Below are 255024 nucleotides of genomic sequence, written 5' to 3'. Positions count from 1 at the left end.
TACATGTCAGTGCCCCTCAGCTGCAGCTCACAGCCCTACAGTAAGGGAGGGGGGTGCAGCTGCTCCCACCCACTACACATCAAATCCACGGGAAATGCCTTCCTTTCAGGAGTCAGACTCCGGCTGTAGAACTGCACAGGCCTCCTTCCTCTCAGGAGAGCAGGGAATGAATGGGAAGCCCCGGGAGAGCTGCGGGGCTCGAACCCTCCACTGCTGTCCCCATGGGCTCCGCCCTCGCCATGCATTGATAACCTGCCCAGCACCATGGCCCGCTCCCTGTCCACATTTCCAGCTGCCTCTGTGCAGGCACATGAATTTACCTCTCACACACTATCAGGTCGCCCTGCGTCTTCTCACACCCACGACTGGACATGTGACACAGGACACACCGAGGCTTGAAGAGCTCTGTGGAGCAGCTGTAACGGGTGCCTCCCAGGGTGGGCCACTGCCGGGGCAGGAGCACGGGGGAGCAGCGGCTCCAGCCCCGGGCGCAGGCCTAAGAGGACCGGCAGCTCTCATCTTTTCCCTTCCCCTTGCTTGCATAGCAACAGCAAATGCACACCCCATAGGTGATTGGGATGGCTATCAAAGCCCCCCCAAAATCTAAAGCGGAAATGCCCTATCATTCCCAAACCCTGATCTTTAGACAAAAACAGCAAAATGTGAATGAAATGCTGTTTGTGTGAATGAAAGGGCTAGCGAAGGAGCCAGCATTTCTGTGAATGAAGCCGCCGGGCCTTGCAGCCGGTGCCAGGCAATCCCTGGTTCCAGGGGCCTCAGCCAATGAGCAGCCGCCGCGATGACTCATTCAACAAAGGCTTGCTCAATAGTGGAAGGTTCCATTTCAATCAAAGGCGGGATCTTTCATCCAAAGGCAGTGTCGGGAGGGAAAAAAGAAGAAAGCTAGCCTGGTCACAAAGATGCCGGGAGGAAGTGCCCGCCGCCTCCCTTACACAGAGAGGAAAAGCTGGTTTTTCAAGGAAAATAAAACACCACTGGGCGCCGGGTAGCTGTGACCAGGACTGCCCTCTTGGAGGTGAGCTGTGCCCCCGACTTTCATTCAGCCATTCATTTACGTCGCGAGCAGCCATGAATGTGCCATCCAGTTCAGCATTTATTATGAATGCACAGTGAAGGCACATTCAAAACCTCGGAGCTCGCCTGCATCCTTTTTGTGAAAGGAATATAGAACACGCCTGCACGTCAAGTCTCCAAGAAGAAAAAAATCCAAAGCTAGACATTAACCCTCAGCCAACCGGAGACATTTTTTTATTTTTACTGTGATGAGGCAAATGGAAGAAATTGGCCATTTTTAAATATAAATAGCAATGTAAGTGTACCAAATGTAAAAAGATATATCATCAAAGAGGGTGATGAACAGTCCAGGAGCACAACAGCACAGTGAAACCTCACTTCTCGGGAAGAAACCCCTAAGGCAGCTCAGCACCAAAATAGTAGCCGCCAGCCCAGCCCAGCCCAGCACAGCCCAGCACAGCCCAGCCAGGAGCCGCCCCCTTCTCCCGGGACAGCCCTGTGGGCCTCCCTCGGCTGCGCCTGCTTATTTTAGAGTCCCCCCTCCCCCCAAAGCCTGACTGTCTGCCTTACCAGCCTGAGACAACGCAGAGGTGGATGATAGGTGAAAATTTCATCATCTGGCAACACAAAGAAAACAGAGAGAAGGAAACCATTGTTAAGTCAGCCTGAGACTCCAGAAAGCCAGGCAGCCTGGCTCATTTCCATCGCCTTTCCAGGTTATTGCAGTTTCTCTTTTTAAATCTATTAATTTAAAATTGTGTTAATGCTTGCCCAGTGTTTCTCAGTGGTTGAGTGTTAACCTATGAACCAGGAGGCCACGGTTTGATTCCCAGTCAGGGCCCATGTCCGGGTTCAGGCTTGATCCCCAGTGTGGAGTGTGCAGGAGGCAGCCCATCCATGATTCTCATCATTAATGTTTCTCTCCCTCTCCCTTTTCCTCTCTGAAATCAATAATAAAAAAATTTTTTTAAACATTTAAAACGTATATTGGTTTTTTATTTCTACCTTAACCACACAGTGTTTAAAATGACACAACCGTGTTACCTCCCAGTGCTTTAGGTCTGAGGTCCAGCGTGGTCCCCAGGATAGTTCAGGGCTAGGGAGGGCTGCTTGCCTCTGGGGGCGCTGGGAGAAGCCCGAGCCGGCCTTTCCCTGCTTCAGAGGCCGCCAGTGCTTGCCTGATGAGGGACCATGAGCTGAGCCCTGGGGAGGCGCTTTGTCCCCAGAGGGTTTCATTCCAGCGAGACGGGCAGAAAGTCTGAAATTAGCATCGTAACATGGCGCAATGCTATGAGAATGTTTTAGTGGGTGGGAGACACAGGCACTGCCCAGAGGGGAGTGTGCTGAGCTTGGCCTCAGGGTGTCGGGGTGACTGCAGCGGAGTTTTGCGGAATTGTTAGGGTCTCCCCGGCGGAGGAGGGGAAACCCAGGAGGAGAGGCTGTGTGGGGAACAGCTCCAGGCTGAGCCAGCTCAGTGTTTCCAGCAATCCCATGGAGAGTGTTGATTTAGAGGAGATATTCGGAAGCCAAGCCACTAGAAGACCCAGCCAGGCGGGTCCAAGATTAACACATAGCTCACTTGAGATGCCCGGGGAGGCCTGCAGGGGCTGGAGAATGTGGCCCAGTCCAGTTTGCATTTGATGTTGGATGCCTTGACGGTGCCATGGGGCAGCTGTGGGGAGCCGAGAGGGTAGTACATAACAGTACAGCGGAAAATGATGAGCTCTTGAAAGAAGGCACTGGTGGAGGGACAGGAAGGAGGGGGATGGGTTCAAGATGCAGTGAGAAGGTAAAATGACCTGAATGACAGGGATGGAGGAGGGACCGGGGTCAGGCTGGCTTGTCTGGGGACAGAGCTGGGATAGAGTTTAGGGTGTAAGATGTTTTTTAGGGACCAATCTCCATGGAAGGTAGGAGGCCACAGGACAGGGATACGGAGAAGTGGGGCTGTATGAAGCCACATGTGCCTCAGCCTGGTGGGGAGACTCCTGCATCCCCCTGGGGCCTAAAGGACCCCCTTGCCCTTTCGCTCCTCACTCCTCATTCATTCAGCTGCCCCAGGAGCAGGGCCTCCAGCCAAGTGGCCTCTGCCTGAGCTCCCAAAGGAGTGAAGAGTGGGAGCCACCTGCACATCACACCCGGCAGGTGGCCCGCTGTGGAGCGGGGGCAGGGCCCTCTTCATCTCCTGGGAGAGGAATGAAGAGCAAAGGCCAGGCGTCTGACTTGGACAGTGCGGCTGAGTGAGGCTCACCCCTTAGGACGAAAGGCACAGGCAGCCAGAGGAAGGGGAGGGTGAGTCTCAAAGCCTGTGCAGGCTGGGCGCTGTCATGAGGATGTGTGTGCTGAGGAGCACGCCGGGCCAGAGGTTGGAATCTGAAGGTCGTTGGTGTGCAGGTGAAGTTGAGCTCTTCAGCGCCCCGCGTAAGCTTAGGAAGGAAGATCAACAAGAAGGAATTGGAGGAAACACCAACCTTCCCAGATGGGAGCTCAGGAAACAGGGTTAGGATTGGGGGAAAGCATATGGAAACTGGCTTGGTGGATGCCGTGTTTTCAGTCTGCTCGTGCTGCCATAACAAAGTCGCCACGGACTGGGGCAGCTTTAGCCACATTTGCTCCTCACAGTTCTGGAGGCTGGGCGGTCATGAGCAAGGTTAGTCTGCTGTGAACCCACTTCCTGGTCCACAGACGCTGTCTTCAACCTTGTTCTCACTTTGCAGAAGGGGTGAGGAGGATCTCTGGGTTCTCTTTCATAAGGCACTGATTCCACCCTCATGACTACTCACCTCCCAAAGGCCCATCTCCAGATGGGGTTGGGTTTCAGCGTAAGAATTTCAGAGGGACACAAACATTGGTTTCAAGAGAAAATCAGTGATGGTCAGCAAGAGCAGCAGTGCCATTGTCACTGCTTTGTCTGAGCACCCCCGTGTGCCAAGCAACGTCCTCTCCTTCAGATCCCATGGCCTAGGAGATACAGTTTACAGCCCACTGTCACTGCTTTGTCTGAGCACCCCCATGTGCCAGGCAACGCCCTCTCCTTCAGATCCCATGGCCTAGGGGATACAGTTTGCATCCCACTCTGCACAGGAAGAGACCGAGGAGCAGAAGGTTCACAAAACATGCCAGGACCATCCAATGTCAGGCGCTGGCCGGGTCATGTGACTTACGTCGTCACCCCATTCAGAGAGCGTGAGGAGCTGCATGCTGAGAATCCCTGGCGGGTGTGGTGATCACCCACCACTGGGCACCTCACAAGGATAATAAAGAGGTCACAGGATGGTGCCAACTGAACAAAAAACAAGTAAATGAATTTAAAAAGTCATACTTTTAGAAGACGGAAGGAAACAAATGGGAAGACAGAGGGCAATCGCTGGAAGTGCAGCCAAATATTGAGCAGGTGATGGAAGTTAGGGGTGTGTAGAGCAAAGGCGTAGAACAACGCGAAGAAATGGAGCCGCGGGAAGGAGGGAGTGAGGCTCGAGTATGGGTGGAGCTGTGCCCCAGAGCGATGTTGAGGAGAGAGAGGAACTGAGGAGCAGGTCATTTGGGGTTGAGTAGGAAACAGGAGGTTCTAAGGCAGACACCTTAATGAGATGGAGTTAAGGAAGTCCAAAGGATGGTGACACACCAAGCATTCCTAAGAACCATTAACCATTCCACACTTAGGGCGGAAAGAACAGGCAGGCAATTGAATCTCTGGAACTGTGGAATTCCAGCTGGAATTTTAGGGGAGGGGGCCTACCATGGGGAGCTGTCAATTTGATAAAATAACGTTACAGACTGAGGTGGAGGCAACGATGAAGAGGGAACAAGGAAGAAATACTCAGTCTCTCTCTGTCCCCACTCCCCAATCCTCTGTTGGTGCCTCCCATTATCCAACCCCACTGGAAGCCAGAGGTCCAGGATTCTATGATGCGGAGCAAGGAGGCAGCCTCCCAGACACACCACAGGCTAGGCAGGCCAGGGCCGGGGGACGGGGGTGGGGGGGGGGGAACAGGGTGGTTGTTAGACCAAGGCCGCTATAGTGAGTGTGCCTGTTTTCTCTGTAAAATAAGAGCAAAGGCTGTACTTAAAAAGTGAGAGGTGTCTATGAAAGGAAGGAACCCAAGCTGAAGATGTACATTTAGAATGACTGCCGAGGGGAACAGAGAATACTGCTGACAAGTGAGGAAGAGTGAAAGCATCGCGGCAGAGTGTGATTCCCTCTAAAAGTGCCCCTCTGCCTATGTACTAGCTGAAAGAAAGCAAATTGTTAGGTGGAAGGCCCATTCAAGCATGCAAACAGCAGAGAGAGGGAGAAGAGAAGGCAGGCAAACAGGAGTGGGTAGAGGAAGGACAGAGATGGAAGTGTCCCCTGAAGAAAGATCAAAAGAGACACTGTGGTTTTGAGGTCCTAGGAAGGTGGCAGCCTGAATCCTCAGAGATGCACATCTGAGGGAAGTGGAGAGAGCAGCTGGTCCCTGATGGTGCCACAGAAGCACAGAAGGCTGGGAAAGATTGGGGTCATCCTGGGAGGAGGTTGGGAATGAAAGGGAGTTCATTTTGCAAGACAATGTGGGAAGGGGTAGGGTGGCTGAGCACTGGGGGAAGAGAGCATGAGAGCACAGGATGTGTGGAAGGAAGAAGCATGAGCCACTCATAGAACATCTGATGGGGAGGGAGAACATCTAGGGAGGGTCCCAAGACCAGGGTGGCAGATTTTCTTCTGCAGAGACTCCCAGGTGCTTATCGCCCACCCTCCACCCCCGGGTGTAGAAATGTCTGTGGTGTAAGAATACTCTGTAACAGGACACCCAGTGGTGGGAAACCTGGGGACTGAAACCTGCATGGCCCACTGCTTCAGCACCAAGGACAGCTCCTGTTGACTGGACCAGGTTCCTGTCCTCAGAGGCCAGCGTCAAGGAAAGGGCCTCTCCACAGTGCTGTATTCTAAGGCTCAGTATTGTCACTCCATCCAGGCAACTCCGCTTCCCATGCCCGCGTGGGCGATGGGGTGGGGCCCACTCAATCTTGGCAGTTCCTTGGCAGGCAAGGCCCTGTGCTGAGCCCTTCCTGTGGGCCAATCCAATCCTCAGGACCCTACCCTGCAGGTCCTATATTTATGCCACTTTACAGATCAGCACCCTCGGCTGTGAGAGGTTTAGTGCCTTTCCACCTCTAGCAGGTGGCAGAGCAAGGACTCACGCCACAGCCAGCCTGACTCCAGAACCCCACAAAAACAACCACGCAAAGGGAAGCCCGATCCAGCCCTGCCTCTCAGAACACAGATACTACCACCGCTTCACACCGTTGCCATGACTGCCAGAGGCCGGCTCGGCACTGGGAAGACCGCAGCGCATCACCTAGTGCACACCCGCAAAGGGGACAAAGTGGCCTCCGGGGCAGCCATTGGCTTGTGGGCTTTGGTGGGAAAGGGGCGGTGACTTCAATCCACTCTGACCACAGACACCCTGGAAAGCAAAGAGTACGAGGAAAACAGTTCTCCTTTCAAAAGAGAATTCCCAAGGACAAACCTCAGAAAAAGGGAGAGAACCACAAGGATTTACTAAGAACTTACATGGGAAGCTATGCACACTGAAATAGTTACTCAAAGTGTGTAAGGACCTTATTTCCTTTGTAAAATACATTGCTGTTTTTCCTGAAGAACTAACTTATTTAGAAACGTTAGTGAATTCTGCATTCCTGTCGATTCCTTGACCATACGCATGTCTACTTTTATGTAGGAACCATTTTATGTTCCTCATTTTCCTTTAAAGGACCTATTCTTAGACATTTAATTTTGTAATATAATCTCCACAAATAAGTTTCACGGCTGAGTATATTTCATGAAGTAGAGAAAATATAATTTCCTCAGGTGAACCTACTGAGACAGGAAGCATACCGGCGGATACCTGGGGCAGGGGCCGGGCAGCGGTGGGGGATCGGGATTGACTGTACATGGCACACGGGAACTTTCTGCAGTGATGGAATATTTTAGAACTAGATTGTGGTGATGATTGTATAATCCTGTAGATTTACTAAAAACTATTAAATTGTAAAAATTATATACTAGAACTACTAATTATTAAGTGTGAGAATTTTGTGCTATGTAAATTATGCCACAAAAATGTGTTTCAAGAAAAAATATTTGGAAATAGTCTTTTATAAAAACTAGAACTAAGGCATCATCTCGTGTAAAACCACTTCCATTCCGATTCTGCTGGTGACACCACAGGCGAGGCCGAAACTCATTTGTTGCTCAGACAAGATGTTAGGAGGTTGGCTGCACTGCACTGCGCTAACAGCAGGCCGTGGGGGTGCGAGGGGGGGTGGGATGGGAGGGAAATACCTAGTAAAATAAAGGCTCTTCCATTTTAGCAAAGAGAGAATTACTGCCAACCTAAAAATGGAGTGTATGCATTGAGTTTTCTCTAAAGGACTTCTACCTATGACATTACATTTTGCCCTAAAAGAACTTCTCTTAGGACACTTTTCAACATTGAAAGTGAGTCCAGGGTGGTGTTACTGAGAGCATGTTGGAATCTCCGAAGGTAATGATATTCATTCATCATAGAACGGTGGGGAGAAGGGACAGTAGAATCAGCCGCAAAACTGGCATCTGCGTGTGTTTCTCAGTTGTACTTTGTATTACTTTTATCATTTAAAAGATGGGAAAATTCCATCAACTCCCTGAAAAACAGCGAAGCAGGTTATACAGCTAATTTAATCGGGATTGAAGAATCTTATTCAGACTCTACACTCAATTCTTTCTTTTTTTAAAATTGATTTCCGACAGGAAGGGAGAGGGAGAGAGAGATAGAAAGAAACATCAGTGATGAGGGAGAATATTGAGCGGATGCCTCCTGCATGCCCCACTCTGGGGATTGAGTTCGCAGGTCGCCAGCACGTGCCCTGAACAGGAATTGAACTGTGACCTCCTGGTTCGTAGGTGGACGCTCAACCGCTGAGCCACACCGGCCAGGCATACACTCAATTCTGATGCCTCCTTCTTACACTGAAATGGAGAAATGGGAGCACCCTGAGGTGTCTGTAGTCCTGCGTACGATCCAGAAATGCCGGCAGTGAGCTGAGGCACTGCTTCCTGCTCATATCCTCAGCACAGGCCTCCTGGGTGGCCTTTGCCAGGAAGGTGAGTGGTGCGTGTGCAGGGGTTAGAGCAGCTGGCTGCTGCCTGGTCCCTCCTGCCCAAGCAAGCGGGGGCAAGTTGGAGGCTGGGACTCAGCAGAATGGCTCCCAGCCCCCCATGTGGGCTGGGCCAGCGGTGCATAGGTTTTCTTTTTTTTTTAATCCTCACCTGAGGATATTTTTCCATTGATTTTCAAGTGAAAAGAGAGAGAGAGAAAAAAAAAAACCAATGTGAGAGAGACACATTGATTGGTTGCCTCCCGCACACACCCTGGCTGGAGCCGGGAATTGAAACCACAACCAAGGTCTGTGCCCTTGACCTAGAATCGAACCCGGGAACCTCTGGTCTGAGGGCTAACGCTCTAACCACTGAGCACTGGCCATGGTGGTGCGTAGGGTTTCAATCCTCATTTTGGCCTAGGACAGTCACCATGGTGCCACTGGGAAGGTCCTCCAGTGTGCACAGACCAGGAGCCGAAAAACAAATCAGGAATCTTAGGCCACCTCTAGGAATTGCTGCTTACAGTAATAAAACTTACTCCAACCAGTGAAACATTCAATAACAATCCGGTTGATGGAAGATTCTGGATTCCAGTCAGGATTCTGATGAAATGTTGCAGCCTGTTTGCCAGAATATGATTTTGGAGACATTCAAAGGGAAACCTCAAAAATATTTTGATTTGCTTCATTTGGGGTTTTCTAAATATTTAATGTTTGAAGCCTTTCACATTATTGATTCAAAATTATGTTTATTTCCAACAACTTATGTTTGGTTGTATTTGCCAGTATAAACATGCACAGAACCAGCCCCACATGCCATTCATAATGTTGGTACTTGCTATTATTGTTTTTTTCTTGTATTTCTAGCATTTAAGTCCCAGGAGGATGGTGAGGAGGCCCTAAGAGGAAGGCTGCTGTAATCCAAAGGGCATAAAATCTCCCAGACGATCCCAGGAAGTATCCACACTTCTCCCTCCTACCGGACCGGCCTCTGACAGTTTCTGCTGAATTCCCTGTGAGGATATGGAGGAAAACAGCCCTAAATTAAACCTCAATATTCCAGCCAGCCCAGCCGCTCAGGCTAACAGCATCTCCAAGTGCAGATAACGGGCCCATGCTCCTGGGTCCCCCTTAGCAACAGGGTTGTCATGGGAACGCATTGTAGCTGGTTGAGAGGAAGCAAGCAAGAGCAGGAGTTTGCAGGAATTTCTCATTGAAATAATTACAGTAGTTCTCAGTGTGCTTAAGAAATGAATGCTCCATGGCTGTTTTTTCTTAATTTCCCTTTTCAGAGCATGTTTGTGACAGTCTTGCATCCTAAGAGCTTAGCTCAGATGCTTGCTATTTTAAATCTAGATACTATTGCAGCTTTTCAAAGCCATTTTTGGGAGACACTTGGTGATCCATTATTCCTCTGGGACCGAGTGTCACATGCATTTAAATGCTTGTCCAGATAGGAAAGTCCCTAAGGGGCCTGGTGCAGGAAGGATGTGTGCGCATTAACCATTTGACCTGATTTCGTGTTAATGGAATGACTATGCGCCATTCATGCTTCTGTTCAAAATTATTCATGATAAATCGTTACTTTGGGGCTATATCCGTCCTGCGGCTAGCTCTGAGCCTCCCGGGTGCCTGGCCCTGTGGGCAGCTCTGCAGCTGCCGGGAGCCTCTGTTTCCCGTTAGGAAGCATCGGGGCGTCTCTGAATCAGCTGAGAGATACTGGCAGGGGCGTGAGCAGTGCTCCTGCAGCCTGTGTGCGGAGGGCCTCCTTTTCACAAGAAGTAGCCTTCATCCCGGAATGTGTGCCCCGTAGAAATTATATAAAAGCACGAAGACAAATAGAAGGTTCCCCGAACGCTCCCCGCCAGCTCGGCACCTTCCTCGGGTCTTTATTCTTAGCCGCGCGCCTGTGTCTAGTGATCACGCACAGGACAGAATCTGGAGACATGCGTTCAACACACAAAGCAAAAGAGGCGGTTCTGAGCGAAGAAGAAAAGCCGAACCGACCAAGCAGGCCCTCTGACGTGCAGAGAGGCTCACTCCGAACTCGTGCTCCTTGGGAAGGAAACTGGGTGCTCACCATGAAACCTGCATTCAAGTCCTGTTGGCTGTCGCGTTCTGGAGGCACTTTCCCGGGGGCCTGGCCCTGGGGAGGTGGCGGCAGGAGTAGCGGCGCTGGCTGGGCCCACTCCCCGCCCGCTGCGCCCGGGTGGGCACTGAGCGGAGACCCCGCACACCGCCGCTCCAGTTTACTGTCATCTTTCTCATCTGTTTTGATGTAAAAATGTCCAGCTCCTTCTCAGGCACAGGACCTGAGCATCAACACATGACGTTAGACAGTAATGAGTGAAACATCTGAAACTGTGACTCAAATTACAGCGCCGTTTTCACACTGAGCCTGGGCGTGGAGTGTCCGTCGCTGCAGGAACCCCAGCACCTCTCGGCTGAGCCGAGGACCGTGACAAACGAAACAGATGTTCTGGGTGATTCTAGAATCCTTCTTGCTATGTGATTCCAAAGACTTTTCCAGTCATATTTGTGTGTGTGTGTGTGTGTTCTTTTTTTGAATCCTCACCCGAGGATATGTTTTTATTGATTTTTTTCAGAGAGAAGGTAAGGGAAAGAGAAAGAGAGAAACAGCGATGAGAGAGAGAAACATGGATTGGTTGCTTCCTGTATGCACCATGACCAGGGATCGAACCCGCAACCTAGGCATGTACCCCGACCAAGAATCCCTCAACCTTTCGGTGTATGGGATGCGACACTCCAACCAACTGAGCCACTTGGCAGGGGCTGTATTCTTATTTATTTCCCAGTGACCCAGTGTACGATATTTGTGCATGGAGGGGGAGGTTCCCTCAGCCCAGCCTGCACCCTCTCCAATCGGTCATCCCTCTCACAATCTGGGACTGCTGGCTCCTAACCGCTCACCTGCCTGCCTGCCTGATCACCCCTAACTACCTCTGCGTGCATGCATGATTGGCCCCCTCTGCCTGCCTGCCTGATCGCCCCTAACTGCCCTCCCCTGCCAGCCTGATCTCACCCCCAACTACTCTCCCCTGCCAGCCTGATCTCATCCCCAACTGCCTCTGCCTGCCTGATCACCCCTAACTGCCCTCCCCTGCTGGCCAATTTGGTTCTGATTGGTCGGTTTCTATGCCAGTCAGTGTCAAAAGCTCTGCCTCCTAGGCAGCCATTGGCTCCTCACAGTTCACCCAGATTTGGTTCTGATTGGTCGGTTTCTATGCCAGTCAGCATCTCCGAGCTTATCTCCGGCCTGGTCAGAGAGGCGGGCTGATCAGCAGCCCCTGCGGAGGCCCGAGAGAAACAGAGGCTCCGCTGCTGGCAAAGCTTGGAGAGAAAGAGAGAGGCAATGGCTGATCAACAGCTGCCATGAGGGCTATGGATCAGACCCTGCCTCTCTCTCCAGGCCTCTCTGCGGGCCTGATCCGCAGCCCCCTCTGCAGTCAGTGCTGGGTCACCACGGCAACCCAGCACTGTCTGCAGGACTATTTCTGGTGTTCAGTGGAGCCTTCAGTTGGTCCTTAGGGACCCTGGGTTTTTATATATTAGAATTTTATTTTTATTTTTATTTTCTTTTTTTTCCTTATGTGTTCTTATTTTTTAAATTTATTTACTTTTTAACCATTTTTTGTGGAAAAAAGACTTAATATCGATCCTCTTAGCAAATTTCAAGTATACAATACAAAATTGTTAACTACGGTCACATGGGCGTGCATTAGATCTCCAGAAGTTATTCGTCCTGCAAAACTGAAACCGTGTCGCTCTGACCAGTTTGGCTCAGTGGCTAGAGCATCGGCCTGTGGACTGAAGGGTCCCAGGTTTGATTCTGGTCAAGGGCACATGCCCAGGTTGCGGGCTTGATCCCCAGTAGGGGGCGTGCAGGAGGCAGCCGATCAATGATTCTCTCTCATCATTGTTGTTTCTCTCTCTCTCTCCCTCTCCCTTCTTCTCTGAAATCAATAAAAATACATTTTAAGAAAAAGAAAAGAAATCATCTCATTGGAGTAACTTGGGACTTGTGAACACATGGAGGTCAAACCTCCCCAGAGGAGAGGAGGGAGACCACGTGGGGAAGACTGGGGGTCCCCTTCCCAGCGTGCCCTGCTGCTCTGGCCTGCGGCCCTGGATGGCCAGCCTGCCTAGTTCTGCTCAGTGACTCCCAGTGGCCGCTCAGCCCACGTTGGCAAAGAACCCAGGAAATGGAAGAGGGCTTTGTCTCTCCTTACCCCGACACTCTTCATGAGGAAAAGAGCAGAAGCCCTACAACCCTCAGTTTACATTTAAAACTAGGGCTTTGAACATTTAAAAAGGAAGAGAGAAAGGTTGGAATGAAATGCCTGGTATCCAGGAGACCCAGGGCAGCAGGCCATCCCTGCCCATGTTAAGGGCTAGGGCGTGAGGGTGAAGACACGTGCAGGTTTGTGTGTTTGCCCCTTGCTTTGGAGTTTACAAGGCACTTTCCTATTCACTGCTCTCATTTATAAAAAAGGCTTTGCGGGATAGGAATTACAACTCCTGTTTTATGACTGGAGAGAACTGACGCCTGGGATGGTGAGGGGACGTGAGGAGTCCCCCTGGGAGTGGGGGTGGGCCCTTGGAGGCAGATAATGTTTAACAATCAGCTTCCAGGAAAACAAACCGACCCAGTCGATAGTGTGAGTGGTTTCTGTGTTGTCAGTGCTCTGCCAGGGCCAATTTCAAGCTAGTTATGGTTTCACACGCGGCTCACAAAATCCCTGGCAATTTGACACTTGGCTCCTGTGAGCTGGTAGCAGCGAACTCCAGCGGACACCCTGGTCCCTCTCTCTTTAGCCTGAATGCCTCCTCACTGCCGGGGGAAAGTTAGGAGTAAGGACTGGCCCCTGATGAGCAATGGGCAGAGCGTGCGGGAAGCGGATGTGCTGTGCTAAACACAGTGCCACAGGGACTGCTGTCTGCGGCCTTCGGAGGCTGGCTGCCACTTACACTCTGAGGTCAGAACTGGTTCATCTCCCGGGGGCTGCCCACCACGGTTTGTCATACTGGCTCTTGTTGGAGACTGTTGGCTTCTGTCGGCCCGGCTGTATTTTTCAAATTTCTGCAGCCTCGGGGGGTGAGGGAGAGCGGGCCTGGTGCGGGTTTCCTGTCTGCATTGAGGCGTCTGTCCCTTAGTGCCCACGGACTGCGGGGGAGCCTGTTGCCAGGGCGACGGGCTGCCTTGCAGGGAGGCAGTGGGAGTCCTGCAGCGCCGTGAGCTGGACTGGCGGCCTGTCCTGGGTGGTCCTTGGTGAGGACAGTTGAAGTCACCCGGTCAACCTTGTCTGGGGTTTGAAAGCAGAGCAGTCAAAGCCCAGGGGACAGAGGAGAGAGGCGGCGAGTCCTGAGGGGCAGGATGGCTGTGCTGAGGGGGCCCTCAGTCTGTCACCAACCTTGGAAAGAAAACTAAAATGAGCCACTATGTGCTTTGCCACCTCACAGAATTCTCTCAAACCCAAAGGGCCGCCATGACCCCAAGCCCCCGAGCAAACTTAGCTTAACGAGGCCAAGGAGCGGGTGAAGGAGGGGCAGCTGGTGAGCAGGGTCACGCTGTGGACTCGGGCCTCTCCGTCTGACCGGTGCTCCCCGGGGCACCCCTAGCACTCCATCTCACAGTAGAGGCAGGAGCTCTGGCGGGCTGGAAGCTCCAGGTCTGGCCCCTACCACACAGGCACCAGCTCCACCCCGTTCTGTGCGGCCACCGCGGAGCAGTGTGAACACACTGCACACTCCCAACTGTCCATGTTCAACAACTCAGCCGCCGCCCAACAGATGGCTGAGGTCACAGCACCTCCTGTGTCCAGAGACCATGTCACAAGGCCACTTACATGGCCTTGCACCACACACACATACACCCAGCACACACACACCCCACAACACGCACCACATACCACACACATGCACACCCCACACATACACCCCACACATACCACACACATGCACACACCACACCACACATACACCCCACACATATCACACATATGCACGCACCACCCCACACATACCACACACCACAACCAAATACACCACACACATACAGATACACACACCACACATAAATACAGCATACAACACATACATATACCACACAGAAACACACTCATACCACACACAGGCCATGTGGTATGGAAGCAAGATGCCCCCCACTTTGGCACTGACTCCTCCAGAAATAGTGAGGGGCTTTCCCAGCTACACACCCAGAGAAGATGGTGATTGGTCTGATGTGGGTGACAGCCAGGCCCCAAGCCAATCACTGTGGCCACAGGGCGGACAGTCTGATTACCCGGGGCCGGGCAGCGCACACAAACCCCATAACTGCAGTGGGGTGACTCCCCAAAGTGACACTTGGCATACACTGCTCCGCCCTTTCTAGGACAGTCTTCCTGACGAGCAGATCCCTATTCTCACATTCACTGGCTCTTACTAGGTTTGTTTCCGGAGCTGACTTCTATAAGTTCATGATTCACCATATTTATTTACCCCAAAAAGACATTTAATGGAAGAAAACCTTTCAGGCATGAATAATGGGATCATCTACTTTGGCCTTTCTGGTTGAGGATGCAAGTCTTTTTAAAGAGTTAACCCTTGCCTCGCCGGTGTGGCTCAGTGAGTGAGCATCAACCTATAGACCAGGCGGTCATGGTTCGAATTCTGGTCAGGGCATATGCCCTGGTTAAGGGCTCCATCCCCAGTAGGGGGCGTGCAGGAGGCAGTCAATTAATGATTCTCTCTCATCATTGAGGTTCTCTCTCTCTCTCCCCCTCTCCCTTCTTCTCTGAAATCAATATATATGTGTCTATCTATCTATCTATAAATTAAAAAGTTAACTCTTAACGAGCCTGTCTTTTGCATCTGAGATAACATACCTTTGGAATGTCAGAGCAACCCCCTTTCACCAGACCCCTCAGGGCACAACCTCCCATCAGAGGGTCCTCATTGTTCTCTTGTGCCCAGCACACCCTCTCTAAGTGCTACAAATGTTAACTGTTAACTACCCCATGTCAAAGAAGTGTTTGTCTCTTAATTTTACTCTTTATCCAATCTCAGAAATTTCCTTGCTTTGCTTTCTCCTCCCTCCCTAAACGACCATCCGTGAATTTTAGTAACCCTCCGTGAATTTTAGTAACCCTCCTTATGCCTCCTCCTTTGATTGTAACATATAAAATAAGGTGCAAAACTGCAATTCTCTGGAGCATTTTTTCAATCCGATTCGGCGGGTCTCTAATGGCGAATCTGTGCCACCTGCCCACACGCCCAGCTCTCCAAATGCGCTTTGATTGGGGTTGCCATGGAAATGGAGCCGCCAGGTAGGTTCATGTGCTGAGTGCACAGACACCCTGTGAAATAGTCTCCGGGCAGATCTGTGCCAGGTGCCCAGAGGGTGGGTGCCTGTGACTGCAGGGATGGCTCCGACTGTTGTCCTAGGAAACCCTGGCCCCATACATTTCATTCCTTGTAAACAGCTAAACAGCATGTGTACTTGGTGTGTGAGTACTCAGTGCTTAGGGAAATGGTGAGACTGCGTTACAGAACTGCATTTGTGCTGAGCTCGCTCATACCGGGATACTAAGATGCGTCATCTTTTCCCTTGGGATTCTGAGTCGCAAAGGGGGGAAGTTGGGTGGGAGAGGAGAGAAAGAAGGGGGCTGCCCTGCCACACTGGGCCTCGCCTGATCTTTGCCTCCGGGACTTCTGGTCCCCACCACACCTGGCCCATGTGGCCTGTGCTGGCTTGTTCACCTGGGGCTTTCTCAGAAGGAATGTCTCAGGAAACGGGAGCACAGCAGATGAGTGCGGAGCGAGCAGCTCTGGAAGCTTCGCTCCAGAAGGGTGCCTGGCCTGGCTGCGGGCCCTGGACCCGCCTGCCTACCTGTATTACACCCACCCCCACCCTAGGGTCCAGCCTCCTGGAGGTCCCTGAGTCACTTCTTCCTGTCTTCCTTAGAGGTCTCCTCGGAGTGCTGTCCACCCCTGAGGACATCTTCCCAGGCCTCAAATGACCACGCCCCTCCCCAAGGCCGGGAAATGGCTCCCTGCTGCCCATCACCACAGGTGCGCTGTCCTGTGAGAATGGAAGCTCGGTGTGAAGGGCAGGCATGGAGAGCCGGCACAGGAGAAGTCTTTCCCACCACGCACTGCTGGGCATCGTCCACCAGCCCCAGGCAGATGGGCCACACCCGTCAATGTTCCTTTGTGTGTGCAATACTGAGGGACCCTTTTGAAATGTACATCTTGCCCATGTTTATAAAATACACCTGGCAGCCACAACAGGTTTGATATAAAACAAATGCAACTTTATTTTGCTTCCCTGTTGCCTCTTTTAAAATGTGCTCAGTGGGGGAGTTACTCATGTAGGCCTGAAACTTGCCCAGTTTAAAAACAAAAAAAAGAAAAGCCCTCGCTGGGTTTCTCAGTGGATAGAGCATCAGCCTGCGGACTGAAGGGTCCCAGGTTTGATTCCCAGTCAGGGCACATGCCTGGGTTTCAGGCTGGATCCCCAGTAGGGGGCGTGCAGGAGGCAGCCAATCAATAATTCTCTCTCATCATTAATGTTTCTATCTCTCTCTCTCCCTCTCCCTTCCTCTCTAAAATCAATAAAAAATTATATCTTTTTTAAAAAAAGAAATCTACGTCATTCTCATTTGGTAGCTCCAGGGCCTCTGGAGTTGGGCTGGGGAAAACCCACCCAGCCTCCTCTTTCTTGTTCACCTTCTACCCACACTGCCCTGGGCTCAGTGGCAGGAAGGAAAGGAATACCCGGGTTCTCACCTGACAAAAACTCCCAGAATGCTCTGCCCTTTCTGGGATGGGCTGACAGCTGCAGCTCTTCTCTCACAAGCACCTTCACAGTTCCTTCTGCTGCAGCCCCAGGTGAGGTGACACACCCTTCCCCAGCCTGATGCTTGCCCCGAGCAAGGCCCAGTGCCCTCCAAGGTCAAGTGCAGCAGGTCCCACACTGCCGCCCACAGCAGCCTCCTGCATCAGCCTGCCCTTCACCTGGGCAGGCTGTTCCAGTTACTATTGCTGCATAACAAAACACCCCAAAACTTAGTGGTATAAAACACAACTATCTTATCCTTATTTTGTAGGTTAGAAACAAAATCCCAATATAAAATGAGCAAAATATTAAAACTGATACTTCTCCAAAGAAATATAAAAGTGGAGGGGCCCAAGTCCTTCTGATGGAGGCCCAAAGGAAAAAAGAAAAGTGGCAAATCTATCTACACTAATAAAAGAGAAACATGGTAATTGGCGTACGACTGCTACCCTTCCCATTGGCTAATTCCCCTGTCACTCACAGAGTAGGGCCGAGATATGCAAATTAATTGGCAGCCAAGATGGCGGCCAGCAGCCAGGCAGCTGATGCGAACAGGGAGGCTTGCTTGCTTCAGTGATGGAGAACTCCAACGTTCCCCGCCTGACTTGCTGGACTCTCAGCTGCAACTCTAAGCAACTATGTTGCGAATATAGAAGCTAAAAAAAACCCAGAAACCTGCTTTACTCAGTGGGGCTTCAGCCAGCCGGACCGCAACATTGTGTCAAATACAGACGGTAAACAAAGGCCAGAAACCTGTTTTCAGCAGCCAAGGCCTCAGAGCTAAAGCTGGCCCAGAATAAAAAAGAAAAAAGGAGCGGTTGGGAGCTTCAGTCACCCATCAGCCTGAAAACGGCCCTCAGCCCCTCAGCCAGACTGGCCAGGCACCCCAGTGGGGACCCCCACCCTGAAGGGTGTGTGACCAGCTGCAAACAGCCATCATCCCCTCATCCAGGCTGGCCAGGCACCCCAGTGGGGATCCCCACCCTGATCCAGGACACCCTTCAGGGCAAACCAGCCAGCCCCCACCCATGCACCAGGCCTCTATCCTATATAGTAAAAGGGTAATATGCCTCCCAGCACCAGGATCAGCGGAGCCGCGAGGCCTCCCGGCACCGGGATCGGCGTGACAGGGGGCAGCGCCCAAACCCCCTGATTGCCCTGCAGCTCTGTGTGTGACAGGGTGCGGGGCCCCAACTCCCCCACCCCCCACGGGCCCTGCTCTGTGTGTGACGGGGTAGAGCCATAACCTCCCCATTGGCCTTGCCCTGAGTGTGACAGTGGCGGCGCCCCAACCCCCTGATCGGCCCTGCTCTGTGGGTGATAGAGGGCGGCGCCCCAACCCCCTGATCCGCCCTGCCCTGAGTGTGACAGGGGGCAGTGCCCCAACTCCCCTATCGGCCCTACTCTGTGAGTGACAGGGGGGAGCTCCTCAACCCCCTGATTGACCCTGCTCTGTGCATGACAGGGTATGGAGCCCCAACCCCCCTGATGGGCCCTGCTCTGTGCGTGACAGGGGGTGGCACCGCAACCTCCCCATCGACCCTGCCTTGAGTGTGACAGGGGACGGTGCCCCAACCCCCCAATCGGCCCTACCCTGAGCGTGACTAAGGGTGGCATCACAACCTCCCAATCTGCCCTGCTCTATGCATGACAGGGGGCGGCGCCCCAACTCCCCAATTGGTCCTGCTCTGAGCCCGACCAGGGGCTGCACCTAGGGATTGGGCCTGCCCTCTGCCACCCGGGAGCAGGCCTAAGCCAGCAGGTCGTTATCTCCCGAGGGGTCCCAGACTGCGAGAGGGCACAGGCCGGTCTGAGGGACCCCCCCTTCCCCCGAGTGCACAAATTTTTGTGCACCGGGCCTCTAGTATATATATAAAAGCCTAAGCAACCGTTGCAACTGAAACAACCAAATGGATGACAGAACAGGTTGCATGGGGCGACCAGGCCAGCAGGGGGATCAGTGAGGGACGACCAAACAACTGAACAACAGGTTGTGTGGGGCAACCAGGCCGGCGGGGGGGCGGGGGAGGGGGCAGGGGAGCAGTTAGGGGTGACCAGGCCGGCAGGGGAGGCAGTGATCCCTATGGGATCAGGCCTAAAGCAGCAGTCAGACATCCCCAAGGGGTCCCAGATTGGAGAGGGTGAAGGCTAGGCTGAGGGCCCTCCCCCGCCCCCATGCACAAATTTCGTGCACTGGGCCTCTGGTAAGCACATAATAAGATGTTCAACATTATTTATCATTAGGGCACATACCTGGGTCACAGGTTCTATCCCCACTCCAGATGGGGCACATGTAGGAGGCAGCCAATCGATGTGTCCCTCTCATATCTCTCTCTCTCTCTCTCTCTCTCTCTCTCTCTCTCTTTCTCTTTCTCTCTCCCCTTCCTTCCTCCCTCCCTTCCACTCTCTAAAAAATCAATGAAAAAGATATCCTCAGGTGAGGATTAACAAAAACAAAAACAACAACGAGATGTGCGTACACACTTATTCCAAATCCTACAATTTAAAGGAGTGAGCACACTGAGGGTGGTGAGGGGTGGAGCGGGAGCACTCACACGCCACTGCTGGGGTGAGAATAGCAGCCACCTCTGAGATGAGCTCGGCACACAGGACCCAGACATCCCACCACGGGTATTCACGAGAGAGAAATAAGAGCTTGCACAGGGGTGTGCGCACAGGCCACACGCAGCGCACTGCCATGCCGTGGTCAGGGAGCGTGGTGCTAAGGCCATCCCTGGGCCTGGCATGTGCTCAATTTTCACAACTCTTCTACTTGTGCTATAAATGGCACAACTACAACAGAACTTAGCACAGAAGTTGATGAATGGCAGCCGTAGGCCCAGGGCTGTCACCTGCCTGTTTTTTGTAAGTGAAGGCCTATTGGAAAACAGCCCTGTCCCTCACTGATGTGTTGTCTATCTTGTGCTACAACTGCAAAATTGTGTAGTCAGTACTGAGACTGTATGGCCCACAGAACCCGAAATACTTACTGTCTGGCCCTTGTTGGGGGGGGAACAAACTTTCCTCTACCCTCAAGGTTCTTCTGGCTGGCCTAGTAATCAAACAGGCATGAGACAGTTTAGCAAGAAAAAATAACCAGGTTAATATGTACATATGTATGGGAGCCCTGCATACTGTTAGGTCAGAGAGAACCCCGGATCGGATACATGCAGACGTGTGACGAGATAATGGACTCCCCTGGCATTTCTAACAGATCAGCCTGCCAGACACAGATACTGGCTTCTCCACGACCCCCACACAGATACTGACTCCTTCCTGAATACCTGGCTGACCCCTGCAGCTGAAACTTCCTCAGCTGAATACCTCAGCTCATGTCCCTGCCCCTCACCCAACCGCAGTATAAAAAAAGCAAAGCGCCTCCCTCCCTGTTGGTGTGAATCCATGTGCCCTGTCTTTTGGGGTACGTGGGTCTCCCGGGGACGCAGAATAAACCTTTCCTTTCTTTTCTGATTCACTCGACTCTCTATTTCTTGCGCCGCCTCCTGAGCCACCTAACCCAACACATACATGGGAGAGTCAGCCCCCACAGGCGGGAGAGGTTCAGAGATAGAGAGGGGACATGGGTGTATAAGATGTCCTGAGCCACAGATGAGGTGAGGGGCCATGGGGGTTTCAAAGGTTCCTTGCAGGATGATAAGAAGAGCAAATGTTTCATAAAAATAAGTTTTGATCAAAAGAAGTTAACTGATAATCTCTTAAAGGCAAGGCCTCTCATTCAAATGCTTCTAGATCAGCGGTTCTCAACCTGTGGGTCGAGACCCCTTTGGGGGTCGAATGACCCTTTCACAGGGGTCGCCTAAGACGATTGGAAAACACATATATAATTACATATTGTTTTTGTGATTAATCACTATGCTTTAATTATGTTCAATTTGTAACAATGAAAATACATCCTGCATATCAGATATTTACATTACCATTCATAACAGTAGCAAAATTAGTTATGAAGTAGCAACGAAAATAACTTTATGGTTGGGGGTCACCACAACATGAGGAACTGTATGAAAGGGTCGCAGCATTAGGAAGGCTGAGAACCACTGTTCTAGATAATTAAGTGTGTGGGGGGGTGAGGGGGGCACGTTTCTTTGGAGACTGCAGCTAACGTTGCCTTTAGCACAGAACAATCTGCATACCTCACAGGCACATCTTGGGGTGACTCATTCTAGACCCCACACCCTCTGTGGTAGAAGTTTGCAAACTCTTTGGGCAAGCAGAAAGCTCATCTGACATCCGATGAGCTCAGATCCAGCTCTGCCTCTTGCAAGCTGGGTAGTCCTAGGCCGAATACTCAGCTCCTCTCAGCCTCCGTTCCTCATGCTCCGAATTAGCAGGAGTTCGTCCTGCAAAGCGCTTAGAATGCTGCTTAGTACACAGGCAGCCCTCCACAAGTGTCAGGAGTGTTAAAAAACAAAAAACTCAACTGGGTGAATTTAAATATCTAATTGGCACTGTATCGCCTGGCAAATAGAATGGAGCTCCAGAGATCTGCACAATATGGAAGACTTATAGGCAAAAGGTGGAACTAGCGAGTTATTAGCAAAGAGTGGATTATCTCAGGCAAAACCCCTTCTGGGGGATGCAGTGGGTGTATCAGGTGCGTAACCTCACTCGTGCTGACCTGGTAATTCTAGATCGACTGGCCAAGGGTTACATCCCTGGGAGAGGCTGAAACTGCAACTAGGTTAGGTATGAAGTCTTAGTTTGATGGGGGCTTAACACAAGTTGATAGATCCTCCCTTCCCCCAACTGGTGGGTGGAGTATGACGTAACCTGCAGCCCAGAAATACCTGAGTGCCTAACCAGGTACCTTGTATGGACTATAGATTGGACCACCAATCCACACCTGCCAAATACCCTAAGCCCTTGTCCTATATGGACCATGCAGTAAACCGCCAATCAGCGTGCGCCGAGTACACTCAGCCCCCCGCCCCTTCCCATTCCGCCCCTCAAAAGGCGTGCCCACCCTGCACGTGCTGCTGTCCTCCCCTTGTGAGGCAGCCCGCAGGTCCTTCTCCTCTGATAAAGCCTGTGGTCCTGGTTTTAGGCCTCCGTCTGATCTTTCACAAGTGACTCCATCCATTTTGAACTTGTTCCTTTTCTAACAGTAGTTATTATTACTAGTTTGGCACAGGATCCTAAGAATGTACTTTATTTCCTGCTTTTAATTTTGTTCTTCTAATATTTCACATCTTTACTAAATATTTTTCTGACCGATCTATTCATTTCTGGAAGAGATGTGTAGGTTTCTGTTTTACGTACATTGAAGAAGAGTTCTTAGGTCACACCGTTTTAAGATTGCTATATCTTTCTTAAGTAATGACCTTTTTGAATCTTAAATTTTTTTCTGAATCAAATTTATCAGAAATATATACTGCTATACCATCTTAATTTTGGTTACTATTAGAAAAGCTGTGTATCACACCTCTCTCAACATGTCTTAGTTATCATGTTGTAGGTGTCTTTCCTATCTTAAAACTTGATTGTTTTTCTTATTCTCAATGAAAATTTGTCTTTTATTAGATGTATTTAATGTTTTCACATTTATTGTGATTACAGGTCTATTTGGTTATTGTGAGAGTGAAACCAGTGATCTTTTCTGTCAAAGAAAGGAGCTGACGCCTTCTTAGGTCCTGCCGTTTTGATCTGACCTTCAGACTCTCAGGGGCCCGCTCTTCTGTTCCTCCTCCTTATTGTATTCCTCTTTGTGAGTGTGAGCACAAGAAAGACCTGTTTTTCCTTCCACAATTTATGAGAAGCACCTGGTAATTAAAACCTAAGACTGTTCGCCCCTCTGATTCAAACAGCCCCTGTTCAAACTGCAAGACAAGATAAGCTACTTTCAAGGCTACATTCCTGCATCTCTATCCTCCCTGAGGATTTAATGACTGGGGAAATCCAGGAAGGAAATTTTCCAGTTAGTAGAAGGGCTCTACTACCTCCCTTTCAAACCCAAGCTGCCCCCCCTTTTGAATTCTTTGTAACTTTTGCTCTAAGAATGTTTTACAGGGTTTGGAAAAACACTGATAAGACACCTCCCTAAGACATCTGCTGGACTGTCTCCTAAGGAAACCTTTGGAGCAGCGGTTGGACCACCAGTGGTCCATGAGGTCCGAAAGGTTGGTGACCGCTGTCCTGAAGAACTAACAAAGTCAACCCCCCTGATGTCTGTGAAAGGGCGAGGACTACGCCCTCCACCTTGCCCCAGGGTAAGGGCTATGCCCTCCATCTTACCTTGGCCATGTACTCAGCAAGGCTTCTTCCCCAAAGCCAAGCCACTGCTGGCCACGCCCAGGATTTCTCTGGACTGGCCAATGATAGTTAAGGGAAGTGCACGCCATCACTATGACCACATCCTGTGTAATGAGACACCGACTGGCGCCTGGCCAATCGGCAGGGCCCACAGTCCTTTCTCCTCCCCTTGCCCCAGCCCTCTATAAAGCCTCTCACCACACAGAGTTCTCTCTCTCGGCCACTGGAGCTTACCGTTGCATCGGTGAGTGTGGCAGGGGAGCCAAACCCGGGTTTGAAATGAATGACTCTTTGCTTTTGCATTGGACTGACGGGCTCCCTGGGGGTCTTGGGAACTTTGAAATCTGGGCACAACAGTCTGCTCAATTTCAACCCCCAAATCCTCCTCCCTTCCTTGTCACCTAGCAACAGCAGCCAAGGCTTTAAAAGGGGGAGCTATTTTTGTTTCTTAACCTTGCAGTGATTAGCAATACACTGGCCCTTTCCCTCTGGGGAAAGTGAAATAAACTCCCTCTCTGCATCTCTTCTTTTAGTTGTGAATTCTTTCACAGCCCGTGTCACTGGCCAAAACCCTAATACCCTTTATCCATCATTCTTCCACAGGCTTAGCTGGAGAAAACAAGCAGAGAGAGGCAATAGCAGAGAACAGAATTGGAAGTGGAGGGAACAAGAACAGAAAAGTTATCAGAGAAACTTAAGGCTTAGAAAGAAACTTTAAAATCACTATTCCAGCCAGAGTTCCTGTGGTGTAATAAAAATATGTATTTGGCCTTTGTCTCTGGTTCCTGGCAGAACTCCTAAAACCTTTGGAATGTTCTGAGGCAGAGGAGTGCCCTTTGATATTCATAAGGAGCTCCTTTTGAGCATTCCTGAGTTTATGTTAATAAGGTGGCTTAGGGTGGGGTCTCAGGCCAGCTTCAAAATAGGGCTGGTGACCAAAAAACTAACCATGTGATTAGAAAGTGGGAACTTTCCCAGACCTCCAGAGATGAGGTGGGGGCAGCTGGAGATTGAGTTGTAAAAACTCTTGAAGATTGCCGAGCTTATGGGGTAGTGAACACATTGGTGTAATGGGAGGGAAGTGTCCCAGAAGAGGACACAGAAGCTCCACGCACCCCACCCCAGGCCTGGCCCCAAGTGGCTCTTCCGTTTGCCTGTTCCAAGTTGCATGCTTTACAATAAATCAACATATGTAAGTAAAGTGTTTTCCTGAGGTCTGTGAGTCATACTAGTGACTAATCAAACCTGAGGAGAGGAACATGGGAATCTTTGATTATAGCTAGTTGGTCAGAGTGTAACTGGACAACCAAGGAGTCTGTGCTGTCTGGCACTACTTGAGCCAAGTAAGCAGAGATAGGGTTGAATCATATATGAGCCTTTATTCCAATACTGCCGGCAGTTTGGGAGAGCAGCAGGTCATCCACAAAAATCTGCTCTGCACCCCCCATGAGACAGCTGCTTAAATCAGGTAGGACAAGGATTACATGGGGAATAGGGATCACTGGCATGGGAAGTAGGCAATGCAGGCTGGGGAGGGGCTCCATTGTCTGGGCAACAAGGTTGTTCATCTTTCCATGATATTTGGCAGTTCTTGAATGAGAAAGGACTGCATTCCAAGGCTGACTGCCAGGTCCCGGGGGTGTACAACTCCCAGCCTGGTCAGAATGTCCTTTCTTTAATCAGAACAAGGCAATCACAGTTAGAGCATGATTGATATCTATCTATATGTAGGGTGTCCCAAAATTCACGCAAGAAGTAATTTTGATAGAAAACACAGGTTTATAATTAAAAATTGTAAATTTTTTATTGATTCATAAAGTATACAGTATAGGGTTATGTATGGAATAGCACATTGGGTAAATGGCCTCCACGGCTTTACTGGCACATATGCAAAGCCGTGGTCTTCATTGGTCTTCATTGTCCCTGCTCCTGGGCCATAATTGGTACTTGGTAATGCTTATCAAATTGAAGGGATTGAAATCAAAGGGCAACAGATATTAGAATCTGATTCAATAAACCAAGTAAAATTAGGCTTTTATTTTTTGTTGTTGTTGTTGAAAATTCAAATCTTGCATGAATTTTGGGACACCCTATATATAAAAGGCTAAGTGACCAACTGTATTCCATCCAACCGGCCGACCGGCCAACCAGCCCAGTGGCCAGTACATATGACACACACTGGCAATTTAAAAATAAATGTTGTCTCATGTATGCACGATATATATAAAGTTCTCACTGGCGCCAATTGCACACAACACCAGAATGTATCTGAAGATCAACTATTGGCACAACATACCTCTGAAGCAGAAAGAAAGCCATGTCATCAACAGAATATTGTTTATTTATTAATCAATTTATATATTGTTTTCATATATATTTTACTAATTTTCTTTCCTCTCTGACACTTATCTTATAGAGAAAGGGTGAATAATGATATTAAAATATCTTGTATTTTAATTTTATAATACTACTAGAAGCCTGTTGCATGAAGATTCACGCAATAGGCCTTCCTTCGCCTGGCTGCCGGCACCAGTTTTCCTCCAGCACCCGGGACCCAGGCCTTTGGTCTGGCCGCAGCAGAGAAGCCAAGCCTTGAGGCTAGGCTCCTCCCCTCCAGCTGCAGTGAGGTTTGGCTTCTCCGCTGTGGCCACAGCAGAGAGGCCAAGCCTCTCTGTATATGCAAATTAACCGCCATCTTTGTTGGGTTAATTTGCATAGTTGCTCTGATTGGCTGGTGGTGTAGCGGAGTGACACCAATTTGCATGTTTCTCTTTTATTAGTGTAGATATTATATATACTATTTTGACATGTAATTTTTTGCAGTAATGTAATTACCACATGAATCTTTCTTCTAATTAATTTCCTTTCGATGTGCATGAATCCGTACACCAGGCCACTAGTTTTTATAACCTTAGCTAGTCCCCAGTATTCTATTTTTGCCCCTAACAAAAGCATAGGTGACAACCTGGAACTTGGAACAGATATTGTTACTGGGAAACCCCTGGTTGGGCTCAGGCTGCCTGTCACTGTGTCCAATAATAAAGGCAGGGTTGAATCATATAAGGCGTTTATTGAGAAGGCCAGCCAACCAAGAAGACAGGGCGCTTACAAGCATTCAAATCCTGCCTTCCAGCAAGATTCAGGGGACAGGATTATAAAGGGGAAGGGATTGGGGTGAGGAATGCAGCTACATGCAGGCCTGGGGCTCTGCAGATGTCAGCTATTGTAATTAGTCAACAGGAGATGAGATGATGTTTTGACTCCAGTAGGTTAGCCTGACCCTGCTTATTGGTTCTGCTTGCTGGATTCACAGCTGAGTCACCTCCCCAATTGCTTCGCACAGGCCTTGAAAAGGAAACTAAGAAAACTTAACACCCTATTCATACATAAGAAACTTAACCCCCTATTCACATAAGTATATGATAAGTATATGTGTTCTAAGATTTAAAATAATATGATTACTTTTCTGATTAATTGAGGTGTTCTATCTATTAGGTTATAAGTCTCCCCCATCAGTATCTGAAGTGGGGACAGTCTAGTGCAGCAGCCGCCAACCAGTGGTCCATGAGGTCTGAAAGGTGGGCAACTACTGGTCTAGTGGGACTGAGCCCTTAACCTGTGGGGGTCTATGTTATCTCCAAGTCAGTGTCAGAATTGAATTAAATTGTAGGACACCTAGCTGGTGTTAGGGTTGAAGAACTGGCTAGTGTCAAAAAAAATCCATATTTGGTGTCAGAAAAAAAAAATCATAGCTCGGGAGAGGAAAATGGGAGTGACAGACCTGCACAACTGAACTGTCTGTATTGCTTCACCACACCTTGGAGGACCAGAGGACCGAGCTGCCTGAACCACCCCGAGGCGAGGCTGGAGCAGAGAGCTGAGAGCTTCAGGGAAGCCCCCTGCTGTAGGTGAAAGGAATGCACCAGGTGTTAGACCCCAAGAATTAGCAACGTCTGGTACTTGGGTTCTAGCCAGGAAAGAATTCAGAGCAATATCCAAACTATAAGAGAACATTTATTTGGAAAATCACAGAGGTAGAAAAAGTAATGCCTAGAAGAAATGGGCTTAGGAAACAAGTGATAGAGGCAAAGGAAGGGCCCTTGGAGCTTGGGAGGGAGGAAGCTGATGGTGACTGCCTGGGCAAGGACGGGGAGAGGGAAGGGAACGGCCGGGGTATGCTCCTGGGAGGGGAGTGCAGGCGGGGTCCTCAGGCCTAAGGGTTTTAAGGGTGGAGGCTGTAGGGGAGGTCCCGGGGGGCGATCTTAATAGAATATTCAGCAGCTTCCCAGGTGTGTCCTTTCAGGGTTGTGGTCTCCACTAATTGATTGGTTGGTGCCAGGTCAGGGGGTCATTATCCAATGCAGCCAGTCCTGAAGTCAGCCATGGGGTCACTGGTCTGATTTTGCTGATTTCCGGGCCTGGAGCTGAAACACAACTGAGGCCTAGATGTTATCTCTAGGGAGGAAAGGTCAAGGGGTCAAACCGCATGACCAGCGATGTGCCAGGGGAGGAAAGGCCACCCTACAATTGTCCGTTGCTAGGCACCCGGGGCTTTCCACCCTGGTGACCTGTAACTGCCCATCGTCCTTGCTCTGCTCATGTCTGCCTGCCTACCACACGACCAGCACGTGTGATCAAATGCTGTCCGCTTCATCACAAGCATCTGATGGTACAGGAATTTTTGTGTAGAACAGACACTAGTAATGTGCAAGCGTCTCTTTTATTTGTTGGTGAGGTTTTCCTTCTGAGAAAGATCTTTTACTAAGATTTTAAAATCAGATCACCTAAACTTTGATTGGCTTGGTTATAAGGAGATTGTCAAAAGGAATATCTTTAAGTTATGTAAATTTATCTATTAAATAGGATAGGTTTTCCATTAATAAACACAGAAAAACAGACAAACTATAATATGCATACATTCATAGACATACGCGTATTCTTAAGCTACCCACATTACACATCTACTTACAAGCAAAGAGAGTATATTTTTCTGTTGCAAGTGACAGGAAAGAATTAAAAACTAGTTAAAAATCAAAGATCCCAATAAATGGGGACATGCCATGTTAATAGGCTGGAAGACTCTGTGGGGGAGGGAAATACTTTACCCTCCGGGTTCTTTCAGCTGGCCTAATCAAATAGACCTGAGACAGATTGGCAGAGAAATTAACCAATTTAATACATATGTGTGGAAATCCCACATACATGAGAGAATCAGAGACTCCATATGCATGAAAGGTTCAGGTAAAATGGGTACAGAAGACATCCTGAGCTCGGGATGAGGTCATGCACCTTGGGGCTTCAGAAGGTCTTCGAAGGGAGAGCACATATTCAATAATTAGCCATTCGTCCTTCCATATAAGGAGGCCAAAAAACGGTTATCTTTGATAACCTCTTATGTGGGCAAGGCCCCTAACTCAAGTTCTTCTAGGTAGTTAAGGTGTAACCTAGACAATCAATGGGTCCGGGCTGCCTGTCACTACTTGAGCCAATTAAGCAGAGACAGGGTTGAACCATATGAGCAGTTATTCCAATCCTGCCGGGAGCATGGGAGAGCAGCAGGTCAGCCACAAAAATCTGCTCTGCACCCCCATAAGCCAGCTGCTTATATACCGTAGGACAAGGATTACATGGGGAAGTAGGGCTTACAGGCCTGGGGAAGTAGGAGGCTGAGGTGGAACTCCATTGTTTGGGCAACAAGGTTGTTAATCTTTCCATGATGATAGCTCTTGAATGAGAATGGTTCCAAAGTTGATTCCCAGGGTCTGGGGGCATACAACTCCCAGCCAGGTCAGAATGTCCTTTCTTTAATCAACACAAGGCAATCATAGTTAGCAGAGCATGATTAATATTTCCCATAACCACAGCTACTCCCCAGTATTCTATTTTTGCCCCTAACATAACTGCTAACTCTTATGCCTGGAATTATATTTGTAATCCTAAAATGACTTACTTAGATCCAGATTAGCCTTTTATTCTTTGTTGTAATGCTATGAATACTCTTTGTGATACAATATTTTGTATAGAACTTTATAACTTATAAATCCATGAATTAGGCGTTAAAAAAAAAAAGAAAAAAGAAACTGCCAAAATGTTTTCCAGGGTTGCTGTACTATCTTAAATTCCCACCAACAATGTATGAGTGATCCAGTTTCGCTGTATCTTCACCAGCTTTTTGGATACTGGCCTGTAATTCTCTTCTTTGTAGTGTCTTTATTTGGTTCTGAAATTACAATAATGCTGGCCTCATAAAAAGAGCTTGGAAGTGTTCCTTCCTCTTGGATTTTTTGAAATAGTTTGAGGAAGATATGTGTTAGTTCTTTGAATGTTTGATAAATCTCACCTGTGAAGCCTTCTGGACCAGGGCTTTGTTTGCTGCGAGTTTTTTGATTACTGCTTCTATTTCACCCGTTGTTATTGGCCTATTCAGGTTTTCTGATTCTTCCTGATTCAGTTTTGGGAGATTGTATTTTTCTAGGAATTTGTCTATTTCATCCACATTGTCCAGCTTGTTGGCATATAGTTCATAGTATTTTCTTACAATCCTTTGTATTTCTGTGGTGTCGATGGTTACTTCTCCACTTTTGTTTCTGATTCCATTTATTTGGATCCTCTCTGTTTGTTTCTTGATGAATCTGGCTAATGGTTCATCAATCTTGTTTATCTTTTCAAAGCATCAGTTCTTGGTTTCATTGATCTTTTATATTGTTTTTTTAGTCTCCATGTCATTTATTTCTGAGCCGATCCTTATTATTTCCTTCCTTCTAGTTACTCTGGGCTTTTCTTGTTCTCTTTCTAATTCTTTAAGTTTTAGGGTTAAGTTGTTTATTAATTTTTCTTTTTTTTTCTTTTCTTTTCTTTTCTTTTTTTTTTTTTTTTTTTTTTTTGAGGTATGCCTGTAGTGCAATGAACTTCTCTCTCAGGACTGCTTTCACTGTGTTCCAGAGATTTGGGGTTGTTGTGTTTTCATTTCCATTTGTTTCCAGGAAGCTTCTTATTTCTTTCTTGATCTCTTTGGGGAACCATTCATTGTTTAATAACATGCTCTTAAGCCTCCATATGTTGGAATATTTTTGTGTTTTTATTGTATGTGATTTCTAATTTTATGCCGTTGTGATTCAAGAAGATGCTTGATATGATTTCAATCTTCTTAACTTTTTAAGACTTGTTTTGTGTTCTAGCATGTGGTCTCTCTTTGAGAATGACCCATGTGCACTTGAGAAGAATGTATATTCTGAAGCTTTGGGATGAAATGTTCTGTAAATGTCAATTAAATCCATCTGATCCAGTGTGTCCTTTAGAATCACTGTTTGTTTCCTTGTTAATTTTTTGTCTGGAAGAACTATCCAGTGAAGTCAGTGGGGTGTTAAAGTCCCCACTATGACTGTATTGCTGTCAATCTCTCCCTTAAAGTTCTCTAGAAGTTTTTTATACATTTAGGTGTTTTTATGTTAGGTGCTTATATGTTTACCAGGGTTATATCCTCTTGTTGGATCGATCCCTTTAGAATTATGTAGTAACTGTGAACGAAAGGGGCCACATGCTGACCTGAGAAGCTCAGGAGAGGCCTGCATGGCAGTTTTGCAGACTCGGAGACCTAAAGTCACCACAAAGGGTGGTCTGAAATTAAACCTTAACTAAAAGCAGTGATGGTGGGCAGTTACATCCTAAGCCAATATCTTCACTGATAAGGTCAACCTTTACCGTAACTGAGCCTATCTGTCTTTTTGCATCTATGATAACATGTCCCTGGGATGTCTGGGTAACTTGTGATTTCCCTGTATCTGGAGCCCCTGGGGCACAACCAGGTGTGCTGGGCCCAGGACAGATGCAGCAGATTCTTCCATTTATCATGTTAATTGTGCCTGCACCCACCTAAGTATGTGTCCATCATTTTACTTTTTATCCTATCACAGAGGTTTCCCCGCCCCCCCCCCTCTCGCTTCGCTTAATCCCACCTCCTTAAATGTGTCACCAATGAATTTCATATATAAATACGGATGTAACCCTGCCATTCTCCAGAGCACTATCTCAACTCGTTGAGGTTCTGCTTCCCGGCATATGTCGACAGTTTGGCTCAAATAAACTCACAAAAATTCTCTACAGGTTTCAATGGTTTTTTTACGTTAACATAACCTTTATTGTCTCTTGTGATGGCCTTCATTTTGAAGTCCATTTTTTCAATGAGTATGGCTACCCCACCTTTTTTGTTTGTTTGTTTCATTTCTATTTGCATGGAAAATTTTTTCCCATCGCTTCATTCTCATCCAGTGTGAGTCTCTTGTTCTGCGGTGGGCCTCTTAGAGACAGCATATATTTGGGTCACGTATTCTTATCCATTCAGCTACCCTATGTCTTTTGATTGAATAACTCAATCCATTTACTTGTAAGGTTTTCATTGATAGGTACTTATTTATTGCCATTTTAATTCTTTATGCCTATGTTTCTTTCTATATATTTCTTATTATTATTACAGCAGTCCCTTAAGTATTTCTTGCAATGCTGGTGTTGAGAAACTCCTTTAGCCTTTCTTATAAACTCCTTCAGCAATTTCTTATAAAACTAAATTTTAAATTGCCATATGACCCTTAACTTACACTCTCAGGCATTTATCCCAGAGAAATAAAAACATGCACACAACCATTTATCACCGCTTTATTAGCAATGGCCAAAATCTGGAAGTAGCCCAAGTGTCCTTATACTGCGCCATTTGCAGTTTATCATGGTATTTTTTAAATGAACTATTTTTTTAATGAACTATTGATGCAAGCAACAACTTGGATGAATCTTCAGATAATTATGATAAATAAAAAAAGCAACTCCTAGAGAGTATAATTGTATGGTTCCATTTTTATAACATTCTGGAACTGACAAAATTATAGAAATGGCCCTAGCCGGTTTGGCTGAGTGGATAGAGTGCCAGCCTGCAGGTTTGATTCTGGTCAAGGGCACATACCTTGATTGCAAGCTCAATCCCCAGTAGGGGGCGTGCAGGAAGCAGCCAATCAATGATTCTCTCTCATCATTGATATTTCTGTCCCTCTCTCCATTTCCTTTCTGCTTTAAAATCAATAAAAATATACATTAAAAAATTATAGAAATGAAGAATAGATTAGTGGTTACTAGTCATTGAGGACAGTGGGCAGATGGAGGAAAAGAGAGGGATATGGGCTGACGTGACAGCATGAGGGATCCCAGTGGTGATGAAATTGTTCTGTAATTTGACTGTGGTGGGGGACACAGAAACCTACACATGTGGTAACCTTACATAGAACTACCCACATAAAAACGAGTACATGTAAAACAGAAAATTTGAATAAAATCAATGGATTATCATAGTTAATATCCTGGCTGTGGTTTTATACTATAATTTTGCAAGATGTTACCCCTGGGAAAAACTGGGTGAAGGCTATATGTGATCTCTCTATATTATTTCACAACTGCATGTGAATCTATGATTATCCTATAGTAAAAAAAATTATTGCCCTAACTGGTTTGGCTCAGTGGATAGAGCGTCGGCCTGCGGACTGAAGGGTCCCAGGTTTGATTCTGGTCAAGGGCATATACCTTGGTTGCGGGCACATCCTCAGTAGGGAGTGTGCAGGAGGCAGCTGAATTGATGTTTCTCTCTCATCAATGTTTCTAACTCTCTATCCTTCTCCCTTTCTCTCTGTAAAAAATCAATAAAATATATTTTTTAAAAAATTATTAATACACCCATGTTGGTAGTGACAGTGGAAACAACCCAGGGGTCCATCAACAGATGAATGGATAAACAAAATGTGCTATATACGTACAAAAGTATATTAGTCAGCCTTTAAAAAGAAGAAAATTCTGACACATGTTACAATGTGGATAAACCTTGAGGACATTATACGAAGTAAAATAAGCCAGTCACAAAGGGATATAAACTGTATTATTTCATTTATCAGAGGCTCCTAGAACAGTCAAACTCATAAAGACAGAAAGTACAATGGTGGTTGCTAGGGGCCGGGGGAGGGGAGAGTGGGGAGAGGTTTAATGGGCATGGAGTTTCTGTTCGGGATGATAAAGAAAAGTCTGGAGATCAATGGCAGTGATGCTTGCACAACAATATGAATGTATTGAACATCCCAGGACTGTACACTTAAACATGATTAAGAAGGTAAATTTATGTTATGTGTATATTAACACAATAAAAAATGTTAAAGTTTAACTAAAAGAAAAAATGATGACTGGCTTAAGGAAAGGCAAACTGGAAGTGATTCATTAGCTCACACAGCTGAGAACTCAGGACCTGAGGCTGGCCCAGGAGCGGCTTCTCACGGGAGCAGCAGGCCTATCAGCTCTCTGCCGGGGTCTGCCAGCCTCTCTGTCGCGTCCATCTCGCGGCAGCTCTGCACAGGAGGGCAAAGGCGGCCTGTGGCAGAGGAGGCTGACAATGTTTACAATAATGACAGCTGGAGAGAAGAGCGGGACCCTGGCTCTCACAGCACCCACGTCACTTGCTGAGCTGATGTGAAGTGTGGCCAGCCCAAGCGTTGTCGCGTCACACTCGGGGCAGGTGGAGGTGGGGCACATGATTGACACCCCTGCCCAGTATCACCTGGAACAGACTGGGGCTCCCGTTCCAGAAGGAAGGTCTGCAGACATGTCCACCACAGTGAGAACAAAGTTCTCAACCTTGAAATTGTACTTCAGTATGACGCCTCTTAGTCACAGTGGATTTCCCTGAGAAGATACATCCTGGAACATCTGTACACAAAAGCCAGTGAAATTGTACACATTTATAGGAACTGTTCTCTGATGATAACTAAGTCACTAGAATTATGTGGTATTAAGATTTTATATTGTGAAGAAAATGAGAACTTATAATCAGTGGAAATTTAAAAAATGGTTTAAAATTAGGAACAAAAGTTTTTTGTGCCTTAATAGTATTTGGCAGGAAGCTTCATTTCAATTAAGATTCTTTTCGTTTTTCGTAAAGACCTCCTTGAAACAGTCTGCAGGGATCCCTGGGCAGGGACAATGTGGCACCATTTTAAATCTACTTTACAAGTGCAATTTAAGGGACCTCTTTTGCAAAGCATGGGCTCCTGCTAAGCGGACACTCAGCACTTCTCTGTTGAGTGTAGAGATTAAAAACAGAGGGGGGGGGGGGGACAACACAGAAAAGCAGCGTCAGAGGGCTTTTCAAGATGGCAGCGAGTAGGCGGATCATTCCTGCACTTCCTCCGGAACCAACCTGGAAATAAAAATTATTGGGGACCATGCACCCTGAATTACCAACTGAAGACTAGCTGAAGAGGAGACTCACAGGGAAGGGCAGAAACCACCTGAGGCTGTAGGGAGGGTGGGGCCGAGACCTGGGCTGGGCCAGCTCCCCCCCTCCCACCCACCCCCCAGTGGCAGGCCCCGGAGGAGGAGGGATGTACTGGCTGCGGGGGAGGTTTTCCCTGAGAGGAACAGGCCTAGACCCAACTGGGCTCCCCAGCCCAGAGCACCAGAGGCAAGAACAGCGGCTCACATAATACCCAGCCCCGAAAGGCGGCGAGCTGCCACCTACCAGTGAGAGAAGGAACGGGTCAGAGATAAAGCTGTTTTGTTTTGTTTTGCACAGGGTTTTCCTTTGCAGCCACTCACCCAGGCTTCGGTGGAGGGAGGGCAGTGCAGACTGCAGCCCCTGAAGACAGGGTGGAGTGGGAGGCGTGGGTGGGACCCGTGGAACCGCAGCGGCAGGGAAGCCTGCACTGGTCATCCCCCCCAAATCACAACAGCCGTTTCCAGAGGAGGCACGAGTCCGTCCCAGCAGCAACAGCCTGGGAAAGGCAAATACCCTGCCCTCAGGAACAGTGTGCCCCCCAGGAATCACGCTTGCCCCACCCTGCAGCTTGACCCCTGCTGAGGAGGCAGCAGCAGAGGCCAAGCCCACAGGCCTGGAGAGTCTCACAGGGCATCAGTGACTGGCTGCGGGTGGAGCAATCCCCACAGGGTCCGGAGAACCTGACGGGTGCTGCCCCTCAAGAGAGAGCTGGTAGAAACTCCTGGCTCCCAGCAGACCCCACTGGATTGCATAGGAGGGGCTCCCCGCACCTGAGGTCAGGGAACTATTCCAGACCGGATGGCTCTGGGGTCGGGAACACACCTACTACCTTCCCTGAAATCTGAACAGCGGCTCCCCTCACAGGAGACCCAGAGGTCTCACCCTCCTGATTCTGCCAAAAGCCCTCCCAGGAAGTCTCCGCAGTGACTGTGCCTGGCAGCTGGCCAGCGCTGGAGGCAGGTGGAGGCAGACCCCGAGGTACTGGTTCGCCCCTGGGCGCTGTGCTGCTAACAAGCTGGCCCTAGAGCTCAGCGTGGCCCCTCCTGCATGTAGCCCTGCCCTGTGGAGGCAGCCACAAGCTGTGCGTTGCTGGAAGCTTTGAGCAGGTTGCAGAGCGCCAAACGTGCAGTTTCTCACCGTGGCTAGCACCACAGTATGTCCCATGAGGCCCAGAAACTACATACAAAACAGCATCTCTGGTAGCAATGTGTTCACCGATACATCTCCTAGGACAGTGGTCGGCACACTCATGAGTCAACAGAGCCAAATATCAACAGTACGATGATTGAAATTTCTTTCGAGAGCCAAATTTTTTAAACAAACTATATAGGTAGGTACATTGTTATTAACTTAATCAGGGGACTCCTAAGCTGGCCTTTGCCAAAAACGTCCTCAATCTGACTGAGGTACATTCGCTGAGGTTGACCCCTTCCAACTCTCCCATCCACACTCGTCTTGTATACTTGTTTTGTCTATCTCCTTTCCGAAAACCGACTTGTGCGCATGGGCCACGAAGTTTCAATCACACTGTACGTGCGCGCCTGCACGTGGTATTTTGTGGAAGAGCCACACTCAAGGGGCCAAAGAGCCGCATGTGGCTCGCGAGCCACAGTTTGCCAACCACTGTCCTAAGACAATGGAAACTAAGGAGAAAATAAACAAGTGGACCACATGAAAATAAAACGCTTCTGCACAGCAAAAGAAACCATCAGCGAAATAACAAGAGAGGCCACTGCATGGGAAAACATATTTGGCGATGATACATCTGATAAAGGGTTAATATCCAAAATACATAAGGAACTCATACAACTTAACAAACGGAAGACAAACAATCCAATTGAAAAATGGGCAAAGGACCTAAATAGACATTTCTTCAAAGAGGACATACAGATGGCCAACAGACGTATGGAAAAATGCTCTAAATCACTGATCATCAGAGAGAGGCAAATTAAAATGACAATGAAATATCACCTCACACCTGTCAGAATGGCTGCCATCAATATATCAACAAATGACAGGTGCTGGTGAGGAAGTGGAGAAAAGGGAACCCTAGTTCACTGCTGGTGGGAATGCAGACTGGTGCAGCCACTGTGGAGAACAGTATGGAGTTGCCTCAAAAAATTAAATATGGAACTGCCATTTGACCCAGTGATCCCACTTCTCGGAATATATCCTAAGAAACCTGAAGCACCAATCAGAAAGCATGCATGCACCCCTATGTTCACAGCTGCTCAATTTACAGTAGCTCAGATCTGGAAACAGCCCAAGTGCCCATCAGCAGACGAGTGGATAAAAAGCTGTGGCACATTTACAGCATGGAATACTGCCGGGGTCCAACCCCAGCAGGTCCAGGGGTCCCCAAAGGTGTGGACGGAGTCGGCGAAGAGGGAAAGACTCAGAGACAGTGTTCAGTTCATCAGCAGCCTAGCCAGGATCTCCAGTCAGGATCTCCAGCCAAGTTCTGGTCTGGATCTCCAGAGAGGTTCTGCCTAGGATCTCCAGTCAGGTTCAGTCACCAGGTTCTAGTCAGGCTCTCCTGCCAATCTCCGCAGTCAGGTTCAGTCCAGGATCTGCTGCCATGCTCTCTTGCCAGGCTTTGCCTCCAAGCTCCGAGGCCAGTCCCTGTCCAGGATCCTCCGGCATGCTCTCTTCAGCGAAGTTCTTCTGTCTCTAGAGAACGTTCTGTGTAGGTTCTGTGCCTAGGCTCTGTCTCTCTTGGTCCTGTCTTCCAAGCCCTGTGTCCTTAGTTCTCTCTTATAAGTTCTGTGTGTTTCTGTCTTGTTACAACTGTATTTATACCAGTTGATTCAATCCTATCAATCTCTATTACAAAGGTTAGGGCGTTTCTTATCTGCATTCCAGGGAGAAAAGATTATGTAGTTTAAGCATGATTGTTCGTAGTTAAAGGGATTAATTACCCGCCTGGCACTTAGTTGAGGGGTTTTATTCCCTCCCTAACTTCAGGGGAAAATCCCTACCTGGGGATTCAACCTTTCTCGGAGAGGTGACTTTGGTTAAAACACAGCGCCAAGAAGGTGAGCTAACATATTAAGAACCGTATGCCATATATGCCAGGTCCCTTGAAACAGCAGGATGGACCGGCTCCCGGCAGAATACTATGCAGCTGTAAAAAAAAGAAGGATCTCTTACCCTTTGAGACAGCATGGATCAACCTGGAGAGTATTATGCTTAGCATAATAAGCCAGTCAGAGAAAGACAAGTACCATATGATCGCATTCATATGTGGAATCTAATGAACCAAATAAACTGGTGATCAAAAATATGTCCAGAGGCCTGGATGCCTGTAACAGACTAAGGGATCTCAGAGGGGAGGGTGTGGCGGTGACGGGAAAAGGTTAACCAAAGAACATACATGCATAATCTATGGATACAGACGATAGTGTGGCGAAGGCCTGGAGTTGGGTGGGGGCTGGAGGAAGGCACAAAGGGCGGGGGAATGGGGATATCTGATACTGTCAACAATAAATAATAATAATAAACAGATTCAGGGATAAGGGCTGTGGCGTTGGCTGACTCTAGGATAGTTAGGAGCTCCCACAGCCATGTCCAGGCCACTCCACAGCAGCCTCCTAGCCCTACGCATCGTGCCTGCTGGCGCATCGTGCCTTCCGGTCCACAGCGTGGATGTGGGCAGGAAGAGCTTGTCCAGGAAGGTGGGGCTGGGCACCTCAGGGTCTGCTCCCTGGTCCTGGTGGGTGGCTCTCCCTCCAGAACTCTGCCTGACGCCCTGACCCATTGCTAGCGGACCGCTCCCTTGTCTGCAGAGGGTCAGTGTCCGTGCGTGGTCGAGGATGGCAGGGGCAGGGCAGCTTCAGGGCAAAACACGCCTTACACTCCCTCCTATACAGACTGAGGTCACTACCTGGAGAATGCCATGTTTTCTGGGATCCGCTTTAAAATACTCCAGAAAAATATATAAAAGGAGGGGAGTGTAAAATAGTACATTGTTGATAATTATTGATGCTAGTGAGGGATCTATGAGCACTTACTATACTGTTGTCTCTACGTTTGAAAGCCCCATGGTCACTACACATTTTAAAAGTTGTTATCTCCTTTGACCACCCAAAGCGATGTCCCCTTAGCGGGCTTTGGCAGGCTGAGTGGTCATGCGTGGGACATTCTAAAGGACAGAGCAGGGCTCTCGGCCAGTGGGCTGAGACATGGAAACACTCTAAACCACTCTCCAGTGTCCCCAAGTTCCCTCCCTGCCACCAGAGTCACCCCCAGCCCCTCATGCAGGCCTCAGAGCCCCCATAACCCAGAAAATGAAGGAAGGCTCAGAGGGGCTTTGCTGCGGCTCAAGGCCTGGCTTTTCTGATTGGTTAGTGCCATTGCCATACCAGTTACTGATGTTCCCAAGTCATCCCCTGATGAGAAGGAAGATGGGGCATCAGGGGTGTGTCCATGGGTGAGAGAGTTATCTGTTTCATGAGCTTTTTTTTTTGCCAGGCTGAGCAGCAGCGCTGTTGTTAGGGAGTTGGCATAGGTACAGGAAGGTGAGGGTGAGAGTGGTGACCTTGCAGGTTGGCTCATGCAATGCCAGCCTCCTTCCAGCAGGTTTCCTGCATTATAGCGACCGGAAAGCTCAGCCTACATTTCCCAGACATCCATGTCACCAAGACGCGAGTCCAGCCAAGCAGGTGGGAGACGGGAGTGGCGACAAGTGGTGCAGGGAGAATGTATCTCCTGGGACAACTGATGGAGAAGGTTCTGGAATCAGAGAGGGCCCGTGCTGATGCTGGTATAGGGATCCCAGCAGGAAACTCCTAAACATCCAATGTTTCCCCCTGGTTCTTCCAGGAATTTCTTGAAGCCAACTAATACTGTTTGCTTAATAATAAATCTATTTCTACTTAAACCCACTTGAGTGGATTCTGTGCCCACTATAAATAATAGTAAATGCTAGAATGGCCAGATTTCTTAAGAACTGAGGAAAGCCCTAGCCAGTTTGGCTCAGTGGATAGTGAAGAGTCCCAGGTTTGATTCTGGTCAAGGGCACATGCCCTGGTTGCAGGCTCAATCCCCAGTAGGGGGTGTGCAGGAGGCAGCCGGCCAATGATTTTCTCTCATCATTGATGTTTCTATCTCTCTCTCCCTCTCTCTTCCTCTCTGAAATCAATAAAAATATATTTAAAAATAAGAACTGAAGAGAGAGAATAGCCTACTGAAAAAAATAATAGATAAAAGCTACACCGGAGTGAGAGACCCCTAACTTGGCTCCTGAAAGCACACCTCACTTTACAGGGGCTGTAACCCGCCCCTAACCTAAGGCATGGGTTCCAGAGTGACCCCCATTTCCGTCACTCTGGGACCCATGCCTTAGGATGGGTCACTGTCAGCTCCACCCCCAAACCCCCTGCGGAACCTCCTCCTTCCTCCACAGCTGCCCGACTGGCTGGCGCATCTTATTTCTGCCCACTTCCTTTTCATACTGCACTTCACCGTGGGGCTTAGGCTTATTCCCAGGGTTTGCCCTTTGCTGACAGCATATCTATGATGCTACCCTCGATCCGTCCTTAAGAACTGGGATCCCATTAAGTCCAAGATCACCTCTTACCCCTCACACTCTCTCAGTCTTCATCCACTTTATCTCCTGTGCGTATGGGCCATGACTGGGTGTTCTATGATGTGAGCATCATCTGAGGATCCAGCCCTTATTATCATGTTTTCTAAAAACCTTCTCCTAGCATCAAGCCAACATTGTCGCTGTTGAGCACTTGCACACATGTCTTCAATGCATAAATCACATTGATCTGTAATGGCCTTATCAAAGCCTGTCCTTTCGGCTGAGGGGAATCACAGAGACCAGGGATCATTCTAGAAGGTGAGTTGTCAACAGTTACTTTTGAATGGAATTGATTTATTTATTGTATTAGGGGATTCCAGAGGAACAGAACCAACTGAACGTGTGTACGTATATATAGAATTAGTTTAAGGAACTGGAGCACATGCTTGTGGGGCCTGGTGGTGTCTGAAGTTCACAGGGCAGGCTAGAGACCCAGGGGAGAGCCGATGCTGCAGTCTTAAGTCTGATGGTTGGGAGGAATAGTTCTGCCTCTGGGGAAGTCAACCTTTGCTCTTAACGCCTTCAACTGATTGGCTAAGGCTTGCCCACCTTATTTATATAAAGTAATATGCTTTATTCAAAATCTACTGATATGTTCATCTTATCTTCCAAATACTTCATAGTGACATCTGGACTAGTGTTTGACCAAACTCTGGGTACAATAGCCTAGAAAAGTGACACAGAAAATTAACCACAATTGATAAACCTTTTGTCCAATACCTGGTATGTGTTCCATAAGTGACGGGGGACGTGAGAGAGGGAAGAAGAGAGGAGAGAGAAATGAAGGAAGCGGGGGGAGAGATTAGCTGATTCTAAAAATTTTTGACAAATCACAAAAATGATTAAAATAAAATGTAGTTTTGATAATCAACTGAAGACCAGCTGGAGAGAACCCTGATAACCAAGGACGGGAAGTGGGGACCTCATAGAAACTGGTAGGAAGTATGGAGGTGCGAAAGGGCTGACCAGGCTCTCAAAATCAGCAGCTGATGAAGTGGGCCATGCGATTCAGACTCTCATTAGGAACGTTACCATATTGTTTTGTAGATACCTTCCTTCTTTCTTCTGAAAACAGAAAGCAAATTTAGAATAGGTCTAATCTAGGAGAAGAATAAGGAACATAATTAAGTGGCATGAATGGTGTAAAGTAGCTTCCAAATGAGGAAAATTTACAACATTTTGAAGAGAGGTAACTAGTCACAGAAAGTGAAAATTAAAGCAAGTTTGTTTTTCTGATGAAATCTGTCACAAATGAATTGTTTTTTGAGCTTTTTGTCATTATATCATAAAGATGTGAGGAGATGTATTTTAAACTACATTCTGAGTGTTTGGGGTGTGTTAAAATGTAGACATTTTGGTATATTTGGAGCTTACACTGGGGTGCAGTTGCCTGCATGCAGCCCTCCCTCAGGCACTCGGCATGCAGTTATTGAAGCCCTCAGACTAGGGGAGTTAAGACATGGGGACCCAGTGTAACCAAACCCAGGTTTGGCTGCCTGCTGAAACAAAAGCCAAAGTCATGAGTTTGTGAGAAGGTAAGAGGTTTATGCAAGTGCCAGCCACCTGGAAAGATGGGGGACTCTTATACCAAAGCCCATCTTAACATCTCAGATGGTTTGGCCAGATTATATAGGGCAGTGGTCAGCAAACTGCGGCTTGCAAGCCACATGCAGCTCTTTGGCCCCTTGAGTGTGGCTCTTTCACAAAATACCGACTTGTGCGCATGGGCCATGAAGTTTCAATCGCGCTGTACGTGCGCGCCCGCACACGGTATTATAGGGGAATCATGGGACAAAGAGAACTCCTTGATTTCTGGTGATGTACAGTGCTTGCTCAGTCTTATTCTTTCCATTCTCTGTTATCTTTCAATGTGCAGCAACTGGACATCTGCAGTTTTATTGCCAACATCAACATTCCTTACCTCTGGAACAGGCTGTTCAACTGTTATGAGAACTTTGCCAGAGGTAAAAACACAAGGTTGATTATGTACTTTTCTTATTTGAAGGGTAATGTTAAATCATGGTTACACCGGGAGAAAACTAGTTTCAAAAGTGGGCCAACATTTGAAGCTCGCTGTGGGGGTTGGGTTTGGGGGTGGAAAGGAGGCAGTGCTTTGCAGTCATGCTGTATCAGGGAGGAAAAGCTTTTCTCTACCCCTGGATTCTTCTAGTTGGACTAATAAAGTGACATGAGACAGATTATCAGGAGAAGAGCAAATTAATATTTAATAACATACATGCTTCCTGGATATACTAGTATAGGAGAGACCCAGGAATACTGAGTAATTGATTAAAATGGTAGAAGACACCCACCACCTTTAATACAAAAAGCTAAATACAAAAGAAGATTTTTGGGGTGGGATGTCAGTCATGGGAGGTGACCAGGAAAAGCACAGTAACAGGGTAAGAATAGTGTGCAGATTTAAGTCCATGACTTCTCCATTGATAGGGAAGGCAGGCCTGGTGCAGTGAGGGAGACGCCCTTACAGACGGAGATTTCCCTTACAGATGTAAATGCCCTTTACTAAGGGAGCTTCTACTTGTGACAGCCAGAACAGCGAGAGAAACAGGTTTATTCCCAGGTCATGTCTTGGGAAGCCAAAGAATGAAATCACAGACCGGAAGGTTTAAACAAAAGTGTGTAAAATTTGTTACCGGCAGGTTCAGACCCCCGCATGGGGAGGGGATCCAAGAATGGCTTCCAGGGAAGCTAATCGGTCTAGAGGTATTTATGGGCTACACGCCTGCTCTGTGTCTCCCGGTGTCACCACCTCACTGATTCCCTCAATTCTTCTTGCCCAACAAGGGGACCTGAACGTTCCCTGTTCCTATGTGTCAGTTCACCTGACTGTGCAGACCCTCCCTAGTTTCACGTGCCTCCCACTCTGAATCCAAAAGCATTCTATTATTTCTGCGTGGTTGGTTTCTGTGACGAGGCTGCTCAAACTGCCACGCCTGCCCCTGCCTCTGTTCCACCTGCCCATGTTTCCCACCGGGCCGCTGCCCTGCCTGCCTGCCTGCATGTCAAGCTACCTCCACTCAGATTTCACAGCCTCTCCCAGGTGTCCTGTTTCTTTAAATTAATCAGCCTTAAATAATCAATATTCCAAGGAAGCATATTTTGGGGTGGTAAACTCTGTTCCCCTTCATCTGCTTATCCTAAGAGCCAGTCTGCTAGTGGAGACCAATGCGGTGCAACCAGGGGAGGCCATGCTAATTCCAGAGGAAGGAGGCTGGTGAGTTGTCAGTGTACTCAGCACGACCAAAGTCAGGAATTAAAACTGGGAACAGGATACACCCTGATTCTGAAATATTTCACCTGGCTGCACACTGAGGTGGATTCAACCACCCGGCTATCTTCTCCTGAGCCCTGCCACGCCAAGCCGGGGGGGGGGGGGGGGGGGGGGGGGCAGAAGAGAGAAGCTGCCCCGGCTTAGCGGAGGCTACTCTGCAAGAACACTGGCCGCCTACTTGCTTCCAGTCACTGGCTCGGGGAGAGATGGCGGGTCCCTTCTCTAATGCAAGTGATGTTTCCATTATGAAATGGTTTCCTCAGCTATGAATTACCATAGCTTGATGAAGTATGTGAGTCTGTGAATATGTGTATGTTATTAAAGGTAAATGGTGAGCCAAATGGTGTGAAGGAAAAAGGGGTTCTGTAATAAATCTAACAAGTTCAGGGACAAAAGTAACCTCACAGGGTATCTGATCATAAATTCTTTTTTTAAAAAAATATATTTTATTGATTTTTTACAGAGCGGAAGGGAGAGGGATAGAGAGTTAGAAACATCGATGAGAAACATTGATCAGCTGCCTCCTGCACACCCCCACTAGGGATGTGCCCACAATCAAGGTACATGCCCTTGACCGGAATCAAACCTGGGACTCCTCAGTCCACAGGCCAATGCTCTATCCACTGAGCCAAACCAGTTAGGACTGATCATAAATTCTTAAGTGGAAAGGTCATGTGGATGTACACTTCAGGCCATCTTAAGCAAGCCCTGTCCTTTGTTATTGTGCATCTAGGTCAGTGATCGGCAAACTGCGGCTCGGCAAACCACAGCTCACGAGGCACATGCGGCTCTTTGGCCCCTTGAGTGTGGCTCTTCCACAAAATACCGACTTCTGCGCATGGGCCACGAAGTTTCAATCACACTGTACGTGCGCGCCGGAAACCTGGTATTTTGTGGAAGAGCCACACTCAAGGGGCCAAAGAGCCGCATGTGCTCATGAGCTGCGGTTTGCCGACCACTGGTCTAGGTTAACACACCATTGAAATGCCAGAAGTAATCCTCGTTTCCAGACCCCTCAGAGGCTGACCACCCTCAAGGGAGTGCATAATCTAATTAACGATCCTGTACATTCTCCCACCTTCATGTACTCCTCTTTTTTTGTTTGTTTGGTTTTGGGTTTTATTTGTGTATTGATTTTAGAGAGAGGCAAGGAGAAGGAGAGAGAGATGGAAACATCAATGATGAGGATCATTGATTGACTGCTTCCTTCATGTCCCCTACTGGGGATCAAGCCCCAAACCCAGGCATGCGCCCTGACCGGGAATCAAACTGTGACCTCCTGATTCATGGGTGGACACTCAACCACTGACCCCACACCATGTAATCTTTCTTATGTTCCCTCCTTGACTCCAAATATGTAAGAAGAAACCACAAAACTGTCATTTTCTGGAGCATTTGAAATCTTGTTTTGTGGTATGTCATCAGTTTGGCTCAAATTAACTCAAACTCTCATAAAAATTCTCTACAGATTTGGACATTCTTATATTGACAGTAGTATAAAATAAGGGAAGTTAAAATCCTTTACCTTAAAAACCTAAGACTGACCTTTAAAGCTAAGGAAATGTCTTCCTTCTGGTAGAGAGTTGTTTGGGTGGGTGTTTCATGCCTAACCACTTGAGGTTCCAGTGACAAGATTATCTGTTCCTTTAAGTCATAGGTTCTCAACCTGTGGGTCGCGACCCCTTTGGGGGTCGAACGACCCTTTCACAGGGGTCACCTAAGACCATCCTGCATATCAGATATTTACATTACGATCCATAACAGTAGCAACATTACAGTTATGAAGTAGCAATGAAAATAATTTTATGGTTGGGTCACAACATGAGGAACTGTATTTAAAGGGCCAGAAGGTTGAGAACCACTGCAAGTGGTTAGCATAGAAAAACTATTGATCCGTGGAGATAATTTTAGTATTTATTTTCTTATTATTTGATACTTAGAATTTCAGTATTCTTAATTTTAATTTCTTTAAAAGTTTTCTGACAAGATAAAACATATTGCTATAAGAAATGTCTGGGATTTTACTGCCAATGTTTTCTTCTAGGATTTTTATGGTTTTGCAACTTACAATTAAGTCTTTTATCCATTTTGAGTTTATTCTTGTGTATGGTGTAAGTTGATGGTGTAGTTTAATTTTTTGAATGTACTGGTCTAATTTTCCAAACACCGTTTATTGAAGAGACTGCCTTTCCTCCATTGTATGCTCTTGCTTCCTCTGTCAAATATTAATTGGCCATAAAGGCGTGGGTTTATTTGGGGGCTCTCTGTAATATTCTATTGATCTACATGTCTTTTCTTACACCAGTGCCAGGCTGTTTTGATTGCAATGGCCTTGCAGTACCAGGTATTGTGATCCCGCCAACTTTGTTCTTCTTCCTCAAGATTGCTGAGGCTAATTGGGGTCTTTTATAGTTCTATATAAAGTTTTGGAATGTTTGTTCTAGATCTGTGAAATATGCATTGGTATTTTAATGGGAATTGTGCTGAATCTATAGATTGCTTCGGGTGGTATGGACATTTTAATGATATTAATTACTCCAATCCATGAACGTGATATATGCTTCCACTTATTTGTATCTTCCTCTATTTCTTTCTTCAATGTCCTGTAATTTTCTGAGCACAAGTATTTTACCTCCTTTATTGAATTTACCAATATTCCTAGGCACCTTATTTTTTGTTGCAGTAGTAAATTTCTTTTTGATAGTTCATTACTGATATATAAAAGTGCCACCAGTTTCTGAATATTAATTTTGTACCCTGATACTTTGCCAAATTCATTTATTAGATCTAGTCACTTTTTGTGGATTCTTTAGGGTTTTCTATGTACAGTATCATGTCATCTTCGAAAAATGACAGTTTTATTTCCTCCTTTCTGATTTGGATGCCTTTTATTTCTTCTTGTCTTATTGCTGTGGCTAGAACTTCAAGTACTATGTTGAATAAGAGTGGTGAAAGCAGATATCCCTGTCTTGTTCCTGTTCTTAGGGGAAATGGCATTATTTTTGCCCATTGAGTATGATGTTGGCTGTAAGTGTGTCATAGATGGCCTTTATTATGTTGAGGTATGATCTCTCTATTCCCACTTTCCTGAGAATTTTTCTCATAAATGGGTGCTAGATTTTGTTGAATGCTTTCTCTGCGTCTATTGATAAGATCTTGGGATTTTTACCCTTCATTTTGTTTATGTGATGTATCACAGTTCTTGACTTGCAAATATTGTACCAGCCTTACATCCCCAGAATAAATCCCAGTTGGTTATGGTGTATGATCTTTTTTAATGTATTGCTGGATCTGTTTTGCTAATGCTTTGTTGAGGATTTTAGCAACTATGTTCATTAGGAATGATGTCCTGTAATTTTTTTCTTTGTAGTGTCTTTATCTGGTTTTTGGAATTAGGATAATGCTGCCCCCATAAAAAGAGCTTGGAAATGTTCCTTCCTCTTGAATTTTTTGGAATAGTTTAAGGAGGAAAGGTGCTAGTTCTTCTTTGAATGTATGGTAAAACTTGCCTGTGAAGCTATCCAGTCCAGGACTTTTGTTTGCTGGGAGTTTTTTGACTACTGCGTCAGTTTCATCAGTTGTTATTAGCCTATTCAGGTTTTCTGATTCTTCCTGGTAGAATATTGGAAGATTATGTTTCTAGGAATTTGTCCATTTCACCCACGTTGTCCAATTTGTTGGCATATAGTAGTAGTTCATAGTACTTTCTTACATTCCTTTATATTTCTGTGATGTCAGTTACTTTGCCTCTTTCATTACTGATTTTATTTATTTGAGTCTTCTCTCTTTGTTTGGCTAAAGGTTCATGAAACTTGTTTTTCCTTTCAAAGAGCCAACTCTTGGTTTAATTGATCTTTTGTTTTTTGGGTGTTTTTTTTTTAGTCTCTATGTCATTTCGTTCTGCTACGATCTTTGTTAGTTCCTTCCTTCTGTTTACTCTGGGCTTTGCTTGTTGTTCTTTTTCTAGTTCTTTTAGATGTAGGGCTAGATTATTTATTTGAGATTTTTCTTGCTTCTTGAGAAAGGCCTGTAGTGCTATAAACTTCCCCTCTCAGGACTGCTTTTGCTGTGTACCACTGATTGTGGGTTGTTCTGTGTTCATTTTCATTTGTTTCCAGGTAATTTTTTATTTCTTCCTTGATCTTATTGTTAATCCATTCATTCTTTAACAATATGCTATCTAGCTTCCATGTGTTTAAATGTTTTCCAGTTTGTTTTTATTGTAGTTAATTTCTAGTTTCATACCATTGTGCTCAGAGACGATGTCTGATATGATTTCAATCTTTCTGAATTTTTAAGATTTTGTGTCCTAACGTGGTCTATCTTTGAGAATTTTCTATATGTAGTACATTAAGCAGATCATACACCATGACCAAGTGGGATGTATTCTGGGGATGCAAAGCTGGTACAAATCAATAAATGTGATACATCATATAAACAAAATGAAGGGTAAAACTCACAAGATCTCATCAATAGATACAGAAAAGGTATTCAACAAAATCTAGCATCCATTTATGAGAAAAAACTCTCAGCAGAGTGGGATTAGAGAAATCATACATAAACATAATAAAGAATTTGAGAAGAGTGTAATTCTATTTTTGGATGAAAAGTTCTATAAATATCAATTAAATCCATCTGAAATTATAGGTCATTTAAGGTCGCTGTTTCCTTATTGATTTTTTGTCTGGAAGATCCATCCATTGATGATTCTGATGTGTTAAAATCCCCTGCTATGACTATATTGCTGTCAATCTCTCCCTTAATGTTCACCAAGATTTTCTTTATATTTTTAGGTGCTCCTATGTTTTTCTGTATCTGAGGAAGATGGTGAAATAGTCTTAACTGGGTGGTGATACAGTCATGTGATTACATGTAGCTGCAAGGGACACTGGGAAATGTAGTTTTTCTTTTGAGCTGCATAAGTCTACCTAAACTTATACTATCAGGGGAGAACAGATTATGAGTAATAACAAACTCCAGCCTTTATATTCCACCTTGTAATTTCCCAATGTTTAAAATACAAAGATAACAGATTTTAAATACTGGTGATGATTTAGATCATCTCTGTTGATTCATGTCAACGTCTTCAAAATGTTTCTGTAGTTTATATCATCCACAGTGAATTCTAAATAAGTTTCTGTATTTCATTTCTCTCTATCCAACATTCTCCAAGATTAAAAATATTATTGATAAAATAAAGAATATTATAAACTAAACGCTGTTGCTGAATTTGCTAATTTTCAAGATATATACATATCAATTAAGAATGTTTAATACAATACTTAATACAGCATCATACTGTTGGCAGTAATTCATGATAATTCTAAATGGTAGGCTTTTTGAAATGTGTTTATTTTAGCCTTAATTCTGCTCCAAATTTCTACACCAATAAGACGCTTTCTTCTCAGTAGCTCCATCTGCTAATTGAAATTTTGTTTTAAGAAACCATAGTAACACAGGTTTTACTGTAACACAGAATGGAGGAATTAAGTCCAGATTCATTGGGCAAAGTCAAGCCTTCTGTAAAACACAAAGGCAATATAATTACTGGGAGAGATGCTTCTCAGAGCCCCATTCAGACTTTTTCTGATGGGTGGACTACCATAGAAAAACAGTAACAAGATAGCTACCTCTATAAAATGCATTTTTGGACTTGAGTAAAGTGAATTAAGTTAATCATACTCTTTTGTTTGATATGTAATTAGTGTCCGTCTGTGCGAGAAACTTCATTTTACTCTACTCCCCTCTTCAGATTCCCTTGCCTCTTCCTTTCCTATTGCCTTCCCCAGATTGGTGCCCCTTGAGGGGCGTGTCCTGGGCCTCAGTGAACTTGTCCTGTTGCGGTGCTGTTTTCTATGTGTGGGTATTTTAGGTCACATAAGTTGTTCTGTTCTTTTGAAACCGGACACAATGGGTCCTATCCTTGTCTGCTCTCAAAACGTATTTCTTTTCTGAGTCATGGACCCACCGGGACACCCTATCTTTCTACAGCCTTGTTCCACCTCCAGTGTCCCGGGGTCTGTAAGGAAGCCTCTTGTCCAGAGTTAGTGAGGTGAGTCCGCATTGGACAGCTGTGTCTCTGTCCTCATTACCTGCCCTTCACCACTCTCACTTCCTCCCTGTTTTTCCCCACCATGTTTTAACCCTATCTGTGTGTTTCTGAGCGTGCACCCACCCATTTTAATTATCATCTTCCCCCAGATCAGCATGTTGGCTGTGCCTGCTCCCTGCCCCAGCCCCTCATAACGAGCGCTGAGGAATTATGTTCCCCGTCAGCCCCACGGGGAGCCCTGGGGCACACATCCTGAAGTGGGTCTCAGGGACAAAGCCAACCACATCCTTCCTTCAGTGCCATCCATCAGAGTCCCAGCAGGAAGCAGATGAAGTTTTCCACTAAGGTCACCGGAAACAGGCTTGTGAAATAGGGCAGGGGGACCACCCACGCTGCTGACAGTGGCATTGTGACCACCCCGGGGCCCATGGTTCCGGGGGAAGGAGTCCCGTGGAGGGCCACCTTGACAGGAGCCTGGCCACCAGCAGAGACACACAAGCGGCCTGATCCACCGCCCCTGCCTCCCACCCCACAGTGCTCCCCGTTGGGGAACCCACCAGAGGGCAGAGGGCAGGGTCCCCTGGTGCAGCTGTGTAGCCCCCCACATAGAGGGTGGGTCCCCACTGGGGAGCCAGGGTGAGGCAGGGGCACAGGGAGTTCCAAGCTGTAGCAGATCCTGCCACTATAGTTCAGTTCACCAAAGGACCACTGGTTGCGGCCAGTGGGCACCTGGGAGGCTGCGGCCACCGAAACAAAGAATTGTATGTGGTAGGGTCACCATCAGGCATGGGCAGTTCCACAGCCGGGAGATATTCACTGTCAGTTTGATACTGAAACACATGTGTAAACTATGTAACATGTTGTTGACATCTGCGTTTGATGGAGTGTCTGCCACAAGTCTGTGTCCATGATTTTGAAGGGTTGTGTGTATGTGTTTAATTTTAAAAAATAATAATAATAGTGGGGCCCCACTCTATACCAGTGAAATCCAAATCTCTGGGCTGAGACCTGGCATTGGTGCATGTGTGTGGGCTGTACGTGTATACAGGTGCATATGTTTGTGTGTGTGTTCATGTTTATTTTATTTTGTGTGTGTGTGTTCATCTATAAATCTCAAAGAAAAAATTATGCGATTTCTGGAAGTGTTCAGTGGCACCAAATCGTCATCAGAGGTCACCTGAGGAACGACGGAGACAGAGGACGGGAGACCTCAGCCCTCTCCCACACGCGGCGGTCTGGATGGGAGCAGCTGGCTGTTGAGTGAAGGGGGAGATGCGGCCGCCTGGTGAGTAATCGGCCTGAAAGCCTAGGCCCCCTCTGCCGGCAGCTGTCACTTCCTACAGAGGAGCCCTGGGAGCACCCAGCAGGGGGCACAGCTGTTTTTCAATTACTGTTCATCAACATGTCCAATTAGGAAGCGGCACAGTGCCAAACCCCAAGGGGGCCCACCTGCAGGAGCACTGCCTCCCCCCACCCCCACCCCCACCCCCAACCTCCCGCCATGGAGCTAACAGTCCAAATGCAAAACTGAAATGTATTACACAGTTTTAATGAGTTTTCTATTTGAACTCACTGAATTTCAGCTCAATCAAAATGCATTTAAAACAAATATCCTTTTAAAATTCCTCAGTCAAGATTCTTCCCTACAAGCCGGGCCTGTTCAAGTTCACCGGAACAGGTCAGGCCCGAATGGCGCTTCTAGTTCTGAGGGCGCTCCTGGTGTGCTATTGCAGGCACTCCGAGGAGGTCTGTGGAGTGTGTGGCCTGGGCCCTGCACGGGCCGGAAGCCATCTCAGACTTGGTGTTTTAATTCTCCGTGTCACTGAGATCCTCATGATGCTGACCGTCATTTACCCCTACGGAGAGGGAGTGACTTCGCTGCCTGGGCCTGCGGTCCCACCTTGTGCCGGGGCTGGATTGTGTGTCTCCCCGACCCCTCTAAGGTGTCCAATTCCCGGTCCCCTGAACCTGTGACTGTGACCTTACGTGGCAAGTGTGACAAGGGCATGAACCTTGAGATGGGGAGGGATCCTGCATTACCTAGTGAGGCCATTCCAGCCGTGTGAGTCCTTAAAAGAGAACATTCCCCACTGAGGGGGGGACTCAGGGATGGAAGGAGGGATGATGTGGCCTGAGAAGAGCTTGCATCGCTGGCTTTGAAGAGGGAGGAAGGTGAGAGTCAAAGAAGGCGGGTGGCCTCTGGAAGCGGAGGAGGCGAGGAAACGGGTTCTCCGGAGAGCTCCAGCAGGGACTGCAGTCCTGCTCACACCCCATTTAGCCCGTGGGACCACGCAGAATGCTGACATGCGTGATAAGTTTGTATTTGCTAAGCCACGGAGCTGGAGGTGACTTGTCACAGCAGCCACAGGAAACAAACCCAGCACGGGGCCAGCGCCGCCACAGGGCTCTAACTGTCTGAGCCTCAGGAGCCAGTTAAACGTCCTAGTTATTTTTTCTGAGAACAGGCACTGAAAAGAGCTCTCATCCCCTGAGCCCAGTGACGGAGGGAATGTCTGAGAGCACGCTGGTGGCAGGCAGGAGTGTGGCACGCAAGACTGAATTGCGAGTCTCTCCACACACCGCCTTTCTCATGCACCTGGGACGGCTCTTGGGCGATCCCATCGTTGGGGTCCTCTCCCTAAGTTCCAATGACCAGGGCAGATACACCTCCAAGCCGGGGCCCTAGAAAACTGCTGCAGTAGGCCCTCCCCTCCCCCTCCAGGGGGTAAAGCCCAAGCTGACCTCACACTGGCTGTCGTCTGCAGGACCCCTCTGGCTCTGATGAACCTAGAGAGCGAGGACCCTTCCCCCAGCCTCTCTTATCCTGCTCCCAGGGCCTCTTGAGAGTTCCAGGCTGGGGGTGAGCCCCAGTCCCTGTGCCCCCCAATCTCAGGAAGCTGTGAGAAGTCCCTCTCACCCTGGATGGTGGGAGTGGAGGGCTGACTCAACTTAACATGAGCACTCAACAAAGGATTGTCTCCACAAGCTCCCCTGTCCTGCTCCTCTTCCACCTGCGTAGCTCTGATTTGGCTAAAAGGTCCAAGAGTTAATTCTCACTTTGTGAATTCTAAACACAGGGGTTGTCATCCATTGTGTCTAGGTGTCTTGCAGAACGTCTGCTTTCACATCCTTGTAGATGAGTGGCCTGGTCAAAAATACATAAATGCAATGTCATTTAAAATACTCCCCAATTCCGCAGCAGAGGCTGCACTGCCGTCACAGAAGGCTCTAGTTTGATGTGCGCTTCTTGCACCCAGTCCTGCAAATCACATCATCATCCTTCACAGAATTCAAAATTCTGCCGATAAAATGGTGTCTTTTACCTCAGAGATGGTAGGTCATTTGGGGTTCAGCCATATTTCTGGAAGCCCTTCCCAAGACCCCACACCTAATTTTCCCTTCCCTCTGTGCTACATGGTTTATTGCAAAATAGAAGTAATAAAAATTAAGGAGGAGGAGGGATAAGGTCAACAAGATGAGGACACAAGTTCTTGCCGTTTCTATTTAACAGTACCGCAGGCCCCAGCCAGAACAGTAGGGCGTCAATAAATAAAGAAGGCAACCCAACTGGGAAGGAAGAAGCAAAACTATGTCTATTTCCAGATGACATGATCTTCTAAATGGGAAATACGAAGGAATCCACACAAAAAAGCATTAAAGTTCAGCAAGAGTGCAGGATACAAGGTCAATATAACAAACTCGGCTATATGCTATACACTAGAAATGAAAAGGCCAAAAATAAAATTAAGAAACCTGTTATAGCCCTAGCCAGTTTGGCTCAGTGGATAGAGCGTCGGCTGTGAATTTAAGGGTCCCAGGTTCGATTCCAGTCAAGGGCACGCACCTCAGTTGCAAGTTCCAGGGCAAGTGCAGGAGGCAACCAATCGATGTTTCTCTCACATCAATATTTCTGTCTTTCCCCCCTCTCTTCCACTCTCTCTAAAAACCAATACAAAAATACCCTCGGGTGAGGATTGAAAAAAAAAAAAAGGAAAAGAAATCTGTTATATAATAATAGCATAAAAAGAATAAAAACTTAGAAATAAGTTGAACAAAAGAATATAAGGCTTGTACGCTTAACAAAACACGATTGAAAAAAAACAACCAGAAAGTGGGAACAAACCAAGTATCAATCAACTGATGAAAGGATACATAAAAGTGGCATATCTCCACAAAGGATTGTCTCAGCCATAAAAAGGGGTGATGTGCTGACATGCTGCTATACAGATGAACCTTGGAAATATTATGTTGAGTGAAAGAAGCAGGCCACATATTTTATGATTTCATTTATGTGAAGGGCTCAGGATAGGCAAATCCACATAGACAGAAAGTAGTTTATTCTAAGAATCAGGGATGTGCTTAAAAATTAAATTCAAGAATATTCAGAGACTTTCCCCCCCAAAATGATGAGAATGAGAATGAGAAAGAGTAATATTGAAAAATGGAGGGTTGGTTAAATAAATTGTGGTTCATTCATATTACTGAAATTCTTTGTATCCATTAAAAATGATACTACAGGCCAAAACCGGTTTGGCTCAGTGGATAGAGCGTCGGCCTGCAGACTGAAGGGTCCCAGGTTCGATTCTGGTCGGGGGCATGTACCTGGGTTGCGGGCACATCCCCAGTAGGAGATGTGCAGGAGGCAGCTGATCGATGTTTCTCTCCCATCGATGTTTCTGACTCTCTATCTCTCTCCCTTCCTGTCTGTAAAAAATCAATAAAATATATTAAAAAAAATGATACCACAGAAGAATATTTAATATTTTGAACGTTTTTAAGTGTAAACACACAAATTACAAAATAGTAGGCTTATTATAAGTGGTATGTGTGTGTGTATGTGTGGTTGGACAAATGTAAACCAACACTTAAATACAGGTAATGTTTATTTTCTATTTTTGCTTACTTTTACTTTCTGTCTTATAATGAGACTAGAGGCCTGGTGCACAAAATTCATGCACGGAGGGGTGAGGGTGGTGCCTCAGCGTGGCCTGCACCCTCTCTCAATCTGGGACATCCCTCTTGCAACCCGGCACCACTGGCTGCTAACTGCTCACCTGCCTGCCTGATCGCCCCTGAGCACTCTGCCTGCCTGCCTGACCACCCCTAACTGCCTCTGCCTAGGCCCCCGCCACTGTGGCTTCATCTGGAAGGACATCTGGAATGATGTCCAGAAGGTCGTTCGGCTGTCTGGTCGAATTAGCATATTACACTTTTATTTTTATAGATGTTCTAATGTTTAAAGTAAGGATGTAGCCAACTCTGAGAACCATGTCTATGTCTTCATTTCTACAAACTATTTCACGGTCCTCAGATGGGAGAATTTGGAACTTCCCACCTCTCTCACAGTCTGCACCCACAAATTTGATGTCTTGATTGATCTAAAGGGAGACCCAATCCTGCACTTCTCACCTACTGAGCAATGTGGAGAACCATGAGTCTGGATCCTCCAGGACGCCCAGCTCTCCTAGAAAAGCCCCAGCTTCTCATCCCCCACCGTCCAAGGGGCTTTCCCCAAACCCCACTTTCAACCCGGCCAAGTCCTAGATGACTACAGGACCCAAGCCCATACCCTGCCTGCTTTACTGGGGTGGCTCACCTGCATCCCTGCTCTTAGTTCCAAGCAAGACTTCCCACCTCCACGCCTTTGCCCCACCAGGCCCCAGCAGCTTCCTGCTAGGAGTACTCAGGAACACAACCAGCAGTTGTACTTGGGTCATCTGAGCGCCAGGGAGAGGAAGCAAACTAACATTTACTGCCTTGCTATGATTCTAATATAAATTATTTCATTTAATCTTCACAATCACACAGTGAAGTCGGTGTTGTTATCATCCCCATTTTAAAACGAAGAAACTGAGGCTCAGAGAAGATAATGGCCTGCCCACACTTGCTGAGTAAGTGCCAGAACTGGGATTCCAAACCTTTATTTCTCCTGCCACTGAGTTACCTACAACCACTGAGTGTGGCATTGTTCCTGCTGCTGCTGTTATTGTTAATTTTGTTGCAAATTCTTATACTTATATAAATGATGAGAGATTGAAGCAAAGACCCAGCAGAAACAGCACTAACTGAAGGAGAAAACATATTGAATCAAGCCAGAGGTTATACTAGATCAATTCCAAATAATCATGGCTGAGGGGATCAAACTAATACCTGTCATGTGTGAGTTGACACTGGGGACCAGTCAAAGATCAACACCAAGAATCTGGATGGGCAAAGTCAAAAAAGAAGACAAGTAAAGCAAAAAGCTAAGAATAAGAAAACACCAGATTAGGCCTTAAAGGGGGAGGAATGTGTTCATAAAAGACAAGTGACTAGCAACTCAAACAATCATATTGATTGTGTGCTCAGAGTCGCAGGAGCAGGAGGACAACAGAAGGATGGCCTGGCGTGGGGGGTCAGGGGGAGAGGCAAGCTTCCCCTTGCTTGGCTCCTTAGCTCTTGGAATCCAGCCACCATGCTGTAGGGAAACCCATGCAGCACGTGAAGCCACACGGAGAGGAACCGGAGCACCAGCACGGCGCCAGCCATGCGACTGCACCGTCACTGCCCGGCTCACATCGCATGGGGCAGAGATGGCCAAGTCCGGCCCAATTCCTTATTGGGGAGCGAAAAATGATTGTTATTTTTAAAGGAAAAAGGAAATGCCCCCTTGCAAACTTAGGAGACTGATTCTAATGTTTATTTCGCAAATGAGAAAACTACGCCTCAGAAAAATTACTCACTTAAGGTCATATTTGGTTGATGGAACCTAAATTCTTACCCAGGTCTACATGCAAGCCCACCAGTGAAGCCCTCTTGCTGAATGTATGTACCACACAATCTGACATGTCACCATCCCTCCCAAGCACACACTGCTCATAAGAGCACCACTCCTTCAGGGGGAGCAGCGTGCCCTGATATTACCTATTGAGCCACCCTGGAGGTCCTTCAAGGGTGCCTCAGGCAAATGTGTGCGCACTGCGCTGGGCAGAGACACAGCACCCACCTCAAGTCTCCATCCTCGCTCTGCTCAGGTGTCCTCTCAGGCAGGAAAGACCTCCCTCCCGCTCCTGGCCTTCCGCAGCCGTGAGTCACGCAGAGTCCTACTGAAACACTCGTCTCCAGCCAGATTGATTTCTCTTAAAATTAATTGTTCTGTGGCCCCCAATCGTTTTTCATGTACCTTTATTAAAACTTATTTTAGCCAGGCCAGTGTTGGCTCAGTGGTTAAGCGTCGACTGATGAACCAGGAGGGCATGGTTTGATTCCCGGTTAGGGCACATGCCCAGGTTGAGGGCACATGCCCAGGTTGTGGGCTCGATCCCCAGGAGGGAGCATGCATGATTCTCTCTCATCATTGATGTTTCTATCTCTCTCCTTCTCCCTTCCTCTCTGAAACACTGGTAAATTATATATATATTAAACACTTATTTTATTCTGCCTTGTAAAATTATTCTCATTTAGAAGTAGTGTTTATGTAACTTACGACAATTAAAATATAATCTGGATAAACTTATCTGCCAAAAGCTTTTTGTAAACAAAATTTATAATTAGAGTATGACAGTTTCTACTAAAGGCTCTTGGCATATATGTGAGTGGCAGGTTGTTTAGTATAGATAGCAGTTCACATGTTGGAGTGAACATGACGGAGTTGTCTTTTCCAACCCCCATTTCGGGAGCTACCCTTCCTTCTCCAGTCTCGTGACTATTGGAATGGAAACTCCCAAGGCCAGGAATGGCACTTTGATCACTGCTGTATCTCTGCCTAGAACAGTGTCAGGACTGGGAAGTGCTTCATAAATATGTATTGAGTTAATGACTTCAGCAGTGAATCCCTAGTAGTCAAGAAGGAGTCCATTAAGGTATCAATATTTGGATCTGGAACAAGATAGAATGGTCATCGCTGTCCGATTGATTAGACCCATAATATGCACTTTAGGGAGCTCTCTTTTATGTGTCTGGACTCAACATGCCAAGGAAGCTTATGTTCAAAGAAGACAGAATCACAGGGAAAGGACAGTCTTTTCAACAAATGTTGTTGGGTAAACTGACTACTCACATGGGAAAAAATGAAATTGGACCCCCACCTTACACCTCACACAAAAATTAACTCAAAATTGATCAGACTTAAATATAAGTTAAAACTATAAAATGCTTAGAAGAAAACATAAAGTAAAAGTTTTATGACATTGGATTTGGCTATGTTTCTTGGATTTGACTCTGAAAGCACAGGCAACAAAAGGAAAAAACAGACAAATTGAACTTCATCAAAATTAAAAACTTTTTTTTATCCAAAGACATAATTATCAGAGTGAAAAGGCAACACATAGAATGGGAGAATATATTTGCAAATGATATGTCTGATAAGGGATTAATATCTAGCCTATAGAGCTATAGAGAGAATTCCCACAATTCAACAACAAAAAAACTAACAACTCAATTGAAAAGTGGGCAAAAGATTTGACTAGACATCTCCAAAGATATAGAAATAGCCAATAAGCACAAGAAAAGATGGTCAGTATCACAAGTCATTAGAAGAATGCAAATCAAAACCATGATACCACTTTACACACCCATTAGGATAGCTATTATAAAACAAAACAAAGAATAACAAAGTTAGCAATAATGTGGAGAAAAACAGAACTCTTGTGCACTACCGGGGGGATGTAAAATGGTGCAGGTGCTGTGGGAAATAGCATGGTGTTTTCTCAAAAAATTAAACAGAATCACCCTATGACCCAGCAATTTCACTCTTGGGGATCTTACCCAAAGTATTTGAAAGCAGAGACTCAAACAGACAGTGGTATACCCAGGTTCACAGCAGCATTATGCACAACAGCTGAAAGGTGGAAGTACCCAGGTGTCCATTATTGGGAGAAGTGAATAAATGAAACCTGGTATAATCCATCCGGTGGAATATTATTCAGCCTGAAAAAGGAAGGAAATTCTGGCATGCTAACAACATGGATGATCCTTGAGGACATTATGTTAAGACTAGAGGCCTGGTGCATGAATTCGTGCACGGGTGGGGTCCAGCTGTCCTGTCCCAATGGGGGCCGATTGGGCAGGGCTGGCCGGGGGAGGAGATGAGGGAGGTTGGCCCGCCAGCCCCTACCCCAATTGGGGTGTGGGGGGGCTTGATTGGGGACGGGCCAGCTGGGAGGAGGCCCCAGCCCCCATCAGGGCCCAATAGGGGCTGGGCCGGCTGGGGGGGCTGCGGAAGGTCAGCCGGCCCCACCCCCAATGGGGGGGGGGACTGATTGGGGGCAGTGCTGGCTGGGGGGAGGGGCCATGGGTGGTTGGGGGGCCGATTGGGTCCCCGATCTGGCTGATTGGCTGCTGCAGTGCGTGTCATAGCAACCGGTCATTCTGGTCACTTGGCTTTTATATATAGAGATAAATAAACCAGACACAAAAGTTCAAATATTGTATGATTCCATTTATATGAGGTACTTATAGTAGTTAAATTTATAGAGACCGAAAGTGGAAAAGTGGTTCCCAGTGGGGAGGAGGAGGAAATTGGGAGTTATTGTTTAATGGACACAAAATTTCAGTTTGGGCTTTGACCAGTTTGGCTCAGTAGATAGAACGTCGGCCTGCGGACTGAAAGGTCCCAGGTTCGATTCCAATCAAGGGCATGTACCTTGGTTGCGGGCACATCCCCAGTGGGAGGTGTGCAGGAGGCAGCTGATCGATGTTTCTCTCTGATCGATGTTTCTGGCTCTCTATCCCTCTCCCTTCCTCTCTGTGGAGAATCAATAAAATATATTTTTTAAAAGTTTCAGTTTGGAAAGCTGAAAAAGTTCTGGAAGAGGAGGGTAGTGATAGTTACACAGCACTGCAAATGTCCTTAAAGCCACAAAACTGTGTACTTAAAAATGGTTAAAATGGTAAATGTGATGTCATGTACATTTACCATGACCCCAGGAACAAAAAGAACCACAGGAAACAGGAGTAGACAAAGCTCTGAAGCATTCACGCCTGGTGCCAGCTGGACTCGCCCCTTTCTCGGTCCCCCTGCGAGACATTGAGCCAGGGAAAATGTATCAGCACATCTGCAAGTTGGCACTACCTGGACCCTTCTCAGTAACCATGGTAACTCCTGATGTGTGGGCAAAAATGAAACAAAAACGCATTAACTTTTAATGCCGGTATAGCTAGTTTAATCAATCTTTGCTTGAGCACCAGACATTTTTACAAAAGAGAGAGAGAGAGAGAGAGAGAGAGAGAGAGAGAGAGAGAGAGAGAGAAAGAAAGAAAGAGGAAGGAAGGAAGGAAGTGTCGTGTAAGACTCCCTCCACATTCTGCGTGGAGTAGGGTTCGGTATCTGAAAGAGGAGCCGCACACAAATGAGAGAAAAATGACACGAGATAATTTTGAAATATTGGGGCACCAGGCGGGCAAGTCCAGAAGGATTTCCACCTAAGCTCAGGCCGCTCCAACCTTTTATTGAGCTTGGAGTAGCCTTAGAGTAAGGAGGTTTGTCTGGGATAGCCCTAGGGTAAGGTGGTTTGAATGACACGTGGATTAGCTCATCGATAGACAATTTCCAGAAACAGGCAAAATATTTGATCAACAATAATCAACAAGGATCTACACAAGTATCTAAGGAATTCAGTGAACTAAGGTGGGGATGATGCTTTAGCTACCATTATCTAAATTAACTGGGTGGTTCACAGCCCTGACCTTTGCTAGGACTTTCAAAGGTTAGCTTTTGGGGGGTCTCTGTCTATACTCAGCTAATGAAGACAGTAAATGGTTTCAAGGAAGGAAGGAAGGAAGGAAGGAAGGAAGGAAGGAAGGAAGGAAGGAAGGAAGGAAGGAAGGGAGGGAGGGAGGGAGGGAGGGAGGGAGGGAGGGAGGGAGGGAGGGAGGGAGGGAGGGAGGGAGGGCCAGAGTTATAGAATTTTGATGAGGATATTATGAATTGCAACAAAATTGGAAGCTGTAGATAATTAAAACAAATATGCTGCAACCTTGAAACTAATCAATAATGTGGACTCTGAAGTTTACAAAAATGAAAAATTTTAAGGAACTGCTCACAAAGAACGTAAATTAAAATGAGGACTCTACAAATGAGAACACAAATTGAAAGTTATGACTTAAATTAGTCATAACCTTGAAACAGTTTGTGTCACTGATATTACAGACTCTGAAGTAATTTTAAAAAGAGACATTAAAATAATAGCACCTTACTGCCCAGTGCCCTCTGGCTTGAGATGCATTGGGAAGTTGTAAGTGCTAGTAATGCTCTAGTTCCTAAATTGATTTTTCATTTTATTCTTACATTAATTTTGCACCTAAGATTTAGTTCATTATAGAATTTTATGTTTAAAAAATAAGAAGAAGAAGAAGAAGCCCCCCTTTCAAAACATAAGGCCTGGGCTTCAGGCCCATCTAGAGGCGGGGAGAATAAACACACGCCTCAGGGGACCCCAGTCATTCTCAGACCCCAGGAGGACTTGCAAGAACATGAATTTCTGGGCGGGCCCCCCTCACCGTTTCTTTTCCTTTTTTTTAAAAAAAAATATATATATATATTTTTTTTTTATTGATTTCAGAGAGGAAGGGAGAGGGAGAGGGAGAGAGAGAGAAACATCAATGCTGAGAGAGAATCATTGATTGGCTGCCTCCTGCCAATCCTACTGGGGATCAAGCTGGCAACCCCAGCATGTGCCCTGACCAGAATGAACCCAGGTCCCTTCAGTCAACAGGCCAATGCTCTCCCCTAGGGCTCACCTCACAGCTTCTCATCCAGCAAGTCTGGGGAGGGCCTGAGGGTGCGCATTTCCAGTAAGTGCTGCTGCTCTGGGCCGCCTGGGAGCTGCGCTCTGAACCACTCCTTGTGACGGTCCCAGTTTATTATGCGAGGTCACACTGCAAGGCGCCATCCCGACTTCCCCTTCAAAAGCAGTGTGCTGTGTTGTGATCAATGAAATTAATTCCTTTTTTCCCTTTTGTTTCAATACTCTCACCTTCGTTTTCATTCTTATTTTTGTTTTAAGTTTTGCACGCACCCAGTTAACAGGAAAATACACATGAAAAGATTTTTCTCTTCACCAAGCATGCTGAACACGTTGTATTTGCACTAGAATGCCAAATATATGTAATATACGCAAATTGGGCATTCCATTCTCTTAAGTTCTTCAGTGGACGCAGCTACATGTTGAACCACTAACACAGCGTGAAATAAAGTCAATCATGACAAGTTCAAACAGCGCAGCGTTTCCTCAGGCGTCGGCGTGAAGCGCCCAGGGAGGAATGGACTGGTCAAGGCTGGGGTTCCCTAGTCTGGCTCCCAGGAAGGGCGCGTCGGAGTTCCTCGCAGGTGGGTTAAGAAAAGGTGTCTGGCCCTAACCGGTTTGGCTCAGTGAATGGAGCATCTGCCTGCGGACTGTAAGGGTCCCAGGTTCGATACCGGTCAAGGGCATGTACCTTGGTTGCGGGCACATCCCCAGTAGGGGGTGTGCAGGAGGCAGCTGATCGATGTTTCTCGCTCATTGATGTTTCTACCTCTCTATCCTTCTCCCTTCCTCTCTGTAAAAAATCAATAAAATATTGTTTTTTAAAGTGTCTTATTTTCCACTTTCCGGCTGTAAGCTGTTGTTTTTTCTATTTTATTTGCTAGTTTACAAGGTGGGAAAAGCCTACATTTCTGGGTAGCACTTTTCCAGCTGCAGCTCCTGCTCAGCTCTGCCTCTGAGCGGCCAGTCTCCCCAGCCCCGCCCGACCCGGCCCTACACCCCGCCCGCTGGAGCTTAGCCGCTAGGAAGCCCGCGATCCTCTCGCTGAACAGTTGGAGCTTGAAATCTGGCGCCGGGGGCATTTACACCAGGAGGTGGGCAAGCGATGCTGGGGCTTCCTCCGCCCGGAGCCGGTTGGTCGCCACATTTCCTGGGAACACGGCCGCCTACAAACCCCCCGCCCCCCCCCCCCCAACCTGACCACCCCCCGCCCCCCCAACCCACCCCCACCCCCCCGCAACAGGAAAAGAAGTCGCTCTGAAGCCACCGCTCGCACACAGAAGGGGCGGCACGCCCTCTCGCGGCTGTTTCCAGAATTGCAGAGGAAAAGAGAGGCAACATGATCGGCTTCATCCCAAACACATTATAGAAAAGACGTGAATAGGCGCGTGCTGGTGGTTTAGCTCAGGCCCCTGCCCAGGAGCAGACGTTCCTCACGCCACCCAAGGGCGCTACTTCAGTGTCTGCTCGAGAGTGGAAATCCGTCCTCAGGAGGAGTAGGCTTTCTTTCCGTGTGTGAGTGTCGAAGGGCTGCATTCCTCTTTTGAAGAACATGGGCATGTCGCAGGCAAAGGTGGCCTCTCAACCTGCCGGTGACCCTTGGCGGGCCAGTGAACCCCGGGGAGAAATGAAACTGGTCGAGGCCGCCTAGTAAAACATAAATCCCTCAGGTCACCCCGCGGTTTCCCATAGTTTGGGAAATAAACCCCTGGGCTTTCAAGGTCCCTGATCTCTGCTCTGCCCTCCCTGCTCCCTGGCTGCCCCATCCTGTGACGCAGGGGTCAGCCCAAGGCCACTGCTCAGTGGAGCCTTCTCCGGGTCCTGCTCAGAACCCTCCTGTCCACCCATCTGTTTCTGTTCCCCATCGGAGGGCCCAGTAGGCGGCATTTGGGAGCTCCGTGTGACAGGCCCTGGTCTGTCTCACTTAGGGCCCCCACGGCAGGACCCTGACCTGAACCATTGGGAGAGGTGACAGATGTCCACAGACCAAAGAACTGGGAGCCTTCCACCTGGGTGAGGGGAGACACCTTGGCGCAGCGCCCGAGGCTGGCCCTGATTTATCACTAAAAGGCCCTGGCCCAGGAAGCCCTCAGCTCTCGCCACCCTGTAACTGAGTTAGTTATATACTTACCTAGAATTACCTTCTGGAATAATTATGAAAAGTAACTTACATATGACACTAAAATATTTTTATATAAAAGTTTCCTCGATTCTATCTCTCTTTTTTTTAAAATATATTTTATTGATTTTTTACAGAGAGGAAGGGAGAGAGATAGAGAGTTAGAAACATTGATGAGAGAGAATCATCGATCAGCTGCCTCCTGCACATCTCCTACTGGGGATATGCCCGCAACCCAGGTACATGCCCTTGACCGGAATCGAACCTGGGACCTCTCAGTCCGCAGGCCGACGCTCTATCCACTGAGCCAAACCGGTTTCGGCTCTATCTCTTTTCTTTCAAGAAAAAACACCCATCATGTTCGTGGCCCTGGGTCATTCACAGGGTTCCATTAGGAGGAACCATCCCCACCCTGCCCAGCCCTGACCCTGCTTCTCATGGTGCTCCTGACCTCACCTCCCTCAGAGAAGCCTTGGGGTCTAGAGGGACAGCCACATCCTCCATTGCCCACCACTTGCTCCCTGAGGAGCTCATGGTCTGCTATGTCACCTGACATAAAACCTAATGTGATGCATGGACACATTTTATTTGTTGTCTTGGGGATGGCCCCATTGAATTCTGGAGGCTGCTTTAACTCTGCAATGTTCTAATAGTTTTGATGTGGCCAAAGACCCCAGCAACCATGCCTTCAGGTTGTGTTTTTTCCTATTTAACATCAGGTGCTGGAAGCCGGTCCATCCTTGCTGCTTGACTCAGTCGCTGCAGGAAAGAAACATCTGCACAGCATATGTTTCAAGGGACCTGGCGCCCAAACAGGGACCCTTAGGTAAGCCGCCTCGTCCCCCCCCCGCCCCCCCCCCCCGACACTCGGGATGGATAGGACTGCACCATAGGGTGCTGCAGACCCCCCCTATAGAGGATAAGTAGGGTAAGCGGGTAGATAGTACAGAACTTAGATTGTGAAGATGGGTCATACTGAATCTAAAGAAAAAAGACTGTATTAATCATTTAACGCATATGCTTGCTAGCAGAGGAGTTAAGGTTACTCCCAGTCAGACAGAAAGTTTTATACAAGACGTATGTCAATGGCTTCCTGAGGATGGAACTGTTAATTTAGAAACTTGGACTAAAGTAGGAGAGCAATTAAAGAATTATTACAGCTACCATGGATCTGAGAAGGTCCCGGCAGATACCCTTTCCCTCTGGAATTCAATTCGTGACACCTTGGCACTAGAGACAGAAACGGTTCAACTTTCTCAAACTTTAAATAGTCCCTTGGCTCCACCTAAAGAGGACACATCATTATTGTCTCCAGCTCAATCTAAGAGCAATTTAGCTATGCCTACTGATCGGAAGGAGAATAAATATCATAAACATGACCATTGGTCCTTTCCAGTCAGTAGAGAGGAGAGAGACCCTTCCATTCAAAACAGGCTCCCCAAATTAGAAAGGAAGCCTAAACCAGGTCCTGCGGCTCCTATGAGCTCCATGTCTAAATTTCAAAGGGCGATAAGAGAAGCTGAAGCTAATGGAGATCTTGAATTCTCACTCTGCTTCCCAATTACATATGAGAATGAGTCTGGTGGGAATAGAAACCCCACCTTGGAGCCTATACCTTACAAAGTACTTAAAGAATTAAAATTGGCCTGCTCTGAATATGGACCTCTAGCTCCTTACACACAAACCTTGGTAGAAGCCCTAGCCAGTAAATGGATGACTCCTTATGATTGGTCACAGGTTTGTAAAGCCTGTCTCTCAGGAGGCGATTACTTATTATGGAAAACTGAATATGATGATCTTGCTAAGAGAGCTGTAGGCACTAGCAAAAATTCCAGAGGAGGAATAACCCTAGACATGATATTAGGAGAAGGTGATTTTAACATGGCTCAAGAGCAAATGAATATGCCCAAAGAGGCACTTACTAAAGCAACCAGTTGTGCAGTAAATGCCTGGAAATCCCTACCTTATACAGTAGGAAAAACAACCACCCTTACAGAGGTTAAACAGAAGGTTGAGGAACCATATCAGGATTTCCTTTCTCGCCTCATCCAGGCAGTCAAGAGAGTAATCAATAACAAAGAGGCAGCCGATATCCTAATCAAACAACTGGCTTTTGAAAATGCTAATAATACCTGTCAGGCTTTATTAAGGCCAATTCGCAGAACAGGAACTATAAATGATTTTATAAAACAGTGTGCTGATGTAAGTCCAGCATTTATACAGGGTGTAGCTATAGCTGCAGCTCTCAAAGGGGAGACATACCCTCAATATGTACAGGGCATAGGACAAGCCAGCAATAATACAGGTAATAAAAGAAATATGAACTGCTACTCTTGTGGCTTATCTGGGCACTTTAGCAGAGAATACCCAAATAGAAATAATAATACTCAAGCCAGATGACAAGCTCCTTGACAGCCTGGAAATACATCAGGGAATAATATTAACCCTCCAAAAACTGTTTGTCCCTGATGTCAGAAAGGATTCCATTGGGCAAAGGAATGTAGATCAAAATACCATAAAAATGGTCGGCCTTTAAATTCTACAAACCGCTCCCAAGGAGGTTATATCCCATCACCTCAATTGGGAAACTTGAGAGGGGGCCAGCCTCAGGCCCCTGCAATAATAGGGGCATCAACCCTCAACCCCTCTGGAAATTTCAATCAGTCAGTGACCTCTTCAGGGCAGCCCCAGGCAGTGTAGGATTGGACCTCCATTCAACCACCCACGCAATACTAACCCCAGACTCGCTGGTAGCAGCCATTCCTACAGGAGTGTCTGGGCCGCTGCCTGAGGGAACTGTAGGTTTAATATTAGGATGGAGCTCCACCTCGTTACAGGGGTTCTTAGTCATCCCAGGAGTTGTTGATGCAGACTACACAGGAGAAATACAGATTTTACTTTCCCCACCCACCACAACTATACAGATTCAGCCCAACCAGAGAATTGCCCAATTACTTCTGTTACCAATACATAAAATAGGGACAGCTGTTACCCAGGAAGCTAGAGGGGCCGGAGGCTTTGGATCTACTGATGCAGCATTTTGGATACAAGAAATCCATGCTACTAGACCTACAAAAATTTTACAAATTCAGGGGAAACCAACTGAAGGTCTATTGGATACAGGAGCAGATGTTTTCTGCATAGCAGGGAAGGATTGGCCCTCTTCATGGCCCACGCACACCACCTCCACTTCCCTAGTAGGACTAGACAAGGAATCTAAAGTAAAAAAGAGTTCTCAGATTTTAACTTGGGCTGATGAAGTTCTGTCCCTATGTAATTACGACTAACCCCTTTACATTGTGGGGAAGAGATATCTTGTCTCAAATGGGAGTTCTATTATATAGCCACAGTGGTGTTTGATTTACTCCTGTTACAAAAAATTACAAGAAAATTAGTTTAAATATTCCTCTCCTCATCATGTTCTACAACATGCTCTATTTGTAATTAATATACTAAATGTAGATTCTGAGGGAAATGCCCCGATGTACAGACATTGGAACCCTGATCTAACTAAACCTAGAGCCCTCGTCAAATGGAGAGACTTGCTTACAGGAGCCTGGAAGGGACCTGATGTACTTTTAACCTGGGGGAGAGGATATGCTTGTATATTTCCACAGGACGCAGACTCACCTGTGTGGATTCCAGACCATCTAGTCCAATCTTATGTCTCACCGCCCTCCGTCTCCACCTCACCCCAGCACACCTGACCAGTGCCTGTCTGCAGCAGATGTACAGCCCTGAGCTGGAACAACCTGTCATTGGGAGGATCACATGTGCCTCCTTTTTGTCTGTCCATATGTCCCAGCTTTGCCCCACATCTCCTTTCCTTTTTCTTTTCTTTTTTTAAATCTGACTACTTGTTTGCTTGTTCTTTGGCCTTTCTCCTTCTCTTCTGAGCACAGCCTTTTCTAGAATCTCCCTACCCTACTGTTCCAGGAAGGGCACCTCCCTTTTCTGCCGTGACTAGGGGGTGTCTGGTATATGCCCCATACGTGGAGTTGTCTTGTGCCAAGAGCCTGACATCCTGGGCTGAGAAATCCCTGTCCTGGGACTACATGCTGACAGGCCGTTCCTCCTTTGTCCTATATTGGCCCCTCTTGCTCTTGTGTCAAGAGGGACCCTCTTCTCACAGTCCATTTGCCCACAGTTGTTGCCTTGGCTTTCTGTTCATGCTGAAGTTGAGGTCTTGTTGTGGCTGGTGCCATGGATCTGCCTCTCACCCAATGCTGTGAGCTGGGCCCTCCCTGGAGAAGAAACCTGGGTTCCCCAAGAGATGTGACCAGGGCCGGGGCCCCGCCAGCAGGTGAGGGGATCCCAAGGAAGGTGCTGGGCGTGGAGGCCACGGGGGCATAGGCTACCAAAGAGACAGAACTGAACCTCACATCACCCTGTTTGGCCCCAGAGGATGGCTGGTTAGCCAGAGACGGGTAAGATTCCTCAGGGAAGGAACAACCTAAGACAGGCACAGTCTCAGAGGGGCCATCAGGAGACAACTTGGGGGTCAACAGAGGTGGGGCACAGACCCTCACCCCCCAACTTTGCAGAGGCCGGAACCCTCACCCCTTCTGAGGGAGGTCTCCTGCCCCCATGGCTGCTTCACTTCCCACGCCCAGCTCAGATCGGGACCCAGGTAAAGACAGAGACCGGCTGACAGCAGCTGCCCTCTCACCGCAACAGGACTTGTTTCCCAGTTCTACCTTGGACCACAGGGAAAGGGGCAGCTGAAGGAAAGGGCTGTGTCAGGATGCTGCCTTCTTCCCTTTCTTCTCCCTCTTTTTTCTAAACACTTCCATGCCTTGTAGTTCTTTTGCTTTCTCTTCTTTTTCTCTCTACTACCCTCCATCTTCCATATCAGCTGACCCAGAGGGCACAGCTTACTCCTCCTCGGACACCAACACCACCATCAAGCACGGCCCTGATGGACCCTTTAATGCAGCCCTTCAACTCGCTGACGCTTCGGGAAGCCCATCGCCAATGATGCCGCCCGCTGGCCAGATCAACAAGGATAACCAAATCCCTGACTTGAGGACAGCTGAAATCCCTTGACTGAAGAGGCCAGCAACCTTCTATAGGAACAAGGCTCCTTGTGCACTCCATCCACTATGTTTATAGCTATGCTCACTATCATTGCTTGTCAGTCTTCTTTCGAGTCTTAAACAACCCAATCTGAGAGGTGGCCGCTAATTTACATGCGCTATCATTTAAAAAATAAAAAAGGGGGAATTTGCCGGAGAAGCTAGTCCATCCTTGCTGCTTGACACAGTCGCTGCAGGAAAGAAACATCTGCACAGCATATGTTTCAAGGGACCTGGCATATATAGTATACTGTTCTTAACATGTTTGCTCCCCCTAGCGCTATGTGTTTTAACCAAGGTCACCTCTCCAAGAAAGGTTGTTTCCCCAGGTAGGGATTTTTCCCTGAAGTTAGGGAGGGGATAAAACCCCTTAACTAAGTGCCAGGTGGGTAGTTAATCACTTTAACTACGAACAATCACACTTAAGCTACATAATCTTTACTCCCTGGAATGGAGATAAGAAACGCCCTAACCTTTGGAATAGAGATTGATAGGACTGGAATCAACTGGTATAAATACAGATGTAACAAGACAACCAGAACTTGACCAGAACTTGGCTAGAGATCCTGGCTAGGCTGCTGATCAACTGAACGCTGTCTCCGTGTCATTGCTTCTTTGCTGACTCCGTCCACACCTTTGGGGACCCCTGGACCTGCTGGGGTTGGACCCCAGCAATCAGAAACCCATTACACCCTTCCCTGTCTCACACTGAGGATGAAAACGATGGGCCATCAGTCAACTTCACTCAGTGTCTCTGAAAGGAATTCATGAGCCAGGATTCCACCTTGCCCCTCCCTAACTTTCTCTCAATCCATTCATCTGCAGAGAGGCAATAATCCCTTGAGAATAAAGGGATAGAGACTGAGGGTTCTGATTGGATGTTAGCATTTGAGAAGGTGTATAAAAACCTCAGGCACCAGAGGAGAGATTCAGAGTCCTCCAGCTCTACAGAGAGTTCGGTTGTTCTCCACCAGGTCTGAGATCCGAGCCCCAGCCAGCCCGATCACAGCAGACGTTTCTGCAGGATTCCTTTCTGAGCACCTTGAAGATGAGCCTCCAGACCCCACCCACACTCCTGGAGCTGGCAGGAGAGAGCCTGCTGAGGGACCAGGCCTCAGCCATCTCAGCTCTGGAGTACCTGCCCGCTGAGCTCTTCCCGCCGCTGTTCATTCAAGCCTACCATGGGAGAACCTGGCAGCCCCTGACAGCGATGGTGCACGCCTGGCCCTTCACTCTCCTCCCTCTGGGGGGCCTGATGCAGCTGCCTCCGGTCATGGTCTTAAAAGCCATATTGGATGAGCTAGACGTTCTGCTTGCCCAGAAGGTTAGGCCCAGGAGGTGGAAACTGCGGGTGCTGGATTTAAGGAACATGGGTGACAACTTGTGGAGAATGTGGTGTGGAGACAGCACCCAGAAGTGCTCACTTACGGGACCAGTGGCTGTGCACAGCTCCAGCCCCGACATGGAGCACCCCTTGGCTCCCTTGGAGGTGTTCCTAGACCTTGACTTCAATGAAAGGGACCGGGATAGGTCTTTCATGTACATCATCCAATGGGCCCAGCAGAGAAAAGAGCTGGTCCACCTGTGCTGCAAGGCGCTGAGGTTTTTTGATGTGCCCTTCGAGAGGGCCCGGAAGGTCCTGGATGCGGTGCAGCTGGACTGCATCCAGGAGGTGGAAGTGGACTACCCCTGGGACCTGCCCACCCTGGGATCGTTTGCTCTCTACCTGGGTCAGATGAGTAACCTTCAGAGACTCTCTCTCTCCCACATCAACCTGTTGGCCGAGGAGGAAGAGCATTGGGTCAGCAAACAGCAGGAGGAGCAGCGATCCTTTTCCCAATTCCTCACTCAGATGCGCAGGCTGCAGCACCTCCGAGACCTCAACATGGAGTCTCCCTCCTTCCTCCGAGGCCGGCTGGACCAGATGCTCAGGTGCCTGCAGACGCCCTTGGACAAACTCTCCGTATGGTTTTGCTGGCAGCTGACACATTCAGACCTGAGACACCTGTTCCAGTGCCCGAACCTCAGGCAGCTGAAGTCCCTGCGTCTGTATGGCGCCAACCTCACCAATTTTAGTGCCAAGCCCCTCCGAGCTCTGCTGGAGGCAGTGGCACCCACCCTCCAGGACCTGCAACTGGATAACTGTGCGATGGTGGACTCCCAAGTCGAGGCCATCCTGCCTGTCCTGAGCCGCTGTCACCAGCTCAGGAAGTTCACCATCTCTGAAAACAAATTTTCCATGGCCACCGTGGAGAAGCTGCTGCGCCACACAGCCGGGCTGCGCAGTTTAGAGTTCGAGTTGTACCCCATCCCCCTGGAGTGTTACAGGACCGAGGGGACTGTGGACCAGGAGAGAGTTGCTCTGATCCAGGCTGAGCTCATGGAGACACTGAGCGAGTTAGGACAACCCAGGACCATCCGTCTTCACACCAAGTACTTTAGCTCTGGGGACTTTTATCTCGTGGCATTTTCATGACATGGAGCCCGTGATGTGCCCCTGTAGTGACCCTGCTCACCAGGTGCACCTAACAAGGGTTTCCTTCTGGGCCCCTGGAACCAGAAACCTTGGACTGGGGTGCAGTATGCGGGGCCACTCATGTTTCATGTTCATGTTCAGTGTGAATGAGGAAAGGGACGGACCCAGCCCAGGCACAGGATTGCAGGGACAAAGGTTGGGGAGTTCATGGGACCTCAAAGGCAAAGTGTCCTACTATCAGAATTATGAATCTGATTTGCTTGGGGAGGGGTTGGGCATTTGGGCTCGAGGTGCATCTGTGGGAGTTAATCCTCAGGTGGATGGTTAGAAAGGAATGATCAGAAATAAAGACAATTTCAAAGGCCAAAAAAATAAATAAATAAATAATACATAAAAGCTTCCTTTAAAAATAGAATAAACTTGCAGATTATCCTTTAACATTCTGTGAAATGTTATTTGAATTAGAATGAACCTTATTTTAGCATATCCATTTGTAATTGCCTTAACACTTAACATGTAACTTTTGTAAAAAATAAAAAGGATCATATTGCACTTTGCAGGGAGTGCTTTTAATTTTCAGTGTCATTGTAAGACCATGTGTTACAAACACCGCATGTATGACTCGTTAGCGGGGTTAGAAATGTCCTTCTGGAAGCCACTCTGATTCCTACATTACTAGTACATCTTCCAAATAACACAAAACATTGGGTTTTTCATTTCTTCTTCTTCTTATTTTTATTTTTGTGTATTTGACTTATTATGAACTTAATTTTTTATTGACTTTATTGGGGTGTCATTGGTTAATAAAATTATATAGGTTTCAAGTATAAAATTCTATAAGACATCATCTGTATATTGTATTGTGTGTTCACCACTCCAAGTTCATGTTTTATTTTCAAAAGAAATATTCTTCAACATTTCTATTTCTTGTGATTTTGCCCTGTGTAATGTGTAACCTACATGCCATCAGGGAGTTCAGGCTTTTGAGCATTAGCTTCTTCCCCTTCTCCTGGGTGGTGCCATTCATAATAGAACAATATCTATGATATTTTTCCCTGAAATTCTGAGTGTTTAGTGTTTGGTTCTAGTAGTGCTGGGTGGACCTACTCTTTGTCAATTCCAAGGCCAACCTGAGGCTTGCTAGGCAAGTCTTGAGTGTAAGTCTGTGAAGTCACCCCTTTAGGTCACAGCCAGGGCATTTCTCACAGACCCTGAAATCATAGAAGGTGCTTAAGAATGCTAGTTCCTAGGCTCTGCTGACTCGGAACCCCAAGTGGGCCCAGGAACCTGCGTTTAGAACAATCCTCTGTTGGCTCTGGCACACACTAGCCTTGGGGACACTTGGTCTTCAGAGCATAACTGTTTCTCAGCCCCTCCCCCAAAAGACATTTTTCCAGGCAAACTGCCATCTGGGCGTGCCCCTGGAGGCCTCGCCCGCCCGCCCTTCTTCTCTGTGGAAGATTTGGAATAAAGTGCCTCCCAGGCCTCATCTCCTGAAAAGCACAGAACGGCATCTCTGAGAAACGTCTCGTTTGAAACAGCACACACGTCTGTCCGGCAGAGCCTGGGCTTTTCCTTCCTGTCCTCCAGTGGGTTTCTCCGGCACGGACGCTGGGGAGCCACTGGGCAGGTGTGGCGACCCAAGGACCGTGTGCAAATTCCCCTCCAGGCAGCAGTCAGGCTCAAAGCCCCCCGGTGTGTCCCTCCCCAGCAGTCTCCTGGTACATGTTTTTAGAAGTAAAGCTTCACTGGACACTCAGGGAGAGTAAACCATTAAAACACAACTAAGTTAGCAATAACGAATTCATTATGCGTAACTACAGCACAGCATAACACATCATGTAGCAATGGACTTTAAAACACAGAAATGGATTTCGATGAAAGCACTGCCTACACACCAATAAATTTTAAAACGCATGTACTTTAAGATACTACATAATGATTAGAAATAGGAACGTAGGTATTGTCTTCATAAATAGTTTCTGCTTTCTGTTTTTCCTGGTCATGGGAACTGTGGTTTTCGGCCAGCTCATTTTGGACTGCTTCTAGACGCTACCTGAAGAGCACGAACAACGGTAACTATAAACAATCAACATGACCTGGGATGGACATGGTGTAGGCCAACCTCAGTGGCTGCCCACCCGGCCCGCCTCTCGGATAGCCGATTTTCACGGGCCCTATTTGGGAGCAGGCTGTGCCTTCGAGGGTGCTGCTCGGTGGGTGCCCTCCCCACAGGCACCTCTCTCACCTGGGCGCTCTGCAGAGCACCTTCAGGCCCAAACCGGCCTTCTCCAGTCCTAGAGGAGCCCCAGCAATAATCCAAACTGCAGGGAGGTCCTCATCTCGCAATCCCAGCTAACCAGCACGCTGGTAGGAACTCAGAGTTAAAGGCATCTGGACAGTGAAAAATAGCACAGAATTGTTATGCTGACCTCACCAGTCCCTCAGAATCTTCCTCTAAGCACCCTGGCTCTTCCATTTGGTTTTCTGAAGTCCTTGCTGATCAAAAGTGGCATCGAAGGTAAAGCATAGATGAGGACCCTTAACTAACAGGCAAGTGAACCTGCCAGTGGTCAGGCAAAGGAAAAGCAGGAGCTACTCGGGACCTATTACAAACCAGGCTTTGTGTTGGCCCTGGAGACAAAATGTGTAAGACTCTGACCTTGCGATCTTTTCTATACGGACAGAGCCGCTCAATGACTTGGCTTTGGCTGCATTCGGTCCCTCCCGGCACTCAGACGTCCAGAGAGGACAACTTGCTCAGAAGGGCCACCTGCTCTCCAGGTGGCTGAGTTAGTGTCCCAGGTTCCACAGCCAATATGAATCATGTTAAGGGCCGTTGGCAAAAACACTTGGCTTAGATAGGTCAGCTGGGACTCAGAGCGAGGGCAGAGCCATGCCCTGAGGGCGGGACCAGTCAAAAGATTGGATGTCACTCAGTCTGACTTTCCCCGCCCAGTGTTAAGGGGATGAATCTCATGATGTCGAGCTCAAGGCCCACCCAGATGTGATGTAACTTCCTGTAATTCGAGTATATAACAAACAGCTTTCGGTGCAGGTGCTCTCTCTTGTCTGTCCCCCCATCAGAGGGCAGGCTCTCTCTGTCTGTCCCTTGAGTCAGAGGGCAGACACCACACCCAGCCCAAGCTTTTAATCTATTTTGTGTCTGTCTGTCTTTATTCTTTAATCCCAAAAGTGCCTCCTAACTTGTACGAACCGGTTCACGGCTCCCTCTCCATGCGGGATGCTGAGAAAGGAGGCCCCAGCCCCAGCCGCCTGGCATAAGTCAAATGGACAGTTCCCCCAAAAAGGGATACTGGGGGGGGCCAAAATGAAAGGTGTCCATGTATCTCAGTCAGCCCTGAGACAGTGCTCAGACCTAGCTATGGCCCAGTACATTCCCCGTGAGTGCATGTCTGCTGGGGGTGTAGGTTGCAGACCCAGCAGTGTAGGAGTTGACATGTTTGCAGTCAGCGCTGGTCCCCTCACCTGGGCCAGGTCACAGCACTTCTCACTTGAGTACACACCTGGAGCTCTGGCAGTCAGGGTTACTAAGGATCCACATAGGGTTCCCCCGATCTACAGGACAGACGGGACCCACACCATCCTGTCCTGTGGCCTCCTCAGTTTTTACTAGATTTAAGCTATTCTGAGGCAGCAGGGAGATTTTTTGAGCTGCACTTTCAAGTGTAAAACCAGAGAGAAAATGCAGCAGAACTTCTCAGCTCCCGCTGACGAGGGAAGGCAGGGCCTGCGGGTGGGAACCTGTTGGGTATGCTTGCCAAGGGCTTCAGTGGTAATCCCCAAAGCTATTCCAGTTTTGCTGAAGGCACCTCCACTAACATATTTCTGACACCATGCTTAAATTTATAATTCAGACTTATTTTTAAAATGCTTTATTTTGCAATAATTCAAATTTACAGAAAAGTTGCAAGGATGATACAAAGATTCTAAGGAGAAAAAATGGAACATGATTTAAACAAAAAAAAGATACAAAATAAAAAGGATACTCCTGGGACCCTTTCACCCAGATTCACCCTGTTTTTTTACATTCTGCATTTATTTTATTTTTTCTCTTTCTCTATACTTACAGACACATGTAAGAGAATGTCCTCATTCTGAGGAAATACACTGTTTGTGTACATACACATATAGTGTTTTATAGAGAAAGTATATACATAATATGTAAGATTTACAGATTTATAGTGTAACTAGAGGCCCAGTGCATGAAATTTGTGTATGGGTAGGATCCCTAGTGGCTGCTGGCTGGAACCTCCCTTCCCCCAGCTGCCTGCCACCACCGCCGGCTGGTGTGGGGCCAGCCAGGGGGAGGGGCCGTGGGCGGTTGGCCAGACGGCCCCACCTCCTAGTCAAACTCCCAGTGGAGGGGACAATTTGCATATTAGGCTTTTATTATATAGAATATGTGCACATTTTTTAGCCATTTGAGAGGAGGTTGCAGACATCATGCTCCTTTACCCTTAATACTGAAGTGTGTATCTACACTAATAAAAGACAAACATGCAAATTGACCATACCTTCTCTATGCCTTAAGCCACGCCCACCAGCCAATCAGAGCAACTATATGCAAATTAACCCAACCAAGATTGTGGCCGGCAGCCACAGAGCTGAAATGAGCAGGAGGCTTGGTTGCTCCAGTGATGGAGGAAGCCAAGCTTCCCTGCCGGCTCTAAGCTCCACTCAAAGCAACAGAGTTTCAATTATAGAAGATAAATAAACCCCAGATACCTGCTTTCAGCCAGCCGTGGCCATGGAGCTGGAGTGAGCAGGAGCCAGCTCTGATCTCCACTCAAGGCAACAAAGTTTCAATTATAGAAGGTCAATATACCCCAGAATAAAAAAGAAAAAAGAAAAAAAGGAGAGGCTGGAAGCTTCTGTTGCCGGGGGGCTTGGCCAGCCTGAAAACAGCCCTCAGCCCCTCACCCAGGCTGGCCAGGCACCCCAGTGAGGACCCCCACCCTGAAGGGGGTGTGACCAGCCTGCAAACACCCATCAGCCCCTCACCCAGGCTGGCCAGGCACCCCAGCGGGACCCCCACCCTAATCCGGGACACCCTTCAGGGCAAACCAGCTGGCCCCCACCCGTGCACCAGGCCTCTATCCTATATAATAAAAGGGTAATATGCAAACTGATGCAAACAGCATAAAGACTGGGAATGACTGGTCACTATGACACACACTGACCACCAGGGGGCAGACGATCAATGCAGGAGCTGCCTCCTGGTGGTCAGTGCACTCCCACAGTGCGCTCAGCCACAAGCCAGGCTGACGGCTTCCAGTACAGCAGTGGTGGTAGGAGCCTCTCCCGCCTCCTCAGCAGTGCTAAGGATGTCTGACTGCAGCTTAGGCCTGCTCCCGCTGGCAAGTGGACATCCCTCGAGGGCTCCCGGGCTGCCAGAGTGATGTCTGACTGCAGCTTAGGCCCAATTCCCCAGGGAGCGGGCCTAAACCAGCAGGTGGTAATCCCCCAAGGGGTCCAAGACTGTGAGAGGGCACAGGCCAGGCTGAGGGCCCCCCTCCCGAGTGCACAAATTTTTGTGTACTGGGCCTCTAGTTTCTTAATAAGGACATTCTTTTCCCTCACCACATAGCACACCTATCGAATTCAGATGATTTACCATTGACACTTTATGTAATCTACCAGGCTTAAACGTCTCAAAAGCCTTCTTTACAGCAACTCCTTTTCCTGGTTCAGGATTGATTGCTGCATTGCACTGCTGTGTCCCTCTGGCCTCCTTTAACCTGGAACTCTCTTTCCACCTTTGTCTTTCGTACTGTGGACATTTCTTAGTACCATCATTGTCCGTTTATTTTATAAACTACCCTCTGTTTCTGTCTCTGGCTCTCTCACTGTTGGATTTATGGCAGGCCGTTTTGGCTCCAGTGGTGGGGTGACCCAGGGGTCGCAGGTCAAAGGCACAGATTTTCATCTGCTCTACATGGGCTCTATGCATTTGATCACTTGGTTAAGCACTGTCCAGTTTCTCTTCTTTATAATTATGATTTTCCCACTTTGTGATTAATAAGTCATTTGTGTGGGAAATTATTACACATTTCACCAAGCTGTCAGAACAAAATAAAGAAAAACTGTCTGCATATGACTTGGCACAGAAAAATTATCTCCCTAAGTGAGTATTTAACAGGATCTGAAAGGGAGAGTCCCTGTGTCCAAGCCATAGATTCCCCGAGGCCCAACAGCAGCACCTTGCAAAGCTCCATAGACCGACAGCCACCTTGCCCCTCCTTAAAGAACTTCCCAGGACCACCACCGGCCTGCTGCTCAGGGCCAGGGTCACTACATCTTTTTGAGTTTCTTGAAGAGAATGTTGGTCTGGAATCCCCATTGTTAAGTGTTTCCTTCCACGACTCGCGTGGAGTAGGGTTCGGTATCTGAAAGAGGAGCCGCACAACAAATGAGAGAAAAAGACACGAGATAATTTTGCAATATTGGGGGACCAGGCAGCAAGTCCCGAAGGACTTCCTCTCTGTGCTCAGGCCTCACCAAGCTTTTATTGGTCTGGGATGCACCCATAGCATAGCCCTAGGCAGGTGACCCCCTGCAACAGGCAGACTAGCCCATCAGCAAGGATTTACATAATAATAAATGGGGGAGTAGTTTCAGCTACCACTGTCTGGACAAACAGAGGTGGCGCCTAGCTCCGACCTTTGGGAGGGCTTCAAAGGCACCCAGCCTTGGGGGGGGGGGGGGTTCTCTGTCTATGCTTATCAGATAGTGAAGGCAATAAACAGACCCCATCCCGATGCAAATTCCCTCTTTCCCCTCTGGAAACACCAAATATGCTCACTTTCTGCATAAAGTTTATTTGGGGAGTCCTCCCTCCACCCCAGGTGACAGTAATTCATTCCCTCCTCCTGCCCTCCACCTGCAAATCAAAACCTCTTCCCCAGCACAGTGTTTCATGGGAGGCCTCCTAGAAAAATTGTCTAATTAAATGGAGTCAGCTGCTCAACCCTAGAGAGTTTGCATTCTTGTAAACTTTACTTTTTCACCAAATAAATCTCTGATTGCTAGAACTTCAGGTGAAATTTTTCCCTCTTAGGAAAAGATGTGTGAGACAACACAGGAGGCAGCCAGTGCCTGAGCACACGGCCTTGCAGGGGTCCCTGGCCAAGACACCCAGGGGAGCCAACAGCACCAGCACCCAGAAGCACCTCACACTCCAGGGGATAGTTTCAAACGCCACAAGGGCACAGATCACTTTTCAAGGGAAATGAATCTCTTCGATCCCTGGTGTTAACTTTACATCCATGACCCTGGAAGGAAACCCCACATTTTTGTTATAATTTTACTTATATATAAAAATAGAATGAGGAGATGATCTTCAGGGGGACAGGGACATTGATAAGACGCACAGTTTGACCACATTCAGGCCTTAACAAGCTTATGAAGTTAACCCATAACCCAGACTGAGTCATTCTCTCACACAGCAGAGGACATGTTTCTCAGACAGACCTTTGATATCTAGGTGGTTTTGGGGGGCGAGGGGGCGGGAGAGGGGAGGCAGTTACCCCACCCTGTTAGACCTCTTGCCCTACCCTGTGGTTAGCAGACTGAGCTAATCAGCCTGAACACAATCAGACTACAGGCAGAGGCTTTGACTCTCTGCCCGATCTCCTCTGGGCCCAGGGCTAGGAAAAGCAAACCGGGGTGCACATCTTGGCCTTTTCCAAAGGCACCGAGCCCCAGCAGAGGGAGCCGCACGCTGTGGGCTGCTTTCTCCAAACAGGGTATTCAGGGCCAGTCCGAAACAGTGCTCTGCACTAGAGGCTGGGAGTAACAGCAGGTCTACCTAATACACAGACACAAACCCAAACAGGCAGGCAAAATGGGAGACAACAACCCCCAAATGAAAGAACAAGAGTATTCTTCAGAAGAAGAGCTAAACATAAGAAGAGATAAGACATTTATCAGATATACAGTTCAGAATAATGATGGCAAAGATGCTCAACAGCATGAGAAAAGATACAGTAACTATGAAAATAGACCAGTAAGAAATAAAGAATGACATGGCACTAATAAAGAACACATTGGAAGGAATACACAGAAGTTTAGGAAAAGCCAAGGATTGGATCAGTGAATTTGAAGACAGGTTAGGAAAAAAAGCAACCAGAGAACCAAAACAACAACAACAAAAAACAAGTAAAAAACGGGACAGCTTAAGGGAGCTATAGAACAACATGAAATGTAACAATATTCACATAACTAGAGGCCCAGTGCATGAAAATTCGTGCACTCGGGAGGAGTCCCTCAGCCCAGCCTGTGCCCTCTTGCAGTCTGGGACCCCCTTGGGGGATGTCCACCTGCCGGCTTAGGCCTGCTCCCCGGGGGATCGGGCCTACGCTGGCCATCAGACATCCCTCTGGCAGCCTGGGAGCCCTCAGGGGATGTCCACCTGCCAGTTTCAGCCCACTCCCCAGGTAAGCCACAGTCGGACATCCTCAGCTCTGCAAAGGAGGCGGGAGAAGCTCCCGCCACTGCCGCTGCACTCGCAGCAGTCAGCCCAGCTTGTGGCTAAGTGGAGCTCCCACTGTGGGAGCACACTGACCACCAGGGGGCAGCTCCCGCATTGAGCGTCTTCCCTCTGGTGGTCAGTGCGTGTCATAGTGACCAGTTATACTCGGTCGTTCCGCCATTAGGGTCAATTTGCACATTACTCTTTTATTATATAGGATAGGTGTACCAGAAGGAGAATAAAATGATCAGGGCATAGAGAATGTGTTTGAAGAAATAATGGCAGAAAACTTCCCTAACACAGTAAAGGAGAAAGTCACGTAAGTCCAGGAGGCACAGAGAGTCCCAAGCAAGAAGAACCCAAGTAGGCCCATGCCCAGACACATCATAAAATGCCAAAGATTAAAGACAAAGAGGGAATCTTTTTTTTTTTTAATATATTTTATTGATTTTTTACAGAGAGGAAGGGAGAGAGATAGAGAGTTAGAAACATCGATGAGAGAGAAACATCAATCAGCTGCCTCCTGCACATCTCCTATTGGGGATATGCCCACAACCCAGGTACATGCCCTTGACCGGAATCGAACCTGGGACCTTTCAGTCCACAGGCCGACGCTCTATCCACTGAGCCAAACCGGTTTCGGCAAAGAGGGAACCTTAAAGGCAGCAAGAGAAAAGCAATTTGTTACCTATAAAGGAGCTCCCATAAGGCTGTCAGCTGATTTCTCATCAGAAACTCTACAGGCCAGATGGGAATAGCATAAAGTATTCAAGATAATCAAAAGCAAGGATCTAAAAACAAGATTACTATATCCAACAAGGTTATCATTTAAAATAGATGGTGAAATAAAGCGCTTCCCAGACAAAAAGGCTAAAGGAGTTTATCACCACCAAACTAGTACTGCAAGAAATGCTAAAGGGGTTGCTGTAATGAGAATAAATATATAGAGAGAAACCTAGGCATAGAGAATTAAAACAGCAATAAGTAAGTACCTATCAATAACAACCTTAAATGTAAATGGATTAAAGGCTTCAATCAAAAGACACAGGGTAGCTGAATGGATACAAAAACATGATCCAATTATATGCAATCTATAAGAGACCCACCTCAGGACAAAAGACTCAGCTGCAAAAAGTCAATGGGGGGAGAAGAGGGACATGTGTAATACTTTCAGCAATAAAGAATTATTTAAAAAAAAGAAATAACTTTGTCAGAGCTTAAGTTTCACATATAAGTAGTTTTGCCTTACAGTTTTAGGTTGAAACATTTTCAAGTCTGCAGCATAAGCTAATTAAAGGCCATTCAGAGTTAAATAAGACCACAGTTCTTCAACCATTTAAAAATGCAAACACCATTCTTAACTTAAGGACTGTATGTAGGCAAGTTATATTTAGCCCATAGGCCACAGTTTATCAACCTCTACTGCATAAATTCTTATATTCCCAGTAAATGTAAGTGCCTATCTCCTCACAAACTTTGTAGTCAGTATACATTAACTTTAAAGTTTAATTTGAAATTACACTTTTTCAATTTATACTTATCTGAGTATTAATAAAGTCAAATACTTTTCATGAAAAGATAAAAAAAGAAAAGACTCACACAGAATGAGAGTGAAGGGATGAGAAAAAATTCCATGCAAATGGAAATGAAAAATAAAGCTGGGGTAGTAATATTCATATCTGACAAAATAGACTTCACAATGAAGGCCATCCCAGGAAACAACAAAGGTCACTACATAATACTAAAGAGGATATAACCCTGGTAAACATATATGCACCTAATATAAAAGCACCTCAACATATAAAAAAAAAACTTCTGGAGGACTTTCAGAGATTAACATCAATACAGTCATAGTAGGGGACTTTAACACACCACTGACTTCACTGTTAACAGGAAACAGTGACTCTAAATGACACAGTGGATCAGATGGATTTGACATTTGTAGAACATGTCACCCTAAAGCTTCAGAATATATATTCTTTTCAAGTGCAAATGGGTCATTCTCAAAGATAGACCACATGTTAGGACACAAAACAAGTCTCTCAAAGTTGAAGATTAAAATTATAACAAGCAACTTCTCAGATCACAATGGAATGAAATTAGAAATCAGCTACAGTAAAAAAAATTCAAAAACATTCAAACACATGGAGGCTAAACAGCATGTTATCAAACAATGAATGGGTTCCCACAGAGATCAAGAAAGAAATAAAAAACTTCTTGGAAACAAGTGGAAATGAACACACAACAAAGCCAAGTCTCTGGGACACAGCAAAAGCAGTCTCGAAAGGGAAGTTCATTGCACTATAGGCCTACCTCAAAAAACAAGAAAAATTAATAATAAACTATTCAACCCTACAACTTAAAGAATAAGAAAGAGAACAAGAAAAGCCCAGAGTAAGTGGAAATAAGGAAATAATAAAGATTAGAGCAGAAATAAATGACATAGAGACTAAAACAAACAAAAAAAGCAATGAAATCAAGAGCTGGTTCTTTGAAACGATTAAACAAGATTGATGAACCACTAGCCAGACTCATCAAGAAACAGAGAGAGGACCCAAATAAATAAAATCAGAAACGAAAGTGGAGAAGTAACAACTGACACCATAGGAATACAAAGGATTGTAAGAAAATACTATGAACAACTATATGCCAACAAGCTGGACAATGTAGATGAAATGGACAAATTCCTAGAAAAATACAATCTGCCAAAACTGAATCAGGAAGAATTAGAAAACCTGACTATGCCAATAACAACTGATGAAATAGAAGCAGTAATAAAAAAAAAAAAAAACTGCCAGCAAACAAAAGCTCTGGTTCAGATGGCTTCACAGGTGAGTTTTACCAAACATTCAAGGAAGAAGTAACACTTATACCCCTCAAATTATTTAAAAAAAAAAAAAGTCAAGAGGAAGGAATACTTCCAAGCTCTTTTTATGAGGCCAACATTATCCTAATTCCAAAACCAGATAAAGACACTACAAAGAAAGAGAATTACAGGCCAATACCCCTGATGAACATGGATGTTAAAATCCTCAACAAAATATTAGCAAATCAGATCCAGCAATATATTCAAAAGATTATACACCATGACCAAGTGGGATTTATTTTGAGGATGCAAGGCTAGCACAATATTTATAAATCATAAACGTGATACATCACAAACAAATTGAAAGGCAAAATCACATGATCATATTAAATAGGCACAGAAAAAGCATTCAACAAAATCCAACATCCATTTTTGATAAAAACTCTCACCAAAGTGAGAATAGAGGGATCATATCTCAACATAATAATGGGCATATATGACAAATCTACAGCTAATATCATATACTCAATAGGAAAAAAACTAAAATCATTTCCCCTAAGAACAGGAACAAGACAGGCATTCACCACTCTTATTCAACATAGCACTGGAAGTCCTAGTCACAGCGATCAGACAAGAAAACATAAAAGGCATCCAAATTGGAAAGGAGAAAGTAAAACTTCCATTATTCTCAGATGACATAATATTGTACATAGGAAAAACTTAAGAATTCCACCAAAAAACTACTAGATTTAATAAATGAATTCGGCAAAGTAGCAGGATACAAACACACAGAAATTGATGGCTTTTTTATACACTAATAATGAATTCTCAGAAAGGAAAACTAAACAGACAATCCCATTTACCACTGCAACAAAAAAATTAAGATACCTAGGAATAAACTTAACCAAGGAGGTAAAAGACTTGTACTCGGAAAACTACAGGATGTTGAAAAAAGAGAGAGAGGCCGAGACCGGTTTGGCTCAGTGGATAGAGCGTCGGCCTGCGGACTGAAGGGTGCCAGGTTCGATTCCAGTCAAGGGCATGTACCTGGGTTGCGGGCACATCCCCAGAGGGAGATGTGCAGGAGGCAGCTGATCGATGTTTCTCTCTCATCGATGTTTCTAACTCTCTATCTCTCTCCCTTCCTCTCTGTAAAAAATCAATAAAATATATATTAAAAAAAAGAGAGAGAGGAATATATAAACTAGTAGAAGAATATACTGTGTTCATGGATTGGTAGACTTAACATCATTAAAACGTCCTTACTAACCAAAGCAACCTACAGATTCAATGCAATCCCTATTAAAATACCAACAGCATATTTCACAGATCTAGAACAAATACTCCAAAAATTTATACGGACCCACAAAAGACCCCGAATAGCCGCAAGAATCTTGAGAAAGAACAAAGTTGGAGGAATCACAATACCAGATATCAAGTTATACTACAAAGCCACTGTACTCAAAATAGTCTGGGTGGCACAAGAATAGGCATATAGATCAATGGAGCAAAACAGAGACCCCAGAAATTGACTTAAGGCATTACACTCAATTAATATTTGACAAAGGAGGCAGAGCATATGATGGAGTCAAGACAGTCTCTTCACTAAATGGTGTTGGGAAAATTGGACAGATACATGCAAAAAAAAATGAAATTAGACCACCAACTTACACCATACACAAGAATAAACTTAAAATGGATAAAAAACTTAAATCTAAATTGTGAAACAATAAAAATCCTAGAAGAAACCATAGATAGCAAAATCTCAGACATCTCTCGTAGCAATATGTTTACAGATATGTCTCCCAGGGCAAAGGAAATTAAGGAGAAAATACACAAATGGGACTCTATCAAAATAAAAAGCTTCTGCACAGCAAAAGCAACTATCGACAAAATGAAAAGGGAGGCCACTGTATGGGAGAACATATTTGGCAATGATACATCTGATAAAGGGTTAATATCCAAAATATATAAGGAACTCATACAACTTTACAAAAGGAAACAAAGAATCCAATTTAAGAATGGGCAAAGGACCTAAATAGACACTTCTACAAAGTGGACATCCAGATGGCCAAGGGACATGAAAAAAATCTGCAGAGTCACTGATCATCGGAGAGATGCAAATTAAAACAATGAAACAGAAGCACAGAACAGACTCAAGAATCTCAGAGGGAACGCGAGGGAGGGTGGGAAGAGACCAACCAAAGAACCTGTATGCAGCATATATGCATAACCCATGGACACAGGCAATAGGGTGGTGTAGGTCTGGGGCGGGGGAGGGGAGCAGGCTGGAAGTGTCAATGAGGGAAAAAGGGGACACATATACATTCAACAATAAAGATTTAATTAAAAAATCATTTAAAAAAGACAACAGACAGGCTCAGTTAAGGTAAAGACTGACCTGTCCGGGAAGATAAAATCCCAGGACAAGACTCCTGCTATGACTTGCTTTTAGTCAGGAAATTTTAATTTCAGACCATCCTATGGGGTTACTTTAGGTCTCTGAGTTTGTAAGGCCTCCATGCAGGCCTCCCCTGAGCTTATCAGGTTTAGTATGTGGCCCCCTTTTTGTCCACAAGTCTTTGTTCATTTTCATGGACCCATAACAATTAAATGAGGACTAATAGGAAGAAAAAACAAGTTTGGGCTCTGCAATTAAGAAGTCATACAGCCTTAGCTGTTATGCCTCAGTTCGTTGGAGCATCGTCCTATATACCAAAAGGTGACGGGTTCGATTCCCAGTGAGGGAACATACCCAGGTTTTGGGTTCGATGCCCAGTAGGGAGGCAACTGATTGATGTCACATAGATGTTTCTCTTTCTTCCTCTCTATGAAATCAGTCAATTTTTTAAAAGTCATACAGATGGCCCTGGCCAGTGTGGTTCAGTTGGTTGGCACATTGTCCATATAACAAAAGTTGGCAGGTTCCATCCCTGGTCAGGGCACAAGGGCACAAACCTGGGTTGCAGGTTTGATCCTTAGTTGGGACAAGTGCAGAAGGCAACCAATTAATATTTCTCTCACATGGATTTTTCTATCTCCCTTCATCTCTCTCTAAAATCAATAAGCATGCCCTTGGGTGAGGATTGAAAAGAAAAGAAAAAGCAGTCATACACATGATGCAGAATGAGTTAAAATGCAAAATCTTAAAGTCTGGCAGAGAATTTGAGGGCCCTTCGGGTCTATGGAACCTAACTTGAGAAACAGTGCTCTTACAAGTGATTTTCTTTCACAGCTTCTCTTCTTCCATTCCCATCTCTCAGTAATTTTATAAGAACCATTCCACAGTCATATACATAATTAAAATTGTTAGTCGAACTCAATTTTTCACTTATGAAAAAAGTAACAGAAGACATTTCAATAAGAAAAGTTAAAATTTGATCAAGTAAATTTGTGGTAGGCGGTTAGGCAGACATGAGCAGAGCAAGAAGGATGGGCCAGGTACAGAAGATCCAGGGCATAAAGCCCATGGGTGCCAGCAACGGGCAAACCTGGGAAAACAAGGACCTGCCCCGAGGGTAACCTCTCCTCCCCTAGCTAGTCATTGGGTTCCACCGTCCCCTGACCTTTCCCTCCCTCCCCTGACCTTTCCCTCCCTCCCATGTCCTAGTCATGTGGTAGACCAACTTACAGGACAAACAAGGGGCCCCAATAGTGGCCTCATGGGACTCCCATGCAGGCCCTACAGGACCACTCCCTTACGCACTAGCCCTTATGGATAACACCTAGGCCTCAGTTGGTTTCAACTCCAGGCCCAGAGAAGCAGTAAAACCAGACGAACGATGTCATGGCTGACATCAGAACCAGTGGTACTGACCAGTGGTCGGCAAACTCATTAGTCAGCAGAGCCAAATATCAACAGTACGATGATTGAAATTTCTTTTGAGAGCCAAATTTTTTAAACTTAAACTACATAGGTAGGTACATTGTTATTAACTTAATCAGGGGTACTCCTAAGCTGGCCTTTGCTAAAAACGTCCTCAATCTGATTGAGGTACGTTCGCTGAGGTCGACCCCTGCCAACTCTCCCATCCACACTCGTCTTGTATACTTGTTTCGTCTATCTCCTTTCCGATAACTGACTTCTGCACATGGGCCACGAAGTTTCAATCGCACCGTACGTGTGCGCCCGCACATGGTATTTTGTGGAAGAGCCACACTCAAGGGGCCAAAGAGCCGCATGTGGCTCGCGAGCCGCGGTTTGCTGACCACTGGTATTGACTAAAGACGCTCTGCCCTGGCACCACTGACCTTTGTCACTGCACAAATAGTGTGTTAGTGGGGTAGAGAAGTTCCAGGTGTATGTTGGAGATTTATAATAACTGGAGCATGTGCTAGCCTTCCAATTGTCTTATTATCATGTAAACACCAACCAAAAAAACCTCCCATTTCAAAGTAAAAACAAGGCCCATTTGAAAAGCCCACATCAAAAAAAAAAAAAAAAAAAAAAGGCAGCAGAAATCCCATTTCTCTTGGTTCTAGCTTCGAAATTTCAGATCTGTCCCTTCCTACTCATACTCATTCTATCAACTGAAATAACTTTCTTAAAAAACTGTTATTGATTTTAGGAGGGATGGGGCATGGGAGAGGAAAAGAAAGAAACATCAATTGGTTGCCTCCCGTACCCACCCCTACCAGGAATCGAACCCACAACCTTTGACCTTTGGGTGCACAAGATGACACTCAACTGAGCTACACTGACGGGACCTGTAATAGTTTTGTTTGTTTTTTGCAATAACTTTCTAATAGGGGCTCCCTGTTAAGGCAATTCCTTCCACTCCCATCCTCCACATTCCTCTCATTACCTTTGTCACATCTAATCCGATTATGCCACTTCCTTGCTGAGAACATTAGCTAATGTAGCTAGCCCTACAGTAATCAGAATGACCAACTGTCTCAGCAAGGAGTCCAATGATCCTTTCCCAGTCTAGTCCAACTATATTCGTTTCCTACGGCTGTTTTAACAAATTACCACAAATTTAGTGGTTTAAAGCAGCACAAATCATTCAACCGTTCCAGACATCAGAAGTCCAAAATAGGTTTTACTCGGCTAAAATCAAGGTGTCAGCAGTGGTCAACTCTAGAGGATAATCCATTCCCTGCCTTATCCAGCTTCAGAGGCTGCCTATATTCCTTGGTCACTGGTCACGTCACTCTGTGAGCCTTGAGATACCAACTGGGTCCCTTCCTATAATCCAGGATAATCTCCCTGTCTCAAGATCCTTAATTTAACATCTGCAAAATCCCTCTGGCCATGTAAGGTAATACATGCATATTTGTAGGTTCCAGGGATTAGGACATGGACATTTTAGGGGGCCATTCGTCTGTTTACCGCATGTATCCTCCCAGATTCGCTTCCCCCTTTTCTTTCCATGACTACACCAAATCCATTCGGCATTCTCTGCATATAGCATGTTTCCTCATGCCTGCACAGTGCCAACCTCTCTATTGAAGACAAGAGACAGTATACAATAGGTTAAGAGGCCTAACGCTGGAGTAGGGACCGTTTGGGCTCAATTCTGAGTCTGTCACTTACTTCCTAAATGGATTTGGACAAATTCTTGTTGTATTAACCTAGATCTAGATAGCAGATTATAGGAAAAACAAAGTAAATTACCTCTCAAGAAAGCAATTACTCAAATACAGCTCGTGGAATGTCCCACAGGCAAAAATGACTTGGTTTCTCTGATAAATCCGTATTTGAAAAGGTGGTATCAGGGGGGATTGTTTAGATTAAAAGAGACAAAGAACAAATTCAATATATTGGCCCAAGTTTAGATGTAGATCTAAACCAATCCTCCATAAAAAGGCATGCGATCAGGGAATCAATCTAAAAGAGGTGTCAGAGAATAATGAGAAAGTGTAAGTATAATGACATGGTGCTAAACATTTTTAAAAACTTGGGATGTACACTCTAAGGACAGAGACAGGCACAAAAGTACCATCTCAGAGTAAATGGGCATTATGTTTGGGATCTTTTTAAAGATATTCTATCAAAAAAGAGGGAAATAGATGAAACAAGATGGGCAAACGTTTATTGCTGACCTGAGTAATTGGTACACAGGATTTGATTATACTATTGCACTTTTCTGATTGAAATGTTCCCCGATACATCTCTCCAAAAATACATCTCCGAGGAAGCTTTTCTTTCCCAGCGTCTGCCAGAAAGTTCGTGACTTCCTTAATCACCTCCCTTAGCAGTTTATTCACATCTCCACCCTTACAGCACAGAATGACGCCCAGTTATTGAGGCGTCCATCACCGTTACTTAAAATTCAGTGCTCATCGCGTGCCAGGGCCTGCTGTTCTGGATACAGGGTGGCGAACAAGGCAGGCCTCTCCACCGGCTATGGCAAGTGGCCACAGCCCACGTGGGGCGGACCAGAGCCCGGCGGGCCTGCCAGGGCCAGCAGGGGCTGGGCACCGGGAGGCCCGAGGAGGGAAGGCTGGGGGGAGGCCCCCTGGGGCTGGGGGTGCGGGCCCATCTGTGCTCTCACCTGTGCAACTGAAGCCGAATCAAGCTCCAGGTACTACGAAGTAACACATGCTCATTTGGGAAACGTGAAAAATACTAAAATGCTCACGTCCCTTACCTAAAAAGAACCACTATACATCTTGGCTTTTTTTTTCTTCCAGCAACTTTACTTAGGTTTCAATACTAAGAGCTAAGAAGTTAAAACACACACACAAAAACCCACAACACTTTCAATCTCAATGTACATAAGTGTTAACTTAAAAAACACACACAATTCAAACCTGTAAAGACTTTTTGTGCGTTTATTTGGGCCAAACTGTCGACAACTGCCAGGGAGCAGTCTCAAGGAAGGACTGGCGGTGTTTCGCCTTGTTGTGCACATTCAGTCGGAGGGGGAGAGGCGGGTGGGCTCCATGCAGTCCGGGTGACGGATTAGGGGCGGAAGCAAGGGGGCACCTCTGGCATTGGGTGGGCGCGGGACGGCTGACAGTCAACATTTACCTTGATGACAGCAGCAATGACGGGGTTTAGGTCTTTAGGTCTCGGCCCCAGGCCCCCAGGCACACTTGGTTTTGCCCTGAGGGGTCCGGAAAAGGGGATTGACAAGTGACCCTGACCGCCCACAGGTACGTTACCTTAGACGCAGACAATCGGCTCGGTTAAAGATACTGGCCTTTGTCGGGCAGGTACCGGCCTAGGACGGGGCTGCCCCTAGGAACTGCTTTTCGTTGAAGTGTTAATTTCAGACCATCCTTCCTGGTTCATTTGGTCTTTGCGTTTGCGAGACGGCCATGCAGGCCTTCCTGAGCCTGACCCTTCCCGCCCACAGTAAGCATTATTTTAGGATCCGACACTAGAAAAGCACCCACATACATGCCTGCCCTCGGGGCTGCTATCCCAGGTGCGCACGGCACGGGAACACCTTTTCCCAACGCCTGGCCTCTGGGCTGGGCCCGCCTCCGCGCCAGCGCTCCACCGGGCCGCCTGCGGGAACGTCCCCCGCGGCACAACCTGGGCTTCCCCGCGCCCCTACCACCAAACCCACTTGGTCTCCTCTCTCCCCCAGCCCGGGCTTCCCTCGGTCTAGCGTGGCCATGCTGCTCGCCCACCTCCCACAGACCTGGGGCACGCCACCCCGGCCAGGCATCCGGGTATTGCGCCAGCCCACCAGCGACGGCTCGGCGGGCAGCCCCGCCCCGGTCTCGCCAAACCTCGCGACATCTCACCAGTTCCGCCCGCAGGTTCGCCGGCCTAACGGCACCGCGGACCAGGAACGTTCTAAACCCCTACGCACGCGCCCTGGGGCCCTCAACGTCCCCGTCTCCGCCCTTCCATACGCTCTTACGTAAGGGAGCGCCCCGCCTCCAGGCCATGCCAATCATCTACTTCTTCCCTGGGGTAACCTCGCAACAGGCTTCTGAGTGGCTGATCCTGGGAGTCTACGTCGCGGAGTCGCGGTGCCGATAGGTTGGCAGCCGGCTCCGCCTTACCGCATTTTGCACAAAAGGTGATTGGTCGGCGTCGCCTTCCAATCAGCGGCGGGCTGTCGGATTCAAACCGAGATCGTTCCGCTTGTGGTCGGTTGGTTGCAGTCGAGTCGTTTCCTCGGCCGGACGCGGACGGTTGGTTCGCTGCGCCCGCTGCTCCCGCCCCGTGGCTGCCCTCCGCGGCGCTCCTCTGCTGGCAGGATGGCCCACAAGCAGATCTACTACTCAGACAAGTACTTCGACGAGCACTACGAGTACCGGTGAGCGCCGGCCCGCGGGCTCCTCAGCTAGGGCGGCCGCCGGCTCGGTGAGGCCGGAAGTCGGGCTGCGGTCCGCCGGGAGCTGAGTGGGGGCTGGTCGGGCCGAGCGCCCCTCTCCTCTCCTGCGCAGGCCGCACCGGCCGCCGCTCTTTGTTCGGTGGGTGAAACGGCTGAGGCAGGGGCGCGGACCGGGCGGCTTCTGGTGCGAAGCCGCCGCCTTAAAGCCAGACGGGTCCTCGGCCTCTGGCGCGTCGGCCCTCTGGGCTCCGTTTACGTAGAGGAAATACGTGGGGGTTTTTTGTGTGTGTTTTTTTGCTTTTGCTGTTAATGATACTAAAAGTGACCTTGAGGGGGAACCCCCGAAAACTTGGCATTGATTGGGGTTTGAAAGTGTTTATTGGGTGACCTACGTAGCGTTTAGAGCGTTAGCCATGGTGACCGAGGGAATTATTCAAGGGGCTTGCTTTTCTGACTAAACTGAGAGCTCGGGTGGACGTCGGGCGCCTTTTCCAGCCGGTGCTCCGGCCACACTTCGCTGTGGGGGAGCTGGGGTGCGGAGTCTTGGTTGCTAAGTTAATCTGTGAAATCAGCACCTGGCCTTGCGGGAGGCAGGAACGCGGCTTCCGTTGGCTGGTCTGCCCTCCTGGGGCGTGGCTCCCGAGGCCTCGGCGACCCGCCCTCCGGGAGCGCCGGGAGCCTCGCCCGCGGCCCTTCCAGTTGGATCGCTGAGAAGGCTGGTCAGGAAGAAAGGACAGTGTGTTCGGCGCATCGCTCTCTCCTGGGAAATTATATTCTTAGAAGAAAAGCGGAGAGTTTTAGAGATTAGTAATCCTGCATTGTTTCCTATTCTCCAACCAGAAGACGCTGCCGTTCTGGATATAAATAGGAAGTTGATTATCTTATTTTTACATAGTAACTACATACTACACAGTTTCCTGTGATATGATGGCACAAAGCCCAGCGGCCATAGACAGTAATGGGCAGAATGGAAACCGTATTACCCATCTAAACCTGGAAAATTAATTCTGAAACAGGGCTCCAAGTAAACTGACCTTTTTTGGGTCTTCTGGCAGTAGTTTACTTTTTAGTTTCAATAAACCAACAATCATTGAGCACTAAATAAGCCGAATTTACTTGGTGGTTTGTGTGTATTAATCTGTAGAAGAAAATCCTGTCATAATTGAAGTGATCTATTCTAAACCATTATTAATTAAAGATGACGATCTTTCTTGACCAAGCCACTTGCCTTTATAGGAGCAGAACCGTGATTAATCTTCAGAGATACTTCTAAAGGCACATCGATAATTAGTAATACAATCAGAGGTGTGATTCTAGGGAAGTTTGTATATGGTGGTGCAGCATGCAATGTGGATTTCAAGTGTTTATTTTTGCCAGTATGCAATTATCTACATCTTTGATTTTTTTTTCTTTTGTGAATGCAAACTTAATTTCCTTTTTTTAAAAAAAGTTAATTTAAATTTTTAAAAATTTTATTAATCCTCACCCAAGGATATTTTTCCCTTGATTTTTGGAGAGAGTGGAAGGTAGGGGTAGAGACAGAAAGATCAATGTGAGAGATCAACTGGTTGCCTCCTGCACACGCCCCGACCAGGGCGGGGGATAGAGCCTGCAACCCAGGGATGTTCCCTTGTCGGAATTGAACCCCGGACCTTTTGGTCTGTAGGCCAATATTCTGTTGACTGAGCCAAACCGGCTAAGGCAATTTCCTATTTCTTTTACTTAACTTTGTCAATGAACTTCAAGGCTTAGTTCTGTTAAGTAACACTTGGGACAAGTATTATAAGATTGTATGGATTTAAATTTATAAACGCTGTATGTTAGTATTTTAAAAATCCCATCCACAACTACTTTCGAATTGCATTTTGTAGCACCTTTGTTGTTTATATTTGTCTTTACTTTCCTCCATGAAAAGCCCATAATACTGAAGTAAACATTGAGTTTTGGAAGTAATTTTTCTTACACATAGTTAGAAAACATCTCCATGAAGTGAACTATAGGTAGAATTTTCTTACTAGTTTGAAGCTACTTATTATAAATTGTTCCTTTATAATCAAACATCTTGATGGTGAGCCTGTTTCTATGGTTTCTGGAGAAGGTAGGGGTTGTCACTTTTTTCTAAATAACATGTTGATACATTTATGTAGGTATACTTAATAAGAGTACAGTGGGGCCTTGACTTACGAGTTTAATTCGTTCCGAAACTGAGCTCGGAGCTCGTTAACTCAAATTACTCTATCAACTCAATGCAAAAAATCGGCTGAGAGACAGCTGGTATCTCAAAAAAACTCGTTAGTCGGGACACTCGTAAGTCAAGGACCCACTGTACAGATCTAGTTAGTGCAAAATTTTCTTTGAGACTAACAATGTGATAGAAATAAGATAACTGGTTATTTGCAAAACCTTAAAAGTAGATGTTAAAGCAGCATTTTAGGAGTGAATGGAGGTAGCTGGTATTGATCACCATGTAGTTCACAGGAATTGGTGAAATTTTAACCAACTATGATAGTAAGCATAATTTGGCTTGACCTCATGACAGTCTAACAACATAATACAACTGTATTAGGCTCACTTTTGTTATTTAAATAATATGAAATTGGTACTTAACAAACCACCCACAGTCTAGGTTGATGAAAGATTAGTCTTATGGATGGGTTCACTTTTCCTGTGCGCCAGAAAGTAATCAGATTGCCCCTTCTCACCCCCAAGCTATGATTCACAGGTATAGAAATACTATAAAGATAATTTTATTACAATTGAGGAGGAGGAGGAGGAGGAGTGAAGGTTTGTGTTTAAGAATTTAGCAAAGATGTATTGGTATGTTTTGACAGAAGAATATTGCATGCCTTCCTAAAAAAAACACACACACAAACAAGTTTTGGGTGTAAGTCAGTAACTTAATGGAAAGCTGAAGTGTTTTTTTGCTTTTGATTCTAAACGAAGTATAAAGCATTTTCTGGAGTATACAAGGATTTGTATCTACTACAGATCTACAATGTTGAGTAATAGGAAACCCAAATTAACTGTTAACAAATGAGGCTTTTTTTTCTCCTTATGTAAAAGGCTACATGAGGCTCAGGTGATAGCTCTAATCAGAGACCATCTTCAATTTGCAGTTGCTTCTGTGGTCTTAGATGGCTTCTGTAGCTCCTCCCCGATCAGGTCAGTCTGCTTCACAATCAACAGGAAAGAGAAAAAGAATTGGGCACGTTTTTTGCTTTTGAGGACACTTTCCATAAATTGTCTATTTTCTGCTTATAGCCTATTGCCCAGGACTTAGTCACATGACCAGAGATAGCTGCAAGGAAATCTCAATTTTTATTTTATTTTTTTCATGAGTGTATGTCCAGTTTAGTTATAGGGGTCCTATTCCTGAAGAACATTGAGACAACTAGCAAACCTCTGCTGGGGAAAAAGAAATCCTAAATAAAATGCCTTCTAGGTTTGGACTGCATAGTCTTACCTTCCTAACATCAGAATTAAAGGTAGTGGAGATTATAGTCCTCACGATAGACACCATTTCACATAATATGCTTTCAAGAACATTGAGGACAAAAAAACTCAAATTTTAAGTATTCTAAAGATGCATGTGTAAAGTGATCATAATTGTAAAAAAGGCATATTTATTTACAAACAGAACACTAATACTTGGTTACATTGGTTGTCTTTCAACAGGCATGTCATGTTACCCAGAGAACTTTCCAAACAAGTACCCAAAACCCATCTGATGTCAGAAGAGGAGTGGAGGAGACTTGGTGTCCAACAGAGTCTTGGCTGGGTTCATTACATGATTCATGAGCCAGGTAAATTTTGTTATTTGGGAAAGCATTAACTGAATAGTAGCAGTTTTGGTTGTTGACTTTTTAGTAATATTGGTATTCAATGATATCCTAAAGTAACTGATAAAAGTTAACTATTTTTGAATGAATGATTTCTTTTCCTCCCTACTCCAATTTTATATTAAATACCAAAATTAAAATAATGCATTTTTCTCTCCTGCAAAATGTCACTTGAGTCAAAATATAAGCTGTTCTGTTTTATTTTTAAACTAGAGGCCCAGTGCACAAATTTGTGCATGGGTGGGGTCTGGCTGGCCCGGCCCCAAATGGGGTGGATCGGGGCCAGGCCTGCCCCAGTCGGCCCCAATTGCCCCATTAGGGTTGGCCCAGCTGAGGGGAGGGGCTGCTAGTGATTGGCTGGCCGGCCCCACCCCCTGTTCAGGCGGTTCACTGGCTGCAGTGGGTGGCATAGCAACCAGTTGCCTGGTCATTCCAGTCCCCGGCTTTTTATATATATAGATTTGTGTCATTGTTAATACCTTAAAGATTATGCCATAAATATTTTTAGAATTATGGTATCCCATCTTTAAACACTAAGAACTTATTTTTAAGTTTTATGTATAGAAATTTATGCAATTTGAAGTGATTTGTCTTTTCCTTTAGCCTTCTATCAAAGGATAATTGGTATCAACCATATTTAAGATTCAATGAGATAACATAGCCAGTGAACTCAAATTTATGAGTGCTTGTTAATTAAGTGGTATTTACCAGAGTTTTCCACATACTAAGTCAGTGGTTCCCAATGTGGGGCACACGCCCCACAAGGGGGCAATTTAATTTTTAAGGGAGGCAATTTGAGAATGAGTTAACAGTGAATTTTTTGCATTCCATATGGTTCTAGGGGCCTCATATACAGTATATAAATATATAGTGGCGTATTTATGCATTTCAATTCTCTATTATATGTTTTGAAACTTTATTTGCTATTTTTTCATATCACTTCATATTATTACTTTTTTAAACAGTTTCTTAGTGATTTCTTCCTCTACTTCAACTGTTCTTTTTTCTCTTTCATGGATGCCATGTTCTTTGGTTGGAAGCTTGTGTAGACCAAGTTAATGGCCTTTTAGGCTTCCTAACGTGAATAGTTCATTTTTTGAATAAGAAGAAGTATATGTCATGTGAGGGGGGGAGAGATCAGGATTTTAGACATGCTTAGGTGGGGCATGGCAAAAAAAAGATTGGGAACCACTGTACTAAACTAAACCTTTGTGGGGTTATATTCTATTTATGGGATATCAATAAATCTAACTTCAAGGATTTATAATGCTTTCAACAGAATACGAAGACATGCTGCAGAACTGCAACTAAAGCTATCTCGTTTTCCACTTTTATTAAAGAAAAGCAGCAGCGTCAAAAACTTACAACCACATAAAATTTTTAAGAAAAAAACTTAAGAAACACAACTTTCTTGGGATTAGGGCATGTACTCATATTAGAGTTCAAGAGGTGTTTCTCCAGATAATGCAAAAGCAATCGAGGAACTTAACTGGATCCCTGAGACATGCAGATTTATAAGCTGGTGGTTTTTGAATGAGGTGTTAGGTGTCTTTGCCCCACAGATAACTTTTCTCTTTATTTCTCACTGTAATTGAGAGTCCAAAGGTAAAAACCATTCTTCCAAAGTAGTTTCTCAATTTACCATCCCTTTTCTCCAAGGTGAGTAAACACTGGGGAAATAGTCTCATTGCCAGGTTTTCTTCTGTTTACTGTTGGACAGTGACTCAGAAGCAAAATTCATTTTAGCTACCTCAATAAGTAACTTTAATTGACCATAGATTTATTTTACTTTATTTTGGTTCAGTTGAGAATTCTTTGAATTCTGAGTGAAAATTAACCATGTTATATTAAAATGATATAAAACATTCTCTTTCCACAGAGCCACATATTCTTCTCTTTAGACGACCTCTTCCAAAAGATCAACAAAAATGAAGATATCTGGGGATCGTCAATTATATCTTTTTCAAATTTAATGTATATGTGTATATAAGTAGTATTCAGTGAATACTTGAAAAATGTACAAATCATTCATCCATACCTGTGCATGAGCTGTATTCTTCACAGCAACAGAGCTCAGTTAAATGCAACTACAAGTAGGTTACTGTAAGGTGTTTAAGATAAAATTTCTTCTAGTTACTTTTTCTCTTAAATATAAGTGCCTGTTTGACTTTACCTGTTACTTTTGTTTAATAAAGTTTGTATGTTGCATTTATCACTGTGAAGTTATTTGAACTTTATTTTAAGATTAATTCATCAGTAGAGGTTAGATGGTTTCAGTTTTACAATTTTAGTCCTGAGCAAATAAATTTACTTTAAATGGGTTTAAAATAGCTTGTTGATGAGGGTACCATTTAATTTACTAATGAAGAAACCAAGAACTAGGGATAAATTTACTAAAGTAGATTTTATAGCTCTGTTATTAGTCTAGTTCACAGAGAATTGTCTAGAATCTCCACTTGAACAAAAAGAAGTCCAACTCAATACACTGGGCAGCTTCCACTTACCTAAGATCGGCCACATCTAGTGGCCTTGGGAGAAACCACTTAGCCCTGTTTCTCCCTTTCCATTTGCCAGGTGGGGTTGTTTCCTATAAAATATCACAGCGTTTTTGAAAGTTCAAAAGCACCCTTAAAAAAACACCACAACTTCCATTCCATATGTATTCTGTGACTGTAAATTGCCTTTTAGCTGCTTGGGAAATAATTTAAAGTTAATGCAGTCTCTCTTCATTGGTATGCTGAAGAATCCTTTTAAATGAGCTGTGGTAAATATAAGACTGAAGTTTGGTGGTCCTGTCTCTTTAGAAAGGGGTGCCTTTACACATGAGCACAGTAAAGACTGGAGCAGTCTAGAACTTCCTGCCCCCGGGAACCCATCCACTAGAAGTCCAGGGTTAGCAAGTGTCAGAAACATCCAGAGCTCTGGGTCCATTTATTCTAAAATTCTTCCCAAATGTGCCCAAGTAGGTCCCTTCTCGAACCCTATTTGCTACACTAACTGTTAGGAACTCTAGTCCAAGTTCCTCCTTTATCTTCTCACTAGTTACAGGTGTCGGTCCGAGCCCCTCTGCTGGGTCTCAGACGGAGAAGCTATGAGAAATCGTGGGTGTATAAGAGTGAGTCTATTGTAGGAGCTAGTGGCCGTATAGCCATCAGATGAATCAGTTCTTCGTAGTAAGTCCTGTACAGGTAGCTGCACAGCGGCTGATACAGCTTTCCCACAAAGCAGTAGCACCTCTAACAGCCTCTGCACCTACAGCTATTAGTGGAGCAGCCGCATGCTGTCCGGCTCAGCAGCTTCTCTCTGGCTTCCCTCTGGTAGCTACATCCCCTGTGCCTGACCTAGCACACTGGCTGGTCAATGACATGTATTATACTCCTTAGAGCAGTGATGGCGAACCTTTGGAGCTCGGCGTGTCAGCATTTTGAAAAACCCTAACAACTCTGGTGCCGTGTCACATAGACATTTTTTGATCTTTGCAACCATAGTAAAACAGGTTCACCATCACTGCCTTAGCGGAAGGCCAGTTGCCAACAATGACATCAGTCATTTGGGTTACAGAAGTGCAGTGACCCTGAGAGTTGTGCTTGCTGTGCACCTGCACATAGTCCTTGGACCTGTGTGTGGTATGTGTATGGTATCTCAGCCTTGAACATTCTGATTACTAGTCCCAGGCTCAGAGTAGCCTTGATCAGCCGGTGCACTCTAAACAGGGTCCCCACAGCAAGCCAACAGAACGATGCCAGAATTGCTAAGCAAGCACTGCATCTAGGGCAGACCGAAGAACACAGAGGAAGCGGAGAAGTCCCCTGTCCCCAGGCTCCGCCATTGATTACTACGGCCAAACCCTAGCCCTCTCCAGACCCTGGGGTTTTGGGTGTGTCCAAGCATGTTTAACCTGTGGGACCCGAGCAGAAGAAAACCTTAAGAAAGAGCTATCTGCATTTTTCCTGCTTGAAATACTTGGTAGTCACTCAACCCTTCTCAGTGCGAGGCACAGGTTTCCTAGAATCAAACCCTATGGGTGAAACAGCCTACACTGTCAGCAAGCCTTAAATCTAATGCCTGCAGCTTCCTCCGGGCGCCCCACTCCGCAGCCTCCCCCACCTCGCGGGCCCCAGGCCCAGCGTCCATGTCTCACCCTACTGCTTCCCTGTGACGGCACTGTTCTCCCACGTAAACCAGGTTACTACTCCATCTCTGCCTTTCCCAGTAGCCAATGCCTCATTGTTGGGAAGAACGGAGTCGTTTTAAATCCTGTGGTTACTTCCGAAGCGCTTTACGTGGCTGGGAGTTAGGACACCAAGTCGGTTTCCAGGGCTGCAGCGCTGCGGGTGTGCACTTCCCGGGTCCCCAGCCTCGCGCATCCCGCCCCGCCCGCCCCAGGTGCCTCCCACCGTGTGGGCTCCTCGCTGGTCGTGTCCGCGCGCATCCCGCGCGCTCCCACCGCCGCTGCAGAACAGTACACGCGGGGTCAGAGCCGCCCCGCCCGCCGCGGGCACCTCCCGCCGGAAGCAGGGCTGGCCTGGGCGCGTTTCTGTGACGCACTTCCTGGCGTCCGCCCGGAAGGTGGAGAGAGGGTGGGCGAGCGCTCGGCGCTAGTCCGCCCAGCCGACGGGGCGGCTGCTGGCCTCCGGGGCCGGGACGCCTCCGAGCCGCGGGCCATGGCGTCGGAGGGGCCGCGGGAGCCCGCGGGCGAGGTGAGGGCGGCGGCCGGGCAGCCGGAGGTGTGGGGGCCGCGGAACGCAGGGGCGGGCGGCCAGCTCCCCAGCCCGGCGCCCACGCCGCCCCGCTGACCGGGTGCGCAGGGAGCCGTCAAGGGGAGGCCGCGGAGGGAGGGCCGCGCGGGCTCCGGCTCGGCTCGGCTCGGCCGCCGCTCGGGCCGGGCGGGGCTTGTGGAAGTTCTCGCTCGAGCGCGGTAGAGGCGGAGTCTCCGCCCTCGGTCGCAGCGGGTTCTCGCCGGCGCCCGGCGCGCAGTGGCTTCAGACGGCGGAGCGCGTGCGCAAGAGCTGCCAGTGGCAGTAAACCTGTCACTACGCGTCTAGGACCCAGATCTCGTTTTACTCCCATGTTCCTCTGGTGGTCGATTTTCTAGCAAAATGACTTTTGCGTTTCAACAAAACAAAACAAATGGTTTGTGTAATGCTTTGAGCAATTCAGTGGAAATGAACTCGCGGTGTGTTTTGGGTGCTGCAGGTAAGCATCCCGTGGGTGTGATTGCCGGCGGTGCTACGATCCGGCGGATCCCTGGGTACAGCCGAAGGGGGTACAACGCCCCTTTTCCGAGTTTGAAGCTAAGGAAACACCACTTGCGGTCCTACTGTATAATCTGGGCAGAATTTTACTCCCATTTAATTGGTGTCCTTATTTTTCACTTTTAATATTTGGTAGACTGGCTTTTCCAGTTAAAAGCAATGGGGCCCCGGAGGGGAGTATCGCCCTGTACACCGAAGGGTTGCAGGTTTGGTCCCCGGTGGTGGGGGAGAAGGGGGAGGTGCCGCTGAGCCATGCTCTCTTTCACATCGATGTTTCTTTCCCTCGCTTGCTCCCTGCCTTCTTTCCCCCCCTCTCTAAAATCAGTAAGCATATCCTCATGTGAGGATTTAAACAATAACTATTCTCTTAAAAAAAAAAGCATTGGGGGAGAAATTGTTAGCAAATGCTTATCTTCAGTATAAGGCAGAGTTACTTGAACAACAGCACTGAGATTAGCATTTATTTCCAGGAGCCGCTAGGAAGGAGCCACTGGTTTTTTTGTTTGTTTACATTTGGTTGATCTCATAATATATGTAGCTATAACCTCCTTTTCCCCCCTCAGGGCATCAAGTTGTCAGCAGATGTCAAACCGTTTGTCCCCAAATTTGCTGGGCTCAGTGTGGCATGGTTAGAGTCTTCAGAAGCACCCGTGTTCCCCAGCTGTGCAGCCGCGTACTATCCTTGCGTTCAGGAGCTGCCTGTGCCTGAGTATGTATTCTTACAAACACCTGCCCTCCCTGAGGCTTTGTTTCTTGGCTTTGATGGTGAATAGCTGTGAAACACGCCGTAGCTAACACGTTGGAGTCCTCCGAGAAGAGGCTCCTTCACCAAGCAGGGTCTGCGCCGGTGGCACAACTTCAGTGTGTCCTGCAGCAGAAACGGAGGTTTCGGCTCTCCTTTTCTTTCTCTTCACTCCAGTATTTTGGGTAAAATTTTTAAATGCATTGGTATTGATTTCAGAGAGGAAGGGAGAGGGAGAGAGAGAGAGAAACATCCAAGAGTAGAGAGAATCATTGGTCGGCTGTCTCCCGAACACCCCCTACTGGGAATCTAGCCTGAAACCAGGGCATGTGCTCTGACCAGGAATCTGGAACCTTGACCTCTGGTTCATAGGTCGATGCTCAACCATTGAGCCACACCTGCCTGAAGGAAGCCGTATTTTTTGACAAAAGTTGAAGACCTGCCTGTATGTGATGAAGGTCTTTGGTAGGCATGCCCACGCTTTCCACTGTAATTGCCCTGTTTGTAAAGGGATGTTGGCATGGCTCTCATTTGAGTTGTTCCCTATTTTGGGTGGTTCACATAATTAATACAAAATGCATCTCAGTGACGAGGCCTCTAAGCCATCTGCTGGGTGGGATTTTAGTAACTCAAAATAAAGGTGGAAAACATCTAAAGCAACGTCCTGTCCTGACGATAACTTGAACATGACCGATCCGAGGCTCAAGGTTGTGCAGTTCTTAATTTAAAAATTATGTTTCTTAACCCCTTATCCTTTTTAGCTTTGATTTTGTTTTTTAATTGTTTATAACTAAGGAAAAGATTGGCTGACAATATTCCTGACTTGCAAGAAAACAATTAGGGACAACGGGGTCATGAAATCAAAGGGACACGGTTAGAAAGAAGAGACTTTAAAGTGGGGGTGAATTGGGGAGACTTTAAGTACTCGAGAAGGGATTACCTAGTCAATTCTATTGTAGGTTAAGAAGTGCATTGCTCTAGTCAGATTTCGTTTAAATGGAGATATGTTGTTGCTGTAAGAAAAGGGAGTAGCCTTTTCCATAACAGACATTCCTCTTAGTTCCACTATAACAATCTAATTCTGTACATCCCTTTAAAGGAGGGGAGTAACCTTTTACAGACTTTGTCTAACTCCCGTGTCTAACAGTGCACTCAAAGGGACTTCATTTATTCAGTTGGAGTTAATTATTGACAGACTACTATATGGAAAGTGCTAGATGATAAGGGGAATGACTACCTCATGAGCTGTACTCTTTGTCAATTTTTTTATAGACTTGAACTGGTAGAAATTAAAGAAAATGTACCAATCTTCTCTCAGTTTATGCCACAGACTAGACAAATATCAGTAGAAGTATTCTGGTATATAGAATTGCCCATTTGGAAAGTACTAATTATTTATTGTGTAATGAACAGATAGAGGCTATGCAGACAAAATAAGTTCTCTGTTGTATTTTGTTTGAGTATTGTATATGGTTTTTCATGCTTGTCACATCCGTGAGGTTGACAGGGAGGTAGTGTTATTTTTACACATGAGACTGAGGCTAGACTTGCTTTTCCAAAGTTATTCAGGTAGGTAACACCACAATCAGAATCAGCACTCAGTTCTTTTCACCTGAGTTCAGTTGTATGTCCGAAGGCTGCTATTGCTGTTGGCAAGAGTTTGTTGAGCATTTTCAGCATCTTGTATATGCTGTGAAAAGTCACAATGCCCAAGTGATGCTTTTAAGGTAAAACCTGCCAGCTTTGAGAACTAGCAGTGCTGACACTATGGCGCAGATCAGTTTGGTGGCTGGAGGAGTGGCTGGATCCCTGACAGGTGCTGGCCTGACTGAAGGGAACAGGTAAAAGATGTGTTGGGAAGACAGCAGAGGAGTGAGTTCCTTTTGTTAAGGGGGCACCATTAGACAATTAGTGCCTTGGCCAGTGTGGCTCAGTTGGTTGAGCATTGTCCTCTGCACCAAAAGGTTGTCAGTTCTATTCCTGGTCAGGGCACTTGCCCGGGTTGCAGGCTCAATTCCTAGTTGGGGTGCATGCAGGAGGCATCCAATTGATGTTTCTCTCACACATTGATGTTTCTCTCTCTCCCTTTCTCTAAAAAAATAAAAACATTTTAAAATAAATAAATAAAAGCCTACATAGTACAGCTGAAAGTTTAGGTTTGGTGAGTACGAAATAGGGAGCTTTTGGGTTCACTTCTGGATTCTGGTTTGACTTTAAGGGAGAGGGACTTGAAGACTTTGCCTGGGTTCCAGACATGGGAAACAGAAGAAAATACATGGAGACCTGCTGTAAGAAGAAAGAGTTCTATGGTTGTCCCTAGGGTGTTGGTGGGAAAGGTGTAAAGCAGTTTCCAGTTGAATACCTAGAAAGACTCGTGGGATCACTCATGAGAACACAAGTTGGAAGTGGGCTGGTTCGGGGACCAGATGTTAAGTTTTGGGTTTATATGTGCCAGATGGGGGGGGGGGGGGAGTGAGCTATTAAGTGGAAATGATGCAAACCCTGAGCAGTGATGAGAGGTTTGGGCTCATGAGTGTGACAGGTTAGATGGAGTGCAGAGGAAGCCATGCCTAGAGGAGCCTTTGGGAGGTGGGTGAGAGCAAGAAGTGGGCAGGCCTTGCAAGTCCAGGCCAGAGAAGCTTTCTAGTGATGTGATGGAGGGGCAGGCCTCGCCCATGGCATGCAGACGCGGTGGCAGCATGGCAGGAAGGAGGTCCTGGAGACTCAGGATCGTGGTGGGGATGGGGCAAGGAGAGGTGGAGCTGAGGATGGGCACGTCCTGCACAAATACCTGGCCGAGTGGAGCGCTGATATCAAGCGGGTGCCGAATGAGAAGGTGGGCATACAGGAGATGGTGTCGTTACGTTGAAGGCTCATCTGGGCAGTTTGTGGCGACTGGGATTTTACAGGAAGCCATTTGAAGTCCCAACGGATGCTGTGAGTTGTCTCTGTGAGCTTTTGTGTTTTGTATTGTTCTCTGCAAATAACTGTATTTACCTTGGATGGAAAGAGAAATATCTTTCCAGAGAAAGAAGGACCAGTGATGAGACATTCAAAGTGGAAAACTAGGTTGTGATAGAGCCGGGACACAAAGCAAGGAAGGTCTACTAACTCGAAGGTGGAAATTTTCTGGATGACAACAGCCTTCAAAACCACTTCTGGGGCTCTGGCCAAGTAGATCAATTGGTTAGATTAGACCAGGGGTCCTCAAACTTTATAAACAGGGGGCCAGTTCACTGTCCCTCAGACCGTTGGAGGGCCGGACTATAGTTTAAAAAAAAAACTATGAACAAATTCCTATGCACACATCTTATTTTGAAGTAAAAAAAAACAAAACAGGAACAAATACAGTATTTGTATTTGCATGTGGCCCGTGGGCCGTAGTTTGAGGACCCCTGGATTAGACCATTGTTCTGATAAGCCAAAGTTGCAGGTTTGATCCCTGGTCCAGGCACATACTAGAATCAACCAATGAATGCATGAAGAAGTGGAACAATTAAGTCGATGTTTCCATCTTTCTTAAACAACCCCATTGGATCTATCCCCCTTTTCTTCTTTACCTAAATTTCATTGATCTGTTCATTTACCCAGATTTTGGGCTTGGGATAGTCTTTGTTACTTTTTCCCTATCAACCCAACTTCTCTGCCCGTCTTGTGAAGAACAGGTATCTCTCACCTTCGTCTGACCCCCGTTAGATTTTCTGAGCATCAAACAAAATAAAATGGGAGTCATATCCAGGGGTAGTGTCTGTCTGAGGAACAGGACAGTTTTCAGTCTCCCTCTTCAAGGGGCAGCACTAGCTAGTGGTCTGGGGGGCAGACAAAAGCCAGTTTTGTTTGTTTTTTAATTAAGAATGCTTCATTACTAGAATAAATTGGCAATGAGTAAAATATTTTACAAGATCGAACCTTAAAATACCATGAATTAACTAGAGGCCTGATGCACAAAATTCGTGCAAGGGGCTCTGCCCTCGCTACATCCGGAAGGTCATCCGGACAGTCAGTCGTTCTGCTGTTTGGACTAATTAGCATATTAGCTCTTTATTATATAGGATAGGCAGCGATACCAGGCAGCCTGTGATTACGTACTGCATGGAAACAAGAGCAGTGCCCATCCTCACGGGTGTCTTCCAGGTCCCTCTGTAGACTGGCTCCCGCAGCAGAGTAGAACGGGGACGTTAGTAAGGGTGCTGGGACCTGGGCCCGCATCTCCTGACGGTCACACGGGTGGAAGGTCATGTAGAGTGTCTTGTTATTAGCTTCGGGTTCTCCTGCTTTTCAGTGGACCAGCGCACTGGGATTTCATTGATTTGCTACAAGAAATTTTTCAGCTGTAGAAATCCACAGAAACATTTAGTGCTTATTTGTGGGAATGAAAAGGTTATGATTTGTGTTTTAACTCAGCTTTTTAGCATTTTGTCAGTGTATGAACTTTCGCTTCAAAATGGTTGAATCCTCTGGCAGTATTTGCTAAAAAAAAAAAAAAATCACTGTTACATTGTATTTTGGTTTAGTTTAGCAGCTCAAGCAAATTGGAGCCATGGCAGTGTTCACAGATGGTGTCCATCTGGTCAGCAGGGTCTGTAATTCCCGGACCAGTGTGCACGCAGCGTCCCTTTGCAGCTCTGGCTCTGCAGGTCGGGAACACAGGTGGTGGGCTGGGAGCCGCAAAGCCTGCAGCAGGAAGTCTGCAGGCCGCGGGAAGAGGCCCTGCGGGGCGTGGGATGGAGGATAGGTTTGGTCAGTGGGAGCCTCTGTAGAGAGGGTGGTCTGGATGGCCCCTTTGGCCAGGGTCACTGAGAGTCTTTCCCGAATATTCGACGTCTTGAGAATGAAGAGCTACTGGGGCACCTTCAGGCTCCTGTTGAGGGTGTTCCAGCTCAGTAGTGAAAAAAGAAAACTAGGTCAGCATCTGTTTTTGCAGGATAAGAAAGAAAGGCTCAGTGGTTTCGTTTAGCTTTTAGTAATTAGAGTCATTTCAGTGTAGAGTGAATGGCCTCAAAAGTAATAAAAGTTAAAACAGTTTTATTATAGAATATTAAACTCCCTGATTTGTGGTATGAAATCTGTAACTAAAATGTACCCGTTTTATTCAGGCAGACACTCTATCCTGAGGATATGGCCTTTGGAGCTTCAACATTTCCTCATCAGTATTTATCTTCGGAGATGGCTCTTCACCCATATACCCCTTCTCCTTACACCCTGGAGTCTGCACACAATATTTGCCCAGTGCCTGGCTCCCAGTATGATTACAGCCAACCCAGTCATTACCGAGGTTTCCAGACGAAGCCACAGTGTGAGCACGTGTGCCCTCTCCCACAAGACACGAAAGCTCTGTTTAAGGTCAGTAAGTGTGTGGTTTTGGTCACATTAGCATTAAAAATGAAAAGAATTGATCAATCCTTGCATTAACTTAAGCATTGCTTTTTTGTGGTACTTAAGAACTTATTTGATCTAACCTTTTAAAAAATGGTTGAGTTGTCAATACTTAAATATATATTTGCAATGTTAAACCTGTTTCAGTTTTTATTTTTTAAATATATTTTTATTGATTTCAGAGAGGAAGGGAGAGGGAGAGAGAGAGAGAAACATCAGTGATGAGGAAGAATCATTGACTGGCTGTCTCCTGCACGCCCCACACTGGGGATCGAGTCTGCAGTCTGGGCATGTGCCCTGACCAGGAATGGAACCATGACCTCCTGGTTCATAGGTTGACGCTCAACCACTGAGCCCACTGGCTGGGCTAACGGTACAGTTAATCCTTGAATAACACAAGATTGAAATGCACCACTGGATCCACTTATATGTGGATTTTTTTCAATAAATGTATTAGAAAAATTTTAGGAGATTTGCGACCCTTTGAAAAAGCATGCAGGCAAACCCTACTATTTTCTTAACATATTTTTTCCTCTAGTGCAGTTTATTGTAAAAGTACAGGATATAATACATGTAAAATACAATGTATGTGTTAATTGACTGTTTATATTATCAGTAAAGCTTTTGGTCAACAGTAGTCTATTAAGTTTTGGAGGGTCAGAAGTTACACACAGATTATCTATTGCTGGGAGGCTGGTCATTCAAGGGTCAACTATAGTTTTTCTAATTCATGTTACTTTTTTATGTTTTCTGCAGAAAAAAACATATGATGAGCAAAAGTTTGCCGGTAAAAAGGCTGATGGACCTGTATCATCTGATGTAAAGTCAGTGAGAAGCTCACATTGTTTGTCCTTTCGTGCTGACTCTAATTTGAAATCAGGTAAAGGTAACGAACTCTGTGTTTTGTCTTAGGTCAACCCACCCTACCCACCCAGGGCATTGCTGTTGCTGTTCTTTGGGTTTATTGTGAAAAGCTGAGGCCATCAGGCTTCCTGTGGGATCCTGGAGGCCTTTCCTCCTGGGACGGGGGCCTGTGGCATGTGGCCTCTGATGTGCCCTTAACGTGTTATTACCTTGTGTTACACAAGAACTTGTCTAAGGTTACATAACAGGTAGGTAACGACCACACACCTCAAACCGTCCCTAAAAGCGGATCACAACCACATCCCTGTACTGTGCCTGGCCACGCTCCTTTCTCACGCAGCTGCTCTGGCGTCCTGTGGGAAGAGTTCTCAGTAGATGGGACTGCAATTCTGTCTAACTCCCATCCCCAGGCAGTGTGTTTGCTCAGGGCACTGATTTTATCCATGCCGGAAGTGTTGTCTGTTCTCTCTTGAAAACTACCATTCTGGTTTGTGGCTGAAGAAGTTAGTGATTCGACATGGTCTTCTTCCCCCTGAAATTTAATTCCAAATGTAGTTTGGTTACAGCCATCCCCTGTTTCTATGAGGACTTAAACCTTCCTGATGGTGTACTCACTGGGGAAGGCCTGTCGTTCATTTACAGGTGCCATTTATGTGACTTGGTGTATACATTTTTCTCTTTGCATTGATTTCACTTACAAACTGTCTGGTGCATGGAAAGGTGAAAGGAAAGTTGAGCAGTTAACTATATGACTCTGGCCTTATAATTAAACACAGAGATGTTATGCATTGCAACCTACATTGTCATTTATTTGCATTTGAAGGAGAAAAGACAGAGGTTATAAGTTCAATTCTACTTCTCTCCAGTTTGTTCTAGCAAACTAAATTAGGGACCATTTATTACTTAAAGGAAATTTGTTAGCGTCTCTTTAAATTTGCAAAACTCTAAAATGTGTATTAAGAAAAATCAAAATGCCCAGATGTACAATCAGGCCAAAGTAACTATCTCATCAACCTTAGAATTACTCCTGAAATTTACAGTGTTTTGGTTTTTCTGCTTGGTGGCCCAACCAGAGCAGACTTACAGTCATGTATGTTTATACTGTAACACAGAAGGTTAATAGCACTAGCAAAGTTAGGCTGTTTGGACAATAACGTGTTGCATCTATAGCAATAGATTTTCTATTCTGCAACTTAAGCCTGAGTAAAATTTCTTCTACTTTTAATTTGTAAATACAGATGGTTATCATAAACGAACAGACAGGAAATCCAGAATCATTGGAAAGTGTGGACCTGCCTCCAAACCTGAGTTTGAATTTACCGGGTTGGATTTTCCTAAACTGCAGGGTGCAGAGAACAGTGAGAGAGTAGAGACACCAAAACAGCCCAAGTGGGGGCCTCCACGCTCTGCCTCTACAGACACGTCCCTGGGGAGAGAAGCGGTGAAACCCGCTCCAGCGTTAGAGGTGAGTGCAGGCTCCGCGCCTCTGTTCCCTTCCCCCTTTCTCTTTCACTGTGTGAACGGTTTACGGGACGCGTGACACCTCATGCTGTCATTCTTTTCAAAGAATCACCTAGTGCACTTACTTTCATCCGGTAGGTCAAAGGTCCAGGAGAATATTCTAGCATGAATCCTGCTGGTTGCACGGCCCCCTTCTAGCGTCACACTTCTAGCATTGTGTGCTGACAGCACTTTTCAATACCGACAAAAAGATTTTATTTACCCAAATAGTCGTATTTAAAACTACATAATATAATTTCTGGTTTTCCAGGCTTTTTATCTGTACCTCGTTTGTTAATGATACAGCAAATTCAGCGATAGTAACTGCAGTGAAGAGCATTCAGTTTGCCACTTAGTAATTTTAAATTACACATATTCACCCTTTGATCTCAAAGTGTTAGAGACTTTGAGGAAAAACGTTATGGGGTTACTATTCCCTAAAATCACTCTGACTGATCTCAGATCAAGGAAGGGTGGGGCACTTCCCAGTGTGCAGGCCAGGAGAAAGACGAAACTACCAAGACAGTAGCTCACCCGATTGCTTGCCTCCTGAAGAGAGGATCTCCACTTTCTGTCCTTGTCCTGGGTGCTTGGACACAAGAGCCCCAGGCCGGGTGGTCCTGCTGACAGTGTGCAGAAGGCATGCCGTTCCCAGGGACTTTGCTGTCACGTGGTGAGGCTGAGTGAAGTGGAAGAATCAGTCTCACGTGGCAGGGCGTGACCCTCTGGGCGCCCGTGGAGTGTGTGGAATGGCTGCGCCGTCGAAGGGCTCCACGATTTGGCCGGGGCTGCAGCGGCAATTCCCAGCCCGAGAGCGCTGTACCAAGTAGAACAGGCCAGGAGCATGACTGACTCTGTCAGGTCACCTGTTAGAGGTGAGGGCTGCATGTGTGGACATGAAGCGTGTGAGATTTACATGCTTGTTACCTTATCTACTCACACTCATGAATTCTGTGTGCAGTTTTTTATTTTTATTTTTTTATTTATTATTTTTAAAATGTATCTTTATTGATTTCAGAGGGGAAGGAGAGATAGAAACATCAATGATGAGAGAGAATCATTGATTGGCTGCCTCCTGCAAGTCCCCCACTGGGGATCAAGCCGGCAACCTAGGCATATGCCCTTGACTGGAATCAAACCTGGGACCCTTCAGTCTGCAGGCTGACACTCTATCCACTGAGCCAGACCAGCTAGCGCTGCATTTGTTTTTTAAATTTCCCTTTAAAAGAAACCTTTTTCCTGCTTATACTAGTAGTATCTTTGAACACCAAAAAAATGTGAAGAAAAAAAAATGTAATTGTCTGAAGTTGTATAGCCAAGAGAAAACCATCTTTAGCACTTACTAGTAATCTTTTGTTAATGGTACATTGTGAAAATTGTACATTCGGGGATCAGACATATGTACGGGCTTGTGTTAGAAATTGGCATTTTTTCCATATCTTAAATACTCTTTGAAAACATAGCTGCTGCACTGGGTCTTTGATACTGATTTATATGATGGACCTAACCATTTTGTTTAAATGTTAATTTTTATTAATACAATCACAATCATGAAGAAGCTAAATTCTGGAATTGCTAGTATGTGCACTATAGGACCCAATAGCTTCTTTTTTCATTTGTTTGTTTTTTAATTGTCTTTATTGTTGAAAGTAATCCTCACCTGAGGATATTTTTCTGTTGATTTTAGATAGAGTGGAAGGAAGGGAGAGAGCGAGAGACAGACAGACATCTAAGTGAGAGTGACTCATCGATTGGTTGCCTCCTGCTGATGGGCCAGGGATGGCACCTGCAACCCAGGTACATGCCCTTGACCGTGATTCAAACCCTTTGGTGTGTGAGCCAACGCTCTAACCCAGGGATGGGGAACCTTTTTTTTGCCAGGGGCCATTTGGATATAATATCATTTAAAGGCCATACAAAATTATTAACTTAAAAATTAGCCTGCTATATTTGGTCAAACATTTAATTAACTCACCCTAAAGCCTTGACAGGGCCAGACCAAACGATTTTCTTGGGTCTTATAGGGCCTGCGGGCCGGACATTCCCCATCCCTGTTCAAACCATTGAGCCACACAGGCCAGGACGGCCTAACCATTTTTGAATAGGGGAGGCACTACTAGTGTTTCATTGGCCTTGGTGAATATAAATTACATTTATTAAAAGAACAGGCTGTGTTGCAATTATTTTTTATTACTAGATTCAGGTATGAAATGGCAAAATGGTTAAGTTTATGAGGTGTATCAGCTTTAGAATTTATTTTCAAACTATTCAAATTTGAATTTATCAGTTTCCTCTTACCTTCAATTCTGTCAGTCACTTTGAGATCTCTCTTAATATACTCACCGACCCCCCCGCCCCCCAGTGTTTTTTGGGCCTCATGTTCCGTTTGTGGCCGCTTTCTGTCTATAAAAGTGGGCACCTGTTACAAGCATATATTTGTTATCTTTGTGGATGTTTGGAGGGACTTTGGAACTTTGGTGTGTAGGCTCGGTACATGATGCTTTAGCATTCCTGTGGGGGCACTCGGGTTTTAAGAATGGTATTGGCACGTCTGCACTGATGCAAAAGTTGTCTGTGATATGTGGATCTTTTAAAGGTTGCTTAAAATGTGTGATGTGATCCCATTATTAGGATCTATGTAAAAATTATCTCCTAGACCAGTGGTTCTCAACCTTCCTAATGCCGCGACCCTTTAATACAGTTCCTCATGGTGTGGTGACCCCCAACCATAAAATTATTTTCATTGCTACTTCATAAGTGTAATTTTGCTGCTGTTATGAATCATAATGTAAATATCTGATATGCAGGATGTATTTTCATTGTTACAAATTGAACATAATTAAAGCATAGTGATTAATCACAAAAACAATATGTAATTATATATGTGTTTTCTGATGGTCTTAGGTGACCCCTGTCAAAGGGTCATTCGACCCCCAAAGGGGTCGCGACCCACAGGTTGAGAACCGCGGTCCTAGACCAAGAAGTACATGCTAGCTAAGCTGTGGGTGGTTTTCTGCTAGGGAGAGAATTGGCAGAAGGAAACAATTTAACTTTTCACTTCACATATTTAGGTATTTGGGATTTTTAATTAGCACATATTTTGAAGATTTTAAGAATGGCAAGGAAGCTGTATTTAAAAATTAAATGATTACTTTCCCATTTGAAATAGTAAGAAAATAACTGGTTTGCTTTTTAAATAACTGGTTTGCTCTTTAGGGTGAAATAGTGGTGAAAAATAATAAGCCGACTGACTCTGTAACTGATAATGCTGCTACCAATTCCTCTCCATGTACAGGAGGTAAGAGTGGCTACCAAATACCATTTTCAAAAATCAGTTGTCTGTTTTTAAGTTCATTTTTGGTCTAGTGCAACTTAAATGCTTTTGTCTTAAAGCCTTCTTTAAGGCAGGTGAAAGGTTGTTGATAAACTGACAGTATTTTTGGAAGATTGAAGTAGATGAGATCTCCATGTATGTGTAAGGAGTGTAGGATAGCAAAGAATTCTAAATGAAATGTTTACTCAGTTCAGTGAAAAAATTTATCAACTCAAAAATGGTAGCTTCGATAAGTGTTACCTGTACCGGAGGTTCTCATGGCGTTTGGTCTCAGGAACCCTTAATCCCCTTTACACAGCCTCACAGAGCTTCTGTGTAGACCAGCGGTCGCCGGCCGGTAGTCCGCGGACCACTGGTGGTCCGTGAGGCCTGAAAGGTTGGTGACCGCTGGTTTCGACAACTGTCAGTATTTGCAATATTTGAAGTTAAACAGAGAAATTTCAAAAATACTTACTAATTCACTTAAAAGTAACCGCATTTTTATGAAAAATAACTGTTTTCCACAAAAGTAAGGCAGTAAGGAGAGCAGAGTTGTTTTTTGCAACTCTTCAGTGGCTGGCTCTGTAGATCTGCCTTGCCATTTGGCCTTTTCACTGTCCTACCTTTGCAATCTTTGTAAAAGAGAGGCGGGGAGGGAGAAGAAAGGCAGAGAGAGAGGCAGGTAACACGTTCCTACTGTCAGGAAAACAGTTTTTTGTGGGTTTTTTGTTTTTAAATATATTTTATTGATTTTTCACAGAGAGGAAGGGAGAGAGATAGAGAGAGTTAGAAACATCGATGAGAGAGAAACATCGATCAGCTGCTTCTTGCACATCCCCCACCGGGGATGTGCCCGCAACCCAGGTACATGCCCTTGACCGGAATCGAACCCGGGACCTCTCAGTCCGCAGGCTGACGCTCTATCCACTGAGCCAAACCGGTTTCGGCAGGAAAACAGTTTTGACTTCAAGGGTCCTGGGAGCCTAAGGCCACACTTGGAGAGCTTCCAGTATGTCCTGTCCTGGCTAAGAAGTAATATTCAGAGAGAGTTCAATAGAGTCTGCTCTTGAAATCTTTATAAGTAGCTTTTCCTAGTAGAAGACATTTTCACAAAATTATTCCTGATTTACCCACAGGTATGTTGTCTTTTGCATTCGTATGTTTGGTACAAAGATCTTCACTTACAAACTTCTCTAAGGGTGTGTGGCTCTGTGGTGACAGGAACAGTCAGTGTCTCATCATCTGGGGTAGCCACAGGCGCTGACATGTCTTGCCCGTGGCTGATGGCTGTCCTTTTGTTTTGTCTGTAGATAGAGTTTGATGGGCACCTAAGGATAGTGTGGCTGTGCTTATGCCTCTGCTCTAAAAAGAAATAAATGTCCAGTTATTGTGACAGCTGAAGTCTAGTGACCTTTGACTTCTGCTGTTAAAGATACACATCAAGGTTAGTAGGGCGAATATTTGATCTTTAGCTCGTTAATTCCGTGTGTTTGCCACGTGGACGTAATTGAGGATTGCTGTTTTTTAACTGAACAACCCCAAGTGAAAACTAGTTTCTAGGAAGATCGGTTAACCTAACAAGTAAATTCAGCATGCATGTTCCAAGGAAAACACATTTAGTGAATATCGTCCTTCCCAAGAGAATGTTTCGAACAGCCTAAATTTAATTATGCCTGAGTAATTCTCTCAACTGATGCATGTTTGGAATCTCTAAGGAGTTTGTGTTTGCTGTTGAGACTGTTCCCCAATTGTGGTTATCTCTGAGCAGAGTTATCCTGGACGCCAATGGGTTATGTTGTCCGTCAGACGTTACCTACAGAGTCATCATCAGCCCCTAGAAATGTTACTTCTGTGATAAACCTAAAGACGGTTGTTTCATCAGCAGATCCTAAAAATGGTAGCCAATCATCTTCTCAAGTTTTATCTTCGGATCCTTCCTACAGCAGAGAGAAACCCATTGTCCACTCAACTAAAAAGGTATGCATCCGTTCAGATAATGTGGGTCTCCTGTACTGCTGGCTGGACTTCTATTTGTTTCTCAAATCCTGGCTGGCAGTGTTTCATTCTGTACTGCGGGTGTCACCTGAGTTGGTTGCTTGAACCTTGAAAAAAAGAATAGGCCCTCAGCAAGGAATACAAGTGGCAGCTTTGCATGAGTGAGGAGGCACACTCCAGGCCAGTGGGCTGACAGCTGTGGCCCATTCTGAGTTCTTTCAAGGAGAGAAGCTGGCAGAAATGTATGCTCTGGAGCTGCATTCCTTCTCCCAGTCTCTGTTTATTGAGTTTAAATCAATTTCCTTTACCTGCCAGGGGACTGAGAGGACAGTAATTCAAGTCCATGTTTTTACATTCACTTGGTATATGTTACTGATTCTTGGTTGATTCCAGCTTACATACTGTAAGGTAGCATTTTAGAATCCATTTTTTCCTTTTAGTTCTAATCAGTTTAAGCTGTCATTTTTATTGATCCCTAGATTTGTATCTTGAAGAGCCTTTTTCATTAGTCTTGATTTTGTTCCTGATTTTCAGTGTACTGATAGATTCCTGTAGGTGGATGTTGGTTGCATTTCTTTAGTGTGGGGGTTCCCAGTGTTGGGGTGTGAGGCTGCTTTTTGATGTCCAGAGTGTCACAAATATCCTGCCCAAGTGGGCGCTGTGCGCTGGTGCCTGGTTGATTGAGGAAATGTGTGCAGGCGACAGTGAGAGTAGGACAGGCCTGTGTGCTGTCCCACACAGCTCTGTGCGCTCATGTGAGAACGGGTGCAGGTCAGACCCCTCTGATACACCGCTAGTTCCCAGGCCCCGCCGACGTCTGGGCACTGGCTGCTCAGGCCCCTCTGGCTGCAGCCACCAAGTTGCTGTCTGAAGTGGTTTTCCAGATAGTTAGCCGATTTTTTATTTTCTAAGAATCGTTTTAAAAGGACGATCCCCTGTAATCTTAGAACCTAGATTGCTTTTCATTATACACAGGAGGGATGATAGGGATCATAATGGCTTTTTCCTTTAAAACTTTCAGGGTTGTAAGTTTTTATTACCAAAATAACAAATATAATGCTAAAAGGATCTAGTTATGGAAAAGGTCATCTTTCCCATACCTCTTTGTGCCCCCCAAGCCCCCAAGGAAGCCTGCATTTCCAACCTGGTATGTACCCCACCTCAGGTTCCTGAAAACATAAACAAATAGGGTGTTTTTTGTGTGTTTTTTAACTTTTTTCCCCCTTAACAAAAATATGGTCATTTTATACACATTGCCCTATCCACTTTACAAAACATCATAGACAGCCCCCCCACCCCCACCCCAGGGCAGTAGATAAACACTCTTTAATGGCCACTGAGGCTTTTAGCTGTGAAGGATAAGTTCCCATTGAGGATAAAACAAGGTCCCTAAAAACCTTGAGAACCCCATTTGGATGCAGAGGGACAGTGCTGTGCAGACAGGTGCAGAAGCTGTCAGGTAGCAAGGAGGGTGGAGAACGAGAGGCCAGACAGAGGAGGGAGACTGGAGCTGAAATGGGGGTGCAGTCTTAGCCTCAACCCGTGTGAGTGATAGTGCGAAAGCCCTGAGGCCACAGTGTGGGGGACCGGGACTGGGAAAGGCCAGCCTGAGGCGAGGGTGGGATGCTAACGTCACATTCAGGATGTCTGGGATGGGCCAGACGTTCTGATTGGAAGGCTTTACAGGTGATAGTCATGTGCAGTCAGTTGTAGGAACCCCTGGGCCCTGGTGATGGAGATGGCACACCTGGATCTGTGAAGGGACTTCAAGTCGGAATTAATAGAATTATTAACCTGGCCTCCGTCGGCTGAAAACTGGGCTCTGTCTAAATCTACCAGTTTTAAAATTTTGAACACAACTATTTTCACAGGTTTTGTTTTTTTTTCCTTCCAAATTATTCTCCAGAATGCTAGCTCTTTAGAAAACAGAGAATGAAGAGGCAAACTATGAATAAAATTGCCATGTGATTATACAAGTTGATAACTTAATTTTGCTCTAATACATGGAATTAAACATTCAATTGAATGTCCTAAAAACCCATGATTTTGTTGTTGTTTCTAGTGCAAAGCATCACAAGGTGGTGATTCTGAGCAAAATGAAGTCTCAAGAAAGAATAAGAAAAAGAAAGAAAAGTTTAAATCAAAATGTGAAATCCACACAGCGCAAGAGCCACCACGGATTGAAGTACATATTTCCCCCTTGGGTGATGTGTGGGTCCGTCTTAATAGAAATGTGGGTTCACTGGTTTCCTAAGTGAAAATCTTCAGCACTTTCTTTAATAATAGCCCACCTAGTGCTGAAGAAAAGAGCCATTATCCATTTTCTTCACATCTTCATTTTGGCCAGTGAAGAAAGCCTCATAGCAGGCACTCAATAAACATTGAGGTTTAGAGACAAAACTCTTATATTGAAATGCAATAGTTTATACACCATAGTACTAATATTTGTCTCCCATAAATATCTTCTTTACATGTTTTTTTTCGTCACTTTGGCATGCTGGCTTTTGCAGGGCCTCCTTTTCTATCCAGAAATCTTATTATAATGTGCTTCACTAGAGAGAGAAATTTAAAATACCAGGGAGCCATCATGGGCCCTGGTCACAAGAATGTCATGGACTTGCAAAAGCACTCTTTACATTGCTGTCCTTGTGGTACTCCAAGAATGTCCCTGTCCTCCAGGCTCGAACCCTATTTCTCCCGGGTCTGCGCTAGTAGACTCAGCAGCGTGGCTCCTGGGGCCTGCAGGAGGTCAGCGGTGCTGCCTGGGTGTCCCGCTTAGGGTCAAGCCGAGGCTTCCCCTCAACCTGGGGGTTCCCAAGGCTCTTGGAACATTCCCTTGAGAATGGTGGGTTGTATTTGAAGGACTATGATCATGGCATAGCATTATGGTTTGGCCAATACATATTTCATATTTCTGCCCTTCTCACATAACTTCTCCAAGGCACCTAAACTGTTGGCAGAGCACGCAAGACATTTTAAATGATGTAAATGTGGTGGAGAGGCCTGTTGCCCCCCCCCCCCCCCCCCCCCATTTTCCAGCCTGGGTTCAGCAACATGACAGGACACTGACACGCCCTGAGTCTGGATTGATGCAAAGTGCGAAGTGTAATTGAAGGGTGGCTGCTGAACACTCTCACGCCATGGTCATTAGGGGCAGTCTGTGGACTCCATGGGGTCCCCACTCTTGCTCTGTGGAGCAGGAGATTAGAACTATGGTCTTTAAATTGGTTCTAAGTAAAATTAAGCTGAAGCCCTTATGATACAGTTTTTGGCCTGTTTTGTACCAACCTTTGAGCCCTTCCATGGGAACTTAAAGTAGAACATGTGAGCAAGCAGAAGGCTTCACTTGGGCATACTTGGGTCTCACGGTTCATGAAGCGCTAAAGGGTGTGTGGTTTACTTAGGATACTGAAGAGTTTCCCATTCTGGCAGTTGCATCTGAAAGAAGAGACAGAGTAGAGTCACGGAAATGTCAATCTAAGCAGCAGCCACAGGTAAATTTTAGATTGAAACCCACAATTGCTTTAGGCTTAACTTTTCTTGCTAAACTGACTCTTAAGACAAAACTGCTCTCCAGACTTCTTTGTGGAGACCGGTTTTGTTTTTATTTCTTCCTTCATTGGAGGCATTCGGTATGTTGAAGCAGAACTTCTTTTCAGCTAAACACTGTCACTTTCGTAATAAGACTGTTGGTAATTACCACTGCTATATCAGAAAGGAGGCAAACACGTACTGCCTGTGAGACTCTGATTTAAAGAAAAACTAGTGATTCCCTGTATTCAGGAACCAAGAATTCCTTTGTGAGGCAGTAGTGTCTGACAGAAGGAAAACAACCGAGCCGTCCAGTTTCACTCTTAGTCAGACAGGCGGGAGAGCTGCTGCTCCTTGTCCCCCGCCCCATGGGTTCAAGAATGAACTTAAGGCTCATGATCTAATTGGGGAACTTCTGTGCTTTGGGCAGGTTCATTGTCATTTTGCTTTTCAAATCGGGGTAACGTTTCACATTTGTGGAAGGAAGAATTCTACACCCTTGTGTGAATTAACTTTGCATTACCATGTTATGATGTACCCACCTGTACTGCACCGAGTGCTGGCACCGTGCCGTGAGCCCTCAGCCAGTGGGTGTGGTGTCAGGGCGAGAACAGTGGGCAGGAGAGCAGGAGTGACGGTGCTAAAGCACGTGCCACAACCTGCCTGCACAGCTTTCATTACTGCCTCACACCCAGAGCCCAACTGTGTCAGAAGTCACATTTCCTGAGAGTACCTCCAACTCTGTGTCTAAATGTAGCACTCACCTGCTGGGTGTGATGCGACTTGGGTAAATCTGTTTCATGGCAGCTGATTGGCTCACTTGGGCAATTGAATGAATGGAGCTAACAAGGCACTAATACTGACCAGTTAGCCTCACATACAGCAAACTGTTACAGCCAAAGACTGTACACAAGGATTGGTTTCTGGTCTGTAGATGTACACTGACACAGGGGAGATGTAGACATAATTGTAGGTGGTTTAATGTAACCCATTGTTCTGAGAAGAGGGAGGAAAGAACCCCGGTGGTAATAGCAGAGAGTGTGGGGATTGCTTGGGTTTTTCTCTTTATTTAAGATTTTTACAGTCTGTAAATCTATTTCATTTTATCTTTAATTATATGATTTTTTTGTCATAAGATGAAAAGCACAGCTTGTAAAATGTATTATTATAAATAACCTTATGATTTTTGAACTTTTTAGAATAATTTTAAAAGTGGAAAGAAGAGCCAAACTCCAGTACAGTTGGATTTGGGGGGAATGCTGGCAGCACTGGAAAAGAAGCAGCACTCCCAGAATGCAAAGCAGTCCTCCAAACCAGTGGTGTTTTCAGGTAAAGGGCCTTTTAATCTCAAACGATTGGAAGTTGTTTTTCAGATAGACTATTTTGTGACTTTTCTTCTGTAATCAAAAGTCATTTATAAGCAAAACAGTATGGTACTGGAATAAGGATAGACAAACCATTGGAATAAAAATGGTAGTCCAGAAGTAAACTCACATATGCATGGCTGGTGGGTTGTTAACAAGGGTGCTGAGTTCATTAAAAGAACAAAGAACATTCTCTTAAAAATTGGTTCTGGGACAATTGGATTTCCACATGTTAAAAAATAGAGTTGGACCCTCACATAAACAGAAATGAACTCAAAATGGACCAAATGACCTAATTATGAGAGCTAAAATTGTAATACTCTGAGAAGAAAACAGGTAAATTTCCATGCTCTTGAATTAGACATTGGATTTTTAGTTCGGACACCAAAAGGACAGGCAGCAAAAGTATTAAATATAGGTTGATTGGATTTCATCAAAATTAAAAACATCTGTGTACCAAAGGACATTATCAAGAAAGTGAAAAGACAACTTATAGAATGGGAGAAAATATTTGAAAATCATATCTGGTAAGCGTTTGATCTCCGATATATAAGAACTACAACTCAGTAACAAACTCAAAAAATGGGCTAAAATACTTAAAAAGACATTTCTCCACAAGAAGATATACAAATGGCCAGTAGCACATGAACAGATATTTATCATCATTAGTCATTAGAGAAATGCAAGTCAAAACCTCAGTGAGGTAGTTCTTCATACCTCCTCTGTAGCTATAAGCAAAACGACAAAAATGACCAGTGCTGGTGAGGATATGGAGGACTTGGAGCCCTGTTAAACTGCTGGTGGGAATGTAAAATGATGCAGCTACTTTTGAAAACAGTCTGGTGGTTCTTCAGAATGGGGAATAGAGTTGCCATTGACCGAGCAATTCCCACTCCTCTGTGTTTATCCAAAATAATTAAAAACAGATACAGACATTTGAACACCAGTATTCATAGCAGTATTAGTTATAATAGCCAAATGGTAGAAACACCCCAAATATATATCAACAGATGAATGGATAAACAAAATGTGGCCATTCTGACATATGCTATAATGTGGACAAACTTGAAAACATGTGAAGTGAAATATGCCAGTCACAAAAGGAAAAATATTGTATGATTCCACTACATTAACTTTCTAGAATAGGCAAATTCATAGAAAGTAGAGTATAGGTTACCAGGAGTTGAGGGGAGAGGGAATGTTGAGTTCCTGTTTAAGGGGGACAGATTTTCAGTTTGGGACATGAAAAAGTTATGGAGATGGGTAGTGGTCATGGTTGCACAACATTGTGAACGTAATTGATCCCACTGAATTGTGCACTTAAAAACTGTCAAAATAGTAGATTTTATGTTACATGTATTTTACCATAACCATTGAAAAAGTTAAGTATGATTTTAAGAAATAGATATGGTGGCATTGTGTACCTGAAAATCTCATGATGCATAAGTGCCCTGTACAGCTTTAAATAAAGCTGAATCTGGCAGAAATGAATTACCTGCCTGTCCCTGGGTCGCACCTCATAACAGTGTCGGCTCAGTTCTGATAACACCATTCTCGCCTCTGAAAAGCCTCAGAGAGCCAAGATGTTAAAATTGGCAATTTGTCAACAAAAGAAGATGCACAATTGCCACCTATAGTCTTTTAAGTATGTATCCTCCTTCTGAGGTAGTTTATTAATTTATTTAAAAAAGAAAAACATAGGCACCCAAGGAAATAAGAAGCTTTTTTATCCTGAAGTATTTTTATAATTAAAAAAATTATTGTTTAAAGTATTACATATGTCTCCTTCCCCAATCGACCCGCCACCCCCACCCCTCAGGACAGTCCCCCACTGCCCCAGTGTCCGTGTCATTGGTTATGCTAATATGCATGCATACAAGACCTTTGGTTGATCTCTTACTTGCCTTCCCTCTGAGGTTGTACAGTCTGTTCAGTGTTTGTCTCTGGTTCTATTTTTGTTCATCAGTTTATGTTGTTCATTATATCCCACATATGAGTGAGATCATGTGATACTTATCTTTCTCTGACTGGCTTATTTTGCTTAGCATAATGCTCTCCAGCTCCATCCATGCTGTTGCAAATGGTAAAAGTTCCATTGATTTTTTAGAGTGTGGAGGGGAGTGAGGAGGGAGGGGAAGGCGAGATAGAGGGAGAGAGACATCGATTGGTTGCCTCCTGCATGCACCCTGACTGAGGCTGGGGATCGAGCCTGCAACTGAAGTAGATGCCCTTGATTCTTAGGTCCATGGGCCAACCCTTGGACCTAACCATTGAGCCACCCAGCCGAGGCTTGTTATGTAATTTTTGATGATATGGTCAGTCAGGTGCGGCCACAGGAGAAGCTCAAGAAAAAGCAAAGCTTATCCTACTCCCAGGTCCTGGAGACAGGAGACACAGCATGCAGGGCCACATGGAGAAGACCATGTGGGCAGGAGGGAGGGGGCGTTAGGCCAGAGCCTTTATTGGGGCTTCCACTGGGAAAGGCCCTCCTTGACCAGGTTCCCCGTTAACACTCTGGCAAGTTGCATGGCACGGGGTGCAGACAGGAGGGGCAGGGCTCAGGGCTGCAGTGGGCGGTGCAGGGGCCCAGTGGGGGTCCTGAACTCACAGGTGGCATTGGGATGGGAGAGCACGCCTATGTGAGCAGGGTTGGTATGACTCATTCTTCAAGAAAAGCCGATGACAAGAACCAAGCCAGTTACATATACATTTCAAACATAATGGTGGGAGCAGGTTTCCACAGATAAACGGCAGCTGTGCGGTGGCCAAGGCTGGACATGGCCCAGAGCAAAGGCACGGTGGACTCGCTCCACACTAGCAGAGAACCCGACAGATGAGGTTGCATGGATACACCTCTGTGTACTAGCACTAGTAACGGAAATGCCATGCTGACAGAATGTGGGTCAATACATTTGGGAGATTCGTGATGGTGGTTGAAGCTGGGCAGTGGGTACATGGGTTTTGTTGTTACTCTGTTCTCTTTGCTGTATGTTGGAAATTTTCCTAATTATAAAGTACAGGGAGGCATACACAGATGAACTGTTTCCTGGGAGGAGGAAAAGGGGTAGGAAGTAGAGCCATCGTATGTGCGGACTACCAGAAGCGCCCTCAGCAAGTGAGGTCACACATTAATAGACTTCACTGAGAAACAAGAGCCTTCATAGAGGGATGGGAAGACGATTCTTCCTAAATTCATTGACACTTCCTTTGGAGCCTCACCGAAAGGTACTGTTTCACTGGCGTCGTTGCCCGAGACCGCCCACGGGGCAGCCTCCCTGAGGCCCGCACCCTCACTGTGTTGCAGTCGGGGCAGTTCCTGTTCTCTCCAAAGAGGCCACGTTGGGGAAGAAGGGCCACCGCCTCAGCCAGGTGAAGGCCCCGCACAACCCCCTGGACTCCAGCGCCCCCCTGATGAAGAAGGGGAAGCAGAGGGAGGTCCCCAGAGCCAAGAAGCCGACGTCACTGAAGAAGGTGAGTGACGAAACCGGGCCCGAGGGCAGCGGCCACCACCCGGGGTCCGTGAGGCCCGAAAGGTTGGCGACCGCTGCCCTCGGGAGCCTGGTGTCCTCAGCTCCGAGGCTTCAGGTCTTCAGGGTTGAGGTGAAAGTGGCGTCGTGGGGCATGCGAAGTGGGGTGCCGGGGTTTTTTTGGTTTTTGTGTTTTTAATTCTCACCGAGGACATGCCTGGGGGATGAGGGGTGGAGAGAGAGAGCGCTCTCTGTGAGAAAGGTTGCCTTCCTTACCTGCCTCCACCGGGGGAGTGACCCGGCAGCCTTGCGGTTATCAGGACAACACTCCACCAACTGAGCTTCCAGTGCCTCTGCTTCCGGGGTCTGTGCCGCCGGGCGGAGGGAAGCCATTTTTTAAATACTTTGCAGTGACATGGACAGAAAATGAGAAATGGGGAGAGTTATATTCTCCTTATTTACTGATGCCTTCATCCCACCTGAGGCGAATCTGCTGTTCAGATTGGGTGAATGTTGGACACTTCCTGGCAGATTGTCAGTCCGGGCTGTTGCACAGGTTTCTTCATTTAATTCTCTGCAGCCTGAGGTGGGGAACAGGTGTCTGGCCTGAGGCCAGGTGCCTGTCGAGCTGCACCGTTGCGACAGAACCCAGGTTGCACACAACCTGCTCGGTGCACCTGAGCGAGGGGACATGCTGCTGCTGGGCCAACCCCCGGGCCGGGGTGGGGCCATGTTGCCGCTGTGAGGGCATGATGGGCACCTGCCAGTAAGCCGACCTCGGGTGGTTTATTTTGCAAAAGAGCTTATTTGTAAGTACAAGTATTTAGATGCTTTAATCATTTCAATTTTAAAGATTATTTTGAAAGAACGGGAGGAGAGAAAGCAGCAGCGTCTCCAGGAAAATGCCGTGAGCCCCACTCTGGCCAGTGATGATGTGCAAGATGTAGAGAGTGGTGACAACCTGGCTCTGGAGCAGGAGGAGCCCACAGGTACCAGTTCTGTTGGTTGCGCCTTCAGTTGGGGCAACCATGTGCAGCAGACCCCCCGGAATTCCGCCAGCCTCCGCCACTAGCGTGCAGAAGCTTTCAGACACCCAGCTGGACAGTGAGAGGCTGTCCCCATGGACAGTGGGGGTCTGTGCGGGCAGGGGATGAGGCCCCAAGTTTGATCTGTGTGGCATTGGATGGTCCTGGTGACTTGAAGTAGCTTTGAGGATTAGCCCCATCAACTGCAAAGCCGTTTTCCCATGAGTGTGCGAGACACTGTGCCATGAAAACAACGTGTTTAGTAACTTTTATTAAATGACACTCTGAAAAGAGCACAGCCCCTAAGCATATAGCTTGATGACTGCACAGACGAGCACAGCGCCAACATCAGGAGCAGAGCAGCCACGCACATCTCCCCGTGGCCCGGCCCAGGGCCTGCCCAACCACAGCCCCAGTGAGCGTTCGTGCTTCCTTCCCAGGGAGTCTTGCAGTGGTGCCCCTCTGGCCAGCAGTCTGTGCCCATGGGGCAATCCCCGATTGTCACTGCTGTGCAGCGTCCAGGTGTAGGAGTGTGCCACGGTGCCATTAGACGCAGTCCCTGGGGCAGTGTGGGGAGAGTGCAGAGGGCCTGAGCGCTCCTTCCTGCGCCATTTCCCCAGGCAGGTGGCAGGTGGGTCCATTGCCATCCAGCCTTGGAGGCTCCTGCCAGACAGGCTGCCAGGTGCTACCAGTTCCGCCCACTGGGGAGAGGGCATTGCATTTGTTGTGCCTGCCATCCTGGCTGGTGTGATGTGTGCTCCCAGATTCCTTCTCTGGTGAGCTGGAGCCTCCCATGAGCTCTGGAAATGTCTAGAAGGAACATTTGGGGGACCTGAGCCATTATGGAATCCTGTCTGATGTGTTTAAACACACCCTTTGAGTTCTCATAGTTTAGATATTTGAGTTCAGCTCGGATTTAAGGATTATTTGATGAGGGAATAGTCTCAAGCATTTAAGTGCAAAAAATTCAGAACTAAAAACCTGCTTTTTAAATTTCCTGGTGGGAACTTCAGGTTAATTTTCAAAATTAAAATATAAATTTGGCTACTGAACTGCACACTTAAAAATGGTTAAAATGTAAATTTTATAAATATTTTGCCACAATAAAAATAACTAAGTTGGGGTCAGAAAGACACCTGCAGGAAGAACAGAAAGTTGCCGAGTTCTTCCTTTTCCCCCAGCCATTCCCATCTCTGCTGCCAGCCGCGGTGCTCAGCAGCCCTGCTTGGTGCGGTGGGTGTGGGGTGCCTCTGGCTGCCCTGGTGACATTGCCCGGTCCCAGCCCCACAGGTGCTGTGCTGTGACTTGCTTTTCTGTGACACTCCGGCGGGAGCAGAAGCACCCATGTGCTCCTCTCCTGCGGGAGAGAGCCAGTCAGAAGAGCCGCTGGGAGCTGAGATCCATAAGGAGGCAGCGACCTGCTCCCTGGCTCCCGAAGGTGCCAGCTGCCCCAAGATCCACAGCCGGAGGTTCAGGGAGTGAGTAAGCCCGTGGGGCCAGGGTGGGCTGTGCTCGCTCTGGCCTTGGGCACGGGGTTCTCCCCCCTGACGTGCTCAAACTGGAAGCTGAGAGCTGGGCCAGTGTTTCTCTCCTTCCAGTAAAGGTGGCCAGGTACCTAGTCATGCCACACGCCAGGGCTGCTGAACCTGCCTCTACAAGGGCTCTTGTCCTCCTGATGTGATGGCAGGGGTGCCCGTAAATCCAGGTTTTCTGTTGGGGCAATGGTTAGTGAGCGACCATGCATAACATATGGGTTTCCTTTTTTAAAAAATATATTTTTATTGATTTCAGAGAGGAAGGAAGAGGGAGAGAGAGATAGAAACATCAATGATGAGAGAGAGTCATTGATTGGCTGCCTCCTGCAAGCACCCCCCCCCTCCCCCGGACTGGGGTTGGAGCCTGCAAACCACACATGTGCCTCCGACTGGAATCGAACCTGGGACCCTTCAGTCCGCAGGCCGACGCTCTGTCCATCGAGCCAAACTGGCTAGCGCTTGGGTTTCCTTTTTAAAAAAAAGAATATATTTTTATTTATTTTAGAGAGAGGAAGGGAGAGGGAGAGAAACATCAATGATGAAAGAGAATCATTGATCAGCTGCCTCTAGCACTCCCCCCACTGGGGATCAAGCCCACAATCCAGGCATGTGCTCACAATCCAGGCATGTGCCCTGACCAGGAATCGAACCAGACCTCCTGGCTCCTGGGATGATGTTCAACCATGGAGCAACACTGCCTGGGATTGGATTTCATTTCTCTGCATAATTTTTTAGGGAGCTCTGCTCCCCACCCCACTCTTTTTCCAGGACAGACTGTCCCGGTGTTTTCAGGAGAGGTGCACAGGGAATGGCCACAGTGAGGGGATGCTTGGCCTGCTGTGGTGTGTGTGTGGGGAGGGGGGCGGGGCAGAGGTTCTCCCTTGTAGGTGGCAGTGGGGGAGGGTGATTCGATGCTGTATTTAAACCCAGTCAGGAACCCGCTTTCAATTAGTACTGCTCGTCTGAGGGACTTGCCGGGGGGCATGTGACGGGCAGCACTGCAGTGTCACAGCCTCTGCAAGCTGATGGCATGGACTGTTTCTTCCAGTTACTGCAGCCAGGTGCTCAGTAAAGAGGTGGACGCCTGTGTTTCGGAGCTGCTGAAAGAGCTGGTCCGCTTCCAAGACCGTATGTACCAGAAAGACCCCGTCAAGGCCAAGACCAAACGCCGGCTGGTGCTGGGGCTGCGGGAGGTGCTCAAACACCTGAGGCTCCGGAAGCTGAAGTGCGTTATCATCTCTCCCAACTGCGAGAGGATACAGTCGAGAGGTAGGGTGCCGGCCTGGGCCCGCCCGCCCGCCCGCCCGCGCCAGTCGGCAGTGAGCGCGGGCCGTGCGGTCGGCCTCCTTTCCTTTAGCTTGGGGCATTTGTTTGCAGGGCTTATTGGCCCACCACGGGCCTTACCCTGCGGCAGCCAGGCCTGCGGTCTTCCTGGCTGGTCTGGCCGCCCTGCAGGCCTCTGGCAGCAGGAAGGGTTTGCTCTGGAGCTTGCGGGTGGGGGGTTAGGGGGGTGTCACTGACCACTCACACCAGTTTGGTGACTGGCTGCCAGGCACCGGGCTCTTGTCTATTTTGAATTTCCTGGTTTGGTCCGTGACTGACCCCTGTGCCCACTTGCTCATTACAAGTCTGGATTTGCCAGGCTAGTGTGCTCAGTGATTGAGCGTTGACCTATGAACTAGGAGTCAGGCTCGATCCCCAGTGTGGGGCGTGCTGCAGGAGGCAGCCAATCAGTGATTCTCTCTCAGCATAAAGCTCAGTTCCTCAAGCAGCAGAGGCCCAGTAGGCACTCTGGTCAGATAGGAGCCCTCTCTAAACCCAGCTCTCTTGCCAGCCAGGGTCCAACCACACAAGCTGGTCTTCCTGAGGACAGCAGCAGTAGGCCGAGGATAGCAGCAGCGGGCCGCTGGGTTAGCACACCGCTCACGTAGCGTTTGTGTCAACCCCAGGGCTGGGGTGGACAAGAGGCAGAGACCCCTAGAGGGAGAGACGACTCAGCGATATTTAGGCGTCAGTCTCCGGTGATGAGTTGTAATTATATCTCAGGAACAAACCCGTCACCCCACCTCTGCCCGCTTCCCCTCTTCCAAGCCCGCCTGGAACTGGTGTGTTCCTTGGAAGTTTATGTCCTCAGAGGTTGAGTCCTCATCACCTCTCATGCTCTTCTGGGAGATGTGGAGTAGAGGTGGGCGAATAAAGGAGGTGGGGCTTGAAAGTTCCTGCCCAGGCACACCAGGCAGAATGAGTTTCCAAACTCATTCCAATTCCCACCTAGTGGGGCATGTGCACTAGGGAAGTTCCTCTCTCGAAAGGATATTCAGAAATCATGTACTTAGTTCCGGGGTACCAGGTGCCGGGAACCTTCTCCCTGGCCGGGAGCGGGTCTGTGCAGAGCAAAGAGCACTGCGACTATGCCGTGCCCCTTCGGGTGCTGGGTGAGAGCAGCTCACTAGTGCGGGTGGGCTCGTCATTTCATTACTTTCTTTTGAGGAGCAAACCCCCCAAATCCCTCTAGCTCCTCAGTCAGCCACCGCTGCCATATTGGTATGTATCATCAATAGTCCACACGTATGTATGAGTGCTGTGTGTGTGTGTGTGCGTGTGTGCGTGTGTGTGACAGAGAGAGAGAGAGAGAGAGAGAGAGAGAGGAGATGTGGCCTCCTGCAGAGGGCACACTGGTGTGCAGACTTCACACCTGTCAGTGCCTCGCACACTGCTTTTCTGTGTGCCCATCTCCGTAGGTTCCGGCTGGAGAATAGAAGGGCATGGGCATGTGTCACCGTGGCCCCACCGGCTGGGCCTGCCCCTCCTGGCTCCCCGCCCTCGGGGGAGGTCGTGCATCCTCACTTGGTTAAGAGCAGGGCACTGTCTGTGATCTGTGTTGTATAGATAGTACCTTTTTGTGTAACAAGAAGTTGGCCCTTCGGTTGAGAGTGGTGTATGTTTTTCTGGTTTGTCAGTGGCCTGTTTTCTCTCCACCTTTTTCTAGCCATGCAGGCAGTATGTTTGTGTGTCAGTAGTTTTTATTCCTATGTTTTTATCACATCGAGATTTTATGTCAGTCCTCAACCTTCGCCTCCAAGGTAATGAACATGTTTACACTCTGTTTCTCCCTGTTCTCCATGTTTCATTCGGTCTGTGTAGCATGTATTTCAGTCTCAGACGGCTCTTCCCAGAGGCTGATCAGTGGTCCCTTCTGCACGGCTCACCCTGCGTCTTCGGGCCATTTCTGGGCCCTCTTTTGCCTCTGCTCCCGTGTTCACGCTTCTGTAGCCTCAGAGCACGCTTTCAGTGCCTGGGATGCTTTTTCAAAACATATTTCCTTTTTCAAAATGCTCTTTTTACTTGCGTATTTTTTTCGTATTTTTTATTCTTAAAAAATCCTATTTATTTGTAGTAAGTCATGGTGTTTCAGAGCTTTAGGCCAATATACCAGGTGTATCTGTTAATAATGTGGTTTTTTTTTTTCACTAGATGGAGTTACACATATGTTGATATATATGCGATTTGATATGTATGCTATTTTGCGATATTGACAACAAGCTTTAAAACTTCATATGTCAAATTTGCTGAAGGTGTTAACATCATAGATATTTTTACGCTTAAAAATGTTGATTTTCGTGCCAAAAAAAAAGAGCATTTGTGGGAAGTTTTAATTCATTACTTATTTTGAAGAAAAGTGCTGCTGAATACTTCGGGAAGCTTATGGTGAACAGGCTCCATCTCAAGATCCTTGTGAGCGCTGGTTTAAACCCTTTAAAAGTGATGATTTCAATATGAAAGACAAAGAACGTCCAGGTCAACCGAAAAAGTTTGAAGACCAACAATTACAAGCATTATTGGATGAAGATGCATGTCAAACTCAAAACCAACTTGCAGAAAGATTAAATGTTGCTCAGCAAACAATTTCCAATCATTTACAAGCAATGGGAAAAGTTTTAAAAGAAGGAAAATATGTGCCACATCAACTGAACGAATGACAAATGGAAAACCGAAAAGTCATCAGTAAAATGTTGCTTCAATGGAATAAAAGAAAGTCTTTTTTGCATCGAATTGTGACTGGTGATGAAAAGTGGATTTATTTTGAGAACCTCAAACATACAAAATCATGGGTTGATCCAGGTCAACCATCAACATCGACTACAAGGCCAGATCACTTTGGAAAGAAGACAATGCTCTACATTTGGTGGATCAGGAAGGTGTGGTGGATTATGAGCTTCTAAAACCAGGTGAAACCATTAATACTGATCGCTACCGACAACAAATAATCAATTTAAACCACCTTTGATTGGGAAATGACCAGAATGGGCCAGAAGACTTGGCAAAGTAATTTTGCTTCATGATAACACACCATCACACACTTCAAAACCAGTTAAAGACTCGTTAAAAGATCTTGCCTGGGAAGTATTAACCCACCTGCCGTATTCACCAGACCTTGCTCCTTCAGATTACCACTTCCGATCGATGGCACACGCACTTTCTGAGCAGCACTTCAAAAGGTACGAAGAAGTGGAAAATTGGGGCTCTGAATGGTTTGCCTCAAAACATGAAAAGTTCTATTGGGACGGTATCCACAAATGACCTGAAAGATGGGGGAAATGTGTAGCTAGCGATGGACATTACAGTAGGTCCTCGGGCTATGTTGGAGATCCTTCCTACGGCGCGACGTAATGCAATTTTCGCCATAAGTCAGAACCCACCTACATAAGCACCTACGTCACTCAGATGGAGCACATACACAGCAGTAATGAAGTGAAACAGTTAAAGAAATTTAAAAGAAATATAACAATTCCTGACCTTTACTTGTGGTAAATAAATAGGAAAAAACATAAAGCACATATGTACATACATCGAAATGACAGAACTTTTTTTATAAATAAATGGGAGATGGTGATGTAACCACGAAATGACGTATGTTGAGTCCGACGTAACCCAACGACTGTCTGTACTTTGAATAATGCACTTTAGATGTTTCTCTTGAAATTATCGTGTTTTCTTTGATCACAAAATCCGCATTATTAACCGGTACACCTGGTGGAGTGGACGTGTAATTTTGGATCCCCCTGCCCGGGAGCAGAGATGTCTCGCTTCAAGTTTTCTGTGGTGTTTTCAGCCGGTGGAGGCTGCTCTGTGGGTCTGCCGATGCGTGGGTTCCTGCCTGTGCTCACCTTTGGCTGCTGTCGGAGTGGAGCCGTTTCTCCACTGCGTCCCGGCTGGCCGTGGGGTGCAGCCCGCACAGGCTCCGTGTGTAAGGCTCTGGGTGGTGGTAACCGCCGCCGGGTTTCCGGCTTGGCAGGCACACCCGCACGGAGCTCCTCACCTTCCGCTGAAGCTCGCGCTGCCTCCCCGCGTGGCCTGTGCAGCGGCCTGGCTGGCGCCTCGCTGGGAGCCAGGCCCGTGTGTGCTCAGGCTGGGGGGAGCTGATGTGGGATGGGTGCCAGGGACCTCTCTGCTGCTGGCTCCCCTCGGAGCGGGGCGTAGCCTCCCCTCTTGTGTGTTTGTGGGGATCCAGCAGCTCCCACAGGGCAGGCAGTTAGAGCGGTGGCCCAGCCGTGCTCAGTGCTCAGTGATGTTTGCTAAGACTGTTAGGTGTCACGCAGCTGTTGGCTCAGCATAGACCCATCCATTCCACGAAGGAGTGGTCTTTGGAGAGTGATTTCTTCCCTGTGGCTGGCGAGTCAGAGGGAGCTGGCCGGGTTGCTGTGTGTGTCAAAAGCCCTTGCGACCAGTGTCCCCACCAGCCCATGTGACGCCTCTCCTGTCATTCCCGGGCCCTCCCTCGGACAGGTGGATTGGACGACACCCTGCACACCATCATCGCTTACGCCTGTGAGCAGAACATTCCCTTTGTGTTCGCGCTCAACCGCAAGGCTCTGGGGCGCAGTTTGAACAAAGCTGTTCCTGTCAGTGTGGTGGGCATCTTCAGCTACGATGGGGCCCAGGTGAGCGGGAGCAGGCTGCGCCCGGGGGGAGGCGGACACGGCGTGCTCCCAGACAGAGCCCAGCGGCCCCTCGGCCTCCGTGGCCTGTTTCCTTAAGAGCACGGACGGAAGTGTGATTCCAAGTTCCACTCTGGGCTCACTGCTGCCACGCAGGTGCCTCAGGCGCCCTGTTCTCTCGGGGTGCCACCCTTGGCGGGTGGCACCCTTCTCTGCGGAGGGTTTGCAGGAGACCCATTTTTTCTGTGGTTGAGCATCATCTGTGCCCTCACTCTGTCCAAGGACCAGTTCCACAAGATGGTTGAGCTGACGATGGCGGCGCGGGAAGCGTACAAGACGATGCTCGAGACCACGCGCCAGGAGCCTGCACAGGGTCCCAGCGGCTCCGCAGAAGGCGGCCCCCCAGCTTCTCCCACGACAGAAGAGCCACACTACAGTGAGTGCTGGGGAGGGTCCGAGTCTGGGCCAAGTGTCCTTCGAGTCTTCCTGGCCTTTGATTCAAAAGTCCCGGTGCCGGGCCCTGGCTGAGGAAGGCCCGGTTAGGTCTGGCCATTGTCTGAGAGTGTTCTCAGACCCGAACTTGCAAGGACTTGTCAGTGAGTGTCTCAAACAGACCTCTGGCCAGACAGCCCCGGACAAGGTGGCTGCCAGGATAGCTGTGCCCTCGGCAGGAGGTGGCCAAGGTCAGCCAGCACCCAGGCCCACTGATGCTGCTCACTCGGGGCGGGGGGTGCGTGGGAGATGGGGTTGAGCCCATGCTGGCCTGTGCAGGGGACTGAGCCGCTGAGCAGCATGCTCTCTAGTAGAGACTCTCCCGACTGTCCCTGCTGTTCCTCAGCTGTGCCACTCTCTCCTTCCAGTTGAAATCTGGAGAAAACACCTGGAAGCGTACAGTCAGTGTGCCCTGGAGCTAGAAGAATCACTAGAGGCTTCAACCTCTCAGATGATGAACTTGAATTTATAAGAAGGGTTCTTTTGTGTGTTTGTATTTGGGGTAAGGAGGGGAGGTATGAGCAACTTTGTGGCCCTCTTCTTAGCTTTTCACTGGCCTGATGTATTTGTAACGCTGTTTAAGTGGGACGTTGGCAGCGTAGAGGGCGTGGGAAGCGGCCTTTGTGGCACCAAGGCTGCAGGTCCTGTGGCGGGCATTGGGCTTGCTGACGGAGCCTTTCTGGAAGCCCTCTGAGCACTGAATCCGGAAGACCCTGGCGAAGGTGCCGAGCCCTCTGCTGCTCCAGAGCGGATTGCTGAGCCAGGTCATTCGTCTGTGGAAATGGGAGCAGTGCGGCTGCTGTCCTCCCGGTCCCGGTGAGGGCCCGGCCCTGCCCCTGCGGGGAGCCCGCGTCAGAGCAGGAGGCAGGGAGGGCCCTTCTCGGGACGTGGCCTTTCAGCGGGAAAATCTGGGGAGACCTGGAGGGTTTGCTAAAATGAGCCTCGAGAAAAATCGGTTTTTTAACCTGTGACCTTTGACATGAATTATTTCTAATTTTAGTTGTTATTTTTCAGAGAAACAATGTATATTGAAATTCCTAAATTTCAGTTTTGATAATCTACAAATCTTTCTTTTGTAAATGAACATGTTCTGAATGTGGTTTCTGTCTCAGAGGCCAGGAGGCAAAAAGTTTACTTTCCTATTTTCCTGTAAGTAAGAGGGCTTATTTATTTTCAATAAAGAGTGATTATTTAATTTCCCTGGAGACTCTGGTCATTCAGTTTATCCTTGGTCTCTTTCTTATTAGTTCTTCCTTTGCCTTGACCTGTGCCTTTCAGCCTTGGAATGGAAGGTAGGGGCTGAGCAGGGAGAGGCTTATTATGCCCAGACCTCCTGGCACTGGAAGTAGCAGCTGCTGAGGTCTCAGACCCTCAGAGACCGGCGCCTCCAGACCCTGCCCTGTCTCTGCTGGCATGCTTGTCACAGAGGAAATGGCAGGATTGCAGTGTCACTGGTTTGTGCTTGTCGGGCAGGTAGTGTGTGGTGTTGGCTTTGAAAGTAATGTTAGTTGAATTCAGTCGTGCCAGGTACTGTATCTCTGAGAGGTAAGTGGCCTAATGAGCAAACAGAAGTGCAGTAATGAGTGAGATGGCACAGCGAGTAGCCAGGGCTGGCAGTGGGACCGCGGGGTGTGTGGAGGAAGCCCTGCCTCTCTTGTCCTCTGTAACACGTTATTCCCACTGTGTGCCCTGCCTCTCCGTTCCTCTGTAACGCGTTATTCCCACTGTGTGCCCTGCCTCTCTGGTCCTCTGTAACGCGTTATTCCCACTGTGTGCCCTGCCTCTCTGGTCCTCTGTAACGCGTTATTCCCACTGTGTGCCCTGCCTCTCTGGTCCTCTGTAACACGTTATTCCCACTGTGTGCCCTGCCTCTCTGGTCCTCTGTAACACGTTATTCCCACTGTGTGTGTGCCCTGCCTCTCCGGTCCTCTGTAACACGTTATTCCCACGGTGTGCCCTGCCTCTCTGGTCCTCTGTAACACGTTATTCCCACTGTGTGTGTGCCCTGCCTCTCCGGTCCTCTGTAACACGTTATTCCCACGGTGTGCCCTGCCTCTCTGGTCCTCTGTAACACGTTATTCCCACTGTGTGTGTGCCCTGCCTCTCCGGTCCTCTGTAACACGTTATTCCCACGGTGTGCCCTGCCTCTCTGGTCCTCTGTAACACGTTATTCCCACTGTGTGTGTGCCCTGCCTCTCCGGTCCTCTGTAACACGTTATTCCCACGGTGTGCCCTGCCTCTCTGGTCCTCTGTAACACGTTATTCCCACTGTGTGTGTGCCCTGCCTCTCTGGTCCTCTGTAACGCGTTATTCCCACTGTGTGTGTGCCCTGCCTCTCTGGTCCTCTGTAACGCGTTATTCCCACGGTGTGCCCTGCCTCTCCGGTCCTCTGTAACGCGTTATTCCCACGGTGTGCCCTGCCTCTCCGGTCCCCTGTAACGCGTTATTCCCACGGTGTGCCCTGCCTCTCCGGTCCCCTGTAACGGGTTATTCCCACGGTGTGCCCTGCCTCTCCGGTCCTCTGTAACGCGTTATTCCCACGGTGTGCCCTGCCTCTCTGGTCCTCTGTAACGCGTTATTCCCACGGTGTGCCCTGCCTCTCCGGTCCTCTGTAACACGTTATTCCCACTGTGTGTGTGCCCTGCCTCTCCGGTCCTCTGTAACACGTTATTCCCACGGTGTGCCCTGCCTCTCTGGTCCTCTGTAACGCGTTATTCCCACTGTGTGTGTGCCCTGCCTCTCTGGTCCTCTGTAACGCGTTATTCCCACTGTGTGCCCTGCCTCTCCGGTCCCCTGTAACACGTTATTCCCACTGTGTGCCCTGCCTCTCCGGTCCTCTGTAACACGTTATTCCCACGGTGTGCCCTGCCTCTCCGGTCCCCTGTAACGCGTTATTCCCACGGTGTGCCCTGCCTCTCTGGTCCTCTGTAACGCGTTATTCCCACTGTGTGCCCTGCCTCTCTGGTCCTCTGTAACACGTTATTCCCACGGTGTGCCCTGCCTCTCCGTTCCTCTGTAACGCGTTATTCCCACGGTGTGCCCTGCCTCTCCGGTCCTCTGTAACGCGTTATTCCCACGGTGTGCCCTGCCTCTCTGGTCCTCTGTAACGCGTTATTCCCACTGTGTGCCCTGCCTCTCTGGTCCTCTGTAACGCGTTATTCCCACTGTGTGCCCTGCCTCTCTGGTCCTCTGTAACGCGTTATTCCCACTGTGTGCCCTGCCTCTCTGGTCCTCTGTAACGCGTTATTCCCACGGTGTGCCCTGCCTCTCCGGTCCTCTGTAACGCGTTATTCCCACGGTGTGCCCTGCCTCTCTGGTCCTCTGTAACGCGTTATTCCCACGGTGTGCCCTGCCTCTCTGGTCCTCTGTAACGCGTTATTCCCACGGTGTGCCCTGCCTCTCTGGTCCTCTGTAACGCGTTATTCCCACGGTGTGCCCTCCCTCTCCGGTCCTCTGTAACGCGTTATTCCCACGGTGTGCCCTGCCTCTCAGACACGTTCCGAGCTGTTTGCGTGGGGACGTAGGCTCTGGTCGCCAGCTCCTCACCAAGCCCCAGGTCCTTTCCCGAGTCCCTCGGCCGCCACGAGGAGCAGCATTGGGAAGGTCTTTTCTGCTCTCCACATGGCGACAGGCAGCAAGTCAGCTGTACTAGGTTTGAAAACAGGAGATTATTTGAGAATAAAGGTTCCAAAATTATTTTGGGAGAAAATGAATTAGCCTTTCATCTGCACTAAGCAGCCTAGAATTGTGAAACTGCTGATAAATTAAAAAATAACACTTCTGGTCAAGATGGCAGAGTAGGTAAACTCTGCGATTGCCTCCTCCCCTGATCAAAATTACAACTAAATTATAGAACTGTCATTACTAACAACCCCTTGAAGACTAGCTGAACGGAAGTCCTCTAACTGAGGCTGTAAGGAAGGACCACGTCGAGACTGGTAGTGGGCATGGAGATGGGGACTGGGGCGTTCCCGTCACACTGTGCCGACTAAGGAGCAGGAGGGGTGCCTCTACTGCAGAGGTTCCCTCTGAGGAGCCAGGGCCCGCTCCCACACCAGCTACCCCCACCCAGAGCACCAGAGCCAGAGGAGAGGGCCCCATAATTTCTGGCTGTGAAAGCCAGCGGGGGCTCTGTCCAAGAAAAAGAGCTGCTAGAGAAGGAGGTGCTGCTCTCACAGTGCGCACGCAGAGACTCACTTGCTCACAAACACTTCCTCTAAGCACCGGGGCAGGGGCAGCAGCTTGAAAAGTGCCAGGGAGGCACCGGGAGGAAGTAAATGGGCATACTTCAGGCCAGTGGCCGGAAGGGTGGGGATTGGGAGGTCAGAAGTACTGGCAGGCGCTATTCCTTTGTTGAGCTCTCCCACCCAGCTGGCCAGGTACAGGTGGACACCAAATCTCTGCTCTCCACTAACCTGGATCATACTGTTCACCCTTCGCTGGTGATTCCCTGAGACCTTGTTCTCTCCAACTGCTTGCCTGGCCCAAGGCTTTTCCAGTGGCTACTCCACAAAAGCAGCTCACCCCACCTTGTGCTGTGGACTTTCCCCCAAATCTGCAAACCTCACAGAATGCTCTATCTTGTGTTGCAGATTTTCTCAAATGTCTACAAGCCCCACACATGTGGCAGATGCCCTACCGAGACTTGTGTGAGACTTTCCCAAAGGCCCACAAACCCTATTCGAGCAGCGGCCAGCTTCAGCGTGCACTGTAGCTCCTAGCAAGGGGCCCCAAGCCCAGCACAAGTGGTGACCAATCTCAGCTTATACACTAACTCCCAACAATTGACCCAAAACCTGGCATAAGTGGTGGCCAACCTGCCTGTAACATATCCAACTAAGCAACCAAAAGCCAAGAAGCAGCTGGCCTCATCTCACATCAGTGCCCACCAAAGAATCTGAAGGTTGGCACAAGTGGCACCTGGCCTTGGTTCTTAGCATAGCTTCTCTCAAGCACCTCCAAGCCTAAAATAAGTGGGAGTTGATACAAATAACTGTGTTACTTATACCAAGCAACTCCCCAAGTCTGGCATAAGTGGTAGCTGACTTTGCCCTCCCAAGATCCAGACTGTACCAGAGCCCCATCCAACCAGCTCCACAACTGACATGCTGAAAGGCAGTTTTGGCTGGCGTCAGAAGCTCCAACACAATGAATCCTCCATGGGGACAGCCCCTGCACAACAGCTGGTCCACTGTAGTCATAGCCAGCCTTCACAGCCAGTTTGCGTGAGGGTCAACCCCACCCACTGATGTGCCAGCAGCAGCAGTTAAGGCCCAATCACAACAGGAGGCCCAACACAACCTACATGAGACACCCCTTGAGCATCCAGCTCAGGTGACCTGGAAGACTGCCACTGAGCCCTACAGAATACATCCATACTACTCTCTCAAGACTTGGAGCTGTAGCAGATCTACCTAATGTAGAGAAACACAGGAAGTCAACCAAAAGAATTCAAAACACTGGTTAAAAGAATGCTCCTTGCCCTATGGGAGAATAGATGAATTCTGAGAACCTCAACAAAGAGATAGAAAACATATAAAATGAGATAGAAAACAAAAAAGAATGACTCAGAACTGAAGAATATAATTACTGAAATGAAGACTATACGGCACACTAGAAGCAGAGAAGACAAGGTAGCAGAACACATGCAATTGGACAGCAAAAAGAAAAACAATTTTTATTTTTTAAAATATATCTTATTGATTTTTTACAGAGAGGAAGGGAGAGGGATAGAGAGTTAGAAACATCAATGAGAGAGACACATTGATCAGCTGCCTCCTGCACACTCCCTACTGGGGATGTGCCCACAACCAAGGTACATGCCCTTGACCCAAATCGAACCTGGGACCCTTGAGTCCGCAGGCCGGCACTCTATCCACTGAGCCAAACCGGTCAGGGTGAAAAACAATTTTTAAAATGAGGGTAATTTAAGGCAGGGGTCCTCAAACTTTTTAAACGGGGGGGCCAGTTCACTGTCCCTCAGACCATTGGAGGGCCAGACTATAGTTTAAAAAAAAACTATGAACAAATTTCTACACACACTGCATATATCTTATTTTGAAGTAAAAAAACAAAACGGAGCAAATACAATATTTGTATTTGCATGTGGCCCGCGGGCCGTAGTTTGAGGACCCCTGATTTAAGGGAACTTGGATAACATCAGGTGTAACAACATTCACATAATAGAGGTCCCAGAAGGAGAAGAGGGAAAAGGATTGAAATCTTTCTATTTGAAGAAATAATGACTGAAAACTTATCTCACTTGACAAAGAAAACGTACAAGTACAGGAAGTACACAGAGTCCCAAAGAAGATGAACCCAAAGAGGTCCATACTAAGACACATGATTAAAATGCCAAAAGTTAGAGAGAATCTTAAAAGCAACAAGAAAAAAGCAACTAGTATGGACAAGGGAGCTCCCATAAGACAATCAGCTGATTTTCCAACATACAAATTGAAGGCCAAAAGGGAATGGCACAAAATATTCAAAGTGATGAAAGGTAAAACTTACAACCAAGATTGCTCTATCCAGTAAGGCTATCATTTAGAATAAAAGGAGAGATCAAGAGTTTCCCAGGCAAGAAAGAAACTATAGGAGTTTATCACCACTAAATCAGTATTACAAGAATGTTAAAGGGACTTTAAGTAGAAAAGTAAAGATAAAAAAATATATATATATATAGAAAGAAAAAATTTTCAACAAAGGCAAACAATAAAAGCCGTGGTAGAAAGGTTAAAGACAAAAGTAGGAAGAACATGTGTACTCACAACAATAGATTAAGGGATACACACGAAAGAGATAAAAGAAAGTGACAAAACATAAATGTGTGTTGGTGAGTAAAAACTAGTGATTTTAGAATGTGTTCAATCTTAAGAGAAAATCAACTTAAATAGACTTCTATAAATATAGCTTGGTATATATACAGTACATGCTAACCAAAAATCTCTAAGAGACATAAAATAAATAAAAAGAAAGGAATCTAAACATAACACTATAGAACAGTGGTTCTCAACATGTGGGTCGCGACCCCTTTGGTGGTCGAACGGCCCTTTCACAGGGGTTCCCTAAGGCCATCCTACATATCAGATATTTACATTATGATTCATAACAGTAGCAACATTACAGTTATGAAATAGCAACGAAAATAATTTTATGGTTGGGTCACAACATGAGGAACTGTATGTAAAGGGCCAGAAGGTTGAGAACCACTGCGAAAGTCATCAACGTAAAAGAGAAAATAGCAAGAGAATATAAAAGGAATAAAAGAAATATAAAAACAATTAGAAAACAAGTATGAAATGGCAATAACTGCATACCTATCAATAATTACTTTAAATATAAATGGATTAAGTGTTCCAATCAAAAGACAGGGTGATTGAATCAATCAAAACAAAAACCAAGACTTGAACATATGCTGCCTAGAAGAGACCTACTCCAGATAGACACACAAACTGAAAGTAAATGATGAAAAAAGATATTTAATGCAAATGGAAACAAAAGCTGGAGTACCAATACTTATATCAGACAACAATACTTATATCAGACAAAATAAACTTTAAAACAGAGGCTATAGTAATCAAAACAGCATGGTACTGGCATAAAAACAGACATATAGATTATTGGGCTAGAATATGGATCCCAGAAATAAACCCATACCCATATGGTCAATCTATGAAAAAGGAGGCAAGAATATAAAGTGGGATAAAGACAGTCTTCAAAAATGGTGCTGGGTAAACTATACAGTAAAATCCAAAAAATGAAATTCCACCCTTTCCATTATATACAAAAATAAACTCAATAGATTAGAGACTTAAATATAAGGACTGAAACCACAAAACTCCTAGAAGAAAGCATAGACAATAAACTCTGACATTTGCCTTAGCAAAACTTTCTTTGGATATTTCTCCTAGGGCAAAGACAACAGAGCAAACATAAACAAATGGGACTACATCAAATTAAAAAGCTTTGCACAGCAAAGGAAACCATCAACAAAGCAAAAAGGCAACCTACTGAATGGGAGAAGATATTTACAAATGATATATCTGATAGAGGATTTATATCCAAAATATATGAAGAACTCATACAGCTCAACATTATAAAAAATAATCTGATTTAAAAATGGGCAGAAAGAGGTTAAGGGAGGGAGGGAGGATGGGGGATATTTGCAGTACCCTCAACAATAAAAATAAAATGTATATTAAAAGCCAAAAATAAAAATGCGCAGAGGACCTGAGTAGATATTTCCCTAAAGAAAACATACAGATGGCCAATAGACACATGAAATGATGCTCAACATCACTAATCATCAGGGAAATGCAAATCAAAACCTAATGAGATATTACCTCACACCTGTCAGGATGGGTATTATCAATAAACCAACAAACAGCAAGTGTTGTTGAAGAGGTAAGGAAAGGAGCCCCTTTGGATTTGGGGGATTGTAAATTGGTGCAGAAACGTAATGAGCACACTCTACCTATATAAAGCTACCATATTGATTCAGTAGATGTTAAACCCAACTTGTTACTCTAACCTGATATTTCTCTCAGAACTGGAGTTTGCATGTTAAAAATTTTGTGTTTGGTATACTTTACAGTTCAGTTTCTGTGTGAACCTAAGGAGCAGCCTGACCTTCAAGGCCGTTGCTATTGCTGACTGCCCAGACACAGATGGCCAACTCAAGGATGCTGACCATGAGAATCCATATTGGGAACAGCCAGGACTCTGCCTTCATGTCCACAGCCCCTCCCCCTGCTTTCCCTCTCCCTCCTTATAAAAACCCCTGCCTGCACTGAAATCTTAAGATGGATTTTTGAGGATGGGGAAAAGTCTCCCATCTTCTTGAGATGTGAGCACTCAAATAAACCCTTCCTCTCCATTGTCACCTGCCTCGGGATGTGCTGGTTTTCTTTGCGGCAGGCAGCCGAACCTGGGTTCCTTCGGTTGCAGTGCAGCCACTATGGAGTGTCCTCCAAAAATTAAAAATAGAACTATCCTATGACCCAGCAATTCTACTTCTAGTTATTCAAAGAAAAAACAAACAAACCACTAATTAGAAAAGATATATGCACCCGTATGTTCATTTCAGCATTATTTACAACTAGAGGCCTGGTGCATGAAATTTGTGCACAGGTAGGGTCCCTAGGCCTGGCTGGCAGTCAGGGCTGATCTGTGGGGCGACTGGCGGGATGATTGGGGGGCCCCTGCTGGCACCTACCCTGGCCAGCCTGGCACTTCCCACTTACCAGCCCTGCCCTCGCTGCTGCAGCTGGCCACCTCCCTCTGCAGGGCAACCAGCAGGGCAATCAGGGGGCCCCCGCTGGCACCAGCCTTGGCTGGCCTGGGGCTTGTGGGCTGGGGGCAGCTCCTGTGTTGAGCATCTGCCCCCTGGTGGTCAGTGCGCATCATAGCAACCGGTTGTTCCGCCATTCGGTTAATTTGCATATTAAGCTTTTATTATATAGGATAGCCAAGATGTGGAAGCAGCCTAAGTAACCATTGATGGACAAATGGATAGAAACAATGTGGTACTATATACAATGGGATATTAGTCATAAAAGTGAGATCAGTGATCTTCCTTGCTCTCAGGCTCTCGCCGCTGCGTTAGCCTGCTCACTGTCATCCTGCGATGCCTATGCCAGCTCCACCTCCTCCTCCCTTCACCTCCAGCTACATTGCATCATTGTGACTCCACCACCATATTCAAAGTGTGCCCCTGGTCCAAGGCTCCCTCTTGAAAAGGGGCTGGAGGTGCTGAAGGGCCTCACTGAGAGGCCTACAGGACATCAGCCCCACCAGGGAACATGCAGAGCTGGGGTGTGTCCCACGTCCCACGTCCCACCCTGTATTCCGAGAGCTTTGGCATGTACCACTGTGACCCCCACCAGCATGTCCAAAATACTAAAACGTGCTGGCAATTAAAGCATCATCACCCTAGGGCTGCTGATAATGCGGACACCTTGGCACTGGTATTTGAATCTCCAAATCAAAAAAAGGTTTCAGACTATGAAATTAAGTTAATGGGTTTAGATGTTGAAAACGTGTAAGTTCCTGTGCAAAAGACGGAGTGACATTTTCTGCAAGTGGGGAACTTGGAAATATTAAGCTGTCGCAAATAAGTAATGCCATTAAAGAAGAGGAAGCTGTTACCATAGAGATGAATGAGCCAGTTCAGCTAACTTTACACTGAGGTATCTGAACTTGACCAAAGCTACTCCCATCTTTCCTACAGTAACAATCAGTATGTCTGCAGATGTACCACTTGTAGAGGATCACTTGCTGATATGGAACATTTAAAGTATTATCTGGCCTCAAGATCAAGGATAAAGAAGGATCTTGGGCCCTAGCTGGTTTAGAGTCAGCCTGCAGACTAAAGGGTCTCAGGTTCAATTCCAGTGAAGGGCATGCATTTTGGTTGCAGACTCGAACCCCAGTCCCAGTTGGAGCATGTGCAAGAGACAACCAATTGATGTGTCTCTCCCCCATCGATGTTTCTCTCTCTCTGTCTCTCCCCCTCCCTTCTACTCTCTCTAAAAATCAATGGAAAAATATCCTTAGGTGAGGATTAACAACAACAAAAGTCTCTTCTGTCACCAAATGTTTACCTCTGAATACATCCTATATAATAAAAGGCTAATATAAAAATCAACCGAACAGCAGAATGACTGGTTGCTATGATGTGCACTGACCACCAGAGGGTAGACACTCAATGCACTGACCTCCCCTGGTAGTCAGTGCGCCCCCACATGGGGAGCTCCGTTCAGCCAGAAGCCAGGCTTATGGCTGGTGAGCGCAGTGGCGGTGGCAGGAGCCTCTCCTACCTCGGCGGCAGTGCTAAGGATATCCAACTGCCGGCATAGGCAAGCTGGCCTAAGCCGGCAGTCAGAAATCCCCCAAGGGCTCCTGGACTGTGAGAGGCACAGGCCAGGCTGAGGGACCCCTCCCCCTGAGTGCATGAATTTTGTGCACCGGGCTTCTAAGTATGTAAATAATGTTTTCTTTAAACCTTTTTTTTTCTTTCCATTCTCTACTGGATAAAGTGTCAAGTCAAATCTGGTCTTATTAACCTAGAACTACTGCCTTATCCAGAAATACTCTTTAGGCTTTTTATAACAAAGGGTTTTGGCTACTAATGCAGTGCTAAGAATTGTGTTTACAATTTAAATAAAAGTTATTTGAATTTCAAGTATCACAGGACAGTGCTTTCATCTGAACCATGACTGTTGCAAGTATCACAGGGAATTCACACCTAATGCTACCTTTTTGTGTAAATGTGTTTTATTTTTCAGTCTAGAGCAGCCAGACATAAATACACTGGATAATAGCCGTAAAAAGTGCTCCAAGTAGCTGACAAGATATTTGGGGGGGGGGGGGGTTCATTTGCCAAACTTATTTCTGTGTGATTTTTTTTAATTTAAAAATTTTTTTAAATTTTAAATTTATTGATTGATTTTATAGCAAGAAGAAGAGAGAAACATGGATTTGTTGCTCCACTTACTTATGCATTCACTGGTTGATTCTTGCACGTGCCCTGGCTGGGTGTGGGGAAACACAGGACTGGGTTGGAAAGCCTGTGGGGAGGATCTCTGAAAGGTCAGAGGCCTCAAGGGGACCTTGCTGAAGGCGGCAGCCCTTCCTTGACTTTTCCAAAGAAGTCTGAGCCCCCAGGTGTTTTGCTAGACTCTTTATGTTTAGGCTTCGAAACGTCCTTGTTTAAAGGATGCATGTGTCTTCTCAAGGATGCTTACCCAGCTGATAGTATCTAATAGTTAATTTTAGTTCAAGCTGTTGTTACAATAAAAGCCTAAGGAGGCAGGTGAATGGGCCTGTTTGGTTCCAATAGCCAAGCATTCCCTTAGCCCTCTCTTTCACAGAAACGTGTGTCAGAGTAGTCATTCATCCATCGCTCAGGGTCTGCTGGTCAGTCCTGGCAACTGGGGATTGAACCTGTAACCTTGGCATATCATGATGATGCTGTAACCAACTGAGCTACCTAGCCAGGGCTGTATTATTTTAACTCAAGAAATGAATAGAGGCCGAAACCAGTTTGGCTCAGTGGATAGAGCATCGGCCTGCGGACTGAGGGGTCCCGGGTTCGATTCCGGTCAAGGGCATGTACTTGGGTTGTGGGCACTTCCCCAGTGGGGGATGTGCAGGAGGCGGCTGATTGGTGTTTCTCTCTCATCGATGTTTCTGACTCTCTGTCTCTCCCTCTTCCTCTCTGTAAAAAATCAATAAAATATATTTTAAAAAAAAGAAATGAATAGAGGAGAATAGAAAATATTTTATATATTTCATTATTTTGTCATTTTTGTTAGCAAAAACTAACATTTTTTCAGAAGCTTAATGTACTCAAAGTGTGTGGGCTTTATAAGACTAGCATTGTTGCAGGGCAGTGTTTCTTTAGCCTAGGGAATCCTATATAATAAAAGAGAAACATGTAAATTGACCATTCCTCCACTGCACTCACCAGCCAATCAGGAGTGAGTATGCAAATTAACCTGCCAACAATGGCGGGTTAATTTGCATATGCAGGTGTCAAGTGCCCCCGGGAGGCAACTGTGGCTGCGGGCTCCCGGGACCATTTCCAGACATGGGAGGCAAGGCCGGCCAAGCCACGCCCGCGGGCTCCTGGGACCTTCGCTGGCAGAGAGCAGAGCAGGAGAGCAGGCGAGCAGGTGGAGAGCAGGAGGTTTGGAAGACTTGGCAGAGCAAGGAGGCCGCTGGACATAGAACAGAGTGAGAGAGAGAGCAACTTGGAGAGCATGGCTCCCTCTGTCATCCAGTTTCCTTATCACAGCTGTGGAAACTGACAGCAGGGAGGAGGAAGTCCCACCCAGCCAGAATCAGCCGTTGGTCAGACAGCTCTCAGCGGCCTGAGAACCAGGACTCTCATTCACCTGCATCTCAGACCGTGACAGTAGAGAGGTGGGACTATGTCTAAAGAACAACTGTTGATACAACGTAGCTCTGCAGCCGAAAGATGCCGGTGTTATCAACAGAAAATGTCTGAAGAGCAACTTGCATCTGATCTTGAAAGAAGGCGGCGCCTGCGACAGAATGTATCTGAAGACCAGCTACTGGAAAAATGTCGCTCTGATGCCAAAAAACACCGGCATTATCGACAGAAAATGTCTAAAGACCAGCGTGCCTTTGAAGTTGAAAGAAGGTGGTGGCAACGACAGAATATGTTTAGAGAATAGTCATCAACAAGTACTACCAATACCATTAGGAACTGCCTTCTCAGCAAAAATGGACTACATGAGGATGCAATTCTCGAACATAGTTGTGGTGGAATGACTGTTTGATGTGAATTTTGCCTATCACTAAATTTCTCTGATGAAAAACCATCCGATGGGAAATTTACTCGATGTTGTAGCAAAGGAAAATTCTGTCCAAATGATATACATTTTCCAGATTACCCGGCATATTTAAAAAGATTAATGACAAACGAAGATTCTGACAGTAAAAATTTCATGGAAAATATTCGTTCCATAAATAGTTCTTTCGCTTTTGCTTCTATGGGTGCAAATATTGCATGGCCATCAGGATATGGGCCATACTGTTTTAGAATACACGGACAAGTTTATCACCAAACTGGAACTTTACATCCTTCGGATGGTGTTTCTCGGAAGTTTGCTCAACTCTATATTTTGGATACAGCTGAAGCTACAAGTAAAAGATTAGCAATGCCAGAAAACCAGGGCTGCTCAGAAAGACTCATGATCAACATCAACAACCTCATGCATGAAATCAATGATTAACAAAATCGTACAAGATGCTCCATGAGGTAGAAAAGGAAGCCCAACCTGAAGCAGCAGCAAAAGGTATTGCTCCCACAGAAGTAACAATGGCGATTAAATATGATCGTAACAGTGACCCAGGTAGATATAATTCTCCCCGTGTAACCGAGGTTGCTGTCATATTCAGAAACAAAGATGGAGAACCTCCTTTTGAAAGGGACTTGCTCATTCATTGTAAACCAGATCCCAATAATCCAAATGCCACTAAAATGAAACAAATCAAAATCCTGTTTCCTACATTAGATGCGATGACATATCTTGTTTTTTTTCCACATGGTGAAAAAGGCTGGGGAACAGATATTGCATTAAGACTCAGAGACAACAGTGTAATCGGCAATAATACTAGACAAAATGTAAGGACAAGAGTCACACAAATGCAGTATTATGGATTTCATCTCTCTGCGTGGGACACGTTCAATCCTATTTTAAATGCAGGAAAATTAACTCAACAGTTTATCATGGATTCATATTCAAAATGGAGGCCAATCGGATAAATTTCATCAAAGCAAACCAATCTAAGTTGAGAGTTGAAAAATATAGTGGTTTGATGGAATATCTCAAATCTAAATCTGAAAATGATAATGTGCTGATTGGTAAAATGATAATACTTCCATCATCTTTTGAGGGTAGTCCCAGAAATATGCAACAGCGATATCAGGATGCTATGGCAATTGTAACAAAGTATGGCAAGCCCGATTTATTTATAACCATGACATGCAACCCCAAATGAGCAGATACTGCAAACAATTTACTACGCTGGCAAAAAGTTGAAAACAGACTTAACTTGGTAGCCAGAGTTTTTAATATTAAGCTGAATGCTCTTTTAACTGATATCTGTAAATTCCATTTATTTGGCAAAGTAATAGCCAAAATTCATGTCACCGAATTTCAGAAATGTGAACTGCCTCACGCTCACATATTATTGATATTAGATAGTGAGTCCAAATTACGTTCCTCTAATTCCCTTTCAGTGTGCACGAATTTTGTGCACCGGGCCACTAGTCTTTTATAAGAAGCAGACATTTACTAGACCTGTGATAGGGCCCAAGGAGAATGTTTGTGCAAAACATTTTTTTCTCCAGTATAAACAGCCTTATTTGAAACTTATTCCCTTAAAGGATGAAATGGCTTAAATCCCATGGATGTTGGATTCAACTGAGAAAGTGAACAGGCCCAGCAGCTGGGAAACAGGCCGTTTAAATCAGGGGTCCTCAAACTTTTTAAACGGGGGGCCAGTTCACTGTCCCTCAGACCATTGGAGGGCCGGACTATAGTTTTAAAAAAACTATGAACAAATTCCTATGCACACTGCATATATCTTATTTTGAAGTAAAAAAACAAAACGGGAACAAAAACAATATTTGTATTTGCATGTGGCCCGCGGGCCGTAGTTTGAGGACCCCTGGTTTAAATGTTCCCAGGACCTGTGCCACCAGGCCACTCGCTGGCTCCTCTGCACCAGGGGCTTCATCACAGCCCGTTCCTGCTGCATCTCGTGTTTGGTGGGTTAAAGGGCTGAGGCCAGTTCCTGGGCTGGGGGCTGCTGTGCTGGGCTGAGGGCTGCTGTTCTGGGCGGGCTGAGGGCTGCTGTGCCATGCCGGGCTGGGGGCTGCCGCGCCGGGATGGGGGCTGTGCCATGCTGGGGGGCTGTGCTGGGCTGGGGGCTGTGCCGGGCTGGGGGCTGTGCCGGGCTGGGGGGCTGTGCCGGGCTGGGGGCTGCTGTGCCGGGCTGGGGGCTGTGCCGGGCTGGGGGGCTGTGCCGGGCTGGGGGCTGCTGTGCCGGGCTGGGGGCTGTGCTGGGCTGGGGGCTGTGCTGGGCTGGGGGGCTGTGCCGGCTGGGGGGCTGTGCTGGGCTGGGGGGCTGTGCCGGGCTGGGGGCTGCTGTGCCAGGCTGGGGGGCTGTGCAGGGCTGGGGGCTGTGCCGGGCTGGGGGGCTGTGCCTGGAGGGAGCCCGCAGTGAGTGGCCTGATGGAACTTTGAGTGGTAAGTATCTTATCCAGCCTGGTGATGGTTCCAACACTGTGCATTTGTTAAAACTCATCCAGTTGTACTTTACTGTATGTAAGTTATACCTTAATAAATCTGACATTTAAATAAAGAATGAAATCTTGCCATTTTCAACAACATGGATAGACCTAGAGGGTATTATGCTAAGTGAAAGTCAGACAGAGAAAGACAGATACCACATGATTTCATTTCTGTGTGGAATCTAAAATCAAAATAAATGAACAAACCAAACAAACTCATAGTTACAGAGAGCAAATGGCTGGCTGGGGGATGGGTGGCGGGGGGGGGGGGGGACGCTTAAGAAATGCAGATCGCCAGCTCTGCACAGGCCGCCGAGGCCGCACAGCAGTGACGCTCAGCACAGGGAGGGGCCGTACTATTGCAGGACTGTGTGGTGCCCGGCGATCACGTCGAGGTGTATAAATGTCCAACCCCTGTGCTGTACACTGGGACTAACGTAATAGTGACGCTAACTGTAATTGAAGGGGACATTGTTAAAACTTAAAAAGACAAAAGTATCTGTGCTGGTGAGCAGGCCGTGTGTGGCGAGCCCTGCGGGCAGTGGCCTTGGCGCCCGTCCAGCGAACCGAGGGGAAGGAGGCCGGAGCAGGCCCAGGGCCGCGGGGCGGCCATTTCCCGGCCGAGGCTGTGCTGCAGATGGAGGTGCAGTGGCTGCGCGGCGCCCGCCTGCTGGGGAGCAGACCCGCGGGGCTCCCCGCACCCCCTGCGCCGAGCAGATGTGGACGCTGTTGCTGTGTTCAACAGGACAGTGCAGAGTCCGAACCCACATTTCCAACAGAACACAATGCCTCGGCACCCAGGGGCCTGCTGGCTGAGCGCCAACGTGCGCGCCCTATGTCCAGAGGCGGGGAGCACCGAGCAGAGGGCAGGCCTTCCAGCCCAGCCCAGGGGAACCACCTCAAAATCTCCACCGTGTGGGCCGTGAGCGCTGCAGAGCGCTGGGCACCTGGCCGGCTGGCCAGACGGAGACCAGGCGACTCCAGCCCAGCTGAGCCGTCCGGTCCCCGCAGCCTCGCCCGCAGGGACCCTGGCAGCACCGGTGGACGAGGATGCGAGCTGCTTGGGGAAGCGGGCCTGGGCACAGGCGGTGGTCACGAGGCTGAGGGCACAGCCACTTGCCAAGGTGGGAAGAGCAGTTGGGCTTGTTTTCAGGTCTTGGTTTTCTGACCGGCGGGCATGCGGTGAGAACTGTCACTCCACACCGGAGTCTGTGGTTACAGGCTGAGCGCGGCCGGGCCCTCACCTTCCCACTCGCGGGGAGGACCCGAGCTCCCGCCTCGGCAGGCAGCGGGACTCACAGCAGTGGGACAGCGTCCGGGTCTCCGCCTGCAGAAAGGACACGGGCCCGGGGACGCCCCACACAAGCCGGGTGCCCGCGGCCGGGCTGCGAGCGGCGCGTGCACGCAGAGCCGCATGGAATCGGTGGGGGGGCACCCCGAGCTCAGGGAGGACCGCACAGCCCTCAGTCCCAGGCGGCCCATGGGGCCTCGGCATTGCTGAGGTCAAGGCCTGTTTGGCCGCCGCCTTCCCCTGCAGCGCTCCTGCCGGTGATGGGACCCGCCCCCTGGAGGGGGCCCAGGCTCAGTCACAGCAGGGAAGCTGGCAGGAGGGGCCTGCGCTGCCGCCAGCGTCCTTGCGGGCCACCTGCGTAAGGTGCAGTGACTCAGGTCACGAGGGAGGGGGTGCTGGGAGCACCATCACACGCTGCTGGCCACTGTCTTTGTTCTAAAATATATATTTTTTATGGATTTCAGAGAGGAAGGGAGAGGGAGAGAGAGAAACACCAATGATGAGAGGGAAGCATGGATCGGCTGCCTCCTGCAGGCCCCACACTGGAGATCAAGCCTGTAACCTGGGCATGTGCCCTGACCGGGAATCGAACGGTGACCTCATGGTTCATAGGTTGACTCTCAACCACTGAGCCACGCCGGCCGGGCCACATGCTGCTGCCTTAACCAGTTTCTCTTGGCAGCCCTTTCCCGGCCTGGGTTCCTGCTTCTGCCAATAGAACTGTCACAGGTGAGCACCTAGTCCAAAAGGAATCCCAGCTGCTGCCACACGCGTCCAGTCGGGGCTCTTCGCTCGGTGCCCGCGCGGCAGGGACAGGAAAGGCGACAGCCGCGGCCCAGGGCCTCTCCACGGGCGTGGCAGGCGGCAGGTGGCATTGGCGGCACTGCCCCCAGGTGGCTAAAAGGTGTCCTTGTTACAGCTCTCCTGAAAGAAGAACATCTTTGAATTCCTGGCAGAACAGCCGGCCTCCCGTCCCTCCCTCCTTTCCCCACAGACGGTCTCAGGTGTGGCCAGAGGCCTCGAGTCTCCTGTCCTGTGTGCTCCCCCTGGGCCAGGAGGGGCCCTGCGGGGAGCTGGCCTGCGGGCAGCAAGGAGGGGCCTGGGCAGCTTTAACCCAGGACACCGTGAGAGCTCGAGTTTGAGCTCACGCTGACCGCTCCGCCATGGGATCCATCTGGTCTGGCCCTGAGGTGGGGCCAGGAAGGGACGGCCGATGCCTGGCCTCGCGGCCTGGTGTTGGGAGGGGGCACCCCGTCTCTGGGGCCCGCCCAGCAGATCCCAGCAAGTGCTGAGGCCACACACAACTGCTCTTGCCAGCACCCGACATCCCACCTGCCCGGGAGGTGGGGATGGCACGGGGACACCTCTAACCAGAGGCACTGGCCCTGCCTCTGCACCCACATCCCTCCGGTCCGTCTGACTTCAGTCGCTGTGAGGGCCCCACCCCTGGCAGAATGGGCCCGAACCATCCCACAGAGGGGCTGCCCGCGGGCCACGTACCCACACCTTCCTCCAGCTCTGCATCATGCGACCGTGCTCCCCGGCCACAGCCCTCCAGGTGGCCAGCTCTCTGGTCCACTTCTCTTGGGGGGTCACCTCTGCAAGAGAGAAGGGGCCCCAGGGCCCGGCTCTGCAGGCGCCGCTGCTGGACGGAGCCGCCTGCGCCGAGTGGCCCTGGGTCGGCCTTTACCCCAGGGCCTCACCTTCTCGCCCTGGGGGCTTCCCAGGCCACCAGCCCCAAGGCACTGGCCCTGCCCTCCCCTGCGCTGGCACTGTGCGCAGGCAGCAGCGGGCTAACCCCCCACACCGCTTGGGACGATGAGAGACGCTGGGCCCTGGGCGGGGGAGGGGGGTAGGCTCAGAAGCCAGCTCAGCTGAGCCGCCGTGGCCTCCCAGGAGGGGAAGGACCTGCAGCCTGGACTGTGAAGGCAGTGACAGGCTGTCGGGAGGCACCACCCTGAGCCAGCTTCCTGGCAAACACGAACACGAACCGTGTCGCTGCTTTGGACAACAGCTCAGGCCACCAGTTTCAGAAACGGGGCCCGAGAACCCGAGCCTTCGGCAGGAAGCGGAGCTCACACCTGAGCAGACCGGAGGGCTGGGTGGCGCCCCGATGGCAGCCGGCACCGGGGTCCTTGATTCTGAGCGGCCGGCCCGCCTGCCCGGCACAGCAGGTGGGACGCAGTGCACACAGGAGTCGTATCTCTAACCCATCCTCACGCGCCTGCCCGCCGCCCACACCTGCAGGAAGGCGGGTGAGAGCGCGCTCGCTCCTCCTGTGGCTGTGCCTGCGAGTTCTCTCCCAACTCGTCAGCTGTCCGTGAGCCACTACCTGAGTCAGGCCCTGCTGCCCCAGAGCATGTGTGTCCCGCACCTGCCAGCGGGGAGAAGGGCTCCTGCCTCTGACCCAGAGGAGGGGGCACAGGGCCCTCGGCCAGGCGCCTCCGGGCTCTCACCACAGCGACTCTCTGGTGGCTCTGTTCACCTAACTGAGATGTGTGTGCACATCACGCTCAGCTAGCTCATCCTGAGCACCGACAGGGATTTCACAGAAATGAACAGAACAGAGGTTTCGGGGGAGTAAATATTCACAATTATTTTTCTGTTTCCCAAACCCTGAATAAAATGACAAAATTATCTATCTATTTATCCATCCATCCATCTATCCATGCATCTATCTATCTATCTATCTATCTATCTATCTATCTATCTATCTATCTATCTAAACACACGCCTATACTCTTGAAAACAGCGACTAGGGGAGGAAACAGCACGAACATGGGAGGGGAAGCTGTGGGGGAGGGGGCAGGCACCGGGACAGCTCCCGGGCAAACGCAGAGCGGGTCCTGGGCCGGCCCTGGGGACCCCGAGGGGCAGCCTCACAGAATAGCCGGGAGCCGTGGCAGCAGGCGCTCCAAGCCACTGACTGCCAAAGCTGCGTGCCCAGCCCTCCCTGCGCCGCCCGAGGAGCCTCCCTCCCGCCCCAGAGGAAAGTGGCCTCAGAGGGCACAGCAGGGTCTCGGCAGCACCGCTCAGGGCTCAGGGCGGGTGCACAGAAAGCAGACAGGTTGGCTGGCGTGTCCACCAACCGACAGCCGACCGACATTCCGCAGGGCCTGTGCTCCAAGGGAGTTGCAGCAGGGACCCCATCCCAACTCCCCCGACAGCACACAGGCAGGGGAGAGGTGCGGGCAGGCGTTTTCTGACGCTGGCGCACAGGAACCGCCTGGGGAACTTCCTAACCCAGTGCCCCTCCAGGGACCCCTGGTTCAGCAGCCCGGGGCGGGCCTGGAGCTCTGCATTCCTAACGCACTTCTAGGAGCTCCCAGGTGGCGGGCGTGCAGGGAGCTGACCTTGGGTGAAAGGGCCCCGCCAGGAGGCATCCTTGGGCCCCTCTCTCAAACTAAGCAGACAATCGAGGGCCATGAGGCTCTGAGGGAGAGAAGACAGAAAAACAAGCAGAGCAGGCAACGTGGAGGGAGAAGGAAAGCGAGAGCAAGCCTCCGCACATCTCAGGCTGGAGAGGACTGTGCCATGAAGCAAGAACGGGGCTTAACGAGCAAAGAGCGGATGTAAAGCTCTTCCTGTGACCGGTGACGGTGAGACTGTAAGGCGGGAACAGGAGCAGGTGTGCCCCCTACGAAAGGCGCCAGGAGAGGGACGGGAGAGGCGGCAGCGAGGAGGGGAGGGGGGGGGGGCGGCCCAGTGGAAGCGGTTTCAGAAAGAACAGAATATGAAGCGGAGAAGAGGGAGCGGAGGTTCCGGAAGACCGAGGGGCGGGCTTCTGCAGGGGGCGGGCGCCAGGCGTGGGACCAGAGGGCAGAGGTGAGGCCGCAGGCACGGCGCCTGGAGCGAGGCCGGTGGGGCGCGTCCTCACACCCACGGGTGACGTTAGACAGAACTGCTTGTCCGGCCAAACTCACATCTAAGTGTGGCGACGGGACAGACTGCTCCTGGTGGCTGGAGGACAAACCCCAGAAAACCGCAGTGTGCCGGGCTGGGACACTGTCCCCGGTCAGAGAGGGGAGCCCAGCTGCAGGTGCTGGCCCAGGGCGGCCCTTGGCCCCTGGTGCAGAGGTCTGGGGAGGCCGAAGACGCGACCCCGTATGACTGCGGGTCAAGGACTGAAGACAGAGTCTGGTGTGGAGGTGGTAACTCGGACCCACGCAGATGGAGCTCAGCACCGACCGCACAGGAAACAGACCAGCCTCCGGGAACGCCCACACCGGAGGTGGGAGGCCGGCAGCCGTGCGGGGCGGGGTGGGGGAAGCAGCTGTAAAAATGGACTTTCATCTTTCCCGTGAAAGCCAGACGCAGTCAGCGCCCAAGCGCCCAGACTGGAGACACGGCCAGTGAGGGCCCACGCCCAGGGGAGAGCAGGGCCGCTTACCGGGCTCCAGCACGGCGACCCGCACCCGGGAGGTCTGGCTCCCCGCCGAGGAGAGGACGGAGCAGCGGTACTCGGTGCTCTCGCGGACGGCGTCCCGCAGCCAGCTGAGCACGTGGGCCCTGCCGTCCGGCAGCGCGTGGGTCTGCACGGGGACACACGTCTCCAGTTCGCGCCCATTCTTCTCCCAGACAAAGTGAACATCCGCAGGACCTGGGGGCACACAGGCCAGCTCAGCCCGTGTCCCAGGATGCAGGGCCCACAGGAACGGCCCCGGGGCAGGGGCGGGGCTGGGCTGCCCAGATCGGGGCTCCGTTGTCCCAGCTGGACCTGAGGTGAAGGGGCAGGCTGAGGGCAGGCCCCCTGTGGCCCCCTGACCCCGAAGGAACAGGCTCGTGCCCTCCCTGCCCATGGGACCTGCTCCTTGGCCCCCTCAGACGCCCTTCGCAGAATGCACCTGCACAGGGTGTCCCCCAGGGCCGCACCCCCTTCTCCTCTCCTGGCTGAGCCCAGTGCAGCGCTTGGTGGTGGCGCCGGGCGGGTGTCTGTTCCGAACAGGGGGTTCTGGGCCTGGGAACTTCCATTCTCCCTCCCTCCCCCCCCTGCCAGACCTGCTGCCAAAGGCGGGGCCTCCTCACTGTCCCTACCACAAGGGCCAGAGCTCTCCCCTGACAGGCCCTGGCTGGGCCTGATGAGGGCGTGGGAGCAGCTGCCCGGGAGCTGCTTGGGGCCAGGCGGGCGCAGGGCGCATGGGGACCGGGCCTTCCTCCCACCCTGGCCCTTGGTCAGGGTCTTAGCTCTGCTGGGCCAGACTTGAGCCAGAGCACAGCTCCCCGGCTCCCTGCCTCAGGCGGGACCAGGGACAGGCGTCCAGCCGGAGCTGAGGGGAGGATGGTGGGCGGGAAGGCAGGGGACAGAGAGCCAGAAGCAAGACCGGCTCTGGCCCGGCGCTGGAGCAGCCCGTGGGGCCGCCCTCTCATCCCCAAAGAGCAGGGTGAGCCCGCGGCTGGGGGCTGTGCTGAGGCCGGCCCACCTCCCTCCCTGCGGAAGCCAACGGGCCGGGACCCCCACGGACTGTGTGCCCGGCTCCCGGGCCTGCTGAGGAAAGCACCCAGCACGTGGGCTCCGCCCGCGGGTGCGGACCTGCTAGGCGGGGACAGCGGCAAAGGCGGCCCGCGCAGGCGGCACAGCCGAGGCAGCAGCGATGGGCCGGACTCCTGCGGCCTCTGTCCCTGCTGCTCCTGGTCACAGCATCCGTGCACCCTGCTGCTCCCCCTCACTTGTGCCTGGGCCCAGCAGGCACCCAAACAGCATGGATGAGGGGACACCCTCCAGCCTCCTGGCTCAGGGACCTGACACATGCCCGATAGTCTGTGTGGACGCCACCCCCTGCAGGCGGGCGGACTGCAGTACCACCCAGTCCAGTGCTGCCCCGCCCCCGGTCACCCCACTACCTGAGACTCGGTTTTCAAAGCCAGGTTCTTCCCACCGACCGGACAGGAGGAAATAAATGGCTCCGTGCAGGGCGGCCAGCAGAGGAAGGACTATGCCTGCCTGCCGGTGGCCCGAGTGCACTGAGCAGACACATATCAGAGCCGAGGACTAACTGGCCAGCAGACAGCAGCAGGCGTGTGGGTGTGTGAGCATGTGAGCGTGTGGGTGTGCGAGCGTGTGGGTGTGAGAGCGTGTGGGAGTGTCCCCGCCAGACACAGGGGGTGGGGGGCACACACTGTCTCGGGAGGGCCAGGTGGAGGGCAGAGACTGTCATGTGCTGGGTCTTTAGAAAGAGGGTGAGTTCTACTTTAACTGAGATCCCTTTCAATGGCTCCCAGCTCTGCCACGCCCCCTTCATCGGCAATCCTCCAGGGACAGGCCTCAAAGAAACTTCCTCCCCAGGGCAGTCGGACCCGGACCTGTCAGTCCTGGGAATGATTCCGAGACGATGACGGACCCTGTGGAGGAGTAAGGCGCCGTGCCTGTGAGCGGGACGCTGGGAAGTGTCCCACAGGGGTCCGTCCGTGAGTGATGGTACAGCCACTGTGCCGTCATCCATCAGGAATCACATTTAAGAAAAAGATTCAGCAACAGAGAAAAACTGACATGTTCAATGAAAGAATACACGTGCCCATGTGTATGTGTGTGCAAGTATGTACATGAATGTGTAAACGTGTGCATGTACATGTGTGTAGACACATTCACATATACGCACAGAGAAAAGGCCTAAAAGTGCCCTAATGCTGCTGGTGGCTACCTTTGGATGGTTTAATTTTAGGTCATTTAGATTTTGCTCTTTATACTTTCCTAGAGTTTCCACATTCACTGTAAAAAACAAACAATGCTTTTATAATAAAAATAAAATGCTAGAGAAAAAATAAATGTGCATAGACTCGGAGGGAAATTCTGAATGCAACCAAGTCCTATGCGTGGCCCTGGCCGGCCGAGGACGAGCCGCCGGGGCGTGCGCGCTGTGCCGGATCCCCATTGTTTGACTCGGTCTCTAGCTGTGTGTGGTTTTGTTCTCTGCCCACAGGTGGCTCTCTCCACACATGCACGCCGTGCACACGCACAGGTGGAACGCATGTACTTGCTGCCTCGGCACACGCACATGCTCACACCTGACAGCACGCCCACGTGCAGCCACCGGCGCCCCATCCTGCGCGGCGGGCTTCCCACACCACGCTCCGGCCACTCCCCGGCTGCTGGGCGTCGCGGGATTGTAGCTTCAGAAACTTTCTCGTGAGGTGTTGTGACCAAGAATGCGAGACTTTTCTTTGCGTGGACACTGGAGTCGGTTCTGAAAAGGCCAGTCTCCTTCCTCACCCCAGCACGGCCTGCTGATGGGATGGGTGCAGGAGCTTCCAGAAGGCTCTGAGGACCAGCGCTGGGCCAGGCAGGGGTGGCTGAGCCGACTCACCCCCAAGCACATGGGGGGGGCTCTTTCAGGCGCAACTCCCCACAGCCCACGGCTCCTGGGTGCGAGCAGCTCGGGAGCCCGACCGCGGGCGCCCCCGTTCCCAGCTGCTACCGAGCATCACTAAACGGCCTTTAAATGTGCGGTAAACGTAGCAAAACATTAACGTGGTAAAGAAGTACTTACGTTCCATTTATTCTTTAAAAACACTATCCACCTCATTCCGAATGCAGAGGAAATTAAAGAGAGAGGAAAGCGAAGTTAAAGTGGTCAGCAGGTCCCGCACTGAGACACGGGGGGGGGGGGGGGGGGAACCCGGCAGCCCAAACCCATGTCGCCCGCAGGGGCCGCTCCTTGGAGGTTCAGCACGCGGGGCTGCCCGGCTGCGGAGCTGGCCGCTGGGGGCGGAGCTGGCCGCTGGGGGGCGGGGCTGCCCGCTGGGGGCGGGGCTGCCCGGCTGCGGAGCTGGCCGCTGGGGGTGGAGCTGGCCGCTGGGGGTGGAGCTGGCAGTCTCCAGTCCTAGTCCCGCCCAGGGTCAGGGCCTTCCTGCCCCCCGCCTCCCCCCACCCCCATTGTCCGAGGAGAGCAGTGGGGCAGAGCTGATTCTTTCTGACAAAACCAGAGCCTGGGAGCCACGGCCCCGCCCCGAGGAGGGGACACCATCCTGGAGGTGGGGGCCCTAGAGCCCAAACGGAGGGATGTGATGAGACCCACCTCAGGGCTGGGCCATCCATCCCCCAGGTGCCTCCCAGGCAGCAAGTCCTCCCGGGCCCGTGCACGTGGTCCACTCTGACCCCGAGGCCGGTGGCCAGTGAGCTAGCCCCTCTCCCATTCCCGTGCCCAGGGTCCTGCCAGCACCCCCTGGGGGGTCACTCAGAGCACCAGGGCTGCGTGCACCCAGGACCCCCATGCCGGACCGCCCCCATGCACTCCCTGCAGGCCCCGGAGCTGCAGGGGCACAGACGTTGGGCAGCCCCAGCCGGAAGGGAAGGTGCTCTCCGGGTCTCCAGCCCCCCGAATGCATCGCTCTCCTCCTCAGAGTCCCGAGCCTGCCACAAAGCTGCCTGGGACCAGCTGAGAGCAAACCCGGGTCTGAGCTGCTGGGGCCCGAGCTGGCCTGTGAGGGGTGCGGGAGGTGCCTGCCCAGCCCCCAGCTCCGTGGGGGACCCTTCTGTGGGTGACGCTGCTGCGGCAGGAGGCCTCCAAGGACCCAGGGTCAGCCCGCTCTGTGGTAAAGAATGTGGTTCATCACACCACAGAGAGGAGAGCACTTCCCATGGGAGGAAAACCACCCATCAGGCATGCTCAGCACCGAGGCCAGCAAGGTGACGGGTCGTTCCCCACCCCCCAGGCAGGCAAGGTGATGGGACCCCCCGCAGGCCAGCAAGGTGACGGGTCGTTCCCCACCCCCCAGGCAGGCAAGGTGATGGGACCCCCCGCAGGCCAGCAAGGTGATGGGTCGTTCCCCACCCCCCAGGCCAGCAAGGTGATGGGATACCCCCCTGCCCCAGGCCAGCAAGGTGATGGGACCCCCCCAGGCCAGCAAGTGATGGGACCCCCCACCCCAGGCCAGCAAGGTGATGGGACCCCCCCCCCGGGCAGCAAGGTGATGGGACCCCCCCAGGGCAGCAAGGTGATGGGACCCCCCCAGGCCAGCAAAGTGATGGAACTCCCCCCAGGGCAGCAAGGTGATGGGACACCCCCCAGGCCAGCAAGGTGATGGGACCCCCCCCCAGGGCAGCAAGGTGATGGGACACCCCCCAGGCCAGCAAGGTGATGGGACTCCCCCCAGGGCAGTAAGGTGATGGGACCCCCCCCCAGGCCAGCAAGGTGATGGGACCACCCTCCAGGCCAGCAAGGTGATGGGACCCCCCAGGCCAGCAAGGTGATGGGACACTCCCATCTCGTGGAGGGCTGACCCTCCAACTCATGTGTCAACTACTCCCACAGCCCAGCCTTGGCCTTCCAGGAGCCCCAACACACACACACCACCTGCCACTTAAGAGCTTGGGGATCAGGACCCCCATGAGACGCAGGCCTCCTGCTGCCCCTCTGACCACGTGGCTTAAAGGCTCTGATGCTAACACTGCAGTTAATACATAAAGGACCTGCACACCAGCATGTCAAATGCTACCTGAAGCGTGTGTGATGTGTGTATGCGATGTACACAGTGTGTGTGTGCAATGTGCAGTGTGTGGCATGCGTGTATGTGTGTGTATGTGTGTGTATGGCATGCATACTATTACGTGTATGTGGGATGTATGGGTGTGTGTGATGTGTGCAGTGTGTGATATACGAAGTGTATGTGTGATACGTGCAGCGTGTGGTGTACTTGTGTGGTATGTGTGTAAGTGTATGGCGTGTGTGTGGGCTCTATGTGTGATGTGTGCAGTGTGTGGCATGTTGTGCATCTGTGGGGTGTTGTGCCTGTGTGGGGGTGCATGTGAGATGTGTGCAGTGTTTATGGCGTGTGTGTGTAGTGTGTATGTCTGTGTGATGTGTGCAGTGTTTATGGCGTGTGTGTGTAGTGTGTATGTGTGTGATGTGTGCAGTGTTATGGCGTGTGTATGTGCTGTGTGCAGTGTGTGGCATGTTGTGCATCTGTGGGGTGTTGTGCCTGTGTGGGGGTGTATGTGAGATGTGTGCAGTGTTATGGCGTGTGTGTGTAGTGTGTATGTGTGTGATGTGTGCAGTTTGATCCTGAATAGAACCTACACAGCAGCCCCTCTGGACGGACAGGACACTGCAAGCTCCCTCGGAAGGCAGTCCACCCCAGGATGCCCCTGCCTCAGGTGCGGCCGGTGAGACAAGGGGAGGTCCAGGTGGGCACGCGCCTCTGAGAGCAGCGGACGCACAGCTGGAGCGCAGGGAGGCGGGTCTCGGCTCCTGGTCCACGCACCTGAGCACCAGGGGCACTGCTCCTGCCTCCCTGGTCCGGGTGCCCGGGTGCCGACCCTCTCAGCTCCTCTCCCTCTGTGCACCTCAGTGTCCCCCCAGGTCCTGCCCTGGAGGCGCGGGCAGGGGTGGGAGCGGCTCCCGGAGCCCCTCAGCAGCAGCGAGCACAGAGAGGGACGGCCACGCGGGAGGCGAGGCTGTGCTGAGCGACCCCTCCCTCCCCCGCATTTGCTGTTTGGGTCTTTGCCTCCCTTGGCCCCAGCCCTTCCATAAGCTTTGCAACTAAAGTCCCTGTGCTGAACACCCGAGTCTGAAATGCCAGAGTGCTCTGTGCTGAGCCGGCCTCGCAACCTGCTCTCCCAGCCCCGCTCCTCTCCGTCCGAGGCCGTGTGCATGCCCACGCACAGTAACACGCAAGTGCTCGCCCGTGAAAGTGCGAGGCTCTCAAGCTCACGGTCCACCTGTGTCCATCCTCTCCAGGTCACGGGAACCCAGCACGGTCTTCCCCTTTCCCACTGCGCCCGTGGGCCTGAGGGCTGGGGCAGTTCCCGGTGCTGCCCCGAGGGAACCACTGTGGGAGCGGCCGGCCGGCTCGCAGGCCTGGCCTAGCACGGGGCAGCGACCCGGGCCACGTGGACAGCCCCTGTGGTCTGGCTCCACCACCTCCTGTTCGCAGGCAACTTCCCCTGCCACCACCTGGGCCCGCGCAGGCACCACTGGCCACACGGCTGGTCCGGGGCAGAGGGAGGGCGCCCCAAGGCTTGGGCGCCGACCCAGCGGGAGACAGGCAGCAGCTTGACATTCTTAGCGGCTCAGTGTTTATTTAAAATCTCAAAAACTAAACAGCCCGGCCCGTGTGGCCCAGTGGATTGAGAGTCAGCCCATGCCCCAAGAGGGTACGGTTCGATTCCCGATTAGGGCACATGCACGGGTTGTGGGCTCGACCCCAACGAGGGGGCGTGCAGGAGGCAGCCGACTGATGTTCCTCTCTCCCTTTCTCTCTCTATAAAATCAATAAAAACATATTTTTTAAAAATCTAAAAAACTAACAAAACAGGATTTGTCTCATTCCTTCTCTCTCAGCAGAGGACAGACCCCCAGGCCTGTAACGTCTTTTCTCTTTGTGGCTATTCAGACGCCCACACATGGGAGACCTGGGCGCCCAGGCACTGCCTGAAGCCTGGGGCACGCTCGAAGGTGGGCTACCTGCTGCCCCCCCCCCCCAGTGCTGCCCGGGGGCCCTCCCGGTCCGAGGGCGCCCACAGGGCTGTCTTTCCCGCATGTAAACATCATCACGCAAGTCGCTGACACAGTTCCCACTCCAGAGGCCCTGGGTTAATTCCTGAAATACCCACACCTCAAACCCACACTGTTCTCAGACACAGAAGTAACCCTATAGACCACGATTTAAAGCGTGCAGTGCCTGACGAGCCAGGGGCACCGGCTTCGTTTCTCTTAGACTGTCAAACAGGCAATGACAACCATCCGGTGTGAATGAATCAAAATTACGCTTTTTTTTTTTTTTTTTTGGTCAAAGTGGAAAAAACTATTTTTGTAGTGCCACAGAATTTGAGTCATTAGTTTACATGTGCACGAGATGAAAAAGTTCGACAATCGCTCCACAGACCAGCGACTGGCAAGCCGGGGCCTTTGGGCCACGTGTGGCAGAGGCTGGTGTTTGTAAACGAAGTTTGGTTGATGCACAGCCACACCCACTGCGGGCAGCTCACGGGCCATGGGGCAGAGCTGAGAGGTGTGGCAGAAACCCTGCCTGCAGAGCCTAGAACAGCTAACAGCAGTCTTTGCGGGAAAAGCTGGCCGGCCCGCTGTCCAGAGGCATAGCTATGGGCTGACCACGAAGCTCCCGGGGCTGCTGGGCGATGCAGCCGGAGGCCCCTGCCCCCCGCCCCCTCGCCAGGTGCCCCGCTCACCTGTGGCCTGGCAGAAGAGGTGGAAGGTCCCCAGGGCAGGCACGTGCTGGGCCTGGTCGCTGAGGAAGGGCGGCAGCAAGGTGACCCGCAGGCGGCCGTCAGGCCCAGAGCCCGGGGCCAGCCAGGGGCTTCGGGGAGAGGAGGACGAGTCGGGGCCCAGACAGGACAGGGAGGAGGACCCCGGAGGAGGGGAGGGCATAGGAGATGAGGCTGCGAGACAGAGGACAGAAAAGAGAGAGCACTGAGGCAGGAGTCGTCACGAGCACAGCACATGCAGAGACGGGAAGCGCGTTGAGGAAGAGAAGGGCCCACGCGGTCCTGCCTGCCAGGCCGTTCCAAGAGGGGCCGGGAGACCCACACCTGCACCCTGTCGGGAGGGGCCGCACGGCCTCAGCAAATCACACGCCCACATCAGGATATAAGCTTCTCATTTATTCGGTTATGTATACAATTCAAAGTAGAAAAATAACAACAAATTAAATCTTATAAAACACAAATGTTTACACCAACACAGTGGAACCCTATCACGCTGTCCGCACAGGACACACATCCAGGTTACTGCTTTGCCTCGGAAAGGTCTCCTCTTGTGGGCGTTTGGACAGCGGAGGTGGACGGCGAGGTCCGTGGACGGTGAGGTCCGTGCTGTTAAACTGCACCGCCCGCCCGCCCCACCTTAAAGACGCGCAGGCCACCCCGGTCCGCAGGGCGGGTCCGCAGCACCGTGGACACGCCCGCCCTCCCTGCCCACTCTCCCAGCTGTGGACGCTCAGGTCGGCCAAGTGGAAAGGCTGCTGGGTAAGAGGTGTGGGACGGAAGCCAAGAGGAACAGATGTTCGGATGATCAGACTCCAGGGGCCATGGGCAATGGATTGTGAATCGCTCGTCCCTGCGCTCTGGGCCAGCCAGGCTCCCCAGGGGCCACCGTCCTCGCTCAAAACCCTGCCGGTGGTCACGGGGCAGTCCCCCACGCCTGCTCCTCTTCAAGACTTAAAACGGGAAAAATGGTACAGAAAGAAATCTTCTCTGAAAGGACGCCTCCCTTAGGAATGAAATGTTGAAGAAGTCAGTGTGCTCAACAGGTGGCTTTGTCTGCATTTCCAAAAGCAGAGAGAACGCATTTAGCAAAAGTAAGTTTATCCCTGAGAACCTCCAGCAACGGCAGCCATAGCGGGTCCTAACGTACAGCAAAACCAGAAGATGTGCATCTTCTAAATATTAAAGCATCTGCTTTAGTGACCTAGACAATAAATGACCGAACACTTCAACTCAAAGCAAAATCCTAGAAACAATGATGTGGAGGAAGGCTTCGTGCCAACCTGGACGGCAGGCGACCCATGACCCACTGATCAACGACACGTCCTTTCCAACCTGGGATGAGAGGCCTCTCGGGCTGCTTCCTGAGGCGATGGTCTCGTGCTGCTCCAGGCCACCGCTGCCCGGCCACCGCCCCGCCCGCGGGCACATCTCCGGCCCCCACCGATGGACTGACGAGGAGGCTCGCCGTTTTCCAAAAGGACAAAGAGAAACCAAGTCACGAGTTCACCCCAAGACAAAAGACACAAGACAGAGGTTTGCCGAGGACGGGCTACCCAGGCGGCAGGGGACGAGGCGACTGCGCAGGAACACAAAGACCCTCCCCGCAGCGCCTCAGTCCCCGTCCGCATCCGAGTCGGCGAACTTCAGCTCGCACTTGACGTCGAATGGCCTGTCCCTGACCGGGAGCTCGTCGATCCTCTGCGAGTCCTCCCTGTCGGTGGGCGCCCTGCTGGCCGTGGTGTCCTGCTCTGTCTCGTAGCCGGTGTCGGGGGCCGGCCGGGGCTGCCCCCCGTTCTGCTGGGAGAAGCTGCCCGGCTCCACCAGCGTCTCCTTCACGCTCTGCTCGCAGTCGGAGAAGTCCGAGGCGGGCTGCTTCTTCCCCAGCAGCAGGGCGGAGCGGAACCGCAGGCACGGCCCGGGCAGGAAGCCCTTGTAGCAGTTGTAGGAGAAGAGGCCGAGGCAGAGGACGAAGAGGAGGAGGAAGAGGGACAAGAGGAGGCGGTCGTTGCCGGACTTGAGGTACAGGGTCTTCTCCGACTGGACCTGGGGAACGGTGTGGATGATGACCTTCGGCTCGCAGGACGCGCCGGTGGGCGCCGGGCCGGAAGGCGTGGTGGGCCGCCCCGCCGGGGTCTGGGGAGAGGAGCCTCGGACGGGCCCCGCTGACACGTCGGGGGCGAGCCCGGCCCCTTCCGTCCGGGTGGCTGGCGAGGAGAAGGCCCCTGGGGCCCGGGGGGCCGTCCCGACCTCCAGCACGTGCTTGGCCATCACCCGCGAGACCGTCTTGTTCCTGACCCTCTCCTCCGACAGGCACCGGTACACCCCGCTGTCTCCTTCCGACAGGTTGAAGATGAGCAGGGTCCCGCCCACCAGGCTGTACTTGGGGCCCTCGGCCCTGAGCACGCCGCTCTGGAACCTCCACACCACCCGCGCCAGGTTGGACTTTGGGGAGCATTTGAGCGCTGCGGTGCCGCCATGCTTGAGAAAATGCTGCCGGGAGCTTCCCTTACTGTCATCTGGAACATCAAAATAGACGTGCAGCGTCAACAGCCCTGCTCGCTACGCGACTTCCGTTAAACACAGTCAACACGCACAAGAGGACATGAGAGTTCCACCCACAGGACCAACAAGGACTCTTCCAGAACAACTAAGGAGATAAAGACATGCATGAGCAGAAAGCAAGATGAGCCCTCGATGGCAGGCCCTGGGGACAGACTCGGAGGCACCTCTGAGCAGCAGAAATCCGTCTCACACCCTGGCTTCCTGGGAGAAAACACGCAGGTGGGGAGGCTGAGCGCCGGCCAGGTGTGCGTTCTGACAGCCACGCTCTGCGTCAGACATGACGCGCTTCTGCTAGCGGCTACCGCACACTGCAGCCTGGCATGCCCTCCTCCTAAACCGGCCTTCGCTGTCCACAGCACCCTGACCCCCGCAGCAAGTGGGGTCGCCCACGGGAACGCCACCCGCCTGGACGTGACAGCTGGGGGACTAACCCTTCCTCCGGTGCAGAGGGGTGGGACGTGCTCCCTGAGCCTGAGCTAAGAGGAGAGAGATGCATCTCAAGGGAGGGCATCATGCTGGACAGTGCCTCTGGGACACACACACACACACACACACACTCTGTGGCCGCACCCATCCTTTCTGCAATTAGAGGCCCAGGGAAGCCACAAGGCCTGCCAGACACGGGCCCTCCGCTCCGGCGAGAAAGAAAATGCGCAAGATGCCACAGCACCAAAGCATCGTGAGATGGTTACGAGAGGCCATTCCTGAAGGGAGCAAGAGAGAACGAGCAACTTACCGGGGCAAGCGGACACTTCCCCGCTCATGTCCTGGATCAGACCCCTGCAAAACAAGGGCACAGTGGGCACGGGCTCGCTCGGGAAGGGCGGGCGGAGCCCCTGCATGCGCGCCTCCCCCCGCCGGTACCTGCGGGGGCTCTCGGTCTGGTGCAGGGCCACGCAGGCGGCCGTGGCCGGGCTCCAGGCGCAGTAGGGGTCCCGGGCCAACACGCAGTCCTCACAGGTGCTGTGCTTCCCACAGAAAGCCACCGGGGCCTGGACCACGCCCGAGTTGGAACCGGCATAGATGAACCTTCTTCCCTGTGGATATAAACTGGTGAGCACGGCGGGCCCGGGAACCAGCGTCCTGGCGGGGCGAAGGGCATCTTCTCCAGCCTCAGGGAGCCGCGATGCGGTGCTTCCTGGAGGAGGAGCCCCCTCGCTCAGAACTGAGGCGGGTCCCACTCCAGACGAACCCGTGTGCAGGTGTGACAGCGCGAGCAGCGCATGGTGCGAGCAGAACCTGCCAACGCAGAGAGCACGGGCCGAGGCCCGACCCTCCCTCATGTCCAGGCACCCCCGTCACCCTGACCACCAGCAGAGCGCATCTCTCGCCCGGTCAGCCCCTCTGGAGGGAGAGCCCCAGCCGGCCAGCCAGGCATCACTACAGGCCCGAGACCACAGGGCACAACCTCAGAACCCGATGTGGGCACCGGAGCACGGAGCCGTGTCTGAATCCTGCACGGCCCAGAGTCGGAGGTGCAGACAGGTCGCTGGAGAGTGAACACACGCCAGGAAAGGAACAGGAGCCCGAGGCATCCGCCTCACACGCTGCACTGACGCGGGGGGACCACGCAGAGGGAACCTGACCGTCGCGCGCTGAAGCCGGCTCAGCGGGCCCCGTGTCGGTGTGGGGGCGCCACCCTCTGACCCTCCTTCAGGGCCCGGGCTGGCAGACAGCTGGCACACAGGCTGCGACCAGCGGATGCTTCGCTGAGCTTGGCTGGAACGAGGCCCCATGCAAGTCCCCCAGCAGACCCAGGGCGCGCACCCCGGTGCTGCGTTCTCTGCCTCTGCCTTGGAGCCTCCGTGTCTCCCGACACCTGGTCCATGTGAGAAGACTCCGCATCTACACAGATGAGACCCGCAGCCGCCACCCTCAGAGGCCAGGACTGAATGAACTTCCCGGCCGCTGGAGCTCAGGTGCCGGCATGGCCCCGACCTCCGGCCTGCAAGGCATCAGAGGCCACAGACCCTGCGTGGCAGGCGCCACCGAGAGAAAGGGCAGGGCCCCTCCGCACGCAGCCGCACAGGGAGCCGGACGCAGGCCCCGCGGCCACCGTGCACGTCTGTGGACACTGGGCACCCAGTTAGGGTGCTGGGCCACGGCACTGACGCCAGGTCCCAGGGAACCGCATGCCTGCACAGTGAGAACCCTGCCTGGGGCGCAAGGCCAAGGGGCCACTTCAAAAGCCTCAGAGCCCAGGAGGACCCGCACGAAATGTGCACCCACAGCACCGAACTGGGGCCTGGGCTGCCGGGAGCCCCCCAACCCCGGAGCCCAAATGACATGACGGGCAGGGGAGCACCCACCGTCTGGCGCTCGGTGAGCGCCGGCCAGCAGCGCCCTCCAGGTGAGGCAGTGCGCCTGGGGAGGGGCCTGCGGGGCTCCCCGCACTCACCCCTCTTCCTTGAGTTTAAAATTATTTCAAAATAAAACATTTTTTAAAGTAAAGGGAAAACATCCTGACGAGGACTGCCCAGCGCCTGCGAGGTCCGCGGAGAGCCCAGCCCGTCCTCCACCCTCACCGGCCCGGCCCCTCCGGGGACTGTGCCTCACCCACAGCCCGGGGCTTGCTGCCCACGGGCCACGCAGCCGGGGTGGTGTAGGGTGGACGTGGGCCGAGCGGAAGGGGCCGTTTAAGGTGCTCTCTCTCCTTGGCCAGGCGGCTGTCTCCCCACTGAGTGTCCTCCTGGACAGGAGACGCCGCCTGCTCTGGGAGCTCCCAGGCGACGGTGCAGAGCACACCTGCCAAGTCTGCCCCACAGAACTGAGAGCAGGAGCCCAACCGGCGTCTGTCCGTCCGGTCAGAGCACCGTGGTCACAAGGGCCCAGGGTGGGGGCAACCGAGTGCCGTCAACGGGGAACGGATGACGAAATGTGGTCCTCCGCACAGTGGAGTGTGACTCAGTCTTGAAAAGGGAGTTCTGGCACAGTGCAGCACGAATGAGCCCGAGGGCATTCTGCTGAGCACAGTCCGTCAGTCCCCAAAGGACAAGTATGTGACCCCCCGATGCTGGTCCCCAGGAGAGCCAAGCTCACAGGTGGGCAGCAGATGGTGGGTGCCAGGGCCGGGGGGGCCGGGGTACTGGGAGTTGGGATTTAGTGGAGATGGAGGCTCAGATTTGCAAGATGAATGAGTTCTGGAGACAGATGGTGATGGCTGCATGACAGTGTGAGTGCACTCGATGCTGCTGAAGCGCACACTTAAATGCGGAAGTGGTAAGTTTTACGTGGTGTGTGTTTATCACAATAAACGGGCGCAGAGGCAGGGGCGGGGAGCCGAGGGCTGTGCGGTCCTGCGCGCTCCCGCAGCCTGTGAGCTGCTCACCAGCTTCCGGCAGCGAGCCAGGCGCCACCGATGCTGAAGACCTGGTGGGCGGGGAGCATGGGGGCTCTTTTCAGCCCTGAACACCCGCTTCCTGCCGCCCCACGGCACTGCTGGCACCCCGACCCTGAGCCCACAGCCCGCGGAGAGGCAAGGAGGCCATGGCGTGCGGGTACAGCCACACCTGTTCTAGGCAACAGGCCACGCCCCAGTACAGAGGGCTCTTGCGGGGACAGGCAAACTGCCCCCCGGGGTGCCAGGCTTCCTGCATGGCCAAGCCCCCTCCGGGAGTGGCCATGTGGCCAAGTCCTGGCCGAAGGCATGTGAGCCCGGGACTGACACGTCACCACCCATACCTGCCCGTCCCTTCTCCTGGCTCCTGGATCAGCATCCCAGCGCCCCGGAAGCCTTGGTTTTAGGACGCAGGCCCGCCTAGGCCCCTGAATGACACTGAGGAGCAGAGCAGAGCCAGCTCTCACCGCATGTGCGCACTGGGTGACTGACAGACGTTCACCCATGTGGAGGTCCCCAGGGTGCTGGCCCTGCCCCTGAGCAACATGTGGGCTTCTTGGTCTCTTCAGCAATGCCAGGCGGCCCACTGTTTGGAGCGGAGGGAGGAGTGGGCCGCAGTGGGCCTGGCCCATGAGCTGGCTGGAGACTCCCGCCAGGTGCCAGGAAGGGCAAGTTACAGAGGGCTGTGAAGGCCCCCTCCCCCGCAACAGGGAGGGCCGTTGGGGGTGCAGTCACACCAAAGTGCTGGCCACAGAGCAGGGCAGGAGACAGCGAGGCTCCGAGACAGGCTGCAAGCGACGGGTGTGCCTGCAGCCAAGGGGAACAGGACACACAGCCCACCTCCAATCTCCAGCATTAACCCTGGCACTGCCAAGGCCCCAGGGCCCATCAGCCCGGGGTCACAGCGTGGGGCTAGGCTGGGCTGCTCCTACCTATGGTCCGCTGTCCTCACTGTGCACATGAGGGGACGGGGGCAGGACTGGCCTGCTCAGGCTCACAGTCAGGCGCTTGGGCCTGGGGACTGACCGGGCGACCTGGTGCTCGGCCTGCACTGTGCTGCCCCCAGCTCCACTCCAGCCATGAAATGGGCACACATCCCGGCCCCTGCGGGGGACACCAGGGCACCGCCTGTGGCCCGTGGCAAGTCCAGCCCCTGGCTGCTTCATGCAGCCCAACTGCTAATAATTGGTTTTGCATTTATCATTGGTTGAAGAAAACTCAAAGGAATACTTGTGACATGAAATGGAAATTTCACGACCTGCAAGCTCAGGGCCCATCACCGAGGCTTTGCAGGCGCACAGACGGGCTCGTGGATGGGCCACACACTCCTGTGACGGCAGGACGGAGCCGCGTGGCCCTCGGAGCCTCACAATCGTGACCTTTCCAGGAGAGGCTGCTGACCTGCTGCAGGAGCCCGTGCCGTCGGAGGGCAGGGAGCTGACGAGCTCCCGCAGAGGCAGGTACTGCGGGGTCTCCTCCGCGCAAGCTCGGGGCACGGAAGTGTTTTTGTTGCAGGCCAGCGCGTACCGCACACACATCGTGTGGTGCCCAACAACCCGGCGAGGTTCTGCCAACTTTCAGGAGAAAGTTAATCTCCCCAGACTGCCCTCTCTCCATCCCCGACCCCAAGGAGCAAAGGACTCTCTGTGAGAGCCCAAAGGTGGCTCCTCTGGGGGGGATGGACAAAGGGCCTCTGGTCCAGCCCAGTGACCACTGAGACACGAGGCCGCCCCCCAGGCCAGTGACCGCCGAGACGTGAGGCCACCCCCCAGCCCAGGGACCGCTGAGACGCGAGGCCGCCCCCCAGCCCAGTGACCACTGAGACGCGAGGCCGCCCCCCAGCCCAGGGATCACTGAGACGCGAGGCCGCCCCCCAGCCTAGTGACCGCCGAGACGCGAGGCCGCCCCCCAGCCCAGTGGCCGCTGAGATAACGAGGCCGCCCCCCAGCCCAGGGACCGCTGAGAGGCGAGGCCGCCCCCCAGCCCAGGGACCGCTGAGACGCGAGGCCGCCCCCACCACGTAGTCCCTTCACCTTCTGGGAGGACAGCAGCAGGGTCTGAACTGGCTCCAGGTCCTGGAAGAGCTGTGTGTCCTCGATGATGTGGACGTCGCTCTCCAGGCTGATGGCCTTGTGCAGGGCGCCCCGGTCTGCAAGGTCAGAGCCCGGTCAGTGACCCCGGGAAGGAGGACGCGCTGCCAGAGCTGTCAGCGCCCCCCTCTGCCTCTCCACTCCTGCCCTTAGCCAGACACTTAGCCGAGGACGGCGCTTTTGCATTAGAAAGGGAAAAGGAAAAGCCACGGCAAAATAAACCACAGGAATCAGGTGGCACCGCTTAGTCCCGGTTTTTGTGAAGAATGAACTAAGGTCTCACTGTTGACCCGACACCCTTACCAGCACAGCCAGCACTGCCGTCCGTCCAGCCTGCAGGGCTTCCGGGCCCCACCATCCTCTGGGCACCATGCTGCCTGGTGGCCCCCAGGGGAGGGCGGGCCCTCCCTGCTGCTCAGAAGCACGACTGGGAAGCACCCAGGCCGGCCCAGCACCTGCGTTTTCTAATCCCGGGGCCTCCGGGGAGCAGTGCCCCCTGCAGGTCAGTACGGGCGGGAGGAGGTGCTGCCGCCCGCTCTCCTCCGCTCTCCTCCGGCTCCCTGGGCACCAGCCCAGACGTACCCGACCTGAGTTTCCAGGTCTGGGCCAGGGCCTGCGTTTCTCACCAGTGCCCCAGGTGGTCTGAGGTCCCGGATCTGAAGCTACGGGGGGGGGGGGACTTCTCAGAGGTGCACACTGCCCAGGGCCCCTGGGAGAGGCTGCTCCACTGGGCACAGGGCAGCGGGACGTAGCCAGGGTGTGACCACGGCCCGGGACCCACCTGTGCTGACAAACATGACGTCGTACACAGTCCCGTCCAGGGCCTGGGTCCTGTCCACCACAATCTGGGTGTAGTTCACACCGCTTTTGACCAGCCGGGGCCGGTTGCCTGTCGGGGTCACAGAGTCGTCCATCAGAGGGTGGTCTTTGACGAACTGCAGCGTCTTGTCGGGCAGACTGAGAGAGCTGGAGAAGTTGGCGGCCCGCGCCTCGCGGTCGATGCACTGCAGGGACAGACCGGCGGTTACCCGCGACCCACGGACGTCGCGCGCTCTGCACAAGGCCAGGCCCGGGAGGCGCAGAGCCAGGGACTCCACAGAGGATTTCTTGAGAAAGGGGAACCAAGAGGCCCTTCCCCAAACCTGAAGACAGCTGTGGCATGTGGAAGTGCGACTGTCTTTTTACCCCCAAGATACTAGCATAATTATGTTTCATGACACATAGCCAGTGAGGCAATTTTTATCTATTTATCAATGAAAAAAAGTACTAAGATTTTAAAGTTAAAAAATAAACATGATTTGATAGCTCTCCCATCAGAAGAGAAGACTGGTGAGAAAACTGCTAAAAATGGTCCACTTCTAACCAGCACCAAGGCGCAGGAGTGTCCTTTTCTGTCCTGGCTCCTGACTGCACAGGCCAAGACCTGGGGCCCCAAGTGGACATGTTTTACTTAATAATGTGCCTGAGGAAACAGTAGCTGGTGTTGGGGGAAAGGCAGTCCGCGGGGCCACACGCCCGGGACCCGCACGCCTGGGACCCGCACGCCTGGGCACCCACACACCCGGGCACCCGCACACCCAGGCACCCGCACGCCCGGGCACCCGCACGCCCGGGCACCTGCACCCGCACACCCGGGCACCCACACACCTGGGCACCTGCACGCCCGGGCACCCGCACACACGGGCACCCACACGCCCGGGCACCTGCACACACGGGCACCCACACGCCCGGGCACAGGGCGAGCAGACACAGCCGAATCTACCTAGAAACTGGTTTCTATATAAAATGCACCACTTTTAAGAGACAAAGAATGATTCATATTAATGAATGGAGAGTGTAGCTCATCTCTTTGCCAAGAAATCGTTTCTCTACAGGAAATAAGAAGTGAAACAGATCTGACGATATCATGCAGTTACTTCCACAGAACACCCCCTGCAGCCGGAGGAGCTCTGCTTGGGCAGCAACAGCCGTCAGACATGCTGAGGACGGGACGCAGGAGGACAGAGTGCCTGTCGCCCAGCCCAGTCCCGGGGGACGCCCGCTCCCCGCGGAGACCACTCAAACCCCGCGAGGCCCGGGGGTGTGCGGCGAGGTGCAGGCCCCGCATGGCTGGCCCCCCACCAGGTGCACACAGCCAGGCCCCTCACTCACCGCCCCGGGCCTGGGCGAGGGCACCGGTCCGCTGTAGCGCACCCACTTGGTGTGGGACTGCTCCACGGTGGCGCTCTGCATGTACTTCCCGCGGGAGAAGACCGCCTCGGCCGTGGACAGGTTGTAGGCGCACACGGCCGACAGCCCCACGTTGTTCCTGGGGAGGAAGGGCCACGTCACTGCCTGCAGGGGGCGGCGGCGAAGAGCCCGCCCCCCGCCCCCCCGCACCCCGCAACAGCACTCACAGCTGCGGGGTGAAGACCCCATAGAACACGGGCTCCTTCAGGTCCGGGGCCCTGAGGACGAAGACGGCGCGCAGCACGTTGAAGAAGAGGCTGCCGTCCGGCCTGGAGCAGAGCAGCCTGGCCTTCAGGAAGGTGGTCCACTTCTTCTGTAAGGTCCGCAGGCCGCCCTGGTCCCCCTGAAACGCAGAGACGCGCGTGGCAGGACGGGCAGAGTCCCCGTGCGGGGCCCCGCCAGCCGGGGCCATGGCTGTGCCAGAATGAAAAGCAGTCCCGGCTGAGAGGGAAGCCTCTGCAGACGCCCCGTGAGCCCAGCACCCCTTCTCCGCAGTTCCGGTCGCAGGTTCCCCCAACCCCAGAACCCAACCCGCTGGGGAAAAGCCGCCGTGGCAGCTGACCGGGCGACACCGCGGCCCCCTCGCACGGCCCGTCCCGGTGGCTGCACATTTCCAGCTCGTGACCTGCCCACGAGGGGCCGGAGCCAGAGCAGCCCACGCACTGGCGCCCCAGTCGTCCTAGGCCAATGGGTGTAGGTCTGGTCTCCCCCAAATGTTCCTCACGGCAGAGCAGGTCTGCACTCCCCTCCTCCCCCCAAGTTTTCGCTCAAGTGCTCTGGACCTGCCGGGCTCTCCATGAACCGTCAGGGCCGATAGTAAAGCGCACCGGCAGCGACCTGGCCCGCAGAGAAGGCCGGAGACTCGGGAACGTGGGTGCGGAGGGGAGCAAAGCCGAGCGCCCTCACCTACTGTGGACACAATCACAGCGAGCCTGCCCCGCCTTGACCCTGGACGGAGAAGTCCCCGTCCCACAGCCTCGGTCACTGCGGTGACAGCAGGCGCTCTCTGCTACCGGGCGAGGCCTGAGGAAGGTGCGTGCAGAGCAGACCCTCTGAGGACAGGAGGACGGGCACCGGCCACTCAGAGGTGCCAAGCTCCCTGGGCTCCAGCTCCCTCGGATGCCGGAGCGGAGGGGCCGCCCCCCTGACCTCTGTGGCACTGAGCGGGGGGGCGGGGCCTGGGCGAGGTGCTGTGTGCACAGGTGGAACCAGAGAGAACCGGGGAGCGGCCTCACCTTGCACACCCGCGCGACCCTGGGGATCATCAACTTGGAGACAAACTCGTACTCCACAGACACCTCCGTGAAGAAGAAGTAGACCCTGTCGTCCCCGCCCTCGGCGCCTTCCGGGCTCGCTCGAATCACATCGGCATGGACAAAGCTGGGCTCTGCGGGGAGAGACCCGGTTATTCCCAAACATCCCCGCACACAGGAGGTCCCGGCACGTCCCTGCACACAGGGAGGGACCCGGCCGTGCTCCTGCACATGTGCCCCTACAAGACACGGAGGGTGCATGTGCCATGTCCAAGCACACTGCAGGGTCTCGAGGGATGAGGGTGCCCATCTCGCCCTCCTCAGCCTCTGGTGCCCTGGATGTGGTTCTGAAGCATACTCGCCTGACCAACCCCACGCACTCGAGGCTGGGCCTTCCCACCGGCAGGCAGCTGGGGCCCAGGAGCCAGATCCCCCGTCTCCACTTGCAGGGACCCGTGAGCAGATGTGCATTTGCTGGTCTAAACAGCTCGCGCCTCTGACAACCCCCTGCCCACAGCTCGGGGCCCCAGCCCTCCGGCTGCCCCGCACCGAGGAGTCGCTGTCCCTCAGACCGCCCGCCTCTGTGAGTCCAGCTGAGAGCCCAGGAGGCTTCAGGGCCCAGGCCTGCTGGCCGGCGCCCATGAGAAGGGCCTTGTGAGTGGCCTCGAGCCACCCGCTCCATGAATGTGACGTGGACACGTGCCGCCCGAGGGTGACACGATCCCACCCCAGGCCGACCTGGCCAGCCTGAGCTCCCACCGCCCTCAGAGCCGCGCTCTATGAAAGCCGGTGCATGTCCTGGGGCGGAGGGGGAGGAGGTGGCCTCACACAGCCTTACAGCTGCTCCGTGGAGACGCCATGGAAGCCCCGGAGGCTGGCTGTGCAGCCCGAGCAGGCCCAGAGCGCCCCCCGCACCAGTGGTGAGAGCGCGGGGCCCACGTGAGGTTGAGCCGAAAGAAGGTTCTAGAAATATAGCATGTGGGGCAGTCCTGGCGAGGCGGCTGCCTGAGTGGACCCCGCTGCTTCTTACCGTTGAGCCAAGGTATCGCGTACTCCGTTCTCAGAGGACTGAGGGAGGAATTCCGGGAGATGATGGGCTCGCTTCCCAAAAAGTTGTATGACGTCCCAGAGTAAAGCTCTCCGTCTTCGGGGCCAGGAGGAGAGAAGGGCGTCAGCATGGTGCGGGGGGCGGGGGGCCTCAGCACCTCACTTTCCTCCGCCCGGGACACACGGCGCCTGTGTCAGCTCCTTTCCTGACACGGACAGTCTCAGGCTCCTTGTTAAACTGCTTTATGAGTCAGGGACAGAGGTGCACGCGGGCGCAGGGCCTCCCCAGGGGACGCGCACAAACAGCGCAGGACAGCCTGGGCAGCCGTGTGGACCGCGCGGGGCTGCTCTCCTCTGGGCAATGAATTCAGGAGCCGAGCTGGGTCTCTGCAGAGGCGCCGGTGCCCTCTGAGGATGGGGACTCTCGAAGGGACGCAGGGGACCCGAGAAGGGGAGGCGCTGCGTTCTGGTCCTGTGTGCGCCTCAGCTGCCAGCACAGCCCTGCCCGCGACAGCCACCGCACGACTCACCGACCATCACAGACGTGTAGCTCTGTGCCGGGTCAAAGGGACATCTTCCTTTGCCGTCTTCGTTTCTCCCCAGAAACTGAAAAGACGTCAGGTCCTGCAATTGAATGGCAAGAAAGAGTCCTCAAATGTCTGCATCTGTCAGACGAGGCATCTCTGCTGCGGCATTACTTTCAGACACGCTGTCAGGGCACCGAGGGAGGCGCACGTGCGGCCTGACGCCTGCCCGCTCCTGGCTCTGATACCCTCAGGAGCCAGTCAGGAGCCCTCCCCACACCCTCATCATGACGGCCTGCAGACAGGGCTCCGGGCCGAGGGAGGCAGAGCCTGGAGCTGGAGCAGCCTCTGTCCTGCACAAGGCAGCCCCCGGGCCTGCGGGGGCCGGGCCTCACCAGGTGGTCACAGGCCGGCTGGAAGGCATTGGTCCCGCACACGTACAGGGCAGCGGTGCCAAGCGGCTGGAGCACTCGGATGTAGTTGAGACACTCGGTCTACAAGAAAGAAAGACACACAGTTAACCAGCTTCCAGCGGACGCCTCCACATCCACCCTGGTGGCACCGCCCACGCCCGAGCTCGCAACCCGCCGAGCAGGTGCCGACCCGGGCTCCCGACACGCAGCTCCGCCCGGGCACTGACTGTGCCCTCCCACCGGGCCGCAGTGCCCATCCTCCCGCACCAGCCCCGCCTGCCAGCTGCAGGGAGAGCAGGCGCAGAGACCCCGCCCTGCCCCGCCCCGCCCCGGGCGAAGCTCCTCTGCTGCTGGACTGAGTGCTTTTCTCTGCAGGGCCACAGGCTGGCTGTCAGGTGCCAGGAGGCATCACTGCAGTTGCTAATTTGTACCCAGAAGAGAGGAGCTGGCCACAGAAGCACTGAAAGCTGACCTCCCCACAGGAAGCGTTTCTGCTCACTGAACACAGACCGTGCCCGGGTGCCAGGCCTGCGGGGGCACGCTGTGCGGCTCCCTCACCCACCCTCCCACCCAAACCCATGAAACTGGAAACGGCGCTTGGGGATGGGCTGTGTCCGGCTGCCCAGCCCAGGGGAGAGGCTGGATTGCGGAGGGCTCGGAGCCTGGCGCCACATCAGAAAGGCCGCGGGAAAGCCAGGTGCCACTTAAGGGCCCACCCGCTATTTTAGGTGAAATGTGCTGGGGTTGTATGTGCTGTCGTCTGAAATTATGCACAGGAGGGAAGCTGTTTTGCTGTGGCGGCTTTAGATCTGGTTGGAAGTAATTCGTGGCCTCCGGCAGGAGCCGGGAGGGACCACTGTGCCTCACCCGGCGGGCAGGGCTCGCTGTAATTCAGCTTGAAGACAGCTCCCTGTGATGGCTGTTACCACAGCGCAACCTGCACAAAGTAACTTTAGATGCAGCGACTTTAGTGGAAGCATGCAGCATTTTGCTAAAAATGTTTAGCAAAAAAAAAAAAAACACTGGCCTTTTTATAAAACAAGTTTTGTTTTGAAAATAGCCTACAACTGCTGAAATTTACCATAACCGGCTCAGCTGTCCTCACCAACTACCAAAGCAGGTGGGGCTCTGAGACCCGGAGACTGACACCTGCCCAGCTCCGGGGAGTGGGGGTAACCCAGAGCGCCCGACCCTGAGCTCGGCCCGCGCTCCCTGCACGGCCAGCACACTGAGGTGCCAGCCCTCCTGGAGGGCGGCAGATTCCCAAGGGATGAGAGCTGCCCCAAATCCAGGAGTCCTATGGCAGCCCCCCAGGCACCAGAAATCCCTTTCCACAGCCCAAGTTTTAGGCCCCATGAATAATTTCAATTCAGTTCAACTTTAAAAAGTATTTCTCAAATCCCACTCTGTTTGATTCTTTCTTTGAGGGACCCAGTTTGGGAGCAGGGGTCGGTGAGTCGTGGGAGACCTGACACAACCCCCAGGCTGCATTCCAGAAGCCGCAGTGTCCAGACTGAGGCGGCCAGGCATTCACCTGGGCTTTTGTAGCAAAAAAAATTTACCTGTTTTGACTTTCCCTTTTCTGCGCACTTGGCTTGTTTATCTTCTGAGACCTTCCAGTATGCCTGTTGGGGGAAGGGGAGTCACTGCAGGGCGCAGCCCGTCTGGAGGCGGACGCTGGCAGAGAACGCAGTTTACGAAGCAGCAGGGCAGGGCCGACGCCTCGGACAGGGGAATCCGAGACGGCACGTGGGCCGAGAGCGGACGGAGGCCAGGAGGGTTCTGCCCGGGACCCTCGGCTCCCAGGCCCGTTACTCACTGCGAGCAGGAGCAGACACTAACTGCGCCTCTGCAAGGGGGCGGGTGACACCCATCAACAAGCTAAACTGTAGGTGCTTTCAAACGTCAAGGAGGGTTTCTCTCACTCCATTGACCGCGACTCCAGAGTCCCAGGGAGGAAGCCCCGACGCTGCGTCCCTGTCCGCACTGTCCGCACGGCGGGATCGGGTCTGCAGGGCTCACAGGCAGGGCGGCCGCGCCTGCGGGAGGTGAGCAGCGTCCCTGGCCCTCGATGGAGAGCCAGGCCCGGGGCTTCCACCCCGCCTCTCCTTCCCACGCTGTCCCATCCCCCCCACCCCCGAGTGCTAGTCCAGGATCGATGCCAAATACATATATTTCCGCCCCGAGAATCAAAGCGGGCCGTCCAGGTCAGGAAGCGGGCGGCGTCCCGTCCTGGTGGCTGCGTGAACCGGGTGCCCTCCGTACGCACGGCTCCCAGCGGCCGTGTTCTCAGAGAAATGGAGCCGCTCGGACACGGAAGCAGGATCGAGTCCCATTTCCAACAGCAGCGTCCTTCAGAAATGAAGATGCAGGTAACCTCCCCCTCATCTCCGTGGTGCACGGAGGCGAACGCGACCTCACTCGCGGGTGTGGCGCCCACTTTTTCTTCTTTTGGGGAGAGGAGGCCCGGCGGCCTCTCCCTCGCCCTGGGGCCGCGGCGATGCCACACAGAGCAAGGCCAGCCCGGCCCAGGCACCCGCGGGCCACACCTGCACCTGACTTGCGAAGGGCAGTGCCCAGAAGCTCAGTTACGTGTCAGACAGAGACTTGGCACCACACTAGACTTTGGGGATTAAGACAACACAAAACAGAGGATAAAGTGAGTGCCGTGTAGCAGGAAGTACACATGGACCTGGTCAGGGAGGGGGCCGCTGGGCCTCAAGTGAGGTCCCGAATGAATGCCGACGACCAAGGGGCTTCAAACACGTTTAAATCCACGAGTCCATGGTAATCTTAAAAAATCAATCAAAAACTCACTGTCTCCCTAGCTGGCGACAGGCGTGTCCCCTTTATTTATTGATTTTTTTTTAAGGGAGAGGGATAGAAAGATAGAAACATCGATGAGAGAGGAACATCACCGATCGGCGGCCTCCTGCATGCACCCCTACTGGGGGTGGAGTTCCTGGGTTGACGCTCAACCTGGGAGCCACATGGCTGGGCCATTTCCCCTTTTAGGGGAATTTCCGGCTCACAGATGGAGAAGGAGAACTTTGGAAAGTCCCGTTTCACAATCCTTGATATACAGGTGCTCTGGCTGCAGCGGTCGAGCCGGGGAGCACCTGCCTCGGCGGCCGGGACCCACAGGACTGAGGTGGCTCTCCCAGCGGGGGACCCAGGGCGGTCGGGGAAGGGGCCCGAGGACAGAGTGCGGGGCACTCTGATCGCCCCTGGACTCAGACTCAACAGTCACTCTGAGCTGAACTGATTTTTGGATGTGATCATGGGATTTTGGTGGTTTTGAAAAAAAGGAGTCCTTTCCAGGGAGACACTCAGAAGATGAAGACCCTTGTCTGGGTTTTGCTTCAAAGCCACGTGGAGCGAGTGGGGGTGGGGGTGGGGGAGGACAGGGGCAGCCCTGCCCGCGGCCGGGCCGGTGGAGGTCCGTCCAGCACTCCCTCTGCTCCTGTGCACCCTCAAGATCGTCCTCAATAACGTCAAAACCCCAGCTGAAAAGAGGCGGTTCCCGGTGAGGATGTGGGGGACGCCTGAGCTGGGGCTGTGCGGACACAGAGCAGGAAGGCAGCTTCCGGATGGCAGGGCCTGCGGCCCGCGGACAGGAGCCTGTGAGGCCCCGCCACGGGGCGAGCATGGCCAGGAAGGGGCCTGACGCCCGGGGAGGAGCCATGTGCTGATTCGAGGAAACACCGGAAGGGTCTACAGCCCAGACCGCAGGGGCAGGGAGCCCGGGCCATACCTCGTGCCGCTTCTGGGAGACGTTGCGTGCGCTCACAGCAAACACGGCCTCCCGGGCGCCCACGTACAGGGTGTCCTCGTCCTCGCTCAGCAGCAGGGCCGAGTAGTTGAAGATGCCGGGCTGGTGAAACTGCGCCAGCTGCACCTCTGGGGAGAGGGGGCGCATTAGGCGTTTCTGAGCCCAGACACACCCTGAGCCCGTCTCACTCAGTGTGGTGCCGCGCTGCCAGGGCCGGTGGGACCCCCTCCCACGGGGGCCAGCCCCGCCAGCCAGAGCTCAGGCACCTCTGGGTGGAGCAAACCCGCTGAGGCAGCCACCCAGTGCGTGGGACCCCTGAGAGGCCCCGAGCCACTGCGCTGACCAGTGCGGGGCCCGGCTCCCGAAGCCCGCTGTTTGAGCTCCAAACCGTGCACCCCGTGTGCCTCAGGCAGCGTGCCTCCCAGGAGCACGACCTCTACGTGTGTGAATTCTCGGGAAAGTGACCCCACAGCAGCAAGGCCCTGGCACCACGACCTGTGACCCCCAGGAGACTACTGGCCAGACACCCCAAGCTGCTGACCGTGGCGGCTCCCGCGCCTCCCGCCAAACTCTTCTCTCTGAGTTTGAATCACCCACAGATTAGGTGCACACGGCATTTAACTCTTTAGGATGCTCTTATTCAAGAAAAGACAAAAAGATGTACCTTTAATAAAATCGACTTCACTGAATATATCCCTTAACCAGGCATTTTTCAGGGACAACCAACACACACTGGCCAACGGAGAGGACTGGCCTTCTCCCTGCGAGGCCACTGACTGAGTGCGGCTGTTCGGGCAGGAGGAATGCTGGGTAGCCACCAGGGTAACACGGATATGCTGGCGTTGTTTCCCGAGGAGCCGCTAAACCACCCGCATCCATGTGAGAGCTCTGCACGGCTTTCTGTGTGTCACTGCGCTCTGGCCTCACTCTAGAGCAGCGGTTCTCAACCTGTGGGTCGCGACCCCTCTGGCGGTCGAACGACCCTTTCACAGGGGTCGCCTAAGACCATCCTGCATATCAGATATTTACATGACGATTCATAACAGTAGCAACATGACAGTTATGAAGTAGCAACGAAAATAATGTTATGGCTGGGTCACAACATGAGGAACTGTATGTAAAGGGCCAGAGGGTTGAGAACCACTGCGCTAGAGCCAGGCGTTCATGCCTCCTGCTCTCTGAGTCCCCGTGTGGAGACCGAGGCACAGGGGCGATGGCCCCCCACACCTGCTGCCCGGAGCCCTGTGCGGGCTCCCCTCGCTCAGCCAGTGCGCCTGGCAAGCTGGGGCCCCGCTCCCCAGACACAGCTCCCAAGAGAGGAAATAAATACAAAACAAACTAGTAAACAGCAAATGGGAACCACTGGCCAGAAGCTCAGCTGCACGCAGTTAACGTCCTCCGAACAGGACACAGCGTGGCTGGTGTCAGCAGGGGCCTGACTTAGAGACCAGACCAGCGGCCCCTGCAAGCCCAGGAGCGTTTCCAGTTGCTGAAGCATCTCCCCGCCAGTGTACAGGCCGCCTGCTCACACGCAAGTGCCAAGAGCGCAGAGCCAGCGGCCAGTGGCACACACACGTGGGCACCATGAACAGATGCCGTCAGCGCCTGAGGCGCTTCTGCCCTCACCTGCGTGCTCCCAGGTGATCCTAGGCATGGGTGCAAATGCCACGGCTGCCCCGAACACCATGGCGAGGGCGGTGAGCGGCCCCCCCGTGCGGGCACACATCCTCCTGGGCAGGGGCTGTGCAGGGCTTCAGCAGCGAGTGCCTGTGGGCAGCGAGGCCGCTGCGCGTGTCCGGTGGGTCACTCAGAGCCCCAGGGCCCTGACCCGCCGCACGGCCTGGAGCCGACGGGCACCGTGAGCCCTGAGGACCCACATTTCTCAGCACGCTTGGGGGGTCCGGTGGCTCTCGCCTCTGCCAACGTCAGTGGCCTCCTGTTCTTGAACAGTGGGCTTCGTCCCGACCTTCCAGAGAAATCTGGAAGAGAACAAGAAGGAAGGGCTGCCAGTCAGGACGCCTGGCAATGCTGCCTGATTCTATGCTCCGTATCTCCCACAGCGCTGCCCCACTCAGCCCAGCCAGGGGTCCATCTGCGGGGGCTCAGGGAGCTCGGGGGGACAGACACTGCACCCCAGATGCCCTGGAGCAGGGCTTCCCACTGAGCCGCCAGGAACGCGGGACAGACAGGCTTGCAGACTGGGACAGACGCCGCCTGGCTGCCCAGCTCACGCGATGGAAGGAACAGAGTTTCCGTTTCCTCCGGCTTCCCAAGGCCTGTGTGCTTGTCCAGAACGACGGCCCGTGCGAAAGGCCAGGGGCAGCAGAGGCTGAAACGTGTGAGTGCACACACGGCCGCGTGTGACCGCGCCCTGCGGGAGGGACGGCCGCACCCCTCCAGGCTCGGTCAGCAGTGGTCCTGGGGCGACTCACTGAGAAGCACCTCGTTGAAAGCACAGGCCTGTGGTGCTGGGGTCCCCGGCCTCCTGCACCCACACGCCACCTGCCCCTGAGCCGTGGGTGAGGCTCCCTGCAGGGAGCCAGGCCAGCGAGAAGGCCGTCCGTCCGTCCGGCGGGGGTTTGCCCCAGGGCCCCGCCAGGACCCCAGTGACCCTCAGAGATGGAGCCCCGACGTCTCAGGAAGGAGCTCAAACCACACAGCGCCGAGCAGAGCCGGCCCCTTGCCCAGCACAGCGGAAGCACAATTAAGTTACCGCAGAACCCACCCTACACTTACAGACACGCTGCCCCAGGAGGCTCCCGGCCCGCCACGCTCACCTCCTCACAGAACTCCCTCTTCTCCAGATGGTGGGGCAGTCCCTCCCCTCTCCTCCCCTCCCCCAGCCGAGGCCCCAGAGTTGGCCGTCACCACCCCCTCTTGTCCTCCCACCACAATCCAACCCACTCCAGGTCTGTCAGTCCAACTGACGTCCAGGCTCCTCTGCAGAACCCTCCCCTCACCCACTCATCACCGCTGGGCTCCTGACTTGGCCACGCCTCAGCAGCAGCCAGCTTCCTCCCTCCCTCGCCCACGAGGCCCCCACCTCCCACACACCAGCACTTGTCCAGCTGCCTGACCGCCCCCACTCGCCCCCCCGCCCCCGTCAACACACACACCAGGCCAACCCAAACCTCCCAGAGGGTTTGGGAGAAATTTTGGCTTCTGTTCACCCATTCCAGTCACTGCCTCCAGGAAGTCCTCCAGGGCCCTTTCCTCGTCCCACCCGGAAGTCACCTTCGGCGTCTCCCCTTGGGCCCTCAGTGTCCTTGTCTGACCCCAGCAGGCAGGGCTTACTAGGGTCGTCTTCATTTTTACACGTGCACATGGGCTCAGCTCTGCTTCATGAAGGAAGCACTCACGGGGACGTTCGCTGCAGGCACTTGCCACTGGGGAGCCTGGGGCGCCACTGGGCCTCCTCTGCTCCCGCCTGCCTCGCCCGGGCCCCTCTGCACTTCCTCTCTGGGCCCGGAGGCCCACCGGCCAGGCCCCGTCCACCGGCATCTTTCCCCTGCCTGACCAACTGCTAGGACCTATGTCAGGGAGCACCCACTTTCTCACTCTCTCCAGGGACTGGCACATGCTGGGGGCGGGGGGGGGGGGCAGCCCTTTCCCACAAAGGGCCAGAGAGGCATTACCGTCAGCTTTTCAAGTCCTGCAGTGTCGGCCCAGCTCCTGGGGTCCGCCCCAGTAACGCACGGCTGTGCACCAACACAGCTACTCACAGCGCCCGTCTGCACACCACACCCCGCAGCCAGGGCGTGACCGGACTCTAAGTGCAACACCAGATGGGCAGGAGGAAGAGGCTGCTGGGGAGGGGCCGCGAGTGCGAGCTCTCTGCAGAGGGCTCTCCCCAGGGGAGGGACTTGCCCTTGGCCCTGGCCTTGTGGGGGACCTGCTGTCCTGCCCTGCGCAGGGGGTGAGGCACCAGGTGCTCCAGGAGCCGGCCAGGTGAGGCCTCTGCACTGTGCTGTGCCACCAACGCGAGCCGCTCGCTAGCAACGCCAGCGTCCGTGATGGCGAAACGCTCTGAGGAACTCCACACGGCGCAGGACACAGGCCCGCGAGGGGGCCTGTGCAGATGACGCTGGGAGCTTGGGCAGCGGCAGGTGCCACCTCGGCCATCCCCGGCCCATGTCCAGCACCTCCACCCCATCTAAGCGACGCTCGCCTCCGTCCCGACCTCTCCTCGCCTCCGACCGCCCGCCCTGCTTCCGTTCTTGCTGCCAGTGGCACCGAGCGCCGGTTCTGTCCCGGCGTCCAGGCCCCGTTTTCACTATCAGAACCTGGATTTTACCTGGGAGGCCGTGTGGCCACCGGACGAAACCTCAGCTTCCCGGCGGCAGTTCGGACCAAAGCCCCGCGGCGAGGAGTTCTTGGGCGGGAACTCAGGGAAGCTCTCTGAAGGAGCTGGCCCGCTAGTGACCGCATTTCTGCTTTCAGTCTCTCAGCCTTTCCTGGGGAGCTCGAGTTCGATGGCTGCCACCTTATCAACGCGAGGACAAGGGCCTCTGCTAAGAATAACCACATGGACATCCGCAAACCAGGGCCCTCACAACATACGAGACTGGGCACCTGCTTTCTTCCGCTTCCCCAGAGTAGCTAACAAACTATCGGTCCCTTTACATTACTGTTTTTCAGATTTTTGTTACCAGCCGTCAGACACAGTTCCTAACAGACACAACCTCCCTGTAATACATGTAGCCAAGACTACCCGCAGCCGGAATTAGGATTGTAACATGAATCAGAGCATGCCATTCCCCCTGTGAAACGGGTCTCACTGGATTAAACCACGTGGACAACCTTGGTCCACCTTCCACCCAGCCTCTCCGTGTCACCTCCCGTGTCGCGCTCCTGAGTCGCGCTCCCCCGCCTCTGTCCTGGCTCCATGTGGATATGCAAAGCCGCACTCCCTCTGAACATCTCCCGATGTGTCCACTCTGGAGGTCACGGGTAAGATTCCACGGAGCAGTCTTGGCAGTTTACCCAAGAACACTGCTTTCTGTGTGACGGATCGGTAAGTGGCTGGCTCCCCAGAGCCTCTCCGCTCTGAGCGCCCACACGGTAAGGGTTTCTAGGATGGCTCCCAAACAGGCTGTATGTTAGGGCACAGGGCGGAGATGGGGCAGGCTGTGCGTGTGGGGTACGGGGGGAGAAGGGACAGGCTGTGCCTGTGGGGTACGGGGGGAGATGGGGCAGGCTGTGCGTGTGGGGCACGGGGGGAGATGGGGCAGGCTGTGCGTGTGGGGCACGGGGGGAGATGGGGCAGGCTGTGCGTGTGGGGCATGGGGGGGAGAAGGGACAGGCTGTGCCTGTGGGGTACGGGGGGAGATGGGGCAGGCTGTGCGTGTGGGGCACGGGGGGAGATGGGGCAGGCTGTGCGTGTGGGGCATGGGGGGGGGATGGGGCAGGTTGTGCCTGTGGGGCACAGGGGGGGGAGATGGGGCAGGCTGTGCCTGTGGGGCACGGGGGGAGATGGGGCAGGCTGTGCGTGTGGGGCATGGGGGGGAGATGGGGCAGGCTGTGCCTGTGGGGCACGGGGTGGAGGTGGGGCAGGCTGTGGGTGTGGGGCACGGGGGGGAGATGGGGCAGGCTGTGCGTGTGGGGCATGGGGGGGGGATGGGGCAGGTTGTGCCTGTGGGGCACGGGGGGGGAGATGGGGCAGGCTGTGCCTGTGGGGCACGGGGGGAGATGGGGCAGGCTGTGCGTGTGGGGCATGGGTGGGAGATGGGGCAGGCTGTGCGTGAGGGGTATGGGATGGAGGTGGGGCAGGCTGTGCGTGAGGGGCACGGGGTGGAGGTGGGGCAGGCTGTGCCTGTGGGGCACGGGGTGGAGGTGGGGCAGGCTGTGCCTGTGGGGCACGGGGTGGAGGTGGGGCAGGCTGTGCCTGTGGGGCACAGTGGGGGGAGATGGGGCAGGCTGTGCGTGAGGGGCACGGGGTGGAGGTGGGGCAGGCTGTGCCTGTGGGGTATGGGATGGAGGTGGGGCAGGCTGTGCCTGTGGGGCACGGGGTGGAGGTGGGGCAGGCTGTGCCTGTGGGGCATGGGATGGAGGTGGGGCAGGCTGTGCCTGTGGGGCACGGGGGGGAGATGGGGCAGGCTGTGCGTGTGAGGCATGGGAACTCCATGTACTTTCTGTTCAATTTCTCTGTGAATCTGAAACTGCTCTTTAAAATAAAGCTTATTTGGCCCTAGCTGGTGGCTCAGTTGGTTGGAGCATCGTCCTGTGCACCGAGTTTTCGGGTTCCACTCCTGGTCAGGGCACATCCCAACGTTGCAGGACACTCCCCGGCTGGGGTGCATGCAGGAGGCAACCAGTTGGTATTTCCCTCTCACACTGATGTTTCTCTTTTCTCCTGTCTCCCTTCCTCTAAGGCAGTGGTCAGCAAACTCATTAGTCAACAGAGCCAAATATCAACAGTACAACGATTGAAATTTCTTTTGAGAGCCACATTTTTTAAACTTAAACTATATAGGTAGGTACATTCAATTTTAAATTCACGGTTTTCGTCTTCCATTTTTCTTTGCTTCTTCTTTGTAGCCATGTCAAACAGGGCACCTAAAAAATGTTTCATTTTATAATAATAAAGCCACCAACACGAAAGAATTACAATTCTTAAATTGATGACAAAAATACCTGCAGGATTTGCAGCTGGTTAGAAAAATAGAGGTAACTTTATGCTTTGAGTAGGTACTTTTGTCACCCGCGCGCGACTTGCCGACGTGACTAGCACTAACCACTGCACATGAGACTGCCGACCGACTGGCTCCCTCAACTCGTGCATGAATCGCGTGCGCCTCCCCCGCGCTGCATACCCCGCGACCGCCTGCGCCTCGTCTCCCGTCGCCCGACCGAATGACACCCCCCACTTCCTCTAATGCCACTTCTTCAAATAGACTCACCCAGGCCGAAAACCGACTTCTGCGCAGGGGCCACGAAGTTTCAATCGCACTGTACGTGCGCGCCCGCACGTGGTATTTTGTGGAAGAGCCACACTCAAGGGGCCAAAGAGCCGCATGTGGCTCGTGAGCCGCGGTTTGCCGACCACGGACCTAGGTCAATAACGTATCCTCGGGAGAGGAAAGTAATAAATAAATAGACCGCTGGGAGAGTCCTTCCCGGCACTGAGCGGGTGCCGCCGCCCATGGGGGGGGTCGCGGGGGGGGGGCCCCGCTGCTTCCCTCCCCTCCGGCACCCACAGGAGCTGCCTCGTGGAGGAACCGGTCAGCCAGGGCCCATGTCGAGAACGAGTTCCCACTCGGGTCCCTGACAGCAGTCGCTCCTCTGGGGCAGGCCATGAACGGCGCTGCAGCCAGGCTTAAACCCAGACGTGGGCGATGGGGCCATCCCTCTCTGGAACCTGGCGCCCTCGACAGGGATTTATCTCCACTCTCTCCGAAAGCCCGTCAAACAACACTTTAAAGGACATAAGCCATAAGGGTGCCGGTGGGCGAGGATCTGGACAGAGCTGAGAAACTGGAGAGTAAACAGATGGGCATAACCAGCGCTGTGCTGGCAAACCTCAACCACCGGGTCCAAGGGTGGGTGGGGGAGGTGGGGGGTGTCCTGCTCTGCAGCGATGGCCATTTCTGGGTGTAAATGCTGCTTCCAGCTCCCGACATGACGCCACTGAGCAGCGGCAGGGCGAGACGCACGGCCGTGGACCGCGCAGTGTTCCCCCCACTACGACAGCATGTGAGACACAGGAAAGTGGGCGTGGGAGAACGCTGACGTTCACCTTTATTTTTAATAGTTTATTGAAGTTTACATAGTTTGGTTTTTGGTAACAGCTATGATCACCACTGTCGGTAATCAACTGAGTTTGTGGACCAGAGTGGAAACCAGAGTCTGAGGGGAGAGGTCGCAAAGAAACACAGCCCAGGGAAAGAAACGAGGGTTTAGGAGTTAACATTCTGCTTAAAGAAAGAAAATGCTTGTTGAAGGATTGGAGGGGAGTTTTCCAGAAGTTGGGCAACGCGACAGAGACGAAATCAGGGAGAGAAAATACAAGAAAGCTGGACCGGATCAGGAGACCCGCAGCTAACTGACAGGAGCTCCGGGAGAGAGAAGATAGGAGGATTTATCAGGAAAACGATAAAAACGTATCAAAACTGACTTACACGTAATAAAAGGAAAACGTCCAGAACACAGGGACACCAAAGCGCCAAGCAGCCCAGCGAGCGAGCGAAGCCCTCCTCCAGGCACGCCGTGAGGGGTGAGGACCCAGGAGGCAGGGCAGCGCGGAGAGCCGCGGAGAGCCCCGCCCCTGCAGCACCCTGCGAGCCGCGCTGCCAGCTGGGAGGCAGCAGTGCCTTTAAAGCCTGAGGGAGGAGGATTTCTCACCTAAAATTCTCCATCGAGACACTTATCAATCCTGTGAGTGCAGCACGAAACACGTATCAAACATGGAAGTTCTCAAAACTCCACTCCCCCTCACATTCGTTCTCAGAAAGCTACTCAAGGATCCGCTCCACCAACACCAGGGAGCTCTCCCAGGTCTTCCTGCGGGGGGGAGAAGAGCGGTGAAGGAGGCAGGGTGTGCGCATGGAGGATGGGCACAGGGAGGGAGGCCAGGCCCAGGTGCAGGAGCGTCACCCAGAGCCAGGGGCTTGTGTGAGGGACACGGGCGTACGGGTCTGGCAGAGTCTGGGGCGTGTTAGTAACCCAGAGAGACAATGAGGTGCACACACTCGACATGAAGCAGCCGCCGCCCCAGGGGAAGCAAGAAGTGGGATGCGGCAGGAAATGCAGTCAGCGTGCACTGCCCACGGCCCAGCTGTGACCAGCCCGACACGGCCCGTAACACACTCTGCGGCAACGCCATAGCGAGAGGACCCAACCCGCGCCTTCCGGCACTATGTCATCCAAAAGAGAACAGTCAGGAAGCAGCAGTATAAGCAGTTTGAAGGAAGATCCCCACATGGCTAAGCAGCTGCAGCTGGCCGCCTCGGGGACCAAGGGACAAGCCCGGAGGACACTCCCTTTTCTCATAAACGGTGTGAGAACGACTTCCCTTCAAAATCACGTGTCCTGCCCGGCCGGCGTGGCCCAGTGGTTGAGTGTTGACCTTGAACCAGGAGGTCACGGTTCAACTCCCGGTCAGGGCACATGCCCGGGCTGTGGGCTCGATCTCCAGTGTGGGACCTGCAGGAGGCAGTCATCAATGATTCTCTCTCTTCATTGATGATCTATCTCTTTCTCCCTCTCCCTTCCTCTCTGAAATCTATAAAAATAAATTTAAAAAATTTCCATTAAAAAGTCAAGTGTATTGACGGGTCTGATAAAAATTAACGGAATGGTTAAAGAAACCGGTGCTCAGCGTCCAGGCAGCCTGGGAGGCAGTGGCTCCGTGGGGCTGAAGCTGCAGAGGCGCCGCCCAGGACGGAGGCGCGGGTCTGCACAGCGTGCGGGCCCCACACTGGCAGGAACCGGACGACTTGCTCAACCACAGCTTCCCGGCAGGCAGAGCTGCCCCGGCAGACGCCCAGGGCGCTGGGTGGGGGCAGGGCTCTCCTGCCCCGTGCGCTGCCCAAACTGGTTTAGGAGAGAAGCGAACACGTTTTCCTTAGTCACCTTTAGCCTGGACCAACCCTGACACCGCCACTGGGACTGGCGCTCCCTCCCGAGGGCAGAGCCGCTCTCTCTGGGAAGCACGCAGGCTCCCAGCCCGCTCTGGGCCACGCTCGCCTCATCAGCAGAGGCCAGATTCCTGACGGCCTCCACCAGACCCCGCCTCTCATTCCCAAACGAGAACAGCAGAAGCAGGAGGGCCCCCACCACACAGACCCCTCCCGGCAAGAGCGCAGGTGGGGGGGGGGGGCTGCCTGGCTGCTGTATGACTTCGGAAGGGTTGGATTCTTTTATTTTCTGCCAAGAATGCATGGCTTTGTATAATTTTCAAACTGCCAAGCAAAGCACGGCCCACACCTCCATGCACACGCCACCGTGCACGGCTCCAGCAGCGCCGCTCCGTCGGAGGGGACGCGCCTTAGGCACTGAGCCTAGTACCCAGGTGGGAACAGCAGGAGGAAGTATGGGAGCTGCGTCAGGACTGGCATTCCGCCTTCCCGTGCGACGTCCGGCCTTTCATTCTGAGACGGGGCCCACCAGGAGGATAGGGTACACATGTCACTCCCATCACCAACACGGAACTGTACTGGCTCATGGGGAGGGCACGATCCCACTTTCCATGCCAGGAGAGCAGGAGCCATCACTGCCGGTCACATGGCAGCTTTCCACCAAAATGGCCTTGAATCCAGCCAGGGGCGGTGGCAGGGAAGACAGACGCACCCGGCAAACAGCAAGCAGCACGGGGAAGGGCTCGTTCACGAGATGGCATACATGCATGTCTGCGCGTACACATGTGTGTATCCATGTATATGTGTATCCATGCGCACCCGAGTGTCTGTGTGCATTTGTATAGGTATGACGTGTATACGAGCACCTGCACTTGCATGCACAGACGTGTACATTCATGTATGTGTAAATCTCTGTGTGCACGAGCATGTTTTGCATGTGTGCATATGTGTGGTCACGTGTGCCTGTGTGGGCATGCACATGTGCACGTGTGTCCACATGCATGTGTGGTATGCATGCACTCTGTTCTGATCAGCATAAAAATTGTGATGTGGTGTTGCATTCTTAGATGTGACCCGCGGACGGCAGGTGCCGTCTGGGTCTGTCCCACCCGCCTCATGCGGTGGCTTCCCTTCCTGGACCAGCTGTCTGGGACCGTGGGGGTGGGTCACAGAGGGGACACCACCCACGACCACACACGAAGCGTCAGTGCTCCTGTCAGCAGCTGGATGCCAGCCAATGCTAACAGCGTCCTCACCAGAATTCCCAGGGACCCGTGAGAGGGGATCTGGTGACAGTGGTGGACAGCTGCCTGGGCAGCCGAAAGGGCTTCTTGCCTATGGGCTTGAGACAAAAACAGGACGCTGAAGCCCTCCTCCCCTCCAGGCCACGTGGTGGGGACAGCAGAGGACACCACCTGCCCACCTCATCCCCTCCCAGCCAGGAGCAGAGTGAGACAGCCACCTAAGACCAGGCCCTCCCGAGGCCATGCCCAGCCTGTCCCCACACCATGCTCCCCCTCCCGCCCCAGCCCTGGCTATGGTGCTGACGTCACCTCCTCCAAGAAATGGCCTTGCCCCAGGAGCCAGGATGGGTTTCAGGAGCTCTGTGTCCGAGGCCCACACCACGAGTTGTTTTAACTGCAGTCTCCCTGAACAGAGCAGATCCTGGGAGCAGCACGCCAGCTGCGCGGGGGCGTGCCCAGCCCTGGAGGTGGGCTGGACCCACTCTGCAGAGAATCACCAGGACACGGTCCCGGGACACCTGCTCGCCTCCAGCCACCCCGAGGGACAAACAGGCCAGTCAGGACGCCGGGCACACCTCAACCTGGTCCCTCACCCCAATCTGGCACGTGTGAGCCGTGAGTGCTGAGGGGAGCTGGGAAGGGGACAGAGGGCAGCAGGTGAGGGACGGACACACACACTGACCACTCAACCCTGAATCGGCCAGCAGTGGTGACGGGCAGGCGCTGAGAAGGGCATAGCAGGGGGTTCCCCGGGGCAGCGGGACCCTCCTGGCCCGGTAAGCTAACAGGCGTGGCACGCAAGATTCAAAGACAAATGATCTGGGGAGAAAACAGGGAAAAACCCCGGGATCATAAATGCCGGGGCTGGGAATTCCTAGTTAATGCAGCGACCCACCAGCGGTCAGAAACCCTGGAGCGGCCCAGCACACCAGCCGGTAACAGAGGGCGTGTCTGTGACCAGCCACTGACCAGACAGCGCCAAGTGCCCAGACGTAAGGTGCATCTCGACCGCCCACCAAACTGGCACGGGCTGTGCCCCGCCTGCACGGCCAATACCCGGCCCTGATGACGGCCTGGCCCCGTGCGGCTTTCCTTTCGTTTTTACAAATTAAACTGGCACTTCTCGTTCCTCCACAACTGAAAACACATGGCTGACCACGTATTAACTGACCAAAATGAAAACCAATCGCAAACGACCCCAATCCAGGGGTGACCCTGAGGAACCTCTCCCGGCCCTGGATGGATGACCCCTCACAGACGACCCCTACGCTCCCCAAGAGAAGGTGGCCCATGTCAGGGCTTAGACCAGGGGCACAGCACAGGCTGGGAGCGCGTCCGAGGGAGAAAAAGCAGGCGACGCACGGAGGTCCAGGTGCCCAGCACCCACTGCCCTCTGGGCTCCACCTCAAGCCACCCCAGGCACGGCGGCCAGGTCAGCTTTTCGCCCCCGGAGCGCGCAGGGACCAACAACCAACCTGCTGCTGACTCTCGGGGAGGCTCCCATAGGTGTCAGCTCTGACAGACTGGATATAGATTGAGAAACAGATGATGTACCTGTGTCCTGTGGGAACTTGCCAGTCGTCTAGGAGGAAGTCTTCAGAAAGCGTTGCCCTGGGTGCCCTGGGAACAATGGGAAATGAGAACATTTAATCACTCAGATGGTCTGTCCACATAAACTCAGCATCCGTTCTGAAACACCACTAGAAAGAAAACTGTGATTTTTTTTAACTTCTGGACCCTCTGGCAGCTGACTCGGACCCAGGATCAGGGTGGCATTCGTGCACTTGTGCAAACAGGAGGGACTGAGTGTGCAATCGCTCTCCCACAAACAAAGGACACGTGAGTCGGCTGGTCACCCAGGTAGAGGAGCTGGTCCCCCATGGCTGACAGCCACCACTCCACGATGAGCCACGGTCACCGTCATTCATCAGAAAAGGAATCAATCCCTGACCTGTCTACTGGCTGCAGAGCCGGCCACAGCTCTCCCCTTCCTTGAAGCCGAAAGGCGGGAGGCAACGCAGGAGAAAGCAAAGACACGGACACAGCATTTACAGTCATCAAGGAGATGACTTCCTGAAGAGCCTGCTGTTCCCACCCTCCTGCTGTGCTGCTGTCTGTGAACGGGAAGGTCTCGCACTGTGCAGCGAGTTTCGGTGGTGTTTGTCCCCGAGCCCGTGCAGGGTCCGACACCCGGCGGCCGGTGAAACTGGTCTGACCCCTCGATGGCAGCAAACGATCCCACAGATTTTTAAACTTCAGAATCAAACTCCAGCGTTTTTTGTAGTTGGAGCATAGTTTTCCTTTGCCTGAAGAGCTTATCCAGTGGTTCTCAACCTTCCTAATGCCGCGACCCTTTAATACAGTTCCTCATGTTGTGGTGACCGCCAATTTCATTGTTACAAATTGAACATAATTAAAGCATAGTGATTAATCACAAAAACAATATGTAATTATATATGTGTTTTCCGATGGTCTTAGGCGACCCCTGTGAAAGGGTCGTTCCACCCCAAAGGGGTCGCGACCCACAGGTTGAGAACCGCTGGCTTATACGATTCTTGCCATTTCTCCAAAGACAAGTGAGAAGTCTGGGGGGAGGGCTCCCCAGGAGCACGCTGGTGCCCCTTCTTTCCCTCCCAGCCCCGAGGAGTGGGACCAAACACGCTCACCAGCTTACACCCCACTCTTACACGTCCACCCACAGCACACAATTTCCAGGGTCACCCGGGGCCCGACATGCTCCCCGAATCCTGAGCAAACACCTCGAGTTAGCAAATGAGACCCCACAGCGCCAGGTGGAAATGGGTCGGACCCGTCAGGACCCGTCCGGCCTCCCTGCAGGGCGGCTGCCCCTGACGGACGCGTCAGCAGAAGCAGCCTGGACCCGGGCAGGCAGGGAGCCGCCGGGACAAGGCCACGCCACGCAGCTCACGGGAGCCGTCTTCTATTTAAACGCCGGGGAGGCGCTGGCTTAGCGGACGGACACGTGGGAACCTGAGAAACCGTGGCGTTTTCCTGTCCCACAGGCCGGTGTGGCCCGGCAGCCACCTGGAGACGGCCAGAAACGCTTATGGGAAAAGGGTGACTCATGCACAGAGAAGAGGTGGAGATAAGCAACACGGATACCCAGAATTATAGAGAAAAAGTCTCTTCTGAAAGTTCAGCAAGCCTTTGCCGTTTTAATAAGTAAAAGCCCACACTGCTTGCTCTGTGGTTGGACAAGCACGCATCCTAGTCACCACAACTTCACGGAGATGAACACCCGGCGACAGGTTAGGGGTCTGTACTCTCAACCTCACTCCGAGCACCGGCCCGGCACCCTCGTGTCCTCCTTCGAGCAAGTCCCCGTCCCTCCCCTGGCCAGGCAGCTCTGGCCCCGTGGTTCCCGGGTAAAAATACACACTTCCGGCCTCAGCCGACCACGGAGGCCTCGGGGCCCCATTGTCTGCAGCCTTCATCGCCACAATTCTTCCTCTTCCTCAAGGTAACAATTAGTTATCACCGCCCTAGAGACTGCGAAGCACCCATTCCTCATGCACCCACTACCACGGAGGAGTCTCCGCTAGGCTTTTCCTAACTGCTTATCATGGCATCTAGAAAGGAATGCAGGGGGCCATTTGTAAAATAAAGGAATGAAATTAAATCAGAAAAGAAGTATTTCCCTCTTGGGCCCGAGAAACACGCCCATGCCTGGCGGCCACCCCTGACGACAGCACAGGCCTGGGTGAAGTGGGCCTTTGCCTATGGGCATCTTGCCCGAGTTCTGCAGCGGTGACCTCCCCTTCTGAGGGCCCCTTACCCCAGCAGCAGCCAGGTCTTCGCTTTAGCAGGAGAGAAGGCACAGGTGGGATGGGGCCAGAGCATGGGGCTCTGCGGTGGGAATGACCTGGGTTATGGGCCTGGCTTCCATTGGCCAGCTGTGTGTCCTTGGGGAAGTTCCTGGGCCTCTCTGTGCTAATTTCCTTATCAAGAAAGTGGGCATAATAACAGTGCCCATGACACCTGGAGCCCAGGAAGGAAGCCAGCACCTGCTGCCGACCGAGGCAGGGGGCTGGGCGGGACCTTTTTAACTGTGTGAGTTCCTGCAAGTCTGCGTGTGACGCCATCCGTGTGTCCAAGGCTCCCACGCATGACTTCATGGCTGCATGATGTTCCTATTAAACTTGACCATGTTGGAATTCAGATCCCTGCCAATTTACAATGTAAAATTCATGTTGAAGACGGATTTTAACCACCGCAAAACAACCAAGCAGCTTTCAATCTAGAATGCAGAGCCTAATGCAGAGGCCCCGGGTCACCCAAGGACGCCGCGGACGGTGGGAGGCTCTGTCCTTGGGGACAGGCTCAGCACCCTGACTCGTCCCAGTGACAGCTCTGCTCCCTTCTGCTGGGGTTTGTCCTACAACTTCCAGGACTATGTTCACGTAACCACCTTCTAAGTTTTTCTAGTTAGTTGGGCTGTTTTTGAAAAGGCACACACATATGTTGTCTGCTATAAAGCACAATCCAGTCACGTAGCACGAACACATTCTATACTTATTTCAAGTCAATTCAATGCTCTAGTTCAGTTTGTTTATTCTCCCCCTAACAGGGGAGGCAGCAAAGTGTCCTGGCCAGATGTGGGCTCTGAGGCCAGCCTGCCCTGGCTCAGGTCCGGGGCTGCCCCTTCCTAGCGGTGTAACCTAGAACAGGTCACTGCTCCTTCACCACCCCCAACTACTCCCCCAGCCCCCCACCTCTCTCAGCTACTCCACCTCCCCCAGCTACTCCCTGAGCCCTTCATCCTCCTCCAACTATTCCCTCTGCCCCTCTACCTCTCAGACCCCGTATTCCCTCAGCTACTCCGCCTCTCTAGCTACTCCCTCAGCCCCCAGGTATTCTACCTCCTGAACCACTCCCTTAACCCCCACCACCTTTCTAAGCTATTCCACCTCCCCAGCCCCTCCCTCGGCCCCTCCACCCCCGGGGAAAGCGCTGTGTGACTAAGTCCACGTGCTACAGAAGGGACTTATGCCATGGTGTTGGGTAACAGCCACACGCCACGGCACCGTGCCCTCGTGACAGATGTGACACTCCCCGGTGCAGAAAGAGGTCTGACCAGAATCTCAAGGCCCCACGGGCCACATCCCAACAGAAACTAGCGGAGGAGGGGAAGGAGCGGGCTTTCTTAGGCACCTGCCCTTCAGGGCCCAGATGAGACAGGGTTCAGGGGCTGCTGTCAAGTAGAAAGAGACTCACAGGACCAGTCAGAGCCACGTCCCGGCTGAGACTCGCCTCCAGGGTCTTGCAGTGGCCTGCAGGCCGCCTGGGCTCTGGGGCTGGGCGTTGGTGAGCAGCGTAGGAACCACTCCCTGTGGCTTGTCTCCATGGCGCTTCCCGCTGATGGGCCTGGTGCCCCAGCAGCCCCACTTCCTTCCCCAGAAACTCGAGGCAGACAGGAGGGATGCCTGGGCCCCACTGCAGGCGCTTCAGAAACGGTGGCTCCTTCCTCCTTCTATTTGCCAGGTGGTGACGGCGGCGTCTGGTCTGCCCAGAACCATCTGGAAGCCGGGGCTGGTTCAGGACTGCACTCGGCCGCCTGTGGCAGCATCCTGCACCCCAGCTGCTCACGGCTCCTCCCAGTGGCCACAGCTGGGGGCTGGGGGACAGTGTGTGCAGTGCCACCAGGAACCAGCCTCCTCCTGCCTTTCTTGGCCCCCAGACCCAGCCCGGCTGTGGAGGGACGAGGGAGGCCCCCCACTGCAGCTGGAGGGACCGTGGAGCCTCGACAAGCCCAGGCCAGAGTCAGGATTTTTTTAAAGTCCCCAAACCACAAAATACCACTCTCTTTGCCTTCGTCTCCAGTAATTCCTTACAACTACACAGCAGGGGTGCAGAGTCGGGCCAGCTCAGCCGCAGGGCGACATCCACCCCGGTCAGCAGGGCCCGAGCCAGCACCAGCCTCCCGGGACGTGGCCAGGAGAACCCGCACGCCAGGCCCCAGGTCACCTCCCTCCTGGCAAGACCAAGAATGTCCCCAGCTCAGATGATGGTAGACTTCTGACTGCCACTGTCTTGTGCGCATGCTACCCGCACAAAACTTTTCTCGGTTCCCGGCGTCCACATCCTCCAAAATGACCTCCAGGAGCCGCTCAGCCCCCGGTGCTGACTGGGCACCTTGCAGCCCAGACTGCTGCCTCTGAACCAAGGCCAAACCGCAGCAGCCCACACCCACCCACGGAGGGCCTTTCCCTCGGACCATATGGCAGGACGAGGTCGAGACGGAACTGGGGGTGCCATTTCCTGCCAGGGCACTTCCCTATGCTCCTCGCGGTCACCAGCTCAGGATGGGGCCACCCCGCTGTCTCGGCTTCCCTCAGGGCCCCACGCTCAGTGCCAACCAAGGCTGCCCAGTCACGTCCCTGCTGAGGACCCCCGAGCCCCGCATGCTGGTACAGGAAGGGACATGGCGGGTCTACAGTGTGGGCATGGCCGTACCTGAGGCCGTCCAGGTGGGCGCTGGGCCGCAGGGGACAGACGGAGTCTTCGGCCAGGCACCGGTGCACATGTCGCTCAGCAGCCCTCGGAACCCCTGCAGCCCTAGTGCCTTCATTTCAGACAGGAAGAAACTGAGGCAAAGACAGCTCCCAGCCCTGTCTGCCCTCCATCTCCACCTCCTCCAGGACGCGCTCCCCCGGCACTGGGACCCCAGCCTGCACTGGGGCCCTGACAGCACCCAGAAGAGCAGAAAACGAGATCGGCCCGGGCCCACCGGGGGTGACCAGGAAAAGCAGGATGCTGTCCTTGTCTGACCTTGCCAGTGCTCACGCCTCTCGCCCGCTCATGCATCCCTCCACGTCCCTGCCTGACCACCAGAAGCTCCGGGTCTGGAAGCCGATCTGCAGCCAGGGGGTCGGGGGGAGGACATGCAGGGACCCCGGGTGCAAGTCTCCCTGCCTCAGGCCCAGGAAGCACCCACAGCCAGGGCACACCCAGCCCCTTCGAGACAACGACCAGGCACCTGGCCACCTGACCGGGACTGGAGGAAGTCCTCCACCCACTAGGAGGCCCCCCCCCCCCCCCGCCAACCCCTGCCTCTCTGGTTCCTGTAGTCTTAGCCTCACTCAGCCCTGTGAGCTCCAGGGAGATAATCTAGGGAGCACGGACTTCCCATCACTGGACACATGTAGGGAGCACAGCCTTCCCGTCACTGGGCACATGTAGGGAGCACAGCCTTCCCGTCACTGGACACGTGTAGGGAGCACAGCCTTCCCGTCACTGGACACATGTAGGGAGCACAGCCTTTCCATCACTGGGCACATGTAGGGAGCACAGCTTTCCCGTCACTGGACACATGTAGGGAGCACAGCCTTACCGTCACTGGACACATGTAGGGAGCACGGCCTTCCCATCACTGGGCACATGTAGGGAGCACAGCCTTCCCATCACTGGACACATGTAGGGAGCACGGCCTTCCCATCACTGGGCACATGTAGGGAGCACAGCCTTTCCATCACTGGACACATGTAGGGAGCACAGCCTTTCCATCACTGGACACATGTAGGGAGCACGGCCTTCCCATCACTGGGCCATCTAGGGAGCACGGCCTTCCCATCACTGGGCACATGTAGGGAGCACAGCCTTCCCATCACTGGGCACATGTAGGGAGCACAGCCTTCCCGTCACTGGACACATGTAGGGAGCACAGCCTTACCGTCACTGGGCACATGTAGGGAGCATGGCCTTCCCATCACTGGACACATGTAGGGAGCACAGCCTTCCCGTCACTGGGCCATCTAGGGAGCACAGCCTTCCCGTCACTGGACACATGTAGGGAGCACGGCCTTCCCATCACTGGACACATGTAGGGAGCACGGCCTTCCCATCACTGGGCACATGTAGGGAGCACGGCCTTCCCATCACTGGACACATGTAGGGAGCACAGCCTTCCCATCACTGGACACATGTAGGGAGCACAGCCTTCCCATCACTGGACACATGTAGGGAGCACAGCCTTCCTGTCACTGGGCCATCTAGGGAGCACAGCCTTCCCGTCACTGTAGCAAGAGCCTCCGGGGTGGGAAGAAGAGTGAGTCAGGTCACCCAAGGGCACCAGGGATGTGCTGACTCCTCACAGAGACTCTTGTAGCAACTCGATGATGCAGGAACCATTCATCATCATCTCCACTTCCCAGACAAGAACACCAAGGCTTAGAAACTTCCAGAAGTCACACCAGCAGAGGAGCTAGTGTCCAAAACCCAATGTCTGACCAGGGCCTGCCCCCAGCTCCTTGGGGCTGGGGAGCTGTCCTAGTATTTGCCTTCCTATGTGGGGACCCGGACCGAGGGGACCACCAAGTAGGTGAACACATTGGGGTCTCACTAAGCTCACTGCACCCAGTTTCTTATCACATTCTCCAACCTGCTCCAGGTGAGCCCCGCGGGGACCTTATGGAGGACGGACACGTCCCCCGGGGAAGTCTGGGAGGGCCGCTGCCGGATGAACACAGCATCGCCAAGCAGGCCAGTCACGACTGCACTCTACTCATTTTCCTGCCAGCGTAAAACAAAGCATAGAAACGAAAGAATCCGCAGGAAGCGAAGGGCACAGGTGAGAGGAGGCCCGGCCTCAGGGCCGAGCGCAGGCCTCCCCGCTTCCACGCGAAGTGCGGCTCCTCGGACGGGTAAACTGACTCCGTAAATGACGGCGAGGCCTCACCAAACACTCCCGCGGCAGCACCTGCCTGGCGTTTCCCAAGGCGCTGCTTCACGCTGACCGGCGGTGGGGGAGGGGCCTGCTCACGCCAGCTGCTAGGACAGGCTTCACAAATGGCAGAAGGTTCTAGAAACATCTAGCCACAGGGAGGGCGACTACTCGGAGGCAAGGACAGACACCACAAAACCTCAGAACCGGCATGTTTCTGCAATGCTCTCAGCTTGCAAACAGGACTCGAAGCCCCTGGGCCAGCTGCCAGCTCACCGGGGCCTCTCTCATGCTCATTCTCCCGTGTGGACGCTCAGTCTCCCGCCGGACACAACGACTACCACCAGCAGGAAGCCCCGCCTGGCCAGCGGCAGGGCCAGTGAACCCCATCTTCCCAGACGGAGGAAAAGGCCCGCGGAAGCGGCTGCTCCCGGTGAGGGGGAGGGCGGAGGTGCCGGGGAGGGTGGAGAACAGCGGGCCTTCTGGAAGAGCCTGACCAGCCGGCCGCTGTTTGCTCGGCTCAGCAACCCTGCAGGTTCAGAGAGAAGTCGGCCCAGGAATGTTTATCTCCACGTTGCCTAACAGCCTAACAACAGAGACGTGCCATCGAGGTGTGCGCCCTGGGAGCTGCCTGGAGAAACAATGTTAGGGCACAGCCACCCAGTGACTGCCTCCTGACGCACAGCATGTTATTAAATGCAAGGAGACGACAAAGGGGCCCTTAAATGGAAGCTTATTCAGGTAAAACATGTCAGGACCACTCACGCCAGAAGGGCCGCGGTGGCACACGCTCCGAGCACCCGGCACTCACCTGGACTCCTGCGCCTGCTTTCCCAGGTGAGCTCTCAGTGCACCCGAGTGGGGCCCGCCTGGCAGAGGCAGAAGAGGGGCACCAGGTGAGCAGTGCTCAGTGCCGGGAGGGCTTCGGGGCACCTTAAACATCCTCTTTGGACACTCCTGTGTCCTCTGATGCCTTCACATTAGAAAATGCGTTTTTCAGTTTTTTCCTTTTCTTTCCCTCCCAGTATTTTCCTTACAAAACAATCACGTTGTCCCCAAATATCAGCGGTTTCCCCAGATTCTCGTTTGGGACTTCTCGATCCCCCCAGGCCACCCCACAACGAAGGGGAAGGTAGCCCGGGTCCCCCCAGGACACGTTCCGGTCCTCCCGTCCCTCAGCCCGGCCAGGCCCCGCACTTTCAGATCCCCAGCAAGGTTCTGGTTTCATGTCCTCACCCTGCGGGGTCCCCTCCTTCACCCCACGCCTGTGCCGCCTACCCTGTCAAGGTCTAACCCAAGAGAGACACCAATCAGATAGGACGCCAGGCCCCTGGCCCGGGGCCAGCTCCTCAACCCTCTGCCCTCCGCTTCCGAGCTGTACGACTGAGCCGACCTCAGAGTGTGGGCTGTTTCTGACACCACTCAGCGATGGCCCAGTGAGGAATATTACTAAAGTCTGCCACAGAACGGCCTGAGCCGCGAAGAGCCCTCCACTAGTTCGTTACAAACCACCCGTCAAGTTCCACATTTTGCTTTTTCTACAATGACTTTCCCTGAAGAAACTGATCAGAGAGGGACCGAGACTGGGGGACCAGAGAGGGTCCTGGGCACCTGATGAAATCACCTCGTCTCCGCACCCCTGGTGGCGCTGGTCTTGCCCCGACTCTCACTTCTGGCCCTAAACAACGTCCCCCGCAGCACGGCACCTGCTCCCCGCGGGCATCAGCACAGGCGCCGCTGCTGCGAACCCCGGCTCAGGCAGCAGCCTAACGCCCTTATCTGAAGCGGGAGGACTAGGAGGTTTGTCGACTGCACCACTAGGAAAGCCAAGGCCAGGCCAGGCCTCCCCGCGGAGCACCAGGACACGCTCCGGTTCCCCGCCACTCTGCACCCATCACCCCCAACGCCTGGGGAGCGAGGCCCACGACAGGGACAGTGGGAGCAGTGTCCACGCTGCCAGCCACCCCACACCTGCATGCGATCAGGAATCACTTTACTGATTTAACTCTGGAACATTTAGTCAACAAGGTGCTGACCCTTGGAGAACAGACCTCACTGCCCTCCCCAGTCTTGCAGGTGGTGCCACTGATTGCCAAGCGTTTAGTGCCCAGAGTACGAGCCTCTGAAGAGATGAAGCTGTTACTGAGGGCCCGGTGCAGAGCGGACCCGACAGCCCGGCGCAGGTACAGCTCCGGCCCCACCCCGGTTTCCCCCCCCTCCAGCCGCAGCTGCGGCCGCCGTGCCGGCCCCACCGAGACACTGCAGTCACTGGGAGGAAGCCCAGGGCTGGTCAGCCAGGACCCAGGTGCAAAATGCCCTCAGGCTCTGTGCAGACCACACAGAATCAGGGTGGCACCAGCAGGGAGCAGTCAACGCCGGCGCCTGGAGAGCCAGGACGGGCCCCCAGCGGGACAACCAGACCTGAGGGAGGCCCTGAAGCACGAAGACCCGCGCGCATGGCTGCCCAGCGCTCTTTCCTGATGACACAGTAAGAGGAACAGACAAGAGAAAGACAGGTGAACCTGGAAGCACAAAGCCTGCAAATTTCACCCCCAAACCATACCAACTGCACCCTGAAGACCGCGGCCCCCAGGGCATCCCATGCACGGGTGTGTCCTGCTCCCACCAGCTCGGCTCTGCCCATCCCCCCAGGGCTGAGCAGAAAGAGGGCCGGCTGGGCTCTGCCCCTCACCTCACACCGAGCCTGAGCACAGCGAGGCCGCCCTCCGCTGCCCTGCTCCTGCCTGTGGGCTCCCCGGGGCTCCGTCCCCACGCTCGCAGCTCCGCCTCCCTCGGCAGGTCTTGGTCTCCCAGGGACGGTTCCTTCCCACAAGGAGCCACGGTGCCGGGGTGAAGACGGGGGTTCACGTCCTGCTCAGAGGAGTGAAGGACCCCAGGGAACAGTGGGGCTGGCCCACCTCTACCAGCCTCCCTGCCGCTTCCAGGGCCTGAGCCCCTCCTGGGAGCCCCGAGCTGCCTCCCAGGCAGGAGCTGGAAAACAGCCACCGCAGAGCTCATGACAAGCACTGCCGGCCCACCCCCCGAGAGGACGTGACACGAGGCTGACAGATGCAGATACAGAGGACTTCACACATGTGCACACATGAACACATCACACACATGCACATACAGCCATGCACAAATCCAACACACACCACACACGCGTACATCACACGTGCATATGAACACAATGCACACGTACATGACAGCATGCACACACATAGCACATGCAAGCACACATCACATGTGCACAAACACATCACACACATGCATAACTAAAACACATCACACACATGCATATGTATAGCAGACATACACAAACACCCCCCATACGCACACATACACCACAGTGCATACATCACCCCCACACACACATGCACACGTACATGTCACTGTACTCACACACCCACACATGCATGCATACACCACACATGCACACACATGCACAGAGGCCAAAGAACTGGTAAGAGTGGAGGCAGGAGTGGCCGAGCCCCGGGGCGCCTGCCCGCTGCCTCACGTAGGGACCGTGAAGGCCGCATGGGCAACAGGGCCGAGGTCGCCATGGAGAGCCAGAGGGAAGCCACACACCGGGCCTCCTGACGCTTTCTCAACCTGAATGGTCCCGGGGGATCCGCACCCTGACCCTCCCTTCAACTAAGTCCCGAAGCAGCGTCCACAGCCAAGCAGCGGCCAGGACTGACCCAGTGTGGGGTGAGAGGTCACAGGCCAAGGCCCCTCTGGCTTCACACCCCTGGCTGTGGCTGGGCATCTGGCTGTGTCCTCCATGTGCTTCCCTTCGAGCTGATGGCCACCAACCAGCGTGAGGCGCCCCCCGGGACTCACAGGTCCAAACAACAGACATGCAGTGCTCAGAATAATGGCGAATAACCACATGAAATTATGTGAGTTTCTAAATTGAGACTTTAAACACAATCACCTCATACTCAGGAGGCTGCTATCTCAGCAACGGAACACGGGCGGCGAGGAGTGGAGACACGAGCCCTGGTGTACCGCGGGGGGCGGGGGGGGGGTACCGACGTAAATAGCGCCGCCGCCGCAGGCACAGCACAGCAGCTCCTCCCCACGGTAGGTGCAGAACTGCCACAGGACCCATGAACTCCACCAGGCAGCTGCCCCAAAGCACCGAAGCAGGACGCAGACCTGCACACCCATGTTCTCAGCAGCATTATTCATTATTCTCATCAAAAGGTGGGAGCCACCGAGCGTCCCCTGGCGGGTGAGTGAAGGGATACATAAAATGGGGTCCAGACATACAGCGGAGTGTCATTCCCTCCCGCAGGGAAGGGTGCATTTCGTCACCATGCCTCAGGCGCCCCGCGGCCACCCTCCACGGTGGCCCAGCCAGCTTCACCACTGCACCTGGCGCTGCACCTGGCACCCCCCACGGGCACCACTCAGGGGTGCACAGAGCTGCCACGAACAAGAAAGCACCAGCGTCTGGGGACCTTTCCATGGCTCGTGTCTACGTGACACTGGGGTGACAGGAGAGGCCGCACGGCCCTCGTGCACACTGAGCAAGGTGGGCAGCCGGGCAGCGTCTGGGGTGTCTGAGACAGCACTGTGAAAGCAGCTTGCTCCCCTTTTAGAACCTTCGTGGTCCCACGGCGTGCTGGAAGGAGATCTGTACTCAGCACAGGGTCCAGGACAGTCTTTACCCGAAAAGTACACTCAAGGCCAATCTCAGCTGCTCCCCTGGAGAGTGAGCCACCTCCCCACGCGTGGCGGAGAGCACAGGCCACACCCGCCACAGGACTTCAGGCCTCGCCCCCAGGGTGCGATGCAGCGCTCCCTCCCAGACCTGACCAGGGCAGCAGGCACAGCGCCCCCGTGCGTCTGCACATGCCCGCCCCGCCCCGCCCCGCCCCGCCCCACCCGTGACTCGCACACAGCTAAGCCGGAGGGCCTGCAGCTGCAGCTTCCCTCCATCTACAACGCCCTCCCCGCACCCCCCCCCCCCCATGGTCTCACTGATGTTGTCTCTCTAAGTTGTCCTGAAGCTCCTCTGAGCACAAGACCACATCGGGGACCCTTATTGGGTTCCTTCGGCTGCTGTCCAAAAGCAGCACAAACTTAGTGGCTTAAAACAGCACACATGTATTACCGGAACAGCTCTGGGGGCCAGACGTCCAGCATGGGGCTCACTGGGCTCAAACCGAGAGTGGCTGTGCTCCCTCAGGAGCCCCAGGGAGGCCCTGGCTCCTCGCTTCTCCACGGCCTGCATTCCTCGGCTCCCGGCCCCTCCTCCCTCCTCCACCTGCACAGCCAGCGAAGAGGATCAGAGCACACCACCCACACCGGCCACGCTGGCAGAGGGTTCTGAGCTGCAGGCCGCCAAGACACAGTTACAAAGCAGGCTGCCCGTTCGCTTTGTAAAGGTGCCCCAGACCCACACGAGGAGTCCGCACGGCAAACCTACAAACCACCCTTCCCACCCATGTCCCCTGGGCACCTTCCCACAGTGCCCTGCCCGAGGCCCAACCTCCTCCCCTTGGTTACAATGATACGTTCGCAGCAAGACTTTTCGCTTGTTTTCTGTGCAGCCCCTGTGTGTGATGGCGTGCCTTTTCTCTTGCTAATCTGCCATTTGTCAGTTTAATTCACAGGCCCACTGACAGAACCTACGAGAGGGGAGGGAAAGCGTCCTGCCCACACCAGCCGCACTGCCCTCCCTCCTCTCACCCTCCCGACTCACCCCTAGTGAGGAGACGGAAGCAAGCTAGGTAGACAGGGATGGGGCCAGGGGTGGAGAAGAATTAACCCAGGAACCCGACTGGGCAGAGTCAGTAAGACGCCCCAACTGGGCGGGGAAGGGAGGGCGTGTGTGAGAGGCATGAGATTTAAAATGTATGAATGTTGCTAAGACAGACAGCTTGCAGATAACCAATCACAAGGCTGTAAGGCATATAAACCAATCCTGAGGATGTTGCTAAGGCAAAATTCTTTGAAAGGACCAATCAGGAACTAACAAACATATCTATCCTATATAATAAATAGATAATATGCAAATTGACCATCACACCCTCACAAGATGGCTGCCTACAACCAGGCTGGCAGGGGGGTTAGTGAGGGACGACCAAACGACTGAATAGCAGGCTGTGTGGGGCGACCAGGCTGGCGGGGGGGCCATGAGGGGCAACCAGGCCAGTGGGGGTGGGGGGGCAGTGAGGGGCAACTAGGCCAGCAGGGGGGGAGCAGTTGGTGGTGACCAGACCAGCAAGGGGGCAGCTGGGGGCGACCAGGCTGGCAGGGGACAGTAAGAGGTGACCAGGCTGGTGGGTGGGGGGGCAGTTAGGGGTGACCAGGCTGGTGGGGGAGTGCAGTTGAGGGTGAGCAGGCCAGCAGGGGGGACAGTTGGGGGTGATTAGGCTGGCAGGAGGGGCAGTGAGAGGTGACTAGGCCGGCAGTGGGGGCAGTTGGTGGTGACCAGGCCAGCAGGGGGGGCAGTTAGGGGCAACTAGGCTGCAGGGAGGGGGCAGTTGGGGGTGACCTGGCTGGCAGTGAGGGGCAATTAGGGGAGACCAGGCCAGCAGGGGATGCAGTTAGGGGCGATCAGGCTGGCACACAGAGGCAGTGAGGGGTGACCTGGCAGGCAAGTAGGTGAGCGATTAGGAGCCAGCGGTCCAGGATTGTGAGAGGGATGTCCGACTGCTGGTTTAGGCCTGATCCCCGGATTGGGCCTAAACCAGCAGTTGGATATCCCCCGAGGGGTCCCGGATTGGAGAGGGTGCAGGCTGGGCTAAGAGGACCCCTCTCCCCATGCATGAATTTCGTGCACCGGGTCTTTAGTATATTTATAAAAGGCTAATATGCGAAGTGTCCCCTCGGGAGTTCGACCGGGAGACCAGGAGTTAGTTTGCTCGCCATGACGTGCGCTGACCACCAGGGGGCAGCGCGGAACAAAGGAAGGCCCTGGCTGGCAGCCAGAAGGCCCCTATCGGCCCTGATTGCCGGCCAAGCCTAGGGACCCTACCTGGGCATGAATTTTGTGCACGAGGCCTCTAGTATACTAGTATATATATAAAGCGCACCCAGGACAACCAAGATGGTGGCATAGGTAAACACCTGAACTTGCTGCCATGCACATCACAATAAAAATACAACTAAAAGACAAAACGAGTATCATCCAGAACCACGGAAAGGCTGGCTGAGTGGAAATTCTACAACTAGAAGGAAAGAGAAAAGCACATGGAGTCCGGTAGGAGGTGCAGAGGTATGGAAGTGTGGAGGTACGAAGGCATGCACAAAAGGGGCTGGAAGCTTGGTATGCTGTTCTCTTTTTCAAACAGGAGGGAGATACAAGCTCCTGACTGCTCTGAACTCCAGTTCTGGGTGAGAATCTGGGGACCAAGACTCATACAGAGAGAAACTGGACTGTCCGGCATAGGCCGGAACGTGAGGGCAGCTTTCTCGCAGAGGTGCTTGCAGCGGTCATTGTTCCTGCACAGGGCCGCAGGACACAGAGACCCGGGGACTTCTCCGGGGCAGGGCTGAATGGCAGCCATTGCTGTTTGCTCCACCCTGGTGATTCCCTGAGACCCCGCCCCACCCAATTTACAACCTCACCCAAGCTGTGCACAGACGCTTTTGCATATGAATGGCCTGGCCTTTCTCTGCCTAAAAACCTGTCAAACTGCCGCTGGGTCAGAGAACCCCAGAGCTTCCAAAAGAAAGCCTAAGGCTTGTCAGCAGCCTGCATTGCTTCACAGCTGCACCTTATCTGGGCACCTCCAAACCCCAAACAAAGAGGAGGAACCTGCAGATCTCTCTGTAGCTCCTGCTGGGTGGCCACAGGCAGTGGCTGACTTTGCACCTCCTTGGAGATACAAGAGCCAGTCTACCCAGCGGTCAGAGTGAGACCATCCAGATTACAACTCTTCACATCCATAAGAGACACACTCAGGGGGCAGACTCAGTGAGCGCCAAAGCCCCACTGAAGCAAGTCCTGCCCCATAAAGGTGTCTCCAGCACAGAAGTTCTCCCATTGTGGACACAACTGGTCCTCACAGCCAACTGACCTGGAGGTCAATTCCTCCCAGTGATACCAAAGCAATCAAGGCTTAACTACAACAAGACTGTGCACACAGCCCACAAAGGGGTGCACCAAGAGTGTCCACCTCAGGTAATTAGGGGAGGCTGAGCCACTGGGCCCTACAGGACACCTAGCACACAAAGCCACTCTATCAACACAGGGAAGCAACCAAAATGCGGAGATGAAGAAACAGGTCACAGATTAAATAAATGGAGGAAAGCAAACTACTGGATATAGAGTTCAAAACCACAGTTATAAGGTTACTCAAGAATCTTCTAGAAACCTCCGAGAAATGTAGTTAGACCCTCAAGGATATGAAAAAGGACCAATTAGAAATTAAGCATACGCTGACTGAAATTAAGAATAATATACAGAGATCTAACAGCAGACTAGAGGATACCAAGAATCAAGTCAAAGATTTGAAATATGAAGAAGCAAAAAACACCCAAACGGAAAAGCAAAAGGAAAAAAGAATACAAAAATATGAAGATAGTGCAAGGAGCCTCTGGGACAACTTCAAGCGTACCAACATCCGAATTATAGGGGTGCCAGAAGAAGAGAGAGTGCAAGATATTGAAAACCTATTTGAAGAAATAATGACAGAAAACTTCCCCTACCTGGTCAAAGAAATAGACTTACAAGTTCAGGAAGTGCAGAGAACCCCAAACAAGAGGAATCTAAAGAGGACCACACCAAGACACATCATAATTAAAATGCCAAGAGCAAAAGACAAAGAGAGAATCCTAAAAGCAGCAAGAGAAAGAAAGTCAGTTACCTACAAGGGAGTACCCATATGACTGTCAGCTGATTTCTCAACAGAAACTTTGCAGGCCAGAAGGGAATGGCAAGAAATATTCAAAGTGATGAATACCAAGAACCTACAACCAAGATTACTTTATCCAGCAAAGCTATCATTCAGAACTGAAGGTCAGATAAAGAGCTTCACAGATAAGGAAAAGCTAAAGGAGTTCAGCACCACCAAACCAGTATTACATGAAATGCTGAAGGGTATCCTTTAAGAAGAGGAAGAAGAAGAAAAAGGCAAAGATAAAAATTATGAACAACCAAGTGACAACAAATACACATCTATCAACAAGCGAATCTAAAAATCAAGTGAATAAAAAATCTGACGAACAGAATAAACTGGTGAATATAATAGAATCAGGGGCATAGAAAGGGAGTGGACTGACTATTCTTGGGGGGGAAAGGGGTGTGGGGGGTGCGGGAAGAGACTGGACAAAAATCGTGCACCCATGGATGAGGACAGTGTGGGGAGGGTAAGGGCAGGGGGTGGGATGGGAACCGGGTGAAGGGGAGCTATGGGGGGAAAAAGAGGAACAACTGAAATAATCTGAACAATAAAGATTGATCTAAAAAAGAAAAGAAAGAAAGAAAGAAAAAAGTGCACCCACTTCCTCTTCACTCTCCCTGGTGCCTGGTTCCTGGGTTGGTGGCAGGAGATGCGCCTCCCAGCACCCACGTGGCGTATGGCCACTGGGCCTCCACACAGGCTCACAGACTTCCATTAGCTGGGATGCGAACTGCTCCCGACTAATGTGGAAAGGAAGCCTGGACGCTGGCTGCTCCTGGAACCCCAGCGGCACCTGTTCCAGGACTGGCTTCTCCCGATAAACTTCGGTTCCGCTAACCGTCTTTGTCTGTGACTTCATTCTCCGATTTCTCGAGACAATGAACTCGGACTCAAACACCGACATTTTGGTTTCAACAGGACCTGTGGTTACCGTTAAGACCCACAGACAACCCTCATCGCCTCACCTCGAGATCCTGGACCACATCTGCCATGTCCCTTTACCATGGAAAGCAACACTTTTGAAGGCTCCAGAGATGAGGATGTGGACGTCGTTAGGGGTCGTTGTTTTGCCTCCTGCAAACCCCTAGCTGACCCAGCTGCCATTCAGGGACGTGGCTCAGAGTGGGCACAACGGCTGATTTCATTTTCTTAAAACAGTTAGATTTTTAGGTGGTCTCCCAATTTCCTTGATGCTGAGAAGTAATTAATGTATAATTTGTAGTCCTGGGAAGTCCAAACAAAACCTGCCTGCTACGGAGGGCTGTTGGCTGGAGGGAGCTCCCAGCCCACCTGCGGGGAGGGCCGGGCAAGCGCCGCTGCCACCTCCAGGCCACAGTGGGAGGTGCCAACGCAGAAACCCACCCTGGGGACTGTGGGCTGAGGCAACCTGAGGTGGCACTGATTTTAGAATGCTGGCTGAATAAAATGCAAATGACTGTTAACAGAAACTGGAGACAACAAGGAAACCAGAACATTCCATGGCACTCGATGAGATTACTCATTCAGATGCAAATTTTACCCCAATTTTGGAAGGATCACAGGCACCCCTGTCCAGAGCCCAGGCCACAGCTCAGCACTTTCCTGCCACTCTTTTCATGAGCCCCTCACACGGGGGGCGGGCTTCTGAAGCAGGGGTTGTACAGTTTCTGGTGCATTTTTTGTCCTCCTCACCCCCCGGCCCTCTTCCCTAGGGACAGCGCTCAGCACTCACCCCCGTTCTCCGACGTTCACACACGTGGGCTACACTGGACACCGTCTCTGGCACGCGTCTCGCCGCCAGAACTACGTTTCAAAGGAGACTGTGGTGTCAGCGCTCCTGCTTCTTTAAACGAAGCCATCGGGGCCTGAGCCAGTCCCACCAGCCCCACCCACCGGCCTCGCCTGAGGGTGCACCCCCACAGCCACCACACTGATGGCCGGTCAGGCGATGCCCACTGCCTCCACCTGCTTCCTTCCAGAGTGCAGGGGACACGGGGCAGCCCCGAGAGGGAGGCAATCCACACGAGAAAGGAAGGCGGCCAACACTCCAGCCGTCCACATCGCCGGGGCCAGGGCCGGAGTCAGCTGCCCAGGAAAAGCCCCGGAGCAGCCCAGGCCAGGGCAGCGCTGCCCGGAGCCACGGCCTCAGCCCTGCTGCTCACCGGCTGCCCCGCTGCCCGACAGATGCACCTCTCAGACACTCCTCTGGTCCTTGGGAGGGGCCGGTCCCTGGGCCCAGCCACCTGGGCTGGGGACAGAGGCGCCTGCTTGCTTGCTCACTCAGCCTACTCCACTGGGCCCTGAGAACCGGGAAGAGAAGAGCCGTCCCGTGAATCATAAGGAAACTCTTATTATCCCCGAACAATGCGCTGGCTGCGCAGAGTCCTGGCCAGTAACCTGGGCCGATTCTGGTCCCGGGGGGTGAAACGAGGTCCCGCACCTCAAGCACTCGGAACAGAAGCCGCACTCCGACTTCTCCACCCTTGTGCCCACTCGTTTGTGATCCCCTTGGATTTTTCTAGTAAAAAACAACACATTATACGATTACACCATCTGCAAATAAAAGAAAACAAGAATCGCTGGGCCGCTGGCAACACCCCTGCCGCCGGGTCCGTGACCTCACCTCTCTGCCGGCCACGCTGGCCCCTGGCCACGGGGACGACGGTGCTCAGAACAGACCAGCCCAGCCCGGCCATCCCATCCTCACGGGGACCTGTGCTGCCTCGGCGACTGTCCTACACCCTGGGGACTCCAGCACAGCCTGGTGGGGCCGGGCAGACAGGCCGCGGGCAGCTGGGCCCGCTCCGCCGCGACAAGGCTCCGTTCAGCAGTGGGACAAGGCCCGCAGTGAGCCTCCCTTGGGCCGCGGGACAGGCTGGCCCCATTCTCGTCCCTCTGAATGGCAGGCTGTGCAAGATGTGGGCCTGGCTGTTCTCCTGTGTGGGCTTATTCAGGGCCGCAGGGCAGGGCCCAGCCGAGCAGGGCGGGGGGGGGGGGGGGGGAGAAGGAGGAGGGGGGATGGGGGGAAGGTGCTGCTGTCCCTGGAGAAAGGCGCTCGGAGCCACAGGAAGGAGAAGGGTCCCGCAAGGCCATGGCCCCTTGGTCCCCAGGGCCTCAGGGCTCCAGGCAGAAAGCGGGCGCGCTGCCCCTCCCCCCAGCTCTGCTTCAGGGCCCGGAGCAGCCACCAGGCCCTGGGAGCGGCGGGTGCAGCCCTGAAGCCCGGTCGCCCTGGCAGAGGGTGAGGAGGTGCTTCCCCACCGAGCTCCCAGCACAGCTGGTGCAGTGAAACCAAAATGGGAAAAGGTGCTGGCAAAGGCACCTCTTCTCTCCCGGCTGCCCGCTGCCCGCTGCCCACTGGCACGTCTGTCCTCCCATACGTGGGCCGAACCCAGGGACCATCACACAGGGGTTCAGCCCACGGTCACCTGCAGGGCCCGGGGGGAGGCACAGCAAGGAGAGGGTGGCACCCACGCATGGTGGTAACAACCTGGGGAGACGGGCGGGGGGCAGGGAGGCTTGTCCAGCCTCGACACGCAGGCTCAGCTCCCAGGTGCCGGCCTGCGACCCACACACCCCTTCCCCGCAGACCGCGGTAGCGGTGGCGGCGGCGGCAGCAGCTCACTGCTGCTGAGTGAGGGAGGACATGGGCCTGGGACACAGAGAGCCCCTGACAACGGGCAGCGACGCCAGTGTGCCGTCCACAACAGGCTCTGTGCCACTTCGCATCCCATAGTCACCGGGATGGAATTCTGGTGATGTGCCCAGCGCCGCAGGAAGCAGGACGGTGACCTGGGTGGGCACAGGTAGCTGGTACAACGCACTGAGTGAGTGAGCCTCAGTCCTCAGCAAGACAGCGGCGAGGCACACCTGCTTGATGGTGGGCACTGCCCTCGAGGGGCTGACCCACCCTGGCAGGTCCCAGACCCCAAGTCTAAAATCCCCTAAACCAGCAACAAAGGGTCCGGCCCATCCACCACTGAAGCAAGCAGTGCCAGGCGGCTGCTGGCACCGGGCCTGCCTCTGCGAGGAGGACAGCGTCTCATCACGGGAGACCGCGGACGCAGGCCGGGTGCTGGCGTGGCTTGGTGAGCTTGCCACGTCCGGCCTGGCTTGGGGCCTCCCAGGACCTCATCACAATTCAAAAAAGTGTTGGACATGTTTGACCAGGGAGTCAGGTGACTGTGACCCTCCCCAGTTCGGGGCTGAAATGAGAGAAAGCATGAATCCATCCGCCCCTGAGCGTAAGGCAAGCGCCTCACCTTCATTCACAAGCTGCAAAGAATGCTCCGGCCTTGGAGACGTGCGGAGGGAGGGGCTCAGGTATTCCTCATACTCACTGACTAGAATCACATCTATGTACTTGCGGCCATGGCTGGGAATCAGGACCGACATGAGTCAGACCAGGATTTTCTACTGCGAGGGTGGGGGTGCCCTTAGCCCCCTCCTTGCTCATCTGCAATGTATGTGCGGGGGGGGGGGGGCACAGGTAGGTTTACAGTTGTGAGTATGTGAAACACAGAGTTTATTCTTGTATTACTGTTTACTAATTATTGTATTATTTTCCATGCAAACAACTGTAAACCTACTTTTGCCCCACCCGATTCACAGATTTTTACTCGGTCTGCAATATGCCTTACACTGTAGGACTTTCATGGATCGGTGACGTATGAACTCTGCTTAAGGAACAGGTGTTGAACCCTCCTCACCTCTGAGACCCAGCTCCTGGGAGGGAAGCCACTCAGGCCTCACTTCCAAAGCGGCAGGATATGCAAAGGAACACTTACACTTGGGAAACACATTTCTTCTGTGATTGAAGATCTCACACAAAAGTTAAGGTGCCCCCGCGGGGCTAGGGGTTTCAAACAGCGCCTTCACCACCCAGGACGCGCCCCACTCCCGCCTGATGGCCCCCTCGTGCAGACGAGCTCGGCCGGCAGGTCCCTGGGCCCAGAGCACTGCCAGGGGCAAGTGGATTTACAGAAAGAGGCAAGAGACGAGTCTATTTTTAAAAACTTACTTGCAGGTACTGTACTTTCCCTTTAAAACAAAGTTAGCACAGAAACCACTGTACAAATTTTGGTCTAATGAAAAACCCACCCCCCATGATCAGGTTCACCACATCTCAGTGCCCATTGTAAGCATTAATTCAGCCCTACCCGCCCAAGAATGCGCAGCGTGGTCACAGCCACGAAGTGCACCCGACAGGGCGGCTGGGGTGAGACCGCTGTGCGCACCGCCCGCCTGCCTGCGGCCTCCCCGAGAACAGCCAGGCGCAGCGGGGGCCCAGCGGTCCCACCGCCTGCACCAGGACACAGGCTGCTCTCCGCTCTCTCCCGGGCCCCTCCCTGCACACACCCTCGGCATCACCATTCCTGGCCCCACGACCCCCGTGGCACTGCCCTCTGCATGGGCACCTTCCACACATTAGCCACGCAGGGCATTCTCCCCACCCTTCACATGTTGCCCAGGCCCCTCTGCACCTGTGGTCATGGCCGCTTTCCACCCACAGAGACCCCTGGCTTCCTCTCGCCATTTCTGCTCCCGCGGCAGCCCCATGCTTCCGCTATCAGCCCTCCTCACTGGGCCTGCACTAGAACCCCGTTACACTCGCCTCCCTCCGATCGGCACAGAACACCAGCCTCCACCGTGAGGTCAAAGGCTGGGGCTGGCCGGAGGGGGCGGCCGGGACCACCTTGCACAGGAGGCCATCGCCGGGAAGGGCGGACCGGTGGCTGTGGGACACCCTCAGCGAGACCGGCAGCGCCTCCTACAGCCTCATAGCTGTTTCCACGCCTCTCGTCCTGCCAGACACGGGGCTCTGTGTGCAGGTCAGGGACAAGCAGACTGTCCCAGGCAAAGCCGGCAGGCTGCCTGCCACTGCCCGCCAGCCCTGCCAGGACCCGAGCGACGTGCCCTTCCCTCCTTGCTGGTACAGCCGTTGGCCCTCAACTCTCGCGCGTGGCCTGGGTCACGGTGAGTGGGACAGCGGCCGGAGCTGCTGCTGCCCACCCACAGCCCAGCCGCTGCAAGCCAGCAGCTTCAGTTTCAGTGTGTGAAGTGCAAACAGCTCTCTGCATGGGGCACTGAGCCCCCACTGGGTGCGGCCGCAAGGAGTGCCTGGGAGCTGGGGGCCGGCAAAGGTTCAAGGAGTCAGGTGCCCTCGGCAAGAAGGCAAAGGGGCAAGAGCCATAGTGATGTGCCCAGCGCCGCAGGAAGCACACCTTTGTGTGACTGACAGGCCGGTCGCCTCCTCCTCTGGCTGGGGACACAGCGTCCAGGGTAAATGCAGAAAGAAGTGAGTTTCCTTTAGCAGGCACTGCAGTAAGCAAACAGGACGACCCCCACCCCACCCTGGTGAGCTCTCCTGTCTGTACAGTGTGGGGCCCTGCAGCCCTGGAAGGGACCAGAACGGACCCTGCCCACCCTCCTCACCCTCTCCCAGGACCACTGGGCAGATCCTGGGTCAGTGGTGGGGCCTGGTCCATGTGCACCAGGCAAAGCCCTACCCTGCAGTGTGCCAGGCATGTCTGCACCCTCGAGGACAGCCCTCCATGCAGCCACTCCCCATGCCTACACGGCCAGACACCCATGAAACATGCTTAAGAGCGGACAGACGCCGGTCCGGCGCCAGCACCAGCGGGGGCAGCTCCCGTCCTCTCCCAGGGAGGCTCCTGAGTCACCTTCCCTGACCTCGCAGCAGATGTGCCGTCTGGTTGCTCCTGCAGAGCCTCCAGTCACACAGGTGTCGGTAAGATGAGCGAGCCTCCTCCGCATCGTGCACCCTGGACCCCAGCTGTCCATCACTGCCACCTGTGAAGCAGGCTGGGCCACCTGCTTGGGACAGAATGACTGGACAGCCCCAGGCTGGCAGGGCCCACGCCCATGCCCACCCTGCCCACACCCACCCCACCCCACCCAGCCCACGCCCAGCCTACCCTGCCCACGCCCACCCCACCCAGCCCACACCCAGCCCACCCTGCTGAGGCTGTTAGCTGTCAGGCCGGGTGTGGTTGAGTGTGTGAGCCTCCAGGGACACCTCCACTGGCAGCATGGGCAGGGCCAAGGCCACCACCCTGACCTCACCGGCTCCCAGCGTGGGTGGGCCAGTCCAGTGTGGGCAGCACAGTGGGAACTCAGGCAAAGAGGGCATTTGGGGGACACAGAGGGCAACTGGGGGACACAGAGGGCTGCCACCCAGGGAGCCCGAGTCAGTGCTCAGGTGTGAGCTCCTGAGGGCAGCCAAGGTCAGACACGGGCACCTGGAACAGCAACATCTGCACATGCCAAGGGTACATGCACCCGCCAAATCTGTGCACGCCCCCCTCGCTCAGGGTAAGAGCACCCCTGCCCAGAGGGACTCACGCCGTGCCCGCCCCGACAGCAGAGGAGCTGTGCGTGCAGTGTGTCATCCTTTCTCTCCCCATCGTACACTTGCCATCGTGTGTCCCCCAAATCTTCCTCTGCCCAGGGGCCGTGAGAGACATGTAAACACACGGAGTCACGAGTGCACATACAGGAGGGCTCGTAACTTCCGTGCAGCACACAGAGCTCAGCGGGCTCTTCACCCGCCACGCCTCACAGCTGCCGCCAGTGTGAAGCGGGCACAGGGAGGCCAGCCAGCGGGGGGCCACGGGGAAGCCCCAAGGACCAGCTTGCACGAGACCACAGTCCTCCCCAGAGCGGAAGTCCAATTCACTGTCAGAGAACGGGTTCCTGAATAGTAGTGCTGGCAGCCAGGACGAAGATCAAACTGGACGTCCTCCCTCGAAGGTCTTAGTCCATATTACGCAAAGCTTTCTAGATGTTTTCAAGGCCGAAGGGAGCCGTCAGTTTCCATAACAGACAGCCACGGCAAACGGGTGAGAGGAGACACCTTCTGAGAGAAACAGTCCAAGAACACAAGAGGCGAGTCACAGACGGAGAGATGCAAACCTCCAGGGACCGTGCAGCAAAGATCCGCTGCCCCGGGACCCCGGAGGACGCTGCTCAGGGAGCGCCGGGATCAGGTCCACGCAGGGGAAGACCCGCTTGGATCTTTTCAAAACTGTTCCGGCAGCACCTATAACACAGAGGCGCCCCCGGCCCGCAGCGACGTGCCCGGAAGAGTGGCCTCATGCCGTGGCGGGCGTTTACGGAGCTGCTTACGCTGGCTGAGCTCCCTTCCCGTGGCAGCGCTAAACAGTGACCACCAACTGGGAGGCTGAGAACAGCAGCAACCCCTCCCAGTTCTGGGGCCAGCGGTCTCACTGCCCTGAACTCCCGCTGCAGCCGGCCCGCTCCCTCCAGAGGGGCTGGAGGGGACCCCGCCTGCCTCGTCCAGCTGCGGGCACCCCTTGGTTTCTGGCCACTGTTATTAGTCAGGATCCCCAGAGAAAGAGAATCAATAGGATGTGGGTACAGATGTCAGTGGCAGAAGCAGGGTACTGGGACCAGCTATAACTCTGAGAAGTATTCATCCTGCTCTGTTAACCGTGATGTCTTGTTCTGATTACACAAGGCACATGCTGCCCTGGTGGGAGTTGCATGTGGGACCTGGGAGCTCACCTGGAAATGCGGCCCATCCTCCCCACCGGGAAGCTGCCTGTCATCACGGAAGGACTGACAACCTTGTTGCAAAACCAGAGCCGCCAGCCCTTTGAAGACCCCCAGTCCTTTGCATACCCACAGGCCTTTGCATTGCCTGGAAACTGCCCATTTTGCATACCCATTCTTATCCCTTTCGCCTACTTGCCCATGGCTGTCCTTCTACCCCCTATAGCAGCTGGCTTTGGGGAGGGTGTGGAACAGATTTTTGTGGCTGACCTGCTGCTCTCCTTGCTGCTGGGGTTACTGGAATAAACGCTCATATATGACTCAACCCTGTCTCAGCTGAACTGGCTCAAGTAGTGACAGGCAGCCTGGATCCACTGACTGACCGGTTACATAGAGAGAAAGATTTATTATAATGAATCAGGTCATGTGATCATGGAGCCTGGCAAGCCTTGAGATTAGCAGTGAGCAAGCTGCAGACTCAGGGCAGCTAATGGTGAAAATCCCAGCTGGAGTCCGAATCTGAAGGCAGGAGAGGACCAATGTACCAGCTCAAAGGCAGCAGGACAGACGGAATAATTCTCCCCTCCCCGGCCTTTCTGCTCTTTTCAGGCCGTCAACTGATAGGATGCGGCCCACCCACACGAGGGAGGACATCTGCTCACTCAGTCTATAGACTCAAATGCTAATCTCGTCCGGAAACGCCCTCACAGACACACCCAGATCATGTCTGACCGGGTACCGGGCACCTGTGCCCCAGTCAAGCTGACACACAAAATCAGTCTTCACGCCCACATCCCTCTAATCTCTACTTCCGTCTTCCCATCTTTCCAATCTTCACCTGCCTCCCGCTCCAGGGGCACTTGTGGTGGCAGTTAGGGCCCATCACGTGACTCACGATCACCTCCCCATCTCGAGATTCCTGACTGAGCCACTTCTGCTAAGAGCCGCTTTCTAGACAAGGTGGCACTCGGGCGCCAGGGGTTAGAACCTGCCTTCGCTGGGGCTATTCTTCAGCTTCCTACCAGGGACCACACACAATCCTGGAGCCGGGAGGGGCTCCAAGGGGAGCAGGTCCAAGTTCATAATGAAGCCCTGCCTGGCTGGTGACTGACTGCCCGGCCCAATATTCCAAGAAGGCAAGACGCACGGTCTTGTCTCTGTAATGAACACAACAGGGTCTCTCGGGCTGGAATGAGGACAGTGGGTAAGCTTTGCTGCCCACAGCATTTTTCTGCAAAAATGAGTGTCCCCCTTTGACTCAAAGGTGTGGGGCAGCCCGGCCCTGCGTCACCATGCCTTTCCAACGAGGCAGCGAAAGGGCAGGATGAAGGCACGAAGTGTCCGTCTGAGGCGGGTATGGGAGGAGGGCAGTGCCACCTTCCTAGAACCACTCCTGCCCCCCCCCCCCACCATGCAGTGCTGAGTCCTAAAGCCCAGCTATGCCCTGGTATGGGTGGGCTCTGCTGTGCCCACACTCCGACCCCTGACTCCAGCCGCCTTAGCGCCAGCTACTCAGGGGTACCCCACAGGGCTTAGTGGGGCGCATCCCAAGACTCGTGTCCCTGAATGCCGCTACAACCTCTCCTTCCCCTGCCGCCACCGTCAGAGTCTCCCATCCGTCAAAGGCCATCTCACCCCTGAGCAGCCTGGCAGCCACTGGGAACCTCACCCCTCCCCACCCTTGTGGGCCTTCATCCTCGTCCCTCCAAACTCAATGGAGGCTCCCCAAGGGCTGCGCCCACTCTGTCCCGCACAGCCAGCCTCACCATCTAATGGCACGTCCATGAGGCCTGTTCCCAGGGGGGGTGGCCCGTCCTCTGCCCTCTGGTGGCTCGGTGCCCCAGCAGGGACCCACCTGGGGCTGCTCCTCAGATGTCTACCCAATGCTAAGACCTCCTCCCTGCCACACTCCCTGCGTCCCCAGCCTTGCTGCCCCAGGTGGAGGCCTCAGACAACCTGGGGGAACTGGTCTGTACGTGGATCCTCACCCTTCCAGGTGCTCAGCCAAACCTAGGCTCATCCTCGACCCCCACCCGGCTCAGACCCCACACGGCAGCAAGTCCCCTGGGCTCCGCCTCCCAATGAACGCCCAACGGGCTCTCCTCCCACTCACTGAGGCACCCTGGCCCGCAACCCCCTCCAGGGCCACCTCGCAGCCTCTGCACAGGGCTCCCCGCACGCTCCAGGGTCCGTTCTCCCCAGAAGCCGGGAGTCCTGTCCAAACCTGGGCTCCCAGCACGTGCCCCGCAGAGCGCCAAGAGGTCATACGCTGCTCCCCGTCCCAGGGCGCTCCTGCCAGGGACCACACCGGCCGCGCCTTCTACCTGGAATGCTCCTCTCCAAACCCAGGCCCAGCTCCTGTTTGTCCTCAATCAACCGCCCCTCCCAGCAGGGCCTCCTGCTGCCCCTTCTCCACTTGGGTTCTCTCATTTGCACCCATCACCTCTCACTCCTTGCATCTCACTTACTCATCCGTTGACAGTCGGTCTCCCCGGCCACTAGAAGCTTCTTCCACGTGGAGGCCCCGGTGCCCAGAGCCTGCCAGGCGGAGGGAGGGCGCTCAGTGTCCTGGAGAGCTGGGCCTGAGGAAACCTGTCCCACGGTGTCGGGGGGCTGGGCCGCATGGGGCCACGCTCTCCCCAGGCGCCACACGTGCAGCCAGATGGCAGCGGGGCGGACCCGAGACCCGGGCCTCTGCACGGGATGAAAACGCGCTGTGAGCACCAGAGTCATTCGCTGAAGGCTCGTTTCACGGGCTCCCCGGGTGCATGACAGCATCGCCACATGCCCGCTCTCTTCAGAGACAAAGGGGCCTTTGTGGGCTATAAATAGCCTGGCCAGATGTGGGAAGGCTGGGGTGCCTTCCCAGGACTCCCTGTGCCCACAGCTGCACCCCCAGCAGGGCCCCCGGAAGCAGCTGCACTTCGGGCAGCAGAGGGTTAACGGGTGGAGCCTCCTCTCTCAGGGACAAGGCAGGGTTCAGCAAAGCCTGGCCATGCAGGCTGCTCACCACCGGCACGCGGGCACGCGCAGGACACGCCGAGGGGACTGCCAGGCTGCAGACTGCAAGTCTCTCACAGAAACCAGGGAGACGGATGCCGGAGAACGGGAGCCGTCCGGGGAGGCATCCCCACCCCCAGCAGGGTGCTGGGCTCCCTGTGCAGGAGAACCCAGTCTGCGCAGGGCACCCCGTCTGACAAGGCCCAGCTGTCTGTTAGCAACTGTCTGTGGACGTGGAAAGACAGCAGCAGTGCTGCGGGCCCGCAGGTCCTCTCAAAGCTGGTGTCCTCCCTCGGCCTCCCTGCCCAGGGCTGGGCCCGGAGGGAAGGGGCGCCCAGGCGCAGAGCACCGAGAACAGAAGCACCGCTGAGCCGCACATGCGAGCCCCATGCGAGAGTTCAGATCTTCCTAGAAGCCACGTTTGGAGAGTAAAAACAAAGGTGAAGCCTAAATACACTGTATTTAACCCAACACGAAGCCAAAGCACCGTCTTTCCCTCACGTGAGGAACAGAGTCACGAATGGGCTGCCCGGTCCTGAGGCTGCCTCCTGCCTGCTGTGTCCCCACTCGCAGTGCCACACGGGGACGGCTCCACCCAGGGCGGTAACAGCCACGGGAGTGGGCAGCGCAGACCGCGGGGCATCGCCAGCTGCAGCAACGCCACAGGGGCCCGGACGCAGGAGCCGGTGCAGGTCCAGGCGTGGAGGCTCCGGTCACGACAAATGGACCCAACAAGGCCCGAGGCGCACACCGTAGGGACAGAGGTCCCGGACGGCAGCCCCTCCCCCTGCGTCCAGGCTCCTCCGAGCCTCGTCGTCAGCCGATGGACAAGCACAGGCGCCGGTGGGTCTGTCACGAGGGACTGCCGGGCTCTTGGTCCTGCTACAGCCACTTTGGGACTCGCTGCTGTGCACAGGCCTCCACGTCCGGGGCCTGCGGCTCCTGTCATACAATCCGGACCGAGGCCTTGGGATGGTGTTGGCGCATCCATCACACAGACCGGGCGTGAGGGGTAACACAGGCTTTATGCCCCTGAGAACAGACCAGTCCCGGGCACATCCTCGATGACTACCCTTTACTGCGCCCTTGGTCCCACTGCCCCGCCGGGTCCTGTCCACACCTCCCTGCGAAGGGAAACGTGTTGAACCGCCACGTGCCGGCCGATCTCATGGTCACACGTCCCTGCAAGGTCCCGTCCCCACAAGGGCCTCTCTAACAAAGCCTCTTCTTACGACGTCCGTGTGTTTTCATCTGACAAGTGATCACACACGATTTCAAGCCCCAACACCCACCGATGAAGGCCCAATGGACAGGTGACCTGTGACTTCCACCTCCGGAAGGTGTCACCAGATCGGGGTCCTGGTACCAACAGGGACTGGTTCGAGGCGTAGCGCAGGGCATTCCTGCCACAGCTGCTCCTGGGCCCACGGGGGAGAGCGGGGAGGCGGCTCAGGGGAGCCATGCATTGACTCATGTCCTGAGCCCACAGCCCTGGAGACACTCCCTCCAGGAGGCGGGCAGGGCTCTGCGGGACCATCGAAAGCAGCTCCCACAGCTACTGGTGGGTGCCCAGGACCCTGCCCCAGGCCTGCAGGCACCACGCCTACCCCCCTGCTCCACGCCTGCATGCTGGCGCCCATCTGCGCTCCTAAAGGCCCACGCTGCCTCTGAAAGTGCTGCAGCGCCTGGGGGAGATGTTCTCACTGGGACCAGAAAAGCAGACAAAGCAAGAGGCGCTGCCCCTACAGGATGACAGAGAGAAAAAGATGAGGCTCACGGCGAGGTGGGAGCCCGCTGTTGGCAGGGGCATCGGGGTCAGCTGAGGGCACTGATGGGGAACGGGTCCCGTGAGCACACAGGCGTCCTCACCCCGGTGGCACTCCACAGACCAGCGTCCCAGAGGGCTAGTCATGAGGGCAGGGAGGGCCCGAGTGGCACCAAAGTGGGGCACGTGACCTGGAGCAGAGCGCTGCAGCTCGGTCACCCACACCAGCCAGGAGGCAGTGGGGACGCCACCCCACTGCGGGAGGTATGCCGGCTCACGGGGAACCGTCAAAATCAACCTCTGAAGGCTGCATCCACCCCAGGTTTCTCCAGGTGGGTAGAAACCGGGTGTCCTGAGCCTCTATAAGCCCCGAGTCCCGGGTGGTGGGGTCCACGCACTTCAGTCACAGCAGAGCTGATGGATTGGATCTAAGGTGGGGAGGGGGGGGAGGTTTTGGCAAAGGGCTCTCCTGGTAGCCGACTCCATGAGCTCTGGCTGGAAGGGTGCTCTCGGCTTCGCCGCGCCAGCAGGACCCCCTGCAGAGCCGGGGTCCATGCTCTGAAAGCTGACTTCTCAGGAGTACGGTATCGGGGCGTCTCACCAACTTCACTCCAAGCTTAGATGTGGTGCCTGAAAATTCACAGAAACCAGGACCACTGGCCCCTGTTGCTTATGGCAGGAAACCCCACAAAGCTGGCTCCTGCAGAGAGGGGCCCCGGGGGGTGCTCCCCACGCTCTTCCCTACAACCCTGACGTCGGCAGCGGCCTTCTTATAAGATGCGAGACGTTTTCTTTGTGGATACCTACACGATGTCAAGGCCCTGGAATGTCCTAAATGTGAGGGCGTGAACGTGCCCCAAAATACCAGCCGACAGGGAACAACCGAGGCCCATCATTCGGAACTGCGAGCCGCCGCCCTGGGGGAGCTGCCCGCGGCGATCGCAGCAGCGGCCTGTTCGGGGGCGAAGTCCACGGAGGCTCCCGCGGCCTCCTGCGAGCCCCACTCTTCTCTGCAGACAGGGCTCCCCGCGGTTCAGCAGGGCTTCGTGGGGGCTCTCCACCATCAAACCTTGACCTTTCTCTTTCGGCTCAAGGTCACAACCAGCTCTCTGTTGCTGCTGGTTTGGGGCGCAGGGACGCGTGGGAAAAGCCAAGGTCGCTGAGGGCAGGCTCGCACCTGCGGGTCCCACTGGAGCAATGGCCCATGTGGAAGACCGGCCAGGACTCAGGCTGTGATGGGTTCAACCTTCACAAAGTGGAGGCCTTAAGGAAAATCACAGCTCCCCCTTCGGGCGCTGGGGGTCCACAGCCCTCTGGGCAGGGCAGGGCAGGCCACGTCCAGGCCACACCACGGGGCGTGGCTGTTCTGTGGGCGAGGGTCTGCTCCCTGCTGAGCAGATGGGACCCATGTAAGAGAGCCCGCTCGGCCAAACTGAATGGGATGTCTTTACTCAATGGCTGTCTGTCCTTGGCAGGATGTCCTCTCCACAGCTGTCAGCACCTGACCTGCTCCACACAGCCCCAGCACGCGAGCAGTAACCAGGGCCAGGGTGCCGGCAGGGGAGACAGCCGGTTTCAGCATCACCCGGGAGCCCGTCCTGGCACAGACACGCCGGGACGTGTGCAGGTGAAGGGCTCAGCCTGCTGCCTTCCACCACCAGCTTCCCCTCTAAAGATAACTCAGCCGCCGCACCATGGAGGGCAGACAGGGGGCGCCCCTGGCCCCAGCAGCCCAGTAGCGCCCAGCGTGAAGGGCTGGCTTCTCAGACAAGGGAGGCAGTGGTTAGAAGGCCATTTGCAAAAGTGTCTTAAAATGTTCTTTAACTCGTTATTCCTGAGAAACCAATGAGACGTCACAATCCCTTCAAAGGAGAAGTCAAAGAACCAGACAATGACATGGAGTTGGCTGGGGGAGGAGAGGTGGTGACTGCCTGATGGTGGGGTTTCCTTTGGGTGATGAAATGTCCTGGACTAGACAGAGGTGGAGGTTGTACAACACTGTGAATGCACTAAACGCTATTAAATTGTCACTGTAGCTAATTGTCATGTGAACTTCAGCTCAATTTCATGAATATCCTATCTAATAAAGAGGGAATATGCTAATTGACCCTCATGCTGTCACAAAGATGGTGGTGCCCACAGCCAATGAGGAGGGAATATGCTAATTGCTGCCCCACCCTCAAAGATGGCAGCACCCACAACCAATAAGGAGGGAATGTGCTAATTGACTGCCACACTCTCAAAGATGGCGGCGCCCACAGCCACAAGATGGCTGGCAGGGGAGGGCAGTTAGGAGCGACCAGGCCAGCAGGGGAGGGCAGTTAGGGGCAACCAGGCCTGCAGGGGAGAGCAGTTGTGGGTGACCAGGCTGGCAGGGGAGGGCAATTGGGAGCGATCGGGTTGGCAGGGGAGCAGTTAGGGGGTGATCAGGTAGGCAGGGGAGTAGTTAGGGGGTGATCAGGCTGGCAGGGGAGTAGTTAGGGGGTGATCAGGCTGGCAGGCAGGTGAGCAGTTGGGAGCCAGCAGTCCCGGGTTGTGAGAGGGATGTCTGACTGTAGGTCATCTGGCAGTTGGACATCCCCCGAAGGGTCCCAGACTGGAGAGGGTGCAGGCTGGGCTGAGAGACACCCCCCTCCCCCAGTGCATGAATTTCATGCACCGGGCCTCTAATATGGAATAAAAGAATACTGAAATGAGTTTGTAAGGAGCACACAGCTGGCTTTTCCATGGCGGCAGTCAATGGACAGAATTCGTCTGCATGTCTGCAGACACGGCTGTGCAAGGCTGTCCATGGGGATGACCTGCAGAGCTCCAGGAAGCCACACTCTGGAGGCTCTAACCCTTCGCTGGAAGGCCACTCACTCCAAAGCCCCAGTGGGAAGAGGAGAGGGGGGAGCTCTGAGGTTTAAGAGGAAGGGGCCAGGGCCAGGGGACAGAGCAGAGTGTGAGGAAGAGGGAAGTGGTGTCGGGGGAGCCCTGGGACCCTAGAGGGCCCTGGGGCCGTGGGGGAGCGGAGGAGCAGGCGTGAGGACATTAGCCTGGCAGAGGTCCCCGCATGACCGTCTGGCAAGAAGCCCAGCCTGTCCCAGCATCTCTGGGGCTGTGGGGCAGGCACCAAGGGACCCACACACAAAATGCTGACTGATATGGTGAGAAAGATGCCGCTTCCTCACACCACACGTGGTGCCGGCTCAGACCTGTGAGCACTAAGGAACGGTGACACCTACTCGCTTTCAGAAATGCCTCTTCTTTCCGCCAATCCAGGGCCTTCCCAGGCTCCTTGACCATTTCTCAGAAACCCTAACACCAGGGAGGGGGCTGCCTCGGACTTTCTCCTTCCTGAGTAAAACCACCGCCCAGGAGCCGCAGTCTCCACAAGCACAGAGCCTCCTGGGGCGTGCACCCACTCACACGGGCCGGTCCTGGTCCTGCGCAGACCGTCCCTCAGGGGTGCACACCCGCTCACACGGGCCTGTCCTGTGCAGACCATCCCTCAGGGGCGTGCACCCATTCACAGAGGCCGGTCCTGGTCCTATGCAGACCGCTCCTCAGGGCTCAGAGGTGGGAATCCTTCAGAGGACTCCTTGCCTGAGAGGCCGCCCAGGGACCAGTGAGGTCCCTGCTGTCCAGAGTGCATGGTGTCACACTGAGAGCACGTGCTCCCATCGGCAGGGGCCAGGCTCAAGAAACACCTCCCAAGGCCCAGGTTAGTCACGTGGGTGCAGAGCTCCCCAGAGACAGCCAAGCTGCACCCTTGCACTGCAGTCAGTGTGACTCACGAAGGCCCTCTGCTCGGACCCCCACAGTCAGTGTGTCAGCTGAGCTCTTCCCATGTGAGGCAGGGGATTGTGACCGCCAGGCCACAGAGTCCTCACTGGGTTCACATGACAATGACAAATGTGAGCTTCAGTCTGTAACCTTCTGCAAGGACGCTCGCCATCTCATTCCGGTGGTCTCTCATTACATGTGACTATTAGGTTGTAAGCGGAGAGCTCTAGAGAGCACAGCTGGAAGTTTCGTTACTCTTTTACAAGCAATCAGAACAGAAGCTATAAAGTCACCAAGCTCCTAGAAGGAAACTGAATGGTTAACTGCAGGTTGTCATGGCCGACAACCCTCCGAGAAGAGAAGTGGGCACTGGGTTCCAAAGGCCTCACCCACAGCCCACCTCCTGGCTCTTCCTGGGAGCGCAACTCCATGCACTTGACCACCATCTCCCTGCCCCCACCCAACCTGGCTGCCGGCTTCTGACACCTCAGAACTGGGGATCTTGGGGTCCCACACCAGCACTCAGTCCTAGAATCGAGCCTGAAGGAGACGAGGATGGCGAAGTCTGAAAGGATGTACCCCAAACTCGCTCAGTGGAGGGGCCGACTTGAATTTCCCTCCTTTCTGGACTCGCTACGCTAAATATGCGTGACTTTTACAACTGGGAGACATCACACCGAGAAAGGTCACAAGTCTTACCCGTGGCTGCAAGGATATGACCGTAGGGAGCACACTCCCCAGCCCACGTACAGAAACAGCCTCCGGCACCTGCGCTGTCCCGCTCCTGAGCTGTCCTGCACCTGGCGATGCAGCCACCGCACCTCCCCTGAGGTGTCCTGACCAGATACGCCACACGGCCTGAGGCGGACGAGCAGCACCGACACTGAGCTGCCGCGGGACAGTGAGACGGGCAGCAGTCAGACCCAGCGATCACGACTCCAAAGGCTGCGTTCAGACCCCAAGTCTGATCATTCCCACTCCCAGTCCTGTGCCAGGCCTGGCCTCCGAATGCCTCACAACCACCTGGGAAACACACCACGCGACACCGCGCTAGGGCTCACACAGGACGCGCTTCACGCTCCCTGAAGAGGGATTCCCACACCCTCCTGCATTTGCAAAAACCTATCTTCCTTCTGGTGCTCATAACCCCTCTCCTGTTCTCCAGCCCGGAGTGACACAGATTTTTTAATTAAAGGAAGCCAAGCTAATCTCACTGAGAAATGACTAAACAACTGTGACCTTCCGCTCAGACAGGAAGATGCCACAGTACCAGCGAGGAACGGCTGCGGTCTGCATGTCACGTGTTGAAATCCTAGCCCCAGCGTGAGGGTGACCAGGACCTGCGAGGGGGGCCTCGGAAAGGCACTGGTGCCTTACGACAGCGACCAGAGAGCCCGTCGGCCCTGCCACCTCATCAGGACACAGAGAAGGCTGCGACCTGAAACAGGGCCTCGGCCAACTTCCTGCACCTGACCTCGGAGTTCCAGCACCAGGACGGTGGGAATGTGTGCTGTTTGTAAGCCACTCAGTCTGGTATTTTGTTACCACACCAGGGCTCAGTCAGGAACCGAAACCCACGGCTCGGCCATTCCGAAAACGCCTTCTTTAGGGTTCCCGCTGAAGGAAGACAACGTATCACAGAGAAGAACATACTTTACTCTCGTTCATTCTCAGCCCTGCCAGGCAAACACCCTCTGCTTAACCAGGGCTGGCGAGGTGGGCAATGCGTGGCATGATGGGAAACAGACGTAGAGCGTTGGTGCTACCCACAGGCCGCTGGGAACACTGCCCTCACACAGCACGAACAGGTGGGACCTTTCCCACCTCAGGGAGAGTCTCCTTGTGCGAGACGGTCCCTGGCGCAACCTGATGCTTCCGGGAACACGTGAAGACGGGCAGGGCACTGGCTGCCTCGTATCAGCTTCCCACGCCTGGCACCGAACGCTGCCCTAGCGGGTTAAACGCCCTAATGCTGCTCTAACACATCTCATTTGTGGCTCCCTGGGGACCCTTCGTGAGCCCTGGGAATCCAGCCTCGGGCCGTGCCCTTGGCTGTGCCAATCACTGCTCCAAAGGCTGCATTCAAACCAGGTCTAATCATTCCCACTCCCAGAGCCGGGAGTGTTCCCACTGCAGACTGGAGACGCCAGTGACTAAAGGAGTGCAGTCGACACCTTAGAGGGGAACGACCTGGTTTCTCAAAACCCCCAGCCCCCAACCACCGGGACGAAACCGATAGCCTGAACAATGCTGTGATTATTAGACACTGAATTCACAGCTAGAAACCTTCTGAAAAAGAGATCCCCAGACCCAGATGGTTCTGCCAGCAAATTCTGCTGGACACAAGCAATGACAATTCTACACAGGAAACAGGAGAGGAAAATGTCTCCCAACTTCACCATGACCAGCATCACCCTGACAGCAAAGCCAGACAGAGCCTGCACAAGACCAACATGCCTCGTGAACAGACGCAAAATCCTCAATAATACACCAACGAAGTGGACCCAGGGGTTGTTATATACTAGTATATATGCATACTAGAGGCCGGTGCACGGATTCATGCACCAGTGGGGTCCCTCGGCCTGGCCTGCGGGGATCAGTGGACCTCTGCGCCACCACAGCCTGGCCTTACCGACCAGCTCGTAGAGCTCCAGCCCACTGTCCATGTCGATCTGCACAGCACAAAGTAGTGCGTGAAGCAGCATGTAGCCAGGGAGGAGCCTGAGCGCAGACTGGATGCCGTACCACTCCTGCTCATCCCAGCCCCGCTGCGCCTACCTCCAATGCCGCTAGGGCGCGCAGGGGAAGTGTCTGTGGGAGAGGCTCACACCGCCGCAGCTGCACTTGCCAACCATGAGTCTGGCGTCTGGCACCCATCTGTCAGCTGAGCAGTGCTCCTGCTGTGGGAGCGCACTGGCTAGCTTCTGTGTTGAGCGTCTTCCCCCTGGTGGTCAGTGCACATCATAGCTACTGGCCGGTCATCCGGCCATCTGGTCGCTTAGGCTTTCATATATGTATGTATGTATGTGTACACACACACACACACACACACACACACTAGAGGCCCAGTGCACAAAAATTTGTGCACGGGGGGGGGGGGGGCGGGTGTCCCTCAGCCCGGCCTGTGCCCTCTCGCAGTCTGGGACCCCTTGGGGGATGACCACGTGCTGGCTTAGGCCCGCTCCCCGGGGGATTGGGCCTAAGCTGGCAGTCAGACATCCCTCTGGCAGCCCGGGAGCCCTTGGGGGATGTCCACTTGCCAGTGGGGAGCAGGCCTAAGCTGCAGTCAGACATCCTTAGCGCTGCTGAGGAGGCAAGAGAGGCTCCCACCACCACCGCTGTACTGGCAGCCGTCAGCCTGGCTTGTGGCTGAGCAGAGCTCCCCCTGTGGGAGTGCACTGACCACCAGAGGCAGCTCCTGCATTGAGCGTCTGGCCCCTGGTGGTCAGTGTGTGTCATAGTGACCAGTCATTCCCAGTCGTGCTGCTGTTAGGGTCAATTTGCATATTACCCTTTTACTATATAGGATAGAGCCCTGGTGCATGGGTGGGGGCCGGCTGGTGTGCCCTGAAGGGTGTCCCGGATCAGGGTGGGGGTCCCACTGGGGTGCCTGGTCAGCCTGGGTGAGGGGCTGATGGCTATTTGCAGGTTGGTCAAGCCCCCCCCCCCTAGTGGGGCCCCTCACCCCATGGAGGTTTGGCCGCCTGGGTGAGGGGCTGATGGCTATTTGCAGGCTGGTTAACGCCCCCCCCCAATGGGGACCCTCAACCCTGGTCAGTCTGGGTGAGGGGCTGAGGGCCGTTTTCAGGCTGGCCAAGCCTCCCCGGTGACGGAAGCTCCCAGCCGCTTTTTTTCTTTGCTTTTTTTATTCTGGGATTTATTTACTTTCTATAATTGAAACTTTGTTGCTTTAAGTAGAGCTCAGAGCCACTGCCACAGCTGGGAAGCTTGGCTTCCTCCATCATTGGGGCAACCAAGCCTCCTGCTTGCTCCAGCTCTGTCGCTACCAGCCGCCATCTTGGTTGGGTTAATTTGCATATAGTTGCTCTGATTGGCTGGTGTGCGTGGCTTAAGGCATAGCGAAGGTATAGTTAATTTGCATGTTTGTATTTTATTAGTGTAGATATACTAGAGGCCCAGTGCATGAAATTCATGCATGGGTAGGGTCCCTAGGTCTGGCCAGCGATCAGGGCCAATCTGTGGAGCAACTGGCAGTGCGATTGGGAGGGCCCTGCTGGCACCCGCCTTGGCTGGCCTGGGGCCTGCAGGCTGGGGGCAGTTCCTGCATTGAGAATCTGCCCCCTCGTGGTCAGTGTGTGTCATAGCGACCGGTGACACTGCCATTCAGTCAATTGGCATATTAGGCTTTTATTATATAGGATGGTATCCCACAACCAAGGGGTTTATCCCAGAATGCAAGGCAAATGGCAACTTGTAACAATCAGTACATGCAATCCACATATTAACAGTTTAAAGAATAAAAACACACAAGAGCATATCAATTTATGTAGAAAAAGCATTGGAAAAAATTTGGCGTCCACTCAAGATAAAAACTCTCAGCGAACTAGGAACAGAAGGAGCCCCACATCTGATAAAGGACGTCTATGGAGAATCCTACAGCTGACGGGGTCTCCGTGGTAGGTGACAGGGCCTTCCCCTGTGACCAGAACCCCAGGCAAGGACGTCCCCCCTCCCTGCTCCTGCACTGAAGGCCTGGATAGTGAGTGAAGAAAGAAGAACATATAAAAGGCATACAGATTAGCAAGAAGCAATGCAGCAGCCTTTTCACAGACAACATGACTGCCTATGTAAACAAAACCCCATAAGGAATTTTCAAGGAATCCACCAAAGAGAAAAGCTCTTCGAACTAAGATGTGCACTGAGCGAGGCCGTGGTGCCAGGGCCAGGGCGCACTCTCAGCACTGGGTACGCGGGTAAACGGAGCAGCGTCACCACTCAGATGTGATGCTCTGTGAGAGACCCCACTCTGAGAATGAAAAGCGGCCACAGGCTGAGAGGAAATATTTTCAAATCATGAGCCTGATGAAGAACTTGTATTCACAACATATGAAAACCTCTCGGGACTCAGCAGGAAGGAAATAACCCCCCAATTAAAATACGAGAAAAAGGCTTGGGCAGACATCTTACCAAAGTGGATAAACAGATGGCAAATAAGCACAGGACAAGATATTTAACGTGATTAGCCACCAGGAAATGCAAATTAAACTCTCAATGAGACACTGTACACACATTAAATAGCTAAAAATAAAACCCTGATTAATATGATGTGTAGCTGATGTCATTGGTGATGATGTGAAACAGGACAGCCAATCCAGGAACATTTTGGCGTTTTCTTATAAGGTTAAACACACAACCACATACCGTATGTCCTAGCAAGCCCACCCTGGAGTGTTTATGGCAGCTTTACTGTGCAGAGTGACACGCTACTCAGGTCAAAAGAACCAATAGCTTGAGCCTTGAAAGCATTATGCCGAGTGAGAGGCCACCTGGAAAGACTATCTGTGGCGTGATGCCATCTACAGGACAGTCTTGAAAAGGTAGCCTGCAGGGACAGAGGGGGCAGCAGTGTGCAGGGCGGGCAGAAGCAGGTGTGCAGCTGTGAGTGTGCTTAACACAGAGTGCATTCTTGTCTCATTACATGTTACTACTAGAGGCCCGATGCACAAAATTTGTGCACGAGTAGGCCTTCCTCCCCGCAGCTGCCGGCACCAGCTTCCCTCTGGCACCCAGGACCCAGGCTTCCCTCTGGCCACCGGCTTCATCCAGAAGGTCATCTGGCAGGATGTCTGGTCGGATGTCCGGTCTAATTAGCATATTACACTTTTATTATTATAGACTAGAGGCCTGGTGCACAAAATTTGTGCACTCAGGCAGGGGGCAGGGGTGAGTCCCTCAGCCCAGCCTGTGCCCTCTCACAGTCTGGGAGCCCCGTGATTGATTGCCCCAAAGAGGTAGGCCCTGCCCCCCTGGCTGGGGCTCTGCGATGGATTGCCCCCACGATGGATCACCCCCGCAGAGGAGGCCCTGCCCAGCAGGCACAGCCCGCTGGTCGGTGGCCTGGGCCTCCCTCTTTGGAGTGATCATGGAGCCCCACAACTGATCAATCACCCCGCTGGCTGGTGGCCTGGGCCTCCCTCTGCAGGGCAATCATGGAGCAATGGCCAGGCCCCCAACCAATTGCATTGCACCCACCTTGGCTGGCCTAGTGCCAGTGAGTGTCATAGCGTGGTTGTCCGGAAGGTTGTCCAGACGGTCGTTCTACTGTTTGGTCATTTGGTCGATTTGCATATTACACTTTTATTATTATACGAGAGGCCCGGTGCATGAAACTCGTGCATGGGTGTGTGTGTGTGTATGTGTGTGTGTGTGTGTGTGTGTGTGTGTGTCCCTCAGCCCAGCCTGCACCCTCTCCAATCCAGGACTGCTGGCTCCCAACCACTTGCAAGCCTGCCTGCCTGATTGCCCCTGCTTCTGCCTGCCAGCCTGATCACCCCTAACCACTCCCCTGCCAGCCTGATCGATGCCTAACTGCTCCCCTGCTGGCCCGATTACCCCTAACTGCCCTCCCCTGACAGCCTGGTCACCCCCCAAAACCTACAGGCCTGGTCCCCCTCCAACTGCCCTCTCCTGCAGGCCTGGTCCCCCTCCAACTGCCCTCCCTTTAGGCCTGGTCCCTCCCAACTGCCCTCCCCTGCAGGTCATCTTGTGGTGGCCATCTTTGATCACATGGGGGCAGCCATCTTGTGTGTTGGAGTGATGGTCAATTTGCATATTACTCTTTTATTAGATAGGAAACTAGTGGCCTGATGCATGAAATTTGTGCACAGGGGGTGTCCCTCAGCCCGGCCTGCACCCTCTCCAATCGGGACCCCTCGGGGGATGTCTGACTGCGGGATCAGGCCTAAACTGGCAGTTGGACATCCCTCTCATAATCCAGGACCACTGGCTCCTAACTGCTCCCCTGCCTGCCTGCCTGCCTGATCACCCCTAACTGTTCCCCTGCTGGCTTGATCGCCCCTAACCACCTCTGCCTTGGCCCCACACCTTGTACCCAGGATTCCCCCCTCCAGCCGTCCACAGGCACCCGGGACCCAGGCCAGCTTTGCCCAGGCCGGCTTCAGCCACAGGGGACAGTGGGCAGGTGGCTTCGCCCGGGCTCGGCTTTGTCAGGAAGGATGTGCGGATGGTTGTGCAGAAGATGCCCGGTCTAATTAGCATATTACCCTTTTATTAGTATAGATAGAGGCCTGGTGCACAGGTGGGGGCTGGCTGGTCTGCCCTGAAGGGGGTCCCAGATCGGGGTGGGGGTCCCCACTGGGGGACGTGGCCGGTCTGGGTGAGCGGCTGAAGGCCTTTTGGGGGCAGTTTGCAGGCCGGCCAAGCCCCTGGCTTTGTCTGGAAGGATGTCCAGAAGGTCTCCTGGTCTAATTAGCATATTACTCTTTTATTAGTATAGATGGTATTCTTTTCCACACGACACTGTACACCTGCTTCTGCCCGCCCTGTGTGGCTGGGGGACATACGGGTCATGCAGTGCTCTGGGGGACAGAATGTCCTGGCTGTGGAGGCGGCTCCCAGATCTATGCCTGTGTTACACTCACAGAACTGTGCACCAACATAGGCATTTCTCCTCTGTGCTCATTTAAACAGAAAGAAAGAAGAGTAAGAGGACTACACCAATTGGACTGAAATGTTTTAAAAAATATCTTTACTTTTAGCCGGTCACAAAAGGACCAACTCCGTGCGATCCGCTGGGGGTGGGGCTCCGCTCGGGGCTGACTCTTGCCTGGATGAAGACCAGCTCTGGAGAGGGAGGGGCCGGCGGCACCAAGTGTGAGTGGCTTAATGCCCCGAGCTGTGCACATAAATGGTTAATTTCATGTTATGCATATTTTACCACAACAAACGCCTTTATTCTTCATCACAAAAGATGTACAAAACTGTATATAGATAAAAACAAAACAACAAACGGGGAGCTCTAAAAGCAAGAAACTGAAGACTTGAGTGGCAGCTCACACTGTGGCTAAGCCGCGTTGGTCCGCGAGTATCACAGCAGACGCTCCCTGGGCACATGGCGCCATGACGCAGGGACGGCCACTCGTCCCCTGGCCAGGGCAGGAGCGAGGGCGCCGGGCTCGGTCTGTCCAGCCCCTGGGGCTTTCGAAGAAGCATGCCTCTCATCCCAGAAGAGGTGACTACAAAGTGTAAGATGCATCCTGGGCTGGAAGCAGAGCTTGCGAAGTGAGCCGTCCCTGAGCCTGCGAGACCCTCAGACACACGGGCACACAGAGGGCCACAGGGACTCTGGGCCAGTCGGTCCGTGACAGAAGTGTGGGCCCTCCCCCCTCCCCTCCCTGAGGGCTTCCCAGAGAAGGAAGTTACCCGCCAGCAGTGTTTGTGGGTCCGGGCACTGCACTGTCCATTCCCAATTCAGAGGCGTTTCCGCTGCTCTGAGGACGTATGGGCACCAGCTCTGGGCACACATCCTCCCACCTCCCGCCCCTGGCTGCCCAAATGCAGACTGCAGCTCTAGACACCTGGCATCAATAGATCGAAGATAAACACAGTCTGACTCATTCGCCAGCCCTGTGCACCCCAAGTACCTCGGCAGTAATTAACCTTCGTCTAAACTTTGTGCTGCTGGTTGAGTCAAGCAATCACTGGCATTTTAATCCAAATAAGAACATCACAAAGATCATGCCGGACAAATAAAACAACACTGATTTGAATGTCTCCCTGTCCTTAACTTCTAGCAACATTCCGCGTGCACAGATGAAAGAACCAAGTAAGTGACCTGTAAGCGTTTAAACTCGCTTCCCTCTCTCCCCTGTGCTTAGGCCTCAAACCATCAAACTTTCCTGCAGACCCTGCGCTTGAGAGCAGGTGCCCGTTTTTTAAAAACCACGTGGAATTCATTATCTCAAGTTTTGTGATTCCAAGACGATCCTGGCTGAAGACTGGGCTCCCTGAATGTATACTTCACTTGCGTGCTCCTCTTGGCCGAACCTTTCCACAATGAACTAGACATTCTGGTCCCGAGCCTATGCCTGGGGCCCATGGGGTCAGCTGTGAGGCCCTGGACGCCCGCAGGCCCAGCCTGGGAAGTCCCGATGGCACTTCTGAGAGCAGCGGGCCTGGCGCTGCCACCCTGCCCTGGCACGCCTCGTCAGCGGGCCCGCCTCCAGCGCCAGGCCACCAGCAAAGCAGCTCTGGATGCCAGCAGCGCCCTAGGCTGTCAGGCGCAGGGTGCCCACAGAGCCTCTGCAGGAGAACCGGGGTCAGAGGGCGAACCCCAGGGCAGCGGCAAAGTCAGGCAGCCCCAAAGGCCTCACTTTCCTTAGAAACAGGAAGCCTGGGACCTGGGGCAGGCAGAGCCCCCATGGGGGAGCCCCACAGGGAGCCCTGCACCATGCCAGGGCAGGGTGAGGGCAGCCTGCGGGCTCAGGTCCTCTCTGAGCTCAGCCAGCGGGGAAGCTCGAGCCGGTCGAGGGTCAGGCCCAGAAAACCGACGTTCTCCCCGAGTCACAGCCTAACACGCATGTCCCCCACCCCGCCCGGCACTCTGCCAGCCACACTGGGACCTTCCAGCCTCAGGGGCTCGCCCACGCACCATCCACGCAGCTTCGCTCATGCACTCACACACTCGTTCGCGCATCGCTCCTCTCAAGCATGCCTGCTGGGAGGGAACCACACTCCACGTCCGCTGGGAGCGCTCCTCTCTGCTCCGTCATCGACCCACCGGGCACCTGTTTCCTAGCCCCGCACGGCAGGCTGGCCCGCCGGGCACCGCAGCGCGTTCCTGCTTCACCGTGACATTGACCATGGCGTTCACAGGGCGGCTGAGGCCCGAGCGCGGGCGCCAGGCGGACAGGAGGCCGACGCCAGCGGCTCACAAGGCAGGACAGGGTGGCAAGACCAGCACTGAAAAGTGTTGTTTCTCCAGAAAAAGAAAAGAGGGAGGCGGACCCCAAGGCTTTCTGTTCATAAACACCTCCGGCCGTGGACGCAGGAACAGGGATTCTCTGGAGGGAGGACGACAGGCGTCACCCAGAGGCACCTGGCAGGCACTCAGCCGACACGTGGGGTAGGGTGACGGGACGCAGCTGCAGTCCCAGTGCCTGGGGGCCTTCCCAGCTCCCCCACCGATGCCGGCCCGTGGCCTCCAGGACGAGCCAGAGCCCTCCCTGCTCGGGGAGCACATCATCCTCACCCTCACAGCCCAGGCCACCCCGCGTCAGGCACTTGGCGTACTGATCAGCTCACTGGCTCATTCTACCTGTCATCTTGGCTGGGCCCTGTGCCAGGTGTTTGGTCAACACTACTCCAGAGGCTTCTGTGAAGGTGTTTTTGAGTGACATTGACATTTAAACCGCACACGGTCAGTCTCCACGTGCCCTGCAGATTGCAGACTTGCCCGACTCCCGTCTTGTGACTAATACAACCAGGGACGCTGCTTCCGAGAGGACCGGCCTCGGCTGCCGAGCAGACCCCAGACCCCCGCTGCAGAGGGAAACCCCCGCCCCGTGAGCACAGGGCACCCCATGGAGGGTCCCAATGAAAAGCACGCGTACAGATAGTACTGGCAACACGCCGCCCTGGGTGCACAGCACACTCCCAGGAAAACATTACTGGTGGCCGCCCAGGAATCACCACCTGTGCCACCACTCCAGACAAGTGATGGGGGGAGGGAGTGGGGCTGAGTTTTATCGTTTAGCTAAAAACCAGCGAAGACTTAAGGAGAACAGTTCTGTAAGCCTCCTCATGGCAGACTCCTCGTCCATGAAGCCTTTGGTAATGCAGACCTGGAGCTGTGCATGCACGTACATGCAGTGCACACATGTGTACACACACACATGTCCACACACACACAGTTGGTTACCAATCCCATCAGTCCCTTCTTCCAGCCCTCCATTCACAGGGGCCACTGCAGGCCTGCGGCAGGGCCAGCTGGCCATCCGAGCGCCGGTCATGAAAGGGCTGCCCTCGGGACCTCCCGTCGAACCCTCCCCCCGCCCCCCACCGAGCCCCAGGAAGCAGGTGATGGCCCCTGGTCTTCAGTCAGAGTTCATTCATGTCTGTTTAAAAACTCACAGATAATTTTAAAACCCTAGAATGAATTTCTTCCATTTTAGAGTGTTCTAAGAAGAAACGCCTATTTTTAGAATACTCTAAATTAAATGAAAGAAAATCTTCAAGTCAATAAAACTGGAAAAAGAGCAATCACCCAGTTTATGTTAATTATAGAGGGCGAAGCCCGAGGACGGCGCTTCAGGAGGAAAATAGGAACAACAATACATCGCAAACAAGGGATGGGACACCATGACCTTCCCTGTGACCTTCCTTTCCCGATCAGGCTGGTGAGGACTAAACTCACCGAGGACGCCATGGGGTGGGCACCATGCTGTCCTGCCCCCAGCCCAGCCACGCGGGTCAAAACTGAACATGCATACACCCTTCACTCCAAATTTCGATGCCCAAACTCTTTTTTATAAATATATTCCCTGAGGTACACCAAGGATGGGACAGACTGGGGAGACACCCACACTTCCACCACGGCCGAGGGACACGGGGCGGGCACGCGCCCCTCTGGGGCAGGCAGCCCCCCCAGAGCTGTGCCCAGCACACAGAGCACGCATGTCTGTGCCGCAGTGCCAAGCGAGAAGAGCAAGATGCAAACCCTCCAGGGTGGGACCACACCTTGGGGAAAGCATCATCCATGTGAACATGTCCTGTCATGTACACACGTGTCTGAACTGCATGGAGAACATCTGAGAAACACAGCCATCAGAGGCACATACATGCCTTGGACCTGAGGCTTCTACTCTGTTCTGTTGATTTTCTAAACAATGAAAAATGCCATTAAAATAGAGGAAGGGTTAGTCAGCATATCTGACTTCCTGTTCACACTAAAGATTCAACGAGTATTTTTGTAGAAATTTGATTGAAAGAAAAGGCCCCACCAGCAGAGATAAAAACTCATAAAAAGACAGAAGGCCCTTTCCTGTTTCCCCTCTGAGTCAATGCAAAATTATCTAAAAAGCAGCGCGTTTCCACTGTCCTTTCTATAACTCCCCACGACACAGAAAGCAGCTCTGGTTTCCATTTTCCTGCTGATAAAGCCTCGCTGGAATATATCCCGGCCAAGGCGAACGCCTGCCAGCCCTGCCCGCCACCAGCCTCACCCCCAGGCTACTCCGCTGCCGCTCAGGTGCCACAGCAGGCTGCCAAGCACGCCGCCTGCGTGCTGGGGGTGCAGTGCCCAGGGAACAGTGTGCCCGGGCGCGGCCTCGGTGTGCCGGGCGCCACACGGTTGGGCTCCGTTTGTGCGCAGAGCCAGACGCTGTGCGTGTCACTGTAGCGTGTGCAAACATCTCGCCGAGGGGGAAGAAGGACACGGGAGATGAACATGGAGGAGCAGGGCAGGCCATTTGGTGGTGGTGACCTCCCCTCGCATTTCCAGATGGAACAGGAGCAAACACAGGTGTCACTGCCCAGTTGGGCGAAGCGACCGGGGGCGGGCGGCCGTGGGAAGAGGGCAGCTGGAAGCCAGGTGGCCTGCGATGGGAGGACCTGACTCCAACAGGTTCTTCCCGGCCACGCGTGCAGAGGCTGGAGTCACTGCCCATCAGACACATGCTTCCCGCTGCTCCCTTAGTTTCCCTGCCCTAGGAGATGGATCTGTAAACACAGTGCTACGAGAGATGTCTGAGATTTTGCTGCCTATGGTTTCTTCTAGGATTTTTATGGTTTCACGGCTTACATTTAAGTCTCAACTATTTTGAGTTTATTCTTGTGTATGGTGTAAGAAAGTAGTCTAGTTTCTTTTTTTGCATGTATCTAATTTTCCACCATTTATTCAATAAACACAGTTTATTGAAGAGACTCTATTGCCTCCACTGTATACTCTTGCCTCCTCTGTCAAATATAAATAGAGCATAAAGCTGGGGTCAATTTCTGGGGTCTCTGTTCTATTCCATTGGTCTATATGCCTGTTCTTGTGCCAGTACCAGGCTGTTTTGATTACGGTGGCTTTATAGTATAACTTGATATCTGGTATTAGGATTCCTTCAACTTTTTTCTTCTTTCTCAAGATTGCTGAGGCTATTTGGGGGGTCTTTTTTGGTTCCATATAATTTTTGGAGTATTTGTTCTGGATCTGTGAAATATGCTGTTGGTATTTTGAAAGGGATTGCATTGAATCTGTAGATTGCTTTTGGGTAGTATGGACATTTTAATGATGTTGATTCTACCAATCCATGAACACAGAATATTCTTCCACTTGTTTATATCTTCCTCTATCTCTTTTTCAATGTCCTATAGTTTGTCCAGTACAAGGCTTTTACCTCCTGGGTTAAGTTTATTCATAGGTATCTTAATTTTTTTGTTGCAATGGTAAATGGAATTGTTTTCTTAGTTTCTCATTCAGAGAATTCATTACTGGTGTATAAAAAAGGCACTGAATTTTGGGGTTTTGATTTTGTATCCTGCTACATTGTGAAATGGGTTTATTAAATCTAGTAGTTTTTTGGTGGCGTCTTTGGAGTGTTCCAGGTACAATATCATGTCATCTGCGAATAATTAGAGTTTTACTGTGGGGCGCAGCCACAGTGTTTGGACAGGTTCAAGCCTTGGACTACTGAGAGGGCACAGTCCTCTCATTGCCACGTGCAAGTCCCAGCTTGGATGACAGAGGCCTCCCAGCACAATTATAGTCACAGCTATAGTTGTGAGCTTGAGCCTGTGATCCGAACACGTGGCCCCTTGTGCCTGAGTGATAGAGTTCAGGGGCATGTAGTGAAGTGGGACAGAAACCCACGAGAATGTTGTAAACAACCTGATCACGCCCTTACTTTGCCTCGTGGCATCTGCTATAAAATAAAGACACGGCTTGTGGGCGTGGTCACTGTCTCTCAGAAGCAGTGTCCCACCGAGACCCAGCTTTCATTCTCATGTCTGTCTTTTCTTAATCCTTTCATCACCCCCACTCGGGTTCACCTTGGCTGTGCCGGCGTGGCACATTTTACTTTCTCCTTTCCAATTTGAATGCTTTTTATTTCTTCTTGTCTGATAGCTGTGGCCAGCACTTCCAGTGCTATGTTGAATAAGAGTGGTGAAAGTGGACATCACTGTTTTGTTCCTGTTCTTAGGGGAAATGGTTTTAGTTTTTGCCCACTGAGTATGATGTTAGCTGTAGGTTCGTCATATATATGGCCTTTATCATATTGAGATATGCCCCTCTATTCCCACTTTGCTGAGTTTTTATCAAAAAATGGGTGTTGGATTTTGTCAAATGCTTTTTCCGCATCTATTGATACGATCATGTGATTTTTGTGTCTCAATTTGTTTATGTGATGTATCACATTTATTAATTTGCAAATATTGTACCAGCCTTGCATCCCTGGTATAAATCCCACTTGGTCATAGTGTATGATCTTTTTAGGACCCAATTTGCTAAAAATTTGTTGTTGATTTTAGCATTTATTTTCATCAGGGATATTGGCTGTAATTCTCTTTCTTTGTAGTGCCTTTATCTGCTTTTGGAATTAGGATAATGCTGGCCCCGTAAAGAAGCTTGGAAGTGTTCCTTCCTCTTGAATTTTCTGAAATAGTTTGAGGAGTATGGGTGTTAGTTATTCTTTGAATGTTTGGCAAAACTCCCCTATGAAGCCATCCAGACCAGGGCTTTCATTTGCTGGGAGTTTTTTCTTTTTCTTTTTTATTATTTTTTATTACTGCTTCTATTTCATCAGCTGTTATTGGCCTATTCAGATGTTCTGATTCCTCCTGATTCAGTTTTGGCAGATTGTATTTTTCTAGGAATTTGTCCATTTCATTCACATTGCCCAGCTTGTTGGCAAATAGTTGTTCATAGTCTTTTCTTAGACTACTTTGTATTTCTGTGGCGTCACTGGATACTTCTCCACTTTTGTTTCTGATTTAATTTATTAGAGTCCTCTGTCTTTGTTTCTTGATGAGTCTGGCTAACGGTTTATCAATCTTGATTATCTTTTCAAAGAACCAGCTCCTGGTTTCATTGATTTTTTTGTATTTTCTTTTTCAGTCTCTATGTCATTTATTTCTGCTCTAATCTGTATTATTTCCTCCCTTCTACTTCCTCTGGGCTTTTCTTGTTGTTCTCTTTCTAATTCTTTAAATTGTAGGGTTAAATCGTTTATTACTAATTTTTCTTGTTTTTTTTGTTTGTTTGTTTTTGAGGTAGGACTGTAGTGCTATCAACTTCCTTCTCAGGGCTGTTTTTGCTGTGTCCCAGAGATTTTGGGTTGTTGTGTGTTCATTTTCATTTGTTTCCAGGAAGTTTTTGATTTCTTTCTAAATCTCATTGTAACTCATTCATTGTTTAATAACATGCTATTTAGTTGCTAAGTGTGTGAATGTTTGGGGGTGTTTTTACTATAGTTGATTTCTAATTTCATTCCACTGTGACCTGAGAAGATGCCTTATATGATTTCAATCTTCCTGAACTTGTAGAGACTTGTTTTGTGTCCTAATGTGTGGTCTACCTTTGTGAATGATCCATGTGCACTTGAGAGGAATGTATATTCTGCAGCTTTGGGGTGAAATGTTCTATATATGTCAATTAAATCCATCGATCCAGTGTGTCCTCTAGAGTCACCGTTTCCTTAATTCTTTGTCTGGAAGACCTATCCGCTGAAGTCAGCGAGGTGTTAAAGTCCCCTACAATGACTGTATTATTGTCAATCTCTCCCTTAAAGTCCTCTAGTGTTTTTTTTTTTTATATATTTAGATGCTCCTATATTGGGTGCATATATGTTTACCAGGGTTATATCCTCTTGTTGGACTGATCCCTTTAGTATTATGTAGTAACCTTTGCTGTTTCTTGTGATGGCCACCCTTTTGAATTCTATTTTGTCAGATGTGAGTATTGATAACCCAGCTTTTTTGTTTGTTTGTTTCCATTTGCATGGAAAATTTTTTCCCATCCTTTTACTTTCATCCTACATGAGTCTTTTGTCCTGAGGTGGGTCTCTTGTAGACAGCACATAGTTAGGTCATGTTTTTTTTAATCCATTCAGCTATCCTATGTCTTTTGATTGGAGCATTTAATCTATTTACATTTAAGATTATTATTGATAGGTACTTATTTATTGCCATTTTAATTCTGTATTTCTATGTTTCTCTATTTCTTCTTCTTGTTATAGCAGTCCTTTCAGTATTTTTGCAGTGCTGGTTTGGTGGTGATAAACTTCTTTATCCTTTTTTTTTTTTTTTTAAATCTGGGAATCTCTTTATTTCACTATATATTTTTGAATGACAGTCTTTCTGGATACAGTAATCTTGGTCTCAGATCCCTGTGTTCCATTACCTTGAGTACTTCATGCCATTCCCTTCTGGCCTATAGAGTTTCTGATGAGAAATCAGCTGACAGCCTTATGGGAGCTCCTTTGTAGGTAACAAATTTGCTTTTCCCTTGCTGCCTTTAAGATTCTTTCCTTTGTCTTAATTTTTTTCGCATTTTAATTATGTGTCTGGTTGTGGGCCTGTTTGGGTTCTTCTTACTTGGGACTCTCTGTGCCTCCTGAATTGTGTGATTTTTCCCTTCATCAGGTTAGGGAAGTTTTCTACATTACTTTTTCAAACACATTCTTTATCCCTTGCTCAGTTTCTTCCCCTTCTGGCACACGTATTATGCAAATATTGTTACATTTCATGTTGTCCCACAGCTCCCTTAAGCTGTCCCACTGCTTTTATATTGTTTTTTCTTTTTGGTTTTCTGATTGAGTGAATTTTTCTACCCTGTCTTCTAATTCACTGATCTGATCCTCAGCTTCCCCTAATCTGCTTTGTATTCCTTCCAATGTGTTCCTTACTAGTGCTATTCATTCTTTATTTCCGACTCTTCTTTTCTCATAGTTGCTATATCTTTTCTCATGCTGTTGAACATCTTTACAATCACCATTCTGAACTCTATATCAGATAAATTTCATTTCTCCATTTATCTCTTCTTCTGGAGAATTGTCTTTGTCTTTCATTTGGGGTTTGTTTTTCTGTCTCCCCATTTTGGCTGCCTATTTGGGTTTGTGACTACGTATTACGTATTACGTAGTTCTACTGTGCCTCTCAATCTCTAGTGAAGGACATTGTCTAATGCTGTTTCTGACTAATTAGATCAGCAAAAACTCAAGCCTCCAGAGACCACCTCTGCCTGCAGCCTGACTGGATTCAGTCTTGAGTAGCCCTCAGGCAGTTGTCCACAGGTGGGTGAGAGTTTTTCCAACAGGGTGGGGCAACTGCTCCTGCCTGGAGGCTAGTTGTTATTCTCAGTTTCTTAATGGGCCTCAGAAACTCCACACCGTGGGGCAAGGTGTTTTCCAAGAGGGTGGGTCAACTATCTCCCCCTCCAGGTAAAAACTGCCTGGGTAGCAAAGGTCTGCCTGAGAAAGATGACCTCTGCAGCATGCGGGAATGACTCAGCCCAGGAAACCGGGGTGTCTGCTTTCTGAGCTCCCACCCCAGAGCCCCCAACCCTGGCTTCTGCTCACACAGCTCCAGTCCACTCTGCGCTCCCTCTGCTGGAGCCCAAGGTGAGTGGCTGCACACAGAATTTTGTGCACTGGCCCTTTAAGAGGGTGCCTGCATTTCCAGCGGTCTCTCCCTGGCAGACAGCAACCCTGCTGCTTTTCACAGCCAGATGTTAAGTGGGCACCTTTCTCAGTTCTGGTGCTCTCTGCTGGGGGCCCCAGCTTGGGGATTAGACCGGAGATCTCAGTGGCAACCCCCTCCCCCACAGCTTAGATATCTCTCCAGACCTTCAGCTGCTGTCTGTGGCCAGCCCTTTCATACTCCCACCCTTCCTACCAGTCTCTATTCGATGCTCCTTTACGTCCATGATTCCTCAGGGCAAAATTCTAGATGTTGAACTCCAAATGGCCAATGGTCCACACATTTAAAATATTGAAAATGCCCTGGCTCATGGCCACCCTCAGTGTGCCTGTGAGATGCTGTGAGCTGAAAAGCGTGCCTTCCTGCAGGCTTCAAGCCACAGCCTTGGGCTCACAGCATGCCTGACCCTCCTCACCAGGAACAATGACAGGGTTATGGTCAGGATTCCAGAAAAGGCATCTGACACACCACTTACACAAGAGCACCACGTCCTTCACCCACTGTCCTTTCCTACAATAGCCTCCTTCATCCAACTCCAGGCACCAGGCACCTCTAATAGGGTCTGACCGTGTTGGTTACCATTCACACACTTGGACAGTAAGGCTGACTGAAGGAGCTGGACTCGGATCCGTGGTCCTAGGGGTGCGGGAAAGGATCGGACTCTGGAGGGGCACACAGGAAGCTGGAGATTTTCCATATCTTGATTTGGTGGTGGTTACGTGACTATGTATCAAAACTCACAGAACAGGACATTTAAAGGGGTGAATTGTGCTGTATACAAATTATACCTCAATAAATCTGACTTAAAAACAAACAATCCCGCAAGAAGGACGTCTGCGTGGTATGATGTGGCGCCTAGGACTGGTCACCCACCCACCTGCTGCCCTTCCATCTCGAGCTCACTCCACATCCACGTTAAGCATTAACTCAACACCCTCTATACTCGCAAGTTCAACCACAGCCTGTGTGAGTGCACCACCCCAGCCAGGGCCACCACCCCAGCCAGGGCCACCACCCCAGCCAGGGCCACCACCCACCGGCCTTCTCCAGATAGAACAGTGTTCAGACTGAGGCCCCGCATCGTCCTCTCCTTCTTTGATCTGCCTTCTCCCCTTTGGGGAGACCTGCCTGGACCACCAGGAACTAGGTATTTTCCCTCCTGCCTCCACCTCAAAGGCTCTCAACTCTGGCCCAAGCTGCTTGTCAAAACCACCGATGCACTTCCCAGGAGGTCCTGTGTCACTGGGCGAGTGTGGGAAGAAACTGGGGTTGTGTTTTGCTTTTTTTAAAGGACCCCAGTCTCAAAAATGAGAGAGGGAAGTGAGATCACAGACCCTACAGACATTAAAGGATAATAAAGAAATATTAGGAACAACTTTATGCCAACACGTTTGATAACTCAGATGAAATGGACAGCTTCCTCGAAGCACACAAGTCACGAGGACTGACTCAAGGAGACAGTACATCTTAGCAGCCCTACGTCGAGAAAAGGAATTCGTAAGTAAAAGCCTCCCCACAGAAAACCCCACATGCTTCACTGGTGAATTCTAGCAAACATTTAAGGAAGAAACAACACCAGACCTACACAAGCTCTTCTTTAAAAATATAAATGGAGAGGGAACACTTCCTAAATCATTGTGGGGGGCCACATTACCCTGATACCAAAAGCAGACAGAAATATCACAAGGAAAGAATTCAAGCCTGGCCAGGGAGCTCAGCTGGTTAGAGCTTTGCACCGATACACCAAGGCTGTGGGTTCAATGGCCAGTCAGAACACACACCAGAATCGACCAATGAATGCACGGATAAGTGGAACAATACATCGATGTGTGTGTGTGTCTCTGTCCCACTGTCACTCTCTCTCTCTCTTAAGTGTGGTTGTGCCAGGAACGCAAGGTTGTTTAACATTCAAAAATCAATTAATATAATCCATTGTATTTATGAAAAAGAAAAACCGTACAAACATCTCAATAGATAAAGAAAAAACATATGACATGATTCAATATCCACTAATAATAAAAACTTTCAGCAAACCAGAAAACGTCCTCCACCCCATCAAAGGCATCTGTATAAAACATTCATCTAACATCATATTTAATAAAAAAAAAAAAAAATAGGTTTTTTCTTCCTCAGGCCAGAAACAGGTAAGAATGTAGACTTCTGCCCTAACCGGTTTGGCTCAGTGGATAGAGCGTTGGCCTGCGGACTGAGGGGTCCTGGGTTCGATTCGGGTCAAGGGCATGTACCTTGGTTGTGGGCACATCCCCAGCGGGAGATGTGCAGGAGGCAGCTGATCGATGTTTCTCTATCATCGATGTTTCTAACTCTCTATCTCTCTCCCTTCCTCTCTGTAAAAAATCAATAAAATATATTTTAAAAAAAAGAATGTCGACTTCTACCACTTCTGTTAAACAGTGTATGGAAAATCTTGGACAATGAGATAAAAGAATAAAGAGAAATAAAAAGCAATGAAATTGGAAAGAAATTAGTAAAATAGTCCCTATTCATAACTGTCTCACACAAATAAGTGAATTTAGAAAGGTCACATAAGCAAACAATATTTAAAGTCAATTGTATTTCTATACAGTAGCAATACAACTTGAAAAATAAACATGTTTTATATCCATTTATAATAACTCAAGACATAAGATACTTATGAATAAATGCGATAGAATGTGTGAGACTGTACGCTGCCCACTACAAACCACCAGGAGGAGTGAAGGGAGAACACAGGCAGCGAGCCAGCCCCTGCTCATCGCTGAGATGCTGTTAGAAGTCAATGTTCTCCAGACTGAGCCGAGGCACTGACGCCACGCCAGGCAGAACCCAGCAGGCTTTCCTGTGGAACCTGACCAGCTGATTTTACATTTATACGAAAATGCAAAGGACCCAGAACAGACAGAATAACCGAAAACAAAGCAGAGCTGCAAGGCTCACACTTCCTGACTCCAAGTTATTATGAAGCAACGTCCTGGAGAAGGCGTGGTTTGGGGGCTGCCGGGGGAATGAGCCATGTGGACCAGAATCGAGTCCAGAAACAAAGCCACCAGACACACTCCATTACTTTCCAAACATGCCAAGAGGGGTCAATGGGAAAGGATGGTTTCCTTCATAACAGTGCTGGGACAGCTGGGTCACCTTATGCAAACACGAACCTAATCCTTAGCTCGGTCCAGGCGCACAGTAACTCAAAATGCATATTAGATCTAAATATAAAAGCAAACATTTTCAGAAGGAAACAATCTTTATGACTATGGGTTAGGCAAGGATTTCTTAAAGAGGGCACAAAAAGCACAATCTACTGAAAACAATTGATAAAACTGGGTTCAGTCAGAATGAATTTGTCCTTAAAAGATAGCGTTAATAAAATAAAAAGCCATGCCAGAGGCTCAGAGAAAATATCTGCCATAAAAACACCTGGCAAAAGATTGAATTCAGAACATGTGAACACTTACAGATCAAATGTAAGAAGACAGCCCAATTTAAAAGACAGTGGAAGATTTGATCAGATACTTAAAAGAATATATACAAATAGCTAATAAACACAAGAAAACATACTCAACTGGACCCAATGATACAGCACTACAACACATCCACTAGAATAGCTAAAATTAAAGACTGACGACAGCAAGTGTTGGCAAGGAGGCGAACAACTGCACACACATGAGCAGTGAGGGTGAAAATGATACATCCACTTTGGAAAGCAGCCTGCAGCTTCTTATGCTTAAATACTCAGTTCCCAGCCACCCGCTCCTGGGGAGGTGCTCGGGGAAAGGAAACGCATGTGCACACTAAGCTTTGCACACAAGTGCACAGATCATTTTTTATTGTGATGAGAAGCACATAAGAGTTACCATTTCAACCATTTAAAAGTGCAATCAGTGACACAGTACATTCACAATGCTATGCAACATCACCACTATCTATTTCTAGAACATTTTATCTCGAAAGGAAACCCTGTGCATATTAAGCAGCCTCCCAATTTTCCCTCCTTCAAACCCTGGCAGCCTGCTTTCTGACTCTGTAATTTGCCTATTCTGGACATTCCATATACATTAAATCATAACTATGTGTTCTTGTATGTGTTTTCACTTGGCACGTTTCAGGGGCCATCGGCTGTAGCCTGTGCCAGTGCCCCTTCCTGTGTGGCCAAGTAGTGTCCCTCTGTCTGACGGACCACACTGGGTCACCAGTCGCCCAGGGATGGACATGAGGGCAGTTGCTCACGTCCTTGCCAGCTTCTGGCTGTTGTTAATGGTGCTGCTATGACTGGTTGTGCAAAGTGTTTATCTCAATATCTGTTTTCAGTTCTTTTGCATAGATGCCCACAAGTGGGATTGCTGGGGCACATGGGGACTCCATGCTGAACTGCTCGAGGAATCTCTCAACTGTTTTCCAAAGTAGCTGTGCCATTTTATGTTCACACCAGCAATGCAGCAGGGTTCCACTTCTCCATGCGTTCACCAATACTTATTTCCATTTTTTAGAAATAAAAGTCATTCTGGGAAGTGGGAAGTGGTCTCTCACTGTGGTTTTGAGTTCCATGTCCCTAGTGACTAACAATGTTAAGCATCTTTTCATGCGCTTACTCACTGTACTGGCTGTTTGTCCTGTGTTGGCTTGTAGCTCACAGCACTTACATTCAAAACAACAATAAACAGGGAGCAATCCAAACATCCACCAACAGGTGAATGAATCAAAAAGCCATCGCACACCCAGAAACGAAACAGGAGTCAGCAATAAAAAGACACGGGAGCCCTGGCCAATTTGGCTGTGGCTAGTGTCGGCCTGTGGACTGAAGGTCCCGGGTTTGATTCCGATCAAGGGCACATGCCCGGGTTGCGGGCTCAATCCCCAGTAGGGGACGTGCAGGAGGCAGCCGATCCATAATTCTCTCTCACCACTGATGTTCCTCTCTCTCTCCCTCTCCCTCTCCCTTCCTCTCTGAAATCAATAAAAAAAAAGAAAAAGAAAAAGAAAAAAGAAATACAGTTTATTGACAAGGTATACTCAGCAACAGGGAAGTCTCAGGAACACCGTGGGAGTGAAAGAAGCTGGACACAGGAAACTCTTGAACAAATCTCATCTACAATAACCTAATCTCAGCAGATGAGTGATTGCCTGGGGCAGGTGCGTGCAAGGAGGGAAGAGGGAATTTGGGGAGGGCTCCCAGGACAAGCAATCTGTCTCCAGGGCTCAACGCTGGTGCAACAGAACTGACATGGCCTGGCCGGAGTTTATCCACCCACCTCTAGTGGCAGGTGCATAACTGTATGCGTTAGTCAACACTCACTGAACAGTGTGCTAAAATAAGTACCTTTATTGTATGCAAATCATACCTCAATAGAAGTGGTTAATGAGACACTGTTTCTACAGATCAGCATCACAGTCTAATGGGAACCCAGAGTGAGGCCCATGCCCTGCCTCGCCCTTCCTGTTGCCCAAGAGATGCACCCAGAGGGCGGGGTGCTTAGCCCCAGGCTCTTAACCCCCTGGTGCACTTGAATCCCCGGCTGGGCCCGGCGCTGGGGTGGAGCCAGAACCTGTTCCTCCTGCGGTTCTGAGGCCTCGGTGCCCCCCCCCCCCCCCCCCCGCAGGGACCACGCCCTGAAGCGCTCACTCTCGCCTCATGTTCAGTGGGTGTGGAACGCAGGCTGAGCTGTAGATAAAGCCCTGGCCCTTGCTGGGGGCTGGAGCCTCACTGCAGGAAATGACAGGCTAATTCAGAAGAGGGTGTTCACAGCCCCACAGGCAACAGGACAAGCACAGGTAAGGCCTCACTTCAGCCCGCTTCCCAACCCCTCCCCCAGCGGGCCTGGCCCCCTCCTGCCCCACAGGGCTGTGCTCTCCTTTGGGAGGGCACCCGCCCCTGCCCAGGGGCCTGGCACACGGGGTCCAGGACTCCTGAGCCCACCGCCCCTGAGCGCCCACCACGTGCTCAGGGCGCCGCCATCCTGAGCTCCCATAACCATTCTCAGCCACCCTGGCCCCGCCCCTGCCTCCAGACCCCAGGGCCAAGCACAAGCACCCTGACACCACAGGCCAATCAGTTTGCGGGGGACGGCAGGCCTGACCCAGAAACCCCTCCCATCTGCCTATTCATTTCCTAGGACGGGGGGGGACCCTGGCCAGGGCCCTCCTTCCCACCACCTTCTTCCCTTGCCCATCAGGTCCTCCCCCATCGTATACTCTTGGTCCACCTCCCCCACCCCCCAGACCACTCCTCAGGTCCCCAGTGACCTCCATGCACAGGTCCGCCAATTCTCAGTCCTCGCCTCACTGGGCCCCTGGCCCGGCAGCCCTTCCTCCCCAAGCACCTTCCGCGGTGCTCCGCCCTCACACATGCCCGTGGCTTTCTCCTGCTCCCTGGCCATGCCTTCCTGGTCCATCAGCCTGGGACCTCTTTTCCTCCTCGACTCACCCACCTCCCTGGCGTAAAAACATCCGCTCTGTGCGGGCATCACCGGCCCAGGCCGCTTTCCCAACTCCTTCCAGGTGTGGGACGAGCCCACACTGCCTCCTCCTGGGGGGCGATGGAGCTTACCAGGCACTGCCTGGAGAGCTGGCCATCCTCTCGAATTCTGTGTCTCGGGGGATGTCTGAGCCAAGAATCTCAGGGTCACCTGTTCCTCTACTGCTCCAGCCACCGGGGGCTCCGTTTCCATGACACCCAGAATCTGGCCAGACCCCCCACCCAGTGGCCACGGCGCCCTCTGGCCCTGCCCACGTGTGCTCAGATGGACGCCTGCCCCTCCCTCCCTGTCACTCTGCCCCTCGCCTACACCACTGGCTCAGGGAGGCCCAGGCCACCTGATTTCAAATCCCAAACACCCCCAACTCGTGGCTCCCTTGAGGGTCTGGACCCCACACTTTCTCCCTCCAGGCACTAAGGCTCCATGGATGACACGATCTAATACATTTCTCTCTGTAGTCGTCCGTCTCCTCAACTTGACCGTGACCTCCCACAGGGCAGCCCTTCTGTCTCTTGGTTTCTCGCTGTAATTGGTGCTCAGTGAACACGTTCCGGGAAGCAGGGAGGCTCCACGCAGGGCACTAATCTGTGAGGAGAGAGGCCTTACACCCCACTCCTTCACCTCTAAAAAATGGGTGATGGGGCATCACCTACAGGGTCAGAGACCCGCCGGTTCCCTGGCTGCCTGGGTGGCACAGCTCTGCTGCGACCGGACCTCAACGCCCCCCAAAGAGCTGGGAAGCAGGGCCGAGTCGGAGGTGGACGGGAGCGGGGTGTGCGCCCGCACGTTCTCCAGGCGGCGGCTCAAGGCCACACACACCACCCCAGGCTCGGGGTCGAGCCCGCGGTGCCCTCCCCAGGCCACAGAAAACAGTGGTCAACACAACAGTGAAAACTGTCACACGGAGGAGAGAACAGAGGGCCCAGCTTCAGCCCCCGTTCTGGGCAGGCCCCGGAAGTCCTGCCAAAAATCTAAAGGCACGTCCAGCGCCACCCAGAGGCCAGATCAAAGCACGCTGTGCGCTGCTGGGAAAAGCAACTCACACTTCTTGCACCAGGACAGGAAAACAGAAAATCAAAAACTAGACTCCAGGCAACTTTTACTTTGCGGACTTGCCATTTTCATGCCTTTTCTGTTAGTGCAGGTTAAGGTTCCGCACACACCCTCTGCTCAATGAAAGAGGCAGCAGGCTGCCCCGGGCCGTGGGAGCGTGGAGGCTCCGGCCCGCCTTGGCTTTCACTGCTGCAGGGGAAAGGGTTTCTCCCCTAGAACGAGGACTGCGGGGTCTGGGCGGAGGCCTCCCACCCACGGCCAAGGGCCCAGGGCCCGGGGCCCGGGGCCCGGACAGCACAGACTGCCCCTGCTCACCCTCCGTTGCTGGGTGACGCGCTGCTGCTGAACGTTCAGGGTTAGGGTCTTGGCGACCTGCCGAGGGCAGGCTATCTGTGAAGCTGTGTTTTAGGGCTCACGGAGTGTTAGTCACAGGGCTGGTGGCTCCTGCCTCACCGAGCGCTCAGGGAGGCCGCATCACCGCACTAAGCTGTGTAGCAAGAGGGGTTTCTACAGTCCAATGCCATTTAAAACAATTTAAATTCAGACATGGAAACCTAGAATGTTTAAAATAGGTATTATATTACCCTTCTTAAAATTTAATTTTAAAATTACAAAAATAATTCCATTTATAAGAAACAAACAAACAGAAGTGTATATAAGGGAAAAGGTATGGGTTTCTCCCCTTTTCCCCTCCACTCCCTGCCCCTCCCCCAATGCACATGCACACCCCCCACACCCTTCCCTCCCACCCATGTCTAACTGCGGACACCTTTGCTCTCAGCTGTGTCCCTAGAGGCTGGAGCAGCGCCCGCCCCCTCGTCGGCAGCGGGCACTCCTTAATTATCTATTCCATTAAGCGTGTGACCTTCCAGGCCAGTTTCTAGACTAAGGACCTCCACACACAAACACAGGATCACTTCATGCGTGTGACACTAAGGGGGGCGTCTGCACTTCTTTTAAAGTAAACCTCTGAACTCTTTCCTGAAGAGAAGGGCCCTATGGCATGTTTCTGGGAGGAAAATGGGGTACTTAGGTTATTATTAACGTTTTATTATGGAGAATTTTACAAATACACAGAAGTGGACAGAACAGCATAACAAATCCTCAGGCACCCTCACCTAGACCCAACAGCCGTCCATACGTGGATGGATCCCAAACAAAATGTCATTTCCTCTGCAAACACTGCAGTACCTACGGCGAAAAGGTGAAGATCTTTTTAACGTAACCGCCGTGCTGTTATTAAGGAATATGAGTACCCCTTAAAATCATCATTTGCCCATCAGATGTCCAACTCTCTCATAACGACCATAATTTTTGAAAGGAGTGATTCTGGGTCAGTCACTGGTCTGACCGCATTTCAGTCAAAGCTGCGACCCTGGCATGCGGCTAGGAGTGATCCAGGAGAGGGCTCGGCTCCGCTTTCACGGACAGCATCTGAGGTTTTTAAGCCAAATAACGGGTCCCGTCCCACCAGAGGGAGACTCACACAGGTGTGAGGCTGGGGCAGGGCGCTGGGCTGCTGCAGGGCCCGGCAGCAGCAGGAAGCCGCCCAGGCCTGCATGAGGAGGGTCAGGAAGCTGGAAAGTGACCGCTCCAAGGAGCTGGGGCCAGCCGGTGCGCTAGTCCCACGGAGGCCTTGACTGGCTGCTGAGTCCCGGCCGGCTCTGCGCGAGGCCCACAGCAGGCAGGCAGGCTGGACGCGGCTCTGAGTCGTGCCATCTCCAGTGCAGGGCAACAGCCCGACCTGCCTGCTCTCGCCCCGGACTCGCCTCAAGGCAGCCAGAATGAGCCAGGGAGAGAGGGCCTTCCATGCCTCTGTCACTCTCGGGCCACTTTCCTTCGTACCTTCTATCCTCCCGTCTGGACCGGAGAAAGGACCGGAGAAAGGTCGAGGGAGAAACAGCGTCCCCAGCAGAGAACTTCAAGGACCAAAGCTCTCTCTCAGGGACAACCTCAAAAGTCACCGATGATGAACTCACACAACCAGCCACCACCCTGCTCGCCTGGGCAGGGAACAGGCCACCACGTTGCTCCAAGAAACACCCGGGGGCAGAGCATGGGAGCCACTGCCTGCCACCTCACCTTCCTCGGAATTCTTTTAACCAGGAAATTCTTAGCACGAAGGGGAAAGCCGCTGTGAATTTTGAACACCCAGGAAGCTAATTCACTTGTACAGCTGCAGGGCCTAATCCAGGGACACCGGGGCGCCCCAGACATAGGTCCCAGGAGCTCTGGCCCCAGGCTCCCCACACAAGACATCAAGGTTCGGGTCAGGAGGCGCCTCCGCAGCCCTCTCCAGCCACGCTCCCAGTCCCGCCCACCTCTCCCGTCACCAGAAATGGGACACAGCGGGAGGGGCGGGGGCCTGGGCCGGTCCCCGGGGTGTAGGGGAGGTGGACTCCCTCCAGAAGCAGAGACAGCCGTTGATCTCCGCGATGCATTATTGATATTGCCGTGTGCTGGCACCGGGAGCGCCCTCCCCTCGGAGCCGGCTGTCAGGGTGCACTCCCAGCGCTGGCCTGGGTGCCTGCCTGGGGTGGCGACAGCCCTGGAGAGAACATGGGCCTCAGACTACCCTCACAGTGGGGGTCGGCTCTCTTCCCCCAGGCACACTGTGGGCTGGCCTTGCAGCCACACCTTAGCCCAGGGCTCCTGGCCAGGCCGCCATAGCCCTGTCCCCAGGGGAGAGGTCTCTGCAAGGTTCCATCTTCCAACAGACAGAGTGCTGGGCAGGAGGCTGGGCAGAGGCACCCAGGGCACCATTCCAGAGGGCACAGAGGACGGTGCAAAGCCCATTACAGGGGCCAGTCTCCCTCCCACAACAGCTCCAGGTGCTGCAACACCCGCCAGGGAGGGAGCCCCGGGGAGGGGCCCAGCGGAGCGGCCTCAGTTCGGCCATTAGCTTTTATTTCTTGTTGGATTCACCTGCTGGGTGTGCTACAGCCACATCAGCCTAGCCCTAGGGACGTGACGCCCAGGGGGACAGTTCTCGCCCACAGAAATGCCCACTGCGTCCCTCACGCCTGCCCTTTCCTCCTGGCAGCACATGGAGCCGGGTCCTCAGAGCAGGCCGCTTTCTCCTTCTTCCCTCTGGCAGGCCATGCGGCAGCCACCAACAGTTCAAGTGACAATCGGGGCATTATCTCTTCCCGAAGCTGGCCCCGCTGCTGCCTGGGTCGCCTATTTCTGGGGCACAGCAATCATCCCCAAATAACGGCTGGGCCCCGGGCCTGGGGCAGAACGAGGTGAGAGGTGACGCCAGCATGTCACTTCGCCCCTGGGAATTTCCACTCAGTGGCACCCGGTGGATTTGAGCAGACTCAGAGCAGGAGGGCGGCTGCTTGGCCCCAAGTGCGGTCTGGCCTGGGGCCTGGGGCCGCAGGGCCTGGGAGGTGCTCCGTGCCCAGGGAGGGTGACACCACCCGAGCAGAGCCCCTCCCTGTGGCACACACTCCAGACCACAGGCCCCGCGTGCAACCACAGGCCTCCTTTCAGCGAACCCCGCACCGTGCTGCCAGGCACCCACCCCAACACCAAACCACTAAAGGCACAGGACGCCCGGACCCCCTCTCCTCCCACGTCGGCACTGCCCCCTGCCCCCCCCCCACCCCACCCCCGCGACTCAGCCCGCGGCGCTCGCCCGGCGGTGGCAACAGGTGCAGCGGCGGCGGCTGGGGTTCCGCCGGGTGCTCTGGAATCGCTCAGCCCAAACCCACTAGGGCCGGGGAGCCCGGCTGCAGCGCTCCCCGCAGGGCCGACCGGCCGCGTGGCCGAGCGCGGCCGGGCAGCGGCCTCCGAGGCAGACACAGCCGCGGCCCGGCCTCGCCCGGTGCCAGGAGCGCGCAGCCCCCAGCGTGTCCGCGCCCGCCCGCCGCCTGCGTCCCGGCAGGAGGGGACCGGGAGGGGAGGGGAGGGGCGTAGGGAGCCGGGCGGGGGGGGGGGGCGAGGGGGCCCGCCGCCCCGCGCACCTGCCCGGCCCAGCGCTCTGCCCGCCCCCTTACCTGGCGCGGTGGGTCCCGGCGGGGCGGCGGCGCGGGCGCAGGAATGGCGGCGGCGGCGGCGGCGGCGGCGGAGGCGGGGCCGGGCGCCCAGGCCGGTGTGCAGGGCGGCGGGGATGTGCGGGAGCGCGGGCGGCGCGGGAGAGCGAGCCGGAGGGCGCGCAGGCTCCGCCCTGCTCCGCCTCCCCTTCCCCTCCTCCTCTCCTTCCTTCCTCCCCTCCCGCCTGGCTCACCCCTCCTCCTCTCACCTCCCTTTCCCTCCCTCCCTGCACCTTCCTCCTCTCACCTCCCTTTCCCTCCCTCCCTGCACCTTCCTCCACTCCTCACCCCTCCTCTCACCCCTCTTTCCCTCCCTCCCTGCACCTTAACCCCCCCCCCCAGCCCTCCCCCCCAGGCCCCTGCTGGGTCCAGCACTAATTCTGATGAAGTGCCTACTTACCTCCTTACCCCTGCTAATGGACCAGCTTGTCCCTCTGGGAACCCAACCATACCCCACCCTTTCCAGCCCGCCCCCCACAATCCCTAAGGTTTGGACACCCCAGGCCTGGGAGGGCCCTGCTGGAACCTCCTGCACAGCATGAGCAAAGCATGTGGGCATGTGGGCAGCCAGGACACTTTTAAAGCATGTGGGCAGCCAGGACACTTTCGCGTTTGCTTCTAATCAGATCTGATGTGGGTAAGAGCATTTCAAACCAACCCCCGCCCCCCCCAGCACTTTCTCAGGTGAGGGCAGCAGGCGCCTTCTCCCATCTGGGTTTTTCCCAAGCCCTTCTGTACCCCTCTGCCAACTGTTTACAGGCTCACCATCTTTACACCTGATGCGGAGGTTCCTGGTGACACGTTTGTATGAACCTGAACCCGTGGGTGTGAGGCCCTGCGTGCCTGCTTCCACCTGAGGGAGACGTGATGGACCTGGGGCCATGGCTGGCCCGTGAGCAGGCCTCTGAGGGACACTGGCCTGGGGTCAGGGGTCATGCTTATCAGGCCCCGCCACTTTCCTGAACACCACTGGCTGCTGGGAGGCGAGCAAGAGTTTTAAAATGAAGTCGTTCCTACATGATCAGCGACGGCCCCAGAGCCTCGGTTCTCTTCAGGGGCCTCTTGTCTGTCGGTGCGGGGCCACCACACCCCCTCTCAGCCCCCAGAGCCAGGGCTAGGGCCTTAGGACCAGGGAACCAACAGGCCAGCAAAAACCCCGATGGTTAAGCTAGTGCACAGGGCGCAGACAGGGGCGGATGGAAATCACCCCTCCCTCTGGGGTGGGGGTCCTGACCTGGGATCTGCTGCTCCCAAGGTGAACCCGGGAGACCCCCCCACGTAGGGTACTAGGCCTGGAGCCAAGCTTCCAAGGTGAGGAGAGGGTGGTCGTCTCCCGGCCGGCCACATGCCGGAGAGGAAAGGCCTGATGGCCTGAGAGTCGGCGGCGCCCGTGCAGGAAGTGGGGGTGCTGTTCTTCCCAAGCTTCCTTCCAGCTAGAGGAGCCTATGATCCGTGTCCCCACCCCATTTGGGTTAAACGTAATGGGAAGGAATTAGGGCAGAGCTGTTCTAAATGCATCCCATTCCCCAGAGAGGGACCCACTCTTACGATCGATAAAGGCAAGCATTGCAGGGGTGGGGCGGGCGCTCCCCTGTGTCCTTCCCTGGTGGGACACGTCTAGAGCACGGTGCCCTTGCTTGGTGTGTAAGGACAGCCCCCAGCAGGCCGTGGGAGTGTCATTGGCACACCCGGAGCCTTCACCGGAGACGGATGTGCGAGCACGGGGTGGTGGAATCCAAGCATCTGCAAGTCTGTCCTGGGAGAAGGGCTACCCTGAGAGTTGGGAAGGGCAGAAGGAGGATGGCTGCTGGAAGTTAGATGAGAGAGTTCGCCCACTGGGCGCGCTTCTGGCAGGTCTGTCTGCCAGAGGATCCTGCTGTGCCTAGAGAAGTGGGTCCTTCAGGGTCAGCGTCTAGACAGGTCTGGGGCTGCCCCGGGAGGGCTGCAGCAGGGGCTGGCGGCTGGGGCCGCTCCAGCTCTGGGACCAGGCCCTGCTTTTTCAAAACCGCGCCTGCGGCAGGCCCTGCGCTCCCCACTCCCTCTGCAGAGCAGGCGACCTGGCGAGGAAGAGGCCTAGCTCCTTAGGGTGCCAGGCCTGGAGCCAAGCTTCCGGCTTCAGGGCCCTCAGTCCCCACTCCCCAACCTCTCCGGCCTGTGTCCTCGTTTGTGTAAGGGGACAGGAGAGAATTCTGGGAGGCCCTGCTTTCCTGTGGCCTCACCGGTCACACAAAGGGATCCAGTGTGCCTTTTCAGTCGTCACTGTTCTGCACTCTACTATGGGACATTTTAAACATGTGCATCGACTCCTCTCACCCCACGCATGGGGCGGCGGCCTTGTGTCACCCACCCTCCACTCCCCCAGTAATGGTTTGAAACACATCAAAGACCCAGCAGGAACCAATTAGCCTTCCAGCTTCCCCGGAAATGCTGTGTGTTGGGCACTTAAAGCGTCTCCGCGTTTCCCCCGCCCCTGGCAGGCGGGCACCCTGCACGTGCAGATGAGCCAGTGGACTGCCTAGGTCCGTGGTCGGCAAGCCGCGGCTCGCGAGCCACATGCGGCTCTTTGGCCCCTTGAGTGTGGCTCTTTCACAAAATACCACGTGCGGGCGCGCACGTACAGTGCGATTGAAACTTCGTGGCCCATGCGCAGAAGTCGGTTTTCGGCCTGGGCGAGTCTATTTTGAAGAAGTGGCGTTAGAGGAAGTGGGGGGTGTGGGTCGGTCGGGCGACGGGAGACGAGGCGCAGGCGGTCACGGGGTATGCAGCTCGGAGGAGGCGTGTGATTCATGCACGAATTGAGTGAGCCAGTCGGTGGGCAGTCTCATGTGCAGTGGTTAGTGCTAGTCGCGTCTGCAAATCGCGCGCGGGTGACAAAAGTACCTACTCGAAGCATAAAGTTACCCGTATTTTTCCAACCAGCTGCAAATCCTGCAGGTATTTTTGTCAATTCAAGAATTGTAATTCTTTTGTGTTGGTGGCTTTATTATTATAAAATGAAACATATTTTTTAGGTGCCCTGTTTGACATGGCTACAGAGAAGAAGCAAACTACCTATGTAGTTTAAGTTTAAAAAATTTGGCTCTCAAAAGAAATTTCAATCGTTGTACTGTTGATATTTGGCTCTGTTGACTAATGAGTTTGCCGACCACTGGCCTAGGTGATGCTTAAATTCCTTGTGACAAGAAACACGGCGTGGCGGCTCAGA

The 255024-nt window shown here is 51.9% G+C and overlaps 4 protein-coding genes across 26 annotated transcripts; 3 read left to right on the top strand and 1 right to left on the bottom strand.

Annotated features, from left to right (window-relative positions):
• The first annotated feature begins 69479 nt into the window (after nt 1–69479).
• Nucleotides 69480–70907, top strand: LOC132212671 (PRAME family member 12-like). Its single transcript, XM_059658694.1, has one exon. It carries the CDS (start codon nt 69480–69482, stop codon nt 70905–70907), a length of 1428 nt encoding a protein of 475 aa, XP_059514677.1.
• A 19330-nt stretch (nt 70908–90237) lies between these two features.
• Nucleotides 90238–96498, top strand: CKS2 (CDC28 protein kinase regulatory subunit 2). The gene is made up of 3 exons (XM_059656369.1): nt 90238–90429; nt 94123–94250; nt 96166–96498. The coding sequence occupies exons 1-3, from the start codon at nt 90371–90373 to the stop codon at nt 96216–96218; spliced, it is 240 nt and encodes a 79-aa protein (XP_059512352.1). The 5' UTR covers nt 90238–90370; the 3' UTR covers nt 96219–96498.
• A 2344-nt stretch (nt 96499–98842) lies between these two features.
• On the top strand, nt 98843–139463 carry SECISBP2 (SECIS binding protein 2). Of its 19 annotated transcripts, none has more exons than XM_059656353.1 (17): nt 98843–98986; nt 100105–100250; nt 105380–105626; nt 106416–106545; nt 107762–107988; nt 111240–111321; nt 113105–113313; nt 115394–115516; nt 116736–116825; nt 118062–118191; nt 121531–121697; nt 122547–122682; nt 124001–124196; nt 125302–125522; nt 130041–130195; nt 130475–130628; nt 139278–139463. In XM_059656353.1, the coding sequence occupies exons 1-17, from the start codon at nt 98951–98953 to the stop codon at nt 139334–139336; spliced, it is 2508 nt and encodes an 835-aa protein (XP_059512336.1). In that variant the 5' UTR covers nt 98843–98950; the 3' UTR covers nt 139337–139463. The 19 variants fall into 19 exon arrangements, with proteins under 19 accessions (XP_059512336.1, XP_059512334.1, XP_059512339.1 ...); XM_059656351.1 differs by lacking the exon at nt 139278–139463 and adding an exon at nt 131053–131884 and having other exon boundaries at nt 106416–106539; XM_059656356.1 differs by lacking the exon at nt 139278–139463 and adding an exon at nt 131053–131884 and having other exon boundaries at nt 113222–113313.
• A 7438-nt stretch (nt 139464–146901) lies between these two features.
• SEMA4D (semaphorin 4D) lies at nt 146902–251959 on the bottom strand. Of its 5 annotated transcripts, none has more exons than XM_059656346.1 (19): nt 251784–251959; nt 189562–189618; nt 178815–179167; nt 177171–177316; nt 174979–175041; nt 173399–173497; nt 173010–173103; nt 172463–172576; nt 171415–171566; nt 170347–170522; nt 170102–170258; nt 168732–168954; nt 167894–168009; nt 163388–163560; nt 163260–163303; nt 159926–160135; nt 152192–152401; nt 149302–149399; nt 146902–148725 (listed from the first exon to the last, which is right to left on the bottom strand). In XM_059656346.1, exons 3-19 carry the CDS (start codon nt 178912–178914, stop codon nt 148699–148701), a joined length of 2202 nt encoding a protein of 733 aa, XP_059512329.1. In that variant the 5' UTR covers nt 178915–179167; nt 189562–189618; nt 251784–251959; the 3' UTR covers nt 146902–148698. The 5 variants fall into 5 exon arrangements, with proteins under 5 accessions (XP_059512329.1, XP_059512330.1, XP_059512326.1 ...); XM_059656347.1 differs by having other exon boundaries at nt 149308–149399; XM_059656343.1 differs by lacking the exons at nt 146902–148725; nt 149302–149399; nt 152192–152401; nt 159926–160135 and adding an exon at nt 160337–162477 and having other exon boundaries at nt 251784–251956.
• Nucleotides 251960–255024: the final 3065 nt, after the last annotated feature.

Source organism: Myotis daubentonii, chromosome 11 (genome assembly GCF_963259705.1).
Source record: "Myotis daubentonii chromosome 11, mMyoDau2.1, whole genome shotgun sequence".
NCBI classification, from domain to species: domain Eukaryota; kingdom Metazoa; phylum Chordata; class Mammalia; order Chiroptera; family Vespertilionidae; genus Myotis; species Myotis daubentonii.
The sequence above is the reverse complement of the archived record's forward strand: the minus strand, read 5'-3'. Positions and strand labels throughout refer to the sequence as shown.

Bases quoted from the DNA above. Each gene is read 5' to 3' on its own strand.
- LOC132212671 (XM_059658694.1), top strand. From the start codon at position 69,480: ATGAGCCTCCAGACCCCACCCACACTCCTGGAGCTGGCAGGAGAGAGC.
- CKS2 (XM_059656369.1), top strand. From the start codon at position 90,371: ATGGCCCACAAGCAGATCTACTACTCAGACAAGTACTTCGACGAGCAC. The intron at 90,430-94,122 runs GTGAGCGCCGGC...GTCTTTCAACAG, and splicing joins GACGAGCACTACGAGTACCG to GCATGTCATGTTACCCAGAG. The intron at 94,251-96,165 runs GTAAATTTTGTT...CTCTTTCCACAG, and splicing joins TTACATGATTCATGAGCCAG to AGCCACATATTCTTCTCTTT.
- SECISBP2 (XM_059656348.1), top strand. From the start codon at position 98,951: ATGGCGTCGGAGGGGCCGCGGGAGCCCGCGGGCGAG. The intron at 98,987-100,104 runs GTGAGGGCGGCG...TTCCCCCCTCAG, and splicing joins CGCGGGAGCCCGCGGGCGAG to GGCATCAAGTTGTCAGCAGA. The intron at 115,517-116,735 runs GTACATATTTCC...TGGTTTACTTAG, and splicing joins AAGAGCCACCACGGATTGAA to GATACTGAAGAGTTTCCCAT.
- SEMA4D (XM_059656343.1), bottom strand. From the start codon at position 178,914: ATGTGTGCCCGCACGGGGGGGCCGCTCACCGCCCTCGCCATGGTGTTC. The intron at 163,561-167,893 runs GTGAAGGGACTA...TTATATCCACAG, and splicing joins TGCTGCTGTCCTCCCAGAAG to GGAAGAAGGTTCATCTATGC. The intron at 162,478-163,259 runs GTAAGTTGCTCG...TTGATGTTCCAG, and splicing joins GGAAGTGTCCGCTTGCCCCG to ATGACAGTAAGGGAAGCTCC.